The sequence below is a fragment of the Manduca sexta genome, chromosome 10 (genome assembly GCF_014839805.1).
Source record: "Manduca sexta isolate Smith_Timp_Sample1 chromosome 10, JHU_Msex_v1.0, whole genome shotgun sequence".
Lineage (NCBI taxonomy): Eukaryota > Metazoa > Arthropoda > Insecta > Lepidoptera > Sphingidae > Manduca > Manduca sexta.
Window position 1 is genome coordinate 5962254 of NC_051124.1, and position 240182 is coordinate 6202435.

Below are 240182 nucleotides of genomic sequence, written 5' to 3' on the forward strand. Positions count from 1 at the left end.
CAAATACAAATTTACGACCTGTAAACCTTTAGCAACATAATAAATATGGATATATGTCTGATACAAGGCATTAAGTTTTGACATGCTAAAGACCAGACGGATAAAACATATGACCTTGATGTTAGTGATTTCTGATAAGACTTTATTCCACCACAATTGGCCTAATCTCAATCTCAGTTTACAGCTTATTATGATAAGTTTTATCAATTTGTCTTAATGTATGGTGTCGAGTGAATCAGTAGTCTGAGTACAGAGTTCGTACTCTATACTGTAATAAAATAAATGTAATAAGTACTTACTCAATACTTCGTATAGACAAATATTGTTATAAACAATTTCTAAAATTGTATATTTACGCAGTCTTCTACTACCAATATTTTTTTTTTCGGTAGCTGTTTTTATAATAATGCAAAGCAGACAATAATAATAGTATAGACATATTACATTACACAGAGTCGATAGTACTGGGATCAACACTCAAATGTTTTAGTAAATACACCAATTACGATTGGCGCCAGCAAAATTAAAAACCTACTTGGTGGCACTTTTAGTGTTAACGTTGTTAGTACCTACAAGGAAATTAGTTGTTTATTTTAGCACAACGTGGCGAGGTTTTTGTTTTCCTCTTCACTCTATACAATGCATGTATGGACCGATATATTATTTTCGCTCGTGACTCCGACCCTGTTGAGGTCAGTTTACAGAATAAAGAGTTGCCAATACAAGTGAGTCCGTTAAAGCAGTGCTCTCGACCCCATAAAGAGTTTTTTATAATTAGTTTAATTAGCCCTACTGAGCTAACTACTATGCTGTTTACAATTTACAGTAATGTACTGTTTGATTGCGTAGTATCGCTTCGCGCATATCAATAAAATTACTGTCAACACTGCCGAGCGAGCAATTTTGGTGGTCAACACTCACGTCTAACGTCATAAAGACAAACTGACAAATAGCGCGCTGGTGCTTGTGTGTGAATGTGATTTTTGGTTGTTAAAAATTAAAATTTGTACTCGGGGTGCGGACAGAGAGTTCCATCATGAGTGCAATAATGAAAGTCGCCGTATCCCGAAGCCCTGCCTCGCTGGTATGTAAAATTTTATTTTTTTATACAAATCCGTAAATAAGTTATGTAATCGGTAAACGGCCGCAAAATATTTTGGACAAACTAATTCAGTTCAATAGATTCCGTGACTCAGATATCCTACATATTAAAAATATGGTTATTCATAAAATTTTCCTATAGGTACCTCTTGGCACTCCAATATTTATTCATATCCGTACATTTTTATCAAGTTGAAAGATTTGTAAGAATACCTTTTACTTTTATTTCCAATTAATGAATATTATATTAGTCTATACGTAGACATTTCATGTTTCCGACGAGGTTAAGTCAATTTTTCGTTCATCATTTAGTACAGTGAGCTACAATAATTTGGAACTTTCTAAACATTTTATTTATAGTCTTCAACGAAATATTTGCAAAAAAATTACTTGTACGTATATTTTTTCGCATTACGTAATTTATCTCTTTTAAAGCTCACGTCGGCGTCTTGAAGAAGATAGGTAATATTTAAAATATAATATACACATACTTATGATATTTTAAAGGGCCAGATTTTCATCTTATTAGAATTCCAAACATGATTTTTTGCAAAATCCATAGACCTTTAAATTCTATGAACCTAACTTGGACATTGAATCCCAGAGCTCAATTTTAATAGCCTCCACATTCTGGTCTTTTAATAAAGATTATTACCTAAGTTCAGAAATAAAAAAGTAAAAAATCAGTATCTTCTGTTTAAATAATGTATTTCCAGAAGAATTAAACAAAGCCTTAAGAAACAGTAAAACTACCCAATACTTGATAACAGTTTTATTCCATTTGTATTTCAAAGTATGCCTATCATCAGTAAATCAAACATGTATTTTGAAATTTAGAGAAAACCAAGTAAATCATAAGAAATAAAACATCAGTTTGCTTACATTATATGCTAATTCCATTGAAATACTTATCAATGTAATAGCAGCAATAATAATTATAAGTACCACACCCATAATCTATAAAGAATGCTAGTAATGTTCATTAAATATTGATACTTAATTACTTTCAGGTTTAAATAATTATACCATTTAAAGTGAAAGTTTTGAAATAAAATATTAAATAAGCCAGAATATAAATAGGAAATATGTTTGTGTATTGAATTAAGAAAGGTAATAGTATAAAGAGTAGAATATAAACAAAAACAAAGAAAAGTAATCTAAATATGTTTAGAAACATTCTCTGCTATTAAGCTTTATTGGATAATGTTCATTATTTAATACTATAAAAAAAGAACATCAAACTGACATTATCATTATCATACCTGTCATGTAGTCTTACAAAACTTTGAAAGACTACAAAAATATTAATAAAAATTTAAAATAACAATATTTATGTCAATGAAAAGGAATAATCAAAATGGATTTATTTGAATGATATCTAATTGTTCCAGGCTTCTTATCTTTACCGAAATCTCCACTTGTCGGTTGGAGGTGCCACACCAGCCAAGGATGCATCAAGCAACTCAAATATGACTAAAGCATACACAGTGATTGATCACAAACATGATGCCCTGGTTATTGGAGCAGGCGGGGCTGGTCTCCGAGCTGCCTTCGGTCTTGTTCAAGAAGGATTCAAAACAGCTGTTGTTACTAAACTGTTTCCTACCAGATCCCACACTGTCGCTGCTCAGGGTGGAATTAATGCTGCTTTAGGTAAGTTTTCAGTTATACACTATTGATATTATATCTTATGGATGCACACAATTTTTTTTAAGTAGGTATTTGTTTTGTAACTGCAAAAAAAGTTGATTGATAGGGAAAAATACATATAAATGATTTAATGTAAATACATAGAAGAACTTAATTGAGCAAGTATATGTTTAATTGTATGTATGTACAAATTGTTGAATATAAATATGTTTCCAGGTAACATGGAAGAAGACAGTTGGCTCTGGCACATGTATGACACAGTCAAGGGTTCAGATTGGCTTGGAGACCAGGTAATTAATTTCCAAATTGTTATGTACTGTATGAATTATTTTTAATTACTTCTTAAAATGCCTAAATGCAAATGAAACTATTTAGATGTTCATATTAATAATAAGGTAATGGTGAGAAAGGTCTGATAGACAATTATATATAGCTATAATTATTTTTCTCTTAAATTTTATATACCACCAAAACCACAATAAAAAATACTTAATCTATGCATATATTATAAAGGCCAAGTACACCGAGTTCTTTCTGTTACACTTTCACCGGTGAACTACTGAACAAACTTAGATTAAATTTGATATAGAGATAGCTTGAAAGTTGAGACCTTGGTAAGGACATAGAGTTTTTTATGTCAAGAAAATATATGTAGGTCTGAAGCTTGTTTTGGATCATTAACCCAGGCAACATTTTTCACGAAGGTCGGAACCGCGAGCAAAAGCTAGTTTCTAACAAAATACCCACAATTGTAATACAAGTGATTCGAAAATTTGCTCAACATGTAAATATTTATTTATTAGCACATAGTATGTTTTAGAAGTCACATTGTAAAATTTTCAACATTGACACTTCAATTTGAATCTTTTTATAGGTCATTTGAGCATATCTAAGGATGTTAATTGACATTATGTTTACTCACAGATTAACATGTTAGTATGAATAATATTGTGTATGCAAATTAATGTGTTGTGGGATCTAACAAATTTTAAAGCCATAAAATTTGACTCGCGCTTCCCCGTAAGCGTCTATAAGCGCTTGCCCAAATTGTGTCTGGTCTACTATAATAGTATTATAGATGACTTTGTTCTATTATCATTTGTGAGTAGTTGTTACAACGCACAAAGATAAAGAAAGATTGGTACAAGAATTATCTTCGAAACAATTTAGGTTAGTCCTATTTTAAAATCAAGACATAGTTAGGTAGATATTGAATTACTGTTCTGTGATGGCATATTTCACCAAATGGATACCTTGATTAACTATTAACACGACTTTCAATTACCTTTGGGTTATAAAAAAAAGAAGTTCGAATGATCATTACATAAACCAGTGTTTAGTAATATTTCACAATGTTGAGAAACTCAGCTGGCCGGCTGTGCCAAGTGCCAACTTTTGTTTTCTACAGAAATGAACTAAACAATATAAATAATACATCGCGGTCAGTTTAATGCTCCTATAGACCGTTGACATTTGTTAGCATTTGAGAGTTTTCCTTATCAATCGTATTACCATAAAACGATCTGGCTTGTGAGGAAACTGCGTATGCTGCGTGGACACGCGTTTTTTTGTTTCATTATTCAGTTTGCGCTCGCTATAATAAAACTTTCTTTGCGTGGTCATTATACGACGTAGAAGCAATACATTCTTAACTGGTCACTGAACATGATAAATAACTATTAATTGTTTAAAAATATGTTTATTTGAATAGATGTTTAACGAATATGGTCTATTTGATTACATTTCTCTAATTGATCATTACTGGCCAAGTTATTGAAATACATTATAGGATCCATCAAGATTACATTGATGATTTCACAGTTGAGTATGCCTTATAGATTCTAACGGTTTCGTGGGGCCAGGTATCAGAATTACAAAAAAAGCAACCCAAAATCTTCCGCTTTATAATGCTTTTTACTGAGCCAGTGTTATCTCTATCGACTCGATCTCGTTGCAACTGGCGCAGCTTCACTACCTGTAAAATCAAAGTAATCCTTCGTTAAAACAGAGACCTCAAACTTGTATAAAACTTTCCATGTAATCGTCGAATTTAGTTGTCGGACCGGTTTTCGTCTAATAAAACTCGAAAGGTAGAGCGATGGTAGATATTTATTTACATATGGATATATAGTTGGGTAGGTGTGTTTCTTTATCAGTATTTTTATTGATACCTTTATCGTTGTTTTAATGCAAGACTTTGCTAGTGGGTGACGAATCTGTTATGAAGTACAACTCGCTATTTAGATATTGGGTAATGCTGCACTCCAAAGTCGGCAGATAGCTCATTTGTGTGATGAAAATATCTTAAATACTTATTTTTTTACAAGTGCCAAGATCTTTAAAATGTGAGACAATGCCGACATGAGTCACCAACTATTATATTCATATTTGTAAACAATTAAAAAATATATTATTTTTAGGATATAGATATGACAATAATTCTACGCAACAAAAAAATTAAACGTCCCACATGTTGATAAGTTCTTAATGATATTGACAAAGCCGTCAGTTCACATTAGCGCAAGGTCATTGTTATGTTATATGCCGTGCTGAGGCACTACCACCATGCTATACATATTATTTTCTTCCATACGTACACGGCATAGTGACCCCGCTGCTCCCGATGGTAAGTAGAGTGGGGTCGAATAGAATGTCGACTGAAGAGATATGTTTACCCCTCGGCAGTCGACACAACTATGCCGGCCTATTGGATTTGTATATATAAAGCTGTGTACATCCATGCCTGAACATGGTAAAGCCTGTGCTGAACCATGCTGAGGCAGGTTTTAACACCCTGTGTACGTTGGTCGCTATCCGGGCGGATATAAAATATATACCAGCTAATATCACAGACTTTATATAACAAAGCTGTTACAAATAATGACCGACAATTTTCTACTTTAGTTGGACGGAACGCGGTCCCTGCCTTGCGTTCAATGTCGGAGCGTTTAGTTCCATTCGTGTATAAAAATATTATAATAATCAGAAAACACAATAAATATTCAATTAGTAAGTAAATAACGTTCACATTGGTTTACTCTTCGCAATACATTTGTGTAAATTGTTTAAATAAAGATAAATTTAAAACATTATTGAGAAGCCACTAAATTAATCATTTTGTTATTTATCGGTCATAGGTAAATAATTACATAGATTTAATTGGGTGGCATGAGTTTTTACGGATCATTACATAAAATTTGTGCCCGATATGGCGATAGACTCGTCCCCTATCACATCATGGGACGGAACCTCTGCATACCCCTTCGGGGATAAAATGCGTGATGTTATGTACACCTCTGTATATAATAGACTTTTTTTGCCCAAGACGTCTACAATAATGCTAGATGTATACTATAATCTGTTATTTCTTATATTCTGTTTAAACACCTCACGAGTTACGACCATTTACATTAAATAACAGTTCGCTTCGGATAGCAATATTGCTTTTTTGTTCTGTCAGTCTTGCGCAATCGTCTCATTAGAACACAATATATTTTTTCTTTTATAACGGTTATTGGTTCTACAGCGCTCGGCCAATATCATTTCATTTATCTTACAATATAAACTACGCCAATGACTTAGAGTTCTTTTTGGTGTACGGCGTTCTTCAATTTATTGTAATCCTCACTTAATATTATACTTAAATGTCTAATTAACACTCGTATATCTGCTACGCTTTCACGAATTAACCACTTTGACTTATAGTATTTCTTTTTATATATTTGTCACAATTTCAATTTGATAGATAGCCACATGCTAGATAATATTTTCTTAGACTTCGCTTTTTTTGGTATTGAAGTGTTTTAAATAAAATCGTAGTTGTAAATTTAAAGCGTAGTCATAGGGATTTCAGTCTACAGCCGTAAAGTAAATGAGATAATCTAATTGTAGGAACACTAATTCATTGTTATTGCGTTGTTGGAATATATTCATGACCCACGGTATAATGCGAAGTACTATCCACTGACCGATAAAGTGACAACATGTTATTTATATTTGTCAATCATGCATTCAATCCATAAGTCATGTGCCCAGGGTGAACGGTTTCAAGGCGTAGTGACCTTCAAACTGGAAACAATTCCTGCTTATTTAGTAGGATTGTTATTCGACAGAAAAAAACCAGCTACGTAATATATGACTGATATTCTCGGTTTTTACACAATTTAACGTTTGAATTTGCGTGCATAACAAATTAAACTATGTTTGGTTATGTTTAGTGATGGGAATCTCAGCGGGGAATCTGTGACACCACGCCTCGTCAATATTGATTTTTGTGAACGGCTACGCTTAGTCGCATTATGTAAAGTTGTCCGATAAGATTACAGTAAGAACTATACGAGTGGAAATTTGTTGTCTTTGTAGATAATATGGAAAATTTTAGGGAAATTATATGCGTGTTGGATATAAAAAGTTGTTCATTTATTTTTAGCCATTTAGAAAATAATATAAAACCTAGATGACATGACAGGACGCTTGTACCTACCAAGTATCCAACATAAAAAACAAAACTGAAACTTATTATTATTTCGTTAATGTTCAAAGTTATACGAACCACATGGCAACCCTAGTAGAAAATATAAAAAAAACAAATTCAATATTTAAGATCCTGTATTTTTCCAGGACGCCATCCACTACATGACTAGGGAAGCGCCGCACGCGGTCATCGAGCTTGACAACTACGGTATGCCATTCTCCCGCACCCCCGAGGGCAGGATCTACCAGCGCGCCTTCGGTGGACAGTCCCTCAAGTTCGGCAAAGGCGGACAAGCGCATAGATGCTGCGCTGTCGCCGACAGGTAAGGATGAACTCTATTTAAAAAAAAATATTGGCACAATGTTAGAAATATGCAGCAAATACAAATATAAAACAGTTTCTATTACTTTATTTTGCGCAAGGTATGCTCTTGTCGAGTTTTTGATTCGACGAAGTAGTTTGACAACAGTAAATGCAGAAATGTTGCCAATTAACCTTTAGTACTAATTATATCTACATGCGTTTGCACAAAGATATAATTCTATGAATTATGATAAAATTCTGTTTAGAAATACGATTAATGTGTTATTTTTTAATCGTCCGACGAAAGTAGTAAAATAAAAATATCAAATATGTTAGTTGAATTGTTTCATGTTTATTTTTAAATTTCATTCGGATTACAACTTATTTAACGGATATTTAAAAAAACGCACATAATTCAATAGCAATAATGCTCGATGAATCGTCTTGTATATTGGCACCTATTTTTTTTATATTATACAGTAATTGTCCAATGAAATACTGGATCTACGGGTCGCATGTACTCGGTAACATGTTTATAAATACGGTCATAATCAGTAAACTAGAATCTATACTAATATATAAGACTCAAAAAGTTTATTTGTTTGTTTGAACGCGCTATCTGGAACTACTAAACCGATTTAGATATTTTTTCACTAATAGGAATAATAATGTATAGAATACTCCTGGTTGCTGTAGGCTACTTTTGTCCCTAGAAATATTTGTCCCGGAAAAACTTTTTCACGCGGTCGGAGCCGCAGGCAATCATAGTTAAATTGACAACTATACATTTATATATGTGTTATTTGTACTTGGGAAGAGGCAGAAAACCTATTTTATCTGGGGATTAATTTGGATATAATCTAAACTCCATGTTGACCAGCGAAGGAGAGAGCTTTATGTTTAAATACCACAGACATCATAAAATATAAAACTGACAGTTGATATTAAGAACATAATATAGATTATGTTAAAATGCGCAAAATGAATAAGCTAAGCCCCAAAACGTTTACATAATTGAAATATATTGCATAGCTAATATGGCTTTTTCTGACCCCTCTTAATAAAATCGTGCTGCCAAATCTAGTAATATCCATGTTTTATGTAGGCTAGAAGATGCTAAACTGTCGTGATCTATTATTATGATGAATACATGCCAAGAAATGCCAATCAATGTAAATTTACCGTATAAATATACAATATACAAACATAATATGTCATAACAAATAAGTTCACTCATTCATTATGTGTGATAGGTCTTTGATGAATAAAAGATAGATTTTGAAAGTAAATAATAATAATAATAATATCAGCCCTGTATTATATACTTGCCCACTGCTGAGCACGGGCCTCCTCTACTACTGAGAAGGATTTTGAAAGTGGTGAAACATAATTACGACTCTATTTTCATCGCCCTGAAATATCGTATAGTCCCCCGTAGATTCATTGAAATAACGCTCATAGCAGCTAAATCATTCTACCTCTAGCTTAGAGATTATTTATTTTGTATACATAAAAATCTATGAAATTCTTTTCATCATAACACTTTCAGTTGTCTATGCGTCTCTAAAAATCAACGGCGACGTCTTTCGAGAACAACTTCCGGTCAGACATAAAGATTGACATTCACAACAATTACTATATATTACCAACGCGATCATGCACTTTGTCGCCGGTCTAACGCTGTTAGAAACTTAAAAGACGGTATATATCTAAAGTAAAGATAATTTTATGATGCGGTCACAACACCGGCAGGAAAAGTAAAACAAAATTTTATTGTTCTCTCTTTTGCTACACATATTACCTACACGGAAAACTACAGATTACGGGTTCGATATTTAAATCAGCGAAACAGTTAATGCGCTTGATTCCACATAAACAAGTTTTACTTTAAGGTGTTTATTTCTGTGCCATTTTCGGCAAGAACCGGTTTCACCATACTCAATATACAAGACAGCCAAAAAAAAAATAAACAGCACATTATGATATCCGTGTAAATGGTGTATAAATAACTTTTTGTCGTCATATGAGTCACGCTTTAATGACATAATAGCCATTAAAATACCATCAAGAGCTGCCCGTGTAATTTAAACTAAAATGATTTTACTTAGCATGTTGTTGCACCGTACGGTAAAATAGCTTAGAAATGCCTACTGAATCGTGATTCGTGACTAAAGTATTAGTTTAGTGTCAATATATACTATCCATGTGTGCTAGATTTTTAGCACTTGCACTAACAAAGGCTAGCTTATTTTTTACTAATAAATAAACGTATACTATGAATAATTGTTAAAAAATAGTCATTTTAAATTTCGGTTTAGACTCTGTTATGTCAGTGCAAGTTGAAGATCAAGTTTGAAGAAATGTAGCGTCGTGTCGGTCGACAGGTTAAACTAGTTTGGTGAAGAGCGCCGCACGCTCATAACTTCACACCAGCTATTTCCACCGTCATTAAGGTGCATTTAACGATCAAGTAAAAAACAAACTTGATTAAGGCTTAGGTTATACTAAATATGGGTATTGGATAATATCATGGAACTTTCATTATATTTATCTTATGTGTACATTTTTTATATTTAATTTATTTATAAAAAATACACTATATAATAGATAGTTGACAAAAATAATCTAAATTACAACACAGTTGATCTAATAGTTAGTCAGAATCCAAATAGAAGTGTATTTGACTATCCACAATATTTTTTTTGTCATAAATGTCAGTTAAAACGTCAATTTCATGAGAAACGCCCCCTGGATCAGTCGGATGTACAATAGGATATCCAGTAAATCAGATCATAGACCAGCAAAATTTCATTTACCGTCTACAAGAATAGGTCTGGCGTTTGTCGAAATTGTATATAGAGTCTGGACTAATCTGAACACACTTATGTATCTGAACATAGAAGTTTCTAATCTTAATTTATCAAATTAAATTAGGTAAGACTCCTTCAAATAGCGGCTAGGAAGTTGTGTATATTTTGAGAATAAGCATTAAACAAATGAACAATTAAAATATCTCAAGAAATTCTCACGTACTTATTATAAATTTAAATGAAATAACAAAAACAAACTTCACTCGGCACGAACAGTCACATTTGAATTTTAAATAATTTACATATGATTAGCATAAATTACATTTTTGAATAAGATGTATCTACTGATGACTTGTGAGAAACTAGTTTTTGTTAACAATTTTACTTCATCACTAGATTTTGTTCGCGGTCTCGCTCACCTGAAATCATCTTTCTTGACATAAAATGGCCACTACATACTTTTTCATGATTAAAGATAGCCGATACGTTAATCCAGAACTGGAGATTATTTATCTGTCAAATTTCATCGAAAGTCAGTCGGTGGGACTTGTATAAAGTAGTGTCTAGTGAAGGTTGTGTATTTATGTTTAAGGTTTAGTGAGGTTATAACTATAGGGATAGGGGTTAACTTACTACCCATAAGGGTATACCTAACATCTGAACATGTTCGCTTGTTTCGCTCGCATTTATAATATAAGAAGTTTCATGATTATTTATACATGTATTTCTTGGTTTGTTGCAAAATGTTACTTGTAATGTAATGAATAAAGAACTTGAACTCATAACCAATTTTGTTCCTAGAACCGGTCACTCTCTCCTGCACACCCTCTACGGCCAGTCGTTGAGGTACGACTGCGAATACTTCATCGAATACTTCGCACTCGACTTGTTGATGGAGGACGGCGTGTGCAAGGGATGCATCGCGCTCAACCTTGAAGATGGAACTTTGCACAGGTATGACTGCTATCTATTATATACAATGGCGACCTTGGCCGGTGCGACGCTCCGGCGTAAACAAAAAAAAAGGTTTAATACATTTTTATTTTTCTCCCGACGTTTCGAAGACTTTGCGGCCTTCATGATCACCGGGGGGACTGAAGTGTTGTTCATCCGCAACGTCAAAATTACAATATCTACCTACATTTTACATATATACAACTTTTTAAATTTATTTTTATTTTATTTGACTCCTTGGGAGAAAATTAAAATATAAAAACCGCGATAAAATCCGAAAAATAGTTTAATTTTAATGTCTAATATTCGCGAAAACATAAGAAATCATTACATAAAAAATGTTCTCGATTTTAACAATTTCGTGGGTGGCTAGATTAACTTTATTGGTAAAGGGGTAGAGGCCTAATCTAGGCCTATCACGCGAGGCACCCGTAAGCGCGAGGTTCCAAACGTCTTCCCGGTTCGCTCCTCCCTAAGGCCGCCTCTGATTAAGTCTGATTACTATTATACCTGCGTGTACAATCAACCACAAAAGTAGCTGAATAAATTCAATATTTCAAATAGCCTTTAAACTTCTTTGTTCTTATTAACAATAGTTTTTTTGCGTTAAGTACTAAAATAATTTATTGTAACATCGATTAAATTAATTGAAATAATGTAAAATTAATGTGTAGAAGCAATTTAAAATGTTACATTTGTTCAACTAGTTATGTGATTGACTGTGCATACAATGCCACGAATACAGAGAGATGGAAAAACCTCACAAAAGCCGCAACGAATCTATCAGTACGATACATAATCACGGCCTACGACCGCTCCGCCAGGAGTGTACCAATAAGAAGAAGAAATTACTATCTGATTCTATCTTTGGTCTGGTATCTTTAAGTCGTAAGTTCCTGAGTTCGATTCCCAGGCTTCTTAAGCAAACGATTATCCAAGGACTAAATCCTTCTGTGACATTAACATTGAACAAGCTGGTTGTCTAGAACACCTTTAATGACAGTTCTTGGATCTATTGGTCGATTTTGATAACAATACGTCTACGATTTTGTGTTCTGTAATGTTTTATGCAGAATATAAAAAAAATTACAACTCAACTCCAGTAGTCGGGACGAGCAAGTCGTTCAACTAATGATAGGCGCCAAAACTGCCCATAAATAATATTGAAATAACCATAATATTGATAATAGAGGTCGAATTAAGGACTTACGTATAGCCTGTCAGATTCGTAGTCGAAGAAATCCTATTGTAAAAAATAAAAATCCATAAATCCGCATTCACAGAAGATAAACAAAATTCATTATTTTTAGTTGATTTCGAACTCTCTTTATCTTTTGTTATCCGTAACTATCATTATATTGTAAACATATCAATTAATTCAGTAATCCATTACATTGATGATTTTCTTTCCAATACATATCGGCGATTTGTAATTTTCTTCATATAATAATAAATTAAAATAATAGCCGCGATAGCCTAATTGGTTGTGGAACGGACTGCCGAGACGAATGTCCGCAGGTTCAAATCCCAAGGGCACACACCTCTGATTTTTCAAAAAAATTATGTGTGTATTCTTTGTGAATTATCGCTTGCTTTAACGGTGAAGGAAAACATCGTGAGGAAACCTGCATACCTGAGAAGTTCTCTATAGGAATTTCAAGGGTGTGTGAAGTCTACTAATCCGCACTAGGCCAGCGTGGTGGACTAAGGCCTAACCCCTCTCAGTAGTAGACGAGGCCCGTGCTCAGCAGTGGGCAAGTATAATATAATGCAGGGCTGATATTATTATTATTATTATTTAATAATAAATTTACAGATAAAATTCATACAGCTTTAGTAAAAGTAATATGTTTAAGGGAACATTTTTTCACTTATCATTTAGCTTTTTACACCTAATAGAGCACACGCTTCTTTAAGCCTTTTTCTAAAGTATTTGGCTCAGTATAAAACCAAATCCTCACAATATGCTTGATGATATTAAATTATTGTTACTATAATATTTAAAGGGCTTGCAAATTATTTATTATCTGATTGCACGTTTCAAAAATGCAATGAAAATCCCCGATTTCTTGCTATTATTACGTACAAAAATATCAATATTATTTATACTTTCTTATTAAATCAACCTCGATGACATGCTTTTTTGACAAGGCTTAATCTGTTTACAGATACGCGAAACTTTATGTACTCGCTGAGGTTCTTTTCAAAACCAGTTTACAAGAAAGTGCCAATTATAATATTAAAAAGGTTTTATTTTATTTAGTGTAATCATTTTCATTTCCAGTAATTTGGTGTGCTAATGGTTACAACCGCGGGATTTGAGAATGAGAGTTCGTAGCTTGATATCTTGAAGGAGGCTAAAAGGCAAACTAACATTAAAAAAAAAATCGAGTTTTTTTTTCTGAGTAATTTTTTCGAAAGGAAATCGCTCATGTCGATTAGCCTTACAACCATCGTAAGATAAACATTCTGCCACAAAAGTAGCTAGCTAGTAAGCAACATATTAAGTTTAATTGAAACATTTTTTTTTCCTGTGCAGTAAACCAAATCCATTTTATATTGTTTTTGAGAACATAAAAATATTATTAAAAACAACAGTGTATTGCGATATACAATTTTGAACTTGTACAGATACTTATGTGTATGAAAGTAAATAGCGGATATTAATAGTTTTGCACTTTGTAACTAGAATGATAAAATAACCCAGGTCTGTTCGTCGCATTGTTGACTCAAAGCATCCGCCAATTTTTCTCACTTGGTACTGTAATGGCCCATTATAGTTCTGACATTTCATCACGCCGCGATGTCGTCTTGTCCCGGCTGCTAACTCTTAATATAACAGTTTCTAGAGCACCTATAAAGCATCCCCATTATGATGGTATGAAAAAAAGATAGAACAAATTATGTTACTACACTTGGCGTGTCTGTCAAAATATTTTTATAATGATTTCTTATGTTTACGCGAATGCTACACGTTAATATAAAACTATTTTTCTGATTTTATAGCGGTTTCTTATATTATAATTTTTTTCCCACTTTTGCGAAGATTTTGCAGCCTTCATGGCCACAGATACTAAGGTGTTGGTCGTCCGAAAAGTCAAAGTTACAATATCGTCTGGATGTAATAAGTCATCGATACATCGGGAGTAATTTATTACGTGAAAAACAGCTATAAAACCCGAAAAAATCATTTCAATGCCAAGTTATTTTTTGTTAGTGTCGATATTTTTGCCGCGGGACAATAATACGTCTGAACAATCTGCCAGCAATTGTAGGGGGCCCCATTTCGAGAATTTTCCAACGGCCTCTACGAAGCAATTACGCCACTTAACGTCTCACTGAGTGTGATGCGTATATTAACAATAATGTGTTTGTTTCGTGGTCAGGTTCCAAGCGAAGAACACGATCCTGGCGACAGGCGGCACGGGCCGGTCGTACTTCAGCTGCACGTCGGCGCACACCTGCACCGGCGACGGCACCGCCATGGCCGCGCGCGCCGGTTTGCAGAACGAGGACATGGAGTTCGTGCAGTTCCATCCCACTGGTCAGTACTCATTATCACCCCATGGTGTAAAATCCGCCATAGAGGTTCACGTAAATGAGTCCCGTTTCGGGATCGGCCTGTGTATCCGGTTCTAAGGCCGGCATAATTGTGGCTGGCGAGGGGTGTTTTTAGTCATCGCTCGGCGGTCGATACTCTAAGCTGGAACCTACTTCACTTACAGTCAGTTACAGTGCGGTCAGTATGCATTGTAATTATAGTTTATCAGTCGCGTGGACTATGTTCGCCTTGCATATAATATAAAAGTGATGTATAAAGTTAAAAAACGACAGACAATTTACAAGCAATTACCATAGAAAAATCTTAGTCATATATTTTTACTAGCGAACTTATTAATTTGTTTATATAAAAAAAGAACGTGATCACCACTGATAATGATTTAAGGTGGTAGCTCAAGGTCCATTTTCAATCAAAATTTAATATGACGAAATTTTAAAGGCAGAAATATCCATGATTATTAATTATTTTTACATTTTTCTTTCAACTGCGAGAACTAATCACTAACTAGACGTGAATTTAAATTCTTTACTTGCCAATACTTGTTTAGTTACCCAGATTAAAGCCGAAACAAAATGTATGAAAATGGACCTTGAGCTACCACCTTAAGTCCAATTACTATGTAGTTGTTTTGTTGGCCTAATTTAAAAAAATTAGGCCTTGGCTTATGAAATATTTATTATTCCTTAAGAATATGTAATGACGTCTGTAGTAAACTGACCATGTGACAGTTCATTACTTCGAACAAGCGTGCCTTAACCAAAACAAAGAATAAACAACACATTTCTCGTCTTACCGTCATCGGTGGTTATTATATTTATATAATAATAATTATGTCTTGTTTTCGATTACGTTTATAAATACGTCATTTATGAGATATAAATTGAATCGTCAATTATAATTGAATTGAATAATTATTCATGAAATTAATATCAAATGTAGATATTAATTACCTAATAGTCAAACGTAGAAAAATAAGTTTATGGCCGCGCAGCGTTTCACTTGGCATATTTGCGTCATTGATGTATAATATTAATTCTGTATAAAATAAAGAAAATATTTGGTTCAATACGCTGGCTGCAGCATCAGCATCATATTTATTATCTGTGATATATTACTACTGAAAGTGATGTTTCAACAAATTTCTGAAGCTTTTTATCAATGCAGGTATCTACGGCGCCGGCTGTCTGATGACGGAGGGTTGCCGCGGTGAGGGTGGATTCCTGGTGAACTCGAAGGGCGAGCGGTTCATGGAGCGGTACGCGCCGGTCGCCAAGGACTTGGCCAGTCGCGACGTCGTCTCCAGGGCTATGACTGTCGAGATTATGGAAGGTGAGTAATAATTATTTTTTAAATAGTGGCTATGTATTTTGTTTCTTTTATATCATAACTTGGCAAACGGACTATACTCTATTTTACGGAAAGAACAATAATCCAGATGTAAATACACGACCAACGTTAATGATTACTAAAATGTGTTTTCTTGTCTTATTTATTGAACATTGACTAACTTTGAAACTCATAGACAAACCGTTATTTCGAATTTTTCATTACATGAACAGTGTTCTTTTTTCTGTTGGGAATTCAATATGTATCGAGTACCACCTTAACCGTTAAAAGGTTGGCAGAATGCTGTCTGTATGTTTAAGGTTATGTTATGTAATGTGTTGTGCAGGTCGTGGGTGCGGCCCCGACAAGGACCACGTCCACCTGCAGCTGCACCACCTGCCGCCCGAACAGCTGCGCCAGCGCCTGCCCGGCATTTCCGAGACCGCTATGATCTTCGCCGGCGTCGACGTCACCAAGGAACCCATCCCCGTGCTCCCCACAGTGCACTACAACATGGGCGGCACGCCCACCAACTTCCGCGGAGAGGTCAATATACTACATTTTGTTTAATAAGATTGATAAACGTAAAATTGCTTGTTGAAGTATTTACGTATGTATGTAATAGAATATAGTTGGCAGTATACTATATACGAATAATAAAAATATAAATTTGATCAATTCCTTATATTACTTTACATTTAATTTGTAAAGTATAACTGCGACTCTATGTTGTACAGTGTTGTGACGTCCCATGTGCCGCAGGTGATCACGCACTACAACGGCTCGGACCGCGTGGTGCCGGGGCTGCTGGCGGCGGGCGAGGCGTCGTGCGCGTCGGTGCACGGCGCCAACCGCCTCGGCGCCAACTCGCTGCTCGACATCGTCGTGTTCGGCCGCGCCTGCGCACTCACCGTCGCGGAGACCAGCCGCCCCGGAGATGCGCAGGCGCCGCTCAAGGAGGTCACTATACACTGCATACACTGTGCATCTCACGCATTTACATTTTAAGCGAAGTTAAGATTAGCAAGAAAACTATTAAATGTGTCTTCCTTACTTAGTCATTTTTACTGTGCAAGCAAACACAGCAAATTGACTTTTTAAGCCTTATAAGGCTTGCGATAAATCGCATCTATTGAAATATTGCCGTTAGTGCCAACGTATATGGAAGTCCTCGCCTAATATATTACAAATCTAAACTTAAAATTATAGTGTTGTACCATAGATTGATTTTGTCAAGTTTCAAGTACATCTAAATATCATTTTTTAATAATTCTACAACTCCTAAAGAAAAAAGTAATAATTATGTTGGGCATTAATGTACTCAGAATTATCTTTACTTATCGAGCGTAGCCCCGACTGAATAGGTAATTATTGTGTTTCTGTATTTATTTTATGCGTAAATTTATCATGATGCTTACTCGCAAACGCGTGACCCTACCAGCTCTATCGAGAAACAATAAATCATTTTAATTCCGAGAAATGTACCTAGTATCAACGCGTACACCAAGTTCAAACAAGGGTTTTCTGTTTGGTATATTATTCTAAACTTAGCTGATTGCTAACGATGACTGAATTGGTAAGACAGAAGCATTTTTGATAAATATTCTGAGTTGATGAACGTTCTGTAAAATAAATACCGTATTTTAAGAAAACAAATAAGTAAACACACTTTACTTTGAAGGCGTATGAGATGATATGGACTTCTTTTTAGCAATATTTGGAGTTATTTAAACTCTCTTATTTAAGCATCCCTTAATACCGTAACTACGAAGTAATATGTATGTCGGTGTGTGTACAGTCGACGGGCGAGGCGAGTGTGGCCAACCTGGACCAGGTGCGGTACGCGGACGGCGCCGTGCCCACCGCCAAGCTGCGCCTCGCCATGCAGCGCTGCATGCAGACCAACGCCGCTGTCTTCAGGCAGAAGAGCACGCTCGAGGAAGGTACGTGTACTCTTTCTCTTTCTATTGATTACTTGACGAGTTCATCTTGAATGAGTGGCCAACGAGACCCTTCTTTGCCAATAATTATAATCAAGGGTGTTTGTTGCCTTTAAAGAATTCTAAAGGCAAATGTTAGTTTTCATGTCTTAACAATACAACAAAAACCTATGCAACAACTATACAAGTTGAATTGCCAAAAACGTCGTTCAGATCCATATAAAATATAATTTTAATTCACTTCGTATCACCAGGCCAGCGTCAAATCCATGATATCTACAAGCAGATAAACGACGTGAAAATATCTGACCGTTCTTTAATCTGGAACTCGGATTTGGTGGAGACTCTGGAGCTGCAGAACCTGCTGATCAACTCAGTGCAGATCGTGGAGGGTGCGCTCGCCCGGGAGGAGTCGCGTGGCGCGCATGCGCGAGAGGACTTCAAAACGCGCCGTGACGAGTACGACTACTCCAAGCCACTCGACGGCCAGGTGCGATTACGTGCATATAATACTTGTTCGACATAAAATTAAAACATCAATCCTGTATCTAAGGTACAGCTAGGTACAGGCTTCCTTTATTACTGCAAGAGTTATTTCACACGGCTGTTAATAACTATGAACAATATTTATTCTTCGCCCTTTTGATAATCACACGATATTAAACCAAACTTTAATCATTAACTCCTATATATATATTCACACTGCATATTTAAAATCAACAGGACCATTTTTTTATATGTGGTTATAAATCCAATATAATCTTTTCCCACAGACAAAGCTGTCGTTCGAGCAGCACTGGCGCAAGCACACGCTGGCGGAGACTGACCCGGCGACCGGCGCCACCAAGCTCTCCTATCGACCCGTCATCGACCACACGCTCGACCAGGGCGAGTGCAAGACCGTGCCGCCTGTCATCAGGACGTACTAGACAAATTGGGTAAATAAAATATTAATTTATAATGGAATTCAACATTCATAATCATTCATCTAGAGTTTCTTGTCCATTCTGCTCCGGTGAGAACAGCTTTTCAGACAGGTTGAGTTAATATTGACGAAATGTAATTATTGTAAAACATTTTACAAGTTCAAATAAAATATTTCTTTTCATTAAACGGAAAAATAACGAACTTATTTCACAACGAAGTTATTAATTACTAATTAATTATTTTTTAAAATACCTCCTCCTTTTTTAAGAGCATTGGAACGATGCAATCTCACTTTGCATTCGAAACTCAACTATAAAATATATTACAAAAAATGTGACTCAAGTGGTAATTTATTTTTGAAGACTAACCGTCGATTAAGCGAATGTGTCGTTCTATTTCAATCCTTCGCGAAAATAGGCCAATCAGAACAAATATTTATTGACCCGCTTACAAACAACTTATTTTGATTGGTTTATAGTCTGAATCGGTTCGATGATTGATCGTTTATTAAAAACGGCATTATGAGGCATGTTTCTAATTAAAGCAGTTCTGTTTCAGATGATATCTCATGGCGGTGCTGGCTGGGGCGGTGTTTCGGCACGCGACTGCCCACTGGATTAGTAACATTATTTCGCCCCTATTTATACCATTATTTATTGTAGTGTAGCATGAGTTAAGCGTAACAATTTACAACTTCAAGAATACTCTCTAAATTGTAAAACTAACACCGAAAACGAGTTCCAAAGCAGTCATGTACAAATTGAATAGTGCCACAGATGTTACCATATTATGCTATCGAGTTCAAACAACGCGCGAACGAGTGTTGTTTATTTGTAATATATTTGTTAAAGATAAATAGCAGCATTTATTATGATTTTAGATGTAATTAGTAGCTTCAGCAGCACCAAGGTACTTAAATGTTATGATCTAAATCCTAATATAGCTGTAAGTACCGACAGACGTGGATTTCAACTTCATTAACGTGTTAGGTTTACCTCAACGAGTAACATTTACATGCCTACAATATTGTGACGTTGTGAAAAAAATAATTAATCTCTTGTAATAAACATTTATATTTGTATACAGTTTGAATTTATATATATTTTAACACAGCACATGTTTTGCTGTTTAATCATAATAAATACCTCTATTCCAGTCTTTAGATTTTTATTGTATGTGTTATAAACTACGTCTGTGATTATCTTCGATTTCAAAAAATAACGTAAACTTGTTAACACGTATTTTAAAATAATGAATGTTGTATTGATTCGTTAATGTATCATTATGTTCGCAGTATTGCGGTGAAATTATAATTAGGTCGTTGTACAACATTGTAGTTGTTAAGTAAGCAGAAATATTAAATATAGTGTGATTATACAAACTGATACTTGTGTTTTAATTTACACAATACTTGGTTTATTTTGGTATAGTAGCTTATAAAGGATTATAGCCTTACAACAATAAAGCCAGATTCAACTAATTTCAAAAAAAGAGTGGCGCAAACGTAATTCCATGTATGAACTGACTGCTGTTTCATTGGTTGCTGATAAACAGCAGATTTGATTTTCTTTGCAACATTTGATTTTCTTTTCTTTTCAATGCTGTTGAAAAGAAAATCAAAAGAAAGACTTTCTGAGAAAACAGAGACCTATTTTTTTTATTTCCCACAAAATAGCAAACAGGAGCTAATTCACATCACGACATTGATTTTGCCCAAACTTTAATAAAGGTAATTACTTTCCCCTGGGCTCTTTTTGGCATTGCCCATATAATATTACAGAGTATTGCAATGAAATTCTTACACCCCGTAAATTATTCGAGGTGTTAAACTTGAGTTCGATTTAAATTTTATGTGTTACTTTGCTTTCTGTCGGTTACATTTTAACCGAACATTATGGTATCATTACAATTGATTTACATGGACTATAAAACAATGTCAATACATTATAATTAATAACAGACATTAATGATTTATCTGTCTTCATACATTCTTGTCTGCTAGCCAAGGGGCTGACGTAACGAGTTCAACGAGCACTTTCTAGGTGCAGACGATTAAATTATTAGCCAAGTGTACCTATATCCGTAATGCGTAATTTTTTGTACGTAGCACTCAGTTCGTGAGTCAATTTGTATTTGTTTATCCTCTGAATAGAGAATTTAAGTATATCGCTTTTAAAGTCCTTTGTTCTCTTCTTCAACAGAATACATTATATTCTATAAATATATTATTCCGATATAAATGTAATGTAACGTAAATATTAGGTACTTCGTTTTGAAATAAAGACTCTTATAAAAGCTTACGATGATTAACAGATTTTTTACGTTTTTACTTCTCTCTAAATACACATAAGCATATTTTCTCCGAAAAGGCAGGCAGAGGCGCAATTGGTGCAACCACTTTCCGCCACGTTTATTCCGTCCCATGATGTGATAGAGGGCAACTCTATCGCCACATCGGGTACAAATTCTAGACTCCTGCCTGATACTGAGTATAAAAACTCATTATCACTGCCCGGGATCGAACCTGGGACCTGAGCACTGCAGTCATACACCGTAATACAACTTCGTCACCGACGCAGTTTATATTATAAATAAATTAAATTTCTTGTACGTAATCATTAAAACCATTCATACTACTCGTACATAGCTTATATGGTTTTATTGTCTTTTAAAAAGTATAAGACAGCGAGCATTGCGCCGCACCACGATAAAAAAACACTAGAATGCTTTGTTCCCCGCTCAGATATATGGCATGTCGCATTCGTAGCAGAGAACGATCCTCATTATTCGATATTTGAATTGCACCGTGTTTACTACCACTGTACCAAAGTACTAACTGATAACTAGTGAATGTAAATGTATTTTTAGATGAAATTGGTATAAAATTCTCGAAAGTGCTTTCGATTTGGTTGCATACCGATATCTAAAGAACACGTTTCGGTGAAATGTTCCATTCACCTTATATTCGGATTATTTTGTACTTTATACAAAACAACTTTTGATATTTAATAAAGGTAAAAGAAATGAAAATATTTGATGTTAACGACAATTAAGATTATTATTCAAAACATACGCCCCAAGCAGGTAATGACTGTTGCCATCCGTTATATCTCCCTCTCAACATAATAAACATGAAACCCAAATAGATATTTGGGTATCATAGGTCACAACTCCCATTTAAGCACGTCGTTGATAAAACATGATCAAAATACGAAGTTTTCTACCTACACATTATCACAACATATAATTGTCAAAATAATATAAAAACTATTATTAATCGTTTGGAAAATTCTCACAATAATAATAATATAATTGTGGTAACGTCACTTTTGCTGTTTGAATTGATAATTGAATTCATAAATTGCTTATATAAGGTCAGGTGGGGCAAGTGCGCCGACGGGGTAAGTGCACCTACCCTAAAAAAATCGAGGACTATTGATGTTATACAATTACCGCAATCTTACATCTATGCTACTAACTGAAATACAGTTCCACTAAAAACATAAATGGCTATGTTCATTTTAATACGATTTATTCGCCATTTTATTTTAAGTGTCATTTAGACCTGTAAACCGAGATGACCCCGTGAAAGATAACATCAAATATTTCAAGATATTTAAAATATTTCTGTAAACCAGTAAGGTGAATACATAGTTTAAACCTTTTATTTTAACTTCCTGTCTGAATTTTATTTATATATACTAAAATAAATGATTTTTTAGCAATGCGAAAAAATGTACCTAAAAATTGTCGAGTAGGGCAAGTGCGCCACAGTTAATAGTCGTATGGCGCACTTGCCCCTGATCCATATATAACCAACCTTTTTTGAGAATAAGTTTTACTAATATGAATTATTATTATTAAAATGTTATACTTAACAGCAGAATTTTTTGTACTCAAGGTATTTTGTTTTTAGCCGACTTAAATAAAAGGGCGCATTAGTTAATTCGTTTTTACAAAAGAAAAACTGAAATACCTTAGTCTAGAGCAACTTTACGTGAATAGGTTGCAACTGTTCGATCAGGCACGTTATCTGGATATAATGCAGCTAAAACATATCAAATGTCATAAGGCCAAATTCTAAGTAGTTGATTTCGTAACGCATTCAAAATTGTTAATTCCTACATTTTTGTATGTTTGTATTTAGTTTTTAGAAATAAAATGGATTTTATATTAGGGCTACCATTTTTTTATTCCAACATATCCGCACACAAAACTCTAACATAGCAAAAAATTATATATCAAAACAAATTCTAAAATGTTTTCAAGCCCTGATTTACGTATATATGGCGCACTTACCCCGAATTTGATTTGACAGCCATAGTTTGTTATAATATTGAGTGATTAAAAATTATCCAAGAGCAATGCGAGTAAAACTTATTTCTCTATGGACTAAAGTGAGTGTTTTCTTTATAATGTTCTATATTGGCGTTTTTTTTTACACAGGCGCACTTACCCCATTTCCGGAGGCAAGTGCGCCTACTACCATATTTTTTTACTTTGAGCAAAATATTATTAATTTATGGTCCGATTTCCTTGAATGGCTATAAGTTGTTATCACAAAATACCAAATATTCTTAAATTAATAAAATTACATTGTTAAGTCAGCACAAAAAGAAATTATTTTGCATTGAATCCAGCTATGAAAATTTTATGGCGCACTTCCCCCGACTGACCTTAGTTAGGATTATCATAAATTATGTACCTAAATTTATTACATACTAGCTTTTGCTCACGGCTTTCTGGGATAAAAGTCCCGCTTATGCATTGTTAAAAAATTATCCGATTTAATTATATTTATGGTTCACTTTTTTGGTCATAGTGGCTTACACATAAAAGGTAGATATATGCTGCCGCGGACTTTTAGTCAGAACTACTTATACCTATACCTACGGTACATCTTTGTCTAACTCCACTAAAGATAGCAATTTTTTTGCGACTTACTTGATATGTATCGTTAAATTATAACCAAATTACACAAAATCATTGTAAATATAAAAATAATATTATAAAAATGTATTAGCAATATTAATGTAAAGTTTCATCCAAATTCGTTTAGTAGTTTTTTCGTGAAAGCGGAACAAACATACATACATCCCCACAAACTTTCGCATTTATAATATTAGTAGGATTAACTTTTTATAAATTATTCTTGTGCTTTAACTGTGCTCAGAAATAATGTAGCTTCAGATTAGTGAAAAACAAAATCGATTTATTACTTAGTTCATGAGATTAATGCGTTCAAAAAAACTCTTCAGCTTTATAATAGACTAGCTTCCGCCCGCAGCTTCGCCCGCGTGGATCTCGGACTTCAAAAATGGAGCCGGTCGCGAACGTTCGAGAATGTTCGTTTTACGAAGCTACTCGCTACGTGATTCGCTAGCCTCTAAGTGCCAAGCAAGCCGCCTGCCTGTGCGTTCGCGACCTTATATATATACAGAAATAATCCTTATAGCATGATTCAGTATTTACGTATAATGGCTTATTATTAGCGTATCTCATGTATAACTTTGGTGTTTCTATACCGATTTCTATGATAATTTTTTATGGAATATTTAATAATGTTAACTTTTTTAATTAGGGATGACTGAGAGTGTTATAAACGTAAGAGTAGACAAATATAATGAGAAAGCTTCGAACTGCTAAGCTATCGGGAGTTACACGTGTTATTGTGAGTCAACCATAAAAGATAGACATATGCTGTCGTGGGATATTTTTACATAATTTTAAGGAGAACATTTCCGTCATACATGATTTCTGTGTAGCTTTAACCATTAAGGTTGCACACGCGACGGAAGCTTAAAAATGGAGTAACTTCTCCCGTTTTCCCAACATTTCCCTTCACTGCTCTGCTCCTATTAATTGTAGCGTGATGAAAAGTATACTATAACCAGCACAGGAGTATGACAAATAATTGTACCAAGTTTCGTTAAAATCCGTCGAGTAGTTTTTGTTTCTATAACGGTTATACAGACAGACAGACAGACTGACAGACAAACAGACAAAAATTTTACTAATTTTATTTTTGGCATCAGTATCGATCCCTAATCACCCCCTGATAGTTATTTTGGAAATATATTTCATGTACAGAATTGACCTCTCTACAGATTTATTATAAGTATAGAAGATAGATATAGATAGATAGATTACTATTCTAGGAAGCTTGAAAAAAAGATATTCCAGTTTGTAGTTTTAGAGGTTATATATGTCTATATGAACTAAAGAAGTTTCTATAAGATATGTGTATTCTTTAAACCCTTTAAAGAGTATAAAATCTTTGAAAGTACATATAAAGAATAAATATACCTAATATAATTCTTATTAGAATGCCGTATGCGGTAATTTAATTTAAAAAGGGCATCAGTTAGTGGAAGAAAAATGCGTCTCCATACTTAAAGTAACATAATTATCTAATACTAGCTTTTGCCCGCGGCTCCGCCCGCGTTATAAAGTTTTTCAGGCTGAAGTTTTCCGTTATAAAAGTAGTAGCTTCCCGGGAGCCTATGTTCTTCCCAGGGTCTCAAACTGTCTCCATACCAAATTTCATCTTAATACGTTGGGTAGTTTTTGAGTTTCACACGTTCAGGCAGACAGATGCAGCGGGGGACTTTGTTTTATAATATATTTTTTAGAACTTTTTAAGAGGAACAATCCCGTCATACATCATTGTTGCTAACTTTAACCGTTTACGCAGCGCACGCAACGGAAGCTCTCAAAACTAATAATTTTTCTCCGTTTTTGCAACATGTTTCATTACTGCTCCGCTCCTATTGGTCATAGCGTGATGATATATAGCCTATAGCACTCCGGGATCAAAGGGCTATTCAACACAAAACGATTTTTTTCAGTTCAAACCGGTAGTTCCTGAGATTAGCCATTACTGCTCCGCTCCTATTGGCCATAGCGTGATGATATATAGCCTATAGCGCTCCACAAATAAAGGGCTATTCAACACAAAACGAATTTTTCAGTTCAAACTGGTAGTTCCTGAGATTAGCTATTATTGCTCCGCTCCTATTGGCCATAGCGTGATGATATATAGCCTATAGCGCTCCACAAACAAAGGACTATTCAACACAAAAAGAATTTTTCAGTTTGTACCGGTAGTTCCTGAGATTAGCCATTACTGCTCCGCTCCTATTGGGTATAGCGAGATGATATATAGCCTATAGTACTCCACGAACAAAGGGCTATCCAACGCAAAAAGAATTTTTCAGTTTGGACCGGTAGTTCCTGAGATTAGCGCGTTCAAACAAACAAACTCTTCAGCTTTATATAATAGTATAGATTTATATTAGTATAGATTTGTAGGCTCTAACAATAATGCGTGAATGGAGTAATAGGTATGTTGTGACAGGCGCGACAATCGATCTACTAAAGGATTTTGCTAAGAGAATTTTTAGTCGACAAGTTAGGACATTTTTTTACGATTTTGTATTTCAGAAAGGACAGTTTAACGTTATAAGTACTCATAGGTCATTTACAACAAAGTTTTACGGTTTCAAACGTAACAGTTGTAATTTATTGATTTCTTAAAAGTTTATTCCCACCTACTGAATAGAACATTGCTGGGAAGGTCCTAGATTAAAATTTAGAGGGGTTTTTACGGGTATGCAAGTGGATTAGATCCCATTAGAATTTCGTCTGACGAGAGATCATTACCCCTTGGTAGTCGACACAATTATGCCGACCTGTTGGAATCGGATACACACAGGCTGATCCCGGAACGCGACACACTTACGTGAACCACTATGGCGGGTGTTAAAATCGTTTGTATGGTGGTCGTTATCTGGGGGGATATAAAATATATCCTACTACCATAGAGACCTACATACCATACCATTGAGTATACTTTGATATGTGTTCTATAGCCATTGGAATACCACCGAAACGAAAGCGCTTTCGCAAATTTCACTTTACTATAAGTTTCGTCTAAAAATACAATTACATACACTGGTTATCAGTAAGTACTTTGTTACAATTGTAGTAAACACGTTGCAATTCGAATAACATCGAATAACGAAAAGTCTTGTAATAGTGGTGTAACTACACTGTAATGGGCCCGTAGCAATTAATTAAATAAGGTCTCTTGTAAGATGAAAAATATAAATTAAATCTATATAGGTCAATAGGTATATACCAACCTACATAGATTTTTCCGGTGAGCCGTTTTAAGGTCCCAATATAAGTACAAAAAACTTGCAAAATTTTAGGGTGCCTTAAAGCCGGGGTCCCAATGCATTTTGCACGACTTACCACCCTATTGTCACACCACTGCATTTTGTACTCTGAATGCGACCCGCTTAAACCCGGAACAAAGCATACTTGTGAATCTTTTGCCGTGGTACGGGACAATGGTCGCTTCCATGTATCTTTTAAAATACTTCGAATGAAACAAGTATAATATACATATCTATATTACAAGTTATTCTCAAACATTTCCTACAACGTATATTTCTTTACGTTTAATTATGTTTAAATCCTTTAGATATTTAGGAAAAATTTAGACAAACTTTAAAATACAAACTAAGCACCCCATTTCCACATATTTGTTACAAATATTTTGATACCCAATTTTATTGGAATTTTCAGACGCAATGTATTATCATAAATGTGAGCATTACGTCGCGAACTGTCGGGCCAACTGATAAACCCTAGGGGTCATGTCTCGCAGCCATTTTATTAAACAGTGGCATCTTGCATGTCTGTCCAGACGCTTGTGCACATTTGCTCTCGCAATTCACCTGTGTCTTGTTTTATTCTAGAGATCTAGTGAGATTTCATGGTGCTGTTAGGCACAAAAAATTTGACTAACGCTTACGGCGGTGTCTGCAGAGGCCAAGTCAATACAGGCCTCAACATTCGACACCTGAGCACTTCGACGCTGCGTAACTTGTTCTTCAAGTTGTGTAAAGGTACCTATATATTTGTTGCAATTTGGAATTGTTAATCGGACTACAATGATCCTTATTTTGTTGAAGAACGTAAATAATTAATTTGCAGAGCTCGAAAGCAACTTTACACGGCTTAAATAATGACTATTTATTTAAATACTTCAATGTGATAAAATAGTTCCATAAAAGTTATCTTGTTCCATTCTACCGCAGCCATTATGTACATACCTAATATACAAATTTATACCAATATGAATTATGAAACTTCTCCGTCGCTACAACAAAAGTATACTTAATTGAAAAGACGATAATTATAGTTATTGTTTAAAACTTATTTAGGAATTCCTTATCGAAAAAGAGATAATATTAAAGCCAGAAGATAATGATTCCATATCAATTTGTGACAAAAATTTACATTTCTGAACAAAGACTGTTGCTTTGTCTTTAAATATGGTAACAGAATATTTTCGAGGTAGCGATTCAGAAACAACTAGTTAAGAATGGGAATAAATTTAACATTCACCATCATTATTTTTGTCTGGGACATGTGTTGTACACTAATATAGCCAAATAACTCCATTATCTTCCCAGCCTGCCAGCTGAATAAGATGGCCTCAATTCCGCCGTCGGCTTTCCATGCAGGGCGTATCCGAGAAACCCAGCATGAAAGTCGTGATATGAAGCTGTCTACCACTTGTAAAAGCGGCGGCTCTGGGAAATATTTTAATACCAACTGTAAGACATTTAATTATTATACGACACATAAATACATACTTAATTGCTTCTACGGTGAAATAGAACATCGTGAGGAAACCTGCATACGTGAAAAGTTCTCTATAAAAATTTTGAGGGTATGTGAAGTTTGCAGACAGCAGCTGGCACTAAGCCAGCGTGGTGATCTAAAGCTTAAACCCTCTCGAGAGTAGAGGGCCCGTACCCAGTACGCATAAACAACATTGAAAACCATCATAAGTTACCTATAGATATATTATTAATACTTATTTCCACACTTATACTTACTTAAAATTTTACTGTGTCTAATTTTAGGTTCGACCCCATAAGTTATAAAAAAAAACAAATGGAAATCAAGAACCTAACTACGCAGACGTTTCACAAATTTATTCAAACATTGAAAGGTACTTATCATTCTCAATTTCAGTAATGGAGCTGTCCCCATTGAAATATAATAGCAAGTTGATGAATAGTATCTGGGGACTGTACAACCGCTATTCTCCCCACAATGTGAAAAAAGTGAACGACGCTCATGGTATCAAGGCGGAATTGCAGCAGTAAGTGTTGTTAAAACCATTGCCTATATCTAACAGAGTAATCATGGAAAATAATGAATTAACATCAATATTTGACAAATTAAATAAACTTTTCTCACGACCACTTAAGCTTGAGTATCCGACACAACTGTGCTACTTGAGCTGAGCTAAATTAATAATATTAATAAAATCATGCAGCTAATTGTGTAAACGTTAATTTTTATTAACGGCTTAGACGCCTAAGTAGGTCAATGAGTTTTCGCTGCGAGTCGAGGCACCTTGACGTCTTTGTGGCCCCTATAAAAAAAGTTGGATATGGCTGAGCTGGAGCGTTTATATAAACTGTTTAGGTAATGCATCTAATTTTAATCATACTGGTTTATGCTGTATGAGGTGCTCCAGGAAAATGTTACATCAAAAGTTATACATCGCTATTAGCTTTTATAATATGTAGGTAACTTTAGTTATATTAATGTTTAATTATAAATAATGTTATGTCAAATTTAATAATATTATACTACAAATCGCAACACGATAGCAAATTGCATCTTCAGTATAACTTTTCGACAACATAATATACCTTGGGGACACGGAGCTGAGCATGTGAATATGCCGTGAAATACAAATATATATTTTTTTTATAAAAACTTAAATATCCATATAATTCCTTATTAGTTCTAGCTCTAATATGAAAAAAAAATATATAAGGAATATTTAGGATATGTGAGCTATTAACAATACAGCTTTAGTAAAACAACGAAGAATCACCAATCCATCACCTTGATAGATTCCAGTTTTTATTGGTGTCGTTTCCATTACTTGTTTATGTTGCTGTTTGTTACAGCCGTTTTTAATAAATGATCCCGATCTCAATCTTCAAGCCGATTCCGAGAATGAACCAATCAAAATAACCCATTTGTAAATATGTCAAAAAACTTTGTTTTGATTGGTCTATTTTTGAAATACATAAAAAAAGCGATTGGGAATAGTTATTGAAAATTGCGGTTATGTAACTGTGTACAAGGTGGTTTTCCTGTGTGCCATTATTTTCTCGAAATTAATCCAAATCCTTTGTGCAAAATGCAGGGGTTTCACCATCTATCTGAAACTGGTCAAATTATAAAAACTTTGTTGTATATGTTTTCTCAGTATAATTGAAAGGTAATCGTTTAAAAGGGTAATTTTGTTTTATAACGATTGTAACAGATAATATGATACTTTATTGGCAATTACAATAACAAGAAATGTTATATTTTCAGGTCAGCTTGCAATTCCGCGAAGAATGAACCTGTGATTACTTTGCCGTCGGCGAAGTTGGATAACGTTTGGGCTGCCATCAATGTGTCTCAATCCCATTGATTTCCCTTTCTTTACTTGTAAATTGGGAAACTGCCAAGCCCTATTACTAGTCATAAGTGATTTTCATGATCTATAAATACATTAAATATACTTGCTTTTTCTCGTTAGAAATTAAATTGATTACAATATCAAACAAAAATTGTTTATTTTATAAATAATTTTCACAAAAATATTTACAAGCAATGTCTTTATGTAGAACCTGTGCCTGTCAACCAAAGCAGAGCGGGCATCATGCGTGGGGCTTTAATTTATTCTACCTGTCCTTTCTTATTAGCCGCCAAACGTATTAGAGCCTGATAAACTAATTATAGCAAAAAATATTTCTATTATAAATAGTTTATATATCGCGCAATAATAAATTTAATGCGTGTATCACTTGTGGAGCATGCGCAGGTAAAAGAAATATTTTATACAATCCACCAAAATATTAATTAAATCAATGATTTTTTTTGACTGCAATATAAATTTCTATCAATATTAATACGCATAAGATAAGCTTAATACAATGTTATCTATGCGTATTTATTTTCAAAGTTAGCATTACTAAAACAACTATCCTCATTTAATAAGAATTATAATATTTCTATTTTTATTTCTAATTTTCGTCATTCATAGTTTAGGCTATAGTGACACATATATTAATTTATAATTTAAATATTGCACTGTATGGTTCATTGTACAAGCTCCTTCCATAAATGTAAACAAAAATATCTACCAAATTATCAATTCTGCTGTACCTCATGAAATTACATGACAACAACAACTATGAGTATTGCATAGAAATGATTGTCTGAACTTGAAGGTCAGAATAAACAGAATAAAAAAAATATTAGGTTGATATTTTTTTACATTTAAATACACATTTTCTAATAAATACAACTTAATAATTAGTCTATTTTTATAGAAAAACTTGCTCCACATGAACATCCTAAGTCTGCATTTGGGTTCTGTATGACACGAAAAGCTGATCTTATGAGTTCTGTGTGGTAGTCCACTGTTGACCCTTTTATATAATCTAAAGATGTTTCATCAATCACTACCTTAACGCCGTTCCTTTCAAATATTCTGAAACAAATAGAATGAAAAATAAATTCACACCTAACAAACACATATTCCTAACCTCACAGTAAGAAAGAAGTGCTGCATTCTAACCCCCTATTCATAGACGTTGTTTATCTAAGGAAGGAGCATTGTTGTGATATCAAGTCTGTTTCTCAGTGCTGACAGCATGACAGCCTTCGCAGTGCGTAGACATAGGACCGTTGTGATTGGCTAATATTGAGATACAACTTGAATCAACAATTCAACTTGAAGTGTCAAATTCATCTAAGCAGCTCAGTTCAGCAATTTTTTTGTTTACTTCTAACAAAACTCTTTGACAGAACCTATAGCAAGCCTACAATAGCACTCAAAGGTAATGGCGCTTCATGCTAGCAAAATATTTTTTAGTATCGGTCATCAAAACAATAGTTCTAGAGATTAACACATTGAAATCATATAAATTTCTGCTTTATAATATTACTACAGAATATAGATTGACATAATGAAGACCAGTTCAGTGGGGTAATTAGCTTTTTCAAATTATAAAAATGATTAGAAATATTTTGTAATGGGTAATGATATAACTATGTGAGTGAATACAGAGCAAACTTCAGACTTGGGATATTTATATTATCATTCAATGTAGCTTCTACAACATACACAAGCAAGACTTTCATGCGTGTTTTGTAACCACCACACTGTAAAAAGGGCCACTTTCAACCTAGCAAGTATGCACATATTCTCAATTGTATATTCTGAGACATAATTTTGTATATCTCATCTCATCAGCCTGCAATTATCCAATTTTGTATATACATGTATTGAAATATTGGGCTTACTTAAATGAAATTCTTGTCTTGCCCCCAAAACAATGAATAACTGGCTATGCCCAGTAAAATTAAAAAAGCCCGGCTATGGGTATTTTTCTGCAGGACATGCAACGCAAATCGATATATTTTTTTATAATATAAGTATATTATTTTAATTGAATTTCTGAATCTAGTATCAGTAAAATATCCAAATCCTGTAGATCTCAAAGCTCCTGGATCTATGAGAACAGATCCAGAAATCAATCAAGCAATCCCCAGTGATGGAGTCATAAAAACTTTGAAAAAAAAAAGGAAAGTATGCAGAAATAATCAATCACATTGTATTACATGTTAGTTCTAGGATAATGAGATAGATAATCTTTTAACTACTGAGTTTTGTTAAGTAAAAATTAACAACACTCCATTTCTGTTTTTTCCCCTTCATGAACAAATAATTATATTAACCCAGAATTATATCAAGCCATTACCACTAACTTATTGTTAGCACAATTCTCTCGACAACATTTCAAACTCTCATGATTGTGGCTCTGCTGAGATTTTTCACACCTAAATATTATGCTAATGTACTACTAGTGCGATGGTTTAGGACTTTTCAACCATTTTGGTCTAAAGTTGGTTATCAGACTCCACATGCCTTCAAATTCTTAAGCAGATTTTTATATATCTAAGTTTTCTGAGAATTTTAATTAAGGAAGAAGTATATGGTGGGCTCTTATTTCCAACACTAAAAGTTACAACATTCAGTGGAGTGTTACATAATACTAAACTGTATTCATGATTTACCATGATAAAACATAGAAAATAATTTTTCCAACCAGAGGATTAGTAAAGTAATTCTGAACTAAGCTCTAAAGTATAAATACCTATCATCTTCCAAAACTTTGTCGTCCAAATCAAACTTATACTGGAAACCGGAACAACCCCCGCTCTCCACACAAAGCCTTAAAAATTTGTCATTGCTATCACATAACTGTTTTAATTTTTCTACGCAGCTGTCGCTAATGTTAATGCCGTCCGATGGTGCAATATTTGGCGTTTCTTTTGCATAACGTCTGTAAAGGTTACTTCTTGATACACAGTACCCCAATCTTAACACTTTTCTTGTGTTTAATAACATTTTTCCATCACAGTTTCTACGTATTATTGTAGTAACAGAATAAATAAATTACACTGCTCAAATATATCAGGTAATTTTTAATTATTGCTCGCATAAAGTTATGGCAAGACTGGGCAAGACGTCTTATTTTGTTTTATTACAACTGACAAGTAAATGGAAGTTGGAACAGGGATGGGAAATAAGAGTGCGGCATATTTATCGTAACAGTTAAATATAACAGGTATGAACAAATAACATACGGTAACTGTTACGTAATTATAAAAACAGTTTCAGTTACACAATATGGCCAAAAGTTCCTTAACAATCTTTTCTATACCCTTGCTTGATGATTTTTCATAAGTAAGAAGGACATTTCATCTGTTACTGGCGACACCTGTGATAGTCGTTCTAATCTGTTATGTTACTTTATCACAAGCTTCTCTCTAGTTTTACATCTGACATTATGTAACTACTATTATTTAAAATTAAACTATTTTTCGGATTTTATCGAGGTTTTAATATTTTACTTTTCTCCCAATGTTTCAAAGATTTTGCAGCCTTCTTCTTCGTAACGTCGGAAGAAAACTAAAATATGACAACCACGATAAAATCCGAAAAATAGTTTAAATTTAATGTCTAACGTTCGCGTAAACGTAAGAAATCATTATGTAACTGCTATTTTAATATCACTGGAACATTGTAACGAGTATCTAATTTTGCCTATTATAACTCACGTCTAGAGGAAAACAGTGACGTAAGTAGAGTAATAAATAACATGGAGGCTATGAAGATTTTCATTATTGATTAAATATTTCTAATATTTTAATTGGAAGTTAAACATTATGCCTATCCACATTACAATATACACGCCTACGTACTACCGAATAGAAGAGAACTAATTTTAGCAGCAGAATTATATAATTTACAAATATGACTGCAATATAAAATGACTAGTGCTCAATTCACAAGTTCATAATACATTATTGCAGCTAGTATGGGCATTTATTTGCACACCTTTGGTGCACTAAAAAGTGACTACTAATCCATATCATACGATATAGAGTATTTTATTACGTACTTAAATAAATATTAGAATATTATTCATATTAGCAGTACATAGTATGAACATATTATAGAAATACTACATTCATTAATTTTTCCAATTTATATATGCGATTTTTTTTAATATATGCATATGTGGACTGGTTGTACATTAGAAATAGATTTGTGCGGAAAATTATAACATTACAATATTTTTTATTTTTATATTATTTCTAGAAAATCGATTACATTTTATTCGAATGAAAATATCGATAATCGAGTAAACAAAAATTACGTTTAGGTTATATCTTATATCTCAATGCTCAAATACCTAGTATTTTGACTACAGCTAAATGAGTATTGATACCTTTAAGTTTTCTACACTTACAGTTTACTCCTTAACCTTATACCTCAGAATGGCCTGATAACTAATAATTTAGTACATAATCGTCGGGCCTCGCGACGCAACGTTCACACGGGTTATCGTCTTAGAATACTGAAGAGTACTACGTACAGACTACAGCTGTTATACTTGTCTTGAGAAATGCTTTCGATTTAACACATCGAACTTGGTCCATCACAAACGTCCTTTACTACATAGACTTGTAAAGGTTTAGGGTTAGGCCATAGTTGGACTAGTGCGGGTTGAATTTAAGTTTTTTAGCTAGAATGCACAAAATTACTTATTTGCTACTAGCTGTACGAGTTTCTTGATGTGTCTAATCTTACCTACCTATGTTTACTATAACTATTAAAATTTATAGTTGCACGAAACATTGTTAAGGTGTTTAAAACTTAAGTTTTTTTATGTTTATTAGAAGTAATCGCCTAAACCATTTGAGGAAATTTAGCACACAAAGAGACCATTTCTGGACTAACTTTTAAGCTAGATTTTATCACATAAAATTATCCAGTTGAATTTTAATGCCAGAACAACCCCTTCACGAGAATGAAGCCGTAACACTTGATTTAGAGTGCGTTCGGCTAATTTCGGATGGTTTTTCGGTGTGTTGCGAGGAGTCTCAAAAATATATTTTTTTTCTCATAAAATATTGAGCTATACCCACATTTTATACATGAAACTGGTTATTATTAATGCTACTTTATGTGATAATTTAATCATCTTCCAATTCTCTCTGTGTAAGCTTAAAAATAGATGACAAAATCAGTATAGAAATTTAAAACCCTTAGAAAAGATCGGACCTTCTAATAACGCGATCTAATAACGCTTCTAATGCTAGTATGGTAAGATTCACAAAATCAAACAGACGTCTCAAATATGTTAAAAAGTGCGAAATCCACCTTTTTTGTTTCAATGCACATAGCGCACCCGTTCTTGGTCGTAGCATCAACTGTGGTATATAGGGTGGTGCGAAAAGAGACAGTGCAGCGTAGCGGCCTACATAGCTTAAACTAAAAAATAACCATAGGTTCGTGGTATTTTTTAGTTATACGATCTTACCCCGTATCCGATCTTACCCGAACGCACCTTAATGTTATATTAAAATATTCTCTGATCACGGCGCTGTATGATGTTCATACGATATAAGTGGGCCTGGCAGAGGTTGTATTATCACAAACTGCTTTCTACCTAAATCTCATTTTAGTAAAACTATCTTTTATCTGTTGACTATATCTAAAAGGTTCTATTAGATCAAAACAGTCCTATCTTTTAAGCTGGATTAAACAGAATAGGTACCTTTATGTAATTTTATTGGTACGTTTAGCGTTAGGTCATAAGTGGTTTCATTTATTAGCATTGACGAACATCGTAACAGGAATTAAGTACTTATTTAATTTTCGAGTCGCCCATTGATTTCGCTAAAAAAAACACAAGCGTGTGCGAATTGTTTTGGCAGAAACAGAACAAAAAAGGAATCAGTCAAATCGTGTTGCAACTGTATTCTACATAGAAGAGAAAGATAAAGATATTATTTAATTATAAGCCTTAACTAGAAGTAGTATCAAAATCTCATGAATACGGTTTTAACCCAACTTGTGGAAAAATTAAGGTGTTCTTGCTTCTTATAACATCACGGATGTTACTCATCTAAAAAAATAAAGTAAGTAAGTAAGTAGTTGATGCTTTTTCATTATCATATCAAATGGGATGTTAAATGAAAGAAAAGCAAGTTAATTATTATTCTAACCTAATCATTATACCTATAATTACAGATTTAAAGCAAACAAAAACAAATACTTACGCATCACGCACGCCTTTATTCCCGAAGGAATAGTCAGAGGTGCAGGCAGGGTAACACCTTCCTCTTCTCGCCAAGTACTTATGTTGGTCCCATTTCGTGAAATCGGTCGAGCCTATCGCCATATCCAATACAAATTCCCGACTCCGGGTTGATATTCATGATAGTTGACCCGGGATTCGATTTTCGGACCTCAGACCGGTGCAGTGGTTATACTGCGCACACAATATAATTACACCAATGACGTTTTACAAATAGACGCGTCATACACTAACAAAATTGCACATAAAAACGGCGCACTATTCACTATAGTCACATACCTAACATATAAATTACAAATTGTCTCGAAGAAGGAATGCAAAGATTAGGCATACGTTCGTTAGAAAAGGATATATATACATCGACAGTTACAGCTCGCATTGATACGTCCCGAGCGTCGACCGCCGTCGCCACGACAGTCGAATAAAATGCATTTATTAGTTAAAAAATAAGTTAATAGTGTATACTTATTACTAACGTATGAAATAAAACGTTTTTTTTTTTCATTCACAGTTAGAGTATAATTTGTACATGATCTAAAAACACAGGAAGGCATTTTATTTATAAAAATACTAAAAGTTAGTACGCCGACTAGCCGCGACAGTGGTTGGAGGTTGACTAAGTGAATGTCGGGCAATTACCTTACTTTCTTCTTGCCAATATTGAGCTCAGACAACGTATAAGTATATGTAATAAAACATCTTAGAAATACACCAAGACAGACAGATTTAATGAGTATGATATTAAATATTTTTAAAATACACAATAGTGAAAGGAAAACAATTTTAGTTTGTTTTGAAACATTTATAATTCCTATTTTCTACTAGCAAAATCTATTGGCAAAAATTAAAACGAAAAATGTTAAAAATAAAAAGAAAGGACTCCAAAAACCATTACTGACCATTAAGTACTTACAATCCAAAAAATAATTTGACTTCATGTAAGGGATAATAAGAAATTATGAAGACACAAGAAATGTACTTAATACATACCTAATCTTCTTTCCAATTCATTAAAATATATTAAGTGTACATATGAATACAAAAAGAATCATTTTAATCGGGCTACGAGGTGCATAACGGTTTTCCCTAAAAAAAATACAATGAATAGAATATACTTAACCTTCCTCTTTTGGATTCTTTTGAAAACACGATTTATAAGGAAGATTATATTGCATGTGTTTATACATATTATAAAACAAAGTCCGCAAAAGGTGTCAGTCTGACGGTCATAAATTTTCTCAAAATCTACGGAACAGATATTTGTACGTTTTTTACCAAAAGATATTAGGGTGTTTGACTGGTGTAACCAAAAAATATAAAAAAGCTCCAGAAGAAAGAATAGTGGGCAATAATATTTATCAAATCATTGTTTTTTTCTTTTATATGTATTGTAAATATTTTATTTACGTCATTAAAATTTAGAATTTTTAATCTTTATCCCTCGGGGTCTAAAACGAAGCCATGCTGGCTGCTATTGCTAGCGACGTCATCGCTCATAAACATTGCATCATTCAAAACAATGAATATATAAGTAGTAACGACTGCATGAAACATAGAACAACAGTTGACATGCACTCATAACTTTAAAAATCCGACGTTACAAAAACCATGCTTCAACACACATTGTATATTTGAACCTTATGCTAAAATATTGCTTTTTTATGTGACAACAACATTTATAACACAAGATACAACTATAAACTTACATTGAAATAATCTTCACAAAAATAATTTGTCGATTTATCCAACGTATATTATGGATCTCGTCGTGCTAAACTTCTTTCTTAAATATTTTGATTTTAGCAAATAAATGAACAATTTATCGGGATTATGTGGTGTTGAGTTGGTACGTGAAGGCACTGAACAATATTTATATGCTAGCACATTCATTTTTGTGGAAAAAGTAACAACTTGCAGATATAAATCCAAACAATTTGTTTCGTTGTAAGGTGCAGGTTAGGTGTCACAACTGTCACGAAGGTTTGTACTTTGTATATGAACGATGACATCACACAGTCACGGATATTTAATAAATTGAGCATATTTGAACAATAAAAATATATTGGACGCTATAAGTGAATAGTCCTCTATCGTTGTACATACATTTTAAAAAAAATTCAAAGACCCTATTTTTGAGGAAGACTGGGGGAAGAACACTGGGGGAAACCCGCGAATGGGATAATGGAATTCCCTGGCTCAGCGAATGCAGGGTCCTAGGAGAAAGTTGGGAGGGGATAGCTGGGAAGGAAGTATGGGGGAAGGACATGGAAAACTCTTAGGTTGGGAAAAGTGGAGAAGGGTAGGACCTGTTCCCAATTCACATTGAGGCCTACAAAGGCATCAATGTGAATTGGCAACCATCAGGTATACACACTTAACTGTGTGCCTAGGGCCGCGACAAATGTCCCTCCGTGCATAGACGTGCATTCGGTGTGGAGATCGACCGCACAAGAATTGCCTCTGGGGGTAACGATTACTGTTGACGAGATCGCGTGGTTGTAAATAATCTCATGGATCGGGATTTACTCGGGAAAATCTATGAGACACACTGATTTTCACGCAAGCGAAACCGTAGCCACAGACAGAATTAAGTATATAAAATTCAATTATTTTTAGTTTATGGAGTCAGTTTTGTTTTTAGGTAAAAATTTTTGTTTGTTCGTTATAAAACACCTGTAATTGTACCAAATACAAAAAGTATCACACTTATCCTATTTTATTTTGAGGAGTTCTCTACTACATCTCCCACGTTCAAGGTCAAACAACAATTATTTTAATAGCTATTATGGTAGTATGTTGAAGCTATATCAAACCTAACACAAAAAAAGGCATTATCAAAATCCTATTTAGTTTTAAGGAATTTCCCTTCGAAATCTAAAGTACTAAGTATGCCAATTAAGTTAAAATGGAACATTTCGAAGCTTTACGAAATCGGACACACAGAGCGTTTTAAAACGGACCACGATGTAAAAAATTATCGCTTATCAATCATTAAAAAAAATACGTTAATATCTTGCGTTTGAAGTCGTTTAATAAAAGTAATATTCAACTAAAAATAAAAATAGCTGTAATAGGTATGATATTTAAAAAAAGCGTAAGTCTTTTTATTCGACAAGGGATAAATAAATTATATTAGTATAGGTATCAATTATATACGCTAAAAAGTAAAAAATACATTGTATACTAGATACTGGTTTTCTTACTATACTTAATCGTTTTATTAATTAAATAAAAAATAAAACAAGTCTTTTAAATAATAATAATACCTACTATGGCAAATGCTTCGATTTGTTAAGTTCTATTGAAACTTGTGGTAGGTTCATGTCATTGATTCCTATTAATTTGTGTTTTACATTCGATGCCAAACCCGCACATTCGGAATGTTAACCCCGTTTAATGAAAGTAAATAGTTATTTTAAGTTTTGACACTCATTCTTTCCACTTCTATTCTAGTGTGTATTATTAATATTATGTGAGGATTGTAATAATAAGTATGTACTTACTCCTGTATTTCCTTTTATTGCAATTACATTTTTTTAATATACTTAATAGTTAAAAAACAAATATTGTATACTTAAGGTTATAGCTTAAGGTCCATTTTTCATACATTTTGTTTCACCTTTAATCTGGGTAATTAAACAAGTATTGACAAGTAAAGAATTTAAATTCAGGTCTAGTTTGTGATTAGTTCTCGCAGTTGAAAGAAAAAAGTAAAAATAATTAATATGCATGGATATTTCGGCCTTTAAAATTTAATACGACGAAATTTTACTTGTTTAGTTACCCAGATTAAAGGTGAAACAAAATGTATGAAAAATGGACCTTAAGCTATAACCTTAATAACGTTCCTAATAATTGTTAATGAATTTTGCAAAACAATCTTCCGATCAGTACGATTTTCACAACTCAATCTTGATCCAGAGGTATGTTGGATTAAATAACTTAATATAAATACATTTCAATTTATTTTTCTATTATAAACACACTAAATAGCGTAGAATTTTGCCCTAAAGTTGGAACACTTTTTTAGATTGCAACACAAATGTCCCACAGCCATAAGTTAGAGTAAGAGGGAAATACTGTGTATTGAAAGAGATAGACTGCTTTCAGGGTAAGCTGGCCAGCGGACCCCGTATATCAACACATTCCGCACTTATGTAGACATTATATTTTCTAAACAAAATTACAATTTAACTCTATAATGCAGAAAGAAACATGGCTTTAGTTGTACCTCATATGGATTTAACTTAATTTTTCTCTTCATGATCAATGTATCTCTTTCGTGACCATGATTTAAAAAATAATAATCATATCGATTATATTATATTTTTTTTTTATTATTGATTCTCTCATATATATGTATTTTTTGCAATTAATATAACGAATTATACAAAAAAATGTGGTATGTTTCAATTATAGTTGCTGGGCACCCTACTCCACTTTGCGCGGCAGCGGTCAGAAGGCGGAGCTTATCGGCAAACTCGCGTCGAAGCTGGCTTCACTGTCAATTCGAGAGCTGCGAAGAGTACGCTCGCGTCTATTACGTGGTGTGTTTATAGTGAAGTGGATTTTGTGATGAGATTATCGAATGTCGTGAAGTGAAAGATAGTGTTGTTTTTACCAAGAAGTGCAATTAGTGTGTTTCAAACAATGGTTTTAGCTAACTTGGTGTGATTTATCAAAATGTGCAAAGCACAATTGTGCGCAGAATTGATTTTTGCCACGTAGTGACGCGAACGGGTAATGATTCCTAATGTGGAGCTCGAAGCAAGATGGTTAGAGAGACTCGGCATCTGTGGGTTGGAAATTTACCCGATAACATTCGTGAAGATCGAATAAGGGAGCACTTCAAACGGTAATTCCTTAACATTTTTACCTTTACTAACTATTTTTTTGCAGGAATTTAAACCGAAATGGAGCCACGAGTTTTTACCGGAAATGTTCGTTTTGAAAGTATATAGAAGCGTTTATGATATTTGTGATACTATTTATCTATAATAGTAACAAAGCAAAATACCTATTATTCTGATTCAAGCGAGCACTCACCTCATTTTGTCATTTTGGCAAAGGCGAGGTTTCAGTAGTAGCCTTTAATATTTGTATGTTTATCGTATCATTGATCTCAATAACACATTTCATGCATACGGACGGCATAAATACGTTTAAATGTCTTTAACATTTTACGACTCCACCCTAATCGAACGGTCGCATGCTACCAACAACGCAAAGCATGAAGGGTCGGCCGCTGATGTCGGTTTTTTGTTACACATTTACGTGTATAATAACTAAGGGCTCATGTGTGAGTCATAATAATGCGCAGATGTCTTGGGGTCACGAGTAACTACTTATTTTGTATTGTCAAGGGATGTATAATGTCGCTTTTAAATTGTCTGGAACAGTAAATAAAATAGCATATTTACCGTATTATTTGCGTAATGACCAACTCGTCCGCGATACTAACTCATTTACACACCTAATAAATATTTGTTTTCCTTATCTCAAAGCACATTAGTCTGCGGGACAGAACTTTGTAATATTCTACTGGAAATCCGTGGTTAACATGGCTACCAAAATAAATTTAGTTTATACTGTTTTTGTTTCCTACTCAGTAAAACCGTCCAATGCAGTCTTATAACAGTACAAAGTAAAAAAAAAAATAGTTTGAGGACTGTTGTAATAATATCTAAACAGTAAGTAAACAATGCAAAATGTAAATAAATGTAAGCAGTTGTATTTGGCGTGATTATGTTTTGGCATCCATAGGTGTGCGTATCTATGTCCAATAGAATTAGATATTATCTAAAAACAATTCGTTTTAATTCTACACATCTGATACCTATTTTAAATGTGAATTATAATTATTTCATATTCAATAATATTTTGATTCGTATGGCAATTTGTGTGCAAATATGAACTTCTATCTAATGATATAATAAAAACGATACCGGTATGATGATTATTTTATTATTATGTAATTTCTTTTAACTGGCTTTCGTTTAACATAACTTTTATTAACATTAACTGTTTATAATTGTGTGCTCACTTACTCGTTTTATTATAAATATTGTATATTGGCGTCATAAGTAAAACTATTCTGAATTAGCGAGTATAATTATTTTACGTTAAATTTAGATCATGAGAGTTGATAATCACAAAATCTAAAATTATTTTTGCCTATGGGTGATGAATGATTTGAAAAATTTACTCCAGATATTATACAAAGCGACTTTTTAGTATGTGTAGTCATTCATGGAAATTGGAAACACCCGACAGCTGACACAAAAGTTGTCAATGTTTAATTGTAAGCATAAAGATTTTTATTGTCTTAATATTATTCAATCCAAAAAAAAAAAAAATACGCCATTACATTCCCGAAGACTTAAGGTTGTAGTTATTAATATAAATTTAATACGACGAAATTTTAAAGGCCGAAATATCCATGCATATTAATTATTTTTACGTTTTTCTTTCAACTGCGAGAACTAATCACTAACTAGACGTGAATTTAAATTCTTTACTTGTCAATACTTGTTTAGTTACCCAGATTAAAGGTGAAACAAAATGTATGAAAAATGGACCTTAAGCTATAACCTTAATCGCTCCCCAATATAGAAACTCAGTTATTTGTTTACATTTGAAGTATCGAAGTGTTAATAAGGTTTAAAATAATCGAAGAAAAGTTATGTATTTGACTATGCTCAAGAAAACACAGGGCTAGGTTTGGGTTATAAACCCATACTACGATTAACAAATGGAAATGGAAAAAAAAACTGAACAAAAATTCTATTCGATTTAAAATTTTAATAACTTGCCCCATATTGTTTTTTTTTTTCTTTACAATAGCTATTCAGAAATAACACACCTAATAGTAACATCATTTGTATTGTCATATTTAGGTATAAGCAATAAAAAAATGAAGTATGTACCAGCAAAATAAAGTAAATAGGGTTGTTGCGCCAGTTAAAGACCACTTATTTCACTATTTTATACCGTAAAATCTCATATAATAAAATTGTAACAGGCCAATGTCTGTATTATACAGAAGTTGAAGAAAAACTAATATGTTGGGTCTTTATTAGTACACCAAGAGAAGCAAAAACAATTTTTCGAATTTTTGTCTGTCTGTATCTTTGTACACGCATCACGCGTAAACTACTGCATGCAGTAGTATGTGCGTGATGAGTTGATACGTGAATTGATGCAATTTTAGAAATCTAACTTAGAATATAGGACCTATTTAATCTCTGGAAAATATAACGCACGACTTTTTTTCCGTAAAAACCTTTTCAAGCGGCCAAAGCCGCGAGAAAAGCTGAATACTTTTTTTTATTTTTAATGTCTTAATTTTTTTTAATTACATCCAGTTAAATAATAATTAATATGAATATAGCATTATTTAATATATTTTATGAAATAAATAAAACCAAAGAATACGCATTAAGAATCGTGTGGTCGACTACTAACATATTTATTCAACATAACTTACTGAAGCAGCATATTTTAATTTCTTGTTTATTTTTTCCTAATAAATCTTGGTGGTTGCCAACTGCTGTTGATTCTTACTTTTGATCTTTACTTTGTAAACTATATCAGTTAGGGACCACTATTCATGAATGAGTAAAACATTTTATCAAGAAAACTTGTGTACGTTAACAGAACATTTGAATCTTTTCGGCTTTAAAGATATTCTATTTATCCAAATAGTATATTGTATAAACATGACCTAAATTGAATTGATAAGTAGGGAACAAGCAAAAAAAAAATCAAGATTTTGCGAGTCAAAATATGACCACATGGTTGCTTTCAACATATTAAGAATATTTGCATTTCAGTAGCCGACCACTACGTTTTAATTTAATATAAAGTAAATATTTAGTAAAAATTACTAAACAACTGAAATCAATAAAATATACATCATTAAAGTAACTACACTTCATACAAGACAAAATTTGCCATTGGATTACACTTTTTTTTTTTACATCTCATCATTCCTAAAGTAAATTATTTTGTTAACTTACGAAACTAACGAACATGACTGCAAAAAAGCTATAAGTTAAACATTTGGAATATTCTTATGGTTAAGTTATATTAATTTTGCATGATTCGTTTTCGCGTTTTAAGGGTTGTAAACGTGGATGAAACTCTTTTACCTACAATTACAATGGACCAAGGGGATAAAAGACCGAATTATTGTATCTCTCATCATCGAAATCCTTTCGTAGTTTTTGAGTTTATACAAATTCTCTTGAAATTATTTAAATGTAGTTGAAAGTTGCATAGAACACTTACACTACAAACCACAAAATCTTAAACACCAAGTGATACACCTGACATGCTCTTTTTTTATTTTTATAGTATGAATTCGCTTAGTAAATGGAGGGTTTTTGATGTATTCAGAACAGTCTGCCCACTTGGGCAGAGACTTATGCTTGGAGTTGTCAAGACCACATATACTTAGAAGTAAGTTTGTTAAAAAAATTTGTTATGGTACCTTTAAATTGCAGCGGCGATAGCCTAGTTGGTTGTGGAACGGACTGCCGAGACGAATGTCCGTAGGTTCAAATCCCAAGGGCACATACCTCTGACTTTTCTAAAAAAAACTTGTGTGTATTCTTTGTGAATTATCACTTGCTTTAACGGTGAAGAAAAACATCGTGAGGAAACGTGCATACCTGAGAAATTCTCTATTAGGAATTTTCAAGGGTGTGTGAAGTCTACCAACCCGCACTAGGCCAGCATGGTGGACTAAGGCCTATTCCCTCTCAGTAGTAGAGGAGGCCCGTGCCCAACAGTGGGACAGTATATAATACAGGGCTGATATTATTATATATTATTATTATACCTTTCAATTTCTATAAAATATTATGTTGTATGAGCAAAGTAACAGTATACATACTAATAATTTTTTTTTACTGCTTTAAGAGAATAGAAAGTTTCATATTTCGTGCAATGTTTTACCCTTGCGGCTCCGACTGCCTTATTGTTCTCATTTCATATACAGCGCGCAGTAAATGACCTCTAAACATAAATGAGCTTCTAATATTTCGAAGCGTTAAATATATTATTAACTCAATCGGTTTTTTGTCAAGCGGCTTAATGCATAGATTAAAATTCTTAAAAAATAATAGTTTGATATTACCTATATTACATAATATTTGTAACAGAGATAAAAAAAAATCACCAATTATATTCCTATGATCGGACTTTACTGGACACCGCCAGTGTCACGCATTTATGACTGTGAAGCTTTGTGAGTTTCAGAGAACGCTAATCTGCCTAAGGCTCACAACGAAATTTATCAAGTAGAAAAATAGGTCGTTATCTAGTATTATCAAGTATAAAAAGAGTTCGAAATATTAGTTGTCTACTTCTCTTCATAGCAAATAAGTGATATGATGCGGTGACCAAAGTGAGAAAAAAGAGAGCATACGAATAACGTCTAGCTCGAGTTCTCAAGGGGTTGAAATTATCAAGACAAATCTCACGGTATATGTACAACTTACAAAGGGAATTTGTCAGACAAATCATGTTATGTGTGCACAAGCTGGGATTTAAACTTGGAACTTCTTAATCCGCAATCATTATGCACGTGACTAGGCCACGGCCGCAACCTCGAGTATAGCAACTTGTTAATCAAAGTTATATTTACATTTATTAAGAAAAAGTAAAATTGAAAAAATAATTAATTTAGTAGTAAAATGATTAACGTACTATTATTTATTCTAGTTGGCCTACTTGTTTCTGTTTTACTGCACGGTAAAAGTGGAGTTACCGAGTATTAAAAGACGACTTATTTTGAATTTAGGACGAAACCTTATTCGTACATCATAGGTAAAGCTAAAGTATATTATAAAACATCAGTTGAAAAAAAATAAAAGTATACACAATGTATACAGTTTAGCAATGTCGCGCTCCTAAAGCATAGAATACGCGCGCGGGCGGGGATCGCTAGGTCATCGAACTTTCCACTACTAAAAATAACTGAAGTCAAAAATGATTTTATTTTATTGGATTGACAAATTGCTATGGAATGACGTGCTTTAAAATTGCTGATTGACGTTTGTATATTATTAAGAATGTTAGTATAAAAAAAAGTGACATTAAAATTATTTAAAAAAATATATATAAGTAGGGCACTCTTCTATTACGAAACGTCAAGCTTGTCCAGTAGATCGTATAGCTAGCCTATTGCTACTGAAGATCTAGGATATATTTAATTGTTTACCTGATTAGTTTCAAGTCGAAGTTCGAAGTCAAGAATTCACGTTAGCAGTTAGTTGATAAATTATTAGACGACACGTGTTCTATCCGAGATTTGTTTTGAATGTATGCGTGATTTAAAAATATTATAATTGGATCTTAGTGTTGTGCTATAAATAAATCCGTAAGAATTGCCACAACGTAAACTACGCTAAAATAAAAGATCTTATCTAGCGCCTTGAATTTGCTGCTATGTGTTGTGTAAGTAGTAAGCAGCTTGCCGCGCAACTACTGCGCGACTAATTTGATAGTGTCCTTATATTATATTAATAAAGAATGGTGTTTAAATATTTTTATCGGGTTACATATGTACCACAGTAGGTGTGTCAGCAATTATTACTTTTATCATAATATAAGTTCACATACATCTTTGTGAGACTGTTATGTTATACGCACATCATTTGACAGCAAGAAATTATTTAAACAGTTGGTAAATTGTGGCTGTATAAGTTATTATTCAGATTACCTACTTTTAGGTAGATGTAATAATATAATGCCCCAGACGCTATTAATGACGAAGTTGTCGGCGCAGTGGCTTACATAGTTGCTGATTACGATGTCACGAAAACACGTGGCTTCTTCATACATTACGTATACATATTTATGGTAAAACGTATGTAATTCATTTTACAAAAAAAGTAAGCTATACACTGGTTATGTTTATCTTGCACAGGTATAGTGTTAGTGTTAGATTTAAATATAACAAAGACCTAAAACTTATTAATAAAAATGAAAACTATGTAAAATAAATACACAATTATATTGATCGGCTTAAAAAAATTGTGGTAGCAATTTACTCTCGTGTTGTGAAAACCTCAAAGCTCTTGGATCTGATAGGGAATGGACCGGGAGGTCGGGCTCGGAATATGTATGTTATGACATATTCCAATCAAACTGCCTTATATTCGAAACTAGATGTTCGTCGAGATTCCAACCACAAAAAAAATCTTTCCTGGAATGAAACCCACTGCGTATTTTTTTAGGATAACATTTGTCTTTTCTTCCTGTTCAAAATTCTTCCGTAATTAATTTAATTGAAATAAGTTTAGCAGCGAAGTCATTAAAGCGCTTACAATTATTTATGGTACAAACATATAGGACACGTAATGTCCACATTATCGACAATTTGGCACTTATAAAAAAATCCCATTGTCATTATCTTATCGATAACATACAAGCCACTCAAAATATCGACAAGGTATGTGTCTGAACGCTAAGGTTCAAAAGATATTACACTACGATTTTCTACCCTAGGAATCAAATCACTATGTATTAGCACAATTTTCCTCAACGTATATTATGTAGCTATTGTTCGCATTTAAATCACGCTCAGTTGTGACGAATGCATTGCCATGTAAAGGAAATAAGATTAAGGGTTTACCTTATTTCTCCTTTCCTATATTCCTTATTATTTTGAGAGTTATCTCGTGAGAATAATATACATGTCCCCTTATTCATAAACGTTTTTTATCTATGAACGGAGTAAAGCTGTGATAACTACGTCCTTAGATAAAAAAGTCTATGAATAAGAGGGTTAGACTATCAATAAACACCGTATAAAGAATGCTTTTCAACGAGGACGCGTACATATTATGCAAAAAGAGATTAAAATATAAAGTTTGTAATTTATAATTAATTTGTAGACTTGGAAATGACCTGTCCACTTCAACCGACTGGAATTTCAAATTTGACGAAAATTTTAGTCTGTTCAAATATTTCTTTTTACAGGACAAGTACTGACATATGTATGATCAATGAAAAAGTACTAAAATACACAAAACGCCATAAATATAGCTTACTATACATTTGCATATGTAATCCATATATATAATCAGGTGTTTAATAATGATTTAAAAACGAAAATATCTAATTATAGCGACAGCTCGGTTTGCGTAATTAATAACAATAGCTTAAAGATTCATAAAGTCTGTCTGTTACCAATGGCGTGAAAACAATTCAGAATGCTTTGTGACTTGTGGGTTGAAACTTGCAACAGTTTCTTAATTTTATAAATTAATATTATGTATGTTGAAAAGGTATGCAATAAGTAGATTTTCATAATTTGTATTTAATGTATTCTCTATACATAGAATGAAATTCTTGTATTTCGTTAAAATCATTAGTTTCTCTACATATCGAAACTAAATTGTTTGTACCACGCGACAACACCGCACCGAGGCAGTTTGTCTTGGCTAAACTAAGCTGTGGCGAACGGCGAGAGGTCTGGCAACGTCGCACGCTCGCGCAACTAACGGAACGGCAACATCGCTTATTCGTATTTTGTATTCGTGTCGGACGGCGCGATACCCAGCATGCCTAATACGTATATTGTATACTCGTAGTTATTGGTATGATGATGGTCTTTGATGTATGTATTTGAACACGAAATGCGTGCACAATAGATATGCTGTGTTGCAAAATATATATCGTCGTTGTAGGTGGAGAACTAAATAACTCGGATTTTGGCCATTTTGGACTTTCATCACTTTTGTGTTGCCCAAAACATGGCGCATATTTTAGCCTAACAAGCATTTCATTATCTTATCCCGTTTCGAAATTATAGCTTTTTTTATGTTAAAAGTGGAGAAATAAATATATTCAAAAAATATATATTTTGTTGTAGAAAAAGTAAATTACACTATACAATGTCGTTTGAAGTTTTTAATCTAATTCAAAAGTAGACTGTCCCTTGTATCAACTGTTACGCACTAATTTCTTATCATGTTATTATGATAATATAAAAAGATAATAAAGGTATCATTTCATGTATTTGTGAATCAAAGAATATCTCAACAATAATTACCCAAGCGACTATAAGTAAATTTAATATAAATAATAGTATAAACGTGGATAAACATAAATATGTAAGTATTTCCAACGTATATTGTTTTAGAATCATAATGCGAATATTTTAAGAAGTTAGCCAAAAAATACGGGTATAAAGGATCTACGAAGTGCGCTTAGTCGCAGTCGGGTACGATCGATGTCTGCCCGCAGCCCCGTTACCATTGTAGGGGGTGAGGTGAGGTGTAGTGCGCATAACGCCATTGCGCCGACCGACCTGGAAGGCGGGTGTAGAGAGCTCTTGCACGACGCACGATAATAATAAAATTACGTTAACGTTCTTATTTTTGAACGTATTTAAGCTGTATAATATTATATGACAGTCGTATGAATAGGTGCCCTTTTTCTTAGCGTCCTTTTAATATTTACAATCTTAAGACATTTAGTGTTAATAGGAAGTTCCGAAGTGTCCGCAACCTCTCATGGCTAACGGTGCCACTCCTTAAAAACCTTCTGTCCATTTCTTGAATAGGCCAAGTCAATGGGTATAAGTAGTGTATCACTATCGTACAGAAAACCATCGTAAAATTATAGCTTGCTATTATGTTCCATGTGCTGTTTGATCAGCTGCACGCAAAAATCATGTTCTAATTGTATTTGTCATACAGTATTTGTTCAACAAATATGTCTTATCGCAAGAATACCCACTTTATGCTGAAGTACAGCATACTAGCTGGTCATGTAGATGAGAAAATATTGAATACTAGGCTTAATAATTTTTTCTTTTTTCGGAAATAAATTGACTATTTTATTATATAGGGTTCTGCAAACAATATATAATCGCCTCTGCGTAACATCGCCTCACATGGATACACTATAACTGTCATCAGCCGTACATGTTACGCCCAGGCGTCACAGTGTTTCTGCGTTTACTTTTCAGGAAATATTTTCACAATCTTTCGCACTTATAATATTAGTAAAAAAATAAGATGACAATCATTGCATTGTAATACATATATATTAATATATATAGTAATATTAAACAATAACTATCCCGTTAAAAATAAAATTTGACAATGTTTAATGAAAAAAAAAAGGTATTTAATATTTTTTTACTGATTTCTATTGCAAATGAAATTTAGTGGTTTTACAGCTTACGAAGCGGCCGCTGAAAGAATTTTCTGCTGATACTCAGTTCAGCTGCCGCCATCATAACAAAAACAACGCGTCTGTATAGCCCCACCCTAATGCATTAATAATGACTGCCGCAGTACAGAACTTAAGTTGGGGTAGCATTTAAAAAATCGAAATATACATCCAATGCCCTCGTAATGCTGCGATGTCTAATCTTTTACATTACAAGTGCATGGACCATTAACACATTCTTTTTCAAATAAATCCGTAAATTTTCAGATGTCTTTAAGTCAAGGTCTTATCCATTATGAAGGGAAATATTTTGCAATTATCAAGGCTACTTTTGGTGTTGGCATTAGCTAAGGGAGAGGCTTGACATTTTGTTTAGGTGAACTTTAAAATGTCGAGACTTCATTATATTGGTAGGTTATTCAGTAAGTTTGTTTTGAAAAAGGTCATGCGCGTTTCACGTAGAAATGTCGAGCGTTAGTTTTAAATATTCGTTCTATTTTTGTTTATAGTTATAGTTACATGGTTAAGAAAATAATGTTAGATAATATATTCGAAAATTGAAAATAGCCCATACCTACCTAAAACATATGTGTATGTACAATTTTATCGATATTACAGACGGGCTTTTGTAACATTATTATGCAATGCAAAAGTTGCTAGCTGGTGATGGCTCTACAGGGTAAGAGTGAGGGCACCTCCACCCCGCACTGTATGGCCCGACTCCACCCACGCCCCTCGCTCTATCGACCTGCGCAAGCAACCCGACACACCGCCGTCGCGGGCTAGGCGACCGACCCGACCGAATTCAACCCCTAACCCCACACTCCAGTCATTCACCAGCCCGTTTTATCCAGTTCTAATCTTAGATGCTATGTTACCGGCTGTACAATAAGGATTTAAAATTACGGACATTATTTTTATTTATACATGTCTGTTACTAATTTAGACTTTTGTTTTCATTAAATTCAATACAAAATATAAGTACTGATGTGACGTTGTTATCAACAATCATTTTATCTAACAAAACTACTGATCAATTTACAAAAAATACTATATACTTACATAATAAGCTAAAATATACATGTTCATAATATTACGCATTTCACCATGTTAGATACCACATACTAATGGTTTCAAGTGAATTTGTCACGCTAAACGTGGTCTAATACGTTTACGTATATTGAATTACGGGAATTTAAAGGGCAAAGCTGTTATTGCATAATAATTTAATCAATTCAATTGCATAAAAATCGAAATCTTGCTACGTGTTAATATTTTTTTTCGTTCATGTTAAAGGTACATATCTTACAAATTGTACTACGAATAATATCCAAAATATATATAAATAATGGTTTACTATTTTGCAATTTTAATGAGGTGCATAATAATGTTATATTGCATTGTGCACTTTTATTGAAAAGAGTTAAGAAGATCGCATGACTGTAGTAAATAACGGTAAGCCGGCCTCCTTACTGTAGACTGTCAGCGAACGGTACTATACGCAGCACAGATTCATTGCAAAGCAACTTCAAACATTTCAACAAGCAGATATCATTTAAAGTAAATATGTAAATGTAATATTATTATTCCCTTAACGGGATACAGAATCAGAATCAAGTAATAATGGATATTCATATTTAAAATACATAATAATATTGTTTTAAATATTTATTTCCACGAAGCGTCAATTATTCCATTTAATTGAGAGACGTAGGTGTTCGCAAAACCAGTTTATTCGGATAATCGAACTGTATACTTACTTTTATGTATGTTCCAATATACAAATAAAAACATATATTTAAAATATAAATCTCTTTAAAATATTAAGTAGGAAATTATAAAGAAACAAAATATATTATTTTATCAATATTTTACGTACAAACGTCGCTAATTTTGGTCTGTCGGAGCGAGCGTAGCTGTTTAGTTTAGCGGTCGTTTGGTAAATCGGTATATACGGAAATAAATACTCAGTGATGTAGATTTTTGAATATTAATTGTACTAAATGAGATTTATGAAATCATTTCAATTATTTGTTAGTCTCAAAACTGAAATAAGAACGCGTGTTTTTTGTTTTCTTTAGCGATGTTACTGTAGATACCTATTTTATTTTGATGAATTGAGAATTTAGTATAATAAAATATTAAATTAAAAGAAGAACTGTAAATATATTTTTATCCATGATAAACGACATCGACTTTACTATGATACCACCACGCCCATGTTTTCCGGTGCCAGCTGTGCCTACCTGTTAAAATTATTTGTTAAGTATCGAGTTTTTTTTTTAATATTGAAATTTAACAATAACAAAAAAAAAATATTATCCTTTATATCAAATTAAAACAATTAACAATGCAATGTTTATAATAATTTTGTTGGTACTTCAATTTACTTTATTTAACACCCTTCACGCTCAATGGATTGTTTAGGTAAGTCTCTGAAAATAAAGAAATTGTGCTCTAGTGCGCATCCCCATGAGGTGCGATTTAGAATTAACGCTATGATCTGGATTTTTTTAGACTATAAAATGGAAAGCATTCCTTAAAAAACAAGAAAACGCAACTTCAGCATGTAGCCGCTTGGTACTATTTTGTATTCTGTGATTAGTATGTTGTTCATAAAACTCTTCGCAGAGCTAATTAAAAAAAAAACGAATTAATTAAGCTTTCCACTATTACGCTTCCGCTGTGGTACGCACTATATTCATTTCAATGTAATCTTAGAATACGAAATCAGTCTTAATGTGAGATTTAGATGATTAATTCTGCGATTTTTTTTTCTGTTAATAGTTAACTAAAGTAGTTATTATAATACATAGGTAACAGATTACATAGATAAGGACTATTACTATTACCTCACCATTCCGTTTGATTCACATATTCTTAATCCTGACTGCCTATTCTAATCGACACTCGGTCCTAGCCTTTTCTTACTCCACATCCCACGCCCTCCTCAGTGTAAAGGGCCCGCTCCGCAGCGTGTCCTTCCCAACCAGCCTGTCGGCCCGCACTGGTTTATAATTTTTTTTTCTAATAATGTAAATATATAATCAGTTACAATAGTTAATGTAATGTGAACTTGTAAGAATGGAGGTACAATACCTACAGAAAAGATCTGTTTTATAATGTTGCAAGTATTTTTCCCCAGTTAACATATTGATAACTAAGGCAAATTTGATGACCTTGCATTATTAAATTATATTAGGCGATGATCGCCGCTTCGTCCGCATGAGAGGCCTATTCTGGTATAAAAAGTACCTTGTATATTTTTCCGGAATAAAAAGTTAGATACCTACTTATTATATGGTAGCTGAACTAAATCACTGTAGCGATGAAAGTACCGTCGGTATGCAAGCGTCATTCTATGTAGTTTTAAAAACCAAGATTTAAAAAAATAAAATGTACCCTATTTGCTCAACGATTATCTAGGATAGGGTCTGTCTACGTGCCAACTTTCATTCAAATCTATTCCGCGATTTTTGTGTTTATTTATAATAAACCCCAAAATTTTCACAAACTTGAATTTGTAATTTTATTAAGAAATAAAATTAAAAGGCTAACCATTTACGTATTTAGACGTCAATAGGCGCTCAATCTCATTATTTGACTAGTCATCAAATTTAGAAAGATATACATATTTCTGAAAAAATTAATAGTTTAGTATCTCCTATTATTTAATTGAATAATATGGTAAAATCGAAAGAAATACAATTGTAAAAACAATATAATATTGTTCATTAATTTTTTTATTTATTTTACTTTTCAAAGTGGAAGTTGGAAATATTTCCTACATAATCCTTTTTTTTAAATAAATCAGGTTTTTTTTTATCCATGTAATAAAGGTTCATCAAAGGGCAGAGGGTTGTCAATATATATTGTGCAATATTTTATTATTGATTGAAAAACATTTAGTAGGTATCAGTTAACGTGTAAATATAATCTAATGAAGACAAATTTAGCAGGTTCTAAAAAGGCTAGTTTCTAAACTAACGACTTTAAGTAGTTCTAAAATTATTAATCATATTAATTTGTTTAATATTTAAAAAAAAATAGTGTCAAATAATAGGTTAACAATGTTCCAAATATTTTTCAATCGTTTATATTTGAATTAATTTTTTAAATGGACTCTTTGTGGTCTCGTCGTGTAGTAAAGACTAGAAGCTAAAAGCATGTCTTTAAATAATTCATTATTACCAATTAAATCAATAAGTATATTTCTACAAATCTTGATAAATATTTGATCTCTCTTAACTATATTAGAAAAATTAATAAATAAATATTAAACATGCAAAACGTATAGCACTGCTCGGGAAATGACGTTACATACAAAAAGTCATACCTAATTTAACAAATATGCGTACCTACTAGTTTATCCTCATGGATGAAAATAGTCGTACAGTTGCAATTGCGTCATGGCACATTGACATTTAAATATAATTTACATTTAAATTAAAGTGTGTTTAACAGAAACTTTTGTATTTTTTCCTGTATTACATAAAATATTTACTCAGCAACATATAATAAAACAAGCTGAGGACACCAGAATTATCAAACATTTTAAAAATACAAAAAAACTGATTGTTTTATTCCGAAAACCTGTAAATACTTTATTAAAATTGAATAATTCTGACGTTATATATATATATCTACTCCGTATAATAAGCGTATGCAATATTTAGTTGTGAAAGGTTCAAATTTTTACACGGCCGACCATTTATTCAACATTGGACAGACTGAAGTAGCTATAGTTATTCAGAAAGTGGATGACGTCACCAAGCCGGTATCTCCGTTCCCCTCCCGCTCACCCTATCGCTCTGTTTGCCGCGGCAACACCGCCGGTGCGCGTCGCACCCCGCTCTGCGCCCCTCTGTCGGCCTTCCAATACCACCTCAAACACACTCACACATACATAGAGCTTGTCGAGTCGAGTTTCACGCGGAAACCGGGTACAGTGAGTGCCTGGCGGCGCGGCGCGGCCATGTTGTAAGAACGTAAAACTGGCAACGTCGCATCAGACATCGACCGATTTAATCACTCTTTGTGGCGTCGGTTATATCTCGAACTCACGTCAAATGTTTTTTTTTAATAAAAAATTCCTTACCTATTATTAATTTTTAACATAAATGATTTTTTAATATGATTCTTTCTTTTTGTTTTTATCATAATACCACTACATTTGTATATTTGCACACACAACTTAGTCGTTCTTGAAGTGTTAGTTACAACCGGTTCTCACAGAACATTTGTATATGGGAGCAATTTTTGCTTTGTTTGCATAAAAATAGGTTCATTAAATATTGTATTTTACGTCGCACTTGCTTAGTTTGTGTTCAAATAATCAAGAATGTAGTTTTTTTTCTTTTGTTAATGACGAGCAATTTTTCCAGAGCTTTATTATCAACTGATTGATCATAATATATAAATTTAAAGGATACTATCTAGTATAAAGAACTCTTAGAATACTTTCTGTTATCACCTTGGAAGTCAAGAAAAATGATTAAAAACATACACAACAGTCAAGACAACACATTACTGACAAGATAATATTATCTTACGCCAAATAAGAATAAGTAGTACATTTTCGATTGCCGCAACAATCTTTAAAACTGCGGAGAACGGCGCAGTCATAATATCGTGTCATATTATGACTTATGGCCCTTCATGCCAGGCAAAACTTTCAATAATATTTGTTAGTATTAAGATGGACTCCTAATTTATCGCCGATTTGAATAAACGATTCTTATATCTTTTTGCGATAAATCGCGAAAATGCACCTATCAGAATAAAGATATTTTTTGTGACCCGGGTGCAAATAACTTATTATAGCCAATTTTATATATTTCCGACGCTGTTTTCCTCGTTGTTTTTGGAGCAGAGTTTGTCAGCAATTTAAGTATCTTTTATTTAACGTTTTGTAAGAACAGTTACCAAGTCCGAGATGTGCCGCAGACCGCAACCGCAGGGCGCAAGCCGCAAACGACACTATTGGTTTCTATGAATTTCTATGAAAATTATTCCGATCTACGTGAAACAATTTTAATGCGGACCGTAGAACGCGCACCACGGTAGAATTTCACGTGTCAAAAAAGTTGTGAAATACTTATAAATTTTAATAATGTCGAAGAACTTCCACGGCATGTGCGATGGTTGCCATCCATCTCGGAATAGAAGTGCGGGCGACAATGCAGTCGATGCTGCACGCCGCAGTGCGACATGCGTTTGCGGTTGCGGCTTGTCTCGGACTTATCCTTTTGTTTTTTTATATTATTTAATAATGTCTAATATTGTAACTGAATATAAAAATGTTGTATTTCATGAGCGAATTTAGATTTTATATTTTTTTTTACAAAGAATAATTTTATAACAATAAACACCACGCTTTAAATTCAATGTGGCGATGTATTGATAATACACATAGTTACTAACATTGCGTACTTACAATGACTTCTAACCATGAATATCAATACTGCAATGTTTTTATTATGCTTACTGTTGATTGGCAGTAGAAACATAGAGCGATGGTTCATGGTACCGTGGCTGTCTGCATATTATGATGATTTTAGGTGTAAAGTCCAGAAAAACCGTTTATAAATAATATTTTCTAATAAGTATTAAGTATAAGAGCTAAAATAACACGGTTAATGTAAATACGCGAACATAATATATTTTTTTTTATATATAAACCTTTTTATCTTTACGACATACTATGTAGCGTAAGTTTATTTGGACCAAAAGTAAGTCGATATTATAGTTACATTTTCTTTAAATTATAAATAAAGAAGTCACTTCTTTTACCTATTGCTATTACTTATTTAAAACTAAGGTCAAAGTATGTACTCCAGGTAAGAAAAAAGAATTACACTTGTCCTTATTGATGAGTAATTAAAGCAAATTTATTTGTAGATAAGTGTTATATTATAGTAGTAAGATATTATTTGTATGGTTCAGCGTTGTATAGATAATAGAATGGGAGGCGAGAGTCGGAGCGGCAACAGCGCGTGTTTGTCTGCTGCCGCTAACTTGCTGATCAACACGGCAACTGCGCATTTTTTATTGTGGCTTCTCGCGCTCGCTCTCTCGCATTACGCCGACGCGCACCACTGCTCGTCCGGTTAGACGTGTTCGGATAGTTGTTTATTTTTTAAATAAGATACCTGTTCACGATTGTTGCCAAAAGTAGTTTCTAATTATTTTCTACGTAGTGTAGCCTTCTACACTGCCTGGTATCAAAGTATTCATGTATCTTAACTTCGAGAGGTGTAATGAGTGCCGAAACTTAATACTTTATTTGATTAAGCACCTACTATCGAGAAATAAAATAATATTTACAGGAAGTTGGAGTCGTTGAGGGATGGCAATTAGAAGTCGCGGCAAAAACGCGGATGGCAGATTCAGTCTGTCCGTGTACAGTAATTTTTGACCCCAGACGCAAACGCAGAATTGATATAGGTTTGACCTCCTTTTGCCCAACTTACCAGCCATCTCGTATCGTAATTCCTACGCGGATGGATCAATATTAAACATTTTTTTTTTAATTTTACGCTAGAGTAATGTTTAAATTAAAAACAATTTTAATTTAAACATTACTCTAGCGCCCTGATTATTTATTAAACGCCTAGCAACATCTCCCAAAGCGTTGCTATAATATACAATTAACATTAGAATATCTACGTCAATTACCTCTATTTGTTAATTATTACTGGTGACAGGTCTCTCAATTCTCATAATACGTGAGAGTCCGCCTGGGTAGGTACCACCGAAATTTCTATTTCTGCCGCCAAGCAGTAGTGTGTAGCCACGGTTGTGTACCGGTTTAAAAGACATTTTAGGTAATGTAACAACTACTGGACATAATAAGACTTAACATCTCATGTCTTAGGATGGCGAGCGCAGTGAAATAACCAAATAATACTTTGAAATGCAAGGTGTTGAATGGTGTTTCTACTGTTTATGAGCGGTGGTATCGGTTACCATCAGGCGAACGGCAACCTTGTCTCGCCATTCAAAGCAATAAAATAAATCCTTGTCCCAGGGATCAAAGCCGAGACCTCAGCCCTCCAGTCGTACCGTAATACACTGAGGCAGTCCTTCGTTTTTACTCCTACTTTTTAACGCAGAAACAGCTAAACATATTTAGGAAAAATTGAGCACATGAATAGACCATGTGCTGGATTAACACATAGGCTACTTTTTATTCGGAAAATTTACTCTCGTGGAAAAAATTAAAATTTAAAGTCAGATTTTCAAAATAAATGGAGTTATGGGTCATAAATAGCTACTGTGATTGAGGGTTTTTGTAATGTAGTGGGAAAGGCTATTTACACGGGTGAAACCGCCTGAAAACCTGGTTATAAATATATAAGTAGTACTTATAGTAATCAAGTTTAACAAGAGTATGAATTTTTTTTTACAAAATATTTTCAGTAAACGTTTAATTCAAAAGTCAATAAAACAGTTTACGAAAATAAAAAATATACGCTTCATGACTTTTCGCCAAGTAATATGTTAAAAATAGAGAACTAAAGAAGTCGTAGATTTTACCAAAGTGCATAAGAAGGGTCGTTTTATGTATAACAACACGATTTTGATGTGTCTCAATACAATATATAAATATGGTAGAATAGTTTTAAAGTAATCAAGAGTTTGCTAAATTTGTATGAGGAGAAATAAGGGATTCTTTGGTCTAACTTATAATTTATTATATTTAGCTTATTCAATAGTGCTAATCTTCACATGATTATTTAATCTCAGTGACTCGTTTTATCTAGTAGTAAATAGTATGTTGATAAAAAATCACACTTACATTAACTTCTTGTTTAAATTTTCTAAGTATCTGAAGAATTTGTTAATTAGGTACTCTTAGTCTAACATTCTTTGTGTGTATTTGTTGTTTTTGTACAGCCTGACTCCGTTATGCTGCCGGCGCAATTTTAATTTGTCTTTCATTCATCTTGTGTTAACGCATTTCTATTGCACTTCGTATTTGCTATTGTATATTTAAAAAATTATATTAAATCTTGCTAATCTTGTTGTATATGTATGTACCTTGAATGTGTGTTTGTGTGTACCTTCACAGCTTTTCCCGCATGGATGTAGAAAGTGATGACACATATTTGTAATCGCTATGTACCCATTGTTTCCTATACACAGGTTATTAACCAATTCCAGATAACCGCAGGTGTGATGTCTAATATAACCAAAAGTAAATCCCATCCAGTCTTACTTAAAATATTTCACTGTCATGCCACAGATTTTGAGCAAATATTTATTTGTTGTAAATTATAAAATAATATTGGACAATAATTATCGATAGAACCTTAAAATTGTTTTTAAGTACGTCAAAATTAACTTTCTTACTTGCCTTTGAGTTGAATTTTGTTACCATTGCATATTAGTTTTTATACCAAGCCCTTACTATTTGTTAACTTTCATTTCTTGTCTTTTTTTCCCCTAAAAGAATGACCCTCACATCTTCACGATCCCCTACCTTCTCGTCATTCCTACGCGATGGGTAAATAGTCTTATTCCTTTTTACAGCTATGGCCGAGTCCAGAATGTCAAATTATTGGGTCGAACAGAAAACGCTACCATTGGCGTGGGTAGTAGCGGGAACAGTGGCATTTGTGCCACAGTTGCATTCATGGACATCAAGTCTGCATCAAAGGCACATAATGCAGAGCATGTGCTGGACGAACGTACCCTTACCACCGAGTATTACGAGCCGGCTGCGATACCGTCGGCTGCGGGTGCGCCCTCGGCCGGCTCCTCACCTGCCGGTTCCGGTTACTCGGGCTCTTCGTCCTCCGTGAATTCCACTCCTGCCCCCGCCTCTGTATCGCGCTACCACATGACGTGAGTGCACCTTTTTCTTAATTTTTCGTATGTATCTGTTTTTTTCATATTCCAATTATTCAATATATATTGATATGCCTCAATACCAAAGCATGCCTCACATCTGCTCTAACCACTCTTAACACATTCATTTTGCTGGGCTTTTTTTTTCGATTACCTTTGTTTTATTTATGAAATGCATTCCTAGTATACTCCTACTCGAATTTATTTTCATTCAGTTCTTTTTTTGAATATGAAAAAAACAGATAAAACGCAACTGTCATGTGACTAAGTTTACTAAATCAGGTAGGATAATTGTTTTTCCAAGGAATCCTTTTACCAATGTGTTAGTTTGCTTCAATAACGGACAGCATAATCAAAATTAAGTGTAATTTGCCTATTGACAGGCAGATAGGAAGCATTTATTAGCCCCACTATTCATGCAACACGCTTGACAGCATAACGACGCTAGTGAGTAAACCGCTTCATTTATATATGGCCATATTTGACTTGGAGTAATTAATGCATGTAAACGTTATTCCACGCACAAGTTTCGGTGCCGCCGCCGCCATGTCAATGATTCACCGCTGACGTCTGGTACGGATTGCAGTGAACTCGGATTGCAGTGCGGAGTCCTTCGGATAAGTGACATAGTGCAGTGAGAAAAAAATGTGACAGTGTTCAGTTGTGTTACGGATCACGGAGTGCAGTGCTCTACAACTGAAAAATATTGTGAGAATACTTGAAGAAGCTTTACCAAGCTTTTGTGGCTGGCGGCGGCTCCTATTTATTTTATGTGCACTTTGTTATTAACTGTGTGTGTTTCTGTCTACTATACCTACCGATTTATTTTTCAAACAATTTGTTGATACCCTTAATGTACTAGTGCAATTTGTCTCACAAATTTTATACGCCATTTAAACTTGATATAAAGTATGCTAATAATTATCGTCGGTCTAATACGATTGATAACTTAAACATCGTGGCGTCATTTTTAAAGAACGTGACTTTCATTATTACATTTCTTTGTACGAACCTTAACATTAAATACGTATTGAAAAAGCAGTGATATAGGTATTATCGTTTAAAATGTATACAACATTATTATATATTCTACAATTTTGGCGCGGTATCGTATTGACGGGATGTTATCAACATAAATATTATGTAGTATAAATATATTTAAAATAGATATTTTAATATTGGTTTAGATTACAATATAAAATTTCATAAAACCCATAGCAAGCACTTTATTAGCATAGATATTTAGTTAAGATAAATAACACGAATTATGTACATGGCCAATGGCCATGATAGATTTACCTCGAACCTATTACAGGTTATTATAGAAAATGTAAAGAAATAACATTACGTTAATCAGCTTCTAAAGTGGATTATGATATAGAAGTAATCCCATGGACTTATTATGAATCTGTTCGAAATCGATATACGTCTGGGTCGGATTATAAAAAATCTAAGTATACTTATTACCCTGGTAAGTCTTGCTATCCAATTTAAATGTACACTGAGAACGCGATCGCAGCTTTGAGCTATTATTATTATATAAAATGTACATAACATTATGTATCGATATAAACAGCGATAAATTAGTTGGGAGTGAAACGGATTGGCGAAACAAACGTCCAAATGTTTTAATTAAAATCAAATTGCGGCACCTTTGACTTTTCTAAAATTATGTGTTTATTTTTTAGTGAGTTATCGCTTGCCTTAACGGTGAAGGTAAAGATCGTAAGAAAACTTACATTCATGAGAAGTTCTCCGTAAGAATTTCGAACGTATGTGAAGACAGCCAATGTGCGTGGTGGACTAAGACATAAATCTAATTAATAGGAGCGGACGCCTGTGCCCAATAGTGGGACTATATATCTATATAACACTACAGCGCTGATGTATATAAATGTAAACCATAAATAAAATTCCAATTCTGTGCGTAAATTTCTGTAATGTATTAATAAAAAACACTGCACTAAATATTAGTGTGGTTTGACCGATTTATTTTACTCATTTTAAAAAAAATACTGTACAACAAAAATAAAAAATGAGGTATCATGCATGTAACGTGGTCAGTCTCATTACTTTGGATAATGAAGGGTTACGTATTAAACTGTAGAGTCCGTCCCTATGTGACCCATCCGTTCGTATGTGACACCGCTTTATGATACGTCATTAAGAATCATTAAATACAAATGTCACATGCGACAGAAATTTCGATAATTGCCTTTATTTTCAATATCTAGTAGAGGCGTAAAAATCTGTTCTCACAGACGAAATAGTGGCCTTATATATAGTACTAGCTTTTGCCCGCGGCTCCGCCCGCGTTATTAAGTTTTTCAGGCTAAAGTTTTCCGTTATAAAAGTAGTAGTTTCCCGGGAGCCTATGTTCTACCCAGGGTCTCAAACTGTCTCCATACCAAATTTCATCTTAATACGTTGGGTAGTGTTTGAGTTTAACACGTTCAGGCAGACAGATGCAGCGGGGGACTTTGTTTTATAATATATTTTTTAAAACTTTTTAAGAGGAACAATCCCGTCATACATCATTGTTGCATAACTTTAACCGTTTACGCAGCGCACGCAACGGAAGCTCTCAAAACTAATATTTTTTCCCCGTTTTTGCAACATGTTTCATAACTGCTCCGCTCCTATTGGTCATAGCGTGATGATATATAGCCTATAGCGCTCCATAAATAAAGGGCTATCCAACACAAAACGATTTTTTCAGTTCAAACTGGTAGTTCCTGAGATTAGCCATTACTGCTCCGCTCCTATTGGGTATAGCGTGATGATATATAGCCTATAGCAATCCACGAATAAAGGGCTATCCAACGCAAAAAGAATTTTTCAGTTTGGACCGGTAGTTCCTGAGATTAGCCATTACTGCTCCGCTCCTATTGGGTATAGCGTGATGATATATAGCCTATAGCACTCCACGAACAAAGGGCTATCCAACGCAAAAAGAATTTTTCAGTTTGGACCGGTAGTTCCTGAGATTAGCGCGTTCAAACAAACAAATAAACTCTTCAGCTTTATATAATAGTATAGATTTTAAACAATCCTCTCAGTAGTAAAAGAGGCTTGCGTCGAGCAGCTTCACAGTATACTAGGTGAATTTCGAATTAGGTATAGGTAATATCAATCGGTGCTAGAGCTACTGAAAAGCTACTTGAGGAGACTATAATTTTTAAAGATATTTATTCAGACATTCACACATTTTGAAAAAAGACAATTAACACGAAAATAACAAATTTTCGAAAATCCTTTTTTTTTATCTTTCCAATTTTATTATAAAGTTCAAATGATTTTAAAACGAACTAAGATCGTAAGATTCTAACTTTTACAATCGCGATATCTCGCGAACGGTGATTCGTACGAAAAAAAACAATTCCTGTAGAGAATTATATGATCTACAACTTTTGTCTGAGCTATTTTTACGATAATACCTCCGGTACAGAGAAAAATGGGAAAAACCGGTTTTTTTTTACCTTTGACCTAGAATAAAATTTTTTGCACACAAGATCGATGGGGACTTTTGTCATTTTATCTATAATGATGTATTTAACGTCTATAACAATTTTCAGCTTTATGCGAATTTTTCTTAACTCACAGGTGTTTTTTTGTCTATTTTGACTGGACTAGAATAGAATGTTAATCCCTAATTAGAACTAGGGATTGCCAATGTTGTTTGCTAATTTAATAATTACCTAATAAGCGACCAGAGGCAACAGCCAGTCTGCAACCCCGAGCCTTGTTCTTATTGGGATTGGGATATAGTCGAGATTGGTTTTTGACTCTATGCTACAATTTTCAAGTACACGGAATAGCTACTAAGAATGTCGCGCTCATCGCCCTAGGTTGGACTCTCGTAAATGATGTATCGAGTTGTTTCAATGTTGGCAAATGGAAGACAAAACGGAGGTAATGGAAAATAGGTGCCACTTCGTGTTCCCAGAATCTTTTCTTGGGGATTTTGTTTCAAGGGTGCGGAGAGGTCTATGGACTCCCATGGTTGTTTGTTTTTGCAAAGAAAATACAATTACCGCTATTGCCCACTTTCAAAGGCCATGGTAGGGTAACTAGAGGATCTTTTTGGTCAGTGTTCTTAAGACCTCGCGTTAAAATGCTCGGAAAGATGCAGTTTTTATGGTCATGTCGTGTCTGGTTCATGAGGCAAGAAGTGCTCAATCGACTAACGGAACAATCCCTTCGGATTCGCTGTAATTGTGGCCTAGCCACTCGCATTTCGGTTTGCGTGGCCCGTAAAATTTTGTAAAAGTATGGAAACGCTCTCTTTGGTGGCTCTTCCCTAGTATTACTAGACCAACTAGCATAATCACTAGCATTGTCGTCCCTGTTGGGGTTGCACGATGTAACCAACATGCAAGGAGTGGAACCAAGAGTGTCCGTAAACCTTTAAGGCAGGCAAAAAATAACGTGGTGAAATTCTGCATACACCCCCAATCTACAGAACACGAACTGTTTTAACTTGACATTAACTGTAAGGTCGTTGTAGACATAATCAAAATTCTATAATTGTTATCAACGACATAAAATTTACGGCTATCGACATAATAAACATTAAACATTTACATAATTTGCGATAAAAGCATACGAAATTATACATTAAAGTTATAGTTAGAAATATAAACATTAATATTTCGGCTAAAACGGCTTAAATATAATAACACTGGCTGTTGGCCTCTACTTCCGTCGCGGAAACTTCAGAAATGAATTGTAGAAATATTGATAAACTTATTACCCGATTAGTTTTTTCGATATTTTTATGCGCTGGAATAATATGACATATTATCTATTTCGTGAGTTTGATACCGAGTTTTCCATAGTAGTTTTTGTTTATTTCATATTTCCGTCTTACCGAACAACTAAGCTAAACCAAGAACTAAGAGTCAAAGTAACTAAGAATAATAAAGTTTAATTTGACATTGCGTTAATAAATGAAACCACATATTCGTCTTTTTAGATCATTTACTTATGTAGAGTAATAAATTCAAACAAATGTCACGCAACATATTATGCCATAAATCGCTCTGTGTGTGAGTGAGCTCATGTAATTACTTGCTGTTAAACTATTAATGTGTGCGTGTTTAGAAATGCTCGATATAAATTATTTACCAATATTTCTTTTCATTTTTGCTAGAACAAAGGGCTAAATAAAACGATGGTTTTTACACCTTTATTAAAACTTATAAGTACGTCTGAACCGGAAAGTAAGAACAAAATGAACGATTATTAACATTTGTCATGGGCGTTGTTTTACCGATACACGTCAATTATATTTTATTTTGATGTTTGGTAAGCAGTGAAATAAACACAAATTCTTAAAATTTAAATTTTCTGTATTTCAACCACATTATCCCAGATGTAAACTGACAACATCGGACAATACAAAATATTGTGTTTTTACTTTTAAAATTGTCGTTAAAGAACAAAAAATATTCGTGAAAAGTGATTTTGGTGTCGTAATATTTTTATACTTATTGAAAACATTTTTTATTGCATAGATATTTTGATAATTTGAGCTCTTAATAGTTTGAATTGACGACACAACAATAAAAATGTAATAGAATTTATCAAGTATGTTGCAGAAATGATTTGGCTTAGTTTTTTTGACTGGCTACCTGCTTAGCGTCTTACTTTTTCAAAAAACTATTCCTGGAAAATTGATTTATCTTTTAAAAATCAACACTGAATGTTGCCTGACCAAAGAATCAAACTCACAAACTCTTGGTTCACGGTTATGCATATATGCTGCCGCGTGACTTCAGACGCGATTAAAGTTTCCTCATTCCCCTATATTATGTTGTTGGTTTTATAATTTAAATATTATTTTGCAAAAGACAACGATTGGCAGGTACTAGGTAGGATTCATTATAATTATTGTAACAGATTTATTACATATATACCAATACCACGCTTTTATTAGGCGCTGGCCACACAGAAAAGAGGTGGGGCGCAGACATGGAAAGGACGGGGCGCCGCGCCGCGTCGTCGTAATTTTTTTAAACATGTAGAAAAGACCAGGCACGGGCGTGATGCTGGGCGTCGCGAGAGATGACGGTCTTCAGCTGTCAAATTTTGACACGATAACATGTCTTCTTCCGAAGATGAAGATGTGTAAACACTGCTGTATCTCACTATTATACAGATGGTTATAGCAATACTCTGGTCTTTTAAAATAATAGAGAATTGGATGATTTTAAATTAAACTACAAAATTATACGTTAAATACGTAATCGTCCCGCATTTACACTTAATATACAATGATCTTCCTTCTCTAAACACGTCGCAATTACTCAAGGACGCAGATAGTTTTGTGTGACAGCGACGCGCGAGTGCCGGCACTCGCACCCAACCCCGCCCGCACCCCGTCCATCGGCGCTCCCAACTGTGCAGTCTTTTCTGTATGTTTTACATCGCGACGTTTCTATACATTTTGTATGAAAGGGTCGCAGAAAAGACATATGTCCGCGCCCCGGCCGTGTCTTACGTCTTTTCCGTCTGTCCAGCGCATGACATGGTCTTCGCACATACCGAATTTCAATCAAATCTATTCATCAGTTTTTGGGTTAACTTGTCAGAAATATTGAATCATCCATTTTTTTTTATTAATTTTTTGCCTCCGTTATATTACTTATAATATAACGGAGGCGAAAAAGAGAGTCTCTTAGAGAGTATAAATTGATTACATACTCTTTATTAAACAATTTTATAATTTTTGACAAACTACAGTTGATGAAAATCCAAAGATATGTCTATTCTTTATACTATAAATAGTGAAAATTGAACTATGTAATCAATAAACTCTAATCCAGCTTTACTTAAATATACATATTACATATGTATGTATGAAAAACACTAGTCGAAAACTGATCGTTTTACAAATCTATTTATATTTGCGATTGGTACTGAAAAATAAATAGTCAAAATAATAATATTTTATTATAAAAAATATAAATCAATAGTTACATTATGTTTAGCACTATAACCAATATGGACACAGGATGTGAAACACTCCCCGACTCTCGAACCTAGGTTTAACGTGTATTTAGGGAGTCTGTATTCTTCCGAAGACATGTTTAGAAGTATATAGATCATTACATGTAACACCACAAGCTAATTGCTTATAATTTTATTACATACTTAAGTAGGTACTTGTCATTCCGTTTACATAATTGATAGTTTGATTGGCATAACTTGCTTAGTGGGTACTGACTGGCAGAAACAGAATAATTGGGCACTAGAAGCATTAAAATTTTGCATAGGTAGTTTTTTACATTGAACAAACAAATGATTTATAAAAAAAATATCCCTGAAAGGGATAAAAGGGCCATGAAATTTGTATGGAGCCAGTAATATTTGAATTTAATTGACATGACATGTGCATTTAGGTATATGTGGGTAGACAAAAGTTAGCCACGTCGGTGTTCCTGGACAAGATCCTCTGAGGGGTTAAAACAAGTACCGACAGTTCGTATAGGAAGTTTTTGTAATTGAAACATGGAATTGTAATAATTTTTTTTACCAATGACCTTGAATAATTTATTTTCCACGTACCGGAATTATGGTGAGACTTGAATTTTTATTTTTTAATATGTTTTAAACAATTTTACCCATTTTCATAATTTTTATAATTATTTGAAAATTTATTTGCGTCAGATTTTTTCACGAATCAGATTGATTAGAAAAATGTTTTACTACTGCTTCGATGGAATTTCAGAGACAGGACAAATGCTGTCGATATCAATACTACTTTAAGGGTATCTTTTTTCAACTCCTATATATAATTCTAAGTAGGTTGTTTAATTTTTTTTATTACATTTTCAAATTTGTTCTCTATGGACATGGATTTTTTTTTTAACAATATTTATAAATTCCCGATAATCTATGCATAAATCTTTTTTTATGTTCACTCACTACAATATCTCACCGAAAATGGAGGCTCGACGCGCCGTTTCGTGATCCGCGCACGAATTTTTATGGCGCGTGGCGCCCAATTTCAAACAAATCTGATGACCCGCGAGTCGCCCTCTTCGACGCACTAACCGCGGTATTCGGTGATTCACCAAGAGCAAAACTGGGAAGCCGCGAAACCGCGGTAATGTTCTTTCATTCTTTCGATTGTTTATTTTTCATGTTGTGTCGTTGACAACCATACGTTATAGGTATCAGAGGTAAGGCGTGCGTGTAAGCCGATTCCTACCGGGTACCCTTTCCCAAATTAATTTAAAATAATAAAAAGAAAACATAATAATATAAATAGAATAATAGTAGTATATTCAAACAAATAGTCTAATATTCATGCAATAAAATTCTCAACCTGAGGAAAAAACCTATTAAACCTTCTTATTAATTTGTTAAATTTTAATTCGCGCGCTGAGCTCGCGCCTCGTAGTATTCATACGGAACCAGCTTGTTTGTACATAGCTTCCCTCGCGTTATTGTTGTCCCTTTCATACGCATCGCGGTGTCTTTGTCAAAACTTTTGAAAAGTGACGTAAAAGTTTAAAATACATGTGTGCGTGCATGTATGTATACTTGGGGGTAACTTGAGAATTCGTCGTCACGTTAAGCAATTGGCGCGATTTTTATTAATAATTCAGAATGCATACTTAATTAGTGTTTGTGTATATAATAGGGTGGATTGTTCATGTTCATAAAATGTGACTTTTTGTAAATTCAGACATTAGACTTACCCCCTTATTTATAGACGTTTTTTATATAAGGACAGTAAAGCTGTGATAACAAGTCTGTTTCTAAGTGCTGACTGCATGGCAGCCTTCGCAGTGCGTAGACATAGGGCCATTGTGATTGGATAATATTGTTGTATCTCAATATTAGTCAATCACAACGGCCCTATGTCTGTTTCTCAGTGCCCAACGGCACGCACTGCGAAGGCTGCCATGCCGTCAGTACTGAAAAATAGACTTGTTATCACAGCTTTACTCCGTCCTTAGATAAAATACGTCTACGAATAAGGGGAAAAATGTTTATATAAGAAGGAAATTGTTAGGTATTTATATTTTACTGATTTTAAAGTGGCACGACGATACCGAGTAAAACCAAGTATTAGGTAGAATTCATTAACAATTACTTAATTATTATCTTTAAAGGATTAATTAAAACTATTAGAGTATTAGCAGGCTATCCAAATTTCGCATGGATGTTATATGGTGTAATTTATTTAATAACAAAAAATAAAGAACTTTAAAAACCACTACGAATCAAAAAGTAATTTTATTTCATATATGGTGTCCCAAAATGTGAAGATAAAACGGCATCAGGAGGAAGACCTAACTATGAAGGCAAGAATAAATAAAAAACAGTCCTATGTATGTTATTTCCAGAGTTATATTATTTTTAGAGAAAATTAAAAAAACTTTATAACTTTTTGGTAATATAACCCACTGGTTTTAATAGTTTGCAAAGTTATTTGCTGGCTCGCAATAATATATTATGGCCAATGTAATGAGTAACAGATCATAACAAGTTTATTTTTCAAGGAAAATAACCAAATTCCTAATTTAATTGCTTTTGAGTAATTAATTACTTGATTGATGATACATCACATACTGTTAAAATAATACCGATTTAGCACAATTAATCATAAAAATAATTTTAACAAAAAATTTAACCGTCTTCAAAAACCACTCAAAACTTTGGAGTTGGTGCCTAATTAAAATTTCTAGCTGTGTACAGTTCACAAATTTAAATATTTCCTGAATAGCTTCCATTTGCTTTGCTGCGGCGGTGCGTTCATCTCCGGTGACGATCTGACTTGCTGACTTTGTACGCTGGCAGCAAATTGTTTTCGTATATTTGTTAATGTATTTATCTAGCTTAACTAGCAATTTTAATTAGGCACCGACTCCAAAATTGGTATCCAATATATAACTGTTATGTGAAATTATTTTTTGATTTTGAGTGGTTTTTGAAGGCGGTTTAATTTTTTGTTAAAATTATTTTTATTTTTTGCTTTTTTGTGTTAGTAAAAAACAGACCGTCTCAATTGCATAGTTGTGTTTCGCTCACGATACGACTATCGCGCTGAGGTGTTACATCTCTGCCTACCCCTGAAAAGGGGAAAAGGTGTGATGCTATATACATATATGTATGTATGTAAGAAGTAGAGTCAATTAAACCCAACCCAAAAACACAACTAATGTTTTCGCACGCAGTACGACTATCGCGCTGAAATGTTACGCCTCTGCCTACCTCTTACACGGGTAAAAGGTGTTATGCTATATGTATAAGTATGTGAGAAGTACACTCAACCAAACTCAATCCAAAAACATAACTAAAAACGTCACAGGAAAGCTAAATTCGCGATTTCGTGTTCTTGGACGACATAATTATTCTATTTTTTTATTTTAAAACCAAACTACTGAAGCGATGTTGAAAAAAAATTATGGGACTAATCTGGAGAGATATTCTTTCGAATAAAAAAATAATTTCCCATATCGGTTCATAAACGACCGAGTTCTGAGGTAACAAACATGCAAAAAAAAAATCACGTCGAATTGATAACCTCCTCCTTTTTTTGAAGTCGGTTAAAAAGGAGAATACTCAAATCTATCCCATTCTTTAAAGGCAGTAGATGACCTTTAAAAAAATATAATTTTAGAAATTACTTCAAATCCTTTTATGGATTCCCTTAAGCGTTTTTTTTTCAATAACAAAATAATATTATCTGTATTTAGTTATTTTCGCTATTTTGTACATTGTTGTTGACAGCGTTACTCTGTCAAAAGACTAAAATAGTGATAGGTCAAGTGATCTATTATATTATTAATACCTATATTTATGTTTATCACAAAATATCGTTATTCTTAATCTTGCTTTTTGTGTGCGTTCGTCACTAATAATAATATAATTACCAAAATAAAAAAGCTATAGTGGTGATAAAAAATGTCCGGTAAAGATATATTCTTATATCTAATAAACTAGCTTTTGCCCGCGGCTCCGCCCGCATTATAAAGTTTTTCAGGCTAAAGTTTTCCGTTATAAAAGTAGTAGTTTCCCGGGAGCCTCTCAAACTGTCTCCATACCAAATTTCATCTTAATACGTTGGGTAGTTTTTGAGTTTAACACGTTCAGGCAGACAGATGCAGCGGGGGACTTTGTTTTCTATACTATTATATAAAGCTGAAGAGTTTGTTTGTTTGTTTGTTTGTTTGTTTGTTTGTTTGTTTGTTTGTTTGTTTGTTTGAACGCGCTAATCTCAGGAACTACCGGTCCAAACTGAAAAATTCTTTTTGCGTTGGATAGCCCTATGTTCGTGGAGTGCTATAGGCTATATATCATCACGCTATACCCGATAGGAGCGGAGCAGTAATGCCTATCTCAGGAACTATCGGTCCGAACTGAAAAATTCTTTTTGCATTGGATAGCCCTTTGTTCGTGGAGTGCTATAGTCTATATATCATCACGCTATACCCAATAGGAGCGGAGCAGTAATGGCTAATCTCAGGAACTACCGGTCCAAACCGAAAAATTCTTTTGCGTTGGATAGCCTTTTGTTCGTGGAGTGCTATAGGCTATATATCATCACGCTATACCCAATAGGAGCAGAGCAGTAATGGCTAATCTCAGAAACTAGGAGTTTGAACTGAATAATTCTTTTTGTGTTGGATAGCCCTTTGTTCCTGGAATGCTATAGGCTATATATATCATCACGCTATGCCCAATAGGAGCGGAGCAGTAATCGCTAATCTCAGAAACTACCGGTTCGAACTGAAAAAATATTTTTGTGTTGGATAGCCCTTTGTTCCTGGAGTGCTATAGGTTATATATCGTCACGCTATGACCAATAGGAGCGGAGCAGTAATGAAACATGATGCAAAAACGGGGACAATTTATTAGTTTTGAGAGCCTCTGTTGCGTGCGCTGCGTAAACGGTTAAAGTTATGCAACAATAATGTATGACGGGATTGTTCCTCTTAAAGAGTTCTACAAAAATATATCATAAAACAAAGTCCCCCGCTGCATCGGTCTGCCCGAACGTGTTAAACTCAAAAACTACCCAACGTATTAGGATAAAATTTGGCATGGAGACAGTTTGAGACCCTGGGAAGAACATAGGCTCCCGGGAAACTACTACTTTTATAACGGAAAACTTTAGCCTGAAAAATTTTATAACGCGGGCGGAGCCGCGGGCAAAAGCTAGTATAATATATTTTTAGAACTTTTTAAGAGGAATAATCCCGTCATACATCATTGTTGCATAACTTTAACCGTTTACGCAGCGCATGCAACGGAAGCTCTCAAAACTAATAATTTTTCCCCGTTTTTGCAACATGTTTCATTACTGCTCCGCTCCGATTGGTCATAGCGTGATGATATATAGCCTATAGCACTCCAGAAACAAAGTGCTATCCAACACAAAAATATTTTTTTCAGTTCGATCTGATAGTTCCTGAGATTAGCCATTACTGCTCCGCTCCTATTGGTCATAGCGTGATGATATATACCCCATAGTACTCCACGAACAAAGAACTATCCAACACAAAAAAAAATTTTCAGTTTGAACCGGTAGTTCCTGAGATTAGTCATTACTGCTCCGCTCCTATTGGTCATAGCGTGATGATATATAGCCTATAACACTCCACGAACAAAGGGCTATCCAACACAAAAAGATTTTTTCAGTTTGGACCGGTAGGTCCTGAGATTAGCCATTACTGCTCCGCTCCTATTGGTCATAGCGTGATGATATATAGCCTATAGCACTACACTAATAAAGAGCTATCCAACACAAAAAGAATTTTTCAGTTCGAACCGGTAGTTCCTGAGATTAGTCATTACTGCTCCGCTCCTATTGGTCATAGCGTGATGATATATAGCATATAGCACTCCACGAACAAAGGGCTATCCAACACAAAAAGAATTTTTCAGTTTGGACCGGTAGTTCCTGAGATTAGCGCGTTCAAACAAACAAACAAACAAACAAACTCTTCAGCTTTATATAATAGTATAGATATTCGTCTTTAGTGACTTTAACTAACGTATGTGGCCCGATGACCGCTAATCACTGCTTTACTACGACGTGGCATGTTTCGTATGATCCTCCGAATATCTTCTTGGGGAATTTTCTCCCATCCCTCAATCAACGGGTCAGTGGGCTGCTGCACTGATTGAAGTGTAATAAGACACTTCCGGATGCGCCTGTAAAGCAAATCCCAAATTTGTTCAATCGGATTTAAGTCAGAGCTCATGGAAGACCACTACATTACACGGATTTTATGATGCCGTAAGTAATCTGACGTGATGACTACTGCATGTTGCCTGGCATTATCTTGCATTTAAAGAATATGTGGCCACATTATCTTCGAGCACGTTTTCTATATAAGCTTGAGGAGACAACTGCCTGAGAAGGACCACGAAATCAGTGTCCACGACCGAACTAAATCCGCCCCAAACTATCACAGAGGCACATCCAAATTTGTCAAATTCATAGACTGCCGCTGCTGTGTATCGCTCGCCTGTGTGTCTGTAAATACGGAGACTACCATCTCAACGTGTTGAGACGAAATGTTGATTCGTCAGTTAAAAGCACTCGAATGTCGAATCTGCCAATTAGTCTGATTTTGCGCCAACGGTCGGCGAACTTGTCTTAGTTGAATAGTCAGATGCCCAGCTCGACCTGGTCGGCGTTTTTTTTAAATTGGCTACCATCAACTTATTTCCTTACCGTCTCGCGGAAATGTCTACTCCAGTAGCCGTACTTAGTGTATTTTGAAGATCCCTTGCAATTGTGGTGCATTTACGTAAAGCTCACTTGACGATATCGTGATGATTTGGCAAATGTGTAGTTTTTCTGTTTCGGCTCCACACCTTCGTGAATATTCTCCCTTTACACGGTATCGCTTTCAAAGTGTAGTTAACAAAATGAGTCTTTCCTGGATCATTTCGAACATAACGCAGAGTTCGACCCTCTTTCTGCTGGAAGCAGGGCTATCGCATTACTATGCGATAGCCCGGGAGAAATTTAATTCAGTCAGATCTGGTATACTAATCTAAACTTACTCGCTTCAATCTCGATTAATATTCAATAACCTGAAAAACCTCTTAGTCCAGTCAAAATAGACTTATACCAATTTTCAGCTCTATTCGAATTTTTCCTAACTGAAATGTTAATTTGACTGGACTATCTTAAAATGTGTTTTAAATGATTAGAAAGAAAAGAAAATTTAATGTCGTCACTTTGTTTTTAACTACTAACAATAACGCCATTGCTGTTAAGTTTTCAATTTCTTTGACAATGCATTATAAAGTGGTTAGTTATAATTAAAGCCGCAATCAAAAAGTTTAGTTCTACTTTAAAATTGTGATTCCTTAATTGTTTTGAGCAGCAGTACTTTGCATATAAGTCTCGTAAAATGTGAATCTTGATATATTCAAGATATCAATTGATTAGTTGCTATTTAACATGTTAAGCCAACATTGTCTACCCCACCATCGTCTTGTGACGAGCAACGAATTTTAATAATTTTATAAGACTCTTGTTAGCGTAACATTGTTAATAGACTAATAGGAACTCACGGTTAGACAGACAACTTAGTAAGAAATATTTTAGTAGTTTAATTCTCAAAGACTTGAATTTTATTTTATTGAAAATATTTCCATTTTCCGGACCGTAAGTCGCGCGCCGACATATATGGAAGAAATTATGATCAAGGACGTTGACTCGAGGATGGGCCTTAAAGCAAAAGCTCTAATTATTTACTTTCAGCCCTTCTACACTAAAAATTCCTTCCTTTTCTGCTAATTTGATCTGTAGCCTCATTTATTCGCCCTCATAAGCTTTTATATAGATTTTTGATAAACTTTTATCTTTTAAATAGCTTCAATAAAATAAATTAAATGGCTCAGGCTGGACGACTATCGTGCTATGGCCGTAAATTTTATTCGTGCCGTTATATTTACGAGGTGTGTTCAAAAAGTATCACGAATTTAGAATTTTCACGGGTTACGTATATTCGAATTTCGATTTTTTTGTGGCGTTATGTAGGTACATATTTCTCCCACTTATGCTGACAAGTTCGGCCATTTTGAATGTTCAGTTAATTGTTGACAGCCGCTTTGCTTTCACGTGTTTTGGTTCGTCTTGGATTTTTACCTATTCAAAAAAATTTAACAAAAAACCTGTATAAAATTTTGTGTGAAAAACGAAATTAAGTGCGCGGTTGCATTCCGAATGTTGCCTGTGGCATACGGAGAAGCTACTTTGGACAAAAGCAACGTTTATCGGTGGTACAAAATGTTTTCAGAAGGCCGAAAAGATATGAACGACGAAGAGCGTGCCGGACGCCCGAACACTTCAACAGACGAAAAAATTGATGAAGTGAAGAAAATGGTATTGGCCAATCGTCAAATCACCGTTAGAGAAATTGCCGAAGGACCTAGGCATATCGATTGACTCGTGCCATTCGATTTTAATCGATAATTTGGGCATGAGACGGGTCGCCGCAAAATTCGTACCAAAATTGCTCAATTTCGATAACGCCCCTGCTCATACATCGCTGCTTGTACGCGACTTGGCCAAAAACAACACACTAATGATACCGCAGCCACCCTGTGACTTTTTCTTGCTCCCGAAACTGAAGAGGCCCATGAAAGGACGACGCTACACCACGATTGACGAGATAAAGACGGCATCGCAGGAGGAGCTGAACAAGATACAAAAAAAATATTTTTTGAAGTGCTTCGAAGATTGGAAAAACAAGTGTATAATATCCCAAGAGGATTACTTTGAAGGGGACAAAATAGATATTCACGAATAAATTAATATTTTTTGAAAATACACAAAATTCGCGATACTTTTTGAACACACTACGTAGGTCTTTCCCTGATGTCTTTTTATCGCCCTCTTCTGATACACCCTGTATCCTGTATAATGTATATTATGAGGACAACCAAAGTAGTTTCGAAGTATTTGTTTGCTATGTGCAGACAGATCTATACAGTATATATTATGACGTTTGTACGGCGTTCACCGCTCAGTGCCTCACACGGCCGTGTCACGCTTACGTAATTTACGCCGAGTGTTTACTTTAAAAAGTGGAAAAATAACAATTCCACTAAGTTTAGAATAATTTTTGCCATTGTGTTACATAAAAACCTTAATTATATTGCGAGTATTTTTAATTTAAATGGGTAAATTATGAAGTTTCTTTTTTCGTGAGAGTGGGAGGTGAAGTTAGTGTCACATCTTGTTTGTTGACATGTATTTTCATATTACGAGTAATAAATTGATGAACCATCTCAAATATGGCTTCGTGCCTGACCATACTACCAACTGATAAGAAACTTGAATTTGAATAGGTGACGATAATTTTACGGTGCTGTCATTCCTTGACATAACTAAGGAGAGTTTAATAATGTAGATACTTTAATAGCGCTTTACTCAGTGGCATAGCCTGAGTTGTTGCCACCCTAACGTACGTTGTGGTAGTGGCTTTACATTTCCTTGATATATCGTGTAACGTTCGTAAATAGTTGATTTCATAGTGATCTGCGTGGTTGCCACCGATCTGTACCTATGGTTTGCTCAAGGGTTCATAAGACGGCAAAATTGTTTGGTTCAAATAAGTAGATTTTGTTTCGACTCGAAACTATTTTGCTCGTTTACAAAGCAAGTTTGAGAGGATTGTCAAAAAATTACGTGTTTGAAGTTTGCTTAATGATATATTTCTTTGTTGATAACGCGTCGTTTTAACGTATTCCTATGTGTTTTCTCAAACACATTTCAATTATCATAATCATCTGTTGCAGTAGTTTAGTATCTAGCGCTTTCTGTAGATGTTCGTGTATAAAACTATATCTTAATTTGTACCAAACAATATTTTTCCTTTTTAACAGCACAGCACCTCATTGATGTAATTAATGCGAGAAAATGGCAATCATTATTCGAAGGTATTTCATATTGTCTGATTTCGGCGGCGTACATAACCAAACCTGCGCAGTGCAGTTGGACAAACCTTCAAACTGGCATCAAATGGTTTCTTTAATCAGGTAAGGTTTGAAATAAACCGTGTGACCACCTCGGAAGGCCCGTTTCTCATAGTTGTCTAGGGACAACGTTATATCTCAGCATCTTACTTTCTTGTGACAAGAACTGACGATTACAGATGTATGGTGTAGCTCAAATAGAGCAATAACGCACAACTATACCAATTGATCTGCGTACGTTTAAAATGTATTGTTTTCGTCACATGTTCTTAAATAAGTATGTTATTGGCACGTATTTTAACCGACTCCGAAGGGGGTTCGAATTGAAAATTGTTTATGTTTTAAATTATATTTATCAGGGAAGGCTATAGGGTGTATCACATCACGCTATAGCCAATAGGAGTGGAGCACAAATAAATTGTTGCAAAAACGGGGAAAATTTATTATTCTTGAGAGCTTTCGTTGCGCGTGCTGAGTAAACAGCTTAAGTTAAGAAAGAAGTATTTATGATGGATTTGTTCCTCATAAAAAGATCTAAAAATATATATTATTCTAAAACAATATTCCCCGCTGTATCTGTCTGCCTGTCTGACGCGTTAAACTTAAAAAACTGCCCAACGGTTTTAGATGAAATTTGGTGTAGAGATAGTTGTAAGACCCAGGGAACAACATTGACAACTTTCTATCCCGGAAATGTGTATGGCGTAACGTTTATAACAGAAAACTTTCGCCCGGAAAATCTTTATTACGTGGGAGAAGCTGTGGGCAAAAGCTAGTTAGTACACTTATAAAATGACTTGTACTTTCATGTACAATGAGTTTTTGAAAGATTAAACATGTGTTATATTAGTGTCGCAGTGATATCTTTCCGTCTATTTTGAAATAAAAGTATTTACGGATTTTGTCCCGGTTATTTATATTATTAATTTCTCCCGAAGTTTCGAGACTGCAGCCTTCATGGTCTGCATGGAGTCCGCCCCGCGATTGCGGTAAATAACCGCGATAAAATGCGTAAATTGTTTTATTCCAAATCGTAATATGCGTAAACATTTTTTTGATTTTTTTGCGGCGTTTAATATCCGCTATATGCACAGCTACAGCCATTATTACAATGAGCGCTTCCTAATTAACTCGGTAAAGGCAGTGAGTTGTTTCGTGTTGGCGACGCTTATCAGTATGGAGGTTGCGTCATCCATTCTGCTGTAAAAAAATAATAAATAAAAGTCCGTTTATTGCTTTATTATCCACTTACATCTATTATTATTAAATATAGCAACATAGTAAAACAATTATGGCAAAACTAGGCGACTCCGCTCATGCTGACCTAGGGTTGCCAACCGCACAACCGAAATAAATACAGCACAATAGTATTGTACAGTACAGTAGTATTGTACTGCATTTCGGGACTTCGTACGAATGTACTGTTGAAGAAATATATAGTACGCTAAAATACTATATTTTAATACAATAAATCAATGTTTATAATATTTTGCAACACTAAAATTAATAAAATAAAATTTATTTTTCTAATTGCTTTGACTTGACTAGAAGAGATTTCGACGAATAAACCTAAAAATATTATATAAATCTTGAACGTTAGATTTAGCTGTATGGGCCCAAATCCCTTTGCCTTCACTTCGGGGGTAAATAAAAAAATAATAATCTTGCTTGCTTTGCTATGAGCTATCTTCGTTTGTTAATCTTGCTTTTCTTTCTTGTAAATTTTATTCAGTGAATCGACATTACTAAATTTGTGAACAAAATACGGTTTTAGTAATTTAATAGAAGACAAAACAATTGTTAAAGAATGCAAGAAGTGCAATGAAATATAGTTTTTATATAAAATGAATGAGTAAAAAATCCAACTTAGTTTATTTTTTATCCTTCCCATAAAATACCATATTTTTAAGCGTAGTATTATGTTCTTTCTTTATTTTTTTTTAAATTCTATATTCAGACAAAAACTTTTGGCAACTCTAAACTGACCGGTACAGTAGTAGTTCCAAGAAGCGCTGGTTTTCAGTCTCCTAACTTCCTAAGATGCTATAGGGAAAGTTTATAGCGGTAGCCTACAAAGCGATAGATTACCTTTGATTGGGTAAAGCTGACTCGCAGCTTTCATAATCAATTCAAAATACTAGGCTAATAGGCTAATTCAGGCTTGTGTAGTCCAACGTACTGAATTGTATTCCACTACGCGTATTGCGCGCGTACGTTTATAATTATTTGTGACATTGACGGTGAACGACGAAAACGTTATAAAGGCTTATTACTTTATTCGAAGCCACCAAAGACGACGATTATGTTGAACGCATCCCATTTATAGACAAAGAAACGACTTATTTTTCCACTATCTAAACAAATTTCGCTGCCGTACCCACCATTTTTACAAAAAAATAAACACGTGAATTCATTCGATGTACGCTTCGGCGTTATAAAATGCGGTACGTACGGCAGACATCATGGAGCTTGTATGCAGCGACGCCAATGATAAAAGAGTATAGAGGATATGGTCACGTTACATTCGGCATTTTGAATGTATAAAATGGCGCCGACTCCGTTCCTTACAATAGTGATATGCTAGTACCGAAAAGTGTGTATCGACATCGAAGAATTTAAAAGAGAGATAAATAAGTCCAAAAAAGATCAAATACAAAAGGGGTTAGGTTCTACCATAATTTAAATATAACAAACCATAATATAAACAAACTGAAACTGATTTATAAGTAACAATTGTTAAAGAAAGCAGTCTCTGTTGTGACAAACATCCAGTTGTGTTCGATTCATTTTGTACATTTGTATGTTGCACTATTCCTTGCTAAAAATTTAAGTTACAAATTAGGATATTTAATACATGATAAATTGAATGAGATAGCGTAGCCAGAAATTATTTGGTTGGTATTATTTTATAATAAGTTATTATGCGCTTTGATCGAGAAACATAACTATGTCTCAGCAAATCTAAAATCAATATGAGGGTAAAGATGGTGGTTAAGATAATCAATTATAATAATTATAATTATTTGTAATAACAACAATATAATTCTGTATCTATTTTCGTGCATGCAAAAGTGAAACATTAGACCGCCAATTGTAAAAATATAATTTACATGTTATCTTTATGTTGTTTCTTTTATGTTTCATTGGTTATGCAATAACAATTCTGTTATTATTTATAACAATTAAAGTAATATTACTATTAGGTAAAGTATAATAATCATTACTATTTTACTTACCGGGAATATTGTTGGAAAACAGTTATCTTTTACTCGCGCTACTTTTAACGTGTGATTTATGCAATTCTTGTCAAAATTTAAAGAACGAATATATGTATTTAGTGTAGGATTCCAGTCACGTCGCCCAATATTCTCAATCCATTTTGCCCCGGTTTTTAAATTTTTTGGTAATATAAAAAAAATAATCTAATTTCACTTAGTTTGTCGTTCTGGATAATACAATATTGATGTGTGCTCTTACATTCTTTTAAAGATAAAAACCGTAACTGATAGACGGGCGTCTGTTAAAATATCGATATGAATAATTTCCAAACAAATCCACCCATCCCTGAGCCTGTGTGTAAACAAACATTATGATTTTAATGTATATAAATCACGCCTAAAAGGGTCCAAAGCTTAACAAACCAGATCCACATATAATTTTAAATGATAAAAACAAATTCAAAAAGTAAATATACAACGATATATACTAATTAACACAGTTACTAAGTTATGGATAGATATTCGGGGTCTTTCTTTCGTGAATTCGATTTGCATCCTTTCATACAACACTGAGTGATTTTCGAAATTTAACAAATACACTAATAAACAAACTAAACAATTGAGAATATTATTATATTACTTTAAATTCAATATTTATGAACATTTGTTTACATCGGTTGACACTATATGTACTTGCTGACAAGGCTGCATTAAATGGCGTCTTCTGCCGCAAGGCGGTCCCAGTGTGTTGAAGTAAACGAAATATTGCCATATTCGAAAAAGGAGTTATTTTTTGTCTTTTTTGTTGCGTTCCAAATAAGCTTTGAGTAAAAGAGATAGACACATATATTTACAATTCTGCGTCAATTTCCCTAACATAAATATAAATTATTCATATAGCTAACTTTTGAGGCCAGTCCTCTTTATTATTTAGTCATTGAGCGACGCGAGCGCGAAGTTGCCGCTTCGTCGACAGTTTCATGGTTTTGTAAATTAGCGTTTATGAAGATACACCTCTATAGACATTAGACAGTAGGCTTTGGTTTACCCGATACACATGCATAAAAATATGCACACCATAGTATTATTCGATCACCAATGCAATAAAATTTATAACAAAATTGTTAATTTAAATCATTATATTTTTCTTGTGCATGTTTACAGATCTATGTAGACATTAAAATATTTAAATAATACAGAAAACTGTAATTAAATCACTAACAACATGTGCGCGCTCCTTCCTACTTATAGTAACATTTTAACTTATCTGCTTGCAGAAGTCGGAAAGTATTGAAATAGTTCCTAAGTATTATCTTTTTCACCCTAACATTCTAATGTTTGTGACGACAATGTTTGGATGTTTCGACGTTTGTTAGAAATAATCGCAGATTTCGATGAAAGTGAAGGCCATGTCCTGGATTAACACGTGGGCTACTTTTTAACCGACTTCAAAAAAAGGAGGAGGTTATCAATTCGACGTGATTTTTTTTTTGTATGTTTGTTACCTCAGAACTCGCTCACTTATGAACCGATTTGGAAAATTCTTTTTTTATTCGAAAGAATTTCTCTCCAGATTGGTCCCATAAAATTTTTTTCAACATCGCTTTGGTAGTTTGGTTTTAAAATTAAAAAAACCAGAAAAATATGGTCGTCCAAGAAAACGAAATCGCGAATATAGCTTTCCTGTGACGTATTTAGTTATGTTTTTGCATTGAGTTTGGTTGACTGTACTTCTCACATACTTATACATACAGCATAACATCTTTTCCCCGTGTCAAAGGTAGGCAGAGGCGTAACATTTCATCGCGATAGTCGTACTGTGTGTGAAACATATCAGTTGTGTTTTTGGGTTGGGTTTAATTGACTCTACTTCTTACATACATACATATATGTATATAGCATCACACCTTTTCCCCTTTTCAGGGGTAGGCAGAGATGTAACACCTCAGCGCGATAGTCGTATCGTGAGCGAAACACAACTATGCAATTGAGACGGTCTGTTTTTACTAACACAAAAGCAAAAATAAAAATAATTTTAACAAAAAATTAAAGCGCCTTCAAAAACCACTCAAAATCAAAAAATAATTTCACATAACAGTTATATATTGGATACCAATTTTGGAGTCGGTGCCTAATTAAAATTGCTAGTTAAGCTAGATAAATACATTAACAAATATACGAAAACAATTTGCTGCCAGCGTACAAAGTCAGCAAGTCAGATCGTCACCGGAGATGAACGCACCGCCGCAGCAAAGCAAATGGAAGCTATTCAGTAAATATTTAAATTTGTGAACTGTACACTACCCAAATTCTTCCCCTGTTACCTATAGCTGGGCAAATATGGGTGTATTACACTCCCTGCCGCGAAAAAAGAGGAAATAAAAAGATGAAACACCATACATGTGCTTGGTATTGACCTTTCACTGTGTATATTTGTTAGTAGTAAACGCAAAGCTACTCCTTTTAATTGATTTGAAAGAAATTTAGTTCATAGATGGACTATGCAACAAATATAGCTAACTAGCAATTTTAATTAGGCACCGACTCCAAAATTGGTATCCAATAAATAACTGTTATGTGAAATTATTTTTTGATTTTGAGTTGTTTTTGAAGGCGCTTTAATTTTTTGTTAAAATTATTTTTATTATACATAATGATGGAAGTTTTTAATTACATTACGCCGGCGTCGTACTTTGTTTTAGGGAATTTTGCATCGGAAAAGGCTTTTCACACGGGCGAAGCCGCGAGCTACGCCGATAACATAAAAAAATGTAATGAGATGGTAGCGCAAAGTAATATTATACGTACGATATCTTTAGCTAGCTAGCGCGGTTGCATGCACTCGAGGTTCATACGAATAAGGTCTGGCGACTCTAGGAGCGTGATCTATAATATCGTTTATAATTACTAATTTTGGCGTTCTACGTTATAAGCAGCTCAAAATGTTAAGATACTGAGTATGTTGATAATGTTATGGAGATGATTTTTCTTTAATGCTTATGTCTCGTATTTAATTTATTATATAGGATGCGAGCCGCTTGGTCCTTAATATGGATTCAAACCATACAAAACAATACCAAGCTATGTTCGCAATAATTTTGTGGTCCTTTGAATCAACAAAATTATGATAAAAAGCAAATTCGGTCTAATTTCCTCCAAGACGATTATTTTATAGCTTTTTCTAACATTACAGCAACTCAAATCTATGAGGCTTCCTTAGGATCCTTTAATCGGTATAAGCAACCAAATCAATTGACATTCAATTTAAGTGTATAAATTAACTAAACTCTTACTCCTTTATTCATAGACGTTATTTATCTAAGGACGGAGCATTGCTAGGATAACAAGTCTGTTTCTCAGCTTTGTTTATCTGACATCATGCTGTGTGTTCAGCTTATTTATATGACAGCCAACAAGATTAAAGTTATATCTCAATATTAGCCAATCACCACGGCCCTATGCTTACTTAATGCGAAGGCTGCCATGCCGTCAACATTGAAAAACAGACTTGTTATCACAGCAATGCTTCGTGCTTAAATATATAACGTGTATGAATAACGGGGTTTTGATTTCTATATTTTTTTTGTAATCTCTACATGCAATGGGTCCTTTTCTTTAAAAAAGTCCTGTGAAAAAAAAAGTGGTATAACATAGTAAAACGTCATAATAGCGATCTAATCATTTTAGTTGAAATGTGTGCATTTACGCCCAAAATTAATAATTTATCTGCTATCCAAGACTGAAACCTATCTTAGATTTCCGACTATCTTTCGATTGGTCTCCTATCGGCATGCCAATATCTTAACTCGCCTATCATTGCTTGCCTTCAATGTTAGATCACTGACAATCCTTTCCAGATGCGTTCCCTCCTGACCATTCCATTTTATGCAGAATATTCCATTCTTAGAAAATTTACTTTTTGTATTTTCCATACAAAATATTCGTTTAAATATTTACCCAATTGCTAAAAATAAGTAAAAAAAATACGCTTTTTAGCCCTCATAACAAATAATCAATAATTGGTACTGCATATTTGAGGTACAAACTACTTATCTAGTTGAAATGGAACGTGAGTAATGTGGTTGCTAAGTGCTAACCTCAGAACACGAACAAGCATAGAAGGAATCTAAATTACCCTCATATACTTATCCTATTTTTTCAAATAGGCCAAAACGGTTGAAAAGAACGAGACGAATATTATGTTGCTAAGGTCGGCTTGCGTACACTTTAAAATTATCAAATGGTTACCTTTGGTCCTCTTTATGATGCCGAATTAAAAAGCAAATAAAATGTCAAATGTTCCGACTTGCCAACCTCAAAACAATGTCACAAACGCGCCCACACAATTTAGTTACGTTATACTTCAGCGCGTGCTTTTCAAAAGTGGCTGCATTTTGTGTAATATTTTTGTTGTTAATTTTAATAAATACACAGTACTGTTTAAGTAAAATATAGCCCTACAAACATGCAATGGCCTGCGTTATCGTGGGGTGTAAATCTCATTCTTCTCGTAAAGAAAATGAATATGAAATCATCAGCTTCCATCAGTGAGTAAACAAAGACCCTAATATATTTGCTTAAACCCTGTACATAAGTGCAAAAAGTGTTATTAATTATAGTTTATTATGCTGTAGTCATATTATAATCTGCTGTTGGCCATTCGATACAGTCATTATTAAGTATTTTTCATTTTTACCAATTTTCGTAGTCGTGTTCAATAGCGTTGTGCCGCATATTCTGTCAATAACATAGATGTTAGTATATTGTAGTTTGCTATTTTGCATAAATTGCCTTTTCCTTTCAATATACGGTGGTGTAGTGATAAAAGCCACTTGGAAACCGTGCGCGAAGGCTGGGGTCGAGGAAACTATCTGATTTTCATAGTGTGTTTCATACAATGTGTTTCATTGCAGATTCCCTACAGATGATGCTATGAGGCAAAAATGGATCGTTGCCATAGTTCGCCCCAATTGGCATTGGAAAAAACAGCACCGTGTTTGCTCTAAGCATTTCGACAAAGTTTTATTAACATTGAAATAGGTTATCAAACATATGTGACATGAATGATACCGCTGTGTTTTAATTTTACTGTCCCATTTTAGTAGCTTCTGTCAAATCAGACGTCTTGAGTATCTTTTAATTCCTAAGAAAGTCAGAAAAGAACAGAAGGGGTACTGGCTTTCTCCTAGACGAAATTACGGCCGATTTTTTGTTTGTCACTGACAGCGGTTTCCATTCCTTCCGAAATTTTTAACATTTTCTTAATTTAATTATCTAAATGCTACAACATTTTTGTGTGAATGACATTTCGGAAGGCATGGAAACTGCTCTAAATCGCAATTAAAAATGGACAAAATTTTGTTCGAAGAAAGCCTATGTAGGTAGTTCTATAGTTTATTGTAATTTAACAGCTTCTTAACGAGTGCTTTTATATACCCAGACTTCTTTTGGTACTTGAATATGAAATCAGGGTTTTGATATCTTTTTTTAGACTTTATCTAGAATAGCAATCGCAACGGTTTGTAGTTGACTGACCGAAAAGTGTTTATTTTAGGTCTGTGAATTTACCATAGTCGATAGACAAAGCATCTATCGATATCGATAAGATGTCAGAAGGGATCGCAACACAATTAAATATCTTGCTGTCTAAGACAGAGTACACTCAAATGTTATAGTGTTACTTCTATGCTTGTCATTGTTCTGAGGTGCTAACATAATATTTTGACACTGAAGTTTAATAACATCGTTCAGAATTTATTAATAAATATTTAAAAGGTTTAGTTTTTAGTACGAAGTACGCAGTAAACTCGGTGCCATTTAATAATAATTGGACTCTGGACACATTATCCAGTGTTATGGAAAAAAATACAATTCCGTTATACATGACTGTTGTATAACTTTAACCGTTTACACAGCGCACGCAATAGAAGCTCTCAAAAGTAATCAATTAACCCCGTTTTTGGTCCCATTGGTTAAAGTGTGATGATATACACCCTATAATAGCCATCCTCAATAAATGGGCTATCCAACACTAAAAGAATTTTTCAATTCGAACTGTAAGTTCCTGAGATTAGCGCGTTCAAACAAATAAACATACTCTTCAGCTTTATATAATAGTATAGATAATGTATGGAAATTTTGCCTGTTTCTATGTATTTAACTTTCAACTAATAAAACTATGTTAATTAGTAATTGTTATTTTGAATTACAAATGTAGATAATCAATAAAATTAAATAGCAGTGATTGTAAAGGTATTTTATTTTACTAAGTAAAGAAGTTATTTGTTAATGCTTTTGTTTCTCCAACATCTTGATTCTCTATACTGTTCTCATCATGAATAATATCAGCAGTTGGTAACTTCACTTCGGTTGGAACTTCCTTTAACCTGTGATTTCGACAAATATTGTGCAACACTGCGGATGCAATTATTATTGCTCGAACTTTAGGTGAAGATAAGCGCAATGTCAGTGCAACCACAGGGAAGCGACGCTTCCATATACCAAATGTCCTGAAAGTAATATTAATATTTTAGAATAAGTTTTATATAAGATTTGTATGAAAACTAATGATAAGTAATGAATATAATTGTGATTTTAATAAATTACTTTAGACGTTATTATATACGAGGTAATTTATTACGTACTTTCTTTAGGGGATAGTGTCAAGAACTACTGAAACACATTTAATAATTATTTCACTAATTGAATAGATATAATTAATAGGTATGTAATGCATGACTATAGTCTAGAATAATAGTTATAATAAATAAATAAAACCATAGTACCTAAAAAAAGAATGCAATTACCCCTTGTTAGTACCTATCAATAGTTCGGTAGGTACGGTATTTTTTTGTAAATAATGTCAAAAATTATTTACCTTGAAGAAGTAACACGAATATACGGCATCAGTTTAACTAACAATGATTGGCAATCAGATTTCAAAAGCCTAAATCTAAACGTGAAATCAAACTCATCCAGGGTCTACATGAAGTTATCTTTTCATTACCCGTGATGAGCTAGTCCCTTCAAATCACTGTCGTCACTATCACTGTAGAATATGGAAATTTGCCTTTTCTTTTCCTTAAAATCAGTGTAAACGATATTCAAAACATACGGAGTAAACCGAGGAATTGTTCCGATTGGAAAATGCGATTGTTTACAATAATCGAATCAAATGTCAAAATGGTTAGATAAGGTATTGGCAAGCGTAAACTGTCATGTTCAAACAGAGGGGAATCTATGATCTGTAATCCGTCCTCTCAAAGATCGATTATTATTAGAGATAGCTTACTCAATCTATGGATTGGTTATTGGCATGCTTTATTAAAAAAAACGAATTAATTATCAGTCTTAGATAGCATACATTGGATTAGGATTGATTATCAATTTCGGGCGTTAATAGTTTTAAATTCTCTCAATATTTTATTGACCATGTATCGCCATGATCAATAGGAGCTGAGCATTAATGAAAACTGATCTTTAGGCGACCGCCGCGCCGGGCCGAGTCCCTAACCTATATGCAACGCACAGCATACCAACTAAAACTCCACGGTGGCCCTCTTCGTCTCATTAGGGACGGCTACGGGCTTCCACTGACGAAAGTGTTTTAGTCGTCGTCCGCAATCACCCCTGCGCGGTGCCGCTTGGTGCAGCCTGTCTGTTTGGTGGGGCGGGGGCTCAGAAGCCCCCGCGCAACCGAAGAACTCTCAGCGTCAACGGCAGCATGAGGCTGCCGTCCATTCTGGGGATCACCACAATGTGCGAAATGTGCACAACGTACATTTAGGGCGGACGACCTCCAGCCGCCCGCCGACGATCCCCCGATGGCCCTATTAGTCGCCTTTTACGACAGGCAGGGGATACCGTGGTAGAATTCTCCAAACGCCACCTATCCACAGGGCGGCAGCCCTATCTGTCTGCCTGTCTGAACGTAATAAACTAAAAAACTATACAACGGTTTTCGATGAAATTTTATATGGTGATAGTTTGAGAACCTGAGAAGAATATAGGCTACTTCCTATCCTGGAAAAATATATGGTGGGAATTCTATCCCGGAAAACTGCTTCACGCGGGCCGAGCCGCGCGCAAAAAATAATTGTAGGTATAAAGTTGTCAATTTCGTACTTTTCTATTCAGTTTACATCTATCTGCCTGCGGTTATCTCTTATCATAAATCGTTGATTATAAGTACATAGTTCAAACAAAAACATCCAAACATTTTCATATATTTTTGCATTTATGTATAATATTAGTAGTAACCTCCAGTCAGAGAACCTCTGAAAGTGAGGGCAATAAGTGAGATAACATAAGATTAACACTGATTTGTTGATTGATAAATACTCGAATGGGCAAGAAATCTTGTAATTTCTATAAAAAAAATGTTTATTTACTCAGTATTACCTTGTCAACTCTGTGCCATTATAATTTAGAAAAGTCTTAATGTCTCAGAAACTATTTAAAAAGTGAATGTGCCAATAAAAAACCTCTATATAAAAAAAAATTAATAATTTTCACCGACATTAAATAAACAATATGATCCAAAAAGTGGACCAACTATTGTATATTTACTTTTATCAGAAAATATAATATTTTTGGTAATATTTTTCCTTAATTATGTCTATGTTTTTTCTAAGTATAACCACTGAACAGCGATAAGTGTCTTTATTTATTTATATTTTAATTTTTTAACTATACAACTTCTTCGCGTATGAATGCTCATTCATTATGTTTTTTTATACGGCACGACAAAGTGAGCCCACTGCACCTGAGGGTAAGTGGAGCTGGGTCCAATAGAATGTCGACTGACGAGAGATGATTGTCCTTTGACAAGCGACACAATTATGCGGGCCTGTCGGAACCGAATATACACAGGCTGATTCCAGAACACGACACACGTGAGCAACTATGGCTGGTTTTAATATCTTGTGTACGGTAGTCGCTATCCGGGCGGATATTAAATATATTCTAGCCCTATCCCACCAGTAAGCACCAGTTTCCGTCCCAACGGCTTAATGTCTATGGCAACTCTCTTTTATTATAACTAGAAATTTCGTAAATATGTCGGTTAAGAGATTTAGAACTGGGGACTGGGGTACCCATGAAATGGAACTTGTCTTGAGCAGTGTGCGGCCACACCACCATGCTGTAATTCCACTAAAATTAATGGATTTTCGCTGGTACATGCCGTGGATAATCGGCAGGTAACAGATCTTGAACTCTTTGTTCATGGTAGGATTATTAATAATTTCTGTTTAATTGGTGATGTGCCGAATTTATTGCGTAACAAATGCACAGACATATGTATGTATGTGTACCGACAACACTAGTTATAGGATCGTTTTCAATTTGGATAGGATTGTTTTCAATTGGGCCAGTATCGTAACGTTCGTCGACTATTTCTTCATAATTTTCCAACAAATTCGTCCTTCTAAGTAGTCGTTGTAGGCACTTATGAAATTTAAGTGACCAGTACGTCATCATAACGAGCGTGATCGGTATAGGGCTCACGCTACATGTAAGACCGACTTGCAGACTGTCCCCGTTACACGAGCTATAAATGTAATGCTTTTCTGCATATTTTAGAGGTGTGTAATTAATAAGCATTGTATGTTGTTAATAAACAGCCAAATCACAACCAAAAACAAGGTCCAATTCAAGCATAGGTCGTAACAAATGCAATTGCATCGTATTAAGAGAATGACAATGGTAGCACGTATGTAATTTCGCGTGATAAGTAACTGAGTAAAAACTGCGTTGATGAATTGCTAGAAATCGGGTCTTGTTAAAAACAACGAAAAAGCTATTTCAACAGCTAGTAAAATATTAGGGCTTCAAACATCTTTAGTAAAGGCGTAGGTCATACAATTCTTTTTTACACTGACTTATAGGCCTTTATTTATAGACAATGACATATTTAGAGACGGCGTGTATAATAAAATGATAGATTATACGTGTCTTTAACGAAACATTGTTAAAAAAAAAATTAGAAGACACAAGGAATAATTAGCAGAACGTGAAACGACATTTATTGTTTTTGTTTTCAATTTGCTGGAGGTCTGTGTTTCGTACGCGTATTACACAGAATCCACTCATTGTATTCAAAACCTTATTACTGAATAATTATAGCTTTAGGTTATTTTTTTCTGTGTTTTATTGTAATGTCAGTGATAAGAGTCTCTGTAGAGTGTGCTGTATGTGTGTGTGGCCGGCAAAGGGTAGGGGGTCTCGTTATTTGATATGATGACCATAACTTTAGGTATGAATAACATTTAACGTTTATTTTATTAAAAAAAATACCTACAGAATCAAGATATAAAAGTATATGAGCAGAGTGGAGGTTGACCGTACACATATGAAACACTAGCTTTTGTTCGCGGCTTTACCTGCGCAAAAGAGTATACCGGGATAAAAGTCCCGCTATATATTATCCCGGGATAGAAAGTAGCCTATGTCTTTCCCAGTGTCTCAAACTATCTCAACACCAAATTTCATCGAAATCCTTAGGGTAGTTTTAAGTTACTCGCGTCCAGAAAGGCAGATAATTGGGGCGAGGCTGGTATAATAATAGTTTATTAGAACTTTTAAGAGGAATAATACCCTCATACATGATTGTTACGCAACTTTAGTATCAATACATATTATATGGATACTATTTATCTTATGACTTTGATAAGGTGTCAGACACAGGTGCATACTCATTCATGCATTTGAAATTACAACCTACCTATACAAATATCGATGGTTGTCACCAGTTTACACGTAACTTTTTTATGCTAGTGATGTGACTTACAAAATATAAACTATATTTCAAATATAGTTCGTAGTTTCATAAATGACAACTTTTTAATTTTTTTAAACAAAATCATTTATCAAATTGCCTTAAGTGGTGAGTTTGAAATATGTAATACACTTTTAATAACAAAATATTATATAAGATATTACCTATAAAGGACAATGCCCAAAACCAGGCTATCTTTGCGTCAGTCATGCGTCTTAACCAAATATCCACAGAAAATCATCATTTTAATTATTACTTCATTTGTATTTATTTCAGTCGTAAGCGAATGGGGGTTTAAAAGATATGAAAAAAAAAGTTGTTTAATTGTTGCAAATGAAACACCGGATAATTTACTGTCAATATGGCGAAATGATACCAATTTGTAACAAATTCCCATTTTAAATGTAATAAAAAAGTAAATATTATGTACAATAAATATGCTTGTACTTGAATCTATAAAATATATGTATATTATTCTGTAACAATATATTTATTCATCTCAAATATATTGTTATAAAATAATACATTTTACTTAATAATTATGACCAAACTCCAAATAGCTGGTAAAAAAGAGAAAATATTAATTGTTCCAAAAACAAACAAATGGCGACTTGTACTTGTATTGACAGAAATACTAAAGTCAGCTAAAATATGTCTGGATTTATTTTTAAATTATAAAAATATGGGTACAGATTATTATTACACTGGCAACTGAAATTAGTGACATTTCGACACTTCAGATTTGTTTGAATGTTAAATCATTATATATTATATTTTAATATTTTATCTTACTCAAGATCGGAGTGTTTTTCTTATGTATTTTAATGTTTAGTGAGAAATCCTCTGTTAAAAAAACAACGTATATAGTGTGTGTTTCGAACTTTGAGACGGAAGGCTTTTAGTGAGCAACACAATGTCGTCTAGAGCCTAGACCCAGGACAGTTAATCGAGACGGCTTATCCTGGCGGTGTATTGACTGCACCTTTGCGGTGCCACAGCAACGAGTATATTTATTGGACGAGTTGTCCAGTTTGTAAGTTATGTAGATTATTATTAACATACCCACAATGTGGGAAAAATCTTGCCAAAGTTAAAAAAAACAGTTTAACAATAATAATAATGGAAACATGTTTACTCAACTTCTACATTATATTTTAGGTTTCAATGCTGGAATGAGTTTGTGCTGCCTGCTGGAGATCAGCTAATAGAAAGGTTCACAGACAATATGACATGACCCAACCAGCGCTGCAAGAAGTGATTCACTCAGTTCAAGAGTATATATAAACCTGCTGCAGCTATATCAAATTCTTGTTTTCATTTTGGGATGCCAAGAATATATACCTCTATTAAAAATATACATCTATATAAAAATATACATAGGATTTCGTATTTCTCGTTTTATTTTTCTTTCCCTATGATAATTAACTATTAGCCTAATCAGACTGTGAAGTGAGTTGCCTGGGATCAGAATCCTCCAAAGACTGTTGGCGTCAGGCATACGGCCGGTCATAAAAGCTAAGCTGAATCTATTCTACAATATGTATTGACGCCATATTGGAGTGAGATAATTGTAGGTGGAAAAAAAGATTAGGTAATCCATGTAATAGAATAAGTCGTAATTCAGAAAAATATATACACAAAAGGTCAGGTAACATATCCTCCGTGGAAAAACTAATATTCCGTCATTCTATCTTAGAAGTTTTATTGAAGTTTCGTTTTATCAGATATGTTACTACCTATCAGTTTCTTATGAGGGCAATTAAAGGTAGGTGAAAGGAACGTCCAATAATTGTTTATTGCAATAACAATTAGGTACTGCAATATTGAACTTACTTAGGCACGTAACTACTTTCTACCGTACATTATTGCAGTCCATACTTAACCTCAAAATAACCGCGTTATAAAATTACTCCGAACTCCCATCGAATATCCAATTGTTTTACATTTTTATAAAAACTAGGATATATTCCCTATAGTTTAGTGAAGGTTTTGTACAGACGCAAGCGTAGCCCAACTTTCATACAAAAATGGGCATTCTCCTTTGAAGTACCCTGAGTCAGTTTCAGATAAAATAATGTAGGTGTCAGGTTCGACAGAACAAATGAATCTTTTATAATGAAGAATCTTTTATAATCAAAATGTCTCACACGTATTTAATTTGATTACCTTTTTCGGAATTAAATTGTACCTTACGAAGCGGTGTATCCACATTATTTTTAAGGTGACGATGTTTTCATGAAATTAACCCATTTGCCATCGGAATGATTGAAATGTTAGCCGGCTAACATGACAGCTACATGACACTACGCGTGTCGCGGAATAATAACCTTATTATGTAATAAATAATGTAAACTGTGGCTGATGATGTACAATAATTTAATAACATATTCAATCTAGGTGTTTCATGATAGGAAAAAATGCAAATTCCACAGACAAAGTCACTTGTGGAGTCACTAACTCATAAATATTTATTTCCGGCTTGTATGTGATTTACTAACCACACACGCTATCCTCAAGACAAAACCAAGACACAGTCGACACTTAAATTTTATAATATTCTCATTAATTTATCATGGCTGTAAGTATTTTAAACCAAATAAACCAACTGTTCACTATATATCAGACATATTAAAAATCCTACCTAATTTTGGTGTTGTGACATTTGGCAAAATGTCATATAAGTATGACTTGTTTTTCATTTTAACCAATGTGTCTGTCGTTGACTGATCTTAGAATTAATCGCTTCATGATATAGCCAAGTAAAACTTACCATATCGTTTAAACGTTAACTTTGATGTCTATCCACGTTTGGCCACATTATTAATGTAGGGTGTCCATGATATCAAGCGGTTTAATAAAAAATGCAAATAAAAAAACTTATATAGTTTTCTTCTTAGTACAAAAAAATCTCATTGCTTGGCTTGCAGTTGGCAGTTGGCTTGCGGTTTGATCGCTTCATCTTTATCTTCTATTTGCGTATTATTATTTGCGTTTTATCACAGTGATACGTCACGAAAATAAACCGCTATCAGCGCCTCTAACGATGGCCAATATATCTATTTTACGATAATATGATCATTTATGTTGGCCAGCTGATGAAATAGCCGTGCATTTAGCTGTCTACATTGCCAAACGTTAATTATTCCTTGATCTAACCAGGCCATATCATGATGTGGACAGCAGAAATTGTCTATTTCATGTAATACAACAATTTCATTAAATGGTACATCATGAAATTATTAATTTTTAGATTTGGCCCGAACATGACCAAGTTAACATCTTATCTTACGATTTTCGAAATAAGTAAACTTCATGGAGTATTTATTGTTTCACTTATTCTCGTATAGAATCTGACACTGACTGCCTCGCTGGCATCATTGTAGTTGTACACGATACAAGTTCGACTAGCGCGCTGAGGTCCTGGGTTCAAATACCGGGTTGGGCCAAAATAATTGTGACTGGGCTTTTTCATCTTAAAAAAATACTCAGTTGTGACTGACTATTTTTTTAAGAACTCCGAACTGTGGTTCGGAGTCAAAAAGTTGGCGGTGTGATAACCTCCGTGCCTCGAAAAGCACGTAAAGCCGTTGGTCCTGCGCCGGATCTCTCTCCGGTCATGTCGGATTGCCGTCTCACCGGACTATGAGAGTGAAGGAACAGAAAGTGCCCCTGTGTATTGCGTACACACTTGTGCACTATAATATATCCTGCGTAAGTATGCAGGATATAATTAGTGCTGATCTCCATTGTGATTGGCTCCCGTGGCCGAAAATCGGTTAGGAAGGAATCGAATCAATAGAATCTGTATTATTCGAGATGAGTAAGATTGATGTTCCGCAACTTTTATTTTAGTCTGGTATCTAATGGTATTATTAATTAATTTTATTTTTCTCTTCATTATTAATAAATTAATTTGAGCTGAGAACAGCGTTGACATAAATGTCATTAAAATAATAACAATTATCTACGCTGCGCGTGTACGTAAGTGGATATTTTTGGTTACGCGTTTTTATTTTAACGACTGGTTATTCGAAAATATTTAGACGATTACTACTTCGTCGAACGACCTACGCTTATATTTTAAGAATGGTTATTTGTCTGGTAGGAGAAGAGAAGCCATTAAATATGATTGTAACTGGGGGACCTGCGCCGGCTTCGCCACAGAGCAGAACGGCAGGACATCTACCTATCTCCATAACAAATTGCCCGCGGTTTCAACCGAGAAAAAAGTTTTTTCCATAAATAGTTGCCATACATTATTTTAAATAAACTGATAGTTTTGTATGGTTTGATATGGACATACTAAAAACGATCAGTATTAGGTTAGTCGTATTTTAGACATTAATTTGACATACGTACAAGTATATTTTGGTTTCACATTGTGCAAATTGAGCGCGTTCGTTGCATACGTTTTATGTTTGGCATAATATTATAATACAACGCGATATCCGCGGTTGGTTCCATCCCGTTAAAATACGTCAATAATTATTTTTTATCCTTGGAAGATTCTTTTCGGACTTGTTGACTACGATGTCGTTATTACCGTACGTTTCCACTAACTACACACAAAAATAAACATTGAGGATGTTTCCAAATCAAGCCTTGTAACAATGTTAGTCGGACTGTGTGTTGACATGTTAACCCGACTAATCAATTATAAAGATTTTGTAAAAAGTTGTGTTCTCTCTACAAATCAAATTGACATGCTTATCCGATTAAATGACAATGTCTGATGAACGCGGTCATTTAACAAAGTCGTTTTTTTTTTTGGTAAATTATGCGACGATGTTAATCTTGACATGTTTAAGGTATCATTTGACTAGTTCCTATTAAACATGTTAACCCAACTTTGTGTTATGACTAGTTACAAATATTAATTATGTCTCTGTTATTATTGTTAATCCACGAGTAGAAACTCACGGTGAGGCCATGTATGTACAGTAATTAGTTAATGACATGAATTTCTGCAGAAATTTTGTAGACATTCTTTATCAACGTAATAAATGTACTTTGATGTATCAAAGTGAGTAGTCATTCGAAAGCCGATTAATTTAACACTGCCAGTACACAGCTACTCTGTAATTTAACGATGCTGGATTGTTTTAAAATACGATTACAACCATAAATTAATTATTACACTGCAGCATAGCTCTGAAAATAAATGATATTTACTCAATATGACAGTAGTGTAATTTTCCCGTAAAAGAAAAAGAATCTTTATAAAAAATTAAGCTTTTAATGGAACCAAGTTTTACTTATGAATTTAAAGGACGAAACAACCTTTGTTGACACTTAAAGTACGAAATGTTTTGTATCAGACTTCAATTATTATTTATAAGCGACCCGTTTTTGCTTCTCATAGATGCAATTTACCTGGTGTGATATGAAATTTGTATACTATAGTACTACTTGAGAAGTTGGTGATGATAAATTTATCGTTTTGAAATACATATCTAGGATCACTAAAAAAACCTATATCCGGGTCTGTTCGTTTGCTTCTCGGCTTTGTTTCTCCTAGACCACAAAAATTCAGACTTCAGGATGATACTGAACAGAAAAGCCTTGTATCATTTTTGCCCAACTCGGGGCACTAACCCGAGACCTCAAAGCGGTAATCGTATCGCGCACTTAACACAATTATGCCACTGAGGCATATTTGTAATAAAGTCGTCAGAAACTATTTTCATTTTCAGTCGTGGTTACATGGATTTCCCTGGCAAAATTTTATGAGATGTATAATTTAACTAAATCATGTAGTTTGGTAAAAACCAAAGCAAAAATTTAAACATTTTCGCATTTATAATATAGTAAAAATTCGTAAAATCGAATAACAAACAGTAAGATATGTATATATTATATTAGTTTCTAGGTAGAATAAATAGATACCGTACATTGGGGTGAATGGATATCGCGGGCTGAATAGAAATATTTTCGGCAGTTTGAAGAAGTTGCCTCTCGATGTCTATGATAAGGATTATATTATCTACTATTTTAATTAACAGTAACATTTTTTCTTTATTATGATAACTCTGAAACAAACATAAAGTTTGTTATCTTACAAAAAAAGTTTACCTTGAATGAATGCAATAGGGTTTTAGTTATTTAAATGCTTTTATCAGATATCATGTCCTGTTCGGTTATTTTATCGTAAATATATTTATTTGAATGGGTAATTTGCTTTAGATAATGGAACAAAACCAAAATATCTATATTTAATGAAATCAATATTCAATTCTTAAATAAATTAAAATTAGTACACAAATGGGGGTGAATAAAACCGCTTTTGGGGGTAAATAGAAACGAAGGAAAATTTGAATAGAATACTACTTTTGGGGGTAAATATATCTATTTATCGAAGGAAGATGTGAATATATGTGTATATGGGGTTTATAGAAACGAAAATTAGTTCAAAAGAAATATAAATATTGATTGAAAAGAATTATTTAGATAGCCTTATGTACTCTCTTTCTATTCATCTGAGTGTCGTATCTTTGACCAAAACTGCCGGAAAAATGTAATAAAACACACTTTTTTCATTTTCTGTTCAATACAATATCAAAATGAAACAATAATTTATAAAGAACAAATGAAAAGTAAGGTAGAAACTGAAAGTTGTATCTAATGACCTCATTTTACAGTATATATTATACTTGCTTAATATATATTTATAAAACCTATATAATGTTATGTTTGTTTTAGGTAATGCCCGGCAAGGTCGTTTGGACATTGCGTTAATAAATGAAATCATAATATACTCGTCTTTAACTCTGCCATAACATTGTGTCAAAAATCAACTATGAATAACGCGTATTTTCATAAAATATTCCAGTTTTGCTTGTCTAATATTTTTATTATTTTGTAGTTTAGTGCGAATATTGGGTGTGTGTGTTAGCATATTCCTGACTGATAGTGTGATGTTGCTTCTGCGACGAATTCTCTTAGAGTACTAGTGGTATTAAAGCATGTAAAATTAAAATTAGTCTTTATTGATATTTATTTGGTTCGAACCTTATTTTTTAAATTTACATGTAAGGTTAGAGTAGATTATTGTAGTGTTTTTTTTAAAGACAAGTATTCAGTTTTATTTACTGACGCAATGTCAAAATGACCCTGCTGTATATTCTATATGACTCCGGCTTTGCTCGCGTGAAAGAGTTTTCCCGTATAAATATTTTATCGGGATAAAAAGTAACCTATTAGCACTCAGAGGAGTAATGTAGCTTTTTATTACTGAAAAGAAAATTTTAATCTGTAATGTAGTTCCCATAATGTGTTCAAACAAACAAATTCCTCAGGTTGATGTACTAGTTAGTATATTAGATTATAGATAAGGCATTGTAACGAACCTTATTTTCTGAATAATATAAACATAATTTTTTGTTTATCTTGAAATTAAATATGTTTACTCTTTTACATTATATAAATCCAAGATAAATGTTCTTAGTACGTAGACAAAAAGTTTTCGATGTTTATAATTGACCCAAGTCAAACAAAGGAGACGGGCGAAACTTGATAGAACCTTGGGCTTGGTGTTACAGAGATGATTTATGCATTATTTTATAGGAATAATAGAACTATTTCTTAATTAGAAAAAAAAATTATCTCTTCAATGGGAGTAAAGAAATAATCGCTATAGAAAATAGCGTAAAAAACTCTTTTCTGTGAATATCTTTGTGTTTACCCGATAGCATAAGATGTTCACAGCACCTAATTATTGTCCATTGGATTGCCGTGTTGACTAAAAGACTTAGATAATAACCAGAATTGAAATTATCGTATGGGATCGACGAGGACCGATATAAAGGTACTTATCGCAAGATGAAACTAAGTGTAGGTTGCATATCTTCTTTTATCTACTCCTTCATGGGATCAGGCATGAGTTTATACTGTTTTTATATTATTGAAAGAACTATTTCCTTTTCAATTTGACGAATTCCTTTAGTGTTACAACGCCATGTAGCTATGCCACAATTAACACAATGGTGTTGATGGTTCATCGTTACTTTTCAAAATCCGGTAGAACAAGCAAAATCAGGCGAGCAAGCAAGAAATCAAAGTCGGTTGTTGAATAAGCGTGGGTAGTTCATTAAAGCAGCAATCGTCAAAATATTCTCGAAAAGCCGTAGTCGTTAAAATAAAAATATCAAACCAAAAACATTCACTTGCGCAGAAGTACAGAAAGAAAATAACAATAATAATAATATACATTAATAATAGACAGCCTGATATTCCCGATACCGGAAGTCAGTTACTTATGCATAATAAAAAATATTTTATTTTCCCATTGTAATACAATCTAATATTTTCTAATGGCTGATATATAAATAGAAGAAGAATATTGATAAATGTTTCATAAGTGTACAGTCAAGCCCAATTTCGCCCGTCTCCTTTCATAAAACCCTGACGGACTTAAGCAGTCCGACCAATAAAAGTCCATTATTTATAGAACGTTTGACCGATTGACTGATCTTTTGAAAGATTGACCTTTGTATCTACAAAGGTCAATCTAGGAAAATGCCTTTTTAATTTTATATAATCCAGAAAACTTTACAATCACGTTATATAGCATTTCGTAGAGTATAAAATATAATATGGAGTTAGATCGTCTGTTGACCGGCGGTATTCAATAAATCCCAATCGCCTTTTTTCGATCCATCGCGAAAATTGACTAATTAAAACAAAGATTTTTGAAATGTCTATAAATTCCTTATTTTTATTGGTTTATTCTCAGGATCGAATCGAAGATTAAGATTGGAATTGAAAACAGTCGTTATTCAATGAATAGTGCATAAATAAATATACTATTCTAAGTTGGTATATTTTTAGGTAACTAAAGAGAAAAGCAAATAGAATATAAAGAATTATTATTTTTGGCTTTACTATTATAATATATTTATAAGTTCCTCAGTAAAACGCTAAGTATATTTCGCTAAATATAAATCTCAATATTTTTTTCAATAGGGATATATAAACACCCAGTAGGGTTGTTGCTATTTCTTGTGACAAAAATAATATACAATTGTGGGGTCCATGAGATCGCGGGGCCTCGGATTTGGGTAACGGGCCGCGTATCGAACAAACTATGTTAAAAATTTCAGCATTCTAGCTCATGCTGAAGTTAATTTGAAGTCTTATTAGAAACTTAGAACCGAAGATGAAAAAGAGCTTTAATAAAAATGCATTAACAACATTGTTTAGTCCTTGACAAATCAATTAATTAATTTATTATTCTCTCAAGATATGTTAATAAATACTTCACAGTTAATTACAGTGTGGTTGAAACTACGATTATGCGTGAAGTACACTGCATCGTGTTTGGCAATTAACTTATTGTAAACAAATAAAAAGTAATGTTTTTACCTAGATATTTCTCTTGGCTAAATACAATGTAACTAATCCCTTAGTTTACCCTTACTGCCCAGCTATAAATAGGGGTGACTGAACTGTTATATTGGGGTCACCGGCCTTACGATCTCGCATTGAGGCATTCAGCAAGATGAAAAACGTCGGGCTATCGCCGGGTTGCGTCCCTTCCACTACACACAGTTAATTTTTGAGATCAGGCAACAAGAGCAGTTCCCACAACCGTATTAGTTACAAGAAATAATTGTTAGGAGACTATTCATCATCGTCCATTAATATTCACAGATTTGGAACAAATCTATAGATGCCAAGAAAAATGACAATTCTTTTAAAATCATTTTGATACCAATCAATCCCGTCGCTTATAAGGATCAAAAGATTCTATAGGACCCCTAGAGGTTTGAGTATTTTTAAGTTCACTGCAAATAACTTTCTTCATACATTTTGTAGGAAATGCGACTTTAATCCGCTTTTAATGATAACGAAACTTTGTATTTATGACCCTTTCGACCCAATTGACCGATTTATCTATAATTATCAATAACAATGCATTCAAAAAATGTAAATGCACAAAAACAATTATTGAGTATGTTAAAAAAAGATTCTAAGCTAAATACTGTCGGTGCGAAAATTGATATTTATGGATAACATAATACTGGTTATTTGTGAAATTTTCAAGTGCCAAAATCCAACCTGTATACATCCTAGCATGACAAATACATATTACCTGAAACATCACGGGGGTTATTTTCGGTGCATTTAAATCGGCTGCTGGTTTCTACGCAACTGCCCCTATGCGATGTCGTCTAGTGCGGACCGTCTCCTGCTGTGGAAATTCAAGCGACCTACCTACAAAATAATTCGAATTACTTGACTAAAGGTTCTTTGAGGCGAGAAAATTCATTCTTTTGATCATTCGCTTTCTTACTATTGTAAAGAGCTACCTAAATTTATTCTTTATTTTTAAACTTTTGTGTATAGTTAAATAATACTACGACTTATGAGGAATATTGAATTTCTTTTCCACGTTACACATAGTTTTGATCAAGTACTTTGTTTTTCACTAAAATCGTTGAGCAGTTGTTCTTTTAAGGGTTCTGTGGTAAATAAGGAACGCTTACAGTTTCGGCATGTGCGTATGATGTTTCCAGTTTAGCTCAGAGACTTTGTAATTTAGGATCGGTATGTGTACACATTATTAATCACGTCGACAAAGTCATGATGAAATAAAATATTGAATACTTTTTAGGTTACCACCGCTACACCTTAAATAGATACGATTTTTTTCTCGGCTATCCAATAGCCACCAATTGTTGTTTGATAAGTTGTTTAAATAAATGGCGGGTGAGTAAAAACCATTTTATAAAAGACTTTAAAAAACTAACCCCATTATTCATAGACGTTTTTTATCTAAGGATGGAGCATTGCTGTGATAACAAGTCTGTTTTCAGTGCTGACGGCATGGCAGCCTTCGCAGTGCGTAGACATAGGGCCGTTGTGATTAGCTAATTTTGAGATATAACTTTAATCAAATTGGCTGTCAGATAAACAAAGTTGAATAAACAGCAAGCCGTCAGATAAACAAAGCTGAGAAACAGATTTGTTACCACAGCAATGCTCTGTCCTTAGATAAATAACGTATATGAATAAGTATATATGTACATATATGTTCCACTGTAATTTTTTTTTAAATCTATGTTCAACCATTTAAATCTATGCCAATAGGGTACTGGACTCATTTGTTCTTTACAATAGTAAATATACAAATATTTACAAAATATAAATTATAACACAGAAAGAATTATTAAAATCCGGTAAAAAATCAACAAGTTATAAGTCTTTGAAATTCGGTGGAAATGGTAATTTATAAGAAACAGAAAAGAGACGAAATACCCACATGTGACGTCATCGGGAATAACGACGCGTGCTAAAGAAAGAGATGAAGCGATATCCCCTCATCGCGCTCACTTCTGTACATTACAATATTTTAAATATGAATTGGTCGCTCATTTTTTTAACAAATTTTTATGCAGTTTTCGCAGGAGTGCTTCTTTTTCGTATTATTAACCATTACATATAGAATAATGTACAAAATCAAGCATAGACCGATACCCTATTATTATAGACCGATTTAGTTAATTATTTTTTTATAGCTTAAAATGGTACATTTTTATATTAATTAGTATGAGCATACTAAAATGCAGAAGGGGACTTTGCAAAATCGAATAGGATTAGAATGCTTTATTTAGTGGTGTTCAGTATAGTTTTACGATGTTTTGATGTTAAAAATGTTTTTGACTTTGAACTTTTGAAAATTTATGGTCAGTTAACAATATTTTGTTTCATTGGCGAGAGGTTCATCCTCAAAATCAAATAGGATTCTTATTATGATTGATTGATTCTTATTATGTTTCATTTTGTTGGTCTATTTTTAATAAAAAAAAAGCAAAAAAAACATTAAAAATAACCGTCCTAAAACCACTGAGAAACTTATGATATTTTAATATTCTATACTAATTACAAACAAAATATTTAATGTCACATATCAATATTATTTGTTCGATTTTTAATTATTTATTATTATCTTTAGTAAATTGGTTGTTATTTTTTAGGTTTTAATCATTTCTAAAAGCGGTTTTATTAATTCAACGCTCCGTTTGCGAAATATAAGTTTTAAAGATATATTTTTCCTTGAGAGTCTTTTAGATGTGTGAAAAAATATACGGATGTAGTATAGGAAATCACCTAAATTAAGCTGTTGTGTAACAAGTATTGATGTAAGACGTAGAGATTTTCTTGGAACCTAATAAATTACTTGAAATTGTAGAGAATAATTGAAGAGTGGAATTTTCAGGAGTCGGCACTAATACCTAATATCTGTTTCTTAGGAAAAAAAGTAGTATCTGATATTATCAGTAGCGTCGCGACACAGCAAAATGCAATGGAAATAAAAATTTTATACTTCATTAACTAAGACGATATCATACGTCATGTACACGATATGAACATTTTTTGCATTAAACAGAAATCAGAATGGTATAACACGTGGTTCGTCGCATTTTGTATACCACCGAATTTGTATGTGGTGCTAAGGAGCACGTTCAGAATTTATTTTGCGAGGGTTTTAATCTGCAGCTACCCCTACTGCTAACAGGTGATGTAATTGTAAAACATATCGAAAGAAAAACCTAGGTTGCTGATAATGCGAAGCGTAAACTTCGCAATAGTCATGATTGAACATTATTTTCGACTCACGAGTAATTTACTTTTCCGGTCTAATAAAGTGACCACCTAACAATTATCTGAACACTGAATTTGCATAGTGATGCTCTGTATTTCAAGCACAAATGAGAAAGAATTGAGTTTTAACGAGTAAATTAGCGATTAGGTATTTCTCCATAGCCGTTTGAGTATACTGTAAAAGAAGATATTCCTACTGCGTATTCCCATATATTTCGAGTTACGTTACCATGGTTATACGAATTACTATTCGAAATTTACCCGCGTCCAATATTCATACTGTCATATTTTAGTGCCTACTATGCTCACAGGGCGTTGTTCAAATTTCCATATAAAATTTACGAAATCATAACATTGTATATTATAATTCAAAAATTCGTACTAAAGGTATAGCGAGTTGAACTCTGAACTACGTTATATGTTAGCACCCTCTTTATACTCGCAACTGTCACCATCAATTTGCATTTCGACTAGTTTTGCACGATTATTATTTCAAAGTATTTGACTTGACTTGACTTGAGGAATTTTGTGATTAAACACATATCCTACGACTTAACGTCCCTTTTATGTACAAATTCACGTAAGGTCAAGTCACTTTGTGCATATTTAGTTGCTTTTCAGAATGCCAGGGTAAATATATTGAGCAGGGTAGAGACATCAATAATAGGGTAGATACTTTTTGACTAGAAAAGGAACTTGGATGTAATAAAATCATTATTAAAATGAACGTTTATTTATTCCACGTATCTAAAAATTGGAGTACCATTTTTGATTTACAATCATCTTATTCTTCATGCGTATTTTTTGCATGGTCAATTATTTGTAACAACAATGTAATAACAATATGTTCTCAAAATCGGATTATAAACAATGAAATAAGCCGCGGTACGCTCATGAAGAAACATCCCTGATTAAAGAAAGGAATTAAACGCAAGTCAGAATAAACTCGAATTCGCTGCAAACTGCATGTTTCTTGCCAGGGGAGACGTTTTCTGCAATAAATTAATTTTATTGACTGACATACATTAATTTTGGTTTAATAACATGTCGTTCGTCAACTATTATAGTATTATTGAATTGAAGTAATAAATCTTAAATAAATTAAATTTATGATATAAATTTTGCGACTTACCCGGTGAGAGACACATTGATCTCGCATAACGACTGCACCACACTGTAGCGTCACGCCACTAACCAGCGACAACGATTTAACGTCTCATTTGTTCAGTGCAACTAATATCGTGTTAATGCGTATTCTTGAGTGCAATTTAAAAAATTGAGGGCTCTAGTATTTTAGTTTTTTTTAACGAATTTAAATTTGTCAGGGTAGAGATACACAAAAAGAGCAGGCCAAAAATAAAATTTAAAAATTATTAAAAATAAACTAATAATTTTGTTTTTTTCCTTTATTATACTTATTTAAACTTGTACTGAATATATGTTAACTGGGAAATTGAGAAAAAGAAATATATAATCTTTGCTTGTTTAACAAAAAACGTCAAAGGATCAAACCAGGGTAGACTTTTCAGACTTCACTACTTACGTAATTTCATGAAAATGTGTTGTATTTGAGCATTTAATCGTAATAACTTTTATAAAAGACATTAACAAGCTGCAATTTATTGCATAAAATGACAACATATGGAATAAAAACATTATTTTATAATCATTGCCGTGCACACCACCTCTTATCGTAGAATCACCTTATAGGAGTGAAATTACAGATGTCAATTCAGTCAATGACATTTAGTACGTCTTAAAAAACTCCATACTTAATTCTTTGCAGTGTGTTCCCCAAGATTCCTTGGTGTTCCTCAAAAGACTGAAATTAAGCATGATCGAGTGGGAGCCAAATGTTTAAGTCATGCTCGTTCGTGGTTCCTAATGTAAACCATACACGCTAAGGTCTACCGGAGAGGTCATCTGTGCAGGTATGCCTGGGCAGGTATGAATTGAAAGAATTGATTTTCGATCCTGCGCCTGTCGCCTGCACAGGCTCAAAAATCTGCACAGGTCTATTCCCACACACATTTCGGTCTACCGGCGCAGGCATACCTGCACCGGTGGACCTTTCCGATGGACCGTAGTATGTATGGCAGCCATTAATCTGACTGCAGTTGGCCCGTTCGATGATAGCAACGTTTCGCACCCGTGAACTAAGAGAGATTTTACTGTCCAGGGCACAATACCCGAATTCGTGCTCCATTGGTGTTTCTCGCTCTCAACTTGGCTTGGTTTGACCCAGCTTTAAATTTACCCAAATTTTTATTGCAAATCCAACATTGAGCCACAGTCACAGACTAAGATAAGAAACTTTGTTTATTTCTTTCTCTTCGCGACGAAGTTTTATTAACACGAGAGATCGGCCTAAGAGTCGGTTATATTTAGTCACCATTCGTACCCACCAGCGTTAAGTTACATTAGCGAGCGTTAGACTAAAACAATTTTACACGCCAGTCCGTCATATTAAATATTATTGATTAAACTTCATGGTGGATTCCTTCAATGGGGGGCTCCTTAGAAGCAAAAGTGTATCGAAAACCGATACAAAATTTAGTCAAATATCAGGAAGAATATACGAGGCTGCAGATCGAATTAGCACAAAACGATGTGCTAGGTCTTTGGAAAGGCTATTTTAGAAGATTTTGAGCGTGTATTAAAGGCCGAACGCAAAGAATTCGAACATTTGCTTTAATACATTTTTTCAAAAGCTTTTCTTCCTTTCTTTTTTTTTTAATTAATTTCGAGTCACAGTTATTTGTCAATTACAGTTTCCATCCTTGAGCAAAAAATATTATTAAATTTATTGTAAAGTTATGGTTAATACATTAAGTCATTTGTTGGTTAAAGATTAAAATAAAATAAATTTCCTTTAGAAGATATGAAGTGTAGCATTTTAGAATCTTGGCACGATTCTTGTTAAAACCGGCCAAGACTAAAAAGTAAACTTTTGTCATCTGTTATTCTTTAGCTCTTTTATTTATCATTGTGTAATAGTATATAAAATTCGAACTATTGAAACCAGTGTCTACATTACTATAAAGTATCGGTCAGGATACTTTATTTTTCAATTGTTTTTAAAACACTGTAACTTGGGAAACTATCGTACTTAGGGTTCAGGGACCTTACCATCGTCTTTTACAAAACCATTATATAGCATGAACGCTTTGTTTCAAGCTTAAAGTAGTATTACTCAGATTCGTACTATGACGTCATAAAAACAAAATTGTTTTACTCCTGTGTAGGGATGGAAAAGAATGAATGGTTGTCTATTCCCTGATTTAAGAAAGCTAAACATTTTACGTACTTTCCGAGTCACGCATATACTGAACCGTTTCAATAAATATTAAAGTCAAAATAATATAATTTAGTAAGTTAGTTTTATAAGTACGTTGTCAATATAAAATTATGCTGTGTTATTATACAAAATATACTTGTGGTTTTTGAGCAAACATTTTGGATAGAGGTGGTTTCTTCGGGTATGTATGCAATGCGACGGGAAGGGAACGGTTTTACTGAAGACATTAGACCCAATTTCGCGGTCGCGATTTTAAAGTTTATAATGGCACTGGTGTGATAGAATATTGAATACTTATTTTGTTTAGAGTTTTAACTTGATAGTGTCGATATCATGTCAAGCAGCGAGTGACTATAATGTGTTTTAATACCTTATACGATAAAACAACGAAGAAATTAATGCATTGCGACATACTTAAAACAATTTTTTAATAATAATTGCTATCAAAAATATGGTTTACAATATTTAATAAGTAAAATATTATTAAATATTTACAATCAATATAACGAGATACTAGCATATTCTGTCTAGAAATTATGAAAAAATATTCAAATTGATAATTCAAAAGCGTTAAGCAAATTTGCTCTCAACGTCCCTTTGCGGCCACCTAGCAAACCTCCCACCACCCTTCATGTCCGTCGATGTAGAACCAATATATAGGTAAACCCTCCCCTATACTTCGACTGTCGGCATTATATATAATCAGCTATCAAACAAAATTACTAATCTTGACATATTTCATGATTCGCTGTCCACATTTAGGAAAACTCTTTTAAGTAAGATTGACTGAGTCCCTAACATTGTGATAAATCTACTATGTTTTTTTGTAAAATTCCGTTTAATCTTTAGTTAAGTAATATTGTAAAATTGTATTACGCATGTTGTGGTTGGTTGCCTTTAGTTTAAGTTACAATTAGTTTTATTTTAGAATTTATTATTATATTAGTATTGTAAGCTTTGTCGGCAATCCTCAAATAAATAAAATAAAAGTACAGTCAATATGACGAGAATGAATAATAAAACAAAGATATCGTACATCCATGACATTTCGACGCTGGAACTTCAAGTGGTTTACATTTTTGCAACATCAGAGTTTGGTAAATTAGTTACAAAGGATTCAACTCTTCACAAAAAATTTGCGCGGGATTCTTTATTAACCTATATCTAGTAATAAATTCAGAGTCGACTAGGTTGAAGGGATCGCATTCTTCGCGCAATCGCCTTCGTCGCAACTTACGAGCCGAGCTACTAGGAGAGTTTATCATGCTATATACATTCGTATTCAATGGCTATCTTAAATCACAGCATATCTATCTATTGTATATAAAATCGATCCCTATTTCCCTTGGTCACGCCGTCACGCGTGAACGGCTGGACCGATTTCACTATTTTTTTTTGTTGTATTTGTTATTGTCATGAGTAGGTTCTTATGAAAGAAAAAAATTAGAAAAGTTAAGAAAAATTTACGATAATATTTATTTTATATAACTGTCAATTGTTTGAAATAACTGTCAGCGATTGACAGAAGGCGCGCTAATTCATAGTTAAGTAGGGACGACGTCTGTCGGGTAGTTCATAATAATTATGCGTCCTTTTTTGAATGAAATACCGCTATAACACACATCACTAGTGTTTTTTATATACTTTTCAAGAATAATATATCAAAGAAAATCGAAACTTATGTTAAAAAAGTCTTAGAAAAACATCTTTTATAACACTGTCAAATTTGACATGCTTGTCATTGTTCTGAGATAAAACCAATATAACTTACTGTCACAAGTTATTTCATGGGTATTGAATGAATGATTCACGATCACCTGAGACAAAACTGCTCGATAAAACATGATAGTTTTAAGATTGTTTTAAGCTCGTCATGATACGATATTTCTATGTAAGGTTATAATATTACTGCTATAAGAGATGGTAGTAAGGCTGCAGATTAGTTTATATTCGTGCCGCCATAGTTAGGTTTTCCCCCTGAGGCCTTTTTATTGTCATCTTCTTGGACACGCTGTATACTTTTATCAATTAACCTGACGGGGTGATGCAAAGATAAGAAAGTAAGTGCGTAAATAAAACCCATTAAAATGAACACGGAGAAAAGAAAGACCACAAAAAATATTCTATTTACATACTGATATTGCATAAACAATAACTGAATTCTAAAATAAATCGAAAAAACAACTTTTAATTGATAAACATAAAATTTCTCATTTAAAATAAAAGTTTTCACAGCGAACCGCTGCGAAAACTTTTATTTTAAATGAACAAGCGATGGCGCTGCACTAGTGTCTAACTCTGAGGAGGCTCTGCAAGATTTAGTGAGGAGATTTAATTATGCATGTAAACAATTTTCTTTGAGTATCTCTATGCCAAAAAGACTGTCATCATGGTTAAGGGTGTGTACCGTTGGGTACCTCACATATCGCTGTAAGGAAAACTTGGGCAAATTTTTATTGCTCGTGTCTATCATAACATAAAATTTTTGTAACAACAATTGTATATGACCACTTTTGGTCTTGACTTCTTGTCGTATGAAACGCAGGTCAACAAAAGTTCATAGAGTTCAAATGATATCAGAATGATAAAGCATAACGAAGCCTAATTCGACTTAAGCAGAAAGATCTTCATGTTGCTACGACAACTACTTTTCCTTCGAATTTGCGCTTTACCTGCGACATATGTGGCAAAAGATGTCGTGCTGCTACTGACCTTGTAAGTCACAAGAAAACATGCCCCATAACTAGATTACTAACATTTTGACTCGCTGTACTATTTATCGTTTAGGGCTAGGAAGGAGGGGGGCGGCTCAGATGCACCACGCACTGAGAGACGCTTTCGATGTTAACGGCAGCATGAGATCATCCACGCTGCCACTCACCCCGGGGAATCACAATGGGTTGAGCGTACATTGTATAAAGTACTGTGTACATTGAGTAGAGTATTATCGGCGGACGCCTCCGTGCTTCCCGCCCGTGACTGAGTAGTCGACTGTTATGACAGGCAAGGGATACAAAGGCGGAATTCTCCAACATGCTCAGTCCAAAGGGCGGTGTATAGAAAACCTAGGCAAAGTTTAAAATAAATAATATTTCATACATTACCTAAACGTTTGAGATTTTCTTTACATTGTCTAGGTTAAGTTTTTTCAATAAATTCTTTTCAGTTAATTAATTAAATGTATAATTTTATTTCAGCGGTGGAGAAGACGGCACAGGCAACACGTGTCCACTAGCAGCATCCGCAGCCGCGCCGGCCACTTGGCGCGGCACCAATGACAGTGCCACCGAGTATTGTCGTCGTGGCAACACGCCCGCTGCTTACGGCAGGTATCAGCGCAACAACTCCACAGCTCCCTATGCGACCCCACCTTCAAATGTCGAAAGGTAACACATTAGACGCCAAAGTGAAAGCCATATTAAGGGCCGGTTGCTCCTCTAACCTTTTGAGCCTTATCCTATTTATGGAAAGCATTGGCTTACAAAATCTACACAATGTTTACCTATTTTATTGAGAAAATTTAAACAATTGACATTAAAACAAACTACGAAAGGTAATGCTGCGTCCAGACATTGAACCTCTGAGCCGTATCGGATTCCAACATCATCGGGTATAGGGTAGCCTGTAGGATATGCTTACCGCGAACGGGTGCATCGATTGCAACGAGCTAGAACCAGATAGAACAACACTTAAATTTAAAGTGTAGGTCATACTCTTAATTATCTGATGTCAACAAATCAGAATTTATATAAACGCTGGTGCGTTTATCATGTCTGTTTGTCAGAGTGCCGGCCAAGTTTTTATACGGTAAATAAACGGCAGTCTATATTTTTTTATCGGTAAATCGGTATTAAATATTTTTGTTATTAAAAAAAAAAATTAAAGTATAAGAAAGGTAAGATGTCTAGATGCAGCATAACGTGTCCCAATAACTTCCTTGAACACAAACGAACTATTCTACCCACTCAATATTTAAAATATTGAAATTGGTCATTATATTAATAATTATCAAGAGCTTTTTATTTGTGTATCTTCTAAACATTTTCTCTCAACCATTGTCGTCGCGGTATCGAGATTGAACACTGGGTGTGTCGCTTTATAGCCGGCCCCCCCTGTGGTATGGATGTTATTATTATTGTTACATTTTGTACTCAATTTGTAGAAGTGAATTTAATTGTTTTAGGACAACACCTCATCATCGATGGTACGCGAGTGGCGAAAGAGCGGCAGGAGCGACAGGTGGCGAAAGCACGCCCAGCACTCCGGGCGGCGGCACCGAGAGCGGCCGGCGGCGGCGCCATTCGGGCTCGGGCTCCTCGAGATCGGAGTCCAGCTCGCCCGAGCCCAGCGACACGTCGCGAGCCTCCACACCCGCCGCACAGCCGCCGCTCCCACACCACGCCAACCATCGGGCGCCGCATCCGAATCAGCACCAAGTATGTTATCATTTTATTCTACAAATTATTACGTCCCAACATTTAATATCGAATTGGATTGTTAGCGTTATTTGAATTGGCGAAGAACTTACAAGGAGATAGACGTGGGTCATTGTAATTAAATTAGTATTGCTACTTTGAAGTTTGGAGTTTTAAGGTTCGGGTTATTGTTTACAGGCTTAAGAAAATATATATCCATGGATAAAAGTTCATATTTATCACATATGTATTTTTCAATGGTTTTACTAAATATTGTAATAAATTGTATCATAATGCTTGTTGCGACAGTGGGCGGCAGCGTCGAGCGGAAGAACTCTAGCCATATGCGTTCGAAACCTGCCAACGAGATCAACTGATAGCTCTTTAAAGGATGGACTCTATCACGAGTACAAGAAGCATGGAAAAGTAATGTGGGTTAAAGTTGTAGGTCAGAATGCAGACCGATATGCTGTTGTGCGATTCAAGAAACCGTCCGATGTGGAAAAAGCGTTAGAAGTTTCGCAGGACAAGCTATTTTTCGGATGTAAAATTTCTGTGGCACCTCACCAAAGTTGCGATGAAGATGCGGATTCAGCTAAACCTTACGAGACTGATATAGATGAATACCATCCGAAAGCAACTAGAACGTTATTTATTGGTAATTTAGAGAAAGATGTTACGCAACAACAGCTCCGAGACAAATTTAAGCATTTTGGCCGAATAATTGAAATAGACATAAAGAAAGGCAGTGGCGGAGGGGCTGGCTACGCTTTTTGTCAATACGCTTCAATATCAAGCGTAGTGGAGGCGATACGCGCTATGGATGGCGAATATGTAGGAGGATCACGCGTCAAACTCGGCTTTGGCAAACCCGTGGCTACCACTTGCGTATGGGTCGATGGTCTCACCGAACACACAGAGAAACAGGTATAAATTATTACAATTTCTATTATTACAATAAAATACTCGGGTCCATAACATCGCATCCAGCCAAAGTAACGTTGCAAATGATTTTAGTTTAGTTTAGCACATTTTAATCACATCTTTTACTAATAGTTACTATATATTGTAATAATAGTGGCATATCCACTATCAAAACTAAAAACTTTTACAACGCTCAACTGAGAGTAACATCTTAGTTTTATCCACTGATTGTATGGCCTTGTAACGGGGAAAAACGATGCGAATTAGGAGCTTTGTGTTGCGTTTCATTCGGTATGTGAGTTATTAGATTGTAGGAGACCTAAGCGCCGGTTTGTAGGTTTTTTTTTCCATAAACATCGCTTAATATGACCTTTCAGATTGTGAGGATCATCGCTGACGGTGACTATTAGTTGTCATTAGGCATATACGGTACAACTGCATGTTTGGTATTTATGGTAGAAAAAAAAAAACACAGATTCCCATGCGCTAAGGAACGATAATGTATGGCGAGGCGAGAATTGTCCACGCGGGGTCGGGTGTGAGTGAGGTGGGAGACGGGCGCGGTGGCGGTGCGGTGGTGCAGTGTGCAGTGTGTGTGTGGTGCAGGTGCTGGGCGCGGTGTCGCGGTGCGGCGCGGCCACGTCGGTGTGCGTGGACCGCGCGGCGGGCGCGGCGCTGGTGCACTTCGAGCAGGCGGCGGCGGCGGGCGCGGCGGTGCGCGAGCTGCGCCGCGTCGCCGCCACCGTCTCCGCCTCCGAGCCCGACCACCCCAGACTTTGCGTAGACTACGCCTCGCGCGAGTGTCAGGTGCATTCATCTTCCCCTACCTTCTTATAGGTTTGTCGTGTTCGATGTCACTTACTTACTTTATCTTTGTCTTCAGGAAGCCTTCTATGAGCAGCTTGAAAAACATGGAGGATCCGCAGCACTCGCGGGGTCTGAACGATTGGTCGGGGATGTGTCGACACGATATTTGCCATCCACTCGACACGAATCTTTGCGGTAAATTTTGTTTTAAATGATGTCTTTTATAAAGCAATTTTTTTCATATTTTAATATAAAATGTATATGGGACAGATATGAGAACTGTGGTTCTCGTTCACGAGCTTCAAGTTACGGTCGTGGGTCGTCTCGAACCCCGCGGTATACTGCTGTTGAACACTACGATCCTACAGACTACGCGGCGGATCGACGATACAGGTAATAATTTATGTATTATTGTTTTTTTTTTTTATTTGTGTTATGTTTTGATTAAATGAACTTTTAATTGTTGAGTCCAAATATTACTTTTCTGAGAGCCCTGAAAAAACATTCAATCAATTTGAACGAATAAATAAAATTCAATATTACTATGGATTGAGCTATTATTTTTTAAACTTTTATGATTTTATTTCTACTTCAAGTATAAAATATAGTATATTATATTATTATTAATTTTTGTTTGTAAATCTAGTAAAAGGCAAACAGTGTATACACTTTTCTGTTTATGTTCCTTTATTCAATCATAATAATAATTATATTGGATAGACTTTCCTTTCAACAGCATCACATTCCCAACATTGCAGCTTGTGTCATGTTGGTGTCCCACTAACGATATCTATAATGATTTCTGAGACTGAGTGTCTATTTTATTTCGAAACGCCATAAAATGCTTTACATATCGTTAAATTAACTATTTTTTATATTTATTACAGGGTATATGACGAAGTGGGGTCTAGTCCTCAGACTGAAGAGGCACCTTACGAGGATAGACTACAGTCTGTTGTTGTTTCACCACACCGTGCCCGAAGACACAGACGCGACTCGAGCCCTGAAGATAGAAAACATTCAAAGGTAATGCAGTTGTAACGATAGTCGTGGAGATGTGTTACAACTGACAGTTGATGATTAAATAAAGTATGTTTGAAACATTGTTAAAAATGTGTTTACTTTTAGGACCGCCATCCGCGAGTTGGTGGACGGCGATCTCGTTCTGGATCGCGTGGAGTAGTTGGCGAGCGGCACGCCAGTCGACGGCGACATCGCCGGCGGCGAGATGGGTCGGGGTCGCGCGCCGGCACGCCGCTGCGAGACGAGCCCGACGCGCCGCCCGTGGAGCCCCGGCGACCGCCGCGAGAGCGTCCTCCGTTACCTATGAGTTTACCCCTTCCCAAGTTCGCCGTACAGCTTCTGCGTACGGTGCCGCCGACGCCGCGCCCGCAACCCGCGCCGGCGCCCGACTCTCCACCGCGACCGCCATCAGCTTCGTCTTCCAGCACAGGCTCCGCTCCGCATTCACCGTCTCTTGAGGAGCGCATACGAAGTCTTGATGAAAAATATGAAAAATGGAGTGGGTCTCGAGTGTCAGCAGATGCACCTGATCGTACCCGACTTCGCCATCGTCTTCTTGATGTAGATATCAATGAAGTGAAACCCTCTGAAGTTGTTCGGTCACTACTTGCGAAAAGATCTGTATTTGATGAAGATTCTGAGAGACTGGAGGGTGCAGTACGACCTCCAAGCCCGAACGGCAGTCCACGATCGAGGTCTTCTTGTAGTGCCCGTAGTTTACGACTTCCATATTCAATGCATTCAGCTCACTCTCCGCATCTCTCTTTAAGTCATTTAGGGCTAGCATCGCATTCTCCACACCTAACTTTAAATTCAACTGAACCGGAAGGTGATGCTTCAGACAGGCCTGCTGATCCGCGCCTAAATAGACCAGAGAGACCTATTAAGTTCGAAAAGTTGGGAAAATTTAATGAGAGTGACTACAGGCTTGAGTCTCGTATAAGACCTAGAACGCCGTCGACGGATAGATCGCAGCTCGATTCGAGTGATAGATTATCACCCGGGACTATAAGAGATCAATTAGATGAAACTAAAGAAGAAGGAACTAGAAAGCATCGGGACTCCACCGGAAATTGCGAAACTGAGAGAAAAAACTCCCTCGATTATAATACGAAGGAATGTCAAGAGAGCATAGAATCTGTGGATTTTGATTTAAAAAATAAAATGTGTTCGGATTTTGATACATCCCATTCTACGAAAACAAAGATCTATGAAAAGATTGTGTCATCTTCATTGACAGTAAAAATAGAAGGGTCTCAGGAAGATAAACAGTCTGAGGAACCGCTCATATTACAGTCTGAAGAAAAAAGTGCTCGTGATGTGATGGATATGTTGATTAAAAGCGTTGAACAGCGACATGACTCTTTAAAATTGGAATCTACTGAGAAACCTAACTTTTTAGTGGGCGATAAAACCACGCTTTTGCCTGGGTATCATGAAAAGCTAGAAAACAAAGTTACAGTAGATATCGAACGTGAACAGAAAATTATCTGTCAAGCAATAGACAATAGTGACAAGAATAAGGAAACTTTGATTACAAATCACGTTTCAAAAGATATCAATGATACTGATTTGCATCAAAAACATTTAAATTCTATGAATACGGTAAAAGTCAGTAAAGAAAGTTATGAATTTACCCCAGATCTAGTAAAATCATGCGACAAGAATGGAAAGGAACGGTATAATCATAATATATTAGATGTTTTACATAACACAAAACTAGAAAAGGAAAATATTCATTTTGATAAGACTTTTGAGAAAGAGAAATATGTTAATAACATCAAACAACATATTTCAGTAGACAAAAAAGGTGATAATGAAAAGCATGATGAGCGTTTAAAAAACGAAAGGGAAAAATTACGTAAGGAACGTTGTGAAAAAGATCGTCACGAAAATGAAAAGTCGAAAGGCAGGACGGACAAGGTGTCTGACAAAATGGAGAAAAAGTCCAAAGAAGAGTTATTTCTTGATAGGTATACGGATAAGGAAGAAAAAATTAAATGCGAAAAAGACGATAAACCACAAAAGGAGAAAAAAGATAGCCGTGACATTGAAAAATCTAGCAAACATTTTGATGAGAAGCTATCCCGATATGATCATCACCGAAAGGAAAAAAACGACAAAGATAAGAGGAAAGAGTCTGTTGATGAAACAAAGTTAAAAAAAGAGGATAAGCACAGACATGAAAGATGTAAAAAAGATAGCGAAGTGAAGAAAGAAAATAAAAAAGATTCCGAGTGTATTAAAATAAGAAAAAGTTCTCGAGATGAAACTCCGAGGGAAATTGCTCGCAAGGATTCAACTGATTCTTCAACGTCTAGAGCATCTCATGAATCAACACGGCTGAAGGAATTGGAGAATAGTGATATTAAAGAAGATTCAAAGTATAAATTAAAACAAACCGATTTATTTGGGAAACTAGACAACGACAAAGATTTTTTATCGAAGTGTGTTGATATAAAGTCGGAAAATGCAATCAAAATTAAAACCGAAACTCGAGAAGATAAAGACATGTTGGAATTTCAACCTAAAATAAAAAGTGAGAACGTCGATGCTAATTTTAAGATCAAAACAGATTTTACAGAAAAACAGAGACATTATTCACTAGATTCGCCTAATGTAGATTCAAAACGGAAAGAGCGCCTAAACTCCTGTTCCAGTTTACCATCTAATATTGGACATAAACGACGAATTTCTTCTCAAGATAGTCTTGATTCTATAACAGATGACAATAAAAAATCTAGGAATGATAATAAAGTCTTTGAAAGAAGAGATTCTAAAGATTCTAAATCTAATGATAGACATAAAACTACAAAATTTAACAAGGGACATTTTGCTAAACTTATCGAAAGTAAGACAAAAGATGATAAGAAAAATCAAGTGAAACCACCAGATGAGGCTTTTGTCGATTATAAAGATAGCGACGCTAAAGAAAAACCCACTGATAGAAATAAGCCTGTAAAAATCAATTCGAAAGAAGAAGGAGAAAAATCGAATGATATACAACAGGAAGGATTACACAAGGATTTAGACTTCCTTGCCACATTAGAACTTAGGTCTAGTGAAGAAGATGAAAGGCAAAAAGCTCTCAGAAAAGAAATGAAAGAAAAAAAACGAATTCAACAGTTGCAACAAATCCAAGAGCTACAAATGCAGCAAGATGCCATGCAACAAGCTGAGCTAATGATAAAAAATAAGGATGATAAGAAGCAAAAATGTGACGAGAAGAAGAAAGAAGCAGCTCGTGAAAAACGCATGTCCACAGATCGTAAAAGTCGTGAAGAAAAATGTGAGAGTAGTAAACGTAAGAATCGCAAGCATGTTCAAACTAGTGATAGCTCTGATTCTGACGAACCCAAAAAGCATTCTATTTTTGATATAATCGATGATGGTCCGACTTATATATCAATGTACGACAAAGTTAAGGCTCGTTCATGTAAGAATATGCAAAAACAAGAGGAAGAAAAGCGTCAGGAAAAAATTAAAGCAAAATTTAGCCAGTTTAAACAGTGTAGGGCTAAAAAAGAAGAAAAGAAAAGATCTAGTTGGGACGAAGATAGTGATTCAGATCAGGATAAAAAGAAGGCTCCAAAGTCATCAATGTTAAATAGTTCTGACGAAGAAAGTATACTAATGAGCAAGAGACACGACAAATCGCATCTTACGAACTCCGATTGCGATACAAAGAAAAGTGATGAATATTTTGATGTAACGTCTAATGAAGAAAATTTACCAAACAAGTTGTCTCGTAAAAACTCTCGGACACGTATTATGTCAGATACATCGGACGACGATACGCCAAAAAGAAGTGTTAGTAAAAGTCCAATATTCCTTAATGAAATTAAGAAAGAACCCTTATCAGACTCGGATTCTATGCATATGCTAAAAAGTGACGAAATCAAGGAAGGTAGTGAGAGGAAAATGAAAAAAAATACATTATTAAACTTATTTGGGAAAAGTGATGGAGATGAAAGCAAAACAAATTGTAGCACTGATATGGATCGAGAATATAAGGCCGCTTTCACGAAATCTTTATCTAATGAATTTTCTTCTGAAAACGAATCAATTACATCGAGCAGGAATATTACAGAAAATCGCAAGAAACACAAAAAGAAACAGAAGAGACATAAGTTTTTATATTCTGATGATGAATCTAAAGGCGAAAACAGAGATTTAATTTTACAAGATGGTGACAATAAACATAAAACGATTGATAAACAGCGGCGTCATAGTAATAAAAAAGAAAAACGAAAAGATAGAACGCGAGAAAGCATTGATACAGATGACGCTCGAGATGAAAAAGTTAAATTTAGAAAAGACAAAAAGTCGCCAAATAATAATTGTTTTGATTTTGTCTCTGAAACTAGTTCCAGTAATATTAAAAAAGATGGGAAGATGGAAGATATATTTGGTCCGCTGTCTGACGAGTCTGATAAAGATACAAGAGTACATTCTAAGCATAAATCAGATTTTCCATCTAGGGAATATGACTCTAATTATGGTAAAAATGATATAATAGAATCTAAATTGAATAACGGTGAGGGCAAACTTAAAGAAAAAGATGAAAATAGGCGCAGGAAAGAAAGAAAGAGAAAAGAAAGGCGTTTATTCAAAGAAGATGACAACAGCTTGGATGTAGATGCGGTTAGTAAAGCTATAGAGGCCAGACTCTTTGCGGAATCGATAACTGATGAGGAAAATCGTTTGAGGATTGAACTTCCGGACGGTTCTGATAAAAGTGATCAGCGAGAAACAAGTTTCATAGATTCCAATTTAATAAGCGAATTTGTGAAACAGGAAAAAATGAAAAAAGAGTGCAAAGAAAAAAAGAAAAAGAAAAAAAGAAGTAAAGAAGACAGACCAAGTCGTAAGGAGCATCATTTTTATCATCACGAAAAAAATGATAGATCGGAAAATGTTACTGACGATTCTGTGTCAGCATCACCTCCCAAACCCATGATATTAGATATACCATTACCGAAGGAATCACCTACTATGCCGGACGTGGAGAAAGCTGATGATTGTAAATCACTTGCGGAGTCGCCAAGCTTACCTAGATTAACAGATAGTCCACCTAGTCTGAATCAAGGCGAAAAATCTGATACTACAAAGAATGAGTCTAACAATTCTGACAGTCCCAACAATGGAAACATTGAGGAAATGACGATCCATCTTCCTGGAACTATTATAGACATACAAGCTATACCGATTCCACCGACACAAGAAAATCTTGCTAAACCTATAGATAATGTTAATGAAATACCTTTACCTCCCGATAATGTTCCACAAACTACATCAGAATATAAAGTAGATTTATTTAAACAATTTAGTAATGATATCAGTGAAGATGCTGTCCGTAGTATATGCAATTTAAAAAATGATATTGAAAAGGTTGCAGAAAAATCGCCTAATGAAAAAATTGAATTGAAGACTAATAAACTCGAGAAAAAGGTAGACGAGAAACCAAGAGCCGTTATTTCACAAGAAGAAACTGAAGATGCAGTCGCAGCGCTTTTGGGTGAAAGTTTTGGAGGTAAAGTTGATAACTTTGCTAACTGTTATGAAGAACCTGAAACTGTTTGTGGTAACCAAAATGAAATTGTAAACGTCAATATTGAGACTGAAAATATTCCAGAGGAGGACGCAGAAGAAATGAGACAAGCTGTTCAGAATTTAAATGCAAGTGAAATGGAAATGAAACCAGATACTCCAGTGTCTGATAATGATCTTTTACTTATTGATACAGACACAGAAGAAACGGAAGAATCAACTCAAGATCCAATTGAAAGATTGCCAGTTAATATCATTGCTACGAATCAGGCTTTAAATGTCAGTAGCGAAAGTACCAAAACTTCTGATGTAAGTAATATTGTAACATCAAAGTCAAAAACGCCTTCAATACAAACTGCGTCTCCTGAAGTTAGCGAAACAACTACAAAATCTAATGATGAGGCAAAAGTACAACTGGCTAAAAGAGAAAATGTGCAAATTATGACATCTGCTGCAACTCCTGTAATAACCTCTTGGACACTAAGCAACAATAAATTGATTGAACCACACATGGTTAATATTCAAGCTAATTCATTAGTTAGCAGAGATAAAAGTGAAAATAAGGCCACTCATATTACAGCGAATATTTTACAAATTAAAGCTCCTCAAAACCAAAATGTATCAATGAGTAACTCTCTGAGACCTATAGTTGCTCCTACTAGAGTCAGTGCTCCATATCAAGTTATTAATCAAATAATCCGTCCGCCAGTATCTAATATACAACCACCCACTATTAAAATTCCAGAACCTCATATTTTATATCAAAAGCCACAAGGAATTGTGATTTCTCCTCGCATGTCTAACGACCCTCGTTTGTTGAGCCCTAAAACCAGCCCGCAAGGAGAGAAAATGACATCACCACGACGTACAAACATGGCAATATTAAACACCTCACCCCAGAATATAAACTCCGTTGGAGTGGCATCACCCAACGCTATCCAGCAAAGATCTCCTGGACACGTCACAGTGGTAAGGATGCAGCAACCGCCGTTAAGTCCTATTCAAGCTGTACATATCCCACATGGAACAAGAGCAATGGTGTCACCTAATAGACCTAATTCAGTATTGGTCCAAGCGCAAGGCAGTCCAATTCATTTTAACCGTCTTCCCGTTACACCAGTTTTAACACCAATATCGAAACAGATGACCGTCAACAATATAGTTCAACAAACAAAAAATATTAGTGTGAATTCACCTTTGATACATCAGCAGAAAGTAATTCCGAGTGAACAAAGAAAGAATGACCAAAACTTTATACAAGAAAATGTAATAGAAAATTCTAAAATAATACTATCTCCTACAAATTTGCAACATTGTACAAATCCTACGGTAATGGCGCAAAATCGGCTAATATCAATGCAAAATAGTATGCACGTTACTAATTTGAATTCAGCTTCACATGCCAATAATAAAGTTTTAGTTAATTCTGTGAACCAAATAAATGATAAGAGAGAAAATCAATCGCAAAAAGTAGAACAATTAAACCACGCGCCGTTTTGTCCCACGCCTATCATTCATGTTGCTGGAGTAAATCAGTCTACTAGCTCAATTATCCAAAGTAGCGCAAAACCTATTGTCTGTAGCCTGCCGGAAACAAATTCTGTTAGCAGAGGGCAGGGGTCTAATGTTATACATACAATAAATTCTCAACGGTTATTAACATCGACATCCTTGGGAAATGTGATACAAATAGAATCAAATAAAGGACCACCTTCAGTGTTATCGATGGCGTCAATCAAAACGCCCTCTGTCTTAACAAAAGTGGAAACATCTAATGCAGCAGTCATCACTACTAATCATATTTCAGCAGTGTCACAGCTATTACTGAAAACCAGTACTCCAAATGAAACTTCTAGATATAATATCAAAGATGACAAAGAACCCGAACATAATAAGTCGTTGCAAAATCACACACCTCATGATAAAGATATTAAAATAGAGACTGACGAAATAAGAGATACTATTGTTAAACATAATACAGTAGATCCCGTTAAATCCTCTGTCGAAAACATCACTAAGGGCGAAACCGATTTTGAAGAACTACTCAAAGATAAAACAAATGAAATTAAAATTACTAATGATCTTGAAAAGAAACTTGAAGTTAATGTCGGTAAAACAGTAACTTTATTTGCGGCTAAATCATCAGACTTCGAAACCAGTAAGAGTATTGTTTATCCCAAGAAAGAAAATGAATTAGAAAAGTCGTGTGATTTTATAATCGGAGATGAGTCTTCTTCCCAGCAATCGACATTTGATGACAAAGATGACAAGAATATATTAAATTGTGAGACGTTAAAACTTACTAGTGAAGATAATGTTGGTGCAAATACAGAAATTAAATCGGAAGAAGACAATATATCCGAGAAAGATATTGTATTAGAAAATTCAGATATTAAAATACCTGTAATAGAAGAAGAGACTACACAAAATTCAATAAACTTTAAGCTCGATGACGATAAGAGTTTAGATATGGCAGCGGATCTTTCGGAATCTTCTGATAATCAAATGAAATGTATAGAGGAAAATGATTCTTGGAGCACCAAAGACCTTAATATTGAATCAGTTATTAAAAAAGTGGACTCTTTATGTAACGAAATCACGGAAATAAATGATATAAAAGACGAGAATGGAAAAGATATGGACAAATCTAAGCGTTTAAATACATCTAACTCACCAGTTTTAGCTATAGTCACAGAAACATTGTCTAATAAAGCCGATCATTTTGAATATGATACTACATCTGATAATAAATTGGCCCAAGGCTCAGTAGTTGATAAATTCCTGCCTGCCTCTAAGAGAGGAGGCCGTAATATGAGAGGGAAAAAATTAGATAAAGCGCAAGACAGAGTACAAACTCGTCAAATTACAAAAACACCACGTGGAGGCATATCAGCGAAACGAGGTAGGGGACGAGCAAAAGTGGATAAAAAAGTAAAGAATCTTGTCAAAAACAATGCGAACACAATCCCAGGAGATGTATATGATTTTCATGAAGATTCGGGTGACGAATCCGCTACTTCATCAAATAAAGTTGAAACTCGCCCAAGATTGATTTTGACAATAAAGAGCCCACTATCCGGTCTTACAAATATGACTGCCACATCTACATTGAGCATATCACACAAAGATATTAAATCTGGTGAAAAAACTATCAAGGAAGAAAGAACTGAGGATTTTGTATTGCCTTCACCTTCGCCTACGTCCTCGACTTTTAATACACGAAAATCTAGGAGACTTCAGGAGAAAGACATTCTACGGAGTTCTGCTGACGATGGCATCGAGGACGGTGTGAAAGTACTGAATTCAAACACAAAGGTCGGCAAAGAAAGTAAAAAGAGACCAATGCGACAAACTGGGACTAAATTGAACATTCACGATAAGTCTACAACAGATACCCGTAAATCGCCGAGAGGTGTCAAAAGAACAAGGGATAGAAGTTTATCAGATGCGTCTATGGATAGTGGAGACGAAAAAATTTTCAAAAGCGAAGATGGTGCTACTGAGCCCAAATTGCCCAGAACACAGGAGAATATTACTACTGCACGTGATGAATCAGTGCAGCCAACACCCACGCGCATTGTTACTGCAGCGCCCGCACCCGTGTCCAACCCAACTTCTGTACCGGCCCCCGTCGCGGCACCCGCGCCGCCGATGGGGCCAGCTCCTGTTCACGTTCCGGTATTAAGCCCAGTGACGACATCAACTACTGCTGTTATAGTCAGTCAGACAATCGTTCCCACCACCCCTACACCAATTACGAAACCTCCAAAGAAGATGATATCAGAAATCAGCGCGAAACTGGCTTGCGCCTTCGAGGCGCAGCAACAGGTGGAACGTGCGCAGGCAGCGCCCGGCGGCGAGACACGCGAGAGAGACAGTGTGCCGCCCGCGCTGGTACCCGTGGGCGCCACCGAGGCCACGGACGCGCGGGTGCAGTCGCCCGCGCTGCCGCATCGGCCTCCCTCTGCGCCCGCCACTCCTGCACCGCTTCGACCCGCCGATCGCGCCACGCCAGTGCTTGTCAGGTTTGTATTTTTTGCAATGATAAAAGAGTATAGAGGATGAGTGATATGGTCACGTGACATGCGGCACATTTAATGCATAAAATGGCGCCGACTCCGCCCCTTACAATAGTGATATGCTAGTACCGAAAATTTTGTATCGACATCGAAGAATTAAAAGAGAAACAAACAAGCCCAAAAAAGATCAAATACGAAAGGGGTTAGGTTCTACCATAATATAAGTATAACAAACCATAATATAAACAAACAAACTGAAACTGAATTATAAGTAACAATTGTTAAAGAATGCAGTACCTGTTGTGACAAACATCCAGTTGTGTTTGATCTATATTTGTATGTTGCACTATTCCTTGCTAAAAATTTAAGTTACAGATTAAGATATTTACTTAATACATGAAAAATGGAATAAGATTGCGTAGCCAGCAATTATTTGGTTGGTTTTATTTTATTTTATTATTATGCTCTTTGATCGAGAAACATAACTATGTTTCAGCAAACTAAAATCAATGAGCGTAAAGATGGTGGTTAAGATAATCAATTATAATAATTATTTGCAATAACAACAATATGATTATGTATCTATTTCCGTGCATGGAAAGGTTGCTCGAAACATAAGACCGCCAATTGTAAAAAAATATCTTACATTACATCTTTATGTTGTTTCTTTTATGTAACAATTTTAATTTTATTCATAGCAATATATTAAAGTAATATTACTATTAGGTGAAGTATAATAATCATTACTATTTTACTTATCGGGAATATTGTTGGAAAACAGTCATCTTTTACTTGCGTTAATTAAACGTGTGGTTTATGCATTTCTCCTCAAAATGTAAAGAACGAATATATGTATTTGGTGTAGGATTCCAATCACGTCGCCCAATATTCTCAATTCATTTTGCCTTGGCTTTTAAATTTTTTGGTAATCTAAAAAAATATTCTAATTTCACTTAGTTTGTCGTTCTGGATAATACAATATTGATGTGTGCTCTAACATTCTTTCAAAGACAAAAACCGTAACTGATAAACGGGCGTCTGTTAAAATATCGATATCAATAATTTCTAAACAAATCCACCCATCCCTAAGCTCGTGTGTAAACAAACATAATGATTTTAATGGATATAAATCACGCCTAAAAGGGTTCAAAGCTTATCAAACAAGATCCACATATAATTTTAATTGATAAAAACACATCCAAAAAGTAAATATACAAAGATATTTACTAATTTTCGGTAAAAACAGTTACTAACCTATGAAAAGATATTTCGGGGGTCTTTCTTGCGTAAATTCGATTTGCATCCTTTCACACAACACTGAGTCATTTTCGAAACTTAACAAATACACTAATAAACACACTGAACAATTGAGAATATGATTATATTACTTTAAATTCAATATTTAATAAGATTTGTTTACATCGTCTGACACTACATGTACTCGCTGACTGGGCTGCAATAAATGGCGTTTCTGCCGCAAGGCAGTCCCAGTGTGTTGAAGTAAACGAAATAGTGCCATATTCGAAGAAAGCAATTATTTTTGTCTTTTTTTTGCGTTCCGAATAAGCTTTGAGTAAAAGAGATAGACATATATATTGACAATTCTGCGTCGATTAACCTAACATAAATATAACTTATTCATATAGCTAACTTTTGAGGCCTGTCCTCTTTATATTTAGTCATTGATTTTTTGTCATACATAGTTTGACTGCGAGTGCCCTATCTAAAAACCCTTGAAAGTAGTTCTGTGATAAAACCAAAGCATTACATTGTTAGCATTGTTGGATAAAATGTTGTTAGACAGATGGCTCTCGGGAAGGTGAAGGGACAGTATTAAAGGTTATCGGTTGTATTGTAGAAGCGGGGACGGAGAGGGCGTGGTGGGCGCCGGGTCGCGCGTGTACCGCGCGTATGCGGGCGGCGCCAGTCTGCCGCGCGGTGCGCATCACCCGCCCGCCGAGCCGCATGCTGGTCTCGCCGCCGGACACGTCATCGGACACGCCGCCTCGCTCGCCGCCGGACACGCGAAGCAGGTCGCCGTGGTGGGGCCGCACCCTCGTCCACATCACCCTGGTACGTCTACTTCTCATACCACGTGCCTTTTTATGTTTAATTCTGAATTTTATCCTAAACCTTTGTTTGCTTTTAGGTGCCCAGTCGCGGATCACTATAACGAGCGTGCCCCCGATCAGTCCACAGAGCCAGATGTCTATCGTGAGTGAAGTTTGTGTTCCATTTTATACGATCTACAGTGCGTTTTGGACTGAGTTCGTAAATGTTTGTGGTTCGACGATCACAATCTTAATTTTGTTCATGCCGTCCGGAACAGTCTGCCGGTATAATAAGGTGTCCTCTGCTTGCGCATCAGCGGGTTCCAACCGTGATTACGGTATATCATATCGTAAATAAATTTGGTCGATTAACTAAATCAGGCTACAGATGATTATGAGTCCAAGAAACAAGTTAAAGTTTGAATCTATAAAAATACTTCCTTATTTTTAGGGCGACGGAATCTACCCTCATTTTTCACATCAACATTATCAGATGTATCAACAACATTTCCGCGCAACACAGCATGATAGCCGCGCTACACCATCTCCTTATACCAGGTATGTTATATTTTAAAATGGGCAATTGACAGTATTATTATGTAAAGGCATATTGTTACTTCGTGGTTATTCATGAGCTCTGTTAAAATATTATAATATAATTGGGTTGCACAGTATGATAATGTATAATTTTGACGCAGATCATTGGAAGCGGAGGGGTGCGAGGCGCCGACTCCGCCGCTAGAGTTACGGCGGCCTCCATCCGCACGCGTCCCGCGCCCCGCCCACTCGCCGCGCCAACCTGTCGGCGAGGAACTGCGTAAGTTTTAATTAATCGTATAAATTTCGTCCCCAGATTCACATTTATCGTTCCACCATTTGTACGCTGTTAATCGTATACTAAATTGAGTTTTATTTTATATATAATATAATAAAGTACTTCTTAGGTTTGCATACCTTAAAGACGACGCACGGCTTAAAATGGAGGTTATAGACATGGCATGAAATTGTGCATTGGGGTCTTTTAATAACTTAAGTGAAGGAACTAAAGGAATATCATCAAATTCTAGGATTTAACGCAACACGCGTGGTGGTGCGATCTCCACCGCCGGCGCACGGGCTGGCGCCGGCCGGCTTGGCCCCCGTGGCCGCCGCCGGCCTGGCGCCCGTGGCCGCCGCGCCCGCCGCGCCGCACGCACCCGCCGCGCCGCACGCGCCGCTCGCGCCGCACGCGCTGCACAGTGCGCACGCGCTGCACGGCCGCCCGCTGGCGCACGTGGCGCGCATGGCGGGCGCGCTGCCGCCCGCAGGCCCGCCCGGCCCGCCGCACGCCTCTCAGGTTCCGCGCGAGGCCGACTCGCTGCAGATGCTGCTCAGGGTGAGTGTCTCTTTGGATGCGCCGATATTTGCATATAGACACGAGTATCACCTGTTGCTTTTTCATTGCAGCGGTACCCGGTCATGTGGCAGGGGCTATTGGCGCTGAAAAACGACTCGGCCGCGGTGCAGATGCACTTCGTGGGCGGTAACCCTAACGTAGCAGCCGATACGCTGTCGCGCCACGGTAACACGCCGCTGCTACGCATCGCTCAGCGCATGCGTCTTGAACCACAACAGCTCGACCAGGTGCACCGCAAGATGAAAGTAAGCAGTTATTTTCTTGAAAAATTTATATTATATCAAAAATATATCTACGAGGAGTGGGAGCGAATTAACAGTTTTATTATAATAAGTCTTATTTTAATATCTAACATTACCGTAAACATAAAAAATCATTATGTACCAAGATGTTGTAAATTTACTTAAGATGTTCATTGATAGTATAAATAGTAATGTTTTGAATATTGATTTTTGTAAGTAAATGTATTTTATTGAATAGATGGAGAACGAACATTGTATGTTGCTCGCGCTGCCGTGCGGCCGCGACCACATGGACGTGTTGCAGCAGTCCACCAACTTGACCGCTGGCTTCATCACTTACCTGCAACGCAAGCAGGCCGCCGGCATCGTCAACATCGCTCCACCCGGCCACCAACAGGTATTTATTCTACCTTATATTGGATGAGCTTATGAGCAAGTGGATCTCAATGTTTTATTTAAGTAATATGTGTGTTGCCACAGTAATTACAATGAGTGTAACCTGTGCAGGCGATGTTCACGGTGCACATCTTCCCGTCGTGCGACTTTGCCAACGAAAATCTAAACCGCATCGCGCCCGACTTGATGCATCGCGTTGCTGACATTGCGCACCTGCTAATAGTCATCGCCACCGTGTGAGCCTTGACCACGGTCGTCAACTCGGACAAACAACACTCGTCTCGGTGTCTGCATGTCACTATGATGATGCAGCTTACTTCACTAAGGACTTAACTACTCCAAATGCGAAATCGTGTTTGTGAGTATCATACTGAAATGTAACGCAAAACACCTAAACGGTCGTTCGAATATTTATAATAAACGCATTGTAAATATGGCCAGGTTGTGAAAACTTTTGTAATCATTAATTTTATCTTAGCAATCGATCGACCTGGTAAGAAAATTAGATGACAGAAATTATCTTCCAGAATAATGAAAGTTGGTAGGAATTGAGTTATGATACCTCTGCGAAGCTGACGTGTTGTCGTTGAGAGATTGTATTATTTATATGAAGCCGGGCTGCGCCGCGGTCCGCGTCGCGGTCCGCGCCCGGTCCGCTAACGACCCTTCACTCGAGTAAGTGCTAGATGTAAGACATAGCTTATTTGTATGATACTTTTGTTATGGTCGACTGGGCTCGACGCTATTCGGAGTTTAAATTTATAAAAAATATTATACTAAACTGCAAAGTCACTCGATAAAAATATATTTAATTTTGGGTTCCGATTAGATGAGCGGCAATCTATCGAGCATTTTTTATTGTTAGTGTAAATTGTTATTTTGTTTTAAGCGATTAGGTCTAAAATAATTTAAATTCTGTAAATATCGAATCTATTCGTACTAAAATTCGGTTTTGTTTAAGTCATTACGGTAGGTAATGGAAAACTCATGAATACTGGGTCGAATGATTACGTCTTATTTGTAAAAATATCATAGGTAGGTAATTAATAATTTTAAATTAAGGAAAAATACACATGGAAAATAAACTGTGATTCTGACTTAAATGTAGACTGTAGGTAGTCTTACGGAGCACACAGAACAGTGTGTGACTTGCGACCGGCGGCGACCGACCTCGCTCGCGGCGTCTACTCTCTACACCGTTCGATTTAACCCTCCTGATGTATTCATTTTTGTTCTCTTTGTATATAATAAGCCGAGCACATAAACTTTATTTCACAGCCCTACTGTTTCCAAGCATAAATATTGCATACGTTTATATATATCCAATCTTTAAATATAAATATGAAAAAATAATCCTAATGATTAAATTATACTTTTTTTCCCCTACGCGAGTTATCTTCTTACCTTATAACAGTCCATTTGATTGTGATGTATGTGAGTAATGTTCAAGTGTTTTATATGACATTTAATACTGTTAGAAGGTACGTAGTTTGAGGTCTGGCGTGGCGGCGACGTTTATAGCTAAATACATACTATGATAGTATATCCTTTGAGGTTATTGTCAATGTGATATAAGTCGATCGGTATTCAAAAACATTCCTCGAAAGCCTTAATGGTGATTCTCTAAATAAAAATGAATGCGTTTGGTGTTCGCAATGGCAGTGTTATGAGCCAGTAATGGTCAGCGTTGCCGCCTCGCTGTCACTGTTCGGCAGAGTGCCATACTCTCGCTCACGACGTAAGAATATCGCGTCCGCCTACGTTTGACGCAACCGGATCTCATGGCCGCTCCGGTCGCGGCTCGCCGCAACAGTTTTTCTCTTTGTACTGCCATCCTCATTTGCCGCTACTGCACGTTATTGTTTAATCACCTTAAATATATTATGTTTGTATAGATAACAATTTTTATATTTTGTAGATTGAGTCGCTTTCAACCGTTTTGTTCTTCTCTTTATAGTATAAAGGTAAATGTTTTAACACAGTCTAACAATATTGTACTTCTCATATGAAAATTATTTTTTAGTATTGTTCAGCATAAATTTTTGGATAATGGCATTTTAGTAACATTGCACGTATAGTTAGATTATGGTGCGACGGTTCTGTCGTACGTAAAATCAAAGTACAAAATATTTTATGTATTGTAATTTTATAATGTACGATAGAAAATAATAACACGTGTAATATTGATTTTAAGATTAAATTAGGATGTATATGTAATATTATATTGTTTGTCATGTTTCCGTCGCAAACAGTTTTCGACTTGGCTAAGAGAAACACTTAACGAACTCGTCACTTCGTCCATTAATTTTAACATACTTTATAATTTTATTAGTAAACAGATGCCCATTGATGTATGTTCTATATTTATTATAATTTGGATTCCTTGTAAAGGAACTCAATGTAAATAGGTACATAAGGTCTCCTAAAATATAGTGGAAATCACGTCAAATATTAAGACTTCATTAAAAATATAAGTAATAAATGAGGAATATAAATGATTATATTCCAGTCAAAAAAGTATTTACGTATTCATTGTAATATACAAGGATGTAGCCATTGACAAAACATTGTTTCAAACAATGTGATAGTTCTGATTTTTGTTTGGTACGAGTATAGTATCAGTAATCTAGAAGTCACAACAGTCGAAGGTGTTGAAAACCTCTTTTAATGGTTTGTTACCTAATTTAATCGGTTTCCTAAATCCACAAATTAAGGTTTAGGATAACGATTGACTAGTGTAAAAAATGCCTCTCCACAAGTTTTAGTTGATGGTTACATCTTGTGGTCTACGTTATCGAAATGTCAATTACTAATATTTAACATTCTGGAAAATCCATTCTTAAAAAATATTGTTATTCTAAGCTGATGAGATAAAATTGATTCTTTGAATGATTAATGACATAAGCTGTTTCAATCCTAAAAATGTAAAACTAACTATACGTGAGAAGTATAATATAGTTTTATTGGTTTATTTATTACTTGGATTCAAGTTAGAGTCAGATTCCATTTCGGGGTGTCCTCAATAACGGGGCTCATTGAGGAGGCCGCGACGTCGGGTCTGTCCGCGTCACTCGAGGCCGGAGTGGTCACATGAGGATGGAATGGTTACGTGTTCTAGTTGCGTTCCGACGGCGGCTGTTGTCCACGTGTGAGATGATAGAGTTTTAATATTTTGTAAAATAACATTTGATCTCAAGTGTGCAGCAAATGTGAAAGTGAGAGTTACGATTGTCGATAAACACAACAGGCGCTTTCGGACGCGAACTGCTTCTGTACTCGCCGTTGGTTTTGTTCTGACAGTGTATGGATAGCAAGAAATTGTGATCATAATTATAGTTTAACTGCTAGATTGTATAAGTAATTGTATATTTTGTACATATTAAAATAGTATTGTATCTTACTTCCTCCCTTTATCCAAACAACCCAGACTCGTGTGTGTTATGTACCTCCTACCAATACTATTAAAAAAAATATTACACAAAAGTGTATTTATTTTTAGTTTTGTAACACTCGTTTTCCAATGATTTTTATGATACTCAATAATTAAGTGACTTAAAGATACATAATAAAAAACATGAAAAATTAAGGATTATTTATTCATTACATAACAGCTTTAACATAAGACTAGTGTGTCATTTGTGTCTTTGGGGACATAATGTTTTCATAAACTATAACAACACAAATAAGTGCCGATACATAGTATTTTCATGTGCATTGTCAGGACAGTGGTTTAATATTAACAATTTTCATTGTGGACTAGTAACTTACAAAATATGTATGGTGAATGTACCATAACCCGCCACGTTGTCGTATATAGCTGATTAATTTATTTGCCTTGTATTATCGAGAAGGCAGAAACCTATTTGCAAACTCTAATAGTTCGGTATTAGAATTATTGATTCCCATCTGTACATAATTTTGATATCTACCCTTGTGACCGTCAATCTGACTAGATAATAGGTATAGGTATTTTATGACGAGGACGGATGTTTTCACTATACATTTCAGGTTTAACTGGTCGCTAAGTTAAGTAATAAGTAGGTATGGGTACTTTAGCCATCGATGAATTCATAACCGTAAGTTGTTTCAAATATTATTTGCCGATATCGTTGATATACTTCAGTGCTAAAAGTCAAAAGTACTAAGGTAACAAACAAAAAAAAATACAATCGAATTGAGCACCTCTTCCTTTTTTTGGAAGTCGTTTAATATAAAAATGTTAGGAGTGACTTTAATGTTATAAATGGGTGTACAAATTCGACTTAAAACAAGGGTAATAAAAATTAGTGCAAATTTCGAATTGAGAAAACTTGATGCCTGTGCTTGAATTTTATATTCGATGTACCTAGAGACTCCTCAAGAATTATTAAGTTCTCTTTATCCTAGTTAGACAGGTTTTATTATTGCTCATATTATCGATTATCCTTTCAGAAAGAATGACAAATTAAATTATCGTTTTACCCTAAGTAATTAATAAATTAATATAATTCTTCAAATAAGGTTAATATTTAATAATTATTATTGACAGGTATTTAAATAAAACTGTTTCCGCCAACAATGACATGATGAATATAATATTAATCAAAGGAGCGAAAGGAATTTTTAAACGACAGCTGTCTTAAAGATAATTCAGTATGTATGTAGTAACAGTGGTTAGTGGCTAATTGACTGATACATACTACATAGATTCTAAAATATTTTTTTTAGATTGATAGAAATTTAAGGAACATGCTGAATAACTTTAAGGTTCACAATTTGTAGGCTAAATTTGTTACGCGGATTAGAGCTGCCATTTCTGCTCGAGGTCCTATTTAAAATATTTATTTCGTACGAGATGACCCGGTGAGCTTCGTATCAACTACGCACTCTTAATAAAATAATGACCTATTTCCAAATTGATAATTTTCTGAAAAATATGGTCATAACTTAACACAACTTTTTTAATTTCTGAAACTATTGTTTTGCATTCCAACAAAACAGACCAAAGAGATCGCATCACATATTACAGCAATAAAACAGGCAAATTTCTGAACACATAAAAATATTTGTAAATTTTTTATTTCTAAAAAGACAACAGACATACAATGTTTAATTAACAGCTAGGAACATTTTGTATTGAAAAATTAAATTGTCTTTTTAGTAGATATTGCCCGTTACTTATTATTTGTTTCTCACAGTTTAAACCTTCTCTAGTCTTCCACAAAAATTCAAATCCAAAAATAGACAACTCAGTCCAGGCGTTCTAGAATTTTAGCGAGACTAACGAACTGCAATTGATTTTTATATATCTAGATATATTATTTCTTATACATAATATTTCTATTAAACATAAAACATAAGCTTTCTCTATAATTAGAAGACGTACTACTTCAAAGATATTGTATTATGTATAATGTTTTCATTAAAGCGAAATAAATACTAATACTAGCCATGACGGATTCACTACGTAGGTACTAGTTACATGTAATTGTTGCTACATCTGTTTTTAATACAATGTTTATCTACTACCAAGAACTACAATCTGTTGTGAGTTGTAACCATAGGTTTACATATTATAATTATCGATCACGCCTTATGTATGTGAGAGGCGGGACGGCGGCGCAGGTGCCAATCTCTACGACCACTGGAGTAAAATAAAAGTTAGTGTAGTTGCTAAAGGAAGATATCCGTTCAACGCGTTAAATATCAAATTCACCAACAGTGTTGATGAATCTAATGTTTTATGAGTGTGCCAGATGCATAGTGGTCCAATTATTCGTAAATTTGTCATGAAGAAGCGCAAAGTTGCCCAATCGTGTAAAAATGCGAAGATGCAAAAAAAAAACTGCCCCCAATTTTAGAATTACTGATTTGAAATGTTATCTCGAACTAATTTTTTCGCCTCAAAGCGTCAAAAAAGACATCAAAAAAGCAATTATAATGCCTTTCGAAATAGCCTTAATTGCGAATAGTCTCCATTCGCAATTTTTGGTCGTCTCGACAACCTACGAGAAGGTCTAAATTGCGAAAAATCGCCTAATCTAGCAACATTGGTCACCAATGTTGCGTGTACACTGTTACGTACGTGCGTATTTTGTAATTTGTACTATACCTAAACAAATGGTACCTACATTTTATAGATTCCATAGATAACGTTACCAATGCGCAAATCATTGATGCTTTCAGTAGAGTTAAAACTTAATGCATTGATTTATGGAAGTCTGGTTTTCGCCATTATGGATGGATTTTAGGTATCATTAAATTTGCTTTATACTTAATTACTTACATCAATTGTTTAATTCCCTAAATAAGGTTCACTCTCGTGTTCATCTTCGTTCTTCACAGCTGTGGCACGACAAAGCCGTTTGTACAAAATTTTATTGAGCTCAAGTTTATGCCAAGGCGTAGGTGACACAGTTTACCTGTCAAGTACCATTCTGACCTAAAACCCTCAGCTAAAACCTTTATTCTGTCATTTACGCATGCGCCTTAGCGTATACGGCTCTTTTACGGAAGGTCATAAAATAAGTAAGTAGGTAGATATATGATACCCATACTATATTTTGAGACATTGCAAGTCAGTTTGGTATATTTAAATAAGAATGTAATACCTATGTATTATTATACAATCACTAAGGCCATTTTTTGAAATTATACGGTACTACCATAATAGACATCCTATCTCAGATTTCTCCAACTGTACCTACTGTACCATATTAAATTATCTACAGTAAGTACCTATCTAAATCATCTACGTACCAATACGATCTAAGTTTAAAGATGTTGAACATTTTTTATTGCTGTACCTACATTAGGTAATAAATAAAATTGATAAATTAACAGCCTTGTTTCACCATAAGGTCTGCTAGTCTGAAAATTCTAAGCCAACCAAATAGTTCTGGTTGTTGTTGGGGCGCCACCGTAGCTGCGCCGTTGTTTTCGGTCGGATTTCGCACCTCGTTGTTCACAGAGTGCGTGGGCGACTTTTTTTCGTTCTTCTGACTCGCTGGAGATTTGTTGATTGCCGGTGAAGTCATTCTGAAAATACGAAAATAAAAATACTACTTACTTTAAAGCGGTCCTTCAAACTAGAGCCCGCAAAAAAATATCCTTACCTAATTAAGTTTGGGTTTGGATCCGTTATTTTGGATAACGATAGACCGTAATTAAAATATATATGTTACATTTATATATTATTGGCTCTATAGTATGTAGTGATGTTACGCAGTTCGCAACGTAATTCACAGATACTAAAATAATAAACAAAATTGCGTAGGTTTAACTGTTTACCTACGCATGTAGGTTAAAATAAAACTATAATGTTAAATTGTAAACATTGGCACGCGTGAGTTTAATTCGTAGATTACAAACATGATAGAAGTCGAATTATCTCCAAGGATTTTACATTAAACGGTGTTAATTTTACGTACTTACATATTACTGTTATCTGGCAAATAAAGCGAGTTTTGATCTGGCTCTACTTCTACATGACACTAAGATAAGTGGGCATAGATTCAAGACATTTTATTTATTACGACTTGAGGTTAAAATTTTAATCAAATGATTATGATATCAAGTGAGCTGTGCGACTGGTTGAAATAAGTATTTAAACACCATTTGGCATTTTTTTTATTTTAAATAAATTTCAATATTATTTATAATAACATAATATTATTAGGTAAAATAAAAACAAATATAAGTATTTTAACCTAACCCTATACTAATTCGTACTGTCATAGCCGTGCAGTCCCAGTATTCAAGAACAAGAAAGGTACTTAGATAAGTACCTATTTATTTTACAATGTCACAGTGAAAACCAGTTTTTAGTTTAAACGTGTTTTGACTAGTCTTCTAATCAGGTCTAGGTCATTACGTTATGATTATACGAGTACGTGGGCTTTATTGATAAACTTGAATTGCTCGTTGCTAAATGTATTATTGAAATAATACATTTAGCATGGATGTGTGCATCAGATTATAATTAATGATGCTTTAATTTATGTTGCATATCATGGCATGTCTTATATGAAATGTCATACAAGAATATAACACAAAAACCTTTTATTTGTATATAGAGGTATCTTAATGACTGTTCTTTAAGTTTAAATGCACATATTATGAGGGACTTATTGATACTTTGATAATTTCCTAGACATTTGACGCTATTGATTTAACAAAAACGAGGGGCGTTGACCCTTTACCGCTTCGGTAAGTATAATTATCGATGTAATACGACAAAAAATCATTCAGCTTTTAATTGTAGAATGATTTTATATCGTCCAACACTAAATTTAAATATTTTTTTTACTTTACATCAGCATCATCAGTCAAATTTGCAGGTTCTCATTGTCGAATCAATATGTAAGTATTAGTGCAAAAAACTTTAAGAAAAACATGTTTTTTCATGCAGCAGTTTTATTAAGTTTAATACACTTTAAATCCTAATTGTTGTTACTCAATCATATAATGTTGTACTTACCTACTTTATAATAATAAATAAAATGTTATGACATTTTAAATGTAAAATTTTAAAAGATATAGGTATATTATTATATTACCTAATATTACAAAAATGTTATTTAAGTAGGTAAGTGCTTGGTTACATAAGAATGCGGCATAATTTGTGTCAACTGCAGTATTGTCATAAACACAACACAAGTGGTCGTAACAAAAAACGATTAAGTACTTACATTATTAGTAAAGTGATACTAATAATTTGATTTGGTAGAAGGGACGCATCGATTACGAGTTCTCTATTATGTACACTTACATGAATGTGGAACAGTCTTCTTAAACAAAATATTTCTTGTTATTTACGTATTTTTGCGGACCTTCGGTTATAAAATGGTAGCACGACTCACACCAGAATTCAATGTTAAATCAACTAGCACGCTTTAATTGGACGTTTAATATATTTTATTTGACTATCGTTTTGGGCGGGCGATCGCAGCGGGTGGAGACTCGCTAATGCCGCTCGTCGGTGCTCTGCGCCGCGCGCGGCGAGCTGCGCGTTTTTAGATATTAAACCATCATGTTAAATAGCAAGTTTGCTCTATTAATCTGCATAATATGCAATAAATATTCAACATACTAAAAGTGAATTATCTTTACCTCTTTTAATAACCTTATTCAATATTGACTACTTTAATCGTTAGAATATAAATAAGTAAGTACTATTTAAATATATATTTGTAGCTTAATTAACCACGTAACATCGGTGTAATTATCATTAATTTAGTGGTAGAAACAATGTTATGCGGTTTTTAAAGAAATTACTTTAAATTGAAGGAACTCTATAGTTATTTATTTACTACTAGCTTCCGCCCGCAGCTTCGCCCGCGTGGATTTCGGACTAAAAAAATGGAGGAGGTGCAATTTTACTAATTGCATTTTTGGCATCAGTATCGATCCCTAATCACCCCCTGATAGTTATTTTGGAAATATATTTCATGTACAGAATTGACCTCTCTACAGATTTATTATAAGTATAGATTGCTGAAATTCATCGTATGCTTTAAGTAATGACAATGATGTTTTCATTACATATACGAATTGTCATTCATTGGTGTCCTTGAAGCTGTAAAACATCTTGTACAACAATTTAATAATTTTGTTAAATTATGTCAGTGTAGCCGTGCCATTGCTATGTCGCGTCATTAAACAGTTGTCAAGGTAACGTAGAGCGGGTCAATGCCAAGATGTCTCCTTTTCTAAGAATTTCTAAGAATTTGTATTTATGTTCCCTTTGCCAGTTTTTATTATTTTATAGTGCGGCTACCGTTTGGAAACGTAATTTTAAGGTAAGTGCATCACAAAGAGAAATTACCCGTGCTATTTCCTACACGACACGGCATTGCAATGCATCCCACATGAGTCTTGAGACAGAATCATGCCATGTTTTTACCGTGGTTAAATCCAAATAATGCCTTGTTTTAGCTTTAAAATAGTATAAAAATATAAACGCAATTGTTAAGGTGGTAAACTCAAGCAAGCACTAAGGCAGTGTTTTCTGCAGTAACAATAGGTTGGATTGCTGAGGGCTACAAGTTACTGTATTATAGAAAAGCGTTGTAATGTGACGCTTTACTGTTGTGGTTCGTACGGTCACTGAACTAACGGGAGGCTCATTATATTCCACCTAAGTTCTATCACAGAAATCGGCAACGCACCAGTTCTTCAGGGACTCAGTGGCAGAATATGTGTATAGCAACATTTATCACTGACCATTAAGTGATCAATCTGCTCGTGTATATATCTTCAGTTATCAAGAAACGGTAGCCTTGATGGTGGCACAGCGTAAAATACAATGTGCTGCTAAGGTTTATACTTATAAGGTATAAATTAAAAATAAGCATATGCATATGTATGTCATTAGCAAACGTTCTCGACTCTAGCTAGTCTCTTCACAGGGAATAGGCCTATCATTATTTTAAAATTATCGATATACGTGTATACTTTGTACTCAATGTTTAAAATAATTAAATAAATCCATCTACCGGTTATATGACATACTAAGTTAAAAGTAACCACGCCACTAAACAAAATCTTATAAACACGTGTTGAACAGCGAGTTAGCTACTAGATAAACAGTTTATGTAGAATTTTGCAGATGGCGCTGTGTGTTTAAAGCGTGGTTTTAATAAATAATAAAATAATTTATTAACTGCTATATTCGTGAGGAAACCTGCACATCTGAAAAGTTCTCTTTAGGAATTTCGAAGGTGTGTGCAGTCTACCAATCCGCAGTAGGCCAGCGTGGTGGACTAAGGCCTAATCCCTCTCAGTAGTGGAGGAGGCCCGTGCTCAGCAGTGGGCAAGTATAGAATACAGGGCTGATATTATTATTATTATATTACGCTTCTACAAAGGGTAGGGAATAATGCAACCACAGTATCCTAAAATATACGATAGAGTCTTATTGTAAACAGAACTGACTTGTAGTTGTAACAGTGTGTTTTCAGAAGATATATCTAGTACATACATACAAAACCTCGTGAATTATAGTTATCGAATGGTTAGGTGGAGGCCATTCTTAATCATAAACTGATTAAAGATAGCTTGTATCTGGAAGAGTTTCAGGATTCCACATACTTTTCCAGCAAAAATAAAATACTGTTTATGAATACTTGACAAGAATAATCAAGTTAAATATTAATAGATTGTTATACCGTATACCAACCCAGCTTAGCATGTGATCTATGCCATGTATACTAACGGGAAATGTGAGGGTGCAGGGATGTAGGTAATTTACATTTTAAAACGTTCGAGAAAGCTATCTGAGAGTGCTTAGAGCGACTTTCCGGTTGATTTATAGGCACAGGTAACTGCTAAAAAATTCAAATTTCTCACCGCAGTGTAGTTCTAATTTAAGTCGCCGGAGGCACTTGTTCAACTTTGCACCAGACCGCAATAACGGCTGCCACGCGTCCTGCTGCATTAAAACTTGTGTAATTAGTCTGTTTCATTGCAAACGTGAACTAATTTAAATCAGACTACATCACTACAGAAATTTTAAATAAAAAACGCGTGTTAGCGTCGTTTGTAATATAATTAATATTTGGTTCTATTCAAATTATCGGTTCAATGTAAAATTATATACATAGCTAGTTTGAGTGATTATTTAGTTTAATGTTATATCACTAATTGGTTAAAAGTAGAACTTTTGATATTATTCGCTGTGAATACCTACGATGCTGATTCGTATATCGTGAATACATTGCATCAGCTGGTTTGTACTCTCGAATCTACACTTTCAATTACTTACTATGTCAATTTTTACTTATGTTGTAAAAAATGAGATTAAAAATATGCATGTTGATAAAAATTAGAAAAGAGAATAATTCACTGTTCCCTTTATTTATCTTTCGGAATTTTCATTGAAAAGGTCTTCGAATTATGTTTTGATTAATTCAATTTACACATAAAATATAATATAGAACCTTTTAATCGTAAGCCAGCGAAACGTAAATGACATGAGATGATTTACTTATTAATTAATTTTCTTATTTATACCAGTAAGTATAACAGCTGATGTATAGTTTATAACGGACTTAGATTGCGGCTGTGTTGGTAATTTATGTGCGGTGTTGTTAACATCTGCCGTCTACATATTCAGGCTTGTAATACGAACTTAGTTTAAAACATGCTTCCAAATCGAAGCGGCATATTTACTGCCTAGAAATGGTATTTTCTTCAAAGCTTTCTTTTTCGCTATTGGAGATTGGAGTCTCAATAAATGCTTATAAGCATTCTATCACGCAACCTAGTTCTAAACACAATATTCTACCCTCTTCTGCATTTTTGAGCGAACATTACCGGGGTAATTCAACAACTAAATCACGGGATACCAATATGAAGTGATAATATGCTGTGGCGTTCCCTAATATGTAGTGAGATTTACGGAGTCCTAACTAACCCTTCATACTCCTTCTTTCTTTCCTTTAATGCAGTCCAAGGTGCAAAAATGATTTTATAATAATGGATGTAGAGTTGGCTGTGTATTTGATGTAATGTATGGGAGTCGCAACTCTAGCTATAATGAAACTCCAATGATGACACTGAATATATTATGTATTTCAAAACTCCAGAGTACGTTTAATACACAGAGGCGTAGGTACTTAGATGGTAATAGTAACAAATCGTAAGACGTACTAATTAAACAAAGACGCGCGTTGCTTTTATACGGGAGGTATGGTGTGACACAGCGTTCTCGCACAACTACGCACGTGCACTTACATAGCTGCGTAAGTGTGTGTGTCCCAACAATGGATAAAGATCACTTATATGTCCAAAGTAACCAACACGTTCGGTTGACATGTGTTATATTTTTTTAGAAATATAAAAATATTACCTATTTTATGAAAAAAAGCTAAGATGTTTTTATTACATAGATACGTTGTCTGAGCTCAATACTGGCAAGACGAAAGTAAGGTAATTGCCCGACCTAACAGCCAATGAGCGTGCGGCTCTAACGTTGTTACGTAACTGTCGATGTATATATATCCTTTTCTAACGAATGTATGTTGCATCTTTTTATTCCTTCTTTGAGTTAATTTGTAATTATATGTATAGGTACGTGAATATAGCAAATAGTGCGCCGTTTTTATGTGCCATTTTGTTAATGTATGATGCGTCTATTTGTAAAACGTCATTGAAAAAAGGAATGTTGTTTTAACAAAATAATATTGATTGTATAATGTATAGGTAAATTTTATGTGGTATATCTAGTTATATAAAATTATTTTTATTTACTGAGAAATAGAGTCTTATGCCATTTCTCACGAGCTTACCTCCTTGTACTTCTAAGTTGCCATCACTAGTATGTAGATTTAAGTTAATAACTTGCACCAGTATAACGTAATAGGCATTCACAACAGGTGTTTGCGATGCAGCGAAGGCATGCTCTACATGCATTTAATTAAGTTGGTGAGTTATTTGATCTGTTGGTAACGGGAACCGTATCTTCGATACGTTTAATATAATCTATTATAGGGTAAAAAGAAATAAATGATTTAATATAATATCTTAAGTTTTTTATTATGGCCTGCCTGAAAGTTTTTTTCTGAGCAAAACCCTCACTGGTTGTACTTTTTTTTAGTTCACTTGTTCTAATTGTGTGCCAAATCATCCAACCCAATGTAGGGGATTATATGTTAACTTCTAACAAATATACAAACATGCAAACATCTTACTTCAAAATTTTCAAAAATAAGGCTTTGAAAAAATTTCGTCGTTGTCAGACGTTTTAAAAACCATGCGTATAAATTCACCTATAGGCTTTGTTCCACTTTCAGAGGCTAGTAAATATGTTTATGTGTTCATAGTTGATATTTCATAGTACATCACAAGAAAGATCAACAAACTCTCATATAGTCCCGGCTCTGAGAATAGCTGAGTAAATATTTTATGAAGTCAAGGTGAATAGTTTCGCACGGATATATTCTTTATATTTATTTCCAACAATTTTCTTGTTTCGTATACCTCGCTGAAGATTTGTCGCGACGTTGGACAAGGTAAGATATTTCTATAATCAAATTAGGGCGACGCCACCCTCTGCCCTTTTTGCACGAGAATAGAGAATTTTGTTTTTTGTTTTATCCTCTTGTGGTTTTAATAAATGGTAAACTCATAAAGTAGAAATATGTGATTTGGTGTGATATGTTACTTAAGTAAAGTGGAAGCACGTGACAACATTTTATTCTGAATACTTATTACTATTTTTGGCTATTTATTTTTGGTAACAGTTTCTATAATTGCGGTGGAGCTCTCATATTTCTTTACAGGGCAAATACTACTGAATTTATTATATTTAAGGTGTGTTTTATAATGAAAAGGATTGTATTTCTTTTATATATTTTTGTATAGATTTGTAGTATTCTATATGTTTCAAGTATTCTGAAGTAAAATAACAATTACCAATTATAGTAGATAATAAATTATTCATGAGATTGTGCTACTTTTCGAGGCCACCGAGAGCTGGCGATTCAAGGTCTCTGAGATCCTAGCTCCTGTCAGTCAGAGAGTGCGTTGCTCTTCGTTCTTAATATCGCCTGAAGAATTTCTTTCCGACCCAGACCAAGAGTGCTGTTGTGCTATAGCGACGTGTGCTGCTATTGTGATCTAAATGTAGATTTGGTTTCATTTGTCTTTCGCATTCGATTTACTTTTAATCTCTGCAAGTATGACCATATCTCTTCTTACCGATCGTAGTTAAAATGGTTAGTTACTCATTCGTCAGCGTTGGTTGTTGCGTGCGCTTATAGCCCTCTTTTCTTTATATCTAGCCATAGAACATAGTGATTCAGTTCGAAGGCATGATTCCCAAGTTGAATTTTCAAAAATTGGTGGACATGATATAATTTTTAACGTTGTATTTTCATTATTTACTTTAAATTACATTATTATCTACTCTATAGATTAGTCGCTCCAGTTGCCCCTACTGTAGGCGTTTAGGTACATCGCCTATAATAGAGGTTGGCCTAATCCCGACCGAAACCTATCCTATCCGCCTTACAACTCTCGGCGAAGCCATAAAATAAGCAGTTTTCCGATCTAACGCCTTATCTGTCCATTCGTATTTTCCAAGCAACATTCGTTTAGGGAAATCGTTGATTGGACGATTTATTAAAAAAATCTTCTTACCAAAAACATTATATAACTTGGATATGAAGCGACGTTATGTTTTTAAATTTTTAATTAAGCAAATCGGCACAAATTCGGGGTAATTTACTATGTAAAGCCACAATGAGTATACGTACGGCAGGCTAGGTAATTTAAGTCGAAACATAAATCAAAGAAGACTTTGGAACGATCCCGAGACGTGTAACACCTCTTCTATAGGGGCTATGTATGAAATGTAGCAAAATAATCTTCAAATACGTAAGTGCCTTGTAATTTATACCTATTATGTTTCATATTATTCTTAGTAGCTATCCACGGTAGATTGATGAATAAACGTGAATATGTTGTTTTGTTCACAAAGGGATTTCACATTAAAATATAAGCTTTACGGTGTAAAATAAAACATTTAGAAGATTTCACAAATTAAGTTGTAATTGAATTGGCTTAGTACTCGATCTCACACATTTACACGGTCGCTAAAATCAAGAAATGAAATGTCCACAACAGAGTCGCTTTGGTATGGAGCATGGCACATACTCGTACCGCTTTGAACGTCAGTCCTGGCTGCCTATAATTTAATAAGATAGAAATTTCGAAATCTATAGTTTCATTTTGTAGTTGTATAAGGTTTAACAATATATCAAATCATGAGTCACAAAATGTAGTACGTAAAAAGTGGGTGCACTGCTTTCGCCGTTTCTTACCTCTTTGGTAGTAAAGCTTGAGCAGATATGTAAAGTTGCAAAAAATATTTTAGATATAGGTCACTGTAAGTATTTCCATAAACCGCGATGTGCTATCGTACTATTAAATTCGTCCTACGTTTTTTATATATGTTCAAGTATTGACGAAAATTACTAAATAGCTCTGATAATCTGTTCATATTAGCTATGTGTATAGATATTTTATTTTTACTGTAGAATTAAATCTGTATAATCAGTAATCGCCATGGTTGGAAGGTATTTCAATTATCATAATATATTGCCAATATTTCTATAAAATTTAATCCGAATATATAAACGAATGTTACCGTGTGTATCGTTTAAACAGATTTACAATAAAATACAAAATTAATGAAGCAAATAATTAAAAGGGACTAAGCTTTTGGTATCTAATTACTTTACCTGAATCATATGAGAGTAGAAATTGAGTTTTGGAAACGAATGTTTACTGTTTTGTCTTAACAACACACATACCCTCATCCAATCCTAATTTGTAGACGATTTGATCCGAGTATTTAGGGTTGAGAGCGCCGAGGTCGGATTGCGAGCGGCTTTTCAAATATTTTTTCAAAGAAATTGAAGATATTTTTATTCGTTATTTTTTTATCAATATCGTAAATTGGTAACTATTTAGCACAAGGACAAAAAACTTATCTATATTGTACGATAGTGTTGTTATTTTACTTTATATTTTTAAAAACAGTTTGTATGCATACAGTAATGTTGTTTTGTATACGTACATTAATGTACGTATCTGCAGAATGTATGTGTAAATTTTATTAAATTGAAGGTAATAGCGTTTTGAGAAATAGGCTCCCAAAACCGCGAATTTTACTATATGGTTTCCTCTTTGTTTCAGTTTACTTTTAAAAGTAAAGCAACCTATTTATTACATCTTGTCCATTTGTTTTTTTTTTCTATAATCAACAACAATCTCTGCAATTCATTATCATACAACAACACCATAATATTTTTATTGTTCCCAACTCGAGTATTAGTGCCGAATATAACTTCCGGCACATAACTCAGTAAAAGCCCCAAACCGTATCCACGCGAAGAGTTAATAACTTTGCTTAAGTTTTTCTCTGCGTTTGTTATTGTGAATAATTTGGCGGCGTTGTGTAATGATGTTATTGAGCCAAGGATTGGGCACTGGCAGGTGCGTCGTAAGCGCGCCTTGGGGAAATTTCTACAACCCGCGTTGAGAACACTCGCGCTGAGTGCGCCAGTTTACATCGGCGTACTACACTACTTTACCTTTCCCAGTTTACTTTTTTCAGTCTGCGCGCTTTTGTGTAAACGAGTTGGGTTCTTGAAATGATGATAAATAAACTGTCTGGGTGAGGGAGGGAAGGAAAGCGCTTATTTGCTTGCGAAAAGTAGGTTTTGTTGTGATCTTTCACGGTGATTTTTGTAGTATGTGAATTATGTCTGCTGGTGTAAAATTAATAAAATTAACCAGGGTATAAAATAGTTTTATATGGATAGTGTTCTTTGAAAAAAATGTGTGTCCACTATTGGTGAGATTTTCGTTTCTCAATGTCATATGAAACGAGTTTGTATATAGTTAATATATTGTAAAAATATAATAAAAAAAGTCTGGGATTATATTAATAGAATACAAATTAGTACCTACGGTCGGAATACGCTGGAACTAGCGCCAACAGGATATGTGTTTACATTATATACCTGTTAAAATTATGTAAGAAAAGATTGCCGTGTATCAAACACTATAAATCAATTCGATTTCATAGGAATAGCGGTCTGAGATTTAGTAGATACGCCGACTCGGCCCACCGCATGCGTGGGAAATATGAAAATTGGAAAAACGCCCCGATGGAGCGTTAAATAAATTTCGTCCGGATTTGTATGTGTACGTCGTGTTCGCAAAATGTGTATTTCATACTTTAAAGATAGACGCTATCGGATATAGCAAACATCAAGTTTTAAGTGAGCAAGAAATTAGTGGCTTTTAAACTTTAAACTATAAAAAACACCAAATAATCAATGATAGGTGTTTAAGATATTAAAGAGTTGAAATTCTCTATTTTCATTATTTATGTACAGCAACTAAATAACTAGCAAATAAAAAGTCACGTATAATCATAATACTCAGTAATTATTTAAAACAGCGGCACATATAATATGTATTTATATGAGATTATAATGCGTTGAAGAGTGAAATTTTCCTGAAAAGCATGGACTATTTCTTCTAATATACAGCTATTGATTGGAACGTAAGTTTTTCTAGTTAGAATTAATATGTAAGCTCTACAAGGGATTCGTTGTTACGATTGACCCAGTTTGAGTAACTAGTCGGGACTCGGGTTTCACAGGGCTCTGTGTTTTGTCCATCACAGTTTAATGTGTTTCCCTCCGTCCCGAGTCGTGTCTCAACCCACCGAAAGCCAACTAATTACCTTTTCTTTTTCGCCAAATAACCTTTATCCATTTGCTTTTATAAATAAATGATTAATTTGTTGCTGACCTTGTATATTTCGAGGGGAATATAAGATAAAAGGTTTGATAAATATAAGAACGCAGATTTTCGCTACGTTAAAAGCACACTGATAAAGAAAGGTACAGAATTTGGATATAATGTTTAACTTCAGACTTCGATAGACGACTGTTAAATTATTGGACAACAATTTAAGGCTTTATAATATAAATAATTACTTGTTTCTTTTTATTTTCAAACAAATGTTACACATATAAGTAGTTAAAATAAAATAATTCACGTTCATGGTCATTTAACATAATTTATAGTACATAATGATTTGAATAAAGTACACATTGCTACAACATGTAAAACATAAAGACGCCGAAAATATTGGACGATAAAAAAAAATAAGGCGGTGAACTGTCGCTTTGTATTCAATGTGTGCTTCAACCTAGTCTAAGGACAGTTTATCCACGAGCCACTGCCCGTACTGGATAAGCGTTCGGGATTATCACACAAACATATTAGGTGCTTTGCATGTTCCTTTAGTTAAAATTACTGAACCATCTCTTAGACAAGTGCGAGATTGAAAAGGTAATACATGCTTACATATCTAATTCTATAATCAGTATCTACCACAGCTTCTAAGATGCATAAGATAGTTGAATAAAAAGTAACAAATACTGTTTTTAGAACTAATGTATTAAGAAACTAGTGATGATCAAAGTATAGAGGAATAAAATTTATTTTCCAACCAATCCACGATGTCAACAACTAAGATAGTGTCACATCGGCGAGCGAGCTCTCAAAGAAGCGAAATACAACAAACGGAGTGGCCTGAATGGAAATTGGCATTTCGCGGTGGCTGCCAGCTTCTACCGCTCGGCACGTTTACTACTCGCTACTTTTTAAAACATATAACATTTTACATTTGTTAAATAAAATACTACTGCTTATTTCTTATTCTAAACGCATTCTTGCTGTTACAATTTGTGTACCGTTAGGTACTATACGAAAGTTTAATTAAAATATTTTTTTGATCTACTTATTTGTTTTATAAAATTAACTAGTTGCCCATGTAAAAAATTCAATAATGTAGTATTTAAATTTTGCAGACATTACAAATAGTCGTGATATTTAACCATTTCTTAATACCTATTATTATTTGATGTTATTAAAGTAAGTTTATTTTTTAAGCAGAGGGGGTTCAGTTTCATATAGTCACTTTATCTTTGGTAGTTTATGCTCACGGTTCTAGTCTCGTGTGAAATATTTCCTGAAGTGTAAGTTTGTAATCACAATAGTATGGACTAAAATGGTACATTCGTGACAAAAAACGTATCCAGTATTTATTGTATAATATTTATTAACAGTTTCACACAAATATGACATAAACGCCAAAACTTGAAGATCACGACACAAAAGATATTTCTTAAAAACACATAATATCGTACACTGTAAAGAAGCGTGTCAAACATTCCACTCGTCCAATGTTTGAAGAAATCTGAATAAAATAGAGAGAAATTATCAGCCATTTTACTACAGAGTAAAACTTCACTTTTTATTAGATTGGTGAAATAAAATCATACGTGTCTGACATACATTTAGTAGGTGAAGAAATATCGTGGTCAATATTGTTATCTATTGGCGGGCGTAAAGTTTTGGAAACCAAAACCAATTTGAAGCTACGAAATTTGATTGTCGCTTCGAAATGTATTTAACTTCGCAAATTAAATGGTTATTTCGACGGTATATCCAGCTTATTGGATGTGTAGTTCGTATACGTTAAACTAATAGGCAACGTATAATTTATACAAATCTAATTTATAATAGTTAAGTAAGTATTATAAGTATAATATAATTTTATGAATCATTTTACTGAACTATTTCATATATTTGAATGTACGATTTAAAGCAGGCTTGTAACTAGTGTACTTAGAGACTTATCACTCTGGCGGATTGCAAGCGAAGCGGAGGCATAGCGTATTTGCAGCGGATACGCAACGAACATGATGCGGGATCGTAATGTAACTTGGATTAGTCAGTAACAGAATGGATTCCGACAAGGAAATATTGTCGTTAGCGAAATTGTTAGTTTGAAGAGAGAAAACGAACGCGAAGACAGTACAGCGAGGAATATGGGAGAATGCATTTTTAGCGAATCGGTCGGAAGAAACGATTACTATGTGGTATTTTGTAAACGAATGAATATTTTGTTACTATATGCGAATGTCAAGACCTTCATTTTATAAGTTGATGCATATAATTACTGACACAAAAATACGTACACGTAAAGAAATGCACTTATGATAATTAAATACGATTAAAGAAAATAGTATATATATGCAGCATGTTCGCTGCGCTTCCGTTTCGCTGTGAATTCACTTGCAATTTGCCAGTGTAATAAATGCGTTCTAACTCATGTTTTTTCATTATGTCTCATAATTTGATAAGCGGATCTATAGCATAACATTTCAACAAATTGATTTTATGCCTCGCGGAAACCCTAACATATTAAGATTTGTAGCGCTTGTGGGCAGCGTTGCAATCGCGTTGCTTGTGCTCGAATTCACAATATGCTGATCGTACGAACATAAGCCAACAGGCTAGATCTGCAGCTCTCTACCATACGCCGACCGCCACGACACACGTCCTACGTTATGAAATAGGAATTAAATTGTCTGTGAAGAATACAACAGGATTACCCTTCATCCAGAGCTCAGCAATGCGACAGGAGAAATATGGAGAATACATTGCCTCGTGAAAACGGTTTGGATTTGTTTGAAAGTGTGGCATAAACTGTAATGTATGTATTATTTATCGATAACAACGAATTGGCCGAGATATTTCCCAGCAGTGTTTGTGTAGTATTCGGTGCACTGCGGCCTTCTATTACCTATAGCTTGCGAGTATTATAGGTATTGTTAATACTCACTAGATTAAAACATCCAAAATATTCTGTTCGTAAATAATATTTTACTTTCTAACATTTAATTTTCAGACAAACATGAGATAATATCATTCATCAAAATAGTCAAAATGATGTAATTCATGATGAAAGTACGATGGTTTAGAAGGTCTAGCTACGGGTTGATTATATTTTCCTAAGATGGTTGAAAAGTATGGGTAGACTGTTCCCTCGTACACGTATTGCTTGCTGTTAGTGAAATAGTTAGCTATCTTACGATTGCTATTGCCATTCGTATGATATGGTACAGGATTTAACCTGTGCACGACTGGCCTCTTGGTTGTTGTTAATGTAGGTAGATTATTTATGAATTTTATGTAACCCATCATTGGGATTTTTAATGCGTTATCGTTAAATGTTTGTGGTTTTCTAGTTGGTTTTTTGTTATGAGTATCAAGTGGACCTTTGTAGCTATTTGTTTTGATAGTGGGAACGAATGTAGATAATGTAGGCTTTCGGTCATTATTTATCAGGAAGCGGTAAAAATTGTCACGCGGTGGTATATTTTCGTACGTTACAGTACTCACGTTAGATTTTATATTTCTGTTCCAACTCTTAGTCTTTGGATTTGTAATCAACAAATCTACGTTTAATGACTTTCTAGATGGCATTGTTATTACTGAATTATTCGGCTTTTTAACTGTCGGTTTCGAATGTTCCATTTTGTTTATAATATTTTCTATTTCCTGGAGGCTCAAGGGTGGGTTTGTGGTAACTGCCACTTCAACAATATTTTCTAGGTTGAAAAGATTTTCATTACTATGATTTAAGTAAGTAAACTTAGAATCACGTGGCTCAAAATAGGTTGTTAATGGTGATCGAACAGATCTTTCCCAAAATGTTCGAGAGGCATAATTATTTTCATTGAACACGGGATGTCCTGGTATTTGTGAATTCTGTTTCTCTACTTCTATGTCAATTTGTCTTTCACCATTTGTATCTATTTTTCTTATCATTGCAGCTATCTGTCTGCCTAAGTTAGAATAATACGTATTATCGGGTTCTTTAGTCCTTGTCCGATGAGGTCCTTCAGTCAGGTACGTTGGGATAGATCCAGGTAAAATATTCTGATCGGTATAGAAGCTTCTTCGTCCCACTACAGGAATTTTAACATTTATTGGATATTGGGGTGGCTTACGTGTGTTATTAAAATCGACTCTATGTATTAATTCGGTGAGATATTTAAAATCAACGTCTTCCATAGGCATTTCTTCTTCAATGGCATTTGATTGCAATTGTCTACCAAAATTGGATTTTGGTAGAGGACCTATCAGTGGTTCCTCCGTATCTAGATAGTCATCCGTGAATTGTCTCATTTGGTTGAATTTATTTCTTCGATTTATTTTGTCTTTCAATTTCTGCAACTAAGAATATTAAAAATTCAGACCCTGTTCATAGCTGCACATTTTCACGTACTTAAACATGCTTCTACATGCAATGTCATAATTTATTAACATATTACTTAATAATAAATATTATACTTACTAATTTGTTTCGTTGGGCTTGTTTATTTTTAGAATTTAATATTTTTCTGCAAAATTCAAAATATATCGTTATTATGCTAATATATAATTGTACAAACATGACCAAATACAGATTTAATTTAGTATGTTTATATTAGTTACGTTTAACAATTTTCTTTGTATAGTTTATAAATTTTTTAAGTAATTGTAAAATTTGATACATTTTTCTATAAAATTATAATTAACAACATATATGGCGTACATTTTCCAAATTACTATAGCTCTCGTACGTTAAGCGAAAAAAAATATTATAACAGAAGAGCTTGAGGCCAAATGTAATGTAGCTGTTTTGTAGCAGATAGTTTAACAAGCTTTCCTCGTTACTCAGCGATGCAAAGCACCCTACAGGAAATGTTCTTCCCACGTTCACTTTACATAATTAAACGAAAAAACATCGTGGGATTTCAGTCTCGCATTAAATTACCTAAACAAAATGTAATGTAGGTAAATCTTACCCATACAGAGACGAGTCTCTTGATCTAAAGCTAGGTTTATCAGTGGCGGGTTCATCCTCCGTAGCTGGTGTACTCGATGCTGATTCCGGAGTAGACACATTATCAACACTACTTGTAACCGTAGTTGTTGTAGTTCCACCATTGCTATCAGGTTTCGTACTAGGTGTAGCAGGTAATGGTGATGGTGATGCTGTCGTGCTTGTATTTGTTTCAGCTTTGTCACTTGATTCTGTAAACCCTAGTAAAAAGAAATGGTATTATTGTGTGGCTTATGTAGAATAGAAGAATAAATTGTATCCAACATACCTGAATAGGGAAAATTAGGCGCAACCGGAGGTACAGGCACGAATGGATACATAGGGATGACTGGTGGAGGTGGTAGACCAATTGGTGGATAGAATGGAGTATCCATGTTTGGTAGAAATATGAATGATGGCAACGGTGGTTTCGGTTTTTTATTAAAGATAATAATTTTTTTGTGTCCATGATCTTTGTCACTTCTATTGCTGTCAGATGAAGTGTCTGTATCGCTTTCACTAGAACTAGAGCTGCTATCCTCATCAGAAGTAGAGCCTGAACTGCTGTCAAATAAGCTATCATCTTCGGTAATTCGTAGTAGTTTTCTTTTTAAACCTTTCTTTTTATGTTTTGACTTTTTACTTAGTTTCTTCCAGCGTTTACGACTCCTACGTTTGGATTTTCTTTTAAGTTCGACACCACTTCTTCTGGTTAATACTGGTTCGTTGTCACTGGTACTATTGATGACTTGGTTTTCAATCGTTTTAAAAAACTGATTATATAACCAATCACCTAGGTCATCCGCATCTTTAGCAATTTCATCGATCTTTGCATCAACTTGATTCGTCACTGTGGGAGTTAGGTCAGTCGTGACTATGTGAGAATCGTACATCGAATTTTGGATCCTCGTCGGCTCCGGTAGGTAACTTCTTCTGAACTCCTGCGTTAATTTTATACTGAAAGAAATAACAGTTGTTTCCTTTCAAATAATCTCTTATTTTCTCGCTCATTATTGCACTCAAAAATACATACTTAGGTTCGCATACTTTGGTGTCGGTATCAAAGTAATATCCAGGATGACAATGGCATCCTATAACGCATCCTGGGATGCCATCGATGCAATATTCAAACCTTCCGTGTGGTCCACATTCTGTAAAGTGCACAATGTCATTATTTATTAAAATAATTGGGTAGAGGTACCTATATGAATCACAAAAACTTACCGTATGTAGTGCTGCCATGACTCCTACAGAACGGAAAAAGGGACACTACTAACAAAAGCCTGATGGCTTTTATGCTTTTTAGACTGAGAGCCATTAAAATTTACATATCATTTAATAACATTCTTATTTAATAACATTGTTGTTAACATTGCAGTATATTTATACGGAGTTTCATTACAAAATAAACATACTTATTCATTTATTAAAAACCTCTTACAAAATATGCAATGAAATTGAATGTTACCACATAATACCAAGTTTACAGAATGAACTGAACCATGTTTTTGTGCCGGTGTTCAAACAATGAGTTGGTTCTATTACTGCTTTTTGTTGAACGACACAATACGTATATTGAATTGATAAAATTACTTTGGAAAATGCTTGATTACTATGACTATGTATTCATGTTTACATAAAAAAAATTAAAGAATGACTTTGAAAAACCTAGACAAAACGTATTAGTCTTTAAATATTTCGAATAGATTTTGTTTTATATTATAATGTATGACTTCATCAAAAAAATTTGATCATTCCATAAATTTTACATAAATTACATATTATTCAACTCAGATTTTATACATTCGCCATGGATATAACTCGACTAAAATATTAAATATTCGGGTTGGTGTCATTTTTAGAGTTATTGATATCAGAATTTGCTGACTACTTTACAATAAAAAATATTTTTTTTATAAACTTATGTCGTACTTATACCTTTTTAAAAATATGGTAATTTATTTGTATTTGTTATATTTTTTAATATATTGTTACATTAGCGTGACCACAATCAGCCTGAGGTGATAGGCAAGATGCGTTTCTACAATCATTAACTGTAATAGAAAAAAAGGAAGACTATATATTTTGGCAATATGTCACATGGAATAGAAATAAAAATACCCGGATAAGTACTATTAGACTTACGCATTGAGGGCTTCGTACAAATTAGCTTTATTTTCTTATTAATTAGGGGCCGTTCAAGTACGTACCGCAATTTTTGAAGATTTTTAAGGCCCCCCGTATAACGTGCCGTAAACCTTTTCAGTACCCCCTTCCTAAAAGTTACGTAACACTAAAGTGTCAATTTTTATTTAATATTCACAATTATGTTACGCAAAGTACCGGAAAGTCTCAAAAATATCTTTGTTATTATTTTAAAATAGAAAAACCAATCTTACGTAACCAATGTTATACAATGCTGCCTATTTGGAGGTATACCGTGTGACTCCAGAACGAACTACAAGCTCGGGACGTTTGTCACGTGTACGGCCATTGCAATGAATCGTCATACTAGTTATAAACTTAATAACTAATAACGAAAGATTTATTTATTTTAATTAATTTGCATTATTTATTTATTATTAAATATACTAATATGTTATTTTGTTCAGCGCTTACTAAGTGAAATTTTGAGTGGTTTTTAAAGGTGTTAAATCCGGTAAATGATTAAGTGGAATATTGATTTTAATGATCGTTACTGACAATAGAATATTAAGGGTTCCCTTTGAAGTTCTGTAATTTGGCTGTCAGTAAGTATTATTTCTGATTCCACTGGAGAATTTAATAGGTACTAAAGTCCATTAATACAAAATCTTGTCTTGTCTAATTTTGATGAATGAACTATTAAAGAAATATGAATTTACAGATTACTTCATTACATTATAATAATATCAGCCTTGTTTTATATATTGAGCCATTTGTTTGCTGAGCACGGGCATCCTCTACTACTGAGAGGGATTAAGTCTTAGTCCACCAAGCTGGTCTAATGCGGGTTGGTACACTTCACACACCATCAAAATTTCTATAACGAACGTCTCAGGCATGCAGGTTTCCTCACGATGTTTTCCGTCAAGCAAGGGATAATTCACAAACAATACACACATACTTAAGAAAAGGCAGAGGTGCGTGCCCTTGGGGTTTGGACCTGCGGACATTCGTCTCGGCACTCCGTTCCACACCCAAATAGCCTATCGCCGCTTTATTAATTAACTAGCTTTTGCCCGCGGCTCCGCCCGCGTTATAAAGTTTTTCAGGCTAATGTTTTCCGTTATAAAAGTCACGCTATATATTTTCCCGGGAGCCTATGTTCTTCCCAGGGTCTCAAACTGTCTCCATACCAAATTTTATCCTAATACGTTGGTTAGTTTTTGAGTTTAACACGTTCGGGCAGACCGATGCAGCGGGGGATTTTGTTTTATGATATATTTTTGTAGAACTTTTTAAGAGGAACAATCCCGTCATACATTATTGTTGCATAACTTTAACCGTTTATGCAGCGCACGCAACAGAAGCTCTCAAAACTAATAAATTGTCCCCGTTTTTGCATCATGTTTCATTACTGCTCCGCTCCTATTGGTCATAGCGTGACGATATATAACCTATAGCACTCCAGGAACAAAGGGCTATTCAACACAAACATATTTTTTCAGTTCGAACCGGTAGTTCCTGAGATTAGCGATTACTGCTCCGCTCCTATTGGGTATAGCGTGATGATATATATAGCCTATAGCATTCCAGGAACAAAGGGCTATCCAACACAAAAATAATTATTCAGTTCAAACTCCTAGTTTCTGAGATTAGCCATTACTGCTCTGCTCCTATTTGGTCATAGCGTGATGATATATAGCCTATAGCACTTCACGAACAAAGGGCTATCCAATACAAAATGATTTTTTTAGTTCGAACCGGTAGTTCCTATGATTAGCCATTACTGCTCTGCTCCTATTGGGTATAGCGTGATGCCTATAGCACCCCACGAACAAAAGGCTATCCAACGCAAAAATAATTTTTCAGTTTGGACCGGTAGTTCCTGAGATTAGCCATTACTGCTCCGCTCCTATTGGGTATAGCGTGATGATATATAGCCTATAGCACTCCACGAACATAGGGCTGTCCAACGCAAAAATATTTTTTCAGTTCGGACCGGTAGTTCCTGAGATTAGGCATTACTGCTCCGCTCCTATTGGGTATAGCGTGATGATATATAGCCTATAGCACTCCACGAATATAGGGCTATCCAACGCAAAAAGAATTTTTCAGTTCGGACCGGTAGTTCCTGAGATTAGGCATTACTGCTCCGCTCCTATTGGGTATAGCGTGATGATATATAGCCTATAGCACTCCACGAACATAGGGCTATCCAACGCAAAAAGAATTTTTCAGTTTGGACCGGTAGTTCCTGAGATTAGCGCGTTCAAACAAACAAACAAACAAACTCTTCAGCTTTATATAATAGTATAGATTCATTACATTACTTATACTTATTAGATAGTCTGGGACTATATTGTTGTCATTCTAATTGCTAACATAAGTAAACAATGCATAGAACAATTTAAAACCGCATTTAAATCTTTTAGCATGTGAAAGCTTTGAACGGTTGTTGCTGTTGGAATATTTAGTAATAGGCGCAATGAAATAAAATATCAGTATTAACGTAGGTATTTATTTATATTTTGATAGATGCTATAATATTTAAATCAAATTTAAATGTCTTCGCCTAGGTCAGGTATTCCTTTTAGTCCCCTGGAAAAAACATGACTTTTAAAAATATTTATATCGTGATCATTAATTCATACAGTCAACATAAAACTTGATGTTAAAAACGAAATTCTCTTGTTTTTGTTACGATGAAAACCGCAACGAAACAGGGCTTCCAAAAAGTCACTTCTGTTTCACCTCATTCATTGAGATAATCTCCATTAAGAGGCATTTAATTAGTGGCGAGCTTAATTTTATGAAACGACGTAGTTTGCTTGAATTAATTATTTTGGTCAAACATCATTTTAAATCTACTTTCGCGCGATGACTGGCTTTTTTCATTTACCTACTATTTTTGAAAATTATTTCGAGTTTATCAATTGTGTCTAGTAATTTGTATAAATCTAGATTTTCATAGTTTTGTGTTTGGTCGTAAGTGTATCAATGTACCTAATCAGTTAAAAAAAACTTCCAGATAAGTCCTCAATTCCATTCTAAGACTGAATAAAAAGTAAATCGCGCAAGACTAATAAATCTTGACAAATGTCTTACTTTGTGCAGTCTTCAGGTAGAACACATTTGTGTGTTCTATCATCCCGGACATACGGGTGAACGCATATACATCCAGGTTCGCAGAATGGGTAGCAGGGCCGCAGACGATCTCGAGGATTGTCGCACGTCACTGATGCACATCCAGAGAAACACGCTTCATATCTAGGAGAATTTAATTACGGAAATAAATAATAATAATATAATAATATCAGCCCTGTATTATATACTTGCCCACTGCTGAGCACGGCCCTCCTCTACTACGGAGAGGAATTAGGCCTTAGTCCACCACGCTGGCTTAGAGCGGATTGGTAGACTTCACACATCTTCGAAATTTCTATAGAGAACTTCTCAGATGTGCAGGTTTCCTCACGATGTTTTCCTTCACCGTTAAAGCGAACGATAAATTTACAAAGATTTTAAATTAAAATTACGGAAATATAATATTCTAAATACAAAAATATTAGAATTAATTATTATTGATTCTATATTAAGCAAGTGTCTTTAGAGACAAAACAGTTAACAGTTTCAGCGTCTATACAGATAAAGATGTAATAATTACACTGGTTGGGATTGTATTAAAGTTATTTAAAAAAAAGTTCGCTCTTGTTAGTTAAATACCATTATTACGGCTAGAAAAATTTAAAGCATTCGAAAACTTGTGTTATTCAAACGTTTTGATTATAATGTAAGTAATTACTTTTCGTGCGGCCTTTCACAGTTCAGAGCGACGGGTTTCTTTTCAGGTTCTTTATCTCTGAAATTTTAATTAATTTCATAAAAGTGTCGCTTTTGAGATTGCGCATGAAATTAATTTGACTTTAATTATAATTACATGAATGCTGAAGAATGACCTAATTCTGAACTTTTGAGTGCTGATGGTGCACTTAATTTTTCAATATCTTCATAATGCCGTGGACCTCTATACAGTGACAGATCCTGATCTCTCTGTTTTTCTATACCATTAAACGGTTTAGAATCTTCATCTAAATATCGTGTGTTATCATAATCGTGTCTTGTTCGTCCGCTCCAGTCTTTATGATCTTCCGATTTCAGTAGAGTCTTTTTCCTCCAATTCCTTCTCTCGTCTATGAGCGAATGTCTTTTATTTCCGTCGATATCTTCATAATCATAAATACCGGATCGTGTGGCGAAAGCTACAATATTATCTGTAATATATGTTTATTTTTAGATTATTGTCCGCCAAGAATAACAATTATAAAAGTACACTTACACAAAAGAAGTGCTAAAAGCAATAATATTCTCATCTTAAATATGTCGTGAACACATAATATTGGGAAACGGCACTGGTGTTTACTCGCTCGTTTCTCTAAACTGCGGGTTTGCGACGAGCGATCAGTGACAATTAAAATGGTTTAGCAAAAAGTAGAGTTCAGCGGACGTGAGCACGCAGACGTTATCGATGCTAAGGGAAAATAGTCTACAAACGAACAGTTTGTTGCTTCTTGTTTTGTTTTTCTTTGGCTTATTTACTGCTTACTATGAACATTTCTAAAATAATCCTCTCTGTTATTAAACTCTATAAATATTGTTCTATTTTTAAAACTAAAGTACACATTTTTTTAAAACCCATATTGTATTATTCCGTGTTGCGTTCCATGTAATATTGCATATTTTATTGTAAAAAAATACGGGTGATAGTATTAGTAGCTCTATTATTAAAAAAAAATATAGTTTTAGCATAACATTTTTACACATAACATCGGCTACTTAATAAATTGCAAGAAATTTAGTAAAAGTTAGGAACAATAGGTAATGTTATTGTAAAACGAGAATAGAGTAATATTTTTGTATGTTCTCTTAGTTTTGAAAAATATCGAGTAATTTTACTAATTAATACTTTATCATCGTTTTTTTTTAAATTTAAATAACATTGAAAGTTTAATAGTGTTGTAACCCAATCTACAATAATGTAAAACACGATTCCCACTATTTTTTACTATTTCTTGTGAAAGATTGTAAAAAAAAAGTGGAACCTTTCAAATAAATTTTAATTAAGTTTGTCCCTCAGCCCAAGTCCTGGATCTGCAATAGACTTGTTTATTCCCTATAACTGCACATTAGGTCTTTTATTTAGGCAAATAACTTTATGCTTTTGAAACTAGTCTGGTTTAGTATGAGTTAAATTTATTATTTTTTTTTGCTTGACACCTTTGCTCACCCATTTCTATATTCAGTGAAATAGCCCATTACCATGGGCCCGAACCCCAGTAGTTTATTCAAAGATTACCCATGATTTCTTTGGAACTTTCGGTATTTATAGGTGATGCTAGCCAATTTTTATCAGGTCTAATGAATTCTATGTATTCTACAAGAAATAACATAATACTGCTCTTACGACTACTATAAACATATATTTTTTTTTAATAAAATGTAAAATAAAAACATGGACAATGTTTTAAATTCTTTTAATGGGTGATCTGAAAGCCTCGTTTTGTATAATTTTCCTCGGCTGAAGTGCTTTGATAGGCGGCGGCGCAATTACTATATTGAAGTAATTGCCCATTCTGGACACTTCAGAGGGTCGTTTGAAGTCTTCCACTTTATTGCTGGGAGGCGGTATGATCGTTCTCCGAATACTCTGCGGGTATGTCGTCCCTCTTCCCGTGGCCTCGAGTCCTGCTCGAGTATTTCGGAGCAGGTGTCCTGTCTACACGCTTTGTTGGGACGGGGATGCCCATTTGAGTTCTGGAAATTAGGGAACAAATTTGTTGGTACATTAATGTTTGTTTCGCTTCGTAATACGTTTTAGTAATACGATTTACTTACTAATAGTTAATTTTGTAAATTACGCAATTCTTTAAAGATATTGAATAGTTTTTGATTGTATTTATTTAGAATGTTAAGAAATACATGTCTTTTTGAAAAAAGTACTTTTCCATAAGTTACTGTAACCGTAAATGTGACACAAAATAAGTTTCAATAAAAAGTAATTTTTAATTTACCCGGCTTTATGTCATGATTATTACTGTAATAGAATTTGTTGAGACAGCAACATTACATTTTTAGTTTAAAATACATTCACAAACACATCACTTTCGCAATTTGCTACAAAGTGATTAAAAAATTTAAAAAACAAAATCGGAAATTTTACGGATTTTTTTTTATAATTTTATGTATTTTTTTGGCTCAATGTTAGCAGAAGAAAAGACAAGTATTTGGTATCATTAGTAACGCTAAGTCAAATTAACTGTATAATGTATTTATTGTTCAAAGATAGATAATTTGTTATGTGTACTAACGGCGAGCAATCCTGCGGCAAGACACACTGGTGTGTCCGGTCGTCCCTCACGTAAGGCTCTTCACAGACGCACCCCGGTTCGCAATACGGGTAGCAGGGACGCAAGTGGTTCCGCGGGTTGTCGCACGACACCTCCGCGCACCCACCGAAACACGGCTCGTACACCTCGTTTGGCCAGAAACAAGCTGGAATTATTTGGTTAATAGGGCATTTATAAAAATTCTCTAACCGGGCAGATATTTAATCTGAAACATATGTTAAATCGTTGCCAATAATACGTGTAAAGACATACCCCCTTATTCATAGACGTTTTTTATCGAACGACCGAGTAAGGCTGTGATAACAAGTTTGTTTCTCAGTGCTGACGGCATGGCAGTCTTCACAGTGCGTAGACGTAGGGCCGTTGTGATTGGCTAATATTGAAATACAACAATAATAACCAATCACAACGGCCCTATGTCTATTTCTCAGTGCCGTTGGTCACTGAAAAACAGGCTTGTTATCACAGCTTTACTCCGTCCTTAGATAAAAAACGTTTATGAATAAGAGGGATATGCTATAAGTATTGAATTTATTAATACTATAAAATACGTAATATAACTATAAAAACAAATCACTCAATACTTATTAAAAACTTACTGCTAAACTAAAAAGGTATTATAATATGCTTGATATAAATAGAATATTATATGACACTATTACAGAGTGTATAATTTTAGCAAACATTTTTCACACCTTTATATCTCTAAGGACATTGTTGATATCTAAAAGGTATAAATCTAGTTGGGGATACTAGATTTCTTTCCTTTTGCTGTCGGTTCCACAAGTCCATTAAAGCTCCCTCGGGGACCACTAGCTAGCCCAGACTTACAGTTGTACTAAACTAAACTTCGACAATAGCACGAACAGATTAGATCGAATACTGAATTTCAGCGTTTATTCTTACGTAAACTTTGCTTTTATGTTAGTACGTAACTGAACTTTAATAGTGCATTTTGTTGGAAAGTATAAAGCGCGAACAGATCTTACAAAATACCCGCATTTTGCAAAACTTATTTTACAGTTTAGTCGTGGAAATTTGTCTGAAGAAAATTCTTAAGATTTTGCGGTGCGAGTTCTAGGCGAATTACAACCTTTCATGATCTTGTCTTCATCTCTGCAGGTGGTGTAACGAATCCACGTGGCGAAAGTTATACATATCGCAAAATTCATATTAAATCCGCACACAACCAGACTTGCTCGCTGCCCGAAGAGAACTATCCGCCATTGTTTATATTTTTCGTTTTGCTGAAAATCGAAACAATGGGAAAGTCGTATGTCTTTTATCATAATAATATTGGAAAGTCTTCATAAGGTGGATAAGGTCGTCACGGCGCGATAAGGGTCTGTGTGTTTTGTAAACATGGAGAGAGCCGGTTAAGCCGCGATTGATTGAATTATTGCTTGCGTTGTAATTTGGGAGGTGGGGCTTGGTCACGTTCCTCTGATATTGTAAACGTTGCCTCGATGTGTCTAATTGGGTATTTTCTATAAGGGTTTCTAATGGATGTATTCATTTCAGTATAATTTTATGCTATTTAGTATATTCGTCCTCTAAGTTGTATTTTCTCAGAGGATAAATATTAAACATTATACGTCCTTGAACAATTACAATCTATGCGTCCATGATTAAATAATTTTAGTCGAAATAAATAACTCATATAAATATTATAATAATGTAGTTTAAGTTTCGGCGTATTAAATCTGCGTATCCGTAAATATAATTTATATTTAGTTCATCAATATTTATGGGCCAAAAGAACACAATAAAAAATGTGATTATCGTGAACCAATGTTGCTTTCTAGTACTCAAAAATGCTTTACCTTAAAACAACTCACATTATGTTAGCCGGTAGACCCCTCGCCAATCTTCGTTCCATTAGGTGAAGGGCTGAAACATATCTAATAACGTTTGTACATTATGGGTCGTTATGGGATGATACTACATAAATTACCATAGGTGATCTTGTCCGATTCCAACCCTAATCTCTAAAAAATTGCGAAACACCTGTACAATTAATTAATAATATTTTGGTAAAAGTCGGAAAAATTCTCTCAGTATGTAGAAATAGTAATGCGGAAATAATAGTGACGAAACGATATTTAATACCCGACAGCTTGTTAAACAACATCTAACGTGTAGGTACCTTCCCATAACAAGTGTGTCGTATTGCACTTTGACCCATAAAATATAGGGAAAAGGATGGAAACAAATAATAAACCAGCTTTTTTATTATCAACAGCCGAGGAAATCTTTCTTCCTTATTCTAAAATAGGTATATAGAATCATTGATTTTCGGAATAAAAAGTAAACTCATTTTTTTCTCAACTCAACCCTTGACCCGTCTAATTTTAAAATCCTCATAACATAGTTACATGAGAAAATATAAAAAAAAAATCCTTTGATTAAATCGCAACATATTTTAAATTGACTAATAACAGAAATAAAAAAAAATCGTAGTATGTTTTTGCACTATAACACAAAAAACACCGAAACCATGGATTGTGGGTTTTGAAGTCCCTCCAATTTGGCTCCAGCATAATTCTGATGCGCATGGCTCGCCAGCTATGAATGAATTGTGTGGATTTTATTCTCTTTACGGATATTAATTAAGGTTTTTCATAAATATTTTCATCTGAAATTATTTGGTGTGCCATTTTAGTTGTGTTGGTACATGTTATTTAATTGAGTTATTAAGGTATTTTGAAAATGTTGGTGAGTCTACCTATTTAACTTAGTTTTCATAAATAAAAACACTGATAGTTTCAAATTCTATTTTCTAAAAAATTCATTATACTTTTAACATTCCACATTAATATTTTTCACCTTATTGATTGTAAAACATATTTGTAGTGTATTTGAACTGTTGTTGTTTATTTAGTATTGTTGAAATCAAATTGTGCCGTTTCACATAAGGGACATAAACATCACGGCACGGGACGGATCCGCCGGCGGAAAATAGCTTTCTTGATGAAATATGATTACGTGCCACATTTTTATTTCTTATTCTTATTTCCAAGAAAACTTTATTGCCTTATTGGAAGAGGCTGGATTATGTTAACGAAACGGAACACGTTTCTTGTGTACTTGAGACATAGATAATAAAATAAAGTAGAAGTAAATTTCAATAAAGAAGCAACATATGTTTATATGGTAAGGACGATGTGGGTCATTAAATTGGTATTTAAGTAATATGTTGTAATATATTGTTCTATCGTGTCAATTCAGACCATTTGCGTAAGATTTCAAAGGAAAACAAAAATCATTCCCAACACGTGCGATACAAATTACAATCGAAGTGATCTGCCGGCTCGTTAAATAGACGCCTGTCGATTGTCCAGCCCTTTCGTATCAAAACAAAACTGGCACACACAAAACTTAACCTTATTTAAAATAGCGCAACATCTATATTCCTATACCAAGTTTAACAAAACAAGGAATGATCACCATGAACCGAATCCACCGAGCCTCTTCGGTCTCCTGGGCCTATACTTCCAATATATTTAGGCGGGTTAGCTGGCAAGTCTTCAAGATTACTGTCAGCAAATAGGACGTCCGACGTGATCTGAAACTGAGATGACCAATAAGGCGATCTAGTGCAAGCGACGCTCATTTTCACTTCTCGAGGGTGTACTGTGCCGTCCTTTACTTATTACAGCATTGTATTTCTTTGTGCATTTGCTTAAGCGACATTACGTACGAAATTGTCTTTGGGTCAACAAATATACGCTACGTTCCTTTCTTTATTTTTAACGTTTCTGTATTTTTATGCAGCGGGGACTGAATTTGTAATGTATTTAACAGCATTTAATTCATATTTCTTGATAATATCATGAAACTAGTTTAATTAATACATATTACATATGAAAGAGTTAGGTATTCGAGTATCTCATTACATAACTGCATCATAAAAAAATCTTTAAACGACTATCAAAAACACAAGATTTAGTTAAAAATCACGTTAAAGTAAATATTATTTTGACTAATTATTATAATTCATATTTCACATAAACTGAAAGAAAATATTATGGGACTTCATACAACAACCCGATGTAATACCCGACACAAACGCAGAATGTTCTCGCACATCGGGTATAAAGATGAAGCGGCACGAACGACACAAGCTTAATATTCTCGTAAACATGAACTGAGTGCGGCACACGTAGATGCTCAGAATAATGCAGTCTTAAGCCCGCACGTGCTGTGCAGTCGACGCGTTAAAACATGCTCAATTCACCTCAAAATTGTCAGACGTTAAATATTCCTTTATATGAACAGGGATACTGAGATAGTGCCTTATGAAAGGAGATTAGAGTGCTCGAAATAACGATGTCAGGTGTTGAAGTAATATGGATCGTGTATTGTGTTCAGTGGATCATGAAACGGTAAGAGCATTTTTAAATTAACATTTAATATTTTTATTTTGCCTTGTAAAATGCTGTGTTCTTACCAAAATTTTTCATTTCGATATCTCTTCATGTAAGCAAACGACGTAAACGAGGGCTCATAAAATAAAAAGAAATTGTGTTCTTATCCTTTTATTCTCTCATTTCTCCGATTAACGGTTAAATGTTAACATAATTATAGATTAGTGGAGACATAAACTGTAAGTAACAATAAACGTAAAAAAGCGTGTTAATAAATCCACCCGAACAGAGATAATTACGAGTTTACGATACTCATTGATAAGTTACGAGGTTTGGAGGAAAACAAAGTAACAACTAGAGAATAAAATAGGTCTATCTTATAATACGCTTCACAAAAACTTTTCTAAAAGCCATTAGAAGTATAAGTTACTATAAATTTAAAGCATAATCAACCCATGTTTACGATTCGAGTCGAATTTCTTACTTTTATTAGAACTTAATACCTATTTTAGCATAGTACTTAATAACTATTAACTAGACAAATATATTATAAGGTCTAAACCGTTTTACCGACCAGACGCTAACGACAATCAACAAATTTGAACTTCACTAAACTTAGAGTGGTGTATAAAAAGCCGAAGTATATCGATGGTGCTGCTCATTAGACTGTGCTGTGGCATGGTTTAGCGGTGGTACATAATTGAAAGCCGTGGTTTGGCCCAATAACAAGGGGGCGGCGGGCGTTCGACGCTTAACGTTTATAAATTAGGGAATTATATTAATTGCGGATAATGCCGACATTGCGATAGCTCATGGTAACGAGCGCCGCGTTGGCTGCGGTGCCTGCTACCTGTGCACACCATCCATTTATAGAATTATCTAAATTACTGAAATTATTGTTGTCACGTGCGTTTTAGTTTTAATTTTCTTTTAAATGGTGAAGAGGAAGGCTTTATTCAATACGTATTTTATATTTTTTAGAAATAAACGCACACTATACACTGTATATTATTTCACATAGTCAGTCACGTCGCGCATATTATACGTCCGACCTTCAATTTAAGTCTTATAATATGTCGCTGCAGTATTTCGATTATTAAATTAAAATTTGCCAAGTTCCTATACAAATATTGGAAATTAATAACTTTACAGAGTTGTTCCATAGACATAACTTGTAGGTTATCAATATCTTATTGTTTATAAACGTTAGAACTTAGATACGTTACTTAGAAGCTGGATCTGGATCATATATTATATTGGTTGTGTTTTTACATCTAATAGTTTGGAATATTAGAATGCTTCTTACCAACACTTTATATTTATACATAGTTTGTAATATCCCGGCACAAATCACGCTCCTAATTATCCTAGTCCAGGATTCAAACTCCGCTCTCACGTTTCAAAGCCGACTTTCCGTCCGCTGCGCCAAGGCGCCTATTTTACAATAGGCTTAAAAGTACGTTGAAATTTATTCGTCGCTTTTGCGTTTGTTACTAATTAAATGTTCACTTTGTTTTCAGTGTTGCTGTGTAAGCACAATCAATTTGCGTGACGATTACGGGGATGAAATTAACGCGAGATAACACCCTCCCACCTGGGGAAGGATTACGAGCTTCAGATAACTGAATGTATTACCTCAATTACGAGCCAGAAAAGAACGGATATTTAAGGGAAAATACTCCAATTCGTGGTGCAATCTAAACGAGTCTCTGTCGAAACTCCGGGGGAACGTCTTACAGTGTTTATCAGCACTTCGGTCTGGCGGCCTTTGTTTGTTGCCAGCCCTAATACACCGCTTAACATATTTTAATCTTTCCACGCCTTTGTTCGGCGGAAAGTCACTGAGAAATTAGCTGTCTTCAACAACGTTATCGGAGTTATGAACATATTTCAGTCTCAGAAGTGAGAGGCAAAAATATTTAAATTGAAACATGTTTACGCTTTGTTTGCGTGAATCTTGATTAAATTTTATATGTTCAATATTTACCGTCGTCGCCCAGTGATATTCCGCAGTCAATAACGTAACAACACCCAGTCACACAATTCGCTTTATCACTTGCAAGAAATTTCACCAACTCAGCAACATTTTCAACTTGGGTTATTTTTTTCAACGGAGCGTTCATTTCGACAGCTGCAAGCATTTGAGTGATGCCTTCTTCCGTTAATCCACTTCTTTTGAACATATCGGTTTTTACAGGGCCCGGATTGACAGCGTTCACTCTGACTCCTGTTGACCCCAGTTTTAGAGCCAGACATTTTGTTGCCATATCAATTGCCGCTTTCGACATGCAATAAGCCGTCATTATGGGTAGCGGCTTCATCGAGAGAATGCTCGAGATATTTATAATATTCCCTTTTGTTTTTATTAGGTAGGGAATAACTTCGTTCGTGAGATGGTACGTACCGCGCGCATTGGTTGCCATTATGTGATCGTAGGCATCCATTTCCTTTTGTATTCCCTCTATTGATGAAACTCCGGCGTTATTAATCAAAACGTCGATCTGTCCGTACCTGTTTATGGTTTCACTAACGATTCTTTGTACATCTTCATCCATAGTTATGTCGGCTACAATTATTAACGGCTTCAGACCACTCAGTTCTTCACATTTATTAGCGGTGTTGGTTAAGTTTTCCTCATTCCGTCCGATTAATGAGAGTAAAGCAGATGACTTCGCGAATTTTAAACTGCAAGCGGCGCCTATGCCGGAGCTAGCACCGGTAATTAAAACAACTTTGTCGTGGAAACACATTCTGTACAGGAGCTGAATGGCGACTGAGTGTCCAGCACGGCGGAATGGAATAACAGGCTCATTATACATCGGTCGGTAATGTAACGCTTCCGTATTTGCCGGTACGTAACCACAAAGTGAAACTGCCAGTATCTGATGACAGCACACGCGTATGTCCACACTTCTTTTAGAACTCTTTGTCATTTATGTATTATGTATTTTATTAAAATATATGATGGATGGTGCAAATTGAGTATTTTATTTCTTCTTAGTTTTAAATGTGGACAGTTACTCAATAGAATGTTACGTGACAGCCTATGTTAATTATTGTCTTCTTCATCAGACTATTAATTTGGTAGTTTATACCACAAATGTATATTATTGCAGGACAACAATATGATTTTAAATGTAAATAAAACACATTCACATAATTTTATACAATTTATTTGAGTCATTTCGACATACGAAAGACAACATTCAAATTAGAAGCGCGTTATTTACAATAGTCTTACATTAAATTGAAACTTACATTAAAAGCTCCCTAATTGTCTTTGGCACTTTAATTACGACTAATACTTGAACTACGTTTAAGTAAACAGACTAGTTTGTTCTACAGAGATCTAAATGGATGTGCATGTACTTTTGTTTGTCACGAGCTGTGTAAATATTTTTAATTGAACCACTTTGCTAATGGGAATTGCAGGGGAAGCATTAAACTACATGTATTTGCCTCAGCTTTACTTCACAACCGTGTATCATTTTATTTAACATCCATTTACATATTTGTTTTTATTTCGTACTGGCTTTCCCGCGGCTTTGCTCGCGTAAACCCATTCTCGGAATAAGAGTCCTAATGTACCCTTTCGGGTTAAATAGATTGTGTTAATAAAGGACTCTGTGTACCAAATTTTCCATCCTTATAACCTTTCACGTGTATAATAGTAAAAATTAGAAATTATTCTTTTAAACATAATTAAATAATTCAAAAAGTTTGTGATCAGGACAGACCCTGAGCTCTAAGATACAGGGATCGTGATACTAATACTTGAAGAGAGAAACGGTTTACTCCCAAGAGGGATTTGTATCGGGTGTACCATTTGCATATTTATGTTTAGTCAACAACATTAGTATGGATGTGATGAAACATTTCCATTACTGGATAAAGTTATCCGTATTATAATTAAAGTGGGTTGCTTATTACAATATCTATGAATTTGTTATTAATATTCATTTACAGAAATTGGAACATGATTATTTAATTATATTATGTATTTTAATTGAGTTAATTAAGACAATTTGTAATCTTGATATTATGTTATAAAGATTTTTTTACGAAAAAATAGAAATCACCTGCAAGAGAAGATTACAATGAAAATATTTCCTGTACATCAGTAACTATTAGAAACATTTTGTTTTATGTTTAATCTATCAGAGAATTAATTGTTAATAGACATCAATTGCATTGGAATGTGGATGCATAGAACATACAGCGGAGAATTCTCCAGGAAATTTCTCATTAAGATCATTCAGCGATATTTGCTTACAATTCCTATGAAGGCCTACTCCAATTTATACTGTGAATTATATACAACATCCACGAAATACAGAATTAATACCAAGACAATAGTCAAATGAATACTAAATACATTGCAATTATCACTGCAACAACGTGCAAACTATTTAATACGTAGTACATCCTTTAGAGTCTATTTCGGATAATGTTTATCGTATAATGCAGTAGTGTAAGCAATCTCGACAAATTATTGTCGATACGTGATTCGTAGGGCCACGGTTGCAATAGACTGTTATTGTTCAGGAACAATAACAGTTAGTATGCCAGGGCATTCGAAATATTTACTGTTCTCTACACCCTTCCACAGTAAACCTGACAATACAAATAAGATAAATATAATTTATATAAAATGAGTTTAGTTCATTTGAAATGTGATATAAAAGTAGCAATAAGTGGCAGCCATTTTAGGATACGTCATATTTTAATTAAGAAATCATTAGGGTCTATTTTAAACAACAAATAATGTCGGTAGACACCCGGATTAACGTCACCTAAACTTACTAGGGTTAAAATTACTAAATCCTAATTTATCATTCAGGTTAAGTCTAAGTACTAAATGCCTTATTCTTCTTGAAGCGGTCGAATTCAAAAACATCTACTAGTCTTTACCAATTGCAGAAAAGTTTCGATCCTAAACTGAGGCGTTCCTACGAATTTTATATCATATAATAAAAAATATAGGTTAGCCACAGGAAAATGCACAATGAAATATTCTAATGAATGAAAATACTATGCACGTGTAAAAAAATTACTAAATATACGTGATACGTGAGCAAAAATCGTTACATACACTACTGCTTACTAGAAAAAATTGCCAAATAGGAGCCATAAAATACATAGTAATTTTGTACAAAAATGATGTGTGTAAACACTGGAGGGAGTGCGATATTGGACGTTTGCATTCATCAACCCTTTTACATCAAACAACTTAATGCATAGATTTCACTTACGTCTAATACAATTAGTTGTCTCTAGAAAGATTTCCGTCTAGATAATTAGTTACGATCTATTGTACCGCATTCGATAAAGTTTTTATCATTCGTATAATATGAAAATTTAAAAAAATTGCTTAGGATATCGAATGGTGATATTCATGGTAAGTGGTATTAAATATTTAATTGTACATGGACAAAACAAAATATGTCCACATTGCTCGAATACATTACAAAACGAGAGGTTCAGATCGATATATGTACGAAGCGGTCCAATATATTATTATTTTGTTCACCGAAGCGCGAAGGAGCCACACTACATCTCGCTCACAGCCATTTTAAAATGAATTTCAATTCACTTATCAATATTTTTTCGATGAACAGAAAAATCCAAAATACTACGATTACCTACATTGAAGTAATACACCAGACGGCTTTCTTTACTATAATGATGAAACATAAGGCAGGTACGCATGACTCCGGACTTATTATTATATTATAAAAAGTATTAATGCCTTACTCGGTCCCTACTGCACATTAAAAACGAATATAATTCTACGTTACATATTAAATACAAGAATGTTATAAAAATAAATTATTAATTATTTCTACATCTACTACTACGAAGCGACTGTACATAATATCGTAATTAATAATATAAGGGGATAAGTTATGTACATTAACTAGTTTTCCTACATTTCTACAACAAAAAATCTATGATTATAATAAAACGATGTATTAAATATGATTACTAATATAATAATCAAATAAATGCTTAAAATGAGATCGTCATATCGCTTGGCAATATAATCCTAAGAAAAAGAATGACTTAGAAAATGACTAGAAAATAATAGTTGAGATCATTACTAATGACTAACTCAATTAAGAAATCTAGTTTGACTATTAAATTGTGTTTCAGGCTCGAAGTTATCAGCATAAACTAATAGGCGAAGTTTTGTGCGATAAAATAATATTTACTGCAATTTCGTTTCGATTAAAAATGGAAAATATTATAGTCCTTGGCGGTAAGGCCTAAGGCCTTAAGTCATGTATTTCAAGTAAACGACACTATTTTACGTGAGATTTTGAAGATGAAAAAAATATTTTTAAATTCATGGGAGCAATCTCGTTTGCTCTATATGCAGGCGTGTTAGCCAAATCTCTACAGTAACTTCCATAGCCCTGACATATTTCAGAGCCTCTTCACTATCCTGAGTTTAACATCAATTTCTATAACACAACCATTTTTCAAACAACACTTATTTAAGATGTCTTGAGATGGTGAGCGTCGTGGTCGCACCGGCGCAGGACGGCGAAGTGCGTCACTTGGAAGGTGTTGGTGGTGCGACTGCCTCGCTCCAGGGTCCCAGTCATCGTGTACCCCATGTTGAAATCAGCTTGTGTTACATTTGTTGTCAGGTACAGCTGTAGACAAAATGGACGTGTATTTATTTGATACCAACATGAAAGGTCGGCTCTGCCAAAAGTTAAAATGGATTAAATTAAGTTTTATACGAAGTATGGGTATTTTATTCGCTGTCTTTGTTGGTTATATTTTATCAAAATTAAACATGTGAAATTCGGAACATGTAAAATTCGAAAACAGTGGGTATTTTTAAAACATATATTATGCTTCACTGAAGTTCGTTGGTAGTGCAACTATTGCAACAAACGTATATTCTATAGTATTAGTACTGTATTAGTAGTTTTTATAAATAATAAATATGTTTAGTTAACCTTAAAATCAGCGTCGGTGCCGAGATGTTTGAATGTGCCGACGATGTAGACAGCGTTCACACCGCTCACGACCATTTGTGCGTGGGTGCTGTGTCTGCAACAAGTAAATGTGTTTAATATACTCAATTATGTAAGAGGTTATTTCCTGACTTATCGAACTAGTACACAACAGAGTACCTAGTACAGTCAGATTATACGTCTTGTTGTACGAAAAACACTTAAATTGTATTCTGTATCACACAGTCTTAACTCCCATCGAAAGAATCGCAGAATAGTAAAGTATTATGCTAATTAACAATTGTGAAAATCGCACATCATTTAGAGATTTTTGGTACTACTATACTGTAAATCATAAAGATCGTGGAGTTGTGGACGAAAAACCATTGTTCTTCAAGAAACACAAACACTAAACTATTTTTATTTGACTAGTAAGACTAGTAGTGACTTAAAGAGGTAGTTACTATAAGCTTAGGAACGTGTTCTGTTTCACGTGCTACAATGTCTTGGAAAATATAATTTTCGTTTATATTTTTCAGGAGGAGATAAGGCGGCGGGGTCGTTTGTCAAGCCAGCAAGAATTAGCGAGCAAGGAAGCTTACCTGAGACCGCAGCCGCCTGTAATACGCCGGCGACAGGGCCTGATTTATATATGGCACATGGTTTCATAATAACTAATAGTTTCAACCAAAAACAGGTCGTTACTCATGTTTCGGGACTTGTTCTAAAACAACAATGTTTTTACTCTCCGAATTACGTAGGTAGTTTAAAAAGTATTTTAGGATTCGTTTTATGTTAAACGTATTTTGCTTCAAAACAGTTTGATTTTGTTTGCGTTAACATGTCTTGTGTGAATGTTTCGTTAATACTCACTGCGAACGTCACAGTTACTCCTAGTCTAATGGATATTACGTATATTTGGGTCTTGCATCATACAATGTAACGAATTGGTAGTTAGTTGAAAATTATGGCGTTGAAAATTTTATTGTACGATATATTGCAGACGTTGTGGTAAGTGGTACGTAGGTATTAAATTTACGTTTGTATCTTTATGACTGTTATTTATGCTTCATATATCAGACGGAAACTGTATGCCGTTTGGCAAAACAGGCCTATGCTTTTACCTCCGAATGTGAAACTAAAAACTATTCCACGCTCACACCCGTTGGTCCGTATTATAACTTGTGTAAATGGTATCACAATATGTAACTTGTCGAATGACGATAAAAATAAAGCATGTGGAATATAAATAACAAGTCGAAAGTAATAATAAAAATTAATAATTTTGCATAATGCACAATCACACAGCACACAAAAGTTGAGAGGGAGTTATTGTGTCTTGATGAGTTTGAGAATTCGCAGTAAGAACTCCGATCACGTATTCCAGTTAGTAGGGCGCGAATCCAACACGTACCTAACAGAGCCCTAACGGCCTTGTAATGGCGCCCAGCGGGTAATAGCGTCCAGCGTCTTATGTCCGCCATGACGTCTCGGTCAAATTAAAAATCTTTATGATTCCCGCACCAGTTTTCCACCCCATTATACAGTCCAGGAAACTCAGTTCTCGCAAATTGGTAATAGTTTACTGGGTAATTACGGGTTAGCGGAATGGAATGGTTTTATAGGTCTGAGGTAAGTTAACCGCACCACATTTAGATTTTTACTGTGTTACCAGCTTTTTATAGTATCTGAAAATGCTTTATTTAATAACTTAGCATAACTTTTTAAAGATAGTGTAAAACCTAATATTTGGAGAGAATTGCAAAAATGACCATAATAGTATTTTTATGCTGACGTATACTTATTTTAAGATTCAAGTCTTGTGTCGTTGGTATCAGGAATTACAAAAATATTTCGCCTTCATTGCAGCCAGACACGAAACAAATATTTGTCTCACTTTGGGGATTGAAGCTACAGTCCTTTATTTACAATGGAACTGTTAGATGATTTTGTAGAAAACGCGGTGGTAACTTTGATAGTTCATTTGTAGAAAGTTCGAGATGTTTTTAGCATTTTCTACACATTTCGTTCGGACATGAGACCGGTAGTAAACGATCGTAGCAGACTTTGCTCGTACGCGATGAGGAAGAGAATTCTGAAAGGTCTTGCAAAGTAAAACATGTGTGCAAGATATATCCGTATTTTAGCAATAAGCTGTTAGAAACTTGTGTGAAATGGGTGTTTCGAAACATTGCTCCAAGCAATGAGTATTTCCGAAGTTTAAATATGAAAAGATCCTCAAAGAACCTGCTTAAAAATTAAATTACACAAACTTAAGAAAATGGCGAAATTAAAAACTTTTTTACATAAAAACTTTGATCTCCAGCAACAATAAATCGAATTTAGTTCGTATATGATATGAGACAGGATAATTAAGCTCTTATGTGTTTTGTCTTAATTTAAGGTGATAAATAAAGGCCACTAATAACATTTAGGGAACCCTCAAGTACAGCGAATGAAAACTAGTATTAAAATGGTGTGATAGTGCTTGAATTTGAATTGTTCATTAGAAGTCTGACTTGGTCTAGCAGCGTTCGTACAAAACAAACTTAGTTTTCATACTTTAAAGTTTTCACTTTATTCTAGTTTTCTGAAGGAACACTTTCATAGTTTTATTCAAACATTTAATTATTTCGCATATAAAGATTTATTGCTCAACTTAGTGCTGAGTAAAATAAATTCTTAGGTAATACGTTTTTATACATTTTTTGTGTAATTAAATGAAATCTCGTGAATATAATACGACAGATAGAAATGCATAATTTTAAACATTATCAGTACTATTATGTTATTATGTACATAGTTTAAGTAAGGTTATATATTACGGTAATTTGATCAATATATTTCAAATAACTATCACTAAAACTAAATTAACATTCCCACCTAGGGTATTTTGGTAATATCCTTCAAAATAGAAGATATAAAACATTAATCCACGAGACTAGCAGTCTCCGTGTAGATCTGCGGATGGTATCATGATATACGAATCGTTTAGGCAAAGTAGTGCGGACGGCAATGATCGTTAATGTAAACGGTCCTCACTTAGCCACGCGCTGCGCCTCTCTGTGTCGAAATACCCGCGTTTTTCCCTCGCGTACAACCGTTCTGCGGTAATCTTACGCTCGTTAGATGTTTAACTTGAGCTAAAATGTGTTAATTGTTATTATAAAATCCCTTTAGTTATTTAAAAAATTAAATATCCATGTTTTGGTAACTATGGACACAATTCTGTTCTATCATTTAAATATTACTTAAATGGTTTTTATGCGTATCATAGTTGAAAGCCAACGGTGGAGCACATTGGTACTAGATGTTAAATCATAAAGTATAATCATATTCTACATCTAACTGCCTCGGTGGCGTACATTTATTGCGCTCACGGTACGGCTGGGTTAGGCAGTCTCGGATTCCAATCCCGGGTTGAACAAAGTGAATTTGGGGGTTTTTCTCTCAATATTTGCGCGAAGTTAGGAATATGAGCTGATATGGCTATACCCTCGCCAGTCGTCTCCTATGATATGATGAGACGTTACTCGCAGGCGAAAAGTGGGTGCCCTATTTGCACCTCTGTCTATCCCTTCGGGAACGGAGGGGTGATTTGTGCCTAATCTTACACATACGTTTTCAGGAATTTACAACTAAAATTCTTGAAGGCAATAATGTTTATGAGCAAACACGGCGCTCACCCCTTGGTATAGCAAACATGGCACTTATCACAATGCGACCTGTTCTTCACATATCTGTCTATATAAAAAGGCGCTTCCCACCACTCGCGATGTTTATTTAAGGCACGTCGACGCCACTTCTCAGTGCTTGCGTGATCGCGCGATAATTGCGCCCCGGACGCCTCCCGCCGTTTGTCATACCGTGTCGGCAACGCTGGCGTGCCAGATTCCGCACGATAGTGTGGAAGGTTAGGCAAAAGGAATTTGTTAATAATATAGCTGTTGGTTTTCGTTTCAGTCTTTTGAATCTTAAATCTAGAAGAGTTGTACATTATACAACAAAATTACAGCGTCTGCGCCTTTGAGCAAGTATTGCGCCGCTTTGCACCGCGTCGCTTCCAGTGGTGTGAGCTCACCTTTACGTACTCACCTGAGTCGGCGTGCAAAGCGGTTAATTGCGAAAATCGTGCTTAATGACCAACTTAACGTGATAGAGTGTTTCCTATTCACAACCGTGAGGCCATTTAGTACAAAGTTTTAATTTCACTGTCCTTTAGACACCTTAATTTCCTTTGTAGCGTTAATTCGGATATTAATTTTAAGAATTATTGTTATTATATAAATATATTTTCAGCTAGGGGTTGCAGCGAATTTAAACATTATTTTGATAATACAGTAATTATCATTTATGAAATACCAATACATGTTTAGCATTACAATAATAAAGGAAACACTGCTCAATTTATGTAGTATTTTTCCAGAATATTTACCTCCTGGTACCCGCCACTTCGACCACCTTGCATCTGGAGCGCCGCCACCAGCACGGCTGCAATGTCCAGTAGGAAGACGACGCGCTTCGCGCCCAGCCTTCTTCCGGGAACATCAGCACCTGCACAAAATTACCACTCGTTTAAATTGATTCTACCAACAATGGAAAACTTACGAAGGTTCCAATCCGAGATCAATTTGCGCCGATGTTATCTCTACAATCATTGCGCAATTTACAAAGTAATATTTTACGTAACCGCTACTTCCAATACAACCGAAATAGAAACGAGGGCTTCACGAAACGTTGAGTACGAATTAACTAAATTAGAAAACTTTACAAGCCTTTCGACGGCGGGTTGAAAAATAGCTTTTTGACTAAAACTAATATTGCGGGCCAGAAACAAAACAAAGCAGAGTTGTAACGAAGTTGTTTCAGACGCTAGAGTTTACAACCGCGGGCGACGGGCGCCTGTAACCGGGCTGGCGCTCGTTTACGTTTACAGCCGGAGCACTTCCGCAGGGAACATCATCGATAACGTAAACGCGAGCGCGTATTGCCAGCGAGACTCGTTCGCTCGATTGGCTCCTGGCATTCCGTCCTCATTTTCTTCACCGCGTCTCGGGCAATATTTTTTTTTGTAAAGTGTTTTCCTGCTTTCGACAATATTGCGTCAGTTTCAAAGAAGCGGAGCTGACGGGGATGAAATCGCTTTCACATTGAGTGAGCACACTAATGATTGAGTTCCGTGCAGGAGGCTGGAGAAGGCGGCCGTCCTGTCGCACCGCGCCGCTGTCGCGCGGGGGACTCACCACGTCCGCTGCCACTGCCCACCCTTTGACAGCTCTACCATCCAATTTAATGATTTAAAAGCCTTTTATTGTTGTTGTTAACTTTTCATATTCATTTATTTTTATAGAACATATTTTTTTAGTATTCATACAGCTAGAACTGGACGGCTTATGACAGTAATATTCCCGTTGGAATAGTCGAAAATCGCTAAGTCATGTATTTCTCCCCCGGTGTGCCGACTGAGCACTACCCGTAACTATTATTCTGAGTTTTGGTTAGGTACCTCTCTGTTTTAACTCTGGATAATGATATTACCAATCGTAGCTTTGAATTCTAACTTGAAGCTGTTGATAAAGGCCAATATTCGAAGAAGTTCTAACGACGATTCCGAATAGATATTGCAACAGCGACACTGGTTTATTTAATTTAATCTCTTATTTCTTCAGACATTAGAAATTACAAAATAATAGAACGCTTAACGTTTAACAATTAATTACGGAATGGGATACACAATTTATGTTCCGCCTGACAAAACCACTTCAATATCTACCGTTAATATTCAAGCGCCCTTGCGTTGTGGTTTATCGACACCTTTTTTGCATGAAGCAATCAATTCGCGTGGTAGTCTAGGGTTGTCCAATTATGAACCGCACTCAGAACGATCTATTAATTACGTCAAACTGTGCTCCATTCAATCAGTGATGTTTCAAAATTAATAACAAGGCAGTCAGTAGTCACTTGATTAAGCTGGCTTTTCACATTAACTACAGTCATTTGAAAAATTCTCGTTATTCGAAACATAATTGACCACGGTACAATTCTGTTTAATAATAAAATAATACTTTCTGGAATGTTTGTTGAAAATTTGCTGCGTTTGTTTGAGAGCTAGCTATTTTAGTGCTAAGTTTGCTGCAATAAGATTTGGAACAGGCGAAATTTCATCAAACTCCGTCAGCTAGTTTGCGTGTCATTACCCGGCATTAATAATTCACGGTCCCCGTGCGCATTTCGTCTCAAGATTGTTTTAACGATGGTGCATTGTGCGCAGTGATATTTCAACTGTAGTTATGTTATACATACGAAACCGTCTTAAGTAGCTTCCATTTTAGGAAGCTAATAATGTACCTATTTTGAAACTTTAATTCGTTTTTTAAATATTCTAAATATATTAATAAGTGAAGAGAGTCCTTGTACCCCCTTTTTAAGCACATTGCGCGCAAAGAGAAGTGTGAAGCATAATTAAAATTCATATAGAGAGGGAGTGCAGAAAAAAATGTGCATGTGTTACAAAAATATCAAATTCGTCTGTCGAATTTCGACCACTGGACTACATTAGTTTGAATAAAAATCCGCTACTACAAAGTAAGTTCTTCTATTTTTTATTGATATTTGGAGTAGCAGAGAATATGAAATAATTATTGTGGAAAACAAATATTACTAGACGTTTGTTAGCACTACTCTACAAGTCGAGTTTGTTAAGTTATTATTTATTATTTGTGATTAATCTATTGTAGATATTAGCGTATCTAGACTATTTGTCTTATTTTTTTATTTTTAAAAATACTAGGCTTGTATAGTTTGTAGCTATTCATGCAGTAGCATAACATTGTCGTATACATAAACAATAGCTTTGAATCTACCTCGCAGCGGATCACAGAAATCTCATTCCACATTTGTATCCCGTTTAACGCAATAATGAAGGCCATTAAGTACACATTGCTACGCAAAACGATTTAAAGAATTCTCTAGAAGTCTCTACATTGCACTTTTAATATATACAACAAAACTTATTCTTCATAACTCAAGCACCAAACTAGCAATTTACAGTTAATAATTTTAAATATATCCGTAGTGTCCCGTAGATCCCATCACCATGGCCGATAGTCACGTCTCGCCACTCGACGCCACTCGACATCGCGGCGCGCTCACTGCTGCTCGTTGCTCTGCTCGTTGCATTACAGTCTGTGTGCCATGGATAAATAATAACACTAGAAGTAATTATTACGAAGGCTGACTCAATTACGGTATTGCTTAATAATAGGGCATATGACTTATATTTGTTTTTAACTTTTATGAAATATGTACGTCGTCTTAATTCTAAAACATAAGAAATCATTGAAATCTGTTGAAAAATTCACAAGTTATAAGCCATTGAAATTAGGTAGTGGGAGTGAGTGTCATAAAACAAAAAGGGACGAAATACTTGCTTGTGACGTCAGCGGGCATTACGATGCTTGCGAAAAAAGAGATGAAGCGATATCCCCACTACACGCCCACTCCTGTACGGAGTAATATTTGAAACTTGTATTACTGCCCTCATTTTTTTAACGAATTTTAACGCTGTTTTCACCGAAGGATTTCTTTTTTGTACTAATTGCTGTAAGATTAAAAAGTACAAAATCAAACATAGTCGATCGAAATCATAAATGTTGGTAATTAAGTTAGCTATTATTATTGAACAGTTTCATATACTCAATCAAACGAAACAACCAACTAAATAACATGAAAACTAATTTCATCGTCAAAATATTTCATTATATTCTTTAAACGAACCCGGTTTAAGGTAAACTAAAATGCAAGTTAAATGGGTCACCGCCGTAGTGCGCCCAGTCTCTTCCTGTAACATTAATGTAATTCTGTGCGAAGTACGTAGTACAGCTTGGCGCCGGTTCGCCGTAATTGGATTTAGTCTGGACTAGGAATACGACGTGAGGATTACCGCTTTAAGGGATTTCACTAATGCTACAATTTCGACTCTGAAAAATCACGCAAATTATTTCTTTTTCGAGATCACCTTTTGATTGTTCATTTGGTTAAGCGGTGTTTGTTTTAATTGTGATTTGGGTGAGATTTTGTGGAATTTTCTTTTTGGGATGTTTTTTCTTTTACGTGTTTTGGTTTTAATTGATTGATGATTTTTCAATCAATTTTAAGGATTGGAATCTAAATAATACCATACTTGTAGTATGCGGCAGGATATTAAAATATGTTTTTATAATACTGAATACATATTGTATAAAAACATTTGACTTCGATCCAACCCCCCTGACGATGACTGACTGATGCGACCCCTGACTCGGGACATGGGCAGAAGAATGAAACTACTTTATTGATGATACAAATGAAATTTAATCGTATATTTTAATTTAGAAAAGCTACAGTTAATTGCTCTAAATTATTAATATTGTACAAAAGCTATGATAATCTGCTCATATTGTTGGATTATTCAAATTCTATTCGCCAAACCAGTTCATGTCGTAAACGCGACGGCCTAATGTTTTGAGAGCTATTGAATAATTAAAAGGTACTTATATAATTACTCCGTAGATAGAAAATAAAGTTTCAAATTTAATTAATTATTCTTACATAATTTTATAAATTGTGTAAATTTTTATATTTGATCCAAGGATGTGGCAAATGGAAATGTGATTTTCTAAATAAAATATACTAATTTACGTAGTGGGTACCTTTCTGTATAAAAAAGTTCGGATTATATATCAGTGTCCAATTTAATTTTGAACCAAGGGATCAGAGTTTGCTTGGAGATGCTCACTTTTTATATTGAACTTTCTGTTTGCTCGATTAAAAACGTTTGCTTAGGACATGCGATCGAATCAAATTGATTTATTATCGAAACATGCATGAAGGCTATGTAGGCAAGTTTTTTCGTTCAGTTTTTGTATGTTTTTGGTAGCGTATACTGAAAGGGAAAAGGTCGGTCTCGAAAACATTTAAATTCTTTGTAACACACTGTATAACTATATGTTTATAAAAGTTACGTACAACTTTACACATAAAAAGGTCTGATTAATACAATCAACCATATCAGACTTTCATATCTAAAATATGAATTAAAAAAAATGGTAGCTGACTACGTTTAAATCACATCCTTTAGCAATCTAATTTGACCCGTCCTGCACGTTTCAATAATTCCGTAGCGTTACTAATAGTGTGATTCGCTAGCGGATCATCCACTTGGACAGTTCCCGTGTATCGGATGTGGCAGTACATTCCGTGTCAAAATTTAATTAACCTCCTGCGAGTATATCAGTTGAAGGCTCAGCGTTGGGTCCGTGCGTTTCATTAGTGCAGTACCCGGTGTACATTACACATTCGGGTATTTAATTGTGTTTGCGAATGTACATTTTGAGTCAAATACTACCGTTTTAGGTTCACAGTTTGGAATGGCTTCCGAGTTTGCGTAGCATGAGTGGAAAGTTTTTGATAGCGCGCTGCAATGTGCGGACAGAAATGTCGTTTCATTGTAAAGTGTACGAATAATTAAAATTTAACCATATGAAAAAATTCCTGCAGTCCCGCTGCCGCATGTTGATTGAGTATTTAATACGACATTTTTTAGGTATTTTAAGGAGTTGCAACTACGTACTTAATATCAGCGACTTATATTGCTAGGAATAAATCACAGGCGTATTTAAAAAGAAGAGAAACATTTGTATGACTTATGTAGGTTACTACCTATTATAGCATACTATACCTATGTATACAATTCTATCTTATCAATCATAAAATGTTTCATTTTAATAATAACAATGGCAGTTTCGAATAGTGAGCCACCAGGAGGCTCACCGTCATGCGGAATTAAAAAAGTTTCTTTTGTATTTAAACTATTTTGAGGCACTTAACCTTTTATAAACATGGTCTCAGCAAATTCCCTTCGACATCAACAAATTAATTTAACATGGTTTCGAAGTTGCACAATAAACATACATTCTACTTTTTTTTACCGCAAAACAAATAATACTACCTACATAATGGATGTAAAAAATATAACTCCAATAAGGATTAAACCGTTCCGCGTGGTTTGTTTTGGCAGCGGTAGTCTGATGCGCCGCGCCGCGCTGCGTCGGGCGGGAGCGTGGCCAGCGGCGCTCGCCAGGAACTATCAATTTGCAGTTTGATGACGCGACAAAGGGGCTGGTGTTGTATAGAACCACTCTCTAACTCAATTCTGTGGCCACTTGCAAGTTTCATTACCGACGGGTAAATAGTTTATTTTAAAACTCAGATGAAGAATGAGGGAAAATAAAGGGCCATAAATATATATATTTTTTAATTTATTTGGTATTGTTTGTAGTTTCGGCCGCATTTCTGTCTGTATCAATGATGGAACTTATTCATATAAAAGTATGTTATCCATGAGTTGATCTCTTTATAATTTTTTTCTGTCTTTATTACTAACGAGTATACAAATATTTAAATATCCTTTTATAAACCTTTTCCATGTATTATTACTGTTACTATTAGTATAAAAGACGTAATATTCCCTTTTCTTGCGTATGTTATAAAACGTTTGTGTATATAATTTATAAATACTTATGTTCTGTTATATTCTCTCTGCATGTTAACAATGATTTTCGTACTGTATATACATCAATTAATTGCACGACCATCCCATAATGCTTACATAATTTATTTAACAAATATAAACATTCCGTAAGCACTAAATCTGTGCCCCGACAAATCTGACAGAATGAGTCATGAGACGATTTCGGTTCATTTAAATTGCGTCGTGAAGATCCTTGCACTAGTCATTATTCCCAAAGTTCAAACGACTGTAGTTTAGTTAATTACAATAGTTAATAACGCGGTTAAACGCGTTTATTAAAGCAATTAAGAATTTTCTTTACACTTCTAGTAAATTACACACCACAGAAAAAAAGTTAGGTAGCAACGAACACCGCAATATCTTTTACCTCAACACACAAGGAAATTAAAACTCCCCAGACGTTCGACGTCCAGATAATTGTGTTACAAAAGGTTGATTCAGCCAACAAATAAATTTTAGACATCTGAAGCTTTTAATTGGACAATATAAAGCAAATAAATTGCTTCGAATAATTTCATTTCTGGTTTGTTTGTTGTCGTTTGATAGTTTATTAAATTGTATACTTAACGCGAAGTAAAAATGGTTACATCCATAAATTATTTGACAAGAAAACAATTTTTATATTGCAGAGCATCAACAAACATGATAAATTAAAGTTATAAGTTATATTATTATGTATGTATTACCCTATTAGAAAGCAATATAAATCAATATATTTTTATAATTGATACCAGGGACAATTTCCACAACGAATAACCGAAGGACAGTCCAATCAACTAAAGAAAGAGCAGACTAAGTATTTGGTCCTCTTTCGTATTGACACGTGAAGGGTGATGTGGCTTATCAGATAATTGACTGCAGCTAGCGGTGACACGAGAGAAATTGCATTGAATGCCCCTCGATAGCTGTCGGACCTCTTCCCTGGGTGGCATACGAATTACGCACGTATGAATGCCTGATATATGAAGTTAAATACTACATAGAGTATTTACATAGTATAGCAACTAAGTCGAGTTGTTCACTAGTAATCTATACTATAAAGAGGAATAATATTATAAAGAAGGAAAGTAAGTGAATTTATTTTAGATTTGTAAGTAATAACATTTGAAACTACTTAACCGATTTTAAAAATTCTTTTACTAATAGGAAGCTACATAACTATCATCTCTCGTCAGTGGACATTCTATTTGACCCGCTCCACCTACCATCAGGTGTAGTGGGCTCACTTTGCCTTGAATATATAAAAAAATATAAGTAAGTGGGTATATAGTGTATATAAAAGCAACAAAATACATAAAGGCTTATTTTACTTACTAGTATACGTTCCGATATTAATATCGAAACAGAAAATCCATCAGCACATATCGAAATAGGAAAATGCTCAACTTGGCAGTGTTTTAATAAACATGATGTTTCATCTCTCCACGGCACGGCGCACTGAAACCGACAGAGTTTTCGCGCGAAACCCTTGCGTGCATCCCATTAAAGTTTTGCGACAGCATCAGCATATCACTGATATTAAAATGACAGCGCAAAGCTATGTTAAACCGAATTGGAAACTAATCACGGCTCATCACGCATGCATGGAGTTCTCCATCGAAACCGGGTACGTTTCCACGTACAGTAATGAGTAAATTGCTAGAACGTGATCTTTGAACACAAAGTACAAAGGGGAGACTTAACGGTAGTGTACTAGTGTGAGGAATTTGTAGAGCTTAAAGTGAATTATTGTTTCTTTAAAGACAACGCTTTTCTGTGTGTAGACTTACATAGGTAGGTGTTGATATCAACTATTATTAAGTTATATTTATTTTACGTAGGTTTATATCTTTTTATATATTACTTTTGTATCGATAAAGATATCGATATTGCTTATTTATAATTTTTTTATTAAATTTTTTCGTATGTGAAAAAAATTAGAGCTTTATAAATATAAATTTGTATTTAATTAAATATATTACTTATAAATAATAAAATAATGATATCCGCCTTGTATTATATTGTGTCACACTGCTGGGCACGGGCCTTCTATAATACTGAGAGTGATTAGGACTTAACCGACCACGCTGGACTAGTGCGGATTGGTAGACTTTGCAAACCCTCAAAATTCCTATAGAGAACTTCTTAGGTGTGTAGGTATCCTCACGATGCGATAATTCACAAAGAATACACGAATAATTTAAAAAAAGTCAGAGGTGTGTGCCCTTGTGTTTTGAACCTGCGGACATTCGTCCCTGCAGTTCGTTCCATAACCAACTAAGCTATCGCCGCTCCATCTTTTAAGTTATGTAATAACTAATAAATTTATTGAAACTTTTGTTTCTTAACGGTAACCTTGCTACCAACTTTAAAGCGTAACGTAGAAAAATAAGATTTGAAACCTAATATAATATTTTCTTGGCAAACAAAGTAATAAATACGGACAGTTGAGTTCGCTACTTAAAGTTATTTTATGAGACGAGACCTTAATAGTTACAGTATCATATTTTTTCTATATCATAAATATTCTTTACTAAAAAAAAAAAAAAAATAGCTAAGCTACTATGAAAGGGAAATATATTTATTAAAGATCATATTTCTTAAAATTTCGCGATCTTTATATTACACAATAATAATACTTTACTTGAGAAAAAATGGATATTGAGATAGTATTTACTTGAACAAAGACAAAAATTTAATTTCCATTATTCCTACATTGAATATTTATTATTTCTAGAATCTCGCCCTTGATTGAAATAACGGATAATCTCTAGTATTATGATAACGCTGAGTTAAATCAAGATATATATAATTCAAAATAACTTTCAAAGAAAACGTTTCTTTGAATATTTAATTCGGTTATACTTCACATTATATAAGCTTTTTCTAATAGTAATGCAGCGTGTTGTTACACGCTGTTCAAGAGAAAAATAATCAGGTCAAATATAAATTATAATTTAATTTGTCGCACAAAAGCACGCGCATAATAGGCTAAAGTTTAACATACTTTGCAAGTACAAAGGACGTATTTCTTGCTCGAAAAGTCGGTCGAAAGCTGTTGAAGTAACTTTAATTCATATAACTTGCAGAGTGTGGCGTTCAACGGACGAACCCTCTGAGTGATGGCGAACGCGTTCCGAAAGGAATGTAGGTCGACGTAAGTTATTGGTCAATTATTATAATTTTTATGTATTCTATTTATGATTTATATAGCCTAGTTATATTTGCAAATGAAATGGGATTCGTGATATGAAACAATTTGCAACATGATAATGCATTTTTGGATTATTTGATACCAATCACGAATTTCCATTACTAATAGTAAGTAATAATTTTAAAGATTGTACAAGTCCGTTTACATATAAACTACATTGTATACATTTGGAATCTTAAACTTGAAATTCAAAATACCCTTTTCCATCACACTTATGGAATTCGAAGTAATTTTCATTTCTATAATCAACACAAAATAACAGCAAAATATATTAAAAAGGTAAAAACGAAGAAGCAATACCAGAAATTACCCAAGGCAGCAATAACATACCGCTTCTGGCAATTAGAATTCCTGAAGGCGTTTACGATTGGTGATTGGGTTCAGTACGTTTCCCGCCCGGCATGCGGGCTAGGCGGGCCCGAGGCGATCCGACACGAGGTAATGCACAAAGGGCGTTAAGTGCCAGTAGCGGTCCATCGAATCCGACGAAACAAAGCGAAGCCAACATTTTGTAAAAAGTATATTATATATGCTTCATAAACTATGTCTCGAAATATGCTATTATTTTATTTTGTGTTGGCGTTTATGTATGTGTCTATATTATATGATATGTTTTTTGTAAATAAATTATCCATAAAAATATATTTACTTTGCAGGATACGAAATTATGAATGTTAATTTTAACAGTATAAATCTATATATTTCATGTAAACAAATCTGTTTTGTCAATGACGTAGGTATTAAGGCAAATGATATTCTGTGTAATCTGCTATTTTACATACTATCTCTATTTTATCATGCTAGTGTTAACAAGTTTTTTTTAAACCACGAAGACTCTGTCAAAAGGGCTTGAAGGGTTTTGTAATGAATACGTTAGTCCATCAATCTTATTCAATCGTTAGACAAAGGTCTTCCCCAAATATTCGTTCGGTAACCAGACCAATCGTCTTTAATTGGGGAAAGTAATCGTGGAAAATGTCTACCGATGCTCCTTTTTCAAACCGTCACGTAAGAAGCCACGCGTCGACGCAAATTAATCATCATATCTGTTATATTAATCATAATATTCCATGCCGATATGTGATTCTGAATATTATGCATATTTCTTAAAACTCTCTAACATAATTAATAGTAATAACTAATATATAATGAGTTGTCTATCTAGTATCGTTAATGGTAATAGTCAACACGTTAAAGTTGGAAAGCGATATGTATTATGCAAATTACATTAATACACTTTGCTTGTAAGTCAGCGCACGTCAGGTGTCTGTTTTGCATTGTAAGTTCGTCAATTTACATAAGCAAACTTAATTGTGGAGTCCCTAATTTCCATCATCTATCAAATCATCGCTAACAAGTTGCAAACGATACCGAGATGAAGCCACGATTCGGCCACAATAGCAGACTCTCTAAAATCAAAGAACGTTGTTAAATAAATCGTTATACTAACAACCGGCGATTACCGAAGGCATAAAGTGTTCGGGACGAACTAAATTTAATAGCTGGGCATAATTCAATTGTTCCGGGCTGGCGGCCTGTGAAACTACATTCCTTTTGCGTCATGAACCGCACGGCAGATGGCTCGTGCGCTCGTTTTGTTTTATTTGTTGCTTTTAATTGTGCACGCTACTCTATGCTATGCAAAAATAAAATACATTTTTTATTACAGATTTATAAACGCATCGTACTGAAAACGCTTAGATTATCACATTCACTGTTTAATATGTGTTGTCTGGAGAGTCGTTTGTGGTTTATTCGGTAATTCCATGGTCTCGAGAGATTCTGGATGCTCGTTCGCTGTGTTCAAAAAGTTGTGGAGACGGTGTAAAACAGTATCTACCCTATTTCGTAAAAAAACATTTTTCTTAGGATATCAATTTGAATAATATTATTTAAAGATATATAATTATAATTTATAGAGGCATTTAACCTTAAGTTAATGTTATTATTTATTACGTAAAAAATCTAGGGGTAGATTTTTCAATAATCACATAACTTATTCGTAGTACATATTAATAAAAGTACACGTTAAAAATGTTAATTGTAAATATAAAATGGATTCACTTTTTTATTTAGTCAGGTTATAATTTATTTGATGAATAATATTTTACCTTTTATCAGTAGTTATAATTAACTATCGTGTGTGATACGTCTTAAAAAAATATCCGACCCGGTCCATTTAAAAATGTGTATTGATTCTGATTTTGATTTTTAAAAATATATATTATTTATACGTTTAGAAAAAAATGGCAAATTATATTTGGGGCTAATATTTCGAGCACTGCATGAATTAATTCATAATATAACATTTTATGTAAAAACAGTCCTCAGAATACAAGTAATGTCAGAAGAAACATTGGTCAATCCGCAATGTCAATCTGTGTCTATTTGTATTTGATCAAAGTCCAGAAGTAATATTCAAATAGTGTAAACCACTGGATTGATATTCCGATTTTCTGATTTCGATGAAGTTTCTCAAAGATAATATTAACTTCTAAAATATTTTAATTGAATACGCACTTAACGTTATTTTGCTCAAACATTTTGTTATTATATCCTCATTATTCTGAGATCTATAATAAGCTTTATAACACAATTTTCGATTATAGTTGCTTGGAATTTACCCATATTTAAGGACTTGATCAAAATATATAGGTATTGCCTAATTTAAGTATAAATTTAAATATTTTAAATATATGAAATAGGAAATAATATATGTACGCTATAATTCAAGACTAAGACCATACAAGAGATTTTGCTCTACTGCGTGTTTCTTAGTAAATTATATCTTTCACTCTCTGAATAGTTTTACGACTAGATTAAAATTAAGTAATATATTTTGTACTGGAGAAATACTGAAGAAATAAATTTAGTAATATTTTAAATTGGTTCTTTAAATAGTATTAAAACATATTTTCTAAAGTAATATGCTTTAAATTCTATTTAGAGGGAATAAAACCGTGTCGACGAAATTCAATTACGGAAATAGTGTTGACCTGCGCCCATATATATGATACTTATCTCGCAATTGATTCCAGTTCCCGGTAAAGTATATCGGTAATTTAACGTAGACGATTCAGTCGAAAATAAAATCGACTTTTCTAGGAAATGAAATATGTAGGTGTTACATGAAGTCGTTATATAATGGCAAGCTCTTCGGACTGCATTAATTTATATAAATAATAATATCAGCCCTGTATTATATACTGTCCCACTGCTGGGCACGGGACTCCTCTACTACTGAGTAGGATTAGGCCTTAGTGCGCATTGGTAGAATTCACACATTTTCAAAATTCTTATAGAGAACGTCTCAGGTATGCAGGTTTCCTCACGATATTTTCCATCACCGTTAAAGCAAGCGATAATTCACAAATAATACACATAAGTTTTTAGAAAAGTCAGAGGTGTGTCCCTAATTTATACCCATATTATGTATATGTTAAAAGATCAAAAAATAGTTTTACCAATAAAATATTTTCACATAAAAATCCTAACATACATTGTGTGTTTGCTATATGCAAACACCGTTTCCGATAAACTTCATAAAATAAATTGAATATGGAATAAGTGAACATTAACTGATCCATAAACAACGATAAAATAGCAAACACGTCAATAAAACATCCATTTAGCTACAAATGGCCACAAATTATACCATAGACACGTAGATACAATATCATTATGGCCGTCATCAAAACAAAATTGGGAATGTATGAGCATCACAGCGATTTCGATTCGGTTGATGCCAAATATTGGATGTATGGGCCGGTGGCTCGGCGAAAACAAATAACCTACAATACATTATATTACCCCCAATACATCGCCAAATGACAATATAATCTAAGATACAGTGAATCGACATGCTATCGGTAGTTGTGTTATAGAGTAAGGTAAACGAAGGAAACAAGTACAAATATATTACTTTAAAATATTACAAGTTTGAACTGACTCGTGAAATCGTACTTATGTATTTCATCTATATGAAACAGTAATAAAATTTTATTCATTGTTTCTTTATTAAAGTTAGTTGAAAACGAGTAATTGAAACTAAAAACCTGAGAAAAAATATCGTCAATTCCCGCAAGATCATAGCAATTGTAAAAATAAACAGCAAATGTCTGTGGTATTTGTAACATCAGCGAACAATCACTCTCGTTAAGTCCCAGTTGGGCGCCAATTACGCGCGGGTATTGGACTGATTGCACGGAAAATAACTGTGCCACAAATACAGTCACGTAAAGACTTTATAAATCAACATTATTTATGTACAAAACCATTAATTTACGTGCATCAGTTAAATTTTTAATTAGCGCTGTAAATAAAATTATATTTTAAAATTACGATGCAGGTTAGTTTATATTGGTAAAAATGACCAAATTTCTTATTTTTATTTATTACGATTTACGTTGCAAAACGCAATAATAACCGGCAAACAACTTGACCAAACTACCTCGTGCTTTTTAGTAGAGCTAAACGTACTTATAAAAAATACCCCACTAGGCAGTAGTGTGCTCAAGTTGTTTGCCAGCGACTATATCATTAGACGTTTATACCCCACTCTTTAAATACAGATAATATATATTTTTTAATACCATCACATTATCGTGTATAAACAATCCTATATTAAACAATTAACAAATTAACACCTATCAATTAGTTCATTGGAGTAATTCAAGACACAATCAACAGTCGGTCACTAATATGAAAGCTGCTCCCACATAGCTGACCTATTCAACCAGGTGATAAGTGGATGGTATTGACGTGAACATAGTTTATGTGGGCGGTGTTCTAAGTAAACAGGAAACTCATTGTATCAGGTTATAGGCAATAAATTACCTGATTACCTATCTTATTGATAAAATATTAAAGTTTGTGAAGGTATGTAATATTTTTTTAAAATAAACGCAGAAACGCTGATCAAATTTAAATGAAATTTGACACACCGTTAGACCAAATTCCGAATTATTATATACGTTCCTTTTTTTTCCGGAAGAGTATACAGTAGGCCTTTAATACCAGAATTGATATTTATGCTACGAGTAGCGCCTAGTTTACAAATATATTCAGAAATTGGCTACAAGTACTTTCCAAACTGTAAAAGATAAACTGGCGAAACCCAATTACAAACGTCCGGCAACACGAGAAACACTCGATACTCGTACCTCACCAGAGTTATGTTTCAAAGGTGAAACCAAAAACACATACGAGAAATTCGTTACCAATAAAACATACACACGTCGATAGGTCATTTTGTGGAAAATATATAATTAATCCTAATTTTTCTATAATATTGCTACCTGCTCTCCTAATTTCCCTGGCTTAGAAAATCTTCTCCAGGACAAAAAGCAGCTTATACTATTTATTATTGATTATTATATCTGTGCCAAATATTTTAATCAACAAACTTGTAACAAATATCCAAACATTTCAACTTTCACATTTAAAATATGTTGTAATAAAATATAACTAAATGACCAACTATCATGCATCTCAAAGTACGGAACTGCACGGAACATAACGAACCCGCACAGAGGTGTAACGAGTAATGTCCAATTTACAATTCACGCGTGCCGGTAATGTGATTTATCCAACCCTTTGTGACTCGGGCACAACAGAGCATTCCCCTTGGATAAATTACCCACGACAAAGTATGCAAAATTCATGTACGATTCTTTCGTTTAGTTTTCACTATAAATTGTTTGTCAAATTGTGGCGGCGACAAATGTTTCCATGCATTTATGGGTGGTGATTTTCTCGTTGACGTGAGATATGCATGATTTATACAACTCTAGCTAACAGTGTATGAGCATATTTCTATGTTTATATGTTTTTATAATACTGATAGATGATATGGTATTATTGCGAATACACCACTTATTGTTATGAAAGTTAAATCGATTTTCCAACAAAAAAATAATATACAATTAAAAAAATGATCCGTCTCGAAAAATATTTAATACAATGTAAATACAAGAGCCTTAAAATTGCATTCTATAACTCTAACAACATTCAGATTCTGCTTAATTCAAATCTTTTCTAAAATAAATCTTAAATTGGAGTAACTACGTCATTATGTTCGTCAGACGTTCATTGCACGAAAATCGAGTGAAGGAGGAATATCGTCATGTCTCGTTTCCATAATTGAATAAAGTTTCCAGTTTAAAAAGAAAACAGAATAAGAATATTTGTAGCACGCATCTTTATCGTAATTGTAATTTATCGTACAAATACATTCCATATGAGTGCGAATGTACGCAACAAGGACGAAGTTCATTTTGCTTCCGTCGGAAAAGTATTGAATTCACATTGAAGAGGGTCCTTATGAATACTCAATTGCTTCAAATTACTTCAAAACTTATCGCTACGAAATTAAAAGCATAGTTTCCTTTGACTGTTCTATATTATAAAAAACGTAGAGAGAATTCGATCACAAACTATTATAATATTCATTCGTGCAAAAACCAATAGTTCGTGCAAATACAGCGAGCGCAAACTGTATACAAAATTTATTGTTACACAATGATTTTATATTCGGCATGCATATTTTTTGGCTACCAAAAAACAGATCGGGTACGTAGAAAATGAATAAACTAGTTCGGAAGATAAAATACAAATAGATGGTAGACACATCGTGTAACAGACTCCTGATGCGAGTCCCAACCACCACGCAAGAGAAACGACAGGAATTCGATTTGGACCCTCCGCGCCCAGCGTCCTTCCCGAATGTAAATCGAGGGTAAATTCGTGTTTCACTAAATTTTCTCCCAACATTTTTAAATTGTAACAGAAATTGGTCGCCCGTTTCACGTTTTGTCAATTTATTCCATATAATAAGTACCTTTTTATAGGCAATCGAATATCGGGAACTACCGACTAATATAGTCGATTTAAATAGGGGACACTACAGGAAGAATTTTATCTAATATTGACATCGCATACCTGGATCGTCGATGTCGTATTATAATAAAAGATTTACAGAAAGTTCTCATTTGATTAAAAACATTTCTTAAGAATCATCAGAATTAATTGAAATATTTTCAAAGATAGCCTTGATTATCAGGAATCAATTATTAGTTATAAAAGGAGAAATGCTTACCGTCTTTGTCAAACATAGAAAAACAAATTGAACAAGTATTAAGGAAATTTTTAATAACGTATGTCAAGGTCTTCTTAATTTCAGTCTACAAACAAAATTAATAAAATAAGGTTTGGTTATACAAACCAGTAATTTGATGTGCGTATTATTTGACTAATAAATGGGCTAACTTGTATGGAAATTACACAGTCTCATGCAAATTAATTGTAGAATTGGCACTAATTATACACCCTTGGTGGGCGATGATTGCTTGCCCATGTAACTTGTTACCGTAATGACTTCGGATCTCTCCATAATTTCTACGTCATTTGACCCTTGCCATATCTTATTGGGACCCTAATTAGGGAGAGTAATATTGGCTTTGCAAGTTAAGGCTGAAATATTTGAGACCTCGATCTCACGGCGACATGCGTTTATAACTGACACATTCAATGTCTTCATGCTAACGATTATTTTAACATTTGTAGGCAATGTGAGTGGAATATTTAACACCTAAACATACTTTTAATGTTAAGAGACAACGATCTTTGTATGACACGAAGACGTGTTTATTAAATTTGGAAGACAATTTTCGTTTTTACGTAATATGATGATGGCATATCAATAGATGAAAATGTAGTTGGAAAACTAAAACAACATTTTTTACTCAAATGTTACGATACATCTACTAATATTTAACTCTAAAATATACTACAAGTAAACCATTGTAATTTACCTACAAAAGTTAATATCTTCCTGACTCATTTTGTAGAAAAGTTACAATGCTCTCATAAAATAAAATTGACGTCGTTCCGCTGATGCAAGTATTGTTATTTTGCGTTTGTGAATACAACGAACAAATTTATTTCGACATTTATTACTTCGCTGACGAAGAACTTGTGTTTTCAGGCAATTTAAGTTGTTCAGCCGACTCGCAGGCGTATTGACTTGCTACGCCACTATTCCGCTACGCCGCGCCTGCACGCTGAACGCGGAGCGCTACGGGCTACGATATCCTTAGTTGTACTCGTAGCTCGTCGCTACGTTAATAAAGTTTTGATTCATTTTGTTGAACATTGTTGATGGTTGCCAGACATGATATTGCAAGATTTTCTGCTTACAAATGTTAAGGAAATATGCACTCAATTATATTGTTAAATTTTATATTCTTTACAGGACTATACAAACGCGTAGGTAACAGCGATCATCAGATTAAGAGTTCCCTTTGATCCGATCAATAAATTCAAGAGATCTTTGAAAAACGTGTGGGTCTTTGCACAACATACATCCCAATAATTACCTAATGACATAATAAAGATAAACAAGGCAAGTCTACCAGTAATTACATTACGACGATCAGATTATCGTCCTCGGCGGAGTAGGAGACATTGACGCGTACAGTTCAACATCGATTGTACGTGACGTGTGTTTATAAACGCCATACACTTTACGACTCGTGTTTAAGATCTATCTAGATTCTTCATTTCTATGTCTAGTATATATGCGAACTACTTTGACCTCAAAAGTATGCATTTATTTCTATTACTTAAACTATGCTTAACAAGTGTTTATAATTCAATATTTATAATTCATTTTCACAATCCTCAAAATTAAGAAACACAACATACCGATCCTTGAGGTGCATTCTGGATCGTATATATATTTCAAATAGTGAGTGGGTAATATTTTCATTTGTCCGCCGGTAGTTGCTGCGGTGGCGTAATGGCGTTCTTTGTCGTGGAATTAGCAATCAACCGGCTTCAGACGGCAGCCGGCTGAAAAAAATCGCCTCCGAGGTTTCCTTAATTGCCTCGCAGATAAGCTTTACATCACAACCCTTACCACGCAAATTACTAGTATTAATTTAACGACTACAGCAAAGAAAATTATGAAATGCAGGAAGTCTCTACCGCGCCAAAGGGTCAACTAAGGTTGTTCAAACGGTTTATTATGACGCTAAACGTCACCCGCATTCTCGAACCGCGGTGGGATTTCATTACGAAAGATGTAAAAGTTTATTTAAAAATTGAAGACGGTCTAAGTTTTCCACTTTGCCGACGTCAAAATGAACTTCGCGTAAGGACTAAATTGTATTTGGAACTTGATAATTCCGTCTGCCACGCTGTTACTTAAGTAAGTCTTTCATTAGCGACGGTCACGTGAGGGGAATTACAAACTCCAGCTTAAAACATTTGAAAAAATCACGAGACAATGGTCCTTAGAAGCCGCGAGCGTCTCGCACCCGCTTACGATTGGAAACTCTTCTCTCTGTCGAATACTCTGAATACAAATTGGGGACAAAGCTAACAACATTTTACTAAGCGTGGAAGATCAGTTGTTGTTATGTACTTTTATAAATGCCATGTTTTATTCAAAAGATTAATTCTTAGTTGCAAAACATAGACTATTTTAATAATATATAAGGCTTATTAATTATATAAGGCTAATTTACGCGTCCTATTTTTTTTAACATAATAATTTATAATATTCAATTATTCAAGAAGAAACTGTATATAAACTGAACTACAAAAAATGAGTTTATTCTAAGACCACAGCACGTACTGAAGTGCACTACGCGTTTAAAACTGCGGTTCAGTGAAGCCTCTATGAGATAGTATTAGCGCTTTACAATACACAATTAAACACAATAGTTCCTTTGAAAAAGAGCAAAGACTTGAAGCTCAGTGAACCTGCAGCGAAGGGTTGGCAGCGAGAGGTCGCAGGGCCTATGTCTGTCACGACTCACGCCCGACGGGGAACACTTCACGACAATGAAAAACACTTTTTCCCTACAGGGTGTGAATGCAAAATAGGGTAACGCATACACATGTGCTATACCACATATTTTTATATCAAAAACATTTTTATCGAAAGCCCGAAGGCCACACATGTTTATTAAATAAAAAGACGTGTACACTTGTGTAGAAACAAGAAATATTGCTTGCAGTGGATCAAAAGCAATTTTGAGCACACGGAGGGACGATTTTCAATAAGATATGTTAATATTGATGATTTGAATACAATATCGGGAATAATAAGATTGAATGCGTAATATGGAAAAGTTTCGTGGCCGTTGAAGCTCGCTGCAATCAGTTTTGTCTACAATTTGAATAGACTAGCTCGACCGAGGCGGTGCTACCTCACAGAAAATCAACGTGACGTATTAGCTTTCCTGCCGAGTTTCGTGCGGTCAGTGACATTGCACGAGGGTTAATTAAGCACTATGTATGTCGCTGATGTATGTACTTTAATAACTTGTTATTTTTATAATACGTGGTATATACACAAAAATACTTATACATAAAAAATACGCTAATAGTAAGTTTAATATATATTATTACCGACCAAGGTAATTTTTGCAGACAACCGTAATATAGAGACACGAAAAAGAGCGGGCAGTCAAGGTCTACAATGAACATTAGAGATTTGATTATAATTAAAGATACACAGAAATAAAAAATAATATATTTATAATTCTTATGAAGGACAAACACATTTTACAGTAATACATATTTCGAACTCCAATGAACTTTAGACACAACAGTGCGTATATTGTACATACAAAGTACGTATATTCTAAAATAGTTTCTGTACTTTGATTGACGTAAAGGGGTGAGGTTCGAAATCAGTGCTCATTCCAATGACGACGGAGACAGCGAGTCGCTCGTCTCGACAGCGTATTACCGTCAGCTATGCATACTACATGCTATTATAATGCTCTATTGCTTTATTTGAAGTTACTTGCGTGTTCTAATTCAAGTGTGCTTACTCTAATCATGCGGTGGATACTAGGAGTGAGTAAAAAAAAAATAAAAACATAGTTTATCTTTTAATTTTTAAAATTCTGAAACTGACAGAGCACAGCTCAAACCAGCTGTGTTAAAAGGAAATTTGCACAGAAATTTCTTACAAAACGGAAGTGAGCACTAAGAAATAAAATGCAATGAGATAAAACCATAAATGCCCAAAGAGACTTAATACCAACGGGCTCAACCATAGTACAGTTATAAAATAAACTAAGGTAGTGTGATCGAAGAAAGCCCGTTTCCTACGAAGATTCACCATGTTTTTGATTTTCTTTTAAACGATTTTATGATTTGAATGATTTGAAGATTAAAAAATAAGGCGGGCCTTCAAGTGTTCTGTTAACTTATAAACAAAGCTGTTTAAATATTTTCATGGAATAACTTCAACCGCTAACAACATTTAATTAAGTAACTTCAGCTAAGTATAGAGCTACGAAAGCGGCGTAGCCTAATCTTGATTAAGACCTTATAGATTGAACCCATTTCTTAACACCCTTTCAGACAATCACAAATAGAAGGATTACACAATCTTCTCGTAAAGATGTTAATGTATTTCGAAGGGATTTAAAGCTAGAGTTCTAAAAAAAATAATTAATGTAACTCTACGTAACAATTAAGACAGTCGATAACTAAATGTAAATAGACGTACATGAATTACAAACATATTTAACAATGTCTCTTGACTCTCTTATAATATTTAACGTCTCAAAATTACAAGGTAAATATCGTATGGTTGAAGTCCACTATAATATTCTAGCTCGGTTCTCTCACAATAGCACCGACTCGGAATGCCCTTATAGGTACAGAGAGGGGTGACAGCGAGTGTTTACACTGCTCCCATCGACGTCGGCCGATGGGATAATGGTGCCACTCGGGGTGACAGCCAGCCAGATTTCGTTTCTATTCGCTTTAATGAATTCTCGATATAAATACGTGAGCGGTTTATTCTATTTGGATTAAATGTGATCTTGGTTTTGAGTTTTCGAGTGTTGTGTTGAGTCGACTTTTGTAATTTTTACGTCATAATGGCGTGTATTACAAAGTTTTTGTCATTTACATATTAAAAAATTAGTAACGCAAACTTAAATAACAGTACTTCATAAATAAAAACGAAAGGTTTTATACTGGGGTACAATAATAAGTTATGATAATTATAAGCAATTTTTTCTTACATTTCCACATTTATATTCGAAACTTATGTATTTGATAATATAACAATGAAAAAGCAGCGAAGCTTTCTATTTGGAAGACATATCAATCAATCAAGTAACGTCATTCACTACGGACAGTGGTCGATCTATCATCAAGCCTAGGAAGTGAATTTACTTTTGGAAAATCACAATAACATTTACATTGGAATTAATTTATTTGGACGAAAAAACAGATAACAAACAATACAGTATACTAATTCGTAGTTATAAAGTTTTATTTTAGATTACAGTCCTTTGTTGTCAGATCATTGTTACATTGTTTTTATAGGAGAAAACTGCAAAATAATATCTTTATACGAAAGCAAATGGTATAATTTTATCACTAATATCATATGCTAATACTATACTATAAACAATATTAGTATATAAATGATAGTAGTAGAATAAGATACAAAACAGCACGAAAATACTAAAGTACGCATCCCCACGAGAGACTTCGCGTTATCATCGATAGCATCAAAGTATCAGGTAAAATAAGTTTCCAAAATAAATAACAGCAAACTAAATCTCTAAGGAAATCCAAAGAAAATGCGACGAATCGGAAAGACGTTGAGGTAATGTTTTGATATATCACTGATCGGGACGCTGGTTTAAAGTCACGTAGTCGGTGATTTCAATTCGGTGTGAAGAGTCTGCCGCATAAGTCTCCTGGGGGAAACTGATACACGTGTGCGATAATTTATACATTATTTTAATGGATTTTGTGATCAACTATAAATAAATTAAGATGGTCGTGTCTTGAAACACTGCTGAGATAAAATAAAATTTAATTCGTTAAAAACATTGTTCGAATATAATAAGTCTAGAAACTTATGTACACTTGGTGTAAGTAAAGAAATGCATTTTGCTATATTATAATTTGGATTAGTTAGTAAATAATTAAGACGGATATTACGGGTACATACCGCGCTGCCCACGAAGTACATATTAAAAAAATAGTAATCAATAAAATATTTGGTATATCCAATCTCCTAACACCACAACATTATCCATTATATTAATTCACTGAAATTCTAGTAACCACTCGAATTCGTCGTGAATTTACACTATTTTCCAGTAAAAATATACTAGAAGTTCGAAGCTACGTGTCGCCAGGGAATGCGCCGGTGCCCATATTAAATCTTGCGTCGACGGCGACGGTGAATATCCGGCTTTATTGCTCGCTCTTTAAAATCTTCTCGACTTCTACGTTATTGAAGAAGTTTAACTTGACAATAGTTAACTTGTAGATTAATTTCGGAATGAAATATATGTTATTAAGGACTATTTTTAATGACCAGAGAAACAGTAAACTTGGTATTTTACGTATCTAAGAGGCGTACCTTCAGTAAAGAATAGAGACTGCTTCGATTTCATGAAGTAATGTTGTCAAGTAAATTCTGTCTATCTAGTTAAAATCCAAATTTTCTATAGGAATAAAATAGGCTTTATAAATGGAGTAGTTGTGGGACGTGGATATATTTACTTTAAATTAGCTTTATGACTAGCAGACATAAACATCTAGATTAAAATAAAACACGCCTTTTATAATCGCGCTGATTCCGTGCTGTTTAAAAGACCTTGACTCGTAAATCGTAGAGACCACCGTCTAAGTACTCTATTGAGCTACGATCAAGTTTTCACTCCTTTATTCTATTTTATTAATAATCTCGTTAAATCGGGTTCCATATATTAAATAAAAAGCAAGCAAAATCTATAAAACTGATTGGCTGGTACATTTTTATAAAGTACTTAGTTACCGTACGACAAGTTTCGTGTTTGAACTTGCATCAGAGCCGCCCGACTAAAATGCATTTTAAAATGTTCCACGAGTTGCTCAACTATCGATAAAAATAGAGGAATCGAAACTCAAATCCAGTTGCTGTGTCCGTAACAGATATTTTACATTCTCATCTCCTATTGTTCATCTAAATCCATAGAGAACCTTTGAAATAAAATGTGAAAGTCGACATTCACTACAAGTTTCACGTTTCTGTATATTATGGGTGTTTTATTATTTATATTACAAGCTGGCTTTCGATTGATCGTCGTGGCAATCAGTTGCAAGTTTCTTATTTCTTATCTTATCTTACTCTTGACTTACCCTTACCAATATTACAAATACAAAAGTTTGTGAAAGTGTTTATAATTAAATTAACCTAGAAACCACTTAACGGATTTTGATAAAATTTGAAACAAACAGAGACCATGTACTGGATATTATGCTTAGGTTTTTTAACCCAGTGAAAATTCCCCTGAAAAACATTTGAATTTTTATATTTATTTTCATCACCCATGATTAGAGTGGTATTTTACGAATCAAATTTTTAACAGTTTTTTCATGCTCTTCACAATTTGCATAGAGAATTTTTTCACCTAATACCAGGCATCATATTCCCCTACCATAAAACGCGCTGCAAGTTGAAATTCCATTTCCACTATATGCATGAATTGTGTTCTAGGAAGTTCCCTTCCTTGTTCATCAATATAGAACGTCCTCATGCGTACTTCGGATGTTTTAAAAAAACGCTCATTTTAAATAATACTATAATAATAGTTCATTCTATAATTTAATAGTTTGCTGACATCATTTCGATTCATTGCCATAACCCAGCCCTCTATACGAAGGACTTACGTTCTTACCAAGATCAAAACCATATAGAGATTCAATAGTAGAACATTATATCAGCAGCCCTCCCAAGATTCTGTACAGCAATCTCATGTTATGTACTGTCGTTTCTATAATCCTCTTATTAATAGACAAGTTAGCTGGATAATGGAGTGCGTTTAATTATTAGATTATGCATTATATACTAACGCAATATCAATACTAGAGATGAGCTATTATACCATTATGACCGTGTTAATTTATGTTATAATTGGTTTTTGATTTTCAGTATATATTTTTCACCACCTATTTTTCATTCATAATAAATAAAGCTAAATTTGGTAATACAGACAGCTTTCAAAATATTTTCACCGTGTGACAATAAACCCAACAACACGCAACACAAAAGAAAATCGCGTGTTTCACGTCACTTTCTACGAAACTTTTCCAGCGCAATATAAATTATTTAAACTCATTTAGTGTACTTAAGACGGTAAAGAAAGACATTCAATCTAGCTAACTCCGTCAGGTTAAATAAAGACATATAATATCTAACATTTCGAGAAGAGGAGCCGGATTGTAGTCCCCGGCGTGAAATCTTTTATATCCTGATGCCAAGGAGAATTAACACTCGTTCAGACAGTGGATAAACTGTGAATGGATCTCTAAATGCCGCTCAGCAGTGTAAATTATTACTCTCACCGCCCCTGTTTCTACCACAATTTATTACATCACCCGGCCCATGCCTAGGATCTAGACGGCTAGTTGTTGCCGCAACACCTTTATTAATGCTATATGTTTATAAAATATCATTTTAAAGGATACTGTAACATAATTTTAATCGTATTTTTTTCTGTTGGTACAACTTATTAAAGTAAAATAGTCTACCAAAAAAGGTCAGCAAATGTAAAATCTATAATCGAAAGTTGTTTACCAAGTTACATTATTTTAGACTAGCTTCCGCTCGCAGCTTCGCCCGCGTGGATTTCGGACTTCAAAAATAGAGGGGGTGCTCAATTTGTCGGGATGTTTTTTTAATGTATGGTGGTATGCAGGTGGTCCGATTGTCCGGTCAGGGTCTGATGATGGGATCCTGGTGAAATCGAAGGAATCTTATAGCATGATTCAGTATTCACGCGTGATGGCTTATTATTAGCGTATTTCATGTATAACTTTGGTGTTTCTATACCGATTTCTATGATTCTTTTTTATGAAATATTTAATAATGTTAACTTTTTTAATTAAGGATGACTGAGAGTGTTATAAACGTAAGAGTAGACAAATATAATAAGAATGCTTCGAACTGCTAAGCTATCGGGAGTTACACGTGTTATTGTGAGTCAACCATAAAAGATAGACATATGCTGTCGTGGGATATATTTTACATAATTTTAAGGAGAACATGTCCGTCATACATGATTTCTGCGTAGCTTTAACCATTAAGGTTGCACACGCGACGGAAGATTAAAAAATGGAGTAACTTCTCCCGTTTTCCCAACATTTCCCTTCACTGCTCTGCTCCTATTAATTGTAGCGTGATGAAAAGTATACTATAACCAGCACAGGAGTATGACAAATAATTGTACCAAGTTTCGTTAAAATCCGTCGAGTAGTTTTTGTTTCTATAACGGTTATACAGACAGACAGACAAAAATTTTACTAATTGCATTTTTGGCATCAGTATCGATCCCTAATCACCCCCTGATAGTTATTTTGGAAATATATTTAATGTACAGAATTGACCTCTCTACAGATTTATTATAAGTGTAGATGTGCTTATGATTAGGAAGGATTTTACGAAATGTAATATTGAGTGGAATGACATAGAAAATTCTATGTACCTGGGATTTTCAAGCGTGCTTAGCCGCGGACAAAAGGCTAAACGCTACCATTTTTGCTGCGCAACTTAGCTATTTACTCGTATTTATGGGATTGGCATTTGTAACTCATGATTCTAAACCCTGATCCCACTTTCATCATGGTAGGTACAACTTGTTTCTGACTTTTGCGAATGCTACCGTGATGAAGATTTTTATTTGAATGTAATGAAAGCCAAATTAAAGGAATGGTCATGTTTTACCACATTATGTTATAAACTAGATTTTTTTTAAATATTAAGTAGTTATAATTAGTTTATTTATATAACATTTTAACCATATCTTCTAGAAAAGACTTTCTAAAGTTAAACTGTTCCGCTAAATAGAAAGTCACTGTTGCACAAAGTCATATTATGAATATTAAGATTACTTAACAACTCAAGGCCCTTGATTCAATATAAAAGCACTCTCTTATTTGATGGCGAAGCAATCTCATTTAATATTTTTCTTTTAAATTTGTGTACTTATTTGGAATTCTATATCATTATGAATAAAATGGACTCCGAAGAAAGGTTAACATGTCTCGTAACAATATCAGAAAAAAGGGATGTTTCTTTGCCAAACTAAAAAAGGTCAACTAATCTGAGAATTATGTTAATGTAAACTCTTTATTCGCGCTTTTATTCGAGTTTCACTCACCCTTTATTGCTATTCAAATATCTAAGTGAAAAGTATGTAAATAGATAAGAGGAAAAGATATATGGAAAAAACCGTAGATGCAAGAAATGGTAAAAAATAATCCCAAGTTACTGCAAAAATCGCTTTGAAGTCGATAACTTTTTCATTACCACAGCAGTTTATACCAACAAAGGATTCCAAATGCTTTTAATTACAAATTAGCAACTTCAGCAGTTTTTTCGACGAAGGAAAATCACTTTCTTCATAATTATTATTCAAAGCTTAATTAACTCGAGGCGAATTCTTGCCTTTAAAATGGTTGACAGTTCTCGTTACAATTTCGGACTTCTTGAATATTATTATAAAAGAGGAATATAGCCTTTAATAACTACGATAAATAATTTTCAGCTCAGCATTATTTATTGATATAGAAAGCCGAAAAAAGTGTAAATTAATAACATAACTTTTTTTTATTTTATTTCTTACTAATATCTATGCAAAAATATTTTGATGTTTGTGAGAAGTAAATTTCGAAACAGCTGAACGGATTTAGATGAAATTTGGCGTACACAAATACAATATACTGGATTAACACATAGATCACTTTAATCCTGGTAATTTGCTTCCGTGGACTTTTTTTATTGCACTAGCAAATAGGTGGAGCTAGCGTCGTTCGTGTCATCCCTATGGATTGCTTTAGTGATTTAAGCACCTTTGTAGCGGGAAAGGCTTTCAACGCAGGCGAAGCCACATCTAGTTCTATATATAAGAAATATACCACCTATAAATGAATTAAATCTGAATTCATGGAAACAATTTTCAAAGAATTTATAAATATACCGCGTAATCCATTAGTTTAGATGGCCTAATCGTATAATTTTAATAATTTATTTTAGATTTCAGCCTTATGGACAAACATATTTTAATTCAGACAGTACGTACTCTATGTGCACCTTATAGAGTCTTATTAAGGGCCAAACTTTAAAGTATAAGTTATTCCTTATTCCGAACCAAAGCATGTACATTGTACAAATATATCCAAAGAAAAGGAAAAACGCTGTCCCACGCACTCTATATCATATGTATAATATACATACATATCGCAGACACATTAGTAAGATTGAAACCTCTTTCCCGGACTTGGAATTGCAAAATAGTGCAACCACTCTCGAATGCCGTTTGATACAAAGAAAAACATCTTGTTTCAATGTTTCCGATCTCACCGTGAAAATGGTCGGTTTAGACAGTTTGTACTCTTCGGTTAAGCTTTGCTTTATGTCTACTATCTACAGATATAAAGTAACTGTAATACAGTATGTATTTTAGAGTACCCCGGCGTCCCGCTATTTGGAATTTGTATACGTTACACAATATTTAAAGTTAGCAACATTATGAATCGCGTTGAAGTTTTAATGATTCAGAAACTATACATGTACTGTGAACGTTGTAGCCTTGTCAAAAGTTAAACTGTTTTGTAGACTAGTTTTATTTTCGAAAACTTAAACTTAAAAAATATGTATTTTTTATTTTATTTATCTCTAAATCTCTAATACATTCATCCTATATTTTATTTGATAGAACTCCAAAAGTTATGTATTTGTTTTGATATAGACTCAAAATATAAATATAACTTTTGGAGTTACTTATACCACTTGTTATGTTGGTGATATTCGATTATTTTCCCCGAGGACGGTAAAGAAAACGATGTTTCACAGAATCAGTAATATTTGATTAAATCTAAAGTTAGAAGGAGCGCGGTCTTTCTATTTGTCTTATTCAGTAGTTACGTGATTATCGACAATGTTGTTTCTAATTAAAACTGTAACTAGGTCGACAACTGTGGTTTATAATGAAATTGAACTTAATACGGCCAGATTACTTATAATGGTAATAAAGTTGTATTTTGACTTGTTTAAAACAAAAATTTACAAGTTAAGTTATTATAAAAAAAAAAAAAAATTAAATACTGGATCTGTTAGAATTGTTAATTCAATACTAGCCACTACTACTAGTCTTTATTAAGACAAATGTAAATACAAACAATAGATCTACTTATTAATCAAACAGTCAACGCGGTGGTCATTCAAGACTCTATTTGATTGACGTTACACTCTCATCAGACAGCAAAGTTACTGTCACCTTCAATGAAACGAAACACTGAATTTCACAAATATGGCGTAGTTCAACCGCCGCGGTTCAAGTCGGTCGAAACTTCGATGATAGCGGGCTTAAACGCGCTCTACCTTGAAATATGAGGGATACCTGACTGTCGGGTTGAGTGTTTCATTTAAATAACAAGACTGAAATGCTGTTATAACTTCCGCGCACTAATTTTGCGATGTGCTGGATTGTTCGTAATTTGTCAGTTCATCCATCCATGAAATACATTTGAGGAAATCAAGGATATTTAAATAAAAATATCTTAGTAAATATATGTAAAGGTAAAGATTATAGATATTTATACGTCTAGTAAGCAGTACTTTCATAAATACCCACTTACATATAATGATAATATTGGAAAATTTCCTTTCAGAGTCAAATTTAGTACAAAATGTTTTACCTTTTTTGGTTTGCCATTCTTTCTAAGCAACTTGGCGCAGCAGAGCCCCCTAGTGTCGGGCAGTGGCGCGGGCGGGCGGCGCGCCCAGCACAGCCGCTGCGGAGACACCGCCGCCGCCGCCTCGCTGCGAGCCTCTTCCTTATCTTCACACATTACCACTAACTCCTAGCACCCCGCTACACTTACACAACCCGACAAAAATCACAACCGGCAAGATATCGATGGTTTACGAGAACCTCTCGCATTGTTTCTCTCCCTAAGCTACGGCGAATCGATAAAACTATTCCCTTGTAACATATTGTACAAAATAGCGAACGTTGCTCTTCCTATTTCAGCGATATGTCGTGTACTACAGCTTAAAATCAAGTAAGTTCGATAATTTTGTACTATTTATTTTTTTGTTGAAACTAATTATATTTTAAAGTGGAAGCTATGTTATTTCTACGACTAGCTGTAACGTCCGATTAAGCATCTGAAACAAAAGAAAAATACTGTTAGATTTTTTTTTTAATGTATCCTAATATTTTAGTACTTACCTAATGGTATCAAGATTCATAACTTAATTTATTTAATTATAATGAGGAGAGTTATGCATCAATATGCACATGAGAAAAATTCTCATTATTTACATCTTGTTATTATGCAACAATAAGTAGACAAAGAGATTTTCAAACACGAAAACTTTCTTGCTCTCTCTTTGCTTAAAGCAGATTATCTGTGGCTTAATATTATGTCGGTCTAAAAATATAAATACAACATTACGATTCTCTATCTATTCTCAACTCGCGTCTATGTTGAATAAAATAAAATAAAAAATAATTCAAATGAAATCTACTGCATCAATCAATTAATACAATACTTTTCAATCCATCGCTCAGAGTGCCAAGAATAGCAGAAATGAGCGCAGTTTCGGCGAACAATATCCAACTTTGTAACTTCGTAAGTAAAGTCTTTTGTTACAATGCTCGGCTCGAAACGAACTTAGACTAATTTCCATGTAATTTGTGTTCTTACTCAGGATTTAGCAGGGAGTCGTAAAGTAAAAATGTTACTTGTAGACCGCACCGCCGCCCTGATGAATATTAAACACAACACGACTAATGAATGCGCCAACTTGCTCGACATAATTACAGAAAACTCATTGAATTCTTTGACAAACTTCTACTGACACTTGTTAAAATTCCTGCTTACTGGTTTGTACTAAATCGACGCTGACGTTAGAGATCGTTCCCATTATTTCGTTTTATATTTCAAGGAATTATTAACTGCTTTATGGGAATTTAAAAAGGAGTAAAAAGCCTATTTAAAATTATACTAATTTATTATTTTAGAAAAGCAAAAATAACAGAATTAGGCTAAAAGGTAATAAAAAGTTTGTTGATTAAATATAATTGTTGATCATTAAGCATCCTATAAACATCCATTCATAACCCAAAGAAATTGATAAAATCATTTTTAAAGTATCTAAGTTATCTAGACACCTAGAAACTTAAAAAAACAGCAGCCACTTCTCACGCGAACTGCATACGCAAGTGTCAAATGCAAAGAGACAATGCGAGATCCTAGACGTGGCACCTGCCGTCAAAAGCTTCATTACAAACAAGTAAATACCCACACTTTCCGCCGCAGCTCTGGATTCATTCCAAGAGTTAATGTCCCATTCTGTTTGTCTTTCGAGGCAATAAAATTACTTTTATGCAAATCATACGAATTCTATACATTTTTGATGAGCCAACCACCGACGCATTCGCTGTGTTTAATTAATATATTTTTTCATCAAAACTTTGAAATATTCAAACTTAACTGTTTTAATAAGTTTTCCGATCTATATCTTTATAATGAGTTTTGTTTTGGAATATTTTTCCGTCGCGACAACTATATAAAATGTGTAAAAATCGATTGTAAACAGTTAAATTACTGCACAAATAAACCTTTTTAATAAAGTATTTCCGAGGGCTACCAATAGGAAAACTTAGTCGTTAATTCTTGTGAAGAGATTAAAATATAATAAATGTAGTTGTTTACAGGTTGTCAGACTGCATACAGTTAATTATCATGTGTGTAACACTTAATAAAACATGAATTATAATTGTTTCATATGAAGTTAAATGGCTTTCAACGGGTAATGATAAACAAAACTTCAATGGAGGTTACTTCAGTGTCTTTCTTTTTGTTTGTTCTAAGATAAACGGAACAAGATTTGAATAATGAAATTGATTTGATAACATATATTATTTGAAACCTTCTGAATATTGTAGTTCAGTTTTTAATAATCACAATCTAGATTTGGATTCTCTTCACTACGTACGCTTTGTTCACCTCGTTTAAGATACCATGTTTGTATGATAACTGAATGACAAATGTCAAAGATTATAGCATTTAATAAACATTAAACAGATTTTAATAGTAGAAATGTAACTCTTCAACTTATTACTAGTTATTTCTAGTAGAATATTTGTTTTTTAATAAATATCAGTGAGACGGTTTATTTGTTATAATCAAAGTTTCGTTTGTTTATTTCGTTTTACTGGGTATTACTAAAGTTATGTTGAACTTCTATTCGTTATCACCGCGCTAGAAGTAATTTTGATAATACACAGTTTTTATAAGAAACTTAAAAATCTCAATGTAGAGAGCGAACTTAGTGTTGATAGTGGACCCTGGGCCCATTTCTCACGAGAAGCAAGCCGTTGTGCGAGTTTTCCCGATAAGATTACATTTTTTTTCGGAAGATTGGGGTTTTCCTTTATATACTTTAGGCTAGCCATGATAAAATTGAAATACCTACAATGAACGTTAAATTCGTGATGCTTAGCTACCTCGGCACGTATAGGTGCCTGTATTATTAGAGGGAACTATAAAAACAAATATCAAAGTAAAAATATGAAAAACTCAAAAAACGAACAAAAAGGCAGTGAAAGCAGTCTAAAAAGTATTTTATGAATTCACCCTCATTAATAAGTGCAAATAAGCGCAAAAAAGGAGTCGACACTAGACGGGTTTGTTGACATGCAAGCGATAAGCAACGACTTTTCCCCTTTGCGCGACTTCGTCTCGGCGTCAACTGCGTATAAACTGCTTTATAATAAAATCAAGCGCGTTTCACTCAAAAACGATAAGTGCACTTGTCTCCTCTTTAACAACGCGGAAATGAAAGTCTAAAAGGGAAATTAGTTATCCACATAGTTAAAGGCATTTGCAAAAACATTTTGCTTCATCATAAAACTCACATGCATCTGAGAGTACGCTATGGTGTTGACAAAGTAAATAAAAAAGTTAGTCACATTAACTCGACGTTAGCAGTATCTGGAAATGCGCTTTATGTGCACTAGTTAAAAGGAATGCTAGCTACTACTTTGTTTAAAATTAAAGTACTATTCCCTGACTGAATACAGAAGCAAATAGGATAAAATAATAGGGAGAATAAATATAAAATTAAATCATCATTGGCACGAAGCGAAAAGTCAGACAAGTTTACCAATTAGGTAGTTACTAGTTACGTAATCCTCGCCGTAATTGGCAAAGTTTTTCTATTCCAATAACCTTGCACAAACTATAGCAACATAATCATTTCTACTGAAACTATATAAAAGTTGTCTTCATAGATCTTATTAATATAGTTTCATTATCTATAGTATACATTTAAATAAATTCACATTTAACATGATTTTCCTAGAATCCCTGATGACAATATTAATCCATTACGAAACCAAAATAAAAGATGAGAAGATGCCTATCTTAACTTATCAAACGATATCTGATGGAATATTTTATGATTTTTATTTCATAGCCACCGAATTGTAAACATCATTTCATGATCACCCACAAAATAAAAAAAAATGTAAAATAAAATTTGGGGATGAGAAATACTTTTTAATTAAGCTATCAGCAATATCAACATGGAAATAATATGAAAAATTACAACAATCCTTACCCAAAGCACGATAACTAACTATCTTCGCCAACCACAAGTGAAGGAAACTCGTCAGAATATTTCCGTAAAGTTCGTTGTAAAGTTTTCAGCAGCGCGGACGACGAGACGTGCCACCCCGAGCGTCGGAGCCGCTCTGAGCTACCCCGTGTGTGCATGACGCCTTATATGCGGGTATTGGGCAGGTTTCCGCCCGCCTCTACTCGCCCTAACACTGATCATTGATATTCGAGGTGAGATTTCAGAGCTGGTTATGCCTCGTCGTTTACTGTTTTCCGTGAATGTAAACAGCTGAGGACTTGAATTGGTTATAAATAGGATTGAACAGACTTATTATTTATTTAGTTATTTCATTTTCAAATTATAAATAGTCACACAGAGCTACAGAGTACAGATCTATGAGTTGATTAAAAGTAAAGAGCAATAAAAATTTTATGTATTGTAATTTTCTATATTTTATTGTATCGGAGATGAAATTTTCTGGAAACGCTTTCAATATAACACATATTTTTTACAATAAAATATACATTTTATACAATTTATTTCTGAACTGATATCAGAAAATACGGTATAAAGAGTACCAATAATAAAGTTTAAGTTTAATGCCTGTCAAGTTAATAAGTGATAGTTACAATAAGTATTAACTTATAAAATAAATATGGGTTCCATACCGTCACTGCTAAGTGATATAAGATTACGGAAAAACAGAAAGCAAAAGTAACAAAAGCGAGGGAAATGTGACACGTCTTTATTGACAGAGCACAGTCGCTGCTCTATATTAATATAATGTTAGTTGTATAGTAATAGTTTTATATCAAACTTTCAACAAGATTAATATAGGTAATGAAAATGTACTGGATGTAATACAAACGATACAAATATAAATTTATCAAATAAAATTTGACGTCACAGTATACTCTCTATTAAGCAACAAAAGTTTATATAATATCATAAAGTAACAAAAACAACAAGTTACACTATATTGAAACATTTTAAATACTTAAAATAGAAATCGCAGTTGCGTGGGACTAGCACAAACCGACGAATAAGTTAGTATAAATAAACGTCAACACAACTTACCTTAGCTTCCTCACGCTTACTGTCTGAAATCACATCATGTTTGTCAAATTTGGAACTTTACCGAGTACTAATCACGAATACAAATATTATAAACATAAATCACACAAATAATGTTAACCAATTGAGCTTTGTTTACACGAATCTTTGCTAAATAAGATATAATAACATGGTGTTGTGCTTGGGCGGGCTCGCAGCGCCAACTAGCGGCGGCGCGCGAATCTACGGCTGGGGCGGCGGCGACTGGGGGTCGCGAGGGTGCCAGCCGTCGGCTTTTTCCATCTCGTTCGCACACACTATACCTTAATTGACACAATTCCCTTTCGCGTTACGCAAAAACGACGCTTTTATCAATGACATAGGAGATATAATATTAGTAACTAGGTTGGGCGCGCGGCATCTCTTACCCCTCGCAGGCTGCGCGTAGTGGCCTTGAGTGGGCCTGATGTTTTCATCCCGTGTGCGTAATAAACCGTTTAGAGAGGGAGCACAAGTGACTTTAGCTGAAGGATTTATGGAGGAATCTCTAAAATTAATTCGGCTCATTGTGCTTTTAATCTTTAAGCGGAATAATATAAAAGCAAATATAAAAATGTATTGCGAGAACTTTTGAAATAGACTTTGACAACAGTTAGTTAGATTACCTGGACGTGTGGTATCGAATTTATTATTATTTATTACCTAGCGAAAAAGGGAATATTTATGTCTGTAATAAGTAAATATAAGCTGTCGCCCGCGAATACACTCGCGTAGTCTTTCTCAGTATATTCCTAAACACCCAAAATAAATTATATTCTGAGACATACAGCAAAAGTATAGTTTGGTTCGAGGGGTAAAAATTGAATCGTTTCAAAAGACTCAGAGATTATGCACTAAAAATATACCTAAACAGTTTGTCTATTTTATGAGTATACCTCCCTTATGTATGTACCTAGAACCAACCAAATTGTATTTACACATCTAAGAATTATTTTGGTAACATTTTATGGAGATTTAAGTTTTATTACAAAACTTTTAGATATCTACGAGAACCTGGGTAAGGGGTAACGGAGGGCATGGCTTGCATAAAAAAAAGTATTTAATTCCATGATAAATCAGCCAAATTTTGTATTCCTAGCATCAGTCGTACCTCAATTCTATGTACAAATATTTTTTTTTATTATCATAGTTAACCTATACCTATTACTTACCGCCATTTTCAATAATCGAGCCCAATCGCTTTTTTTATCTATCTCAAAAATTTACTACCAGAGCTAAGTATTTTTTGAGATGCTTACATATGAGTAATTATTGGTTTATTCTCGGAATGGGATTGAAGATTGAGATAAGGATCGTTTATTGAAAACGGCTGTTACTCAGTATGTATCTGCATAGAGTTTAACTTCAGTATCCTTTCTTGTTCACTTATTGAATGTTTTATAGCCTATAACTCGAGGATATGCAACGCATATTTAAAACGCTGTTTTAACATATTTTAATATTTTTTTTGGTAGTGCTTAATGGAGTAGGTAGTAGGAAGGTAGTGTTATGTATTGTAAAAAAAAATTAAAGTAAACACCCTACCGAGTTCACTATGGAAAAATATCTGTGGCAAATTAAAAGCTGTTCTATATAAAAAAAAGTGTACCGAAGGATAAAATCAATGTTAACGCAAATTCGTCAACGGCACCAAATGGTCTGAAAAGATTTCTAAAGAAATAAATTACGATAAATTTCAATAAGTTAGATACATAAATCGCAAACAATAAATTTCTTACACATTAGTAGTAAGTAACTAGAAAGGCTTTGTTCAACAGCGGAACCCAAATTAAGTATCTATTGCTATCAAAAATTGGCGCTAAGTTCCAACTCCTGTCAGTCAGTTGACAAATTGAGATAAGTACCTACTTTTGAACCTACAAATAAATATAAAGTGAAAAACTTCACATGTTTCTAGTAGACCAACTAGAAATATTTAATTGTATTGAAATAAGTATTAAAATAGGTTACTTGGTAAATAAAAGTAAATTTCAACAATAAGCAATATTTTTGAATGTGCATATTATGTATTATATTGCCTTTTTTAATACAAAATTGCATACATATTTTTAGGATTTCAATAGTACGTATGTTACGGGCAATCTGTATAATCCGATATTCTGTAAAATGCCTAGGCAATGCATAGTATGTCTACAGGGTCCAGGCAATATATTATATAATGGTGATACTTCGGATTTTGTCTGCAGGAACTGCAGGAAGCAAAAGGCCTGCACATAAAGCCCTGTATGCCTAAGGCTTTTTCTAGTATAGGCGCCGAAGATACGCATATGGTAGTATGAAATATTAATTTATACTTTGCCTGGGCATTTTATACAATACCGAAAACAATCCGATGTATAATTATGAGATATGATAGGTGTTATATATACTAGCTTTCGCTCGTGCCTCTGTCCGAAGTCTCCTATTCCGGTCTCATGGTGCACTTTTCAGGGAAACGAACTGAAATTTATTTAGTGTTGGTATTGTTTGGTAAGATTATACGTTAATTTCTTACAAAAACATCTTTTCAAACATACGCCTTTCAATAATTTAGTTCAGCTATATAACAGGATATTTTCTTTAGCATAATATTATTTTGTTATGTCTATTTTTCGAATAAAAAAAATTACACAAGGTTTATTTTATTACCAGGTCAGAACCTCACGGCATCCAGCCTTGTAGGTATGTCGCCACCAGAGCAGTAAGACGGTTTAATTGAAGACTTTAAAAATGAACATCATTTTGATGTCGACAAAACTTACGATATCTATGTTTACTACCTAATAAATTTGTTCATTTTCGTTCCTAATTTTACTTAAAAATTACGTAGCGTTACTAATGAGTTTGATATTAAGTATTAAACTTTGTTGGACCGTGATAAAATATTATATTAATAAATATTTTGATTATTGTCTATTAATGTTATACGGTTTAATTAGTATTATAAGTGTGATTCAACTTGAGTGAATACGATCAATATCTATAATTAATTATGTACACATATTCATCGGAATCGTAACCTAATCAATAGGGACACGATAAATTAATATGATTTCGTAGATCTACGTCAATAGTATTGACATAACAAAAAAATATTGACTCAATACTTCTTTTGATAAGATAAGACTAAATTCCATAAACGAATAAATTTCGTATCTAACCGTTTGAAAATTGCTTACTTCAGCCCATATAAAATAAAGGCTAATAAAAAACAAGAGTAATAATAAATATATAATTCAATTTAAAAAATAAAATATGTCCTTGTTTTTATTGGGAATAACTTAATCTCCTTATGACTATTTATGGTAACAAAAATCGTAGTTACAATACAGCAGTGTACTTTTAAGTACATGTCCTTGTGGTGCCTAAATACCTACGGAAATTACATGAGGGATAACATACTTGTACTTGTAATCAACATTAAATGTTAAGCCTTAATAAATAATATATTTTCTAAAAAGTTTGTGATTAGAAAAATATTTTTTATTCATGATTAACCAATAAGCATAGGTTCAAGCTTTCCAGATGAATATAAGGCTTTGACATCGGAACCACCTCCAACGCAGTTACCATTTATAAATACTTGTGGCACCTGTAACAAAAATTAATTCTAATTAAAGCATTTGTTTATAATATTTGTATATTGATGATACTTATGAATCATTTTAATGTTCTATTACTCATTATTATATCAAAACCTTGAGCCACATATTATGATAAATCTTTAGATTTTTTAAACATCTGAAATATCTAGAAATCTATACTCTACAGTCTATTCTATTATATACAGCTGAACTTTGTGAACGCGTAGATCTCAGGAGCTATTGGATCGAATCTAAAAAAACTTAATGTTGGATAGCCAGCCCATTTATCGAGGAAGGTTAAATGCTATATAACATCATGCTATGTCCAATAAGAGCAGAGCATTAATAAAAAATGTTGCAAAAATGGTGAAACTTTACTCCGTTTTAAAACATATGTTGCGTGGGCTTTCTAAACGGTAAAAGTTATGCAACAGGTTTGACAGAATTGTTCCTTTTAAAAAGTTCTAAAAAATATATTATAATACAAAATTCTGTCTGCCTGTCTGGACGCGATAAACTTAAAAAGTACATAACGGATTTAGATGAAATTTGGTTTGAAGATAGTTTGAGATCCAGGAAAATACAAAAGCTAATTTCTATCTCATCTAAAAAGCGGCGATAGTCTGGTTGGGTGTGGAACGGACTGCCAAGATGAATGTCCGCAGGTTCAAATGCCAAGGGCACACACCTCTGACTTTTCTAAAACCATGTATGTATTCTTTGTGAATTTATCGTTCGCTTTAACTGTGAAGGTAAACATCGTGAGGAAACCTGCACATGTGAGAAGTTCTCTATAGGAATTTCGAAGGTGTGTGGAGTCTACCAATCTGCACTAGGCCAGTGTGGTGGACTAAGGCCTAATCCCTCTCAGTAGTAGAGGAGGCCCGTCTCAGCAGTAGGCAAGTATATAATACAGGGCTGATAATATTATATTATTAATTTCTATCTCGGCAAAATGTAAAGGGGAACTTTTATCCCGGAAAACTCTTTCCGGTGGACGAAGGCGCGAGAAAATTTTAAAATAAAATGGTAAAATAGTATCTAAAAGTGAGTTTGATATAAATTAAGCTTTCAAAACTATTGTGCAAGATATAATGTACCAGTAGTACATTGTTACTTTACTTACTCATTTCAAATATTACTAAGCTATACTATCTAAAGATAAAATATTACATATCCTATATAATATACACTCACAGTTCTAAATCCTGTTATTTGAGCCAAATTGTCTTGAATAGCGTCGCCATCATCACGCTCGTTTAACTCATAAACCTTTATTGGTTGCTTCACTTTTGAGAACACCTGAAATTCACCATTATAAGCATAAATAATTGAATTTTCTGGCTCTCAATTTTCAAGTATTGAGTGTACCAGCTTCACTCTGCCTGCCTAGTGACTAACAATTTTAAGATATAGACATGATCTCATTCCATATTAAATTTTGTCAATAAGACAAAAATATATGAGTAAAATATTACTCAAATCTATTTATGGTTTTTTTGTTTTAAAATTATAGTGACATATTATTTTCATTTTTATTTTAGCCATCCTCAGAATTTAAATAAATTTCCCAGTAAAATAATGTAGTTCAAGTGATATCATCATTTGTAACTTCCCATTATGAAATCAACAAACCACACACAAAAATAAAAATGAAGTAACCACAGATAAAACCGTGGTCAAATACTAAACGGAACCATGGAAAATTTTATACAGTAGAAACCAAAAATAATCACTTTGGTTATAATGACTACATGGCCAGGTCCCGGCAAATCATGGGCAAATAAAAAGGGTATATATAATTTATAACAACTATCAGATATATTGTCTAGAAATGGTGGTCCCTATAATGTCTTTATAACTAGTTTTCATTATAAATATACTTTTATTTACATTTGCACAACTGGTTCTTTTTCTGCTTAAGTAGGATTAGGCAATGTGTAGCTGGATCCCCCAATGTTATCTCATCTGTCTGTCATCGGATAACTTATCTTAATACTGGCTTTTCTTAAAGGATACATAGAGATGATCAGATTTGGTCTTCCAGATACCCGTATGAACAATCCCCAATAACAAGAACTCATCTACAAATGCTCTAGCCTCCAGTATGAAGGTTTTAAGTTAAGTGAATATATCAATTACTCATTTCAAAACGATTGAAAAAAAAATATATATTCTGCAGTTAGTAATTGATATTTATATTTTCACCTAACTTAAAACCTTCATAGTGCAACTAGAGCATTTTGCAGATGAGATTTTGTTCTTGGGGACTGTAGATATATTCCAGATAACCATATTACCAATGGATATTCTATCCGTAGAAAAAAAAACAGACAGAAACAAACAGTTGGCAAAAACTTATCTAATGCTAGGTATAGCCATTAAATACTACCAAGCCATGGAATATAAATTAATTATTATTATTATTATTATGAATCATCAATGCTATTTAAACATATCTAACATTGAAAAATCTCACTACAATACAATGTTTAGATGTGATGTGTGGCTCCAGCGATGACTCATATGATTTTGCCAAAATCAAAGTAGGTAAAGTCATGGTAAAATTTTGATATGTCTAATAATGTCTGTGACTGTTGAGTGGTGAAAAAAGCAATGACATTACAAAATAGTCATAACATTATGCATAAATTCCACAATAAACTCTAAATGAGAATATTATAAATATATAAAATTATTAAAAAAAGCCCAAATATAAGATAATAAATTTGTACAAATCAGAGACAAAGAGAATATAAAACTTAATATCGGAAATCATATCTAACTATTATAAATTTTTAATAAAGCGGCGATAGCCTAGTTGGGTGTGGAACGGACTGCAGAGACGAATGTCCGCAGGTTCAAATCCCAAGGGCACACACCTCTGACTTTTCTAAAAAATCATGTGTGTATTCTTTGTGAATTTATCGTTCGCTTTAACGGTGAAGGAAAACATCGTGAGGAAACCTGCACATCTGAGAAGTTCTCTATAGGAATTTCGAAGGTGTGTGAAGTCTACCAATCCTCACTAGGCCAGGCGTGGTGGACTAAGGCCTAATCCCTCTCAATAGTAGAGGAGGCCCGTGCTCAGCAGTGAGCAAGTATTATTATACAGGGCTGATATTATTATTTTTATTATTAATAATTGATAGAGGACTTTAACTACAGGGGCATAGATTCAAGTTAAGATAAAATTAATATTAATTGGGCGGGGCATGTATGCAGGAAGGTCACCACAGGCATGTATGATGGGGACCCATAAATTGAGATAAAAAAAATATTCCTAGGAAGCCGTCCTCAAAAAAAATTTACATTTCTGAAAACAGCTGTTAACCTAAAATTATACCAATACGATATTATAGGTAGTAATAAAACTAAAATCCTATTTTATTAATGAACCTATGAGTAAGCGCGAAAGATGATTCATGAAAACTTGTAAACCTAGCTTAAAAATACCAAAAAATATATTTTTAAAATGTTATATACTTACATCTTTAGCCATTTTGCAGTAAGGGCAGTAGCTCTTAGAGAACACAACCACTTTATCTTTAGAAATGGCATCTTTAATAAATAATTGAATTTCTGGTGAATTCGCCATCGCTGTAGAACGGACAATTTTGGTTGACTGAGTCCCCATATAAAAAAAAATCTATTTTGATTTCAAAAAGTCACTGACCAAAGAGTTTATACTCTACACATCAGTAATACCAGCTCGCAGAAATATTTACCCCTAAATCTATTTCGTTAAAAATCTCTAAAAACGCCAAAAACATTGGGAAATTCCCCCCGAAAAAAATATAATATAGATATGTATGTAGTATATTTTCCTTGTGGTTCTACCTTTGTTAAAAACATAAATTTGGATTTAAAATGTACTTACTCTTTTCCTTTGCAAACAAGTAAATAACAGCAAATATAACCACAGTGACCATAAGGTAGTCGTTGTAATATTATGAAATTTCTTTAAAAATAATTTCACATTTGCAAGGAATATATTATATATAATAATATATTAATATAAGGAATAAATGTACTATGTAAATATATTATATATGATGTCGCTACGTCACTAGATCAATAAATAAATGATTGCCTCGATTTGGTTATCCCAGGTCTAGGTCTCAAACGTCTTGCTGACCTTTATGTTTCTAAATAAAAAAATCTTCCACTTATTTTTAACCCCTACATATTAGTGGAAAAATTGAGTTGGGAACCCTAATACTAGAAAATGGAATAGAGGAGTCTCTATTTGTGTCATAGATAACATAACTGTGGAGGTCTGCCACGTTGATTATAATTGATGGTAGAAGCAAGGAGAATCATTTTATATGTGGAACTACGCACAAATGGATAAAGTGTCTAGCTGTAAGCATCAAAATACAATTCAAAAACCCATCACAATAGTGGTGGCGTATCAAGAGGGGATAATCTTGTTTAATTCAATATCCTACTCTAATAACTTTTAGCGCTATCTTTAAAATATGTCCATTTGCTATCGTCGCGCTACCATAATTTGACTCTTTTTAACCAATGACGTTTTGCAAATAGACGCGTCATAGGCTAACAAAATTGCACATAAAAACAGCGTAGTATTTACTAAAGTCACATACCTATACAGCCCTAGCAGCTCGCATTGATATGGCCCGAGTGGGCCCATTCGGACTACTGCAAATTAATACTGCGCTGTTTTTATGTGCAATTTTGTTAGTCTATGACGCGTCCATTTGTAAAACATCATTGATTTTAACCCCCTTATTCATAGATGTTATTTATCTAAGCTCTATCTTCGCTGTGATAACAAGTTTGTTTCTCAGTGCTGACGGTGTGGCAGCCTTCGCAGTACGTAGATATACGGCAGTTGTGATTAGCTAATATTGAGATACAACTTAAATCTAGTTGGCTGTCAGATAAACAAAGCTTAGCAAACAGCAAGCTGTCAGATAAACAAAGCTGAGAAACAGACTTGTTATCACATCAATGCTCCATCCTTAGATAAATCACGTCTATGAATAAGGGGGTAACCCCCTTATTATTAGGATATAGAGGATAATTTACCAATTTATTCCAACGTAGATAAAGTTATTACTATTTAATAATAAGCGATATCATTATTACAGAGAAGAATTGAATCACGCTAAATCGAATCGTAAAATCTCTAATAATGATGTTAAAAATTTTACTAATAAAATGAAAATTTGAAGTGCATGTTGTATTTTACGTACGACTAGTTGACCCGACCAAAGAGAATGTAATCACTACATTTTGACCCGACCTGAGGACCCGACAGACGTTGTCCCTATGAATTTGCAGCGCGCATTCTGTCAGTCGCTGACAGTTATTTCAAACAATTGACAGTTATATAAAATTAATATTTTCGTTAAGTTTTCTTGTATTTTCTAATTTTCCGCGTATTTTTTCATTTTTTTCTTTCGTAAGAACCTTCTCCTGACAATAACAAACACAAAAAAAAGTGAAATCGGTCCAGCCTTTCACGCGTGATAGCGTGACTAAGGGAAATAGGGATTCATTTTTATATATATAGATATGTTAATTTTTTTTCACCTTCCCAAAATATATATTTACACAGGAAATAAGAGTAATCGTAAACAAAAAATAACCAATTACTAATTATAAAAATATAATTGTTAATCGAATTATAAAATGTAATAACGTAGCTGTAATCGTACGTCGAATTTTGGGAATTAACCGAGTAATATTTATGGTAATCCCGATTACATTTTGTAATCATTTAATTTTTAATCAAATTCTTTTTTTTCTACCGACCTCGCTGAGTCAGTTATGAACTTGCCATACATGATGCGACAGTCGTACGGATTGACATACCAAGTGTAGATAACATCGTTTGAAAGTCCATAGCAACCCATAGACAATCCACTATCCAATCTTATTTGTATTACAATGGACAGCGTCTCTTAGCTGAGGCAGGACGAGTTGGATGCGTAGCATCTATAATAGTAGTCTGTGCGAGTTGGGTGGGAACGGGAAAATCCGCACCTATAGATTTTCCGAAGAAATGCGTCTATTAGAAATTAATCGTAGCGAGTTGGATCGACGAAGAGAACACGCACAGTACCATTGCAGCACAGCCGATGGACGATAAGCTCAATTTATTGAATCTAAGATTTATGCAATATTGGCGTCGCTAAGAGTAACCATAAAATGCTTTATTTTTATTGATACTTCATAATAATATACCCAAAAGAATGAAATAGAGATAAATAAACAAAAATTGTAAGCTGGGTTATTTAAAGTTATACTTGGTTTTATAATATGCATATTAAAAATCTTTGACTCCACTAAAAGAACTCTTACGTAGTATGTTACTTACTCTATGACAAGCACTTAAAAATCACTAATCTATACTATTATATAAAGCTGAAGAGTTTGTTTGTTTGTTTGTTTGTTTGAACGCGCTAATCTCAGGAACTACCGGTCCAAACTGAAAAATTCTTTTTGCGTTGGATAGCCCTTTGTTTGTGGAGTGCTATAGGCTATATATCATCACGCTATACCCAATAGGAGCGGAGCAGTAATGGCCAATCTCAGGAAATACCGATCCAAACTGAAAAAATCTTTTTGCGTTGGATAGCCATTTGTTCGTGGAGTGCTATAGTCTATATATCATCACGCTATACCGAATAGGAGCGGAGCAGTAATAGCTAATCTCGGGAAATACCGGTCCAAACTGAAAAATTCTTTTTGCGTTGGATAGCCCTTTGTTCGTGGAGTGCTATAGGCTATATATATATATCATCACGCTATACCCATTAGGAGCGGAGCAGTAATGGCTAATCTCAGGAACTACCGGCCTAAACTGAAAAAATCTTTTGCGTTGGATAGCCCTTTGTTCGTGGAGCGCTATAGGCTATATATCATCACGCTATACCCAATAGGAGCGGAGCAGTAAAAGCTAATCTCAGAAACTACCGGTCCAAATTGAAAAAAATATTTTTGCGTTGGATAGCCCTTTGTTTGTGGAGTGCTCTTAGTTATATAACATCACGCTATGACCAATAGGAGCGGAGCAGTAATGAAACATGTTGCAATAAAACGGGGACAATTTATTAGTTTTGAGAGCGTCCGTTGCGTGCGCTGCGTAAACGGTTAAAGTTATGCAACAATGATGTATGACGGGATTGTTCCTCTTAAAAAGTTCTAAAAAATATATTATAAAACAAAGTCCCCCGCTGCATCCGTCTGCCTAAACGTGTTAAACTCAAAAACTACCCAACGTATTAAGATGAAATTTGGTATGGAGACAGTTTAAGACCCTGGGAAGAACTTAGGCTCCCGGGAAACTACTACTTTTATAACGGAAATCTTTAGCCTGAAAAACTTTATAACGCGGGCGGAGCCGCGGGCAAAAGCTAGTTGTTAATAAAACATTTGAATTTAGAACATACTGCGGATTACTGTTATGCATCAAAACACAAATTTGTATACCTAAGTAATATCTTGTACGGAATTAGCCTTCTAATAAAAATAGAATACTTATAGATGTATCTTTTATTTAAAACGTTAATCTCTACAATGATCTATATTATTATAATGTAGGAAAGAAAAAGGCAGTACAGGACTAAGCCATATTGGGACAAAGGTAATAAAAATAAATATTTAACACGTTAAATGTACTTATTAATTTAATTTATTTCACTTTAACCTAGAGTACAGAGCACTTTTTTTGCAACCAGTGTTGGTATTATTATTTAGATGATTTATTAAGGAATATTTTGATAGGAATTATAATTTCTCAAAAAGAATTAAACTATTTTTTTTTAAAGATTTTTTTCGTACTTCTTCGTATATTCCCGGCCGTTAAACTAGAGCCGCGTAGGTAAATGTATAGAATTAATGCTTAAGAGCGTTTGCTAATTGCTTTGCTTAAATAAGTCTAAAGTACTTTGTAAAAAAACTTTTACCTCTGCAATACTGGGACGCCGAAGTACCGTATGTAATTTATATAACGTAGTTTATTGCTAACTTCAATTTAATAATAGACTTAATATATTATATAAATTTGTACCTACCTAAATACATTTTTTTTTTATTAATATGTATAAGGTACATAATAATATCCCACAATCAATTTATTTAATTTTATAAAGCTAAATAATTCTCAGCTTATACAATCACATTAAAGTTTAAAGGTACAATTACATTAATATTCCAACAATAAACAAGGAGTTACATGCGGTTGCATTATAATATAATAATTGTTTTTGTCGCTGATTCATCGTTTTTGTTTATCGTTTCGGCAAGCTTACTCAACATTTTGAGCACACCGATCAGGTTTAATGACTTTTTGTTTTAATCGATTCCATCGTTACAGAGTTTGAAGTCATCCGTTCCATATAAGGAAGGCGGGAGTTGGGACAACAATCAAGTTGCACGCCAAGTTCCAACGTTGAATCGCTCATCGATCCAACTACTAGGTTAAACAATGAGTCAACCAATTATACTAATCAAAAATTAAATATAAAAAAAAACATAGTATCACTCTTTTTATCCCTTTTTCAGGGGTAGGCAGCGGTGTAACACACACACATGTCACCATTGTTTAATATTTAGCAAAGTGAAACGTACAAAACCCTATCAGTACAATCGTACCGTATACCATATAAAGTATGAAGTCGCGTTTTAACTATAACTTTGGTACTTGTGAGTTGCAACGCACTAAGTGCAATAATCGTTAATTAAAAATATTTATTTATGAAGACTACACTTTATCAGTATATTTGTAATAATTTACCCTTCGTCAACCTCACATCGCGTAATGTGATAGGGGATATTCAACAAGTCTATTATCATATCGAAACAGGTGTGTTTACTGTAATGGAAAATCCCACTTCATTTATTTTTGCCTTATCTTAGATTCAGACACAAAATCTATGGGTTGTAGCCCAAGTAGGTACGCTACCACCTAATGAGGTGATCATTGAACATTGGTTTTGAAATTATATTAATATTAAAAAGGTTTTCGAATAATAAATGTGCTACCAAAGTTATATGTTCAAATAACGAATACCTTAGCCAAAAAAGGCATACGTACTTTATTTTTATAAGTACAATAGCACATAACATTATTATGCAGGGCTAATAGATATATATTTATATATATATATATATATATATATATGAAATTGTATCTTCGTCGCGCCAGATCTGCGGTAACTAGTGGCATGTGATCTAAACCGCACTGAGACTTGCCAGCGCACAACATTTTGCACACCACCAACGGTACTATCGAGTATGCACCGTTAACTAATTACATGGATTCAAAACTTATTACCTCTCCGCTTTTTAGCATAACAAAGCAATAATTAAATACCCCTTTACTAAAATTACTTCTTGGTTTAAAAGTTTTATATTTATAGTTCGGAAACATTGTTTATTAACACGAAATTTAAATAAGCACGCCAGGTGCGTTTTGGATGAGGCTGTAGAACATGTTTACATTAAGCAACAGGTGACAGAAATCGTGGTGTATGAAGTAAATGCATTTTAATACAATGCATGTTGTCATCCTCGGTTTCTAGAAACAAGAAATTCTTGTGAAATATCACGCGACAGGCTACTTCCGGGTCGAGCGCAAAGGGTGTTTTGAAACTCGACACCGCGCGGCCGATCGACACCTGGTGACTGTAGTTAGCGTATTTGTAAGCTTTGTGTCCAAGATGAGGGCCATAACGAGTGTTTTTTGTTCATTTTGTGCCATTCCAATCTTTGAGTCATGATATTTTTATATGGCCACGCCTCTACAAATGTTAGCAGGATAAAATAATTTCCTTTTAGCACTAACATACTACATTTCAAATGTAAATAAGAAATATATAATACTTTCCATTTCATACCCCATGGATAATATTTCCATATCTTTGTTTAATCCACCTGACCAGTGTACTCAAACTACGTAATTGGTAATTGGCCTTGTTTATGGGTGATTTTTTTCTGTTGGCATAGATATATAATGCTGTATATACACTTGTGATAATTCTAATCACACGTATGGTCTATAGCTACGTGTTTATATTGTGAAATCTAGATATTAAGTTCATTTATATGTAGGTAACTATAGATAACAAACCAAAGTTTTTCCCCTATTCTACTACCTCTTCAAATTACAAAGGTTTATCTGCTTTATTTAAAACATGATAATATATTTTGAGACCAAATTTATCTGAATAATTTAATAAATTTAAATCTATATAACATTATTATGTAAATTGCTTGTAATAAAAATCATCATTCAAACGTACATAATATTCTTTTTGCAACGGATGAAAATTAATTTGAATTTTTCAAATTAATTTTCATCCGATTACAAAAATATAATCACCAAACTTTGTTTTACATCATAACTAAGTATGTGGATTCTTATACCTATATAAAAACATCTATAGTCTATACTAATAAAATAGCTATTAAAATTATTTTTAGATAGATGCGATATTCTAGGAAGCACTATCTTATTGTAATTAAATTCATTTACCGACCAATGTTTAATTTGTATTTAAAAGGTTAATGAATTATCTCGATAAACATGCAGAATACAAAGACAATGCTCATCCGAATTGCTTTCAATTGATAACATGCATGTAGCAACCAAGTCCAACAGCTGTATTGTTACAAATAAATTCCACGAAAACAAACCATAGCTGCATAAAGATCAAGTGTCCTTTATTCTGATATCTTTTATGATATATCAGAATATACATAATTATGAAAAAAAAAATGTTCCTAGAATGCATAACTTCCTTTATTAACTACGTAGTTTTTAACTTAATTACCTTAGCCTTATATTAAATCCTGTACGATTTAATTTCTTCGGTAACCTAGTTAATATAATATGTATTAATTACACTGAAAAATAAAATAATACATGTTGGAAATAAAAATGTTACATGTCCCGTGGTTAATATTTTACAATACAGTCAAGATACCTATTAACTTCCTAATATCCTTTAATTTTTAGTTAATTATAATCACTTTTCGTAATAGAATATAATACTAACGTTATGAATATTTAAATGGCTGCCCCATTTATAGGTTTCTTTGTTTCATACAAAAGACCACGCTTTGTTTCGGATGATGAAACTCGAAACAATAAGGTTATTTATTTGTTTACGGACGAGAGCTCGAAGATGTATGGGTGTGGTAAGTATTATACTACTAGTAGGTACCTCGGTACTAATGTGAACATTCCAGATATTTTTTATATTATCCCTTTTTTAATCTGTCTTAACAAATTAAATCTTTACGAATGGTTATTTCACAGCAATCCATACCTACTCAACAATAAAAATAAGAGTGACTTTAATCTCCCTTCATTGCTACTAGAGCCTTATAAACTTGGATATTATACAGTTTTAACATTACAGCCAGAAACACGCACCAAGCAGGTGGACGACGTATGTATTATTATGTTATCACCGCCATGCTTAGGTATCTTTTTTTTGTTTTCGCGGAGAAAGTGCCTTATTACTACCGCCCAGCCTTCGTGGGGGCGACTGAGCAGTTATGCTGGGGTAACCGTGCCTTACGGTCCGGCGTTGAGCCGCCCGGATTTGATGGTGACCTTCGGGCGACCGCCGGGCCGAGTCCCTAACCCTATATACAACTTAACCTATGCACGGCCTACCAGCTAAAACTCCGCGGTGGCCCTCTTCGGCGCATTAGGGACGGCTGCGGGCATCCTCTGACGTTGAAGTGTCTAGTCTGCGACCGCAGCCGCCCCTGCATGCTTAGGTATCTAAGCATGGGCAGATGCGTCCTCTCATAATAAATAGCAAGAAGAATATTTTTCATAAAGATCAATTACGTTTTAAACAGGTTTTTGCTCGCGGCTCCGCTCGAGTGAAAGTCACGACGGCACACTCCTAACCTCCATTTTACTCCAGCACATGTTTTTTGCAAAATGAAGGGGTGACAATTCATGATTAATGAGTTGGCGACGACGGGTAAGTAATTACAGATTAGCTTTGGTCATGACATGACCTGTATGATGAAAGAAATAGTCCAACGGGAAAAAAACACTGAATGCTAATCAAAAAAAGATATTTTGAAAACTAAAGCAAAATTAAATATTTTATGAATAAAATTAACAAATGTGTATTGTTATAATAAGACGAAAATAATAACGAATACCAACCAACAGGTAGAGCAACGTATGACCTTACTCAGAGCAGGACAAAAAGGGATTTAAATAGATTACCTATAAAGATTAAATTAAGCCTAAAACGTATCTATATTTCCTCTCATTGTTTGCAGAATTACTTATTTAAAAGTAACACTAATTTGACTCAAACTTTGCCCTCCAGCAATCATTATAGGCATTATGAAAGATTATTAAATAACGTTTTGTTTTATCTTCATTACCAAAAAGCAATTTACTGTGTATTAGTATGTGTAACGTGACGCGTTAAGAAATACGTTACTCGTTTATTGCACAAGTAATTACTGTAAATGTATATAAAACTTATAATGGCATGTTGCCAATTTCGAACGTACCTACTCTTAACAAATAATAACGCGTGAAAGTATCTTTCAAACACAAAACTTTTTATTAATTGATATATTAGCGACTATATAGTCACATAATCATTAAAATATCAAAAAGATTCTGCATAGCTATTTATTATTATAATCAGTTTTGGTGCATAGCGTAAAATTAGATGTGCCTTCTTGATCACGTGGCAGGGTATACTATGGGCTTCGGTCCAGTCGGTCTGATTTTTTACACAGGGAAATCCACTCACAGATTTCTGCAAGACTTACCGGTTTAAACCGTCCAACCGACTCAAACCCCATCATGTTTATTCTCTCTCTCTCTCTCTCTCTCCCTCGTAAATCGAAGATCGCAGGATTCGAATGTGTATGCAACCGCAACGTTTATCAAATTGTTTTGTAAAGGCAGAGGGAAAGAGGAGATTTGCTTCATGCAATTTTCAGTTCAAGTTATGATGTGTGTCTTTTTAGTAACTTATTCAGTCGCATCCTGAAACCAAATGAAAGTTCATTTGGTGACCAGGATGCGACTGAAACTTAGCAAGTGCTGACCCACGTGAGTTTATAATTTACGAATACGGGACAGCCCAGTGTTCTATTATGTCTACCACGGTATTTCAGTCTTTGGCGCCAGTAGGCCCACCAAACAAGACAGTGAATGTTAGATCAGGTATTGGCGATTACATTTGATCTACAGAAAGTCTATAATAATGTACACCTAAAGTAGTAATATGGGCACCAACAATAGACAGTGCCAGAAATGTATTTTACGTCATCACCGATTATAGTTAATGACCGTGGATTCATCTGTAGAAACATTGAAGTAGCCGTTATTAGTGTGCCTGTCTATCACCAAATCCGTTGCAAATATAACAAGTTCTTATTCCAAAAGTTGTAGAGGACCGGGCGAATAGAAGCGATTAATAAAAATTATAGCCCTACAGCGTAGCTGTGGGATCGTCAGATAGAGAGAAGGTTTCAAGGTGACTAAACTCCAAAACAAAATTGAATAAGTAATGGTGATTTCATAAACTCGTTTGAAAGTAAGAATATATTATGACTAATAGTTTACCTGTGGATACTTTACAAGCTTACCTTGACAAACAATGGCTACAACAATACAATATTCATACATAAATACTTCGTTAGCATATGCAAATACCAAAGATAACCTGTATAAAATTATTTTCCATTTTTTTAAGTCTGGTCGTTTATTACACTGCCCTAAAGCGGGTTGGCGGATCTCTGTTATAATAATAGTAATAATACCAGCCCTGCAACTGTCCCACTGCTGGACCCAAGCCTCCTTTGCCGCTCATAGGATTGAGAGTTTAGTCCATCACGTTGACATAGTACAGGTTGGACTTGGAAGGCTTCATATACCTTCGAAATTGTTATAGAAAGTTTTAGTTAAGGTTTTCTTACATTTTTTTTCCTGGTGTGATATCCATAGTAGCGCTTTTATCTCACCCAGTGCTATGGTCCAGGAAAAAAATTGACGTTATATACAAATGGTGCTTTTAAAATAATGTGTGATAAATTTAAATAAAGATTTTGGATAATTTGCCATTTATACATACAGATCTCATCCATTCCACTGAGATAATGTAATGTTATCTCTAGATATCGTTTCTCGTGTTGAAACCTTGAGTTGTGTTATCAAGATTTGGATTTAAAAATACGTTCCACGGATTATAAATGGATATAAACGTTACAAACTTAAAACTAGTTTCTGTGTATCTCAAAGAAATCATTATCATTTGAATAAACGAAAAGAAAAAATCCACTGGATGATTCCACTAGATTCGTTATAATATTAGTAAGAAAAGACTTACCTATATAAGTAGTTATAAACATTTTAAGTATAAATAAAACATATTAACTTCCAAAATATGTTTTGGAAGTAACAATTTATATGCAACATTTTTAAGAGATTGCTAAAAACAATAAAAAATTTTTGTACCCAAGAAATTCATGTTATATTTTTAGAAAGCGAATACACAAGTCTATACATAAAATATCATAGAATATCCCAGCCTGGATACAAAAACGAGACGCCAACATGACAGATATCAAGTAGATACACGGTTGGTTCTAAGAAATCTCTATTCAACTGCACCACTAATGAAGCTCATGTTACTTTCTGAGTATAAATCGTTTTATCATAAAAGTTGTTAAAGTAGATTAAAGTAATGTTCTAATTCGAACTGATGAGAATGGTTATATTCTTTGAAATCTTGATTCCTTGACTAAGACGCAGAAATGAAGTCTCTGTAAATGGAAATGTGAAAAAAGGAAGTAATTATTAATTAATATAAATAGATATTGTTTTTGAAACTGCTTTAATTTTGATCTTAAGCGAAGTTAAGTTTAAATATGTACAATATTGGCCACCGTTAGTCGTTGCTTCCTTTAAGGTTCGCCAAAATTATGTCAACTTATTTTATGTAATGTACACCAGATAATCGATAGTGTTCACTATGGTGACTTTATTATTATAATAAAACAAATTATAACCTAATTAATAATAAGTAATTTTATAGCAAGTTTTCAAGTAGGTAGTGATTTTAGCAATAGATGATCATCAATTTGCGGTTATGTTAAAGAAAACCTTGTTATTTGTAAGACCATCAATATAGGCCGTAACTAACATCGTAAGTAATAAATAGACTACAGGCCAACTTTCCCCGTATGAATCACAAGCAATGTGTACCACCTTACCAATTAGAGCGAGCGTCTAGAGACATTCCTTATGTTGACTAAAAGAACTTTATTGCATCGTTTCCATAATTATGTAAATATATTGATTTAAGACTGATTAAAACATTTAACGACCGATAGAAAAACTGGTTTACGCCATCTTGAAACCGAACGTTTTATTCACGAAAACATTTCTCCGTGTGACAAAATATAGAGTTGGTATAAAACTGTAGGTAACTTCCATTGTAATTGTGACGAATGTCATTGCAACTTTGAAGTTGTGGATTTATGATGTGTTAATGTGTCAACTACTTTCCTGAGAAATCATTATATTTCTTCAAGGCGAAATTAAGAAAAACAAATATATTAGAAAACGTAAACTATTTCTCAAATTGAAAACTATTTTAAACTACAGTCTATAAGAGATAAGGATGGTAACTTTACCCTTATACAAAAGTTACGAAGCTATTTAACAGTCTTTATACTAAGCTTATGTCAACGTAAGAGGATCATAATTATTTCACCATTGGAAAATAAAGAAATTAAGGACAATGTCATTACCAGGAATCACGTAGTGGAAGCGACTTCAATTCAATTCTTAGTAAAATTGATTAGACGCCTACTTTCTCTGTATGAATCATTATGGATTATTTACACACAGTTAAAACATAATCATTATTATTATTATATTTATAATCCTAAGCAAATTAGAATGGACTGTATCATTGTACAATATAGTAAAATTCTTATCTTACCAATATATTATTAAGATTAGATTTATGTTTATCCTGTACTTAGTTAAAATGCTCCTAAAGGCCCTTAGAAATACTTTTATAACAAAGACTAGGAAACGAATAACTTTGGTCACCTGTATTTAGTGATCACGAACGCTTATAATTATGCACTATATCAGAAGAATAAGGAAGGTTCTGCCAGCCTTGAATTAAATTAATCGAGATTAATCGAGATCGAATTCATAGTCCGCAGAAGTCACACTCATAGCGATACGCAACATGGTGCTACTTCAGGTTGGCCGTTAGATTTCAACGAAACAGTGGTACCTACTACCCTGATCGTATTCATTCATCATATTCATGCTGTACTTATTATGTCTACAACCTGACTCTACCGTGTCTAAATGTCTTACTATTTTTTTTTACCATTCAATGGGAAGTTAATGCAGATGTTTAGGTTCGGCCACGTCTTGGACTTATAGACTTTTTTCTCGGAAGAGTACACAATAGAACGCTTATTCTTGGAAAGGTCTTTCATACTAGCGGAACAGAAAACAATGTCCAACGGGTCAAAATTTGTTTAAAAATCAAAGCAAAAAAGTCAGAAGCGCGTGCGTTGCGTTTTGAACCTGCGGACATTCGTCTCGATAGCCCGTTCCAATTCCAACTAGGCTATTGCCGGTTAAATCAATATATTATTAGGTGATAATTAGAGTGTGTAGCAACCTTCCTTCCGTTGCGGTGGAGGACGGAAGCGCCACGTGACTCGCATCGCCGCGGTGCGTGCGTGCGTCGCTCGGTTCACTGCCCATTGTCTACACACCATAAACGTTGTCTATTTACGCCATAGATAATATTAAACAGGAACATATATGCCGTATGTACTTGTGTAGAACCTTATTATAATACGCCTTTGCTAACATGACGCTTCAAAGTTCATATTTTAACTGTAATATAGTTCGAAGCTATAACTTATAACAATGGACATTTCTTTATTTTTTAAAACTATTTGGTTTAGGTTTAACATTATATTTATTTATTTTTATCGTGTGTCACGCGATGGACTTGGTTAACTTGTTAAAGTTCTGGTATAGACCAGTATAGAAGTATAGACTTCATAAAACAATTTTAGCATTTTAGACAAAAAAAGTACAATGCTTTTTAGCAGGGACTATATAATCTAAGCCTATAGTTTTTTATTGGTAGACTAAGATTACGTAGAATTCTTAAGATTACGCTATAGGTAATCGGATTCATTCTTTATTATAAACTAGGTACAAGAAGGTTGCTAATTTGTGACAAGTTCTTTGCGCGTTAAGGTTTGTGTTCGACAAAAATCCTGATTAAAAAATATATGCAAGCTCCCAAATAGGTATTATATCATTAATGAATCATACCTCAGAATCATACCAAATGTCATTATTAATAAACAGGTTATAAATAAAATACCTATAATAAGTTTGCGGCTGAGGTTTTCCAAACATCACAATGATTCGGAAATGAATTAGCACTTTGTGTTGTTATAGTTTATTTCGTAAGTCATGTTCTATAACTGATTATTGCTATTAGATACATCATGACAAATGATTATTTTTCCAAACAACAAGCTCTTTATTTAGTTAACTCATTGCTAGTTCGTGACTCAACTTGAAATCCGTAAGTTATTTTTGGAAAGCATAAATGCATAGGTAAAGACAGCAATTTTAGAGTTTTTTTTTTATATATATTTATTTCAATAATATCAATTCTAAACGTTTCAGTCACAATATTACAATTCACAAATGTGATAGAAACTGGTCAAGCAATATAATAATCATAAAATAACCATTTTAAATTATGTACACCTAGATTATAATTATACAAGCAGACTGAGTCTTAAAGTAATGAAATAAATAAGTAGATACGAGAGAGCAAAATGAATTGATTAGCAAGAGAATAATAGATAATAAACATGCATATGGACGGTACAAAAACGAGTTCATGTCTCTATGTTTATTTTTAGCTAGCACATATTTTACTAATATGTAATAACTTAATACTGCGCTGTCGTCACTCGTCACACACGCTCACAGACACACATGCCATCTCGCCACTTACTCCAACAATGGACACTTATTATTATAATAAACGCATCAGAAACGAATATTTTGCAAACATAGACTTAAACATAATAGGTAAATGCGCTGTAAGCCTCACATGATTAAAGCGTCTATCTACAAACCTAACGACTTAGGAGTAACTATGAGAGTCTTATAATAATTGAGATATTTTTAATTTACAAGTACTGGTTAATCAAAGTTCATTTGTAAATGTACAATGAATATGCGAAGTGAATACAGATGGAGCTAGTTGCATCGTGTGCGACCATGATCCATACAGATGCTTCGAAACGAGAGCTGAGCACCGTTACCTTTTGCCCGCCGGACGCAGAGGATGCGCCGACCTTATCGCCTCCCATTATGCCTGACTTTAATTGAATGCCCGCAGATATCGACAGTACAGTAAGTCGTCACCCTAGCCGGTAGCCCGAGGCCTTATAAATGCACTTCAGCCCTTAATGTGTACTTCATTATATCCCTAACGTTTCTAACAAGCTGTTTACACTACTCTAAGCAGTCTCTAGTTCTAGATCATAAATTAACACAATTCACTCGTTATCACAAAATGCATACCGTAGCACGTAAAATGCTCCGATATTCCGGTGGCGTGCTCAGGGACGGAGCTGTCCATAATAACCACGTTGCGATCACTGCGTCCGGTACGGTCAGTCTTTATCCCGCAACAACTCTGATTTCGCACTTTTCTCGCTCCCATTAAACGAGAAGTTTGCGTTATCCTTTTGTTTGTAAGCTTTGTCTAGTTTCGCTGAAGGTAGATCGTTATCGTCGGATGCAGCTGTCGTAACCGGTGTCACCGGAGCGGGGTTAATGTTTTCACTTCGGCAGAACTCTTGTAGCCAACGTTCCGAGTTGTACGATGGTCCTTCTCCCCCCAATTCCGCGGGCAGTATATCAAGCGGTAAAGCATCATGCAATGTTGATAAATTGTTTCCATGTAGCACTATGCGCTCTCTCGTTTTTGCTTTTAAATAAGGTTTTATAACTGCAAGCGCGGTCTCCACGTACCAAGGTTGACCGATGAAATGTATGCTCTTAAACCGAATCGGCATACAGTCTTGTAGACAGTCGATCATCATTTTTAGCACCTTAGCTTGTAAACTGCATGATTGTTTAAAAGTAAATTCAGTCCAATCGACGATAATCACATAACCGTTTGCTTGATTTTGTACATTTTCAAGAGTGCGTTCCACAGTGAGCAGTAGGGCTCGGAAGACAGAGAGCAGGGGACAGGCGTGTGGGACCCAGTTGGAGGCGAACATGAGCAGCACGCAGCGGCCGCGCCTGTCCCGTTCGGCCAGCACGCCGGGAAGGCCATCGGCAAGCGCGCGCAGCACGCCGCCATCTGCTGTCGCCCACAGTTCCGGATGTTCGCGTCGATGCTGATGATAACGCACTAATAGTTCAAAACTTTGTTGCACATCGTGTTTCCTCGCGTATAGAAACCGCCGCAAAAAATTGTCGTCTTGACATCGACTTTTGTCACGTAGGGCGAGGTTGAGACTGGAATCCACAGTGTCTTTGAGTGCGACGAGGGCGCGCTGTCTGTCGCCATCCGTGAGCCGCTTCCTGGCCGCCTCGCAAAGCCGCTCATTTTGCATTTGATGCAGTTTCCAGTCGTATTCAGCGTACTCGGTCATGACTGGTTTTGGTGTGAGTCATGCGGCCTTTCACTGTCGTAACGCGTAGTTGCGCGCGCGCCGCTTGGAGCTCGATGCCGACTGCGCAGAGTGCTCGCGCCGCGCGCCGCCGCCATCGCCGCCCGTTCATTAAACCGTAAAATGCTTCGTTTACATCCGCCAATCACTATACCGAGCTAACTTGCCGACTACGTGATCTACAAATACTATCAACGCGACGCAAGGAGATAAATATTCATATATTTATAACGATTTCATAATCGTTTCTACATTTTATCACTATTCGATAACAGGTACACAGAATAAAATTAAAATATGAATCATAATTTAGTCCATCTATGTTTTAAATCTAAATTTATGGATTATGACTCATTTCAAATTGTACATCAATACATGCAATTTATAAATAGCATGACCACCTGGAGTTTAATTGCGGAACCTATTATTCGAAATTATCCTAAGTACGATCAGTAGACAATTTATAACTATTTTTTCCACTTGTTGCAAATTTTACAAACAGGCAGAAGCATTCTCCGCAAGTCATACTGGATAAAACAAAGTGTGTAACTAATGTGTCATCTAATCTTATGACAAGAAAAAAAAAATAAAAAAATCATAAGATCTTTATATATATGAAATTTACTAAAAATACGCTACGTACCGTATTACTTTTAACCTTCGAAGCAGAAAGGGAATTATTGTAAGTATTTCAGCTGATAAACTGTTTTTTTATTCAGTGTTTTTACATTGCATCATATTTTATATGTTTTTTTTATTACAAAGATAGCACTTTTTTACAATAATCGGTATTAAATTTTAAAGACTAGGTGATAAGAACAATGTATCATAATAATATTGTTCCAAAGATTGAATAATCTGAATAAATTTTCGTGCGATATTTCCCAACCTACATATATTACCAATCTGTCGTTTTAAAGAAATTTGTCTACATTAGCTTTCCTATGGATAAATCCATACGAAAGCTAAAGTAGACAAATAAAGTAGCACTAAAGTGCCAGAAATAAATTAAGTGAAACTCCAATTAACACATCATTTACCAGTTACTCTTAGAGGGTTGGTGGGCGATCCAGCCAACAATCAGGGGGCTCGCGTGATCCCTTAAGGATCTTTTTTTAAGATCTTACCTACGAAACTATTCAAAACGGGCAGTTTTTTTTAACCGCTCGGGGTCTCGCCTCATTGTTTTTTTGCTTTCGCCTAAGACTCGCATTGTTTAAGGGCACCATTGTAAGTTGTAAAACAGCTTCCTAACTACCAGGGTAGACTAGTTGAACAAATATGAGAAAATCCAGCAATAGGGACAGTATAGTTCACTAGCGCTAGTGCTCGGGCAAGTGATACAGTTCAAAGAAAGCATAACTTACACCGCCAGAGCGAGTTATAAATAAAAAAAAACTGAAGGTTGGCAGTATACCGGTCAATTGGCTGGTTGGTTTCTGCGATGACGTAGCTTGGGTGCAAAAGAGATGAATAATGACGAGTGAGTGAGACAGTGATCTACTTTGTAACCATTATTTCTACGAAGCCTTATACATCGTATAGACGGATGGCCGAAAAACGTATAACGTCCGCGCTTTGTTTGTGTTACTTGATAATAGCTGGCGACCATAACAGGCAATGTTTCGCTTGTGAATTACAAATTACTATGATACACACTTTAGCTCTTATCGGTAAGGACTATTCACACTTAGTACGTACTATGCATACAGGCCCTGTTTAAAACTAGTGTTAAAATGTTGGTACTCTAAATATTCATTTCATTTCATAAAAAAATTACAATTTCTATTAATATAGTATATAAAAAGTAAATTCATATAAATTTCGTCCCATTTATGCATACAACTTCGTCTTCCATCACTTTCAGAGTCAAAGACATCAACGACATCTGTGACTTTCTCTACGTTTTATTATGATTCATCAGCCCTACATTTCCTTTGTTTCTTAAAATAATAAATTGTTAAATATAACTTGGAAATGGCACTTATATTTTTCTATAATCAAATATGAGAATTAAAATAAAATAAAGAAATAAATTCAAACAATTCCAGGTTGAAAAAATAGGTAAAAATCTTCTAAAATATACCTGAGCGAATGTTAAGAAAGAATGTAATAGAACTGATACTTTCAAACGATGTTCGAGGATAATTTGGTAATTGTTACAAATGACTTCAAGGGCAATGACTTTTTTAAATTATCCGTGTCGCTGCAAGACGTGGTCGTTGGCCTTATGAGTCGGCTAACGACTAGGCTTGACGCTCCCGTGTTAAAAATAGACACACCCTGTCGCAGATGGGATGATAAAACCATTAACTTACTAAACATTGCATATCATTCACATACGGCTATTTGTATTGTAAAATAGGGATATATTTTTATATATATATATATAAAAATGTATCCCTATTTTTCTTGGTCACGCCATCCCGCGTGAACGGCTGGACCGATTTCACTACTTTTTTGGTTTTGTTTGTTATTGTCAAGAGAAGGTTCTTATGAAAGAAAAAATTCAAAAAATTGCGCGGAAAATTAGAAAATTTAAGAAAACTTAATGACAATATTAATTTTACATAACTGTCAGTGGTTTGAAATAACTGTCAGCGATCGACAGAATGCGCGCGTGCATACATAGTTAAGACAGGACAACGTCTGTCAGGTCAGCTAGTTTTAAATAAATTGGAGTGGAATATTGAATATAATTCCTAATTATTCCTTATTATGGAATATTTTATAATTTGTTTCAGTACTGATAATGGAAGAATAATTAAAGATAAAATGTGTCATTAAAATCTATTTTGATTTTGACATTGATGATAAAATTGTTTTAACTCTTTACGAATTTTATTTCATATTTTTACATTATATTGTGCAATAATTACCCGCATTTTTTATCTTATTCAATATGAACTTAAATATATCGCTAATTACAAAGATAATATTTTCAAATTTTATATAAGAAATGTCCCACGCCATCGGGCCGTTGTCACCTGGACGACTTGTTAGCGACCTATGTCAAATTGTTACCATACCAATTCTACCTATTAGATTCCTTTTAGGCGACTTTCCTCTATACAGAGCAATAAAAGTAACCAGATTTATTACGAAAGCATCGTTACCTAGCACTCTACTTCATTTTTTTTAATTTTTGTTACTTACATAGAACGTTACTTAATATCAAATTGTTTCTTTATCAAACTATGAGGTATTATGAATTATTTTTCAATCCACGTATTACCTAATGTCTTGCCACTCTTTAAGCTTGTCAAGAGAAAGGTACGGAACTCTATTCCTCAATGCCTTACTCTTATTCCAGGGGATGATAAGGTTCTGATGAAAATTATGAGCATAATATAATATTTCATAATTCCTGAGAGGGTTCTGCACTCGTATGAAAATTTTAAATTAATTTGTTACCTAGTTTGCGAGTATTTAAACAAACAATAATAAAAAAAAAAACAATTGTATTTTTTTCCTTCCCTTTATTATGTCCTGTAGGTAATACCTTAAACTGATTTTGAAAAGAACAACACCAGAGTTTCTTGCCCGTTCTTCTCTGGTGAGAACTACTTTCCGAGCTGTTGACGGAATCTAAATAATGTATAAATTTTTACAGATTCAAATAAATTATATCATTTCATTCATATAGGCTATGCACCTTCACCTTCAATTACGAGATCTATTTAATTCGGTCCCAGATACGTTAAGTTTATTGCCAAGAGTAAATCGGAGGTTGCACCGTGACCACAGTTATCAAAATAACCTCTGCTGCTGAACTGCGCAGATGACTTCTTATAACGTCTAAAGAAAAAATATCACAAACCTATTGTTAAAAAAACCTAACTAAAGCACAGAGGTAAGTATTTCGTTAATTACATCGCGTGTACAGAGCGGTTTAGATCTGAATCCCGATCGACTTGGGGGTTATTATAGTGTCTAATTTCAGGCCCTTCGACACTTCGAAAGAACATGCGTCGGATTAAGAATATCTAAATATAAAGCCTGTACTATACTGGTATTACAGTTGTTACAGACATGAGTATAAATTCTGTTTATAAATAATAATTGGCCACCATTCCAAATGCATAAAAGTATTTATTTTTCGGTTGGGAACATGTAAATTATTAAAAATAAACATTCGCGTATATTTATTTATTGATTTATTTATTTTATTTGGAAAACCAACAAAACACACACCGTATACTTATATTTATTTGTTACAAGAAACAATAAGGTATTGCTGCAGTGCTGTTTTACTTATAAGCTATTTATGATATAAAGGGATGTATTATAAAGGTATTTTCGTGGAAACAAAAACAATTTATAGAAAATTCATATATCCTCCAAACATAAACATGATAACAGTTTTTTATTTATTGGACTTTAAATGTACTTTACATACTAAACTACATAACATACCTAAACCAAATGTCAATATGTCATTGTACTATAACGATGAAATATCTAAAATAATAATTGAAAAATATAATAGCAAGACGCTAAAAACAGACGATATAAGTAGGTACAGACAATGCCCTGCATTCATGATATTTAACCTCGCAAATAATGTTATCAAACCATGAAGTTGTTGTATCGATCAGTAAAGATAAGAAACGATAAGCTGACGTTATCAGGCCGATAGAGAAACATGTATGATTTACAACATAGCTAAAAGTGTTTAGGTAAGTTTCATCAAGTACATTTCAAGGAAAATTTGGGTTTAAGAGAACGAGTTATGGGCGGTAACATGGCCAAAAAAGAATAATTTCTTTAAAAATTAAATTTTAGGTCTTTTTGAATTATTATACTACCAAAATATTTCTTATCAATTGTCTATTTAATAGTATTGGTTACAAATTAAAATCACGTGTGCTTTAGAAGGAGATGCACAAAATTAACAATTTAATAACATTTTCATTATGGAATGAATTAAACAATATCCACATTATAACAAAATTTTACTAACCAAAGTGAAGATTTCGAATAAATAGCTTCCAATATTATCTGCGATGGCACGTAATTGGCTTATCAATTGTGTTCATATCGTCCTATATCTGTTGGTTATTAGCTGTGAGGCACTCAAATAAAATAAAATAATGGTGAGCGCGCCGTTTTGTTGGGGATAGCACCTTAAAGCGTTTTAGATATCCAAAGATATAATGTAACATTTCATGGGCAGATAATTAAAGTTTTCAGTATTACAAACAAATTTCAGTACAATGCTGTAAGTAAGTAATACACTGTATTCAATACTTTATAATTACCATTATGACATTCTTACTGATTTACAAAGTTAATAGTAAGAAACCAAATCGATGAACAAGCCGTCGCGTTGTCTAAATTCAGTATTTAAAAAATCCGTAGAATGGATAGGGGTTATCTACTTACCTACTCATTTTATGAATTAACAAGCGAATCATAACATAATACATAATATTTATTTATTAAGTAAGTATATTACTTTCATTGTAATATTCAATATGACTTTCAAGTAAATAAATGTTTTACAGCGAATAATGTTCACCTGCGTAAAAGGTAATTCACAAAGCCGGACAAACATAGTTAATTCATAAAGCTGAAAATGGCAAAATAGCAATCACGTTAATATACGAAACCGTATCCTACTTAACGATTTATAATCTCTTATAATTCTTAAATCGTTTAGCCAACAAAATGTCAAGTTAGTAGCATTCAACTTAACATCAGTAGTTGTATTCGTAGTTACAATATCCTTTTAATAACAAATATTAAGTTACAAAGGTCCAACTTCAACCGCATTATGAGTGGTTTTATAAAAATGCTATAAAAAACACTACCACTTTAAATAAAAACGTCGCCTCATGTTATGAGCCAAAAATTCCTTAGAAAACCAATCTATAGAAAATAGTTTATGACTTAAAATTCTGTGAGTAAGAGTTATTCGTCATTTCTCACGGAGTGACCCACTTTTTCGTTTACTAGTGTTTACAAGTATATAATTGTCATATTCTCGATGTAGAGTATAAAATTTCTTTGTATGTTATCTTTCTAATTTAATCAAAACAAATATTTAATTAATAATTCACGTGACGAATTGTCTTATTGAAATCAGATCACTGTTTCACTATACCTTAGAAAATATAAATAATAAGACCCAGGTCAATGTCAGATAATACAAGTTGAGATAAGCAGAAATGTACAATAAAACAATTATTATTCATTTTATTTACAATATACCTAGTCTTGCCATAAATATTGTAATAAAGAAAAAAGAAAATTGTTAACTGCAAATAACATTTATTACTTTTACAGTGTGTCAGTTTAATACATAAATATAAAACAATTAAAAATATAAAAAGCTTATTCGAAGTGGTCTCCATTGGCTGCAATACAGTCCTTTAAACGATGAGGCCAGTTATCAATAGAAGCACGCACTCTTTCCATGGGAAAATTCTTCACTGCCAATCGTATAGATTGTTTTAGGGACTCCAAATTATCATGGCGTTTAGAGCAAGCTGTACTCTCTAAAACTGACCACAAATCATAATCCAGCGGATTAAGATCGGGACTAGACGACGGCCAGTCTTCAGCTCTGATGAAGTCCGAAACGTTCGATTCCAACCAAGACTGCGTGGACCGAGCTTTATGACCCGGCGCCGAGTCTTGCTGGAAGGACCATACTTGGTTATTGAACATGGTGATGTTAAGGGGCTTAACTA

The 240182-nt window shown here is 34.3% G+C and overlaps 11 protein-coding genes and 2 long non-coding RNA genes across 14 annotated transcripts; 4 read left to right on the forward strand and 9 right to left on the reverse strand.

The window, feature by feature from the left end:
• Positions 1-823: 823 nt before the first annotated feature.
• On the forward strand, positions 824-20432 carry LOC115455855 (succinate dehydrogenase [ubiquinone] flavoprotein subunit, mitochondrial). 2 transcript variants are annotated; one of them, XM_030184615.2, is made up of 13 exons: positions 824-1084; positions 2493-2754; positions 2968-3041; positions 7372-7547; positions 11140-11292; positions 14679-14836; positions 16019-16183; positions 16527-16726; positions 16943-17140; positions 17979-18123; positions 18375-18610; positions 18894-19058; positions 19595-20432. In XM_030184615.2, the coding sequence occupies exons 1-12, from the start codon at positions 1037-1039 to the stop codon at positions 19047-19049; spliced, it is 1971 nt and encodes a 656-aa protein (XP_030040475.1). In that variant the 5' UTR covers positions 824-1036; the 3' UTR covers positions 19050-19058; positions 19595-20432. The 2 variants fall into 2 exon arrangements, with proteins under 2 accessions (XP_030040475.1, XP_030040476.1); XM_030184616.2 differs by having other exon boundaries at positions 825-1084; positions 19606-20432.
• A 7279-nt stretch (positions 20433-27711) lies between these two features.
• LOC115455859 lies at positions 27712-30707 on the forward strand. Its single transcript, XM_030184621.2, has 4 exons — positions 27712-27962; positions 28533-28676; positions 29101-29230; positions 30469-30707. The coding sequence occupies exons 1-4, from the start codon at positions 27830-27832 to the stop codon at positions 30566-30568; spliced, it is 507 nt and encodes a 168-aa protein (XP_030040481.1). The 5' UTR covers positions 27712-27829; the 3' UTR covers positions 30569-30707.
• Positions 30697-33710, reverse strand: LOC115455861 (iron-sulfur assembly protein IscA-like 2, mitochondrial). Its single transcript, XM_030184622.2, has 2 exons — positions 33303-33710; positions 30697-31633 (listed from the first exon to the last, which is right to left on the reverse strand). The coding sequence occupies exons 1-2, from the start codon at positions 33554-33556 to the stop codon at positions 31456-31458; spliced, it is 432 nt and encodes a 143-aa protein (XP_030040482.1). The 5' UTR covers positions 33557-33710; the 3' UTR covers positions 30697-31455.
• Positions 33711-41303: 7593 nt separating this feature from the next.
• LOC115455794 (protein split ends) lies at positions 41304-132124 on the forward strand. Its single transcript, XM_037437283.1, has 19 exons — positions 41304-41673; positions 60543-60857; positions 110913-111101; positions 111899-112151; positions 112440-113057; positions 113661-113861; positions 113938-114056; positions 114132-114254; positions 114749-114887; positions 114990-124459; positions 126312-126526; positions 126603-126667; positions 126956-127062; positions 127203-127297; positions 127572-127634; positions 127812-127879; positions 127951-128145; positions 128381-128539; positions 128650-132124. Exons 1-19 carry the CDS (start codon positions 41591-41593, stop codon positions 128776-128778), a joined length of 12606 nt encoding a protein of 4201 aa, XP_037293180.1. The 5' UTR covers positions 41304-41590; the 3' UTR covers positions 128779-132124.
• Positions 92677-93203, forward strand: LOC119188957. Its single transcript, XR_005112179.1, has 2 exons — positions 92677-92847; positions 92973-93203. It is a non-coding gene; the product is annotated as an uncharacterized LOC119188957 (long non-coding RNA).
• On the reverse strand, positions 132118-137525 carry LOC119188956. The gene is made up of 2 exons (XR_005112178.1): positions 137288-137525; positions 132118-135555 (listed from the first exon to the last, which is right to left on the reverse strand). It is a non-coding gene; the product is annotated as an uncharacterized LOC119188956 (long non-coding RNA).
• Positions 137526-149752: 12227 nt separating this feature from the next.
• Positions 149753-153330, reverse strand: LOC115455885. The gene is made up of 6 exons (XM_030184672.1): positions 152987-153330; positions 152796-152913; positions 152052-152719; positions 151746-151983; positions 151253-151298; positions 149753-151131 (listed from the first exon to the last, which is right to left on the reverse strand). Exons 1-6 carry the CDS (start codon positions 153078-153080, stop codon positions 149818-149820), a joined length of 2478 nt encoding a protein of 825 aa, XP_030040532.1. The 5' UTR covers positions 153081-153330; the 3' UTR covers positions 149753-149817.
• Positions 153331-156409: 3079 nt separating this feature from the next.
• LOC115455876 lies at positions 156410-158431 on the reverse strand. Its single transcript, XM_030184639.1, has 5 exons — positions 158244-158431; positions 157845-158178; positions 157710-157766; positions 157013-157174; positions 156410-156505 (listed from the first exon to the last, which is right to left on the reverse strand). Exons 1-5 carry the CDS (start codon positions 158275-158277, stop codon positions 156466-156468), a joined length of 627 nt encoding a protein of 208 aa, XP_030040499.1. The 5' UTR covers positions 158278-158431; the 3' UTR covers positions 156410-156465.
• Positions 158432-159423: 992 nt separating this feature from the next.
• On the reverse strand, positions 159424-161685 carry LOC115455880. The gene is made up of 3 exons (XM_030184644.2): positions 161405-161685; positions 160273-160456; positions 159424-159718 (listed from the first exon to the last, which is right to left on the reverse strand). Exons 1-3 carry the CDS (start codon positions 161598-161600, stop codon positions 159574-159576), a joined length of 525 nt encoding a protein of 174 aa, XP_030040504.2. The 5' UTR covers positions 161601-161685; the 3' UTR covers positions 159424-159573.
• A 3148-nt stretch (positions 161686-164833) lies between these two features.
• LOC115455873 (3-oxoacyl-[acyl-carrier-protein] reductase FabG) lies at positions 164834-167465 on the reverse strand. Its single transcript, XM_030184634.1, has one exon. The coding sequence runs from the start codon at positions 167426-167428 to the stop codon at positions 166655-166657; it is 774 nt and encodes a 257-aa protein (XP_030040494.1). The 5' UTR covers positions 167429-167465; the 3' UTR covers positions 164834-166654.
• A 436-nt stretch (positions 167466-167901) lies between these two features.
• Positions 167902-176318, reverse strand: LOC115455825. Its single transcript, XM_030184568.2, has 3 exons — positions 176082-176318; positions 171650-171743; positions 167902-171337 (listed from the first exon to the last, which is right to left on the reverse strand). The coding sequence occupies exons 1-3, from the start codon at positions 176192-176194 to the stop codon at positions 171176-171178; spliced, it is 369 nt and encodes a 122-aa protein (XP_030040428.2). The 5' UTR covers positions 176195-176318; the 3' UTR covers positions 167902-171175.
• Positions 176319-213387: 37069 nt separating this feature from the next.
• LOC115455867 (glutaredoxin-C4) lies at positions 213388-217469 on the reverse strand. Its single transcript, XM_030184630.2, has 3 exons — positions 217244-217469; positions 214951-215055; positions 213388-213761 (listed from the first exon to the last, which is right to left on the reverse strand). The coding sequence occupies exons 1-3, from the start codon at positions 217388-217390 to the stop codon at positions 213663-213665; spliced, it is 351 nt and encodes a 116-aa protein (XP_030040490.1). The 5' UTR covers positions 217391-217469; the 3' UTR covers positions 213388-213662.
• Positions 217470-231223: 13754 nt separating this feature from the next.
• LOC115455842 (clavesin-2) lies at positions 231224-233631 on the reverse strand. The gene has a single exon (XM_030184584.2). The coding sequence runs from the start codon at positions 233467-233469 to the stop codon at positions 232477-232479; it is 993 nt and encodes a 330-aa protein (XP_030040444.1). The 5' UTR covers positions 233470-233631; the 3' UTR covers positions 231224-232476.
• Positions 233632-240182: the final 6551 nt, after the last annotated feature.

Coding starts and splice junctions, on each gene's coding strand:
- LOC115455873 (XM_030184634.1), bottom strand. CDS start 167,428: ATGTGTTTCCACGACAAAGTTGTTTTAATTACCGGTGCTAGCTCCGGC.
- LOC115455825 (XM_030184568.2), bottom strand. CDS start 176,194: ATGTTCCCGGAAGAAGGCTGGGCGCGAAGCGCGTCGTCTTCCTACTGG. Junction 171,744..176,081: donor GAAGTGGCGGGTACCAGGAG/GTAAATATTCTG, acceptor TACTTGTTGCAG/ACACAGCACCCACGCACAAA. Junction 171,338..171,649: donor GCACCGACGCTGATTTTAAG/GTTAACTAAACA, acceptor TTTTGTCTACAG/CTGTACCTGACAACAAATGT.
- LOC115455859 (XM_030184621.2), top strand. CDS start 27,830: ATGGTGCTGTTAGGCACAAAAAATTTGACTAACGCTTACGGCGGTGTC. Junction 28,677..29,100: donor GAAATATTTTAATACCAACT/GTAAGACATTTA, acceptor TCTCAATTTCAG/TAATGGAGCTGTCCCCATTG. Junction 29,231..30,468: donor ATCAAGGCGGAATTGCAGCA/GTAAGTGTTGTT, acceptor TTATATTTTCAG/GTCAGCTTGCAATTCCGCGA.
- LOC115455842 (XM_030184584.2), bottom strand. CDS start 233,469: ATGACCGAGTACGCTGAATACGACTGGAAACTGCATCAAATGCAAAAT.
- LOC115455867 (XM_030184630.2), bottom strand. CDS start 217,390: ATGGGGACTCAGTCAACCAAAATTGTCCGTTCTACAGCGATGGCGAAT. Junction 215,056..217,243: donor ACTGCAAAATGGCTAAAGAT/GTAAGTATATAA, acceptor GGTGAATTTCAG/GTGTTCTCAAAAGTGAAGCA. Junction 213,762..214,950: donor AAATAACAGGATTTAGAACT/GTGAGTGTATAT, acceptor TTTTTGTTACAG/GTGCCACAAGTATTTATAAA.
- LOC115455880 (XM_030184644.2), bottom strand. CDS start 161,600: ATGATAAAAGACATACGACTTTCCCATTGTTTCGATTTTCAGCAAAAC. Junction 160,457..161,404: donor TGAAGACAAGATCATGAAAG/GTTGTAATTCGC, acceptor AAATAATTCCAG/CTTGTTTCTGGCCAAACGAG. Junction 159,719..160,272: donor TTGCCGCAGGATTGCTCGCC/GTTAGTACACAT, acceptor CCTAATTTCCAG/AACTCAAATGGGCATCCCCG.
- LOC115455861 (XM_030184622.2), bottom strand. CDS start 33,556: ATGTTATTAAACACAAGAAAAGTGTTAAGATTGGGGTACTGTGTATCA. Junction 31,634..33,302: donor AAAGTTTTGGAAGATGATAG/GTATTTATACTT, acceptor TATTTGTTTCAG/AATATTTGAAAGGAACGGCG.
- LOC115455885 (XM_030184672.1), bottom strand. CDS start 153,080: ATGGCTCTCAGTCTAAAAAGCATAAAAGCCATCAGGCTTTTGTTAGTA. Junction 152,914..152,986: donor TCATGGCAGCACTACATACG/GTAAGTTTTTGT, acceptor TGCACTTTACAG/AATGTGGACCACACGGAAGG. Junction 151,984..152,051: donor GCCTAATTTTCCCTATTCAG/GTATGTTGGATA, acceptor TCTTTTTACTAG/GGTTTACAGAATCAAGTGAC.
- LOC115455794 (XM_037437283.1), top strand. CDS start 41,591: ATGGTTAGAGAGACTCGGCATCTGTGGGTTGGAAATTTACCCGATAAC. Junction 124,460..126,311: donor GCCACGCCAGTGCTTGTCAG/GTTTGTATTTTT, acceptor GTTGTATTGTAG/AAGCGGGGACGGAGAGGGCG. Junction 128,540..128,649: donor CTCCACCCGGCCACCAACAG/GTATTTATTCTA, acceptor TAACCTGTGCAG/GCGATGTTCACGGTGCACAT.
- LOC115455855 (XM_030184615.2), top strand. CDS start 1,037: ATGAGTGCAATAATGAAAGTCGCCGTATCCCGAAGCCCTGCCTCGCTG. Junction 2,755..2,967: donor TGGAATTAATGCTGCTTTAG/GTAAGTTTTCAG, acceptor ATATGTTTCCAG/GTAACATGGAAGAAGACAGT. Junction 18,611..18,893: donor CCAAGCCACTCGACGGCCAG/GTGCGATTACGT, acceptor CTTTTCCCACAG/ACAAAGCTGTCGTTCGAGCA.
- LOC115455876 (XM_030184639.1), bottom strand. CDS start 158,277: ATGAGAATATTATTGCTTTTAGCACTTCTTTTGT. Junction 158,179..158,243: donor GCTTTTAGCACTTCTTTTGT/GTAAGTGTACTT, acceptor CATATATTACAG/ATAATATTGTAGCTTTCGCC. Junction 157,175..157,709: donor TGTGAAAGGCCGCACGAAAA/GTAATTACTTAC, acceptor AAATTCTCCTAG/ATATGAAGCGTGTTTCTCTG.